The sequence below is a fragment of the Cyclopterus lumpus genome, chromosome 7 (assembly GCF_009769545.1).
Source record: "Cyclopterus lumpus isolate fCycLum1 chromosome 7, fCycLum1.pri, whole genome shotgun sequence".
In the NCBI taxonomy this organism is placed as follows: Eukaryota; Metazoa; Chordata; class Actinopteri; order Perciformes; family Cyclopteridae; genus Cyclopterus; species Cyclopterus lumpus.
Window position 1 is genome coordinate 17240282 of NC_046972.1, and position 288358 is coordinate 17528639.

General features: G+C 40.0%; 17 protein-coding genes across 32 annotated transcripts; 10 read left to right on the plus strand and 7 right to left on the minus strand.

Annotated features, from left to right (window-relative positions):
- Positions 1-375: 375 nt before the first annotated feature.
- Positions 376-4655, plus strand: mul1b (mitochondrial E3 ubiquitin protein ligase 1b). Its single transcript, XM_034536531.1, has 5 exons — positions 376-461; positions 1797-1939; positions 2049-2136; positions 2261-2381; positions 3260-4655. The coding sequence occupies exons 2-5, from the start codon at positions 1820-1822 to the stop codon at positions 3987-3989; spliced, it is 1059 nt and encodes a 352-aa protein (XP_034392422.1). The 5' UTR covers positions 376-461; positions 1797-1819; the 3' UTR covers positions 3990-4655.
- Positions 4656-11616: 6961 nt separating this feature from the next.
- On the minus strand, positions 11617-28757 carry vwa5b1 (von Willebrand factor A domain containing 5B1). The gene is made up of 21 exons (XM_034536454.1): positions 28619-28757; positions 28285-28446; positions 27305-27524; positions 26940-27094; positions 25981-26112; positions 24743-24867; positions 23712-23888; positions 22070-22180; positions 21759-21961; positions 20431-20545; positions 20083-20268; positions 19643-19832; positions 19194-19393; positions 17964-18186; positions 17038-17331; positions 16769-16906; positions 15948-16082; positions 15312-15383; positions 14074-14143; positions 13043-13166; positions 11617-12348 (listed from the first exon to the last, which is right to left on the minus strand). The coding sequence occupies exons 1-21, from the start codon at positions 28755-28757 to the stop codon at positions 11707-11709; spliced, it is 3813 nt and encodes a 1270-aa protein (XP_034392345.1). The 3' UTR covers positions 11617-11706.
- Positions 28758-34491: 5734 nt separating this feature from the next.
- Positions 34492-38559, plus strand: zgc:193690 (ATP-dependent RNA helicase DDX19A). The gene is made up of 11 exons (XM_034537784.1): positions 34492-34635; positions 34796-34859; positions 34951-35134; positions 35211-35303; positions 36046-36148; positions 36247-36361; positions 36475-36652; positions 36760-36997; positions 37975-38137; positions 38219-38413; positions 38498-38559. The coding sequence occupies exons 1-11, from the start codon at positions 34573-34575 to the stop codon at positions 38557-38559; spliced, it is 1458 nt and encodes a 485-aa protein (XP_034393675.1). The 5' UTR covers positions 34492-34572.
- Positions 38560-40632: 2073 nt separating this feature from the next.
- ubxn10 (UBX domain protein 10) lies at positions 40633-41355 on the minus strand. Its single transcript, XM_034536553.1, has one exon. The coding sequence runs from the start codon at positions 41353-41355 to the stop codon at positions 40633-40635; it is 723 nt and encodes a 240-aa protein (XP_034392444.1).
- A 1035-nt stretch (positions 41356-42390) lies between these two features.
- Positions 42391-44651, minus strand: cptp (ceramide-1-phosphate transfer protein). Its single transcript, XM_034536556.1, has 2 exons — positions 44284-44651; positions 42391-44196 (listed from the first exon to the last, which is right to left on the minus strand). The coding sequence occupies exons 1-2, from the start codon at positions 44409-44411 to the stop codon at positions 43674-43676; spliced, it is 651 nt and encodes a 216-aa protein (XP_034392447.1). The 5' UTR covers positions 44412-44651; the 3' UTR covers positions 42391-43673.
- A 406-nt stretch (positions 44652-45057) lies between these two features.
- Positions 45058-52980, plus strand: ints11 (integrator complex subunit 11). The gene is made up of 17 exons (XM_034536500.1): positions 45058-45240; positions 45527-45624; positions 46013-46086; positions 46179-46407; positions 46517-46615; positions 46697-46731; positions 46816-46954; positions 47041-47105; positions 47476-47665; positions 47753-47836; positions 47924-48013; positions 49026-49188; positions 49305-49415; positions 50046-50107; positions 50264-50406; positions 50783-50912; positions 52664-52980. The coding sequence occupies exons 1-17, from the start codon at positions 45213-45215 to the stop codon at positions 52727-52729; spliced, it is 1806 nt and encodes a 601-aa protein (XP_034392391.1). The 5' UTR covers positions 45058-45212; the 3' UTR covers positions 52730-52980.
- Positions 52981-53089: 109 nt separating this feature from the next.
- LOC117733138 (lysophosphatidic acid receptor 6) lies at positions 53090-54640 on the minus strand. Its single transcript, XM_034536542.1, has 2 exons — positions 54532-54640; positions 53090-54136 (listed from the first exon to the last, which is right to left on the minus strand). Exon 2 carries the CDS (start codon positions 54060-54062, stop codon positions 53094-53096), a length of 969 nt encoding a protein of 322 aa, XP_034392433.1. The 5' UTR covers positions 54063-54136; positions 54532-54640; the 3' UTR covers positions 53090-53093.
- Positions 54641-55277: 637 nt separating this feature from the next.
- LOC117733143 (PHD and RING finger domain-containing protein 1-like) lies at positions 55278-59534 on the plus strand. Of its 2 annotated transcripts, none has more exons than XM_034536548.1 (7): positions 55278-55754; positions 56435-56518; positions 56625-56761; positions 56982-57073; positions 57646-57845; positions 59072-59168; positions 59255-59534. In XM_034536548.1, exons 1-7 carry the CDS (start codon positions 55605-55607, stop codon positions 59290-59292), a joined length of 798 nt encoding a protein of 265 aa, XP_034392439.1. In that variant the 5' UTR covers positions 55278-55604; the 3' UTR covers positions 59293-59534. The 2 variants fall into 2 exon arrangements, with proteins under 2 accessions (XP_034392439.1, XP_034392440.1); XM_034536549.1 differs by having other exon boundaries at positions 59072-59164.
- Positions 59535-66707: 7173 nt separating this feature from the next.
- Positions 66708-128719, plus strand: acap3a (ArfGAP with coiled-coil, ankyrin repeat and PH domains 3a). The gene is made up of 25 exons (XM_034536480.1): positions 66708-66870; positions 93492-93549; positions 95842-95961; positions 96605-96658; positions 103500-103558; positions 103931-104114; positions 106154-106198; positions 106343-106438; positions 106993-107067; positions 108792-108803; positions 113726-113838; positions 114659-114710; positions 115113-115213; positions 116343-116454; positions 117161-117369; positions 118910-118979; positions 119155-119249; positions 119335-119552; positions 120413-120502; positions 120719-120808; positions 120900-121126; positions 121926-122035; positions 123035-123145; positions 123238-123299; positions 128154-128719. The coding sequence occupies exons 1-25, from the start codon at positions 66824-66826 to the stop codon at positions 128258-128260; spliced, it is 2517 nt and encodes an 838-aa protein (XP_034392371.1). The 5' UTR covers positions 66708-66823; the 3' UTR covers positions 128261-128719.
- A 1362-nt stretch (positions 128720-130081) lies between these two features.
- On the plus strand, positions 130082-141398 carry hipk1a (homeodomain interacting protein kinase 1a). 5 transcript variants are annotated; one of them, XM_034536455.1, is made up of 17 exons: positions 130135-130488; positions 131357-132084; positions 132279-132652; positions 132750-132873; positions 133632-133751; positions 134066-134152; positions 134373-134554; positions 134675-134825; positions 135361-135565; positions 135737-135855; positions 136254-136391; positions 137320-137471; positions 137604-137756; positions 138456-138617; positions 138733-138950; positions 139307-139437; positions 139881-141398. In XM_034536455.1, the coding sequence occupies exons 1-17, from the start codon at positions 130449-130451 to the stop codon at positions 140280-140282; spliced, it is 3486 nt and encodes a 1161-aa protein (XP_034392346.1). In that variant the 5' UTR covers positions 130135-130448; the 3' UTR covers positions 140283-141398. The 5 variants fall into 5 exon arrangements, with proteins under 5 accessions (XP_034392350.1, XP_034392346.1, XP_034392348.1 ...); XM_034536457.1 differs by having other exon boundaries at positions 138733-138926; XM_034536456.1 differs by having other exon boundaries at positions 137323-137471.
- A 649-nt stretch (positions 141399-142047) lies between these two features.
- Positions 142048-147207, minus strand: sdf4 (stromal cell derived factor 4). Of its 2 annotated transcripts, none has more exons than XM_034536530.1 (7): positions 146918-147207; positions 146061-146365; positions 145183-145319; positions 144926-145039; positions 144677-144835; positions 143746-143921; positions 142048-143410 (listed from the first exon to the last, which is right to left on the minus strand). In XM_034536530.1, the coding sequence occupies exons 2-7, from the start codon at positions 146357-146359 to the stop codon at positions 143234-143236; spliced, it is 1062 nt and encodes a 353-aa protein (XP_034392421.1). In that variant the 5' UTR covers positions 146360-146365; positions 146918-147207; the 3' UTR covers positions 142048-143233. The 2 variants fall into 2 exon arrangements, with proteins under 2 accessions (XP_034392421.1, XP_034392420.1); XM_034536529.1 differs by having other exon boundaries at positions 146815-147203.
- A 498-nt stretch (positions 147208-147705) lies between these two features.
- Positions 147706-165363, plus strand: c1qtnf12 (C1q and TNF related 12). Its single transcript, XM_034536544.1, has 8 exons — positions 147706-149817; positions 158689-158793; positions 158968-159079; positions 159262-159446; positions 160422-160530; positions 161390-161483; positions 163181-163259; positions 163350-165363. The coding sequence occupies exons 1-8, from the start codon at positions 149638-149640 to the stop codon at positions 163446-163448; spliced, it is 963 nt and encodes a 320-aa protein (XP_034392435.1). The 5' UTR covers positions 147706-149637; the 3' UTR covers positions 163449-165363.
- A 15877-nt stretch (positions 165364-181240) lies between these two features.
- olfml3a (olfactomedin-like 3a) lies at positions 181241-187732 on the plus strand. Its single transcript, XM_034536525.1, has 3 exons — positions 181241-181530; positions 182960-183287; positions 186105-187732. Exons 1-3 carry the CDS (start codon positions 181420-181422, stop codon positions 186887-186889), a joined length of 1224 nt encoding a protein of 407 aa, XP_034392416.1. The 5' UTR covers positions 181241-181419; the 3' UTR covers positions 186890-187732.
- Positions 187733-189934: 2202 nt separating this feature from the next.
- syt6a (synaptotagmin VIa) lies at positions 189935-238224 on the minus strand. Its single transcript, XM_034536505.1, has 7 exons — positions 238068-238224; positions 200566-200956; positions 198903-199464; positions 194205-194325; positions 193056-193227; positions 191066-191216; positions 189935-190006 (listed from the first exon to the last, which is right to left on the minus strand). The coding sequence occupies exons 1-7, from the start codon at positions 238222-238224 to the stop codon at positions 189935-189937; spliced, it is 1626 nt and encodes a 541-aa protein (XP_034392396.1).
- A 19474-nt stretch (positions 238225-257698) lies between these two features.
- On the plus strand, positions 257699-269646 carry klhl21 (kelch-like family member 21). Its single transcript, XM_034536499.1, has 5 exons — positions 257699-257825; positions 263631-264716; positions 265574-265979; positions 266974-267046; positions 267605-269646. The coding sequence occupies exons 2-5, from the start codon at positions 263690-263692 to the stop codon at positions 267938-267940; spliced, it is 1842 nt and encodes a 613-aa protein (XP_034392390.1). The 5' UTR covers positions 257699-257825; positions 263631-263689; the 3' UTR covers positions 267941-269646.
- A 168-nt stretch (positions 269647-269814) lies between these two features.
- Positions 269815-275780, minus strand: zbtb48 (zinc finger and BTB domain containing 48). 7 transcript variants are annotated; one of them, XM_034536490.1, is made up of 11 exons: positions 275585-275780; positions 273573-274297; positions 273171-273487; positions 272994-273099; positions 272810-272902; positions 272633-272719; positions 272371-272525; positions 272077-272213; positions 271330-271494; positions 271113-271201; positions 269815-270559 (listed from the first exon to the last, which is right to left on the minus strand). In XM_034536490.1, exons 2-11 carry the CDS (start codon positions 274272-274274, stop codon positions 270158-270160), a joined length of 2253 nt encoding a protein of 750 aa, XP_034392381.1. In that variant the 5' UTR covers positions 274275-274297; positions 275585-275780; the 3' UTR covers positions 269815-270157. The 7 variants fall into 7 exon arrangements, with proteins under 7 accessions (XP_034392381.1, XP_034392380.1, XP_034392375.1 ...); XM_034536489.1 differs by having other exon boundaries at positions 273573-274300; XM_034536484.1 differs by having other exon boundaries at positions 275561-275780.
- nol9 (nucleolar protein 9) lies at positions 275716-282081 on the plus strand. 4 transcript variants are annotated; one of them, XM_034536494.1, is made up of 14 exons: positions 275839-276059; positions 276145-276196; positions 276750-277279; positions 277387-277597; positions 277709-277839; positions 278025-278160; positions 278439-278535; positions 278806-278903; positions 279437-279604; positions 279697-279949; positions 280036-280150; positions 280524-280698; positions 281324-281457; positions 281591-282081. In XM_034536494.1, exons 3-14 carry the CDS (start codon positions 276809-276811, stop codon positions 281708-281710), a joined length of 2109 nt encoding a protein of 702 aa, XP_034392385.1. In that variant the 5' UTR covers positions 275839-276059; positions 276145-276196; positions 276750-276808; the 3' UTR covers positions 281711-282081. The 4 variants fall into 4 exon arrangements, with proteins under 4 accessions (XP_034392387.1, XP_034392385.1, XP_034392384.1 ...); XM_034536496.1 differs by lacking the exons at positions 275839-276059; positions 276145-276196 and adding an exon at positions 275716-275826; XM_034536493.1 differs by having other exon boundaries at positions 275839-276196.
- Positions 282082-288358: the final 6277 nt, after the last annotated feature.

Sequence of the window (288358 nt, forward strand, 5' to 3'; positions counted from 1 at the left end):
GAATGTGTTTGTGTTACATTATTAGGACACAGCTATGGGTTTAGTGTGGGGAAGGAAATGTTGACTTTGTCATAGTAAAAAAGCCAACAAGTAGCCAGTATATTTACTCAAATAGTGCACTAACCATATTCAGATACTTTTACTTGAGTATACCATTGTATGCTACTTTATACTTCCACTAAACTACAATTCAGAGATAATTTGTGTACTTTATAGTCCACTATATTGATTTGACACTTAAAGTTACTACTTACGATGCAGTAGTCTACAATAAGATGAAAGATGGCTCTGTAAGACATACCATCATGAATAGTATTATTAACACCCGTGTATTTATGTGCTATAACTTATTCTCCACTGCCCTCTGCTGGCAGGGAGGAATATTACATTTCAGAAGCTTTTATTTTGAAGCGTCGAGTCCCGCAGCTGTTCTGTTGACAGTGGCACGCGTGTGAATACAGGTTAGAAAACTCATTTTTTGAGCGCAAATAAGTTATCGCTTATTAAAATGTGTTGTAACATGACAGCTACGATAGGCTTTAAACGGACGGTCACATTGTGTTAACGTTAACTCAGCTGAAGCGTCGCGAGCTAACGTTACAGCAAACAAACTGCTAGCGCGAGCTAGTGAGCTCAATTAACGTTAAGGAAGTGTGTGACTAACAGGTAACTAGCTAACTAGTTGGCGTTTAGCTAGTTTGCCAGTTAATGGGTTTAACGCTAAGTTTAAAGGGTGTTCCAGGCTTTAAACAGCATGTGTATTTAACCAAGGACAATATCAGTTTATTTCAGCTAGCGTTAACATGCGTGGTGGATGACGTTAGGTTACCGCATCTGGACGTCCATCATTAAAGTGTCTCAATGCACAAGTGAAGTAACGTTACGTTAAGTTATGGCTGTCAGCAACAGCCAGCAAGCTAATGGATATGTTACCGCTGTGTCAACGTCTTCCAATTGTACTAGTTGTTGACTATTATCAAGCTAGTCTTCTCACTAAATTGAGTTCAATCTAACAGCCAGCTTGTCCCCCTTTGGGCTTATTTACTGTGTGTCTAGTCTGTGTTGTCATACATGTTTTGTTCAGTGGTGGAATACATTTTCAGAACTTTTACTTGAGTAAAAGTAGTAATATCCCTCTGTAAAAACGCTCTGTTACAAGTTGAAAATCCAGGGTTCAAATGTTTACTTAGTTAAAAGCAGCGAGCTATTCATAATATATATGTAGCTAATGCATCAAAAGTACCCATGCAAAAATGCCACTTTGAGAGGACCATATTATCTGTATTTATTATAGCATTAGGATGTTATTAGTTGATCCAGAGTTACTTATCCTCAGCAAAGCATTTATATGATCATATGTAAAATCTGAATGTATAAAGTAACTAGCGGACAAATGAATACAGCAGAGTAAAATGTACGTGAGTGTACTCTGTCTTGATTATTGATGAATTGTTTCAGTAATCTTTCCAGCAAAAACAGTGAAAGAAATCCCCAAACATTTTTTGGGTGAGGATTTGTGGCTTTTCCATTGTATATCTTTGTAAACTGATTGTGTTTTTATGTTTTTGTTGAACAAATAAGACTTCAATAACTTGGGCTGTGGGAAATTGAGAAGAAAAATGGTTATTAGTTGCTTCAGCTCTCGGTTGGTGGAGGAACTAAGAAGAAAATGACAATACTCAAAGTACAAGTGGCTCCAAATTATACGGATTTTCCACCACTGGTTTCTTGTAACAACAACAAACGTAGCTGTGATTGAAAGACAACCTCTTAATCTGTCATCTCTGTCACAACAGCACTGAATGTTGCAAATCACAGGATGGACTCCAGTGGGAAACCCTCAACTGTGCAGATCGTGGTGTTAGCCACCAGCTCAGCCCTGACTGCACTCTTCTATTCTATTTACAAGAGCCGAGCTACAACAGTTGCCAGATTAAAGGTCAGCCACATTACTAAGCACTCTGTCTCGGTCATGTGAATGTCAGCAGTGTGTTAATTTATTGCCTATTATGTTGTATTTGTTAATCTTTCAATGTGTGTTTCTGCAGGCAGCCAAGAAGGTCTCCATTGATCAGGATTTGAAAAGCATCCTGTCTGAAAATCCTGGAAGATGTGTCCCATATGCTGTCATAGAAGGTTTGTTGGGCCAGCTCCAAAAGCCTAGTGCAAATAACATGTTAATTTAAACCTAAGGCTAAAAGTTATCATGCATAATTATTACTGCAATTTTACACTGTGTTCTGTTTTTTGCACTATGCAGGTGTAGTGAGGTCTGTGAAGGAAACTCTAAACAGCCAGTTTGTTGATAACTGCAAAGGCGTGATTGAAAGACTGACCCTGAAGGAGGAAAAGATGGTGTGGAATCGCACCACTCATCTCTGGTAAGTGAATGAAAGGGTTTATTCACGGTAAAGTACAGTCAGAAGACCTGATGAAGCTTCTATGGCAGTTTGTGCTATTTTATTTTAAATCCAACTCAAATAGCATTTTGAACCATTGTCAAAACAGCATACATATCTGCTCTGTTAATCACAAGTCATGTGTTCTTCGGGAAAATAAGTCAGAAACTGAAAGGGAAAAACCTTATTATTATTATTATTGTTAATAATAATAATAATAATATTATGTTTCATGATTGTCTCTTATTGTCTGCATTAATTTGTCAGAATACCGATGGTTCTCATTCTGCGTGCATGATATAAAAATAATTTGGTGTGTCCTTCACTCTTCTCACAGGCACTGATACACCCCTCCAGTCACTAAGGGGAAAAGTAGTGGTATTAGACCTTTTGTTCCCCTTTTTATTATATAACAAAAACTATTAAGTGTATATATTTAAAAATGCGTTTGCCTTATTTTTATGGAATGACAAAATATTCAGTTGGACTGTATTGTGACAGACATAATCTAACAAACCTTATACTTAAACAATAAGTCGATCTGCAGAAATTGTATCCTTTAATACTATTTACCTTATGAGCAATTTTTAAACAAACAAAAATGCCTAAAAAATGTTTGCAGTTTTTCTCAGTTTAAAATCGTAACAAATTAAATGTCTTTGGGTTTGGGACAGTTGTCTAGACAAAAGAAGACTTTTGAAAATGTTCTCTTTGACTCGGGGGAAATTCCTGTGCTATTTCTCTTCCATGTTCTGCCGGACCAGAGCAGCTTCTCGACTAATCGACAGATTAATTGATAATAAAAATAACCGTTGGTTGCCCCAAAACAAAACATTAATTGCTGTGATATTTGTGAACAGGAACAACACAGAAAAAGTGATCCACCAGCGCACCAACACAGTTCCATTTTCTCTCGGGTCTCATGAGGACGGTATCGCTGCCACAGTTCGAGTTATACGTCCACTAGACGCTGCAGAGTTGGACCTGGAGACCACATACGAGAACTTTCACCCCACCGTCCAGTCCCTGTCCAACGTTATTGGCCACTTCATCAGTGGGGAACGGCCCAAGGGCATCCATGAAACTGAGGAGATGCTGCGTCTGGGAGACAGCGTCACAGGTGTTGGAGAGCTCGTCCTGGATAACAACCTGATCAAGCTCCAACCTCCCAAACAGGGCTTTCGTTATTTTCTCACACGACTGGATTACGAGTCTCTTCTCAAGAAGCAGGGCAATAGCGTCCGACTGTGGAAGATTCTGACTGTTGTCTTTGGTGTCGCAGCTTGTTCCACACTCCTCTTCATCCTGTGGAAGCGATACTTCCACCACAGAGAGAGCAAGAAGGAGAGGAGCATGCTTGAGGAGTTCAAGGAGAAGCAGAAGAAACGTATGTGTGAACTCAACATAGAGGAAAGCAGCCTGTCACCCACCAGCTGTACAGTCTGCCTGAGCCGGGAACGGTCCTGTGTGTTCCTTGAGTGTGGTCATGTGTGTGCCTGTACCCAATGCTTCAACGTCCTGCCAGAGCCAAAGAAATGCCCCATCTGCAGGGCGACGATAGACAGGGTGGTGCCTCTTTACAACAGCTAACGTGGTAATGACATCAGAAGTCTACTTTTCATTTTACAGTCATATCACTGGAAATATGTCATTCAAAAGCTGGCTTGACAAATGTCTTAATGGTACATTTTGCTTCCCTTTTTACATACTGACTGGTGCCGAATAATGTTCCCCGTAAAATGTTCAAATGAACGTAAGAGCGAGTGCACAGTTGAGCCCTTCTGTTTAAAGGCATATTTAACTGTTAGTAAGCCGTGGTATATATTAAATGTACAGTCCATAAAGCCTACATTTTGTGAACACTATTCATTTTGGGATTATGCTTTGGTAAGCCATTGGTTTAGTTAAGGTTGTGTTTTGTGTAGCTCAGACGAAGAGATTGTCGTTCACACAATCAAATTATCTGCAAGACTGAAGGTTCTATCTGGTATTTTGGAGAAAGGGAAAAGGCTGACCCTGTTTTTCTTATTTAATTTTACTCCTAGATGGACACATACTGCATGTGCTCAGGTTCTACAGACATTTAGCTCAGTACACAGAGCAGCTGACAGCACATGCACATGTTGTTAAAGGGTGCTTCCTGTACAGGACCAACCTCTGTACCATCACAGCTGCTGATTGTTGGACTTTTCTTGGGCCAAAACCTGTGTATTTGCAACGGAAATCGTATTAAAGAAAAATGCAATGGAGACCAAATACTCATTGTTACTCAATCATTGTACAAGATAAAGATGCAAGGAGAAAGCTGTTTGAAGAAGGTGTAGATGTCTGCCAGTAGAGGGGGATGTCTGCCTGTGAGGAGATTCAGGATTCAGAATCCCAACAGCATGAATAAACACAAAGGTGTGACGCCACATACTCCCCCAATGCAAGCAGTTGTTTTCACCTCCTGGTTTTTCTTTGCTTCATTTAAAACTGGCTGTACATTGAAATATGAGGAACAAAAAATGTCATCTAACCATTCATCCAAAGGCAGTGTTTAAGTGCTTAACCATGTATAGCTCTGTCATAGTGGCATACAAATACATCAATCAATGTTTGAAAGTGTGTTTCACTGTGATCCAACCAGGTCAGGTAGGTATGGGGGCATGTGCCAAGGCAGCGTGTTGCTGTGTCCAATGTGATCCAGCCACATAAAAAAAAAAAGAAGAAATCTTTATTCTGTCTAATTTTTAGCCAGACAATTGAAAAGCAAACAGCTCGATACAATTTTAAGCCAGCAGGGATCCCTCTCTGGCTCTAGAGAAAGACATATTAAGGCAGTTTGCACAGAAGAATTCCCTTTTACTTTCAAATGATTCTGTATTATAAAAAAAAAAAATCAATTTTATCATTCCGCGTTATCCCATGAATGTTTTATTGTGCATTACATTGGGGTGCCTTGGTATTATTAGTATTCAGCAGCTTTCCCACTGATATCTATTTTCTTGGAGTGAGCTGATGCCGGTTGGTCTCTGGGAACCTGAGCTAAATGTCACATATACAGTGTTATCAAGCAGGAAGAGTATTATGCACTCCCTCTTGTACTGTATTGATGGCACAAACAGCCTCATCATGGCCACTTAACTATCAGTCCATATCTGACCCTGAACTATACTTATAAATATTAATGTCACTCCATTTCTTGATTTCCATTCCATTATTTCTTGGATTTCTTTTGTTTATTGTATCATTTTTGGTGTGCTCGCAGTGCGCTTCGGCGAGGCTGGTAATGAGTACATCTCCATCAACCTGTTTTATGCGCATTTTCAATTTGCTTATGAAAAACCTGAGTGGAATAAATAGTCAAATAAACCATAACCTTTTTGAAGCATGTGATTTAAATGTCTGCTGGAGAGACGAAAACATCCAATCTGTTGGACCAATGAGGAGACAGTGACCCTCCCTCAAGCCATGTGAACAGTGAGAAAACCGTCAAAGACATTCCCTCTATTATTCCCCACGTGAGATTTTGAATTTCAGTACCACATGAGTGTTCGAAAACTGCACTATGAGAGCTATGATTACAGCATTTATTTTCTGATTAACACCATTTGCAATTTTGAAAGATATCACATTTTCCTGCACATGCACCACTTGGAGCAGTCTGGTCTGACACAACAGGTTAGATATATCTTTCCCAAACAAAGATGATCCCAGACAGTTAGATTAATCGGGCGAATACCAGCTGAGACATGACGTTGATCTGAAAAGCAAATGGTATTACCGTGTAATCTGCTGCGACAGACCATGGAGACGGGCTTCTAAATCGTCAGATTATTAATTGTGATTTGGTTTCACTTTGGTCAAAATACACGATTGTAGACGTACAATTAACTGCTCTTTAGCACTGTAATTTAATTTACAGGCCGAAATGAGCTTCCTCCGTAGGGTGGCCGGGCTCAGCCTTAGAGATAGGGTAAGGAGCTCGGACATCAGGGGGGAGCTTGGAGTCGAGTCGCTGCTCCTTTGTGTCGAAAGGAGTCAGCTGAGGTGGTTCGGGCATCTAGTCAGGATGCCTCCTGGACGCCTACCATTAGAGGTTTTCCGGGCACGTCCAACTGGTAGGAGGCCCCGGAGAAGACCGAGGACACGCTGGAGGGATTATATCTCCCGGCTGGCCTTGGAACGCCTCGGGATCCCCCAGAATGAGCTGGAAAGTGCTGCGGGTGAGAGGGAAGCCTGGGTCGGCCTGCTGAACCTGCTGCCACCGCGACCCGACCCCGGATAAGCGGGTGATAATGGATGGATGGATGGATGAATAGAATCAGAAGGCAGGTGGTCTTAATCCTGACAAATTTGTTCCTATTGTATACATTATTTTGTATTTTATATGTTTTTCACTGCACTTAAAGGTCATTCAAGTTAATTTCTGCTGCAGTACACAGCTATGCTGCAAGGGATAAAAGGGTACTTTAAATGCCACACTGTTAATTAATTGAACATCCAAATGTAAAGCTTTTTGAGTCCTATCATTATTTTTGCTTTAATACTTCCAATGTCATTGTTTTCAAGATGAAGCTGAAACCACAGGGACCTCGACATCGTCTCTGCATCTCACTGTAGGATTCTGTTTTGGCTGAAGGCACACCTGCGGTGGAAGAAATATTCAAAGCTTACATGAAAATTGCAATATCGCAGTGTAAAAGTCCTTAGTTAGTATTATCAACAAAAAGGTACTCCAAGTATCAAAAGTAACAGCACTTATTATGTACAATGGACATATAATGGATATATTACTAATGTATTTAAAGGTAAATAGCACTTTAATGTTGTAGTTGTCTGAGGTGGATCAAATATAGCTATTAAATATACTTTTGGGTGGCTTAATGTAGAACAATGTAACATTTTATATGATTTGTTTCCAAAATATTGAGTATAGCTGTAAAATAATCTAGTGCAATGTTTTCTTCTGACATGAAAGAAATACCGTCAAATGGAAATACTCAAGAAGTTCTAGTACATACTTGTGTATACGCCTTGAGTAGAACTACTCAGTGGAACTTAGTGCATACTAGTGAGCTTTTCTAATGGCTTCAAATATGAGTGCTTTATTTTTAGGAATAATTTATCAGCATGACTAAAAGGGTTTGGTCTGTCATTGATTCTTTACCTTTTCATAATACTTTTTTTTCTTTCTCTCCTGATTGCAATTACATTGTGAAATACATAAATGCAATCATTAAATTAGCCAATCACAGTTATAACAATGTTATTTTCTCTCAAAAACATGAGGTTCATGTTAAGTATGTGTGAGTTAGAGGATATTGCAGTCTGCTCATTCGCTAAATCACACATTTATAGTTGGCATACGTAATGGCTCATGAAGTGTGGGGGGTATAGACTTATAAATATATAGTATAGTTATATAAATGTATAGAAAATATGCAATATTTTATTCAAAAGTTAATTTAAAAGGTAAAAATATTAATACATTCAATAAATAATTCTATTCAATTCAATTCAGTTTATTTTGTATAGCCCAATATCACAAATTACAAATTTGCCTCAACATCAATGAAAAAAAAAAACTCACAATTCTTTTGCGATGATTGCTTAATTGTTACGTTATTTTTAACAGCATACAGTTATTCATTTGAGATATCTATTTGGATATAGCTAGAGTATGCATTTTCTGGAACTGTGACTTAGTTTAATTAGTGTGTTACGTTTCCTAGGCGACAGAGCTCTGACTAATGGGATTGGTGTATCCATGATTTGGCTTGTATGAGAGGGTCACGTAAATCACCTTTGTTCGGCCAGGTAATCTCATTTGCTCACCCGGACTTTATTTTTTGTTAGTTCGATCATATTGCTCTTTTAGCTCTTCAAAGATGTGAAGATGTCATTACTAAAATAGTGCTCGAGGTATCGTATCCCTCCATCGTGCCAACGCGACCTAAATATCATCATTGAGTTCCTATGCAGCACTCCTGATGCACCATATAGTGGGGAGAAAAAAACAATGGCTTCCATGGGAACTGCTCATCATCCCTGAAGTTGAGACAAGTTCAATTTATTTTAACCCACGACCTGCCTGCGGACTAGCTTTCAACCAGACAGTGTAATTACTTGTGTTTGTTCTATTTATGTGCACGTTAAACTGTTGTGATATCGAGGCCGACATCAAATGAGACAGCGACCTCCGCTCTGCAGCCGAGGAGTTTAAGCAGCGGGGATGCAAAAAAATAATTGCGCCTGTTGATCAGACTTAAGTGATTTAAAAAGGAACATAATGACAAGTGTACTTTACTAAATATTGAACATGTAGAGTATATACGTATCAAAAATATTGAACATGTAGACTCTATATGTTCAATATTTTTGATACGTATATACTCTACATTAAATTATATAATTTAAAGTATAAATATTCTCATGCCTTGTCTTATCGTCAGTAGCTTAGCAACAGTATGTGGTTCTTATCTGGTAATTTTCCTTTAATTGTGCATTTGGAAAATGAATAAGCATGCTTTGTGTGCTGTTTCCATATGTAATATCACAATGCACCTGAATAGATTGCCAGATGTACACAACTCTTTGTGTTACTGCATGCATGTGTGCTCTTCATGGTACTTAACTGTCAGGGCTGAATCTTGTTTGATCTATGAAGGAGGGGGAGGGGTTTTCTGTCATTCACTCATCCTCTTACATGTCTTTCTCTCATGCTTTGCATGTTTTATCTTGTAAAGGTAAATGATGGCTCAAATGATGGCTAGTCATCCTAATTGCTAGTACCCTCTTGGATTTCAAGGAGCCATATTATGGCAGCTTCTGTTGTTAATGAGGCATGTGTCCGTGTCACATGTGCTGGAGAGATACAACCAATACCGCGGATGTCACGGTGACATCACGTCACCTATTCAGCCAGGTGTAAATATACAGCATGTCCTTCACTATGAGACCTACCCGAGAAAACAATGGGCCTTATTCACTAATACATGTACATTTGCCGAGAGGTGTATCCTGGAGAAAGGGGGGACGTTTTTGTAGAAGAGAACCATGGCTCCGAAAGCAAAAGCAAAAGAATGTCACGACTAAACACTCACTACATAAGGCATAAGAAAATTGTGGGAATATTTGTCCATTCATAATAAAAGCATTAAAAACCCAAACTGTTACTTTTCAATATTGACTGGGAGACACAGTTTTTATAGTAGAATAGAATATTTTAATTTTAAAAATAACTGATGTGGAATATTTTAATTTTAAAAATAACTGATGGGGATGAAAGGGTGTCAATTGCATAGTTATTTAAATGTTTGTCCAATGCATTAGTAACATTTTTTTACTGTTTAAAATTGTTTTTTTATTAAAGCCTTTGTAATGAATGTAATTATAATATGCATTTAGTTAACTCTGTGTATGTGTGTTTACATTTTTTTGCAGTTCAACATTTGTTTGCAGAGTAAAAGAGAAATTAAGTACAAACCAAACCCCAGTGGATGGAGAAGCAATTGAGAATAAGTGCCACGGCAATCAGTTTCACACAGTGCCACTGGGGGTTATAAAGAAGAGAAGGGTCTGAGCATTGAACCGTGTCGTTGTTGAATATAATGGCTATAGAACCTGTACTTTTGGTGGTAGTTATTTTATTACATGCACCTGCAGAGCTGTTCATAGCATCAACATTCATAAGACACTAAGCTTTCGACACCCTCAAACAGTCAACGATCATGTATAAAGGCACACACAGCAAGTTGAAAGATACTGCACTATACAACTGACCCAGTACATAAAAAATACAATTTAGAACACGTACAGCTGTACTTAATTACTGCAATTACAGCACACAGCAATAGTACTATATGACATCTATTGTATTTATCATTTCAGAGAGCAAATACTGCATTACTGACTCCAATGTGGCAAGTCAGTCATTAAACATCATTACATAAACACATGTGTTCATGCAGAACAATTAATACAACCAACACATTAAGAAATACCTGAGTAAAGCAACACTGTGATGGAATAAGAGAGTCAATCAATAGAGAAAGATGCCCATCGAGGCCACACACAGATTCAAGAAACAAATCAAAAAAGAGATAAGGGTATATTTTGGGGAAATGGCCAATCATTATCCACGCAGCTTCTCCTGCAATGACCAGATCTACATTTTCTGCCAACTTTAGACCTTGGTCAGGCACTTGCGGTAAATGAGCTGTGATCATGACAGAACTAGCAGGGCTCTTTCGTCTCTGATTTCCAGAGCATGAATAAGTTTGTGAGTATCGGCACGTCCTCATTTGTGATTAACTAGCTAGTTTCAAACTACTTGTTTACTAAATCCGTGGTAAATGCAGTCGGATTCTCTCAGCAGTGGTCAGTCTTTCCTTGACCTCGATGGAAAATGTCATGAAGTCAAGGAAAAATGGAACAGACTAGTTTTTTTTTAAAAATGTTACTATTCGACTGCAGCCCAGGTACGACAAGTGATTTTTCAGTATTATTAGCTGCACAGGGTATTGCAACTTAATCATGTGACACACATTGTTGAAAAAAGTCTGTCTGTAAAACGAATAAATGTTTTCTCAGTGTCAGCATGTATTTGAGACGGGTGTACTCAGATGAATAATCAATGATCAATAAACAATAAACAGTAAATACCATGCTACAGAGAAACACATTCATAGATTCCCCACCAAAGCCACATATTTTTAAAACAAATCTTAATATATATTTTATATTTCTCTCTCTTTTGCATATTTTTCTGTGTTTGCAGAAATGGCAAATATTAAGAACATTGTAATGATAATAGAAAAGACAGGCTGTAATGCTTGCAAGTACCCAGATGTTGTCATGTAACATTTTCTACAACAATACAATCAATTCAGAAAGATATCTAAAGATTTAAAATGGTATGTGTCAATCAGTCTAATATTTTTTCACTTACAATCTTTTTGCAGCATTCACCCCATAACATCAATATGATGACAATAAGAGCTTTTCTCATATGGTGACGGTCAGTGGTCTAGCATGCTAATAATTCAACACTAATGTTCTTTGCCATGAAACTCAAATCTGTGGACTAAATCTGATTGGATCCTTTAGCTAACACGGATCCAGCTACAGTATGTGGCACCAGCGAGGTAAAAGCTTGCACATAGTGCCTCTGAAGAGCCTGTGTTATGTTTGGAGATACAGCACATAACAGAAGAAAATACATATTGTTCACAACTGCAACGGCAAATTCTGACTCCAGAGGACAAACTGCCAAACAGAGTAGTATGGAATTGAGTCTGTTTCATCCTTGGATGAGCAGGCCTCAGACACTGTTAGGGTTGTAACAGAGCATGTTTAGTTGCAGGTTTTCATCCCAGTGTCTGAGGATCATGAAGAGCTGGTTGGCTGCAGCCTTGACGGAGGCTAAGTCTCGGCCTTCTGGAATTTCCTGCGCAGTCAGCCACATGCTGGCCTTGGCGGCTACGAGTTCCCACTCTATGAAATGACTGGCAGAGCTGTGCTCCAGCCAGGCGAGGGCCACAGCTGTGGCCCACACCATGCTCTCTGGATCCAGCATTCTCTTTGGCACACTGCTGGGCGATGCTGCTTCCATGCCCCCTGATACAGAGCCCCGCCCACTGTCCACCTGGGCGTGTGGGGAGAATGGGGCCTCAGACGCCATGGAAGGACCAGCATCCGTCCACAAACTCCTGGACAGTTGAGAAGGGCTGTAGATGCCTACAGCTTGTTCTGCAGGTCGCTGATTTGTTTCTGTTTCACACGATGATCTGTGTCCGTCATCGACACTCTCAGCCCGGCGGCTGCTGGAGTGAGACAGGTGGCCCAGGCTGGTGCGGTGGCTGGTGAAGGGGGACGTCCACTTTAACTTGTTCATGGGCACGCTGATGGCTTCACACAGAGTCGTGTCCAGCGGAAATGCACCACTAGCCAACTGCAACAACACCTGTGCAGAAGAAAATTGTTTATAGCTTGACAGAAAGTAAAGTGTATAGGGTCCAACATTTAAAGGGGACATATGCTTATTTTCAGGTTCATGCTTTCATGATTGAATAAACATTTTTTTTAAACCTTTTACTTACTTTGTCTGTCTGTATGTATGTATGTAATGTATTCACCCATTTGTCTGAAACGGCTAAAGCCAAGTCTGCTCTAATTGCCTTGAAAATGATGGTGCAAGGCAGGAAACGCTGTTCTCAGACTGTTCATGCAGTCAATAATTAACTGCTTTTCTTTTTTATTTGATCGCAATAGAATTGTAAAACATGACAATACGATCGCACCCCATTGTGGATTTACATTAGTTTAGCAATTATAATGTTTTTTGTGTGAATGTGTAAGTTAGTGCCTCTCGCTTTCTCACAAACAAACACAAAGACAAAGTAGGCAGGCTCTCAAAGAAAATCTTGCTTTGGGCCCCCTGTTGTCTAGAGCCAGGCCTGATGGTTGGATTTAAATCAGATATGCATGGTGCTAAACAGCTTAGGACTGCGTATTGTTCCCATGCACTCTAACTGTTACAGACTGTGACACATTTGTCTCTTTAGACAAATCTACAGTCAAGCCTGTCCAAATTAATGTCCATCAGAAATAGATGCAGATTGACAAGAGCCATCGCATGTGAAAGATCTGCAGCTCACCAGAGGAATGTAGTCTTTGTTCTCGTTGTCGCTCTCTCCAATTGAATCCCCGGACTTGCTGTGAGATCGACCCATGAATCCTTTGGCAGCCCGAGTCAGGAGACGAGTCCTGCTGAGGGCCAACCTTACAGCGGAGAGGGAGAGGCGGATGTAAATGTCAGTATGCTGAGCACACACCACATACGTGTTTTCATGAAGATAGGGAAAGCAACTGTTATTGATTATTCTGGTCCACGTGCAGATTTGTAATAGGAATCCAATAAATTGACGCTTTTTAGCCACTCTAGCAGCGTGGCTCTATAAGCATGTGGGTTGAGCAGTCAAGGTCACTTTGTTTCAGGCTAAAATATCTCAACAACTATGGATTGTCATACATTCACTGTACCAGCGCCACCATGAGGCTTTGTATGAAATGTCTCAACAACCGTACATTTAGTACTTAACACAAATCCCTGCTGTGACTATTGGGTCCAGTATAATCTATCAGATTTGATTGTGTGTGTCAAATAGCGCCTGAAACCATTTCCCCTCTCCACCTTTCCAACGTCTTGATTGGGATTTTCTCATACAGTCACTTCACGCAAAACTTTTTATGTGATCAAGCGAGTGCAACGCTATGAATGCCTTCCGTCTCGCCAGCTATCACCTCTTCCTCGAGGAAGAGGTGTGAGGCCAACAGAGGTCGGACAACACATGATACAAACATATTCTCTCACATAACCCAGACGTAGAGCCTCATAGAGCTGCTAGCATGGCTGTAGACTCCTGGTCTTGTTTTGTAAAACAGAAGCTATCGTCAATCATCGATCATCATTACACGGTCACGACTGGTCCTCAAATAGTCCAGTATTGTCCTGATGCATGAACCTCAATACAGCACTCTCCAAAGTCAAAATACAGCTGATACACAAAGATGTTAAAAAAAGAGAGCAATTATAAATAGGTGTCAGGCTGAATTCCCTGTGTTTGCTTGTGCAGTAGTACCACAGCTACAGAACATGAGTGTAGCCAGCAAGTCTCCAATCACCCACCTGGGAGAAAAAAGGCTCTCCACCAATTTCTGTGATTGGTCAGAGGTCACAGACGGACTCCTTTGGAAGACTTGGAGACAGAGACAGAGGCAGTATTAGACAAGAGCAGGAGGGAGAAAGAAGCAGTGGTATGTTTAAAAAAAACAAAAAACACCACCATCGCTGCAATATTCTCACAAAACACCACATCCTGAGTTGGGAGAACATCATTAAATTCACTGATGTGTGTCTGGTTTTTAAAATTTTAAATGGTATGGCTCCGCCCCCGCTTAGTGAATTTGTTAAACAAAGCAGTGAAAGCAGCAGACTCACTAGATCTGCTACAAGAGGTGATTGTGTCATTTCATATAGGTCAAGCTCGTTTAGCAAGTCTACATTCTCAGTGAAGGCAGGTCACTCGTGGAATGCTCTGCCACCACACATACGTGCACACAACACGTACAACACGTTCAAGCATAACCTGAAGGAATGGCTTGTTGCCAATCAGGTGTGCAGTCATTGATGTGCTCTCTGTCCTGATGCTAGTTTCGGGCTATATGTGCATTTGTTTTTTATGTGTATGTGTATTGTAGCTGGGTTTGTTCTGCCTGATTCATGCTGCAGCCCGTTATGTCTCTGGTCTATTGCTGTACCCTTTCTTTTTGCTGTGTAATGGTTTTGTTTATTTGTTGTTGTCAGTTTGTCTATGAATTTTATTTCCATTTTTATTTTGAGATTTTGTTATTTTAGGCTGCTTTAAAAACATCTGGCCAGGGACAGCAGATGGAAATTAGCCTCTCTGGCTAACTCTGGCTCACTTACAGTCCAACTGTTGTTTGGTGTGCATTGTCCCTGCAAAATAAATGAATAAATAAATAAATAAATATGTTTAGTCTCTAGTAAAGAGGTAAAACACCCAATGAGATGTAAGTTAAATCAGAGGAAGGTAAAACACTTATTTTGGTGTGTTTTTGCCTTCAATAGGTGCTCACTCTAATGTTGTTGTTGTTGTTGTTGTTTTTTAGCAGGACTGGACAGCATTTGTCCACACAAGCCACAACATTGCATCAATTTCAGTCATCACTTCTAAGAAGAAGGACTTAAATGTCAATAATCTCATGTATCACATTTGGAACAATGCAACTGTTTTGCACAGAAAAAGACACTCGACCGGCAGTCGGTTTATGTCAAAGGTCTTTCTGGAGGAAAATGGATGAGATGCAAACAAATTCACAGACCGGTTGATGTGTGCCACTTACCCTCTGTGAAGTTACTTCTGTCCCAGCCGCTGGAGGAGGGGGTGCTACATGGAGAGACGCCATCCTCCCCATCTGAGACAATGATAAAATGATTGAAACTCTCATCTGTCCTTTATTTCATTTTACTACTTTATTTACGAAATCCTTCTTTTTCCTCAAGACCTAACTAGACGTTTAAAGAAAAGACAGCATTGCCAACACGAAAGCTCTTCTGCATCTGTTCCCCCGCTGCGTGTGCACATCTTCTTTTTAACTGCCAGTGCCAGATGCTCAAGCAGTGTGCTCGTTTTGATCACCTGCTGTTGCTATGCCACCACTGAAAGCCAATTTAAAATGGTGTGCCCTTTTGCTAAAGTTGAAATATTTTTAATGTAAAGCAGCACGTAGCTTTCTGAGTACTCTATGTCTCATAGCTACCAGCAATAGCAGGCTGCAACCTTTCCATTTCATATAAACATTGATTTGAATTGATATATGAACATAAATCTTGAAAAAATGTAATTCCACCGTCTCCCCAAATATGACATCTCTCTATTTCAATGGTTCTCGAAGTCTGAGACTGGCGCCCCTAAGCATCCGTGTACTTCTATCTCAATGAAGTTGGAAATGAAATGTGAGCTAAATAAAGAAGCCTACTGTTGGGCAGCAGGACATCTTCAGCTTCCTCCGACATGCCACCAGACTGAGAGCGACCCAGTCCGATGGAGTACCCTCTGTTCTTACTGCTCCCTGAACGAGACCTTGAATGTGAGCCCCGCTTCAGACCGTCACCTGAAAACAACATTAAATTGTTTTGGATAATGCATAAACAGTTTTCTTGCTGGACAATTTGGAAGTGCTTTTTAAGCTTTTGGATCTTGGCTTATTTTACTTAGTATGAACCCAAACCACAGTTTAGTCTCAGTATGTGGACTCTGGTGCGTGTCAAGTCCACAAGTTAGGAGAGAAATTTACAAGTTGCCACATTGAAAGTGAAAGGAATAGTTCAATATTTTGGGAAAAAATGTTTCCTTTTCCCAAGAAACGCTGCATATCGTTTACCTTATTAAACATTTAGCTAATTAATTTCCTTAATTGTTTCAGCTCTGAACAACTAGGGAGCTTTAGTGGTTCTAGTGAGTAGTATGATTATTATTTAGCTAGTTGTTTCCCCCTGTTTCCAGTCTCTATGTCTGCTGGCTGTCTAGCTTCGGATTTGAGAGGGGTATCAATATTTTCATCTTACTTTCAGCAAACAAAATAGGCACATTTCCCAAAATGTCCTTCAAAGTGAGAATACTTTTAGTGTCAGTGTAGGACACACAAGTGCACATACAAGGTCACTTTACAGACAATATAACTACAAACAAAGTAAGTTCAACCTAAATAAGTCGCTCCAGGTTTTGGTTGAGGTCAATGTTCTGTTCAGATAGAACTGTGGGTGATATAAAGATTACCCACAGATCTATATGACTTACCACCGTTTATGTATTCAATACATGTCTGCAAATATTCATTAGTGTCCAGGTCGATGGGAACAAACGCTGTGTATTTGCTCAGTATGTTGCAGGCCTTGCTGGTATGAATAGCGTATTGCTGGTACTTCCTGCCAGAGCCTGTGAATTATGAAATAAAAGCATCACAAGTAATTAACATATCAAAGGATTACATAATATTACACTCTATTAATTATAATCTTAAAATCCTCAACATTTCCTATAAACAATGAAATACCAGTCGAGCTCACCATGCTCAATCTCACACTCCTTATCCACCATGTGCTCAAAGTCACATATGATGGAGCGTCCAGCCATGTGGTGGAAGGTCTCGTTCCACAGCTCCTCGTGAACCTTTTCCTCACGTTCCCGGCCGTTCAGGAAGGGCTCGATATCAAAGACGACCTCCCACTTCATTAGTTTCCCACACAGCAGACCGGACACCACAGCCTTGCAGTCCCCCTTAGGCTGGTTGGCTGCACCCAGATCTGAAGTTTGGGTCTCCTGTGGGGTTTCTGCTTGACATAACTGGTGTCCATAGCCATCTGAAATATCACAGGTTTGATTCCTGAATGGGCATTTTTTCTTGTGTGACTATGTATTCAAATCCATCTGAAGCTTGTCATCTGCTATACTGACTGGATGTATGTTGAATTAATTCATGAAATTTTTGATCATCAGTCATCTTTAACATAATCAACTTAATCGTTTAATTGCACAGAGTTAGATAAGAAGATGAACAATACTTGTATTAATACAATGTGTTTACAATACATTTGAAGCTACAGCCAGAAGCCAGTTAACTCAGCTTAGCATAGTGACTGGAAACAGGTGGAAACCACTAGCCAATCCAGCATCTCTAAAGCTCACTAGCATATAACATATGTGATTTGTTTACTCTGTACATGTGTTTACTCCGACTGAAAATCTAAGTTTCAACATAATTGAGAGCGGTATGAATCTGTTCATCAGCATGAAAGAGAACATGTGTGTTTCCCAAAATGCCAAACTAGTCACTAAAAAGATGTGTTGATTGGTTTGGTTTGGTTTTATAAAAACATATTCACCAAAAAAGTAAAAACACATTAATTCAATCCAACATTAGTCATGCACTTGCAGATATATGTAATGAATTGTTGTCATTTCCAGTAAAACCGACTTGTGCTTGTGGTCTCACCTGTATCTCCAACGCTGCCAACAGAAGGGCTGTCAGTGGACGATCTGGATCCATCTTCCCCAGCGGAGGTGCGAGCTGCAGGCGGCGCACCGATGCTGCTGGGCTGAGGATTGTCCTGAGGCTGCAAATGAAGCTCTGAGTCCACTTCCTGTTGAGTGAGCGGCCTGTGACAGCTGGCCTGATGCCCGCTGGAAGATGTGGCACACAGGCTTGCCAACTGTGGCTGAAAACAATATTCAACATACGCAGGTTTAAATACGTTATGGAACCTACCAGCACGAATTGTAATTCTAGTCATTTACTGTGTTTATTCATGTGTATTTCACAGTGCTTTCAAGTACAGTATATACTACATTTCAGATAGGGCTGTGGCAAACAATTATTTTCAATGTAGATTAATGTGAAGTTCATTTTCATGTGTAATTCCTTGTTTGGTTCATAAAATGTCAGAAATTAGCAAAATAGTACATCACACTTTTTCCTAAATCTGATGTGATCAAGTTTTTAATTGTGTCATACTGAAGGACTAAAACCAAAAAGATATATACTGTATCATCACGTAAGGTTTCTGCAGTGTGATAACATCTGTTTTAATGAATAAATATAACAAAAGCCTGTTTTGGGAGAAAGGTAAAAGCCTTCATCTTCTCACTGCTCTTGCACAGATTAAATGAATATCTGAATGTTATGTCTTTATTTTTTCCGGAAATATACAAACAAGTTAATAGAAAGTTACTCAATTAATTCATAATTATTTTATATGAATTAATTATGGAACAAGGGCAGTGGATCCTCAGCTTAATTCACAAATAGAAGATATAATGTCTCCACAGCCCAGTGAACTCTGTTTAGTTATACTGAGATGCTCCCCGAGCAATATTCAAACCTAATTACCATTCATAAATGTTGCCCTTCATCATTGAGGAGAGCACATTAGTCTGTTCTTCATTACACTCCAGTGCAGAGGGTCGGATGGCTGTTTAATTTATACACACAGGCCGGATACAAATTATGTGGTTTTCCTTATAATGACAATATGACAACTGAGTCATGACACAAAATGAGATTCTCCTGCCTTTGCAATTAAAACAGACTTAAACAGTCTTTAGTGTGCATGTGTGCACCTAAACATACAACACGTGTATTATCATTGTTAAAGAAAGCTCAGTTTTGCAGCACTGGTTTGAGATCTGTCACGTGAATGTTGTTCTTGAGGACGAGAGACCAGACCTGGTAGTCGTTTCTCCACTGGGTCTCATGCTCAGGGCTCATCTGGCCGATCAGCTCCTGAACTTTGGCTCTCCTCAGTGGATTCTTTGCCACCACAGAGCTGGGATCACTGGGAGTGAAGACCTTCTTTGCCGGATTGTAGTCTGTTATCTGGTTGGTGCTGTATGCCCGCCTTCTTGGAGACGTCTTACAATCCAACCCTGATGTTTTGCAAAACAGAAATCGTCAACACAAAACGAGTCAATACAGCAATCTTTGAGATACATTTTGCTTTATGCTTTTTGAATCCCCCCCTCATACGAGAAAAGAGCAGATGCTTTGCAGCTTCATCGGGCCTTTTATCTACATTGTATGTGCTTAAGCTAACTTATTGGCTAGACAGACAGTTTCAGACAGTTTCATGGCCAGCCAAAAGATAGTGACAAGATACATACACTGTGGGTTCTTACCCACTGTGTCTTGCTCTGTGGGGACAGGGCTGTCTGGCATGGAGTCTTGGTAGGAATCATACAGTGGTGCTTCTCTGTAGGACCCCGGAAAGTCGCTGCCTGTCTTCACCGCGTCCTCCTCTTGAGATTGGTAAAACACGGAGCTGGCTGACTCGATGGAGCGCATCATGCTGTATCGCCTCCTCTTATCCTGTTCAGATTTGGAGTTGGTGACACATCCAACATTTGATTAAAAAATGTCCTTCACAGTTGGCCTGAGGGCTTTTTTCTCCATAAAAACACCTTTCAGAGGTGTATAACAAGTCATTAAAAATGAAACAACTAAATTATTTATCATGCCGGGCATTAGCTAAATTAATTTCCTTTTCTGAAATATTCACAACCGCAGAAGGTCGTCCTGCAAGCCTTTTGTCTTGTTTAAATCAATGTCTTGCACTTACAGATTTGGGGTTGGCGTGGTAGCGGCTGGCGTCGCACACCACACTGTAGCCAATCAGGCTGTCCCCTGGAAACAGGAAGGTGTTGCCCACAGGGGACAGCAGCACTTCTTTCGTCTCAGGAAAGAGCCATTCAATGGAAATGTCACTGAGTACTGGAGACATGGTTTTCTTCAGCGACTTTATCATCTGAGGAGTAAAAGTAAGACAACTAAAATAGACTTCCAGACATCACACACTTCTCGCTGACCAGTGCATACAGCTAAGGCGTATCTGAGATATGATTTCTAGAGTATATTGGCTCTCTAAGGGGCATTCATGGCAGTGATACACATAGCTGCAAATGAGTACCTTGGGCTGCAGCCTCTCTCCTTCAGCCAGGAATTCTGCCGTTCCTCTGGAAACTCTGGCCAGTCCCTGCACCAGCCTCCTGCACGCCTTCTGTCCTATGCCGAAAGTAAAACATCTGCGCAAACACATTAAACACAGCGGCTTCATGGATCAAACGAATGATAACTTGTGTCTTCTCAGGATGGTGACACATTTTGCAGAGATCTAAAAAGCTGCTTTGAAGATGTTTTGTCATGTTGTAAAACAGATATGATCTTCCATGGTGGATGATTGAGCCTCTCAGAGTGCTCCTGGGAGGTTGGTTGATGCTGAATTTGACCATTTTCATACAAATGTTCACAGAGGGATGAGCTGGTTGATTTTATTACACCAGCCACCCCCTTTGCATTTTTAATGAGTCAAGATTAAAACAGAAATGTCACCTCTTGCATACTGTTGGTAGAAGACAACCTAACATGGATTTTCTGGACAGAGATTCCTTATTGTTTGGTCTTGTCTCAGACTGGCTGCGCTGATTTGTAAGCATAGTGTGATAATGACTCGGGCAGTGTCAATAAATTGGCCAGGCTCTGTGTACCTAATGCAATCCTCTGGGGGCGGTCATCCATTAAAAGGGGGAATACAAAAGTCAATTATTTCCAGAGTGACTCAGGAGAGGGATTCACAGTGTGAGACTTTGATGCAGGCTTCAAAATGAAATGATTTCCCAGTGTATTGCAGATACATTGTGCCAACGGCGCTCAATATCAGTTGACAGTTTGTGTGTGCATCTTTTAAAGAGCATTTCTATTTCCTTCCTCCAGATGCAAAATTAAAACAATGTTTTTCTTTTCTCATCTAAAATCAAAGCTGCACAAATGCCCTCGTCTTCTCCTCTTGGGAGAGATTCTTTGTGGTGATGGACATGATGTTTGACGGATTTCAGTGGATTATATCCGGTTATTTAAGCCCCTGATAATCCCTGCATGTGACTTCATCTCATCCGTCGGCTGTGCCGTTTCTATTTGCATAATTGTCATAAAGAAAAGGTTAATTTATTATCATTTGCTTTCACATACAGTAGCTTCTCAGCCGGTGCTGTCACTACAGGAGTAGCCACTGTCATACTAACAACTCAGCAGCTACCGCAAACACACATCCATGTCAGTGCGTGTCATGTGCAATGTCTGCCACTACGAATCATAGTGTTCAACCAGAACAGCTATGAGAACAAGTTTCTTTTAGACAGTATGACAATATCCCCAACAATATCACTCATTATTGATCTGTTTCCTTTATTCTAACATTCAAAAGAGAGGTCAGTTGTGAGCCTTAACAGGAGTACTTGCCTGATGTAGCGTGCATGGCTGCGAACCAGCTCGATAACTTTGCCTGTGTTGCTGGTGGCTCCATCGGTGAGCAAGAAGAGGAGGCGGGGGTGTCCGCTGAACATCGGCTCCCTCAGGATCCAACTGAGCGGTGCCAGGACGTTGGTCCCTCCCATGTCGGCTCGGATCTTCCGAACATAATCACAAGCCAGGGCCAGGGCTTCCTGAGATCAAGAGGAGAGAAGGTCATTTCTTGAGTTACAGCATCTTACGATTGTTTTGGCTCAATTTTCACAACAGAGCTGCATCACTGTATTCCAAATCTGCTTTACCTCCTCATAGTTCTGGCTGGTTGTGAATAGTGATTTAAATGTGGAGCCGAAGCCTATGATGTTAAAAAGGCAGCCTGGAACGAGGCTTTTGAGAATCACCACCATGGCATCCTGAGAAAAAGAGAGAGACCGAGAGCAGATTAATTTAACGTTCAGAAAGTAGAACAGAACAAAGAACATCTTAAAAGTCAATGCTCTTCTGTTCATTAGGTGCTTAATGTCCTGTTGAACATTTCCACTGCATTACAACTATGTCTGTGGATGTCTGGTTGAATGAAAGCACGGTGCTCGACACAGCTGTCGTCGCTGCACAGCAGATCTTTCTTAAGGAGAGGAGAAAAGAAAAGTGGCATCACGCAGTGTCCTTTCATCCATCACTGCTTCTTCTGCAGCAGAAGGGCAGTGTCTAGAGGAATGACCACTTAGCAGAACCTTCATTCAGGTAAAGAGCACAAAGAGTGAAAGAGCACACCAGACAATCAATAATAAAATACCTCTTCAGATGCATTCACAAAGAAAAAGATTACTATGTCATGTTTTAAGACATATTTTTAAAGCCATTCTGTAGGATTTTTTGAAGGTCAGTGGTAAATAGTCATAGCATCACTTACCTTTACCGGGGCCTTAAGCCCAGACTATGTAGTGTCAGACACATCCAATAAAAAGGTAATAAATCAAGACCGCTGGTCAGCATCACACCAACGGGCAGGGTCATTGCAAAATCAGGCAAATTATCTACCAACATGTCAGGACTCAGCCAGCCGGCCTCCCTCCTCAGCCCGTTCACACAGTGACACCCGGTACCTCAGAGCGCTGCCAGGGAGCTACGGGCTTGGAGGCGGGGACAAGCCAGGTGAGCTCCAACTCACACCTGAAGCCACTCAGCTCGTCCCACGGCTGCAGCTCGTCAGCTCGTTGTATTCGGGGGGATAAAGATCAGGACTGTCTGTGTTGACGTTGCGAGTTCGTGCCATGATGTCCGTGGACTTTCCTCCTTGTGTCGTCACTGAACTTTCCCTCGTGTCTTTGCTGACTTTTTTTGTGTGGAGTATTTTCTTGGATTTTTTGGGGTTTGATGTTCGATCACCCGTGGACTAAGGGGACACTTTGAGTTTTTTGTGTTTCTTTTCTAAGCGACTTGTTGTGCTCAATAAACTACGCCGTGTGTTCGGCTAGAACTAAACCTTGCTGTTGTCGTGCGCTTGGGGTCAGAGACAAACCATAACACAACATATTGAAAGAAATATCAACCTTGAATGAGTTGGCTCTGTAGATATTGAAGAAAGGTCACATGATGTCTGCAAGACATCAAAGTATTTCTGTCTAAAACCTAGCAACTGGAAAACATTTGGGGAATAATGAATGACTTGTATGATCTATAATCAGCAAAGATTGCAGAATCATTTTGGTGGTGAGCCTGGAAATCAATTATATAGCCTCTAATGACATATCATGTTCACCATGTGTTTTGAGGCATTAGCTTTCCATTTAATATCATTATTTCTGTAACACACTATAACAAATTCAGCATGCACAAAAAAAAAAACACCTTTAAAGTGGTGACGTGACAATTTATAGGTAAATGCAGCGTATGCATGTGTGTTTGCGTGTGCATCTATGCCAGAAATGAGATAAAAAATACCTTCACACAGTTGATGTTAACCCCGCTCATGCTGCCGCTACGGTCAATGAGGAAGATAAACTCGCCGTGAACCTTCCTCAGGTCTGAGCTGATGGACTTGAGGTCAGGGCAAAAGTTCAACATGACCACGGGGTTGTGAAGGATGTCCTTGTGGAGTCGCCTGTGAATGATATCTATCTGTAAAGACAGAGGAATATTAATCCAAAGGCATAAATTAAAATGGGGGATTTGGCACAGTGAGATAACTGGAATTTGTTATGAATTGACAGGCTTAATTGTAACGCTTAAAGAAGGCAATAAATGGGACTTGATCGGGCTGATAGACAGAGCACATCAATTATTGTAGACGTGCAGAAAATTCCAATCTGAATGTGAAGCTTCCGTGCAGTGTTTCCATAGAAACCCATTTTATGGCGAAGTGCTCTTTCTTCTTCTGTTTACCTCCGCTGGTCACTTTACTGCTGATGGCACAGATGGACGAATAATGGACGAGGCAGGTACAAAAATATCGGTGGGATGGGAAGTAACTAAGTTTACTAAAGTACAATTTTAAACTTCTTGTACTTTAAACTTTATTTTTCTAGTCCAAAACATTTCTGAGGCAAATAATGTTTCTTATTAACTGGGGGATTCTGTGTTTTTGGCTGAACAGTAATTAGAAAACCCTTAGACACATTAATACACCAATAATAATAATAAAAAACATCATATAGCAGTTAAATGCAGAATGAGTACTTTTACTTTTGATACTTTTAGTATATTTCACTGATACATGTAGTATTTTCACAGTGTGGTATTAGTACTTTTGCTTAAGGGAAGGAACTGAATATACTTCCCCCACCACTGGATTGCATTATGTTGTTAGATATAACAAAACAATAGGACATAATCGTTGCAGCATCCCAAATATAGTATTTGTTGCAGGGCATTGTTCATGATATTGCGCTACTTTGTATTCTTTACCACTCTCCCGGTGGTGTGATAATGTCATCAGTTCAGGTGCATGGTGCGGATGTCGAGGACACACTCACTTTCCTCTCATCGCTGGAGTCCTTCTTGGCAGCCTTGATGAAATCACTCCGACCGTGAATATATTCATCGTACTCCTCCTGCGTCATGTCTCCATTCTCAATGAGCACATGTGGCAGATGAGGCTCTAAAGTGACACAGTAGGTCAAAATATAGATATTACTTTAAATATTACAGAACGATCATATCAATCTGTGGTTTATCCACACTTAGATGTGAGAACGAGGAGGTGGTTGTGTATAAACATGCTGTATCACAGCTGGGTCTCAAGACAACACAATTAGCTCAGAAGGTTGAGTGAATCCTGTGGATTTGTAAAATTCATAGACCTATGAATGAGTAAATACTGGGGATTTACTCAACTGACTAAAAGGTAACTCATTTAACAAATAAGTTACCTTCTAATCAGTTAATCCAATTCTGCAGTTTATCTAGTGCTTCATGTTTCTTGGTTAATTTAATTATATTATTGGTCATTATTGTTATGTACTGTAGGGAAATACTGACGAAATGTGATATAAATGTCAATAAATTAATGGTTTTAATGAATAACTCCAGAGGCGTTATCATCCCTACCGGTTTAATAGATATCATTCTTACTTTGACAAAGAAACATATATTTAGTTGTTGATGTGGCATTAAAAATGTCTTTCAAAATCTCAAATTTGACTTGATGAACTTGTAGTAATATATATGACAAAGAATGTGTGTCAGTCCATAAATCAACCAAGCCGGTGATGGAAATACACCGCTCCTTTCAGTTTTCTGTAATACCACTCTATCTCTGCTCGAGCTGAGCATCCATGTTGTGATTGAAACTGCAGCACCGGTCTGAGCTGAATTAAATTGCCCAGCAGTGCCAGCAGGTCTGTTTGTGAACAACACCTTCATAAAAGGGCTATTGGATCTGGGAGGCCGGGGCTCATCCCTGCCTCTGGGAGACAACTGGCCCACACATGGTGTAGGCCAAGACTGCAGAGAGAAATGAGAGCGCAAGGAAAGAAAACACAGACCTGCATTGCACACCCACACAATACAGTCTGACTGGCTTGTCATACAACAGGAGAAATACAAAGTGAGGTGGTAAATCACATAATAGTGACCTTGGCACCAACAATGTTATTTAATTAGCCTGACAGGGCAGTACAAAATATTTCAAAAATATTGTACTTAAGAGAGGAGGTTTGGATAATCAATTGCAAGGTGTTGCTGTTTGTGAGTTTTGAAGATGTGAACCTACCGCTGGGGTAAATGAGGATTTTGACAGGACAGTCATAAGTGTACTTGTCAGCCAGAGTGATAACAACGCTTGTGGCAGAGCGAGCCAGCGGGTCTGCATCAGCTCGGATGGCGTGAGACGGGCTTTCCACACCTACACAGAGCAACAGACACAGCAGATCAAAAAAACAGTGGCTTCACCTCCAGTAATGAAATAAATAACAATCCAACAGGTCCCACTGACATAACACTCATATTATGGGAACAAAAAACGTCCAAAAGATGTTAAAAGCTACTTATGCTCTAATACCTTCAAGTGCCGTTGCAGTTTGAGCAAACAACCAGCAATCAGGAGTTTCAATGTGAGAATTCCCAAGATGCTAAAATCACCAAATGTAAAGCAATCCCTCATTTGGAAAGAAGAAAAGAAGAAAATAAAGAAAATATTCCCAAATTCACAAAATCCAATTACCAGCACCTGTAAAGCTAGCTAATTAACACGTGGGTTTACAGTATGTGACTGTTTCTTGGCTGGCTCCACTAATTGCCTGAGAACCTCTTTGTGGTAACAAGAGTACAGATCAACCTAATCAGATAGAACGTGATAATTGGTGAATTTTAGAGGTGCTGGTACCTTTGGACAGAGGCAGGCTACACGTTTCCCCCTATTTCCAGTCTTTATGCTAAGCTAAGCTAACCGTCTAGTGGCGATCGATAGATACATAGATATATGGATGGATGGATGGAAAACACACATACACATAACTGTGTTTACACACAAGGAAAGTGCTCTTTGCTGCTGGATACATGACAATTACAGCTTCTTATGAGAACTTTCAAGGAGCGCTGAACTGTAATGCTTGATTGCAGAAGAGCTCAAGTGATCACACCAAATTCTCTCTATTATTTCTCGATAGTTCATGGGTGCAATTCCACAGTTTACAATCAAATATATCACCAGTATTGGGTAATTCCTCTGACCTGCGAGGAGATAGGGGGCCCGTATCTCTAGCTGGAAGTTAAACTCATAGTCCATGGAGTTGATGGCCTCCTCCTCCAGCAGTGAAGCCAACCACAGCTGAGAGAAGTTAGGAGTTTGATCGTGAGGACTTGAGGCACAACTGTGCCTGTCCCGCCTAAAATTAGCAAAGCAAAACTACATTAAAATGGAGCCATCCTGAATGAACATATGAAATGTCTGTTTCAATCCATACACAACAACATTTGGGGCCTGAAAATCTAGTTAACGGTGTCAAAAAACTTCAAAGGATAACAATTTGAACATGGAACATGGTGTAATATGAACAAGGCACCGACTTTTAGATTGTATTAATCTGTTTTCTTACGTTCTGGAGAAGTTTGGGGATAGCCCCTGCTCCTCGTTGATGGTCCTCTGTACCCGAGGTGTACACACCGATGGGGACGAGACCATGATGCCTCCGTCGGGCAGGGTGGCCAGCTCAGAGGAGGTGCTCACCAGAATATGGACCGTCTCCATAGGAGGGATGATCCCAAGGTTAACCACTAACACCGTCCTCTCCAAATCCTCATCAATCACTATATGTCCTGTAAAACCAGAATGGATGAGCAACCAAATATTTTATTTTACAACAATTTATATAGGCGCCCAAGCTAATGCTAAGATGCTATCCTTTTTGCCTGAAATACAACTTCATTTTCAGATTTGGGGTGACAATGAGCTTCTTAGTTTAGGTGAACTACCACACGATGGAATTATTATTAAAATGATATTACACTCTGACCATCTGATGAAAATGTGTTCACCTGCATGTTACTGAGGTACTCCAGCAAATTAGTATTTTTAGAGACTAACTAAAAAAGAACGATGAAAATTAAAGCAGCACAGGCGGACATCTCCGGGCTTTTAGTATTTAGAATGAGTCAAGCTCCAAAAACCTTGGATCCTACATTTCCCAAAAGCAAGATTCCCTTAAACCCTACATGTCTTTCAAAGCATTAATGTTTTGGTTTGTAATGAAATATTTATGTTCAAATTCGTAGTCACAATCCTGACACAAGAAAACCGTGGGTGTGTCATAACATTAAAGTATAGTGCCCCTTTAAACCTATGAGCAGCACAACAAGCTGTAAACAACACATTGAATTATGAACACTGTTTAAGGTGATATGGTTGCTTATTTACACATCCAGCGGACACAGAGGTGCTGAGCAGGTAGCGTACAGTGAGTGGGGTTATCAGAGATTTTGTCACAGCTGACTGCTGCTGCTAGAAAAGGGGTTTCACACATAGTCATTTAATCCATTACTAATATAAACATATTGATTAGAGCAGTTTCAATCTTACCGCTGCCACTCTGGAGGGCTCCATTAGATGTGTTGGAGCAATCCACATAGCACTCGGCAATTTTTGCCTTGTCTTTGATTTGCAGTGTTATAATCTGACTCGATATCATGGACTCAAACCCCACAACAATAGAATTTTCCTCCAGTGGATAAATGAAGATCCCTAAAAGGCAGTTGAAGAGGAAAAAACATACATAAGGGCATAAACCAGAAGATGAACCATTAAATACATCCAGTCAATGATTTCACAACAGTGTGTTTCAGAGCAGGTTGGTTGAAAGTGGCTAGCGTTCACTAAAGTAAACAACGTACTTTCCTTTAGAGTACACACTCACCCTCAATTGCATGATCCTCAATATTTTCATAGGTCATAGAGGCCGTCATGGCCAGAGTATAACCCATGACACAGGAAGTGATATCAGAGACACTGAGGGGCAGAGCGTTCCGGTTCTCCTTGTTAATGAGTCCAGGCATGGTGTTGGTTTTAGGATTCTGGTTTGTTGCCAACAAAGGCCAAAAAAATTATCAGATAATTATATGACACTTCAGACACAAACGCTGTCATAATGAAATGAATAAACATATGAACCAATTGTGTAAAATATACTTTATAGTTTAAACAACAATTGAAGCAATTATTAAAACGTAACTCATGACTATGAAATACGATTACATGAATGTTATTTTTAATAACACCAGAGTTTTATTGGACATTCATTATCAAATCATTTCTCCAGCCAATCACATGCCCCCTACCTCTCAAGCAAGCTCAACAAACTGCTACCAAAAGTAACCAGTTAACTTATGATAGCTTGAGTGAAAGAGTAGCAATACCAGTGTGCAAAATACTCAAGTACAAATAAATGTCATGCATTAAAAAGAATGGTGAAATGTATTTGCATCAAATAATGAAACCACCAAAAGTAAATGTACTCAGGATGCAAAATGGTCTATTTCTGAATAATGCATATTATATCATTTAATGATAAGAAAGCTATTGATGCATTAATGTGTGTGTGTTATTTTAATGTTGCTGATGGTAAAGATTGGACTTATTTTGTCCTATATTTTTACCAAAGGTCAATAAATACATGAGGTTATAATATCTATTTGCACCATCCTGCACTGAATAGTCATCTAGAAAGCTGCTTTCATAAAGTGTTATAGTCTGTAATGAGGCCTTGCTGTATATTTCATGCTTGTACTTAAGTATAGTACTTGACTGCATGCATTTGGTTATGTTCCACCACTGAGCAACAACAATGTCAAAAGTTATTCATAATCATAATAAAGCTGATGATGTATGTAAAGACAGTACTTAGACAGAAAATAACATCTGGCCTGTGAGCTTGAATTATTACTCTGTTACAACCTCAAATAATGACTGGTTTGTCAGAGTTGTGTCTTTCTCTGGATCTCTGGAACAAACCAATAAATAGTTGATTGAGAATACTTTGGGCATTGTTGTTTATCGAGCTAACTATTGAGCTTAGCATAAATGCTGGATAAGTGCTAAATAGCTACATAGCACTTGGCATGTGATCAAAACCACTGTCATGAATAAATATCATTATGAAACAAAAACTTTGTTCAGAATCACCTTTATTGGCCAAGTAACCTTCACGTGCACAGACAAGGAATTGTACTCTTACCAACACAGAAATAGACATAACAGCCAGGAACTGTAACAGTTCAGCTCCACGCCTTCTTTTTTTTTATAGTTGTTTTCATTTGGTCTGTCTGTTTTCTAACTCTCTTGTCATTTCAGACCCGGTCATTCACACCTGATCATCCTTCATTCCCTTCACCTGGTTCTCACGCCCATCTCACCTGCAGCCCATTCCCTTGTTAGTCACTCACTACTTAGGTCCCCTCACTTGCAATTGTCCTCTGTCAGATTGTCTTGTATTCTCCAACCAAGTTCTCCAGCGTTTTGTTGTTTGTTTCTTTGTTCCTGAATATTCTGTTCCTGTTGCAAACTCGGTAAAGAATTATTACTTGCTACCTCCGTTTTGTGCATCGTGCTTGGGTCCCTGGTCTTCGCCCCGAGACAGGAACAAGAACAACAAAGTTGAACAAACATAGACAGGATGTACACAAGAGGGCTGGATGAGTATGGACAGTCTGTACGTGTAGAGATGTGTATATAAACTACAGCGTATGGTATTTACATATTGAAAATATGTGCTTTAAAAACTGTAAAATGATCATATATAATGGGAGCTTTGGATATTGTTGGTGTTTCAGGGTTATTGGGTATGACTGACTATGCAACAGTGACAGCCTGTGAGAAGAATCTGGTTATTTTTGCATACCAGAGGAGATACATTTGGTTGTGCAAAGGGTCTGCAAGGATCTTGTTACCAAGCATGTACATCAAACACACAGCATGGCCTCATTACTATGAAACTAGATGAAAGCAGCTTTCCAGATGACTCTTCAGTGCAGGACCATTATATGGTGCAAATAGATATTATAACCTCATTAATCTGCAAGGGTATGATGTAAAACCAGCCTTTAAGATGTGTGAGCATTTGAGATAAAGGTCACGTCAATCAAACTAATTTAGGGTAATATCATAATTACAACATGCCAACAATGTTAAATACAACTATATTTAGTGCCATGTGAGGTGAAAAAAAGAATCTTCAGATACATGTAAATGAGGAGGAATGAAGAAATTAAGTTACACAGTAAATAGAGCTGTTGCTTCTGGCCCACGCTTCATTGTTAATGTCGTCTCCTCCACCAGCAATCTTGGTTATGTGCTGTCAAGGGTCTGTGCCTGCTGCACGACCAGAGCCCCAGCACACAGGCTTGGTAGGAAGTGTTATGACGAAAGCAATTTCCATAGAGACAGCTCTGCTTGCTTGCTTGGCTGCAGACTGACCAGTTTTAATGCCTTCATTTGTTATGCTGTGACTGGTTGCAATTCAAATACTACACCATATCTTTTCTTCACATAAAATCACACTTACTTGTACAATTCTAACCAGTTTAACTAATCTCCAAAGACCCAACTTTCACACTCCCTTGCCACACAAGCGGCCCTTCATAATCAATACAAATTAAATCAGTCTTTCTCAAACCAAACGATCTTAGTCAAACCAACATGTTAGGCACAACATGGTTTTTCATGGTGAGGAAAAGGTCATACAGATGTAATTACAGTCTATTTAGTTGTCTGTCTCAACAGTGCCATCATGTGTCCAGTCAACCACTGTATGAGAAGCAAACAGGTACACATCCCTTTGTCCATATATAAAAATCATACAGGTTGCTGCACTGCAAACTCTCCCAATGCTAAAAATATGACACCATTAGTGGTGAGATACAGACACTGAACAACAATAAATGTAAGATATTGCTTATACAAAAGGCGATGTGAATTCAATTTCCGAATAAGTTCATATTAAGCTTTAACAAAAAAAAACATTTACATGAGCTGCACAACAGGTGTTTTTTCAGAGGTGTCCCTTTCTTTACGGTCTTTTAGCTTATAATAATTTGTGCTGAAAGTGGCAGTCCCAGGATGCTTCCCTCCTAGTTGGCTTAGTCACATGAATCGCCCTGCTGGGTTTGCTAAAAGACCACCAAACCATCAACTCTCACCATTTCCTGTCAGCGTTGCCACACTTCTCTGCACTCATTAGTGTCAAAACAGATGCTGTGGTAACCACCTGTTGAAACACAGTGTCTTGTATATATATTTACACTGTAAATCAAGATGCATCACTATTAGTTTGAATCATCTGACTGGTCAACCGTTTCTTCTTTTCAAATAAATGACGGGGATGTTTAATATATGCATCATCAGAGAGACACACTGTGACATTAAAATGCATCTGATATAATCACAGGATCAGACTCATTATCTTACCTTTCATTTGTGTCAACTGGGTATGCAGCGAGGATCTCTCTCTGTCAGAAGTCCACTTATCATGAAAGATATCTCCCTCCTCTCCGAGCTCCCCTTTTTTGTTCTCTCTCTGTGGCGAAGCGGGAATAGGAGTGCTGCCACAGGTGGTAGAAACTACAGATGCAGCGGCCACATCGATAGTTGAATGTACACTGCAAAGAAAGGAAGGGTAGGTAACCCAGGAGCTTGCAGCAGTTCAATCAAGCACAGCAACATGTGGTTACAAAAACAGTTTCATTTATTCTCCGCCTCCTCTTCATCCTCCTCCTCCCTATGAATGCTGGATTTGGAGGGCTTAGAGAGAGAGAGAGAGAGAGAGAGAGAGAGAGAGAGCGAAGGGCTGAGACAGAGGGTCCGGTTCTTCCAATAAACATCCCCCTTCCCATTTAAAGCATCAGCACCACCCACTCACACGAGCAGCCTGAACTGGAACCATTTAGGTGTCCTTTATAATAACCGAGGATCAGAATTTGACATGCACTGTAACACCAGTAGAGTAAACCAAAAAAAAAACTAGGAGGGACATATGTGGGTGGGGAGCAAGACATGTCTCCCTCACATTATCTATAATCTCTTTCTCTTCCTCTCTCGGGTGTGATTGGAAAAGCCCTGAATATTTCAAATCCAATGCGGGTTCTTGGCTGTGTCTATGTTTTGTGATTACTTGGTTATATCCATCTGTTTTCTTGAGAGGTTACCATGACAATTAATGTGTGTTTATATAGAGTAATTGTCATAGTCCAGAAAACATAGATGGTGTCTGTGTGTATGTGAGTGTGAGTGCGTTATCTGAAACTCAGCATCCGCCCCCAAATTGAATTAACTTGCAGCCAATAAAACCAGGTCTGTAAAACACCTATCTCCCCTCTCTCCTTCCCTCTCATTGTCTATCTGTTTCTCAACCTCTCCAACACACACAGCCACCAAAATGATACAGTGCATTCTCTTTCTCTCTGTCTCTAACCAAATAGTAGAAAGGTTAAAGGCAAATTCAAGGTTAAAAAGGTTATTGTTTATGTAACAAATGGTAACATCTAAAGATTATTTTAATTTTAGATTTATATGTAGATTATTTTCTTGATTTATTATTTGGCCTATAAATTGTTGGAAATAGTGATTGCCGTAAACCCAAGGCCATGTAATGAAATTGTTCAAATAATTTCAGTTTGCGATCACATAAGACAAAGAAAACAAACAAATCATCATATTAGATAAGCTGGAACCAGAGATCATTACTTAGAGAATTGACTCACCAATTAATCTACCAAGTCTTAGCTCTACATTGCACATGTCCTCTTCAAACACACGGTAATCAGGCATGTCTGTATGTGGTGGAAGTTATTATACTATTCTAAATTGATTAATCAGTTAAAAATCGATTAATTAAAAAAAAGATCTAAACATAAAAAATATTCAAATTGAAGTTACTATATAGAAAACAATATTCAATTAGTTTATGTAGAATAATCTATTGGCACTGTACATGACACTGGGCCTAAACATACGCTTAAACTAGACTTGAATTAAATAAATACTTTCAATTCATAAATATTGATGTACATCAAGATTACAACAATTATTTTTATGAAGAAACTAAATCACCAAATGGCATTACTTGATTACGATTTATGGCATACAAAGGAAGTTTTAAATGGGAAAAAATTAATTGCAATTGTTTTTTTTATTATTGATCATGGACCTGTGTTAACTATATTGAATTAAATTGGTAACATTACTTATTACATCGTAGTTCTTTGTCGATAATGTGATTGTTGTGTCAGCAGGTTCACCATACAAACAGGGTGTGAATACCACGCTGCCTTCAGGTAGTACTTTTAAACTTCGTAAACAAAATATTTCATGCATTCAAGTATTTAGTTTATGTTGTTTCAGCCAGTACAAAGAGCAATTTTCTTTCACAGTTCCATAAAGAAGAACATAACATAAATAGACACATATTGTATAGCCAACATACAAAAACAGAGACTTAGAAACTTAATTGTAATTTTGTAATCGTCATTAAAAGTTAAAAATCTTCTTAAAACGTTTCTTTCCACACAGGATAGGCCAATGAATTATGGTAAACACAATATTTGACGTTATAATAATCAGTATCGTCCTATTTCTTGGCTATGTATCACTTCTGTTAGCTGGTTCTGGTGGTCTATTTTTTGAAAATACGATATTTCCGATGTATTTGAAGGCAGCATCAGTGGTGTGGTCCAACGGTTTGCGGTTGGTCCAGGTCAGGAGCAGCCGCACGTCGTCACTTCACTTTGACGCACATCATTCACGCTGACATCAAACTTTTGATAAAATAAAGAAAAGTGCTGTTTTGGTTCGATAGAAACATACAGTTAATGTTTGAAAATGTCCAAAGACTCGTGGGCAGTTGCTGTCGATGTTCAAGAAGCTACAACTCCATCCATACAGGTGAGTTTTAGAGGAGACACGCGCCTCCAAAAAGTAACATCAAACACGGGCTAACTTGCTCATCGTTCATTAGCAAGGAAGCTAATTAGCTACCCAACGTTAGCTGTTTTTCACTTCATTCCATCTTTTTTTTCGCTCGTCATTTTTTTTCTCCCTCCAGTTGGACTTCTCAAAGAAAGTTACCCGAGTGTGTGGTCCTCGTAACATAAGAGGAGACATAAATGGTAACTTAATAAATAGTTGATTTTTTTACATATCGACGGCGTAATTGTACCGTTGAGGCGGTTGACGTTTTTTTTCTCCCACCTGTGCCAGGCAACATTGTGCCGGAGAAGAATGAAACTCCAGATTTTAGGGCAGGCGGGGACCTGGCCGAACAGTCCCTGGTGAATAAACTGATCCGCCGCGCTCTGGTGCGGAACAGAAACGAGGTGGAGGTCCTGCAGCGGGACCCCAGGTCTCCTCTGTACTCCGTGAAGTCTTTTGAGGAGTTGAGACTGTAAGTGTGACATTCATTTGACTTTTTTTTCCCTCTCTATGACAATTAATTTGTGTGACTTTGACTTGATCGATAGAACACCTGAACTGCTGAGGGGCGTGTACAACATGGGATTCAACAGGCCATCAAGGATTCAGGAGAATGCTCTGCCCATGATGTTGGCACAGCCGTGAGTTAATTCTTACTCTTTTGAAGTATTGCAGAGACAAGTTTTCTTTCTTCATAAGTCAATGGTCAGGAAATTATTAATTGGTCTCTTTAAAAACAAAACTCCCTGAACTCTATTAATAGTCAGAAAATAATCAAATAAAACCCTCGCTGGCGCTTTTCAAATTGCTTTTGTTTAATTAACCAACAATCCAAAACTCAATCTTCACTACTGAGAACCTGAAACCCACTATATATATATATATATATATATATATATATATATATATATAATTTTTGTTGGCTTTAAAAATTGCTTGTAAGATTAATCAATCATCAAAAGTATTGCTGAATGTTCTGGCAATCAGTTAATCAATTAAATTAAATGCAGAGTACTTTATATACAATTATCATATCCATGACTTTTGCTACTCTGGACAACTAATTGTTAGCTAGATTTGAACAATAATGAGAACATGTAAAAGCTAATTTGGCATGACGTCAATGGACGAGGGCTCTAACTGCTGATTTATATATGTTGTCAATTAATGCAAATTATTTCCTTGTTTTAATCGTTTATATAAAAAACATTATGTAAAAAACAATTTTAGCGATTATCAAAATAGTTAAAATTAATTTCCTCTCTAAAATGGACTGTAACTATTGTCCTTGCAGTAGTTATACACATCTATTAGAATGTCCCTTATGTCAGGTTTGTCTGATTTATTCCCTTCTTTATGTATATGTATTTCCTCCTGTTCCAGACCTCAGAATCTGATCGCCCAGTCCCAGTCTGGCACGGGTAAAACTGCTGCTTTTTCTCTGGCCATGCTCAGCCATGTAAACACAGAAAATAAGTGGACTCAGGTAAGCATAACATGAGATCTGCAGAGTCAGTCAGTGTCAACATTCAGTTGCAGACGCTGAAATACACTCAACATTTAAAAACTGCTTGGTTCTTTCAGTGCCTTTGCATCTCGCCAACATACGAGCTCGCTCTGCAGATTGGTCAAGTAATCGAGCAAATGGGGACATTTTGCCCTGATGTCAAACTGGCCTACGGCATTCGAGGAAACAGAAGTAAGAATTTGACCATAATTGTAATTCCATCTGCTCAAATTTCCAGCAAAATGGTCTTTCAAGTCCTTCGAGAGTTGGTTATGTCACGATATAGATTTCTGCATTCTGTTTAGTGAACCGAGGCATCAAGTTGCAGGAACAGATTGTCATTGGAACTCCAGGCACAGTGCTCGACTGGTGCACGAAGTACAAGCTTATTGACCCCAACAAGATTACTATGTTTGTGCTTGACGAGGCTGATGTGATGATCGCCACACAAGGTCATCGGGACCAGAGCATACGGATCCATAGGTGGGTTTCTTTCAGAGAACATACCAAGAATGAGAATAAAAGAGTTTTGTCTGTCAACATGATTCTCTTGTCACAATGTTGTTTTGCTCTTCTTTGTATCAACACAGACAGCTGACAAAGGACTGTCAGATGCTCCTTTTCTCCGCAACCTTTGAGGAGTCTGTGTGGAGGTTTGCTGAGCAGGTGGTTCCTGATCCCAATATCATCAAGCTGAAGCGCGAAGAGGAGACACTGGACACCATCAAACAGTTCTATGTGATCTGTAATGAGAAGGAGGACAAGTTTGCATCGCTCTGTAATCTTTATGGGAGCCTTACCATTGCACAGGCCATGATCTTCTGCCATGTAAGTCAGCTGTTTTAACCCTACTTGATACACACTTGATTATGATTAATGTAAAAAATTTTAACCCAGATAATAATTGCATGATCACCTGTTATTCATAATTGTTGTCATCTCCATTCTGCTTCCATTGTACTGGGATCTCAATATGATCATTTTAGGACTAGAGGAATCTCACTTTAAGAGGAGCAATTGGCACCTCTCTTTTGAAATCACTCTTTGCAAGTTAACATTATTACAGATGTTTGTCATTTTCAATACACCTTCCCTGAGGTAATAAGAAATGTATTATTTATCCTCTGCCCAGTTAAAGTATATTCCAACTTAGGGGGGAAGACTATAGTATTCTTACTGGAATACAGGCTAGGACCACTAGAAAGAGTTCAATGTACTTGCATGTACAATGCTCATGGAGGCAATTTACAATAGGATCTTTGCTTTGGTTTTAGCTCTTTATTTTTAAATAGATCTGGCAACCTGAGCTTGCTCAACATTTTTGGGGGATTAGAGCCTTTTTAAAATTTAATAATGCTTAAACGTACTGTACTACCGCAAGAGAGGTTGTGCAAGTATGGACAGAAGTTATGTAAAAACTTTCTTTGATCATTAAGCCCAGTGTTACTGTAGAATGACCTTGTTCATCAGTGAAGTGTATTAACAACACTGCAGACTGGATTCTCTCCTAACAGTGTCCAACAGAGTGTTCTCATATGGGGTCTACACGCATAACTGGTCCAATGTTTCTGCACATCAGCAGGTCTGCCTTGTATAAGTCTTGTGTATGAAATGTCCGTATCGTCACTGCATTAAGAGGATCTGGTCACATCTCTTGTCCGGGCATCTCACTCCCTCTTCCTCTCCTAGGATATCCAGATACAGCTTTCAATGGGGTCTTTTTTTGATAAACTGACAGTTAAGATAAGATAAGAAAAATGTCCCTTGACAGGACGTAGTATGTTTAGCTGATACTTTTTCTTCAGACTCGCAAAATGGCTTCTTGGCTGGCTTCAAAACTGATCACAGAGGGGCATCAGGTGGCGTTATTGAGTGGGGAAATGGAAGTGGCGCAGAGAGCTGCCGTCATTGAACGCTTTAAGAATGGCAAGGAGAAAGTACTTGTGACTACAAACGTGTGCTCCAGAGGTGAGAGAGTGAGAGATTTTAACATTCAAACATCTTTATGCTCTGAAGTCTCCAACTCATTAGTGATTGTATTGATTACAGGTATTGATGTGGAACAAGTGTCGCTTGTGGTGAACTTTGACCTCCCTGTGAACATGGAAGGGATGGCTGACAATGAGACGTACCTGCACCGGATTGGCCGCACAGGACGCTTCGGCAGAAGAGGATTTGCGGTCAATATGGTTGACAGCGACTGCAGCATGGATATCGTCAAAGCAATTGAGCATCATTCAGTATGTTCCTGTTTCTTTCAGTTTAATCATGTAGAACATCAACTATAAGGATCCTAACATGACTTTTATCTCCATCTTTCTCCCACAGACAGGAAAATCTCCAAACTTGACACGAGTAATCTCGAAGAAATGGAAAAGCTGTCTATCTGAAGGCTTTGCTACGTGCACTATACGCAAGACTAAATCAGTTAGACAGGTTCCCTCAAATGTGACTTGAGTTCTTTATTGTTTGCATTTTATTGTTTACAGAAGAAAGATGCATGCTTATGTTGACTATGCAAACTTATTTGCATAGTCATTTTAGTCACATTTTTCATTTGATGTGTGTTTGATCACTGAATTCACCTTCAGCCTTTAAGCTGTCTTCCCGTGACTATAAACCAACCCACTAGCTGTTAAACAGCATTTAAGAAGGGTGGTATGATACTACAGTCGTATCATGCATCCTGGTTTGCAGTGTTGCGTTCGATTATCTAAAGTAAATTTATTAATGTAGAATTGGTGAGATATAAGAATGTGTCTCTGAAATTCAGGGTTGAGTTAAAATAAAAATATCCTTGAGTGACTTGAAGCATTTTAAGGTTTAAATGCTTTTTCCACCATAGTGTGCTTAGTTTTCCTGATAAGTTAATTTGATGTTGGACTGTGAAGCCAGGGCTGTTGCTCTTTTTGTGTGGACAGAAAGTAAATAACTGCTGTTGCATATTAAACTTGTTCAGTTTCTTGCAATTGAAACGCTTGACAGCCTTAACTTTACAGAGAGAAGGTGTTGGCATTACATAAGCAAGACCATTGTATTGGTATATCTAAGAAAAAGGAAGCAGTTGCTCAGAACCTTTTAATAAACATAATATAATGAAAATATATTTCTCCAGGTAGTATACAATATGTTCAAAAGATAGGAAGTGTGTAACCTGATTGATTTAGTGTTTTCCTTTTCTTGAAAGAGCAGGATTGGGTTGTTGTATTGTGGTACTTTCACTCTCCATCGAGAACACACAGCTTTCATCCATCCAGAAATCATTTTATGGATCCATTCAGCATGAGAAACATAAAAGGAGTTCTTTCTCAGATGACCTTTTTCACAGCGGCCATTTTGACTCAAATAAAAGTACAAGTGTTACTAATAACAAGGATTCATTCTAAATTTTAATATCTACACTTGTGCTTTTTCTTGCATGTAAACATATCTTCTGTGAAAGGCCTCCAGTTTTCCTGGTTCCGGTGCATTACCACTAAACCTTTTGTGCCTGCATGTTACCTTATCTCAACTTGTGAATCAATAACTAGTCACAGGATTATTCCTTTGTTTTTTCTACAGCAGCGCAGTAGTTATAGTATAAAAGTAAAGTCTGATGAATTCATCATATATTGGCTGTAATGTGCATCTGCATCCAAATTAAAGCATATTTGGCACATTAATCAAAAAACAAAAGATATGAATGTTTGCAACAACCCATTTTGTTGCTGCATTTCTTAACTCATATGCTTTGATATTAAATGACATAAATGAATACTTGACAGGAGATACTTTCTTAATTAAGTAATCACCTACTGTTTTGACTGAAACATACTATACTATTTAAAATGTACCCATAGGCCAACTGGTTATATATACGGCCACTCAGAATACATATTAGTGAGTATTCTGAGCAATCGTGCAGCAAAACAAGTTACCAAGTTTACGCATTAGTGGACCCAATTGTTCTGAATTGGCTGTCATCAAAATCTCCAAAAAGGTTCTCTCGAGATGTGTTTTACAACAAAAATAGAGTTGTACAACCAATAGTAATAGTCTACAAGTAATCATTTTAGTCCAAAACGGATTTTCTACAACAAAGTTAAATTACCAAATAAGAAATCACATGTATAGCACATCTATTGAAGCCACAAATGTCCTGAAAGATATATGTATCGTTTTCACAACATACTATATCAATTACATATTTAAAAGATTTTTCTTTTTTTAAATGATTTCTGCTTCTTCTCCCTCAAAAATCCAGAATCTCTGAATATGCAAGTGTTTTTAATCTCAAACGTTGAAGTGTTGGACACAAAATGACTTCTCCTTCATCAAACTGCAGCATACACCATTTTGCAAAGTGAGGCTCAAACATCCAAGAGAATAAGTGGGTGTGGGGGGGGGGCATATTTAAATACCAGCACAAAGCCAGATCTGCAAAACTGAAAAATGATTTAGGCTTACTCTGACTACCCTCCACTTTAATTCTGTGAGATGCACAACACCGATCTGTTCAAGATGCCACACTGGGCCAAGCTCACGCCCATGTCTGTGAAGGTCCTGCGTGGCACATCCATGGTCTCAATGGAAGCCTCTCCGTACTCGGCCTCATACCTGAGCTCTGCACTGGCTCTCACCATCAGCAGAGTGTCTGTGGGATCAAAGTGCTGCTGAAACCTCCTCCCACATGGGGCTCGGATAGCTAGGAGCAAGCTGCCAGATTCTTTGGTCATTATTGGTCCTGGGTCAGGGGGCTTGGGCCCGGCCGTCTTGTCCACATGAGCGCGGCTGGTCTGGGTCGCATCCTTCACTGTGGGGAGATTTAGCTCCTCGTGCCGGTGCCTCTGCTGCAGGACGGCATTATCAGACAGGCTGAGCGTGGACATGTTTTGGTCTAGGCCTCTCCCGGGACGCACACCATGCCTTCCACCAATAGCTGGAAGAACCTTGTACTTGTTTAAGGACTGCAGTGGAGCTGCGGGGGCGGGTTGCAACATCTGCAGAGCCCCTTCCTGGCTCAGCTGGCCGGCCTGCCACATTATAGGTTGGGACTGGGAGCGTAGCTTTTTGTCCGGCCTGCTGTAGACGGGTAAATCTGGAGACACGGGAGGCCTCTGTATCCCGTCAGCGTCACCGGAAGACGGAGAGTCGTTAACAGCCAGTCTGCTTCGCCCTTTGGAGGACGTTGGCCTTGTTAAATGCATCTATGGCAAAAGGAGAGTTCAGAAGAGTCCGTCAGTGAAAATTCACAGTTGTTTCTTGGCTTCAGTCCTTCACAATAAGAGTCAAAGACAACCATACCCTGATGTTTATGAGCTGCTTCTCTAAATGGAAGAATAGATGCGTCCTCCCGTTGCAGCGGAATTAGAAGTTAAAACGCTGAAAATGCCGTTTGTGCGCTTTTCATCCAGTTTCAGCAGGAAGTGCCTCTCTTTAAGCGTCAGCGAGGTTGCTATGACAGTCTGGTTGCCTTGACGACGACTTGGTTGGAGTTGAGGAGACATCTGGTGGTGGAAGTGCGCAACTGCAGCTACAGGTTTAACCCTTCAGCTACAGGTTTAACCCTGCAGCTGAAGGTGTAACCTGCAACTGCAGCTGAAGATGTAAACCTGCAGTTCTGGGGTGTTCTGGCCCTCTGACGGCTCAAAAACATATTCATCGTTGTTTTATCACCTTCATACTTCATGCCCTTTCTTACATTTGTGATAATTACTTGTAAACATCTATTTTCAACTTAAGTCCACCACAGCAAATGACTAATTAGATCTGTTTAAGAACCCTGCTCTATAAGCAGGGGTGGAAGAACATATTGTTGTACCTACAAACCAGCTGAAATATATCAATTATAATAATGTTGATTTTATTTTGTTTCAGTAATCTGAATCTGTGTAGGAATGGGAAACTAAAGTTGTCAAACAAATGTATGAAACAATATGTCCTACTGAAATGTTGTAGTAGAAGAAGAAATAGCAGAGAATGGTACCACAAACATTTACTCATGTACAGTACTTAAGTAAAAGTACTTTGTTGCTTTCCACCACTGTGTTATATACAATACACGTTTGTATGCTTTACATCTGTGGTCGGTGTTGGGAGTACTACATAACCCTACTTCGGCCAGATCACTATCAAGTCCATTTTGGACTGTTTTTGGAATTTTATAACAGTTGGTTCATAAAACAAAAGAAAGTCATAAACATCACTATATAGGGACCACTATTGACAACCATGAGCACCGAAATATAAAAATATGACACAATGAGAGGTAATTTGTGTCCTCATTTACTCAAAATGAAAACATGATTGTCTGATCGAACAAAACACAAATTCACAAACATCAACCAAGTAAACCATTTTCATTGTGCAACACTGTTTATACATTCTATTTTAATTGTCTATAATACAGTACGTTCTTAAGAAACAATATATCAATCACTTAAAAATAAATAAATAACAATAGTGTATTGTTTGATTTATACGTTAAAAAAACTGCATTGAGATCGTATTTAGTTGGGTTCGCAACTCTGTCCACTGCAAAAATCTTTGTTTCCTCTTTAAATCTGTCTTAATATTTGGTTTCTTAATATTTGCCATCAAACTGATGTGTTTTTTAAATATAAAGTAATGTCTCAGATAAATTAAATGCGGTTGGCACTTTTAGACTTTACCGTCACTGAAGAAGTGTTTTAGAAACTGCTTCTCTCCCATTAAGGCTGCAGTTTGTTGTTGGTTTTTTAAATGTAATTTTTACAACAAGACCATAGAGATTTATCTGGTATCATACAATATCACATTCATGATCTATTAGCAAGATATGTCAGTGTGTGAGTGGAATATGGTATCAAATACTTGACCTAATGGCCCTATTGTTACATTATGTCAAACATGTATTTCTCTAATGTATGAAATCATTATTGCTATCGGTTCTAAATAGAGCAGCAACTATTATTATTTTCATTAATTAATTTCTATCTATCTATTTACTATGATTATCAATGTGCAAATAATGAAATCTGTCAACAACAACATATTAAGAAGGGCAGCACATTTCTTATATTATTTCAGAACCTTAAAAAAGAGATTTGGTGTTTTTAATTTGTTGCTTGAAAAAAAAAGAAGATAAATTATTTGTCAAAATAGCTGTAGATTATTTTTGTAGATATGTTTGGAATAAAACAAAAAGCTTTTGGCAGTGAGCTAAGACTTGGGCCCAACTATTCCCTTCATCTACTAAAATAATAATAATAGTATACATCTAGAAGCAAAAGTTGAATTTGAAAGAGATCCATTATTAAAGAGTGCAGATAAACATGCAACATTTTAATTGACAGTAACTTTATGCATCATTAAAAAAAATGGAAATATAGAAGTTACAGATTAGTGTGAGTGAACGTATGCTTAATTAATAACACTATGCAGATGATAAACAACACTTAAGTAAACAAAAACAAATAGCAGCTTGATTGACAGCCCTTGCAATCATGTAATGTATGAAGTGGCTAATAATAGTACTTTTTGATCTCTATGGTAAGTTCATCAAGTTTTGTTGAGTGTAAAGTTCCTCTGTGATCTGGTACACCTCAGAGATGAGAGGTAGAGCTTCCCCGAGCTTGGCCACCACCTGCTCCGTGGGGCCGACGTTCATCACCTCAAAGAAAGCAGGGCGCCCCGGGAGCATGCAGAACGCCATGCCTGCAGCCTTGCGGACCACCCAGGGGTGGAACTGGGAAAGAGACTCATTGTAGGCCTCTGAACACATGACAGAAGTCTTGCCGTCCTCACTGCTGGTGCGCAGGCGCTCCAGGAAGAGCTCCAGCCACCTCAGTGCACGGTGGAGCCTCAGGAGGGTGCGGCAGCCGGACTCTGGATGGCTGCCTCTCTTGGTCAGGTCCACTAGGTCGTTCTCCAGCTCATACTTGACCATTGACTGGACAGTGGCATACTGAGAACCGTTCTCACCATTCAGGAGAGTCACCAGGATGTGGATCTTGTTGACAGCATCCTTGGAGATGAATCCAAACACGCTCCCCAAGCTGTTCAGAAATCTAGTGATGGGATAAACGAAACAGTTTGCACACCTGACACTTTACAGACTGTTTCAGCTGAGTATATAGTATGTACCACACACTTACTTTACAAGACCACGCCACCCTGCGACGTAGTGTTCAAGATAGACTTCCTTGTTCTCCGACAAACACAACTTGAAAGTGTCGAGCACCTCCTGCAAGCAGAATTTCTGGTCTTCTTCGGTGCCAGCCATGGTTTTCTATACGGAAGTGCTATCGACAAAAGCCAAAAGGCAACAAATGAATGTGCAAATGTGACGAACGGCTACCAACAAACTGGAGGTCGTAACTCATGTAAGTATTGAGGTGTAAGTCCAGGGACCGAACACATCAGCTGCAAAACAAATTCGGAGGAAAAAAAGGAAATTTAAGCGAGAGTCTTCATCTCAGTGGATCGACAGGTCATTCCCGATCCGCCTCTAGTGCGCAGACTCGAGCCGGAAAACACCGGAAATCTGAAACCTTTACTTTAAAAATAAAAGCGCTCGCTTCGCTGTTATAAGGAGCATATAGCTAGCTGCCATGATCTATATTAACGAAAGGGGACCTGTCGCGACTGTGCTTTTACAATGACATCGGCAAAAAACAGAGAAGAAGAGAACAAAATGAACAGTGAAATATGGAATGGTTAATGCCCAGAGCATATCAGATGTTTGCATTTTTTTTATTTTTTTTATAGAAAATACTGGAATCAACCTTTAAAATGTATGCGTTGTGTAAATACATTTAAAACAAAAGCACATCAACTCAACAAGTTGTATAGTCAACTCTTGTAACATGATTTGCAGAAGGCTTTCTTATTTTGAAGGTGCTGCCCGGAAGTGAGTAGCTTGGCTCTGGTAAAAAAAAAGAAAAGAAAAGTCTGGACTCGAAATGACCCACATGTAGTTATACAAGTTAGACAATAAACATATCTTTGTATACAAGGTGTTTTCATCGGAACTAGACCGGAATCCCGGGTCATTTTTCTGTCTTCAACGTCAGGCTGAGAAAACATGCCTGAAATAAAAGTAACACCACTTGGTGAGTACCGTTGACGACAACGTAGGGAGCTAGCATCTTCTCTGCTAGTTCCGTCAACAATACATGTGTCTAACCTTTTAACGTTACATGTCATCTAAGTGTTTGGCGCTTTTGGAGCTGCAATAACGTGTGTTTTTTTTTTCTGTCGTGATGTTTGAAACCACTTCGTAAGTTTCACCCATCGCGGCCACCAGCCGTTGTTAGCTGGCGAAGCTAACTTAGTTGCGCGTTGACTGTGTGTTGCTTTTTTAAAGCTTTCTCTCAACTTCACTGTTCCCTCTCCAAGGTGCTGGACAGGATGTCGGCCGCAGCTGCATCCTCGTCTCTATTGGAGGCAAAAACATAATGCTTGATTGTGGGATGCACATGGGATACAATGATGACGTAAGTAAATAGCTTATATTTAAGAATAACCGTGTAAGATGAACGGCAATATGTCAGTATGTCATTCTTTTCTTTTCTTTGGTTTAATTTCACAAACACACTACACTTGTCAAATGTTTTACATAAAAGTGAAGAAAAGACTAAAGTTGAATCCACATATGGAAACATAAATTATACAACGAAATAACTACTTTTTATGCATTAGCAGTTTTTTTTAAAGCAAATAAATCAAAACATTCTCTAGTTGTAGCTTTTTAAATGTGAGGATTTGCTAATATATGTCATTGTATATTGACTATATTAGGTTATGGTCCATAATTTGGACTTTGTGGAGAAGATAAATTACAGTCTAATCCCCATTGAATGCAAATCTGTATTGTCATTGCAGAGACGTTTCCCAGACTTTTCTTATATAACCCAGAATGGGCGTCTGACTGAATTTCTGGACTGTGTGATCATCAGGTTTGTTCTAATGTATTTTCTCTCTCACCAATATGGATAGAATAAATATATCAGTCCAGTGTTTTTTACATGGCTACCTGTTCCTTTCTCAGCCATTTCCACTTGGACCACTGTGGCGCTCTGCCCTTCATGAGTGAGATGGTGGGCTATGACGGACCCATCTACATGACCCATCCCACCAAGGCCATCTGTCCCATTTTGCTGGAGGACTTCCGGAAGATCACCGTCGACAAAAAAGGAGAAACCAACTTCTTCACCTCGCAGATGATCAAGGACTGCATGAAGAAAGTGGTACCTTTGAACCTGCACCAGACCGTCCAGGTGCAGTGCTCATATCATTTTTGAAGACATCTATCTATTAATAATTTCTGCACCAGCTGCTCGTCTCTTTTGATGGCAAATCAAGCTGTTTCTGTTGTGCTGCTTGCAGGTGGATGATGAGCTGGAGATCAAGGCGTACTATGCAGGCCATGTCCTGGGAGCTGCCATGGTGCACATCAAAGTGGGATTAGAGTCTGTGGTCTACACTGTGAGTGTAAACAAGTCTGCACTGTGTCAGAGTCCGTATCAGAGAGTGACTTTTCTCAGAATAATGTCTTTTCATTTTTAGGGAGACTATAACATGACACCCGACAGGCATTTAGGGTAAGTGGCCTTGACTGTATTTAATGATTCTATGCTGGAGTTTACACCTACCGTCTCTTCATCCTTGTGTTTGTATATTTGCAGTGCTGCATGGATCGACAAGTGCCGTCCAGACGTCCTCATCTCAGAGTCGACATATGCCACCACCATCCGGGACTCAAAGAGATGCAGAGAGAGAGACTTTTTGAAGAAAGTGCATGAAAGCATAGAAAGAGGAGGAAAGGTAATTTTCAGAGTTAGTGGAATTCTTTATTTTGGAGTGTTTGTGGAGAGAAAGTTCAGATTTTTACAAATTTCTCATCTTTTCAGGTTCTCATTCCAGTTTTTGCCCTCGGAAGAGCACAAGAACTCTGCATCCTGTTGGAAACATTTTGGTAGGTTTGTTCTTCCAAAGAAGTGAAGTTCACACACGCTGTCTTGTATTACCTTAAACATCAGTACAGGTTTGTGGTTGTAAATACATCTCTGTAAAAGCTATGAATAAGAAAGCAATGATTATAGTGAAATTAATCTGTGGAGATGAACACTGGTCCCTGTATGAATGATGACACATAATTGTGTGGTTCATAATGGTTGAAAAAAAATTTAGTAAAGGTGTCTGGAATACAAATAAAAAAAGCAGATATCTTAAATGGCTGAATTCATTTTATTACCCTTAATGGGATAATGCTGGTATTCTTATCAACTTTTTTGTAATAAGTGTACTAATTGGAAAGACACTAATTACCTCCTCTCCTCAAACAGGGAAAGAATGAACCTAAAGGCCCCGATCTACTTCTCCACTGGGCTGACTGAAAAAGCGAATCATTATTACAAGCTTTTCATAACATGGACCAACCAGAAGATTCGAAAAACCTTTGTACAAAGAAACATGTTTGAATTCAAGCACATCAAGCCTTTTGATCGCTCCTATGCTGATAATCCTGGACCTATGGTAAGTTTATTTTTTATTTTTTCCTCGACAAAGTTTCAGGATGAAAATTCAAATGGCAGTGAACTACAACAATATGTGCACTTTCAGGTGGTGTTTGCCACACCAGGTATGCTGCATGCTGGCCAGTCTTTGCAAATCTTCAAGAAATGGGCTGGCCATGAGAAAAACATGGTGAGTCTCAAGAGAAAATAAAAGATGTTTTTTTTTATTGTTCGGTTAGTTTTTTAACAACTGAACAACATGTTCTGCCTCTTTTAGGTCATCATGCCTGGGTATTGTGTACAAGGAACAATCGGCCACAAGATCCTAAATGGGCAGAGGAAACTGGAAATGGAAGGGAGAGCAACAGTAAGAGTTTTTAATTTCCCCTTCATCTGTGTCAGTTATGGGATCATACTTTATTTTATGGGTTGAACAATTTTTCTTTCAGCTTTGTAGATAAATTAACTTCCTCATGTTATCCCCCCTTTCTCTCATCCTCCTTGTGTCTGCTAATGCAGAGGTGCTTAAAGGAATAGTTACACCTTTTTAAAAACGTAATTTTATTGTCCGACTGAAGTTGTCATCGCACTGGTTCCCTCAATAAAAAGCCAATGGGATTTTTCAATTACATTTTGGAATATTGCAGAAAAGAAACTCTCTGGCAAACACAAGTTTATGATACTAACACATTATTTCATTAAGATAATCTTCACAATTTTTTAAGCATAAATGCAATCGCCTGTAGTAAAAAGCTTAGATTTAGGCTATAAATGAAGTACACCTCGGTCGCATAATTTCACTTCACCACCTTGAAGTTAAAGGCGTACCAGTGTTTGGCGAGATGACTTTTAGTCGTCCCAATTAGCGACTTGTTAGAATACTTTTTTAAGACACGTAAAAGCTGAAAAATTCACAAGCGGGTTATTTACTGACTTATTTTATGTTGTAGAACAGAATGTTAAAATCTCTATAGCTTGTGTTAACCACAGATCTTATTTCAGGCATCTAAAAAAAACATTCAAGAAACCCATTGACTTTGAGACGGGGGTCTGAAAGTGCAAAAATGCCGACTCATGTCTGGGTTTTATGGGTTAATTCCTGCAGCAGTCTATTAGTGAGATTTAGATTGTCAGGCCAGTTGTTTTCACCTGCTTTCAGTCTGTGCTAAGATAAGCCAATTGTCTCCTAGTTTTAGCCCCATATTGAATGAAATGGATATAAGAGTGAGAGTTCCAATCTAACTCTCTTGCCAATAAGTGTATTTCCCAAGAAATGAAACAACTACTTTAACAATAACCACCAAAAAATAAATGAAATTGTAATCCATGTGAAAAACAACTGGCTCAGTGATTGACTTAATTTTCTTTGATTCTTACAGTTGGATGTGAAGCTACAGGTGGAGTACATGTCCTTCAGTGCCCATGCAGATGCCAAGGGCATCATGCAGCTCATTCGCATGGCTGAGCCCCGAAACATGCTGCTGGTTCACGGGGAGGCAGTAAAAATGGAGTTCCTCAAGGGCAAGATTGAACAGGAGTTCAGTAAGTCCATCTCCATCCACATCAATAATGTTCAAAAGTCATTGGCAGACGTTTGCATGCTCACAGTAGGAGGAGAATGTGTTGTCAGACCTGTTAATGTTGTTTTTAAATGGCAGGCGTAGATTGCCACATGCCAGCCAACGGAGAGACGGTGACTGTGACAACAAATCCCAGCGTGCCTGTGGATATCTCACTCAACCTGCTCAAGCGAGAAATGGCTCTCGGAGGTATGTTTTGGTTGCTTTTTAAGGAATTAGTTTGTTTAATTCACAACCTAGGTAGAAATGAAATGGCACAAAGTTTGTCTTTTGGTTCCGATGGCTTACAGGGTGCCGACACAGTTTCAGAATTCAGTGTGGTGGACACGGACAGTTCTCTTGTCCAGTGCCACCTAAATACCATAACCCAAATCTGTTTTCATAATGACAAATGCCATGTATGTGAGATGATGGACTCTAAAACAAAGAGAAAATGAGAAGTCTTGCCTTTCAGGACAGTACAATGTTTTTCCATACTCCTTCTTGACTTTTTGTCCAGTTTCAAATTAACCCTACGCCTGACATTTGAATATAATATCAGACATTAGAATTTTTTTCAGTGCTACAATGTTTGAATCATTTAAAATATATTACTAACCACTTCAAACTGCCGACCGAGACTTCTCCTCCCTGAGATGCAGCTCACTGACGATGCTACAGCGTGTTGCCAGATCGTCAGGTCAAGCATCTGCTCTTTCTTCATGATAAACCACTGAGATCGGTGAAAATATTGTCAGGGATAATCCGCAGCTCCCAAATCTACGCAGAAGATTTTTATCTGTTTATTTATTTATGCTCTAAACCATTCTTGTGTTGAAGGGACGCTTCCTGATCCCAAAAAGCCTCGTACCATGCATGGAACCCTGATCATGAAAGAAAACGTAAGTTCAAATACTTCCGACTGTAGGTCAGTGCAGTGAGTCTGTCGCTATTGGACTTTCTAAATACTTGTTTGACCTGCAGTCTAGTGGCAACTGCTCAGTAATGGCACTCAACAGATGATGATGCGACTCCTCGTTGTCTTTCCCCGAGCACAGAGTCTGAAGTTGGTGTCGTCAGAGCAGGCCCTAAAGGAGCTGGGCCTCAACGAACATCAGTTACGCTTCACCTGCCGCGTGCCGCTCCAGGACCCGCACAGCGACCCCGACACACTTCACGGAATCTACTTACACCTCAAGAGGTGAGTAGCACTGCAGGGAGAGGAGGTTCACTGGGTTTCCTGCAGCAACTTTCTAATCGGCAAACGCCTACTTTCTCCACCGTCCTCCATCACTGCTTGTTTGCCTTTTTTCTACAAAATAATTAGTATTTTATCCCAGGGTCTAGTTTAAAAAAATATATATATTTTAGTATATTTGGGATATACAGTATAAAATGTGTCAGCATTTCTGTTTTCTGAGAATTAAGATATTTGATTTGATCTCCTTTTAATCCTGGATGCTTGAGAGAAATATGTTTATTTTATGTGTCATGTAACACATTTAATTTCTGCTGCATTTTGTGACATGTAAGATAGAATGTATTATAAACCCTGGCGTTTGCATTTGTCTCTTCAGCGTGTTAAAAGGTTACACCATCCAGCACCTCCCCGATGGAACAGTCATGGTGGAGTCCATCGTCATCAAAGTCTCCTCCTCTGCTGAAGACCCCAACACCAAAGTTCTGCTACTTTCCTGGAGTTATCAGGTAAAATATTTTCATTGTCTTTGCGTCATTGATTTAATTTGACAATGTTTTTAGAACCTTTTAAATTACCATAAAAACATAATAAACACAATTAAAAAAAAAAAAGATAATAAGAAAATTAAACAGTTGCACAGCAACTGGCAGGTCAGATATAAGGAAATTACCAGTATGATAAAATATTAATTATAATTAAAGGCTCTGTTTGTTTGTTTGTTTGTTTTTACACCCTCTTTTTTTGATGTTGAGAATGACATCACGGTTCCGTAATTCATCTTTTGTTTTAATAGAAAAAGAATCCAGATGAGACTTAATTTATTTTCTCTTCCACTCTGCACCAAAACTTTTGGAGTCATTCATTGACATAGAAATATATATATATGTGTATTATCCATATTCATCATCATAATTATATTAATGGGCATTGTATTTTTCTATTATGTGTCTGAGTGGTAGCTAAATAATAAGCTAATAAGCTTAAATCCCTGTGGAACTCTGTTGATGTGTTGATAGACTATGCCGATATCCCACCCATGATTCCAGTCTTTCTAATAAGTGTGATCTACAGTTTTTAAATTGGCACTGAGGTCTAGAGGGACAAGATTGAGCACATTTGAGTCCATACTGATGCTGAGATCATTGACAACTCTGCAAATGTACTAAACAGAAGTGTGAATAAGGCACAACCCTGTGGGGATAAATAAAATTATTGCATCTTTTCCTGTCCCAGATAATGTTTGCCACAGCATGCAAGTGCATTTGTTTTGGGTAAAATCCGGTCTGACCGCACCTCCTAGCGGAATATCAGTTAAACAATCTTCACATGCCCTCACAGTGCTGAAGAAAGGTTGATCAAGAAGTGGAAACGTGTGTGTGTGTGTGGGCAGACAGTTTGAGAGTTGGGGCTTTATAATGAAAGTAGAAGGTGGGGGAACAAGTCACTGTGCAACGGAAAGGGTTTCTGTGGCTTCTTGTGCTTTGTGCAAATTAAAACATGGTACATTTCTGCCTCTGTGTCATCTGTTTCCATCTATACTTATCTCAAAAAAGTCTTACTATTAAATGTGCCACTAAATATAATACCAGCGGTTGATATAATCAGTGTTTAATATAATCAGTGTTTGATATAATCATCTAGCTATCTATCTATCTATCTATGTATTTCTCAATCATATCATTAAATATAGCATTTAGATGGCAGGATATGCATTTAACTGTCTACCTAAATGTATTACTGTTATGTCATCAATAACAACTGTTATCCCAATGGTGTTTACTATAATTAATTAATTTGATCTATGGAAAATGAAATGGCAACTATTCTGATAATTGATCAAGGATTCAATGTTTATTTGTAAGAAGTACACAAGTGATATATATATAGGTAAAAGTAATTAGCAAAGATTAGAATCCAGAAATATAAAAAAACATACAAGATACACAAATTCAAGTAAATGTAGAAAACTAAAATGTACATACCTTTTTAGAGTGTATGACATTATGTTTGCAAAAACGACGGGCTGCGAGTAGCAACTGCTTAATTTGAAGGTGTCATCTGGTAAAAGAAAATGTGGGAACCACAGTGATGTTTATCTATGAGTTACTATTGGAAATGTGGTCAGTTCTCTGATATGTTATGATACCACTTTCAAGTTATGTGTTTATGTTAATGCATATTAAGCTAAACAATATGGTGCTTTGTCTTTCCTTCCAATGCTTCTGCTTTGACATTGTGTTCTGGTTTTCTTTGTCAGGACGAGGACCTGGGCAGCTTCCTTTCAACTCTGCTGAAAAAGGGGCTTCCATCTGGACTCTGCTGAAATATCTTTTGTTCCCAAACTACGAACATTTGAAGGAAGAAAACTGGATTTGTGGAGGCTCAAAACTCCTTCCCAGGGCAGAGGATTACATATTTGCACCTATAAACTTTGAATTTGCTCCCTTTTTAATGTTAGGATAGTCATCCTTATTGGCCCATTCTTTTTTTAAGTGATGTAGGAGACTTTATTATGGACTCGTTTATAGACTGAACTGCACACGATTCTGAAAATAAAATACTCAGTCTGATTTATCCCATTTATTTTGATGTACAAAGTTAGTTTCAATAAACACTTTTTTTTCAAGTTACATTAACAGTGACTCTTATCAGGAGATATATTTACAGTATGCATACACCGTTACCCTTCAGCTCACTGCAATGGTGTATACACGCTGCCTTCTCCGAACTCTTCTCCACAGCCATGCCATCTTTAACTGCTTCCATTTGCAGTGGTTGGTGGTGACGTAGTAAAGCACGGGGTCCAGGCATGTGTTGAGGATGACGAGCGCCATAGTGACCCGCCTGGCGTTGTAGATGGCGTTGGCAAAGGAGCAGCTCTGGATGACCTCCAACCGTCGAAGGAGGTGCAGCAGGTACACCACATGGTTGGGCAGGAAGCAGAGCAGCGTTATAGCCAGGATGGTGTGAATCACCCTCACTGCTTTTTGGGCTGTTTTAGTCCTTATCATGGAAATGCGCCTCGCAGCCAGCGGGTAACACACCAGGATGATCATGGAGGGCAACAAGGAGCCAAAGATCAGGCACAGCAGGCTGTACACCGCCAAGCGTTTGTTCCACTCTTTCTTGGCGAAATTCTCGAAGCAGCTGTGGCTTCCAGATCCGTCTGCATTGGTTTCCAGGGGTCCCATGAGGACAAAGACCAGCATAGCCACTACAATTACACACCAGAGCACCACACTCACAACCAGGGAGCACCAGGGGCTCCGTAGACTAAGATAGTTGTGCGGGTGCACTGTGGCCATGTAGCGATCCACACAAATACAAGTCATGAAGCAGATGTTCATGTAGATATTAGCGAAGAACAGAATCCCAGTGACACGGCAGGTGACATCCCCAAACACCCAGTTGTTTCTGTTTAGGTGGTAGTGGATCTTAAAGGGCAATGTGCAGAGGATGATGATGTCTGCCAGAGCGAGATTGCTGATGTAAACACTGAAGGGTGTACGGGGAGTGATCCTGAAGGTGAAGACAAAGAGGGCATACAGATTTCCTGGTAGACCTACAACTAAAGTGAGGATGTAGACTGTTGGAAAAAAGTAGTACTGGTACTCTGCTGAGGGGGCATTGCAGTCGCCACCGGTCACATTCATCATTGCAGACGGAGTGTTTTGTCAGATGAAAGTCAGTGAGCGTAGGTTGATTCTCATAAACGCTGCTGCATCTGTTCCTATATGAACACAAACATGTTTCCATTCAGTTTTTCCATTTCTACTATTTCACTACCTTTTGAAACAAATCTATTTTCAGAAGCTGACCACATTGTTCCGTATTAATCAGGTTTCTGGGGGAAAAAAGGGGAATGGAGTGGACATGATACACAAAAGAGGGTGATGGAATACAGAAAAAGCAGTGACACACTGATCACTTATAAAAAGCCATAAAAGTTTCGCTTAGAGTAGCATTATTGTGAAGATTTGAATCCTGAGCACTCAATCAGTTGTATGATTTTAAAGGGGTTTCATTTACAACTTTTCTGGAACATTAGATGGATATTACACAAACTACAACTAGACTGAATACAGTTAAAATAAAACCAACTAGTTTTAGAAAAACAACACTTACCAAGTTACTTCGCTTGACTCCTTTGTTTGATCTCCAAATGCAGAAATATGAAACCACATGAGACACAAGCTTAGTTTTGTAGCTGCACATTGGTTGAGCAGCTCCCCAGAATACGTGAGCATATACAATGCTGCTCTATGCAAAGGCATCTTAGTTTCCTGTTTCAGTGAACTAGGAGTGGAATTAAGAGGGGGGCAGGAAATCATAGCCTGATGACACTAGAGTATGCACACAGTCAGCTTTTATGAGTGTATTTATTATTTAGCGAAGCTTGATGTAATAACACAAAATGCACATCGAGGTCAAGCATGCTTCACATTTTCTTTTCTATAAGGCTATAAAGGTTAGTTTTGAAGTCGAGGGCATTACATGTGGTTCTTCAAGATGTCCATACACTATATGATTGCTAATTGTTAATGAAGTTATTGCAAGATATGATTATGGATCTTTTGCAAACAAAAGCACATAAGATCCATATCTATGTCCTCCAGAATCTCGTGCTTTTTGTCATGCTCTGACATAATGTTGATATTTGTCACAAGTCCGGTTGCACAGTTAATATAGCGTTCGGTTGGTCATCCAGTTTTGGTCATTTGTCGTAACGGTTCAGATACTTTTCTCTCTAATGAGTTAATACAATAGTATACTCGCTACATGTTGTCATGGTCTGGTTCCTAAAAACGACAATGTTAGAATTGTAGATTTTACGTTTTTATTTTGAAAAGATAAGACCGGAAGTTGTTTTGAGTTGCGCGGAACAGGGAATTAATTGAAAAGTGGTTAACGCTAGACATTTCAATGTTTTACTTTACAGGCGAATTATAAACATTGTATACAGTTAACATGTGCTGTAGCCACCGGCTGTAACATATAGCTAAAAGGCACAACTAGTTTAAAGTGTATTACTCATGGACTGTATACAAGTATTAACGCTACCATATTGAACGATAATGTCATGCTAGCCACCTAGCTAGCTGTTGTTAATAACAAAAACAATATGATATAACTAGCTTTATGATCAGATTGAACGTGGCGAGGACCGTATCGACACCTTGTCCAGTAATATTTAAAATATGGATAAGTCAACCGTGTCGAAGGCAGCAGTGGGAGAGGGTGCAGATAAATGTTACATCTGTCTGAGCCCCTTTGAAAAGCAGATAATAGCCTCTCTTGAAAACTGCCAGCACGTCTTTTGCATTGATTGTATACTCCAGTGGTCCCAGGTAATCGTACGCGTCACCTGGCACTCCTGTCCAGCAACATATGTCATGTCTTTACTACACTTACTTTGATCAGAATATTATATATTTTACATTCTTCCAAGAAGGTGTAGCAATCCCACTAGCAATGCCATATATTGACTTGCGTTTCAAAATGAGGGTAATTATCCCACATTCGTGGCTCCCTCTTCTTTTAGCAAAGGATAGCTGCAGTGACATGATATCAAAGTTCAACACCATGTCAAAAGACATTTTAGGTTAGACCTGAATGATGAAATGATTGACTCAGTCATTATGTTAAGATTCAATTATCTTTTAATCAATTAAATGCCAACATGTTATCTGCCTCAAATGTAAAGATGTGATGCTTTCCTCTATTTTATATCATTGTAAATGGAATATATTTGGGTTTCAGGCTGTAATCTAAAGATGTCACATTTGTCTCTCAGATTTTGTTGACGCAACAATAGATGTATTCATTTAGAAAAGATAATGAAAATATTCGTTAATTGCAGGACTATTACATACAATATATGTATGAGCCTTCACTGGTGAAATACCTTTTCTTTTCTCTGTACATGAAATTGTAAAAGACTATTATGTCTAAGCTGCATGAATATCAAGTTTTCTTTTGTTATTGTGGTTGAAATTGAGAAATGTTGTTGCTCTGTCTTGATTCTCAGACGGCCAACACTTGTCCTGTGGATCGGATCAGATTTGCTTTCATCCTCCAGAGACGGCGTCCTGGAGGGGCGATCCAAAAGAAGGTGATTATTTCCAGTGTCCTGAAGGAAGCTCCCTGCCAAGTATTTGGAAACGTGGGAATATGTTCTGCAATGTTTGGGGCCTGAACTGTTTGTGGTGTTGCTGCAGATCAAAGTGAGGACAAAGAAAAGGGAAGATGAAGAAGACGATGAAGAAGAAGAGGGGAGCAACACTGTTATCTGCGAGGCATGTGGACGCAGCGACCACAGGCACCTGGTGCTCGTGTGCATACACTGTGATTCAGGGTAAGGCGTTGCAGTTTTATCTCTGGGAATTTTGGTCTTTCATTTAAGTACATACCGGGGTTTATTTGAGTCATAGCAGCAGCATTAAACTGACTACAATAGCTTGTTGTACATAACTGACTTTGACCACTCAAATGCCTACAACCTCTGGGGGAGCTGCTGAATTTATTTATGTTTACGGTACTTAATCGCAGAACTGCGGTTGTACTTTTTGTTCCAGCTATCATATGGACTGCTTAACTCCATCATTAAACACTTGCCCTGAAGGTGACTGGGTTTGTGCGGAGTGTGCGGTCACTACCCAGCATACAGGTAAAGCTTTGTTGGTAACTAAGTCGGTATCTGGCACCATAAATATACACATCATCTTGTTTTTTAAAACTTATTTGTGTTATTATTTTGCTAAATATTTGATCGTGGAAATGTAGCTGCCTCCTTCTGTAAAGCACCGCACTGGAGTTGTTGTATCCTTAGCCCATTAAATTACTGCCCACCATTTTCCATAGCAATAATAGTCCCTGATAAATGGGTCTTCCATGTAGGCATCTGTTTATGATCATTAAGTATGGCAGGTAATGATAATACAAAATATAACATACAAACAATCAAAAATATAAATATTTAGTGCGATAGCGTATGAGGAAGTTGATTTTCATACCACACTGGCATGTTCTGAATCTCATAGCTGCCTAAATAGATTCATCCACACCAGGGATACAATATAGGAACATGTCTAAATTGCTCTCTATTTGGAAGTTTTCAAAGGATGAATGTTTCTCGTCTCTTGCCCACTGTAAAATATACTATAATATGCAGAAATACTCATTCTTTAAAGGTCCATTTGAAGGCACATATTTTCATTATGTGAATGTGACCCTGCTCAGACGCCTCCGTGGTGGAGGGGGAGATCAGTGATGGAGAACTAACGGACCTCCTAGCTGAAGTCGATGAAACTGCATCTACCAGCAGTCGCCTTCGGCCCTCCACTATGAATCGTCCCAGAAGCTCCGCGGATCGACGACACAGTCAGAGGATCCAGAGCAGAGCCAGCAGCGATCCCCATCCTCTACCCCAAACCTCCTGGGTCAGTTCAACATTACACAGAGAGTAACATCTGTTTATCTACCAGACAGCATGAAGTGACAAGATGTGTTCATACATAATATTTGAGTATTAGAGTTTACACAGTACAATTTGTTCTGAAGGTATCTCCAGAGTCATCAGAGACTCTTTGAACCTCCTGGATGAAACATAGATGCTAGTTTTTTTGTTTTTGTAAATAAAATATAACACGTTTATTGTTCTATGTAAATATAAAATAATAGAGAGTAACATTGTTTGCATTTAACAGAAAAGTCACAACTGGTGGAACAGATTAAAATAATATTTTTTTTATCCAGATAGTATAAAAATGTGTGAAATACAGAAAATGCAGACCGTAAAAATGTAATGTAGCCATTAACTCTTATCATGTGCATTATTCATTTTGATAACATCGAGTGTGCCACTGACTTGCTCAAGTAACTAGGGCAAAGGAAACAGATCCCCCTTACTGTGCGGGCACCGCTGTGGCATTTAACCACATTTCTTGCTCATGTGCTGTTCGCAGTAATGCAGAACTACCTTTCCACCATACAACCCACTGACACGTCTCTTGCTGCTGGTGTTTGCGGTCACTATCAAGCTTCTCTGTTCTTTTGGGTTCATCTGTGTGGGTTACTGCTTCTGCTCGTGTACAGTAGACTTAGATTTATTGTAACTGTTGATCAGGAACAGAGGGCAGCATAACCTTTGCGTCCCTTCACCAATGCTTTTGAGAGTCTTGTATCATTTTACGAGTTCTAAGTATTTCTTTAAGGTTGTACATTGCTCTTCTAGTAGAGACCACACTTTGTTTACTCACTCAAGGACATCTGGACAAGGACTTAAAATCTAAAAATAAGAACAGTTTGATCTGATTCGATTATTTTTCACTGTCACAATGAGATTCACTGTTTCTGAATTTACATTCCTTTTGCAGAATATAAAACAAACACAATAAAAACTCAATAAGAAAGTTTTAAGACATTAAAAGTGCTGGGACGATACACCCAATACATAAAAAAGTAGATAAAAGGAATAAAAAAGTGTAAGTTCATAGTGCATTACTATCATTTTATTTGCACCTCATTTTCAGTAACCTAAAATGTGTAGTATGTACAAAATAAAAACGTAGTTGATGTTGCTTTGTACTTTTTGCTTTTGCACTGTAAAAGACAAGCTACCATAACATTGGTTTTAATCTCATAAATGATCTGTTTTTGTTCCCAGCATGTACCTCGATACCTGTTACGGGCAACACAGCCTGCAGTAGCAACAGTTGAAGTAGCTGCACTTCATCACAGGGATACCAACAGTGCTGCGGTCAGTAAGTTACAAAGTTCACTTCCTCTGAGCTTCAAGATTTTGTACATTATTTCACATTTACCATCATCTGTTTTGTGTGTTTCACAGAGTTAAAGACAAGGAAAAGAAGGAAGCGTGCTACTTGATCTCCTGATGTGGACGGTGTGTATCCTCACTTCCTGATAAAGGCTCCTCCTGTCATAATTGACCACATGGTGGCAGCATTGTATTATAAACATGAACCTGACCAGAGGATGAAGTTGCTGTTTATTTCAGTAATATTGTTACATCTTAAGTTTAATGTGTTTGTTTTACTTTTGTTAGAAGATAAGGCTGACATTATTCTATAGTTTTCTTACTCTTAATAAATCACATGGAAATACCAAAACCAGTAATCCGTTAGTCATTTAAGGTACTGTTATTTAAACAGTTATTTAAACAGTTTAAATAACCTCAGTGCTGTTTAAATAACTAGCCGACCCAGTCTGTTGTTTCTCCTGAAGAGGTCAATCTTTTAACAGGTCAAAAATGTAAAGGTTTATTTTCTTTAAACAGCTGTGCACTGTAATTCTTAGTAAACGTTACTAAACCAGTAGTAAATATTGCCTTTTATTTTCAGTGTAGGATTAATACTCATTGGGTGCCATTGTGAGTATTTATGGCTGCAGGATAGCGATTGCTGGATTGAGCCAAACTAAACTATAGTGTGTGTGTGTTCAGGTACATGAAGAGACCCACTGAAACATCATTTTTATGTTGTATGATCAATATAAACTTAATTAACTTATTTGTAAAAATGAGAGGCCACCTCCAAGCTACAAAATACACAATCATGTGTGTTCATACGCAAGCATTTACAATAGCACATCTTTTTAAATACCGCATTTCAGAAACCTGACTACGAGTTGACAGTCAATTCTGACCTGCTGGTGACACTGAAATAAAAGCAAGGGAGTCACCTAAGTCAGTAGTATTTATCCTCTGGGGAACATGAATGTAATAGCAATCCATTAAATAGTAGTGTAGATATTTAAGTCTTGACAAACAGACCAACATTGTCATTTCTTTAAATGCTTACATACAGTAAAATGACTTGGTCTGAATCTTAAGCACCTGGAAAGATCGATGTTCATAGTCACTTTGGTTCAGGCAGCATGTTTTGGGTGCACGGAGATGGTAGGCGGACCTTGACCAAATAACGTATGTGAAGGAACTGGCGTTTCTGAGAGGACTCGACTGTTCTTTCCTCATCCCTCCTCCCTTAGCAGTCCCGAGCCATCGCCTAGCAACACCAGCCGTAGTCTGATTTCTCAGGATCTTGTTCAGTCTTACCCGAGGCTGCCTCAGTCAGACACTCTCAGGTCTGTTGTTTCTGGTCATCTGATGTTAAATCCCTCCTTTGATGTCCAAAATCAATTGTCTGTTGGATCAGACGCCTTCAAATCAGAACCAGTTTATCAGAGATGCAAGAACACAAATAAATGTGAGGTCAATAAATCATTCCATTAAAATAGCTCCCTGATATTACAGTGACGTTATTATAGCTCCTATCTATCAATGTTGATCTTTGTGTGTGTGTGTGTGTGTGTGTGTGTGTGTGTGTGTGTGTGTTATCATCAACGTGTGTTGTAATTCAGTGGGCGGGTACTTTACAAGCCTGCAGCTCATCTTGCCCTACTTTTCTCCTCATAACAATGGGCACAGTAAAAACTAATATTCACCTTCGTCGGCCAGACATGTTTGCTGAGCAGAATTGTTGAAATGAACAAAAATGTCCAAGATGAGACATCATAAGGTGTTTAGAAACAAGTGTACACAAGAAAGCACTCCGTTCCTTGTTTGTTGGTTTATCTCATACTAAGGCGATCACCTTAGGGTCACTGGAGAGCAGTTACTCTCGCTATTGTCTTCACTTATTTGAAAGGAAATGTGCTCATTCTCCACACTCTTAATATGATCCCAAAGCCAGGAGATGGTTAATTTAGCTTGGTATAAAGACTGCAAACAGGGGACACAGCGAGCCTGTCCACTTCTAAAATAAAATCGGCCTTGCTGAAAAGTATTTTCCTTTGTTGCTGCTCCAGCTTTGACCCAGGACTCACCCACATCCACACGCTATGGGGATCCTGTCACAGATTCAGGAACAGCCGAGTGGATGAGGAGCTGGGCCAGCGACCACAAGCTTTTGCATATAAAGCCTGAGACTCCTTGGAGCAATTAGGCTCACTCTAACAAACAAGAGCCAAGGTGATAACTTCTAATGACTCGCTGCTCCAGAGAGAGACTGTTCATTAGTAAAGTATGTTCTCAACGATTGACATGCTATGTGACCCGGTATCGTGCTAATGAGCTGTTCAGATACATAATTTATTGTGCATTAATCCCATTAATGTGAATTCCCTAAATGTGTTTTACTCACCTACTGTAATACTCTCTGTGCCTGGATACGGAATATGAAGCTAAAGTCAGCACTCTTTACTTTACGCTTAGCTTAGCTCTCAGCATGGGGGAAACAAACAGCCGGACTCTGTCCAAAAATAAAAAACTTTCAATTTGTAAGATTCCTCAATTTAACTATTTAACAGTTTCTGTTAGCATTACAGTGTAACAGCCACAGACATGGCTGTAGTCTTTCCAGGCTAGCTGTTTCCCCTACTTCCATTCTTGATGCTAAGCTAAGCTAACCGCATGCTGGCCGTTGTTCATATTATTTATGAAATGTAGCATTCTGGTCATTGCTCAGAAAGAAAGGGATTTTAAGTATTTCCCAAATATTTTAAACTATTCCTTTAATTGACTCTTTGGTTTTCTTGCGTACATTTCAAAGGGGAATAATAGTTTCTGCATTTTTGTAACATCATCTACCTTTTAGAGAACCATTAAAACATATTGCTGAATTAAAAGCATGTACCTCCTCCACCCACCAAGTTATTCTGCTGATGCATTGGAACCGATGCTGGGACTTGTAACTCTCCCAGGAGCGATGCTTCGCCCTGCAGCGGCCGAGAGGCACTTTGGCTGGAGACATTTGCTACGCTGCTAAATAAGTCAGCAGTGATGTTAACATGACTGCAAACAGTTTCTGGTGAAAGGGGGGTTTCAAACTCAGAAAGGTCATGTGTCATGGGCTTTTGTATGTGACCCAGTATGCAGAACCAGAATATCATTTATCAAAACGAGTATTATTATCATCCCAACATGCCCATCCTTTAGTTCAATGGTTCCCAACGTTCTTGCTTTGACACAAGCTTTGTCTCTAGTGACCCCTTGTCACTGATTGCATAAGTCTACGAGAAGTCTTCTGGTTATGACCAATTCAACCCAAGACCTTGTTCTTTATGAATATTTTAGAGGTGTAATTAAACGGCAGTGGAAAACATAAAAAATGCAAAGATTAAAGGAAATATTATTCGGTGCAGCAGAAATTGTGTTTTTATCCTTTCCGATCCAGTTCATTAGCTTGTGACACTCTGTTGGGTTCCCAACCCCCACACTGGTAACCACAATTAACTACTACTCTAAAGATCACTGGTTAACATCTTGTTTGTCTAAACTATATAAAAACTGAAGCCTAAAGACGAAAACGTTCAGTTTTTTTAAAATTATGTATCTGATTGCTTGACAGTTTGTCCTCCCAAGAGATAGTTCAGCAGATAACCCCACGTGAAGTGGATTTCTTTTGTTTTTACACATCCATTTCTTTTACAGATTAAACAAACAAGATATGACTTGTCAATTAATGAGCTTTTAGAGGACCTGCTTGGTGGATTTTGATACCTTTGGAAAAAGCCAGGCTAGCTCAGCTTCCCGTCTTTGTACTAAGCTAAGCGAACCAGCTTCATATTTACTTTACAGAAGAGTGGTATCCATTTTCTCGTTCAACTGGTGAGAAGTCTGCAGAGCTCTGTCAAAGGCAAATACTACAATACTACGATGATCATGCTTGTATGTTCTTTATCCTTTCATCCACCTCCTGAGTGCACTTGGTCCATGCACACATATCGCTACGAGAGTGAGGACAACAGTACAATGGCCAGATTAAAATTGATTAAAAAAAGACTTGGGAATATATATTTTAGTAAGTCGGTGCTTGGAAGACATGCATAATACAGAACATTCCTGCAGCATCTGTACATGCCTCGTTGGCATAGTGTCTTGTGGAGCATTGCACCTGCAGTCAGAAAGGATGACATTACGAGCTGTGTGCTCAGCAGTGCAACTCGTAGCTCTCTCTAGCAGCCCAAAGAGGGGAGCAAAAGTAGGTCATCCTCCCAGAGACACCACACATCTCTCGCTGTGATTCCACACTGCAGCAGTGCTTGTGTCTTCCTTGAGAGGGAGCGAAAATGGGAGCCGACAGCTCCCTTCCGTTCATTTTTCCTGCACAAAGGCAGACCAGCCTCATCTCTGCTCCAGTTTGATGCCACACAGAAAACAAAAGCAGCAGGAGGTGAACAGTCTGATATGATAGCTCGGCAGTCTCCGCTGTAAATCATCTTGCTGTCAAGCACCTGATTCTGTTCATCATCATCATCATCATCATCATCATCACTCAGAATCTCCCTGATCGTAAAGGAATTGTTCGACACTTTGGGAAATACAGTTGTGTGCTTTCTCGTTGAAATCTAGATAAGTAATTTGATACCATTCTATCATACCTGGATGTTGAATATGAGTGAGCATCGGGCTATCTTAGCTTAGCATAAAGACAAGGGGAAACAGCCAGCATGGCTCTTGCTGAGAGAAACAAAATCAGTTTTCTATCTGCCCGTTTAGGCACTGTGTGGTGTTTTGAGCTAAATGCAAATGTTATCCTTTAAAATGACCGCTAACATGCTGATGTTCAGCAGGTGTAGGTGCACCATGTTCACCATCTTAGTTTAGCGTGTTAGCATGCTTACTTACACTTGCTGGCACTAAACATCAAGGCACAGTTGAGGCAGATGGGAATGTTATTAGTTGTTCAAGTATTTGGGCATAAACCAAAGTATTGGGCATTTAAAAAAAAAAACGAATTCACGGGATCACCAAAGTTATTACAATTCATGCAACAAGGGAAACATAAATGTCTGTATACCTTTGATCATGTGCTGCTGCAATGAAACCTATAACGGTATGGAGATCATATGCATGTTACAAAGTCTGCTCTGAAGTTTCTCCAGCAGTGTGCACTTTCAGATCAGCCAACCGCTGACTCAACACCTTCACAAAGAAGCAGTAAGTGCTTTCATCTCAGATTAGGGAAAGGAACTGGCGATGAAACAGAGAGGGAGAGGGAGGGGAGGTGGTGGTGGTTTGGAGGAAAAGACTGAGGTGCTGTTTTAGTCCCTACAGCAGTAAAGACAAAACAGCCTCCATATTAGTGGAGCACTTTTTCTTCTGGATAATCCTGATAGTCATTGTTTGGTTTATAATCTTATGGTTATAGTGGTATTGACGGTCACCATATCAGTTTAGTGTGTCGCCATGGTAACGTTTGCAAATCAGCACTAAACGCAAAGTAGGCCAAACTGAAGCAAACTATTGGACAACATTTTCATGTGATGAAATGTCAGCGGATCACTGAAGTCATTGCAGTCCATCCTGAGGGGACCATGAACGCGTGCACCCATTTCCATGGCAATCCATCAAGCAGTTGTTGAGACATATTTCTCTCAGAACTAAATCAACCTCCTGGTGGCACTAGAGGAAAAATAAGTAGAGCACCAGTATCAGTAGGTTACATCGGGGAACTGTGGATGTCTCATCTTCATGGCAATCCATCCAATAGATAATTAGATGTTTTGGTCTGGACCAAAGTGGTTGACCAACGCCGTCCCTTGAGGTAAGGCACGAGCATTTTAACACAACTGACCACCTCAACAACTGATGAAGTCTGTATTTTTCAGTTGTGTCAGACACCTCTGCAGACTGCTGAGAGTGGATGAGATCATCCCCATTCTTGGCCTGAGCCGCGTTTTTTTTAAAGCCGGGATCGGAAGGAACAATGGCGCTCTATGAAAACCTGCAGTGAAATCCAAAGCAGGCGCTCTTTCTCCAAGCGTTCCCATTTCCGGTGTATTAATAATAGCCTTGCTGTAGGAAATTGATGCACTTAAGATAGCCTCATGTAATAGCGGCATGGGAAAGTAGATAGATAAAGCAACCCTCCGACGTGTTGAAGGTTTCTTTAAAGTGTTTAAGAAGCAAGCAAAGTTTCACAGAGTCAGGCGTTTAAACTGATTTTCCTGGCTTTACCAGCAGTAAAACAGGATGATCTCATATGGAAAACATACCATACTGTATCAGAGGTGTGAAAAAGATGAGAGGGGTGAATTTGACAGTTCGGAGCTATGAAGAAACCAAAGTAAAGCCATCGTGGGTGTCGGTTAGTCACTGCTTTTCGTTAACACACCAGAGAGTATGAAGTATCTTCATCACACTTCTCTAATGAGTATGTAGCTGAAAAATGAAGAATAATTGTGTCTCTTCCTTGAAAGTCAGCACAGCAAACTAACATATGTGTCTGTAGTTACTGACACTTTTCATTTTGCTGTTTCAATAGAAAACAATAAAAATCGACTGAATCTGAAGAGGAAACATAATTTTAGGCTACCTACATGAGATTATTGCGCATGTCATATTCATCTAAAGTAGAATGAACTACTCATTCTCATGCAGAGGGATAACATGTGTTGCATTCAAATGCTTTCGGAAATCTTAAAGTTTCACGAGTGGTGTGCGAAATAACACGGTGCAGCTGTTAAATGATGGAATTTGCTTTAATAAGTACACATTTACTCAAGTAATGTGCTTAGGTGTAATCTTCAGATACATCTACTTTACTTGAAAATGTTAATTGTATGCTACTTTTGACTTTATTTGACGTTTGTTGTTTTTTACATGCACAACTTTATGAATTTATACAATGCAATTCTGTCGAAGTAGTTAAATTAGCTTAACCTCACCCAGCTACAACATTAAAATGCAATTTGCATGATAATGCATCTAACATAATACTGCAGACCTATACAATTCTACAAGACTTTGACTGGCTCTATACTGCATACTGAGTAGGCCTGTTTACCATTGATACTTTAGGTACATTTAAAGTACTGTTAATACTTCTGTACTCTTACATGTGTAGGCTACTGTACAATTTGACTATGAGTTTTCATTGTGGCATTAAAACATATATTTGCAAAGAGCTATCTCTATTATTATATGATATATATAATTCTGAAAAGGGCCAGTCTGCATAATGAGTCATTTTATTTTAAGGCTACATATGTATAAACTTGTTAATTTGTCATTTTGATTTGAGTTCACTCTGAAATTTCGTGAAATAAACGCATTTAGTGTAAAGTACAAGCACCTTGAAATCGCACTCATACAACAATTCCGGGGTAAATGTTACCTACACCTTCGAAAAGAAATTGAAGAGGTCGGCTGCAACTTCTACGTAGTACGTCGTATGTTAAAAATCCGAGTTTAGAAAGAGCACGTAAAGGCAGCACAGGGTGCAGGACTGACTGAGGCAACTCCGGATCGTTAGACTGAGCCGCTGCTACAGCAAGAGACGGCGGGAGGATCGGATCGCTGTCTCGGATACTAACATCTCTTTCAACCTTCACTTGTACACCCGGGACATGAAATCCCTATTTTAACTGCGTTTAAAAGTTTACCCTCCAGCCCAAAATGACGGTGGATTTTGAAGAATGTATCAAAGATTCACCCCGATTTAGGTAAGAGCGTGACACTGAATGCCAACGTGCTCGTTTTTAAATTGTTGAATGCCTCAATGTATTCGCATACACGACTTTGTTCCGATGTTCTGGTGTTTCCGTGCGGGTTAATGAACATTATTTAATCCCAGACATTGCATGCGATGCGAGCTCTATCTTTTCCACGCGTCTTCTCTGACATATGTTGTATTTCAATCTCAGAGGGATTTCCATACCCATGATCCGATAAATGGTGTCTATGGTTTATAATTAGTCACCAGCTCTGGAACATCAGTCCGAGTAATTTTAGCCTGCATGCCAGTCATCTCTTGCACGATGATGTGCAATGCAGCCATATGAGTTGTCACATGGGCAGAGTAGAGAGATCAGTCTTTTCTGTTGGCTCTTTGCTTCTTCTCTTGTGCTGCCATCGTTTCTTTCTTTTTGTATTTATTCATCAGCATCCAATTGACAGATACAATGGTGTCCAGGAGAACTGTAATCAAGAAACATAGTCTTTATCCATAATAATGAAAGATAATGGATTACTGTCTTGGTTTCCTTTTTATAGAGGAGCTCCTGCTCAAAGGATGCAGTTCAACTGGAGCTGCAACACATCATTTCTCTTTCATTATTCAAAAATGATTCATCTGTTACTTGTCTGATCTATAAAATGTCACAAAAAGAGAGAAATTCACCTCACAATGTGTCTGACTAACAGTCTAAACCCCAAAGCTATTCAATTCACTTTCACAAAGACCAAAGAAAGACAGGAAATCCTTGATAGGCGAAGCTTTAACTGAGGAATGTTTGGGATCTTTGCTAGTTGTTCCCTAATTGATTGATGTATCCTTAACTGAAGCAAAAGTATTCATGATACACAAAAGTAAAAACTACACCAATGCATATTTCCTGCATTCAACACTAAAGTAAAAGTACTGTACACACGTATTATCAGTACTGAACACAGTAAGTACGTTTAATTTATAATACATTTGTTTTTTAATAGAACAAACAGTATCTCATGCACGTCTGTTTACCATTTTTATATTTTTAAGTAATTTACAATGTAAAATACTGCAGACTTTTAATGTAAAAGTCACATTGTATTATAGTCTTATTTCTTACATATGCTCTGCAACATTTTGTGTTTATGAATATTAAATATTAAACCTGTGACTTGAACTGATAATATTTGTGATTGATTATCACTGAAGATTCCAGGCATCTTAAATACTTTGTCAAATTGACATGCGTTTGATATATAATAACAGTTTAAAAGGAGCTAAACAAAGACAAAATGCTCTGATAGTTGGCAAACATTCAGCAAAATGAACCTGAAGTCTAGAGTGAGTATGCAAACGATGATGTATTATCTTTGTTCGATTGTTAACACAGAGGCAACCGTTTTTTAGCAGCATGTGTAGCTGGTTGAGCTGGAGCCAGTTTGAACTATTTCCAGTTTGGTAGTTCGGTCCAGTGGTTCCCAATCTCAGGCTCAGGGCCATCCAAAGGGTCTCAAGATACATCTGAAGGACTGTGAAAGGATTTGGGAAAGAATCTAGAAAAAGTTGTGTTACACAAATTTGTATTTATATTTTGGTCTTTTCGCTATTCTTTGCTGTTTTTGTGGAATACTGGCTGATTTGACCTCTTTGGGCACTGAACAGTTATTTAAGTGAAGTTAATAAAGGAAATCACTCTTGGGCCCAATGGGCTGGGTGATATGGACAAAATATGTGAACTCAATAAATATATAGTCTATTTAAAATAACCACATATTTGTTGTACTCTTGTGTGAATTAAAGACTCGACAAATGAAAGTACAGAGTATTTCTAATTTAATTAAGAACGACATACAAAGTGCAAAATAATTATATTTTCTGAGAAAGTTGAGTTAGTATTTGTGTATCTGGATATCTGTATACTGTAAATGATTTCATCACGATACGATTCCCTTGTAAAGAGGATACATTATCATATTGAATTATGGCCTACCCAATTAGACACAGCTTTATTGTGACAAGCCTGGTTTAATCTTGAACAAATGCATTTGCTTGGATAATATCATCAAATATCTTTTATATAAAATCTTTATCTGAATAGTATCAAATAAACTTAGTGGACTAAAAGTGCAATATTTATCTTCTGAAATGTAGTGGAGTAGAAGTATAAAGTAGCATAGCATCGTGTAAATATCCTAACACGTGTACTTAAGAAGAGTGCACTTGTGTGAGGGCTCCTGGAGATGAAATCTCTGCTCCCAAATAAATCAAAGACTTCCAGACTTGGCAGCAGCACCTTAATGATGGCCATCTGGGTTGGAGAAAGACACATGTCGGGAAACGCTGAGTGAGGGGTATTTGCACTAACCTTCTCCTTCCCCGTTTTATGTGCTGAGAAAGGAGGCTTCAAGTTGCATGCCAGATTATTTCACTGCTTGTTTTTTTGTCTCACATGAATAGTTCGATAAAGTTATCTCTGATCTGACTGGAGTTGTGCGTGTGGAATGAAAGTATTGCCGCCCGTCTCACTGGCTTGAGAGATGCTCCTTTACGCTCCATGTTCAGTCATTGTGCGCTTTCCTCCACTTTATGTTAAGAGGGTTTCATCGGCTTCCCAGGATATTTAACTGCGTTTACTTTGTCAAAAGAGACAAAGAGTAAACGCACTTTGTTGAAGCCACTGAAGCCTGTAAGTGCGTTTTACAAAGAGCATTCAATTGGTTTCCTTTTGTGGAGCTAAAAGCAACGTTATGTTGCGTTATGTAACAACCCTGGAGGTGGATGACTGGAAGGAAGCAGCATGCCCAAAGCAGAAGAAAAAAATGCTTTTCACTGTGAGGATTAGCATGACATGGCACTTCCCACAAGTGTAAAATAAATGCAGGAAATCAGTTCCCAGTTCCAGTTCCATGCCAATGTGATGAATCACCCGCCCTGCTCTGGGCGGAAGACCTCCTGCATGAATTGTATCGTTGTTTAGTCTCTATGGATACCGTGACTTGGACAGATGTAAGGTTGCAACCAATGATGCTCTCCACATCTGTTTTTGGAGAAAGTGGTCTGTGATGATTCCACGGCTGCAGGAACTTGTGTGTTTGTTCCGGCACAACAGTGGCAACACGCAACATTTGAGCGGGTTTCTCCCCACTGATGTGTTAATTTGAGGTTGCACTCGCACACCGCTGGAGGATAATATTGGGGTGTAGCAACTAGCAAACCGTATCTTCTGTTGAAGTATATGTTTTTAAATAATAAGCAAAGCGACCATAGCTTCTTCTGTTTTGCACAGATTACTATGAATCAATTTCGTTTCAAGTCCTGGAGTAACCGCGCCTTTCATTCAGTATTCTCCATCTGCACGGCCTGTTGGATGGTCGAATAGCTTTGTGAATGTCATTTGCTGATTGGGTTGTTATTTACTTGCCTGCCATCAACATATTGCTTATAGAAAATGTTATTGTTGTGTATTTCTACAAAAGAGATACCGGCTGCATTATACGGCCTGTGGGCAGGTTTTGGTGATCGGTCTTTCTCTCAGACTTTAAAGCTACTTTTAGTGCTTTAGTCTTAAAGAGGCACACTCTTATTTGTAGCTAACGCAGGAATTTAGTTACCACTTTTAACTTCAGTGAATGCCTTATAGTTTTTATGCTGATCTTGAGAGGATTTTTCATGAACACCCTTTTCAGAGGTTTGGTGTGGTTTTCAGCGTCCTTGTTGGTGTGTTCATGTGTCCGAGCCGTCCTCCGGCAGAATATAACTATTGTTCAGAGAGCTTCTGACTTCCGCTGAAAGACGGACTCCTTTCTCTGCGTCTGAATGGCCCCCGGGGCAAACAGCCCGGATGATCCTCCCTCCATTCCCATGTGAACAGCTGGGGGGGTGGAGAACTGAGGCGAGGCCTTCATGGTGATGGGGTTTGTCATTGAGTCCCAGTGCCGAGTGCTCCGACAGGCGGAGAATCCAAGTGACCTATGGCGCTCACTGCTTGTGTCTGTGAGAGAATGACTGGATGGATTTGTGACACAAAGTCAGATGACAGGGTGAGGAGGGGTGAGGGGGAAGGGGGGAGCACGTCAAATTCCAGGAGTTTCCCGGAATGAAGGAATGCTGAGCACGGAGCGAGACATGAATTTACTACGCTTGCTGAGTGGAAATATAAGTAAATAATAAGATATTGAGTCCGTAAGTTTTCACAGTCAGAAGTACATCAGAAATGCATGCAGAGTCAAAGAGTTAGTTGGGTGGTTATAGCTGAAAAAAGGACAACATTTCTAGTATTTTAACTGATTTAACTTTGTTATTGAAGGTAACGCTTTTATGTATTGCATTGTATTTGTTTTTACCCTCAAATGAGACAAATAAATGCAGCAAATCTTCACAAATGAAAAGCTGGAATCGGATTATTGTTGACACTTTTGCTTGAAAACCTTTATTTGTTAACTGATTGTCAGAATATTTGCAGCTTAATGTTCTGTTTATGGCCAACGCTCTACAAGCTGTAAACATGACCATATTTACCATCACTTTAACAGCAGAAAACAATTAACGTTCATACAGTCAGAAATAAAAATTAGAATGGTCCTTATTTACATTTTATTTATTACTTCAAAATCAACAGAGCACCACTTTCTTTATGATCGGCTACATTCCTGCTGTCTAACAAATCTTTGCATTAAAATGAGACTTCTACTGAATTCGGTGATTTTTCGATTAGCCCGTCTGCTCTCTGTTGTTCAAAAGAGTAATTTTCAGTGTATCACTCTTCTGCTCTGGACTGCAGCCGACACGTCCAGGATCGTTTCTCACAGGCTTCCACTGTTGGCTGCATGCTAGATTCATAATGGTACCAAGAACACATCTGAAGTGAGCCCTTAAATGCTCCGAGTCACGTTTCATTCCAAGCATCCTGGTTCATTTCGGTTCATCATTGTGACCTTTTCCGCATCACACTCATTTAACTCTACGACCATCTCCCCCACGCTTGTGAGTTTATTCCGCTATTTTAATTTCCATCCGTGTACTTGATTTAATGAGAAACGCGCAGTGGCGAAGGCCCGTAGGCATTCCCACCATCTTGTTAAACGTGCCCCGCAGCCAACAACTCCAGGTAATGAAAGTGACGGATTAAAGCAGCGGTGTGTAGTTTGATAGCCGCGCGTCACTAATCTGGGATTGGCCCACATTCGCCTGTGCAACCTCTGTGGACAGTGAGGTGTCAACACCTGGAGGATTAACGTCCAATTTGGTGTCATCGTGATGTGAAGGACTGCAAATGGATCTAATGATACATGGGGCAATATGATTTCTTAATCACAGCGCCGTTGGTCTCCCACTGGGAAGGCGCTGCGCCATTAGCTGGAAAGGCTTTCATCTTTTTAAAATGAGATCGGATGAAGGGCTTTTGCCAGTTGGAGCCTCGGAGCTCACCAGGCTCCAAAGCATGTGGGGCGGCTGCACACAGATTATCAGAGTGTTTGAAGGATATACACTCAGTTGCCAGTTTATTAGGTACACCTAGTTCAAACTAATGCAGTCTCTATCAAATCCTCATTCAGGACCGTTATAATGTTCTGTTTTAACTGTTTACGAGGGGTGTTGATGCAACTTAATGACCATTTTGGAGGGTAGTAGTTTGTAGATAATTTATCTATCCTCGTTGATATAAATGGGGTGGACTAAATAATAGAAACACCTGTCAGCAAAGTGGTTGAAAGGTGTAGGCCTACCCAGGGTTGCAAAATTCCGTGAATATTCAAAGTTGGAAACTTTCCACGGGAATTAACCGGAATAAACTGAAAATGTTGGGGTAATTTAACTGTATTTACCTTGTCATAAGCAGACATGCATGCAAACATTTTTAATACAACTTTTAAAAATGACATTTTTGACATTTTGTGAGTAGAACTTTATTCTTTCATCGAACAACAAAAACATGAACGTTGAATAAAAAAAGTGTATTCCTTATGATCACCACCCCCCAACCCACATTTTTTTTGTGTGTTTTTCCCTGAATCTAAATGCTTTCTTCCTGGACCTCATTAATGTCATCCTCACTGCTGTAAAAAGTTAGTGTACTGTATACAAATCAGAATCAGAATCAGAATCAGGTTTAATTGGCCAAGTAAGTTTGCACAAACAAGGAATTTGACTTGGTAAGGTGACTCTCAGTGTGCTTACACAAAATATACAACACAATACAATACACAATACAATACAATACAGTATACAAATATACAACTTAATACAAATATACAACACAATACAATACAATACAGTATACAAATATACAACTTAATACAAATATACAACACAATATACAATACAATACAATACAAACAAACAGTGCAATGGACTTGGTATTAAAATGAACATGGCTTCAGTTTACCAAGTAATCAATATGCTAGGTAATGACAAACAGTGTTGTCATGTTCTACATGAACTAGTTCAGTTCATAGTTCACACATTTTAAAATGAACTAGTTCAGTTCATAGTTCATAATTCAAAATGTTCACAGCTCCAAAAAATGAACTAGTTCAGTTATTTTTTTAAATATGTTGAGAGCTATAATTGAAATCTCTATCTGTCTGCAATACCGCTCTTGGCCTCTACACAACTCGGCGCTCTCACACTTGCCAGGCATAGGGCTGAAACGTTCAGACGCAACACTGATGACAAAGATGTTCAAAAACAACAGAACGTTTTATGTTTACGTTTATGTTTCTGTCAGACAATGTTCCCAACCAGCTGCATTCAGGGTCCAGCTTAGCTAGGCGTGCATAGTCTTGTTCTCAACTACACTTAAGTTCCCTGTTATTTATTTATTTTTTTTAATTCCCGAGCCAAAATTCCCGTGGAAACTTTCCGGAAATTTACCGGAAACTTTCCGCCCCTTTGCAACCCTAGGCCTACCTGATAAACTGGTAACTAAGTGTATGTCTTCGCAGTAAACATAAACTCAATGTGCAACAAACAGATGCACACGTCTTCATGGTTAGACCCAAACAGTCTGTGGTTAGAACTCAGGAGGCAAAGACAGCTTTTGTATTTGCAGGACAGAAAGATGGTTTGAGACCACTCTTTTGTTTTTCCTTAACGATTAATAAAGTAGCAGTTCTGGCAGAAGTGGATTCTATATTTATCCTAATGACAACGCATTGTGTGCTACTGGGTTTAGGTGTTGTCTGTAGGGATGAACGTGTTCAGTACATTTGGCTGTACCGGCACCCTACTGGCCCTCCAGAACACCGGGCAAGTCCAATAATATCACATTGATTTTTAAATGCTTGCTGTCAACGCCTTCAGAGATGGCTCCCGGTGTTGTGTAATCCTTGATCCAAACCAGTTTGTAAGACGTGTTGCATGACCACAAAACGGCCACATATGAAGGCAGAGTGAAAACTAGCCGTCATAGAGAGAGAGATCTAATTTAATTTAAAGTTGAGATTAAATGAAAAATGCCTTTTATAACCGGTCATATTGTGCACTTATTTAACAACATATGCAAATCTTTTCTTCTTGTAAAGCCCAATATGCTATAATAAATCTGCAACTTTTATAGACAAAGGGGTTGTGTGTAGAGCCACATTCCTCTTTAACTCGGTATCAGCCTGCCCCCTTTTTATTGGTCCAGTCAAATGCAAAAGATTTGATCTAATTCCCTCTATTAACAGTTTATACTCTGCTCAAATATTCAATTTTACTGGGAATAACTCACAGTACACAGTAAGACACTCAAACTTCGGTTTCACTGAAAATGAGCGCCTTTATGACACTTTTTAAAGTCCCAGACAGTTTCTCCTGGATGACGTTAATAGTTTTGCACTCGTTTATTCACATAAAAGTGAAAGAAATAATTGTAAGATGAAAAGAGAGAAGTTGAAACCCTGGCCAATCACGGCTCAAAGAGACTGAATGTCGGATTGCCAGATCTGGAGCGCCCCCTGTCATCTATCACTTCTGATGGAGTAAAATAATGCTTGTAAAATAATTTCCCAACAAAACTGTGGTTGTGTCCAAATTCTTTCCCATGTTCACTCATTCAATACTCGAGACACTTCGTAGTTTACGATACAGTTGTCAGTAAACAGACATTGTTATTTTTTTGTCATCACTATCATGTGTAGAGTTACACAAATGTGGCGCATTGCATCATGGGATTACTCACGCCATTCACATTTTCCATCCATCCATCCATTTTCAATACCGCTTATCCTCATTAGGGTCGCGGGGCGCTGGAGCCTATCCCAGCTGACATAGGGCGAAGGCAGGGGACACCTTGGACAGGCCGCCAGTCCATCGAGGGCGCCATTTTTGTTTGTTTAATTGCTGAAAATTGCGAGCACTTCATATTAAATAATGGGATGCAGTCTATATGACGGGAAATGATCAATTAAGACACATCCTAGTTTGTCAAATATATATATATATATATATATATATATATATATATATATATATATATATATATATATATATATATACAGGTATATATTGCATATTCCGTTGTTTGTTAATTGATGATTTGTGTAAATGCAGATTAATTCCTGGTGAGATGCTTTGGGATGCAGAGATGATGTCATCCCTGAGCCTTTTGTATTGAAGGAGGGGGTTCGCTGCTTGAGCCCCGGCTGTCCCTCATTTCATCCTCATGAATAGCAAGACGTTCACACACTGCTCACACAAAGAGCCATGGAAAGCAGGGTGCTGCATGCTGAAGGCTGCTAATCGGCTTCTGTCGCACAGAGGTGACAAAGACCTCCATCAGTCAGCGCACAAACGGCAAGAGTGTGAACAGTTTATTAAGTGCGATGAAATCTAATAGCCAGAGCTCAATATCTCTCTTTCAAATCGGCCATCCGGTGTTGCCACAGGTTGCACATGCAGACATTGAATCGGCACTATGGCAACATCCTGAGCCCGAAATGATGGACGAGTTGTAGTAACTCGGCATTAGTATTCCTATCACACGAACCACGGATGAGACCACAAGAAAACAAGAGCTGGGCCAGTGAGGGAAGTATCACACACACACTGCAACGCACAGATTCTTAACGCTGATAGTCCAAGTCTTTTGGGCTTACTTTCAGTGAACAAAATCGCTCACAAATCAGCATTTGTTTTTCCGTAGCACATTTAATTATGGTTATGGAGACCAAACATCTGATCTCACAATTCTGTATGGCTGTAGATATATCAGTTGCCTCTTACTGTTTACAAGAGTAAATCCACTTTCCCCTTGATGTGTAAGAGTCAGGGTCCAATTTGGCCAAACCCGATCATGTGTTATATCAACACAGGAACATCTAGAGACACAAGACGCATGTTTTGGATGTGTGTATTAGAGCATATCAACAGGTTGCAGGAATACCTCCTATTTGGATTAGTATCATCTGTGCACCTTCAACCCTTTCTGACCCTGAGCGGAGGAAGTTAAGCCTCAGCTGCAGCGTGACTCCACGGTGGGCTGACGGTTATGTGAAATGGACTGTGATTCTAAGTTAATATAAATAGTCTTGACTAATGTTCCCGGTAGATTATCCATACGATAAAGTAGAGCTGTCAGGTGTACAGGAAAGGCTTGCGTAATACAAGTAGAGTTGTTCTTTCTCTAATGAGTATCATTTTTTTTGTTGCTTTCACATCAACAAATGCTTTGGGGAAATATACTTATTCGCTCTCTGATGGAGGATTAGATAAGATGATCGATCCACTCTCACACCTGTCAGTTAAATATGAAGCTACAGATATTCCTATGTAGGCTACAGCTTAACAGAGCCGCCAGCAGGACTCTCTTGTTCTATTTTACGTCATTGAATTATAGACTTTTGGCAAAGGTTAAATGAGAATAATGATACCACCACTATATATACACAGTAAATATGACGTCATATCTAGCAGCTGGTTAACTTAGCTTAGCATAAAAACTGGAAACTGAGAAAACAGCCACACTGGCTCTGTCAAAAGGTAATAAAGATCACCTGCCAGCACCTCAAAACTCAATAATTAACATGTGGTATACGGTTTGTTTATCTGTGTAAAAAACAAACAAATTGCTATTCTCCGTGGATTGTTTGTTGGACAGTAACATCCTTGAGCCTTAGAGTTCTCAGAGTCAAGAAATAGTCCGGTACATAACAGATAATGGTTCTTTTTACACTTTCAATATATTGGGAGGTAGATTTCGGCGCCTTTGAACAAGCCGGGCTAGCTATTCCCCTCTGTTTCCCATCTTTATGCTAAGCTAAACTAATAGAATGCTGGCTTGCTGGAATTTTAGAAGCAGCGCAGTTGCATTCAAAGACCTGATTGATGCAGAGACACTTCCATGCAAGTTAAGTGTTTCAGCTTGAGACAACATTTTTGTCTTTATCGTGCAAAGAGGATAGAATAACAGAAACAACGTGCGTTTCTGGTGAGGTTTGATTTTCAGAGGCTGAGCTGAAAATATACAAAGGCACAGACGGCACAAACACATTTAACGGACAAAAACCCTCGCGAAATTTCCAATTTCTTTTGCTTCAACTGCTTTGAGAGCCTGGTTTGTTTGAAATGCGCTCGTAATGAGTGCGTGACCTAGAAACATTACTCAGCCGTTCATGCTTTAGAAATCAGATGAATCTGTATCAGGTTTCCTCATTAGGGTAGCAGCGTGTTTAGCCTGGACTGCATTACACCGGTCGCGTTTGACATTCAAGATGGAACACTAATTGGAAAATACCCAATTTCCTCAGCACATAACGGCTGCGACTCGTGGCCCGTCTCTCAGCTGGGTTTCTAAGACTGTGCTGGAGGAGATTTGCCCTTCAGTCAGAAGCATGTGAGGGGCAGTGTCAGTGAGACAGCGGCTGGGTTTGGCTCTTTGGTCATCGCTGTGCGTCATTTGTCAGCAGACTCACAGACGGCAGACAGTATGATCTGTACTGGGTCTTACCACTACATTCTTGATAAATAAAATAACACAAGGAAAAAATTGAAAAAAGAGAGTTATGACAAACAGACCTCGCTGTGAAACGCCTCCCCTGTTTATCAGGCGACTTGGAAAGCCATGATCTCAGGAGGGGGAAGTGGCTGGGTCGTATCCAGGCCATGCTACATGTTGATCACCACATTGGGTCAGAAAAGTGGATACAAGTGAATATTCTGACCATGCAACTGTGTGTTTGTCGTCACCTGAGGTCATATAAAAAGGACTCTACGTCCAACCCAAATACTGTAAGTGAAGTGGATGTAAAAGGTAAAATCATTGGGCTCCACAAGCACCCTTAGCTCCGGCTCTACTCAGCTTTTAAATATTGAATCACACGTGTACAAGCATCTGTTTTTGATTTGTTCCATCTCTCTCACTCCCTGCCTCATACTCTCCCCTTCTCAGTCCTCCTTTGCCTTCCTCTGTGTGCGGGGGCAGACTTCTGGTCGTGGCTGGGCCAGAATCGGGTCTAGGGACAGGCCAGGAAATGCGTCAGTCTGCTGAAATTTTAAAAGCAGGTTCAGAGTAAAGGGCAAAACCCTGGAGAGACGATGTGTGCGAGGAGGATGCTGACTCTCCCTGTTATGACACCCAGACCTGAGTCACAACGTAAATCCCATGAACAACTTCCAGCGTTAATAAAAACCTAAATGATGGACCACCGATGCACACAAGATTATTTACTTTGACTTTTCTGTCATTTCTTTTTTATCCTTTTGTATTGTATCCAGTACTTTTGGGTAGAGCTAGTTCTTGGGTAGAACAATTAATCGTTTGGCTAACCGGCAGATCGATAATCAAATCATCATTTGAGGTCACATTTTTAAGCACAAATTCAAAGCATTTGATGGTTATGAGTTGTCAAAGTTGTTCTCATTGTTTTCTCACTGTTTGTTTGTTTGTTTTGTTGTGGTTCTCCCTGGAGAGTGTGGTTTTGGGCGAAGAGATCAATGAGCCCTGACTGTTTAATTGTTTCTCTCACAAAACTGTATAATCCTGCTCTTTTCTTTTCTCAGTCCAACATAACTGCTGTAGTTGTAATTCTCCAGAGTCATGTTCAGTGCCATGTTTCTGCATTGGTAACTGAGAGAAACCAGCTGTTCCATGCTTCACTTCTCTGAGTTCTGCTCCAAGTGTCATAACAAAGTTTTTGGATTGACAGGGAAAATTGGAAAAGAATGTCACTTTTATCCACATTTAAATGTCCCATCTCAAGCAACAAAAAGTTCAGGCTTTGGGGTCCCTGTTTTCCGAGTGTCCCTGGCTGGTTGTGCTTCCTCGCTGACAGTGTTGGGGTCCAGTTAGCTCTCTGCTGGTTGACACAGGAGTCACATCAACATTCAGGTCCATGGACTGATGAGAAAGGGGTCGCAGGTCAATGGAAAAGAGCCTGAGAGTGACGTTGGGGGCGGGTTGCTGACTTCAGCTCAGAGGAAACACCTGGGGGAAACCCCGAAGGAAATGACACCTGCCCTCTTCCCTTTGACTGTCTTTCAGTAAACTGAAGTGACACTATGACATCCACATGATGTCTGAGCAAGCACCAGCTCCACATGCTAATATAAACCACGAATCGTCTATCCAGGCTGCGTCTCCAAGGCGGTTGTTTTAAATTTAGGATTAAGTGTAAAACAGAACTTGGAAGATTTCATGTTTTTGGGCCTGTTCAGAGTGAAAGGGATGTTGGCATAATTCATGTGGAAGCCGCCTGAGCTTTTGTTTCGGCGAGCAACCATCTCTCAAGCTTTCAGACAGGAAAGAGCTGAATGCTTCGCATGTCTGGTATGCCTTTATAGTGCAAGCCAAGCTGCATGTTTAGCCCACAAAAATGCTGGGAAGACTTCCAGCTCAGCCCCACCACATCACGCCTGTGTAGGGATTTTCACAGAGGGATTTCTGCTATTTCACCAAAATGTCAGGGGGTTACACTGTAGGCTTGGCTTACTGTGAGTGGCGGTGCATTCCACTCGCCGCTTTTTACTCCGGCAGTCTGGTGTGCTGCCCGGAAAAAGGCTGCAAGGAGCTTCAGGTCTGTAGGCTTTATTGTCTTCTTCTTCAATGGAACATTGTCCAGGCTGCTTCTCACAGCCGAGGCCTCTTCTGGATCCTCTGTGTGTCTGCGTGTGTGTGTGTGTGTGTGTGTGTGTGTGTGTGTGTGTGTGTTCCCTCATACAATCCCAAATATCTTCATTGAAATATTTGTGTGTTGCCGTCATCTCGGACCACCCTGAGTTAACATAAACCTGCGCCGCCAGCCGAGACCTCTCATATCCTGACCTTTCTCTGGCCTTTTCTCCCGTTTACCCCCACCGATCAGTCCCTCTCCCCACCCAACTCCGGCAATACTGTTGCGTCCAACACATCCTCTTGCGTCCTATGTGATAATAAACACATGATTTCAAGGCCGACCATTCAAGTCCGTTTCCCTTGTGATGGTGCACAGGAAGCACCCGCAGACCGCATCAATTCAATTCTTAAAGGGTTAATCTATGTCACATTTTCTATACATGACCGTCTTTGTTGGGTCCCTGACTGAAGTGTCATTTCCCCTTGGGCTGTGCTGGCCTAATTGCATGACACCCCCACTGTCATCATAGCTGATGGGGGATGGATGGAGTTGGCATTGCATTATGCATGCTGAATACACCCAGCTGGTTTGTCCAAAAGCCCAAATCCAGGCCATTTGAAAGACCTTCTCTGTGCCAAATTTAACAATCATGCCGCGATAAGATCTTTTAACCGGAGGCCCTCTCAGTCCGGATTGTTTCGACATTCAAAATGAAAACAAAACGGGAAGCTAAGTTGTTTCATCTCAATAACTTTGATGCAAACATTTTTACACAGACATTCATGTTCTCCAGAGGATGATTCCTACAGACTTCCTCCTGATACTTGACATTTCATCTTGCAACACAAGGAGGTTGACGTTCTATTTTCTTTTGTGAAATGCCTCGACAAAATCTGGATGAATTATTGTGAAACATTGTCCAGATGATAAATACAGAGCTTGGTGATATGGAGAGAATCACACATGTAGTTTCGACCGAGCACCTTGATATCGAGACTGAGATGATAATGTAGAGTTGTTATCCAATGTGATGTTTCTTATTTTTGTACACAACCATCGCCAAAGTTGTTACCCATCGAGCAAGAATTTGCAATTCTTTTCTCGCTAAATTACTTTATTGATTAAGCTATTGTTAAAATCCTTTGTTTGAATAATTAAATAGCCAGCTAGTTCTTTCAGTACTTTTTAAATGTAAATCCTTTCTATACTGCCATCAAGAAGAGCCAAAAGATCCTGTGGTATGTTAGGAAAAAAAACATCTTGATATCAAAGTGGGAGTCGTAGTTTCCAGAATGGCTTCAGCGCTGACCCCACAACAACTCAAGGTTGGCCAGGACTCGGCTGGCCGCATTCCCATTCATTGTCTCTTTTCATGCATTCCAGTGTCCAAGAACTGTGTTGACAGCAGGAAGTTCAGGAGGGGAGCAACACATGGCGGCTGCCAAATTCACTGTAAATACTGTACGGGGAAAATTGACGGTTGCATTCATAGAAACGTCTGTCCTCTCAGACTATATTGTTCTTATTATACACAGTAGATTTATCTCATTGTCTGGACTGAGCGTCATCACTTGTTGCTCACTGATCTGTATAATCTCCTGTATCTGGTGTAGTTTTTAGTACAGATTGTGGATGTATTAGCAGCTAATAGAGCTCGAACCACAAAGCTCCCCAGAGGCTTTCGGGAACACGAATGGTTGAGTAGAAAACTTCTAAAGAAACAAACCACTTAAAATGTGTGTCCTTTAATGGAGAATTAAATTCCCAGTTTAACTGGAGTTCAAGGTGTTAACCATCCTACAGCTGACAGCGTACATGGTGAAAGTCAAAGCAAGAAGAAATACTGTACACTTCAAAAAAGTCTCATAAAAGGTGCTTAAAAGTCTGATTGTAACTCCCAATGATGTTATTGAGGTTTGTTTTAAAAAAAAATATGGCTGGAATGTACCAATTATTCTTATTTAATAATGTGATTTCCAACATCTTGTTTTGTCCAACCAGAGAATATTCAGTTGAGATTGGCAAACAAATTGGTATTTATTAAACTAACCTCTAAATTGCTTCAGCATTATTAAAGTTGTGTTTAAATAAATAAATAAATGAAATAGAAGATGCATCAGGCTTTGGATACACCGAGTGTATAGTATATTATCATCCTTATCCTTTAAAATGTGGCATTAAATGTTTTATAACTAATTGTTGCACTGGTTACAGCTTGATTGTCAATTTAAACAACAGTAAAGTGTTTTGGCTCCTCGGGCCACACAGTTACTAATCACCCACTGATTCCTAGATGAGCCTTCGTGACTCCCACTCTCGCTGTTCGACTGATACCCATGATGTAACGACAATCAAATCCCTCGGCAACGAACAAAATAACGATAATCTAAACAGCAGGAAATGCTCTGAGAAGATGCTTGTTATAAAGGCAACCAGGGAAGATCAACATTTTTCAGTTGTGTGTGTGGGGGAGGCGTTGCTTTTCGACACTTTGGCTCTTTCTTGACTGTCTTCAGTATTGAAATCTGTCCAGCTGCCTGACCTCGGAAAGAAAGGCGATATTGTGACCCGTACTCAAAGGCTTTGAAATATTGGTGGAAAGGCTGAGACACGAAAGACAACCCTCACAGATCCAACTTTGACGTAGCAGGAGAGAAACCTTCTGCCACATTAGTGGTTTATAATTGTGGAGTTGAAGCATGTGCAATTCTGCTTCAACATTCAGCTAATAACTCTTTACTTTACTTGGGTCACGTACCCTTAAATCAATCTGTCTGAGCAGATGCTAAAATTAGATAATCCAGATGTTTTGCCATTGCTCTGCTGCACAAAATCCCAGAGCCAGACGAGTTATATATGGAAACAATTTTCTTTCTTTCAGACATTTGAAAAAATGGACTTCACTGGCAAAAAGCCTTTTATCATCTTGCAAGTCACGTTGAGATGTGTATTTGCTCGTGGTTCACAAGCCCACAGTTTGGTTTGTATTGCAGTTTGGCTTTGTCACATTAAATATCCATTCATAACATGTTTGAACTGATCAAAAGTAATGAATGATATTATAGTATATGAAACCATACTATTATATCATTAGTTTATTATTAGTCTTACATTAATGTACAAGCAGGATTTTACCGTTGTATAGTTGGTTGAAATCGAGCTCAGTTTTAAAAACTAATTTGTATAAAACAAATTATTATTTTCATTACGAATGAATATTAATAACTGACACCATCACAAATGTCTAAATCTCGAGATAATTAAAAGAACTCTTAGAAAAAGCAGAACATCTTCACATCTGGAACCATGTAATGTTTTTTTTTTAATGAAAAATTACTCAAAAAGGTTGCTAATTGATTGACAAAAACTGTCTTTATGTTGCTTCGGTGGATCTGTCGGCACAGACTGCTTCCAATGGGAACTGGCTGGATTGGAAAAACGAGCGGGAAAGATAACTTCAGTAGTTGCTGTTGGTCAGCAGCAGTCTCTCTCTCTCTCTCTCTCTCTCTCTCTCTCTCTCTCTCTCTCTCTCTCTCTCTCTCTCTCTCTCTCTGTGTGTGTCCCCCACTTCTCTTAGCTGGAGTTAGATAGGACGGGGGAGCTGAAGGCAGCTGCTCGCTCCCCCGGGGTCAGGTCACTCTGGGGTCAGGTGTCAGGGTTTGGCATTCAGGTTTGCATGAGTGAGTGAAGTGTGTACGAGCTGCTCGTACATTTACTTTTGGCGAGGAGGAATGTCCAGAGGTTTGTGAACAATTATGACATCTGAATGTTGTTTTGCCATGCTCGCATTCAGTCCAGACTGAAATATCTCGATAACCTTTTGCTGGATTGTCATGGCATTTCTTACAGACATTTGTGGTCCCCAGAGGATGAATAGCCCTGACTTTGGTGATTTTGGTTGTACGAATAAACAACACGAAAATCATCTGCGAACATTATGTGACCATGTGAAAAGTAAGACTGGAAGAAGTGGAATAGGTCTGCGCTTCCTTTGTCAAGGTTGAAAGAAGTAATAAAGTTTGCTGTCTTGGTTCGGACTGTGGAGCTGGCGTGTTGTTGTTTCATGCAACTCAACCCTTTCCACGTGACTTCATGGGTTGATTGATTGCCTTTTTATTCGCTGTGGAAAAGCTCAAGAAAAATCAACCTTGCTCCGGAAATGTTACGTATATTATTCCAGTTCTGTGTGAAAGTTCTCATTACAAAAACAGCAGTTTGAAAAAAAAAGATATTGACATGCCAATAAAATCCCCTGGGTGCGAAAAGGCCTTAACTCTCAGCAAGAAAGCAAGATTATTTCACAGAATGCAAAACTACTTTATTACTTTAATATAAAAGTGAATTGAAGTTTTCACTCTACATTTTAGAAAGGAAAAGTTGTGTCCAAAGGAAAACCTGAATCTGAATCCTTGGACTTTTCGTGGACGTATCATCCAACAGCCCAGGCAGGTTTTTTTTTTTTTTTTTTTTTTTGCAGGAGCAAACTTGGCTCTCGAAGTCTTGTTTGATTTGTATGTTTCAGCAGAAGAATGTCTCTCTGTTCTCGTTCTCTACATGTGTGAAGATGTGATTCATCTGCTTGGAATAAAAAGGGAATGTTATCCCCAACTCAGAGGGCTGCCTGGCTGCTTGGCTGCTTTTACAGACTGTGAGAGCGTTGGCCGTTGGCCGTTAGACAGCGCCAGAACTAATGTGTCTTGCCAAGGGAGGTTCTGAAAATATGCATGTTGTTCGAGGTCCAACGGGAGACTTAAACACTGGATCAGGGACACGTCTGATCCAGGGGGAGCATTTGTCACAGCAGCGACTGTGAAAGTTTTCTTTTTGTACTTAGATAAGCAACAAAAAGTGTGACAGTTTGAAAACTGTTTTTTTTTTGTTGTCCTCCCTTATTTTCATGCAAGCAGTCCTTTCTTAAAAGGGGGGTTTCTACAGATTTTCATGTGAAAATCGGTTTACTCATCACGAGGAGAACTGCTCCTGTGAAAACAGTTGAATGATGAGGACTTTGGAAAGTCTGAGAAATTGGGGTCTGGGGGAGATGTGCACCGATGGTGGTCCAATACACAAAAGTTTGAGCTGCATTATGGGAAATGCAGGGTTATGTGTTTTTTGTGTTGTATTAGTGACTAAAACTGCATTAGTTTTTTGTCTTTATGAAAGTCAAACGCTAAATTACTCGAGCGGCCATTTTTTTTTTAACAAGAGTCTTTATAATTTTAAATCAATCACTTAGTTTATAGATGTTGTCTCGGATTTACAAGGATCAACCACTGACTTAGCTTCCATCCTCTGTTACACAATCAGTTCAGTCCCTTTGAATACACAAATATAAAACATTTTTATTATTTTCAACTGTGTCAGACCAATTTTGGCCCTGTCATGCATTTCTCTTTTGCTGTAATTAAGTTTTTGTTTGACCACCGCTACATAAAATCAGTCAGTAAAACCAGCATGAAATTATGTTTTTTCTATTTATTTTTTACAGTTGACTTTTGAATTATTCTTAGATTTCCTCACCAGTTAAAGTGTCATTGTCATATATAAAGACACTAACAATAATCAATCTTTTGGTATTGGTGTTGGCCTTCAGAAATTAATTAGTGAAGCCTTTATTTTAAAGGCTTGAAATATGTTTGGCTCCCGTCTGTGGCCTCGTTGGGTAACACAAACACCAAATGTGTTTCTGGGCTTCCTGAGGAGACGCGTCAAGCTCTCGGGCTGCTCTTTCCGTCAAGACTAATGTGCTCATGGTCTGCGGCATGCAAAGAGAAGCACCGCACAGCCAACCCATGAGCATGTAGGAGGGAGGGTTGGCAGGGGTGTGGCCGAGGAGGGAAGAGGAGGGAAGATTAGAAGGCAGACAGGCAAAAGTTCACCCACAGCAGGCAGACTAGTCATCTAATGTGGATCGCTCAACCCGCCGCCAGACTAGATATCTTCTTCAGTTAGAAAAAACATCAGGGTTGTTGGTTTTGGAGAGGTCGTGTGCAGACAGAAAGAGAGGAATACATATTGTCGGCCAGAATCAAGTTCCCCTTTTTCCTCCTCGTTCATTCTTCATAGTTTTCCCTCCTGTTCTTTTCATTCCAGACATCTCTCTGGATGAGAGATTTTCTCCTGTTAGGTTCAGCTGAGCGCCACATGCAGATACTGTACGTTTCTGACATCCTATTTAAAGTTCAGGCCCTGAGGGAAATCCTAACGGAGAGGACGCGACAGCCTGAGGTGTATAGTTTCAGAAACAAAGATTCATGCTTTCAGGTTTGGTGGACTGACACCTGGTTGACTTTAGTCTGTCATTGTGGAGAATGAGAGCTCCAGGCGGCCTATCGTCATGATGGGTACACTTTACTCACTTGATGTAACAGCTGCGCCCGTCTTCTCCCTCTAAGATGACGAGGAAAGGATAGTAGATGATATTGATAAGATAATTGATCACAAAGCATGTTTTAACTAGGGCTCTCTTTGGGTTAACTATGACATTAAATCAAACTGATGTTATTTATTTCATGTTATTTTCCGATGCAGAGATGGAATAAAAACATGTTCAAATGCATGTATAAAATCCCAAATATATAGTTAACTGTCTTATCTAGCTTTGTGAAACAAGTCCCAGTTGGCTTCAGTAACTTTCTGTGAAAACATCAACTCTGAGTTTTATGCTTTATTGTTCAATTTCCTGATAATTATTAACAAAGACAATATAAATCACAATATACAGTAAAAGTTTGCTATTCTAAACTGAACTTAGTGGAGACTGAACAAGAGTGACTTACATGCTGGAAAATTGCTCCTGAAAATATGCAAATATATATCTATGAATCTAATCTGATTTGCATTTCAGATGCTTTTCGTCACAAGCAAAAACAAAAGTGTGCATCTTTTTGTATTGCCTTAAAGTAGATCCACTAGGTCTGAGTCTCATATAAATGGCGTTCTGATAGGTGTTTTCTTGCCAGAGACATTATGTTTTTGGGTTGTCTGTCCGTCCATGCGTCTTTCAGTACGTATATGCGTGCTGTCATCTCAGGAACTCCTGGAGAAACATTTAGCACAAATTCATCCTGGACTCAAGGAGGAATTCAAATGTGGTAGTCAAAGGTCACTGTGACCTCACAGACACATTTTTTGTTGTTGCTATAACTAAGAAGGAGGACAAGCTCAGTCAAATGGCAGTTTGGCGCCTTACTGTTGATTCAGTTGCTGAGAGCCTTCGGAGCAGTGAGGGCTTCGGCTTTCATCTCGACAAATTTTGATGGCAGGGCATTGGACACACACTGAAGTCGTAAGAGAATGAGGGAAGTAAATCACGTTTTATTTTTGTCTGTCTGACAAAACAAGATGTTTTAAGGCATCTCGATGGGCTCTGGTTACTTGTGGTGGGTATTTTTCTTCCTATTTTATCATTCTATAGACTAAATGATTGATTGATTCATTGTTTAATCTAGAAAATGTCTGAACGTAGTGAAAAATATCCTTTTTTGCGACACTCAGAAATCTCTTTGTTTTGTCTGGCCCAGCCATGGAAGATCTTGAATGATATCTAAATAAACTGTTATTTGATTCAAGTCCACTGACAGAAAATTCCAGAGCCTCTGTTTTAATAATCGATAAATCATTTAAGTTGAGAGTTATTTGTCTTCTGTGATTGTACAGTGAATATAGTTTTAAACTGTTGGTCAACACAAGCAGTTCAACATTTTATAGAACAATTTATTGATGTAACAATATTCAAATGAAAACAATCAATATATTCCCAAGGTCACATGTTCATGTTTTTCTTTTTTTTTATCCAACCAAAGTCATAATTGAGAAGCAGAAACCAATTATTGTTCATAGAATTACCTAAAATGATCACTTCATCAATACTTTTTCTGGAGATTAATTGATTTCAAAAACATGGTGTCACAACTAATGTGACACCATGTGACCCCAAAAGTTGGAAGGTCCCATCCTCTCCTGAACTTAACACCAGACGGTTTCTTTTCCCACTTGGCAAAGATCAGACACTCGAGGCCCCCGTGAGGGAATCGTCTGCTGGGGAGTGTTGGTGGTCTCAGTATTAGGTCCACTGCATGAATGAGTGGGTGGGCTGGAAGGCATCGTCTGCAGATGAATGTTGCTGTAGAAACAGGGCTTGGTCAATGGCTGCCACTCAGCTGTTTTGGCTGCACACATATTTGGCACGGTCTGCAAATATAGGGGGGAAGGGGAGCCGAGCACTGTCCTCCAGTTGTAGAAGAGCAACAAAGCTTTAATATAGTGACAAACATGTTAGCCCCGTGATGGATCCACTACATGCAGCTACATCGATATGGCCTAATGCTACGGCCTCCAGCGTGTTGTTACAGAAAGCATAAATGAGTAATCATAGCTGCAGGAGACGTGTCACTTCTGTGAGGCCATTAGTGCAGATGTGTGTTGTTGAAGAGGGTTTGACGTTAATGCAGCGACAGCGGCGCACTACAGACTGGTGCTGAACTGTGAGTGCTGTTTACAGTGCGGCCCGAGCTCTCAGAAAGCGGGCTTGTTTTAAGTATGAGGAACACATATAAGCTTTCAAGCGGAGATAAAAGCCTGGGCTTATGCAACAATAGTCAGGGCTTTGAGCATATGTTGGGGAGAGTATTACTGGAGACATTTGAACTCCCTCTGCACCTTAAATGCATTAGGATTGGGTTACGACAGATTATGGGGCGGTAAATTAAATTAATTTTTTCAGATGACGATGTGAATATGGCGCCAACTGGATGGGTGTAAAAGTTTCTTTGAAGGTCATAATGAAACTATTGTACCAGCAACTGACTGTCTACTAAGCCCCTCCCCCATTAGTTAATGTTGCTCTGCCTGTCATGCTTTCTGTTCTTGTACCACACACACAGTGATAACAGTAGAAATTGACAGAAACTCTTCAAACAAGGGGTCCTTGATTTCAAAGGTAGACAAAAGCAGACTTCTAATTTTCTTGCTAGCAAACATTAATTTCACATTTTTATCAACGATAGCTAGCTTGCTAATTAAGTGTCATGAGTTCCTGTCTGTTGTTTCTGTACTGTACTGTACTGTACTGAACTCGTATCAATAAGAGAATCCTGTAAAAGGTGTTTTATTGTGTATGTCTTCATGCCCACATACATGATATCAAGGCTGAAGCTACATTACTCAGGCGAAAAGTAAACATCCTCACCAGCTAATGATCCATAGAAGACATGGAAAAAAATAGCCTAAAGAAATCTACCACTGTTCTTGCACTGCAGTGAAGGGCTAGTGAGTCTGATACGTAAGATAAGGAAACAATGTGAGACACTAATATACCTGCTTATTGTTACAAGAGGAAAGGCTTTGAGGATGGATACACCAACTAGTGTATTTTGGTAAATGTGACCTTGATGTCTTGGATAACGTTGGTTGCAGTTGCTGGAGTGTAAACTTGCCCAATGTTTCCTCTTTTAGTTTTGGTAGTATTGCTCTAAATATTCTTAAATCCAGAGCTTGACAGGCTTGCTATGCCTAGTTACACGGTTAAGTGGTTGGGGAGGTAAGATATTTATGAGTGACTCTGAAAGTGTACTGGGTAGGATTGCTTGGCATTGCATAGCCAGGGGTGCCTCCTTGACCCTGGAGGAGGAGGGCTGGGCTGGGCTGGGCATCATCAGGAGCCAGGCAGCTAAGAATAACTCAAGCTGCTGTTCAATGTAGCAGCCCCCCCGTCCCCCCCCCCCATCCCCAGTCAGCCACCATTTCTGAGATCCGGCCTCAATTAGGACACAAAAGCAATCAATATTATAACAAAATGCTGCCATTTCTCCAGACAGGAAGTGGCTTTCTCACAATGAGGTCCTCAGACAGACGGGGACTTCCCCCCCCCCCCCCCCCCCCCGTCTCCAACCTCTTGGCTCCCCCTCCTCCACTCCACCTCCTGTCCACTCTGTCGCCTCTCAAACTCTCCACGCTGATGAAATCTTCTGTGGCAGGTTTTGAATTAAGATTAAAGATGCTGAGGAGCAAACAGCAGTTTGATATCAAACAGTCTGCTGATTGCTGAGGATCACTTGAAGCTAGCATGCAGTCTGCTCAGCTGTTCTCATTTGTATGCTGGCAGAGAGAGACGAGAGCTGCATCACTCATTGGCTAATTCGCACTCCCCAGCGGGTCGCTGGTTGTCGGTTTAGTCGGTGTGTCCCAGCTGGAGGTTGGGTTAGGGGGCGGCCACGGCTGTATTTTAGGGGTCACTACCTGGACCCAGTGTTGGCTCTCTCCTCAGCATCCCACCTGCTCGTTCTCCCTCCAGACCACCAGGCTGCTCTGCCGAGATTCACCCTCTAAAATGCAACCTCCTGGGACATCCGTGCCCACCTGCATCCCTCTGTACTTTGATGTTTTTTTCTCCACTTCAAGTTATTTGACAGCTTTAGTTACCGTTTACTGTTTATTTTAAACATTTCAAAAGATTTTAACATTAAGCTTCATGTGAAACTAGTTAGGCCGTGTGGTGGTTCATGAATTGAGGAGAAATGGAGGTGTTCTGCGACTTGGGGCCAGTAAACGGCACCTCAGATGTTCCTCTGGACGCACCGTCAGCATGTAGAAACCACCAAAGCTGCAGCTTGCTCAGCACAATCTCAGTGTTAATGATTTAATGTTTTCACGCCGCTGCTGAACTGCCACATAAGTGATTCCAGCTTAAATCTGCACACAAACCGGGGCATGTAATCTCAATAGTCTTCTGATTAGGTTTTAATGGGGCGAGGATGGTCATCTCTTGCCACAGTAGCTGTGTTGTGAGTCAGGTTATTGTCTACTTAGCTTCACTGCTCCCCCGTGGTGTGAATAAGGGTCAACTCACAAGCACATCGGGGACCTCTCCGGCCCACTTAGGAGATGGTTGCCGTGGCTACGGGCCTGGGGGAAACCATGTGCATCCATTATGGGAGGCATGCGAAACAGGGCAGTGGGGGGGGGAAAGGGGGGTTACAGCCTGGAGGGGGGGAGGGGGGGGGGTCCGCACATCTGGAACAGTTAGCTGGGCTGTCACTATGTTGAGCCACTTGTTCAGTTGCATTCATGAGCAATGCAGAGTGGATCCCGTTGCCTGCAGAAGGCATCCTGCATCTTAAAGGACCCATCTCAGTTCGCACATCACTTGTTTGCCCTTTTGACTAAATCGGAATCTTGAAAATGGCAACAAATAAAACATAGCCTCACCTTTTTCTGACCCTGTTAAACTTTTCTATAGTCCCATGAAAGGATATGTTCAATCCAATCATCCGCAAAAACACCTTGAATCTCCATTTAAAGCATGTCTGAAGTCTGCACATTGATATTTATAACACAGTTCAATAAATATTTCAAGAGCAAGTTTTACAAAAGATGGAACAACCTTCATCATGTCAAAAGTGCTGCGGATATCGCGGTGTCTACTTCTTAAAGATTTAAATGGGTCATTCACAAACTGTTGAGTATTTTTTAGACATTTGAAAATATAATATTAAAATAACATTTCAAGATCAGTGTGGCTGCTGCTGAAAGGCGTGAGGAGAACGAGCCTCCTGAAAAGCGAGAGCTTGCTAAGCTCCGCATTATGACATAAAAAGGGCAGTTTCAAAAATGACATAAAGCAATGAAAACAGCTTTGCTCACGGAAACATTATCCCTGGGTGTGGTTGGCTGAAGGCTGTTCAGCAGGAGATCAGTTGAGGTTACAATAACACACGTCCACATGTGGAATAATATGGTATTGATTATTTTAGTAATGTATGTTTCCATTTTGCATGAGTTGGAGCTTTTGACAGATATTTCCTCTCAGGAGAATTCCCCCCTCACTTCCTCCGATCCTTATAAAAGGAGATGGTGAGAGTAAAAGCTGTGGGGGTGGAGGGGAGTATGAGAGCACGTGCCATCCTCCGTCCCCTGAGCTCTGCAGCCTCGGCCAAGCCGGTTAATCCACCCAAGGTCAGCGAGAAAGAGATGAGGCAGAGATACAAGTTCCATATCCTGCCAGCTGTGGCCGATATATGCCACAGATACTCTCATCACAGAGCTGCCGTGTGTGTGATTTTGTTTTTTCCTTGATATCAAATGGAAAACTAGTCTTAATGGGATAGTATAGGTGTTTTGAGGGCAGCAGCAAGACATATTTTAGCAGCTTTAAAGTAATAGTCAAAATATCAATATGGGTTTATGTGTACAGTATTTAGAATACTTTCTGATGGGGAACTAAACTGAAAGGGAAACTAATCTAAATTGTTTTTGTCACTGGAGTCTGGTGACTTTAAGGAGAGGATAGATAACCCATCAAAAAAAGGCAGTTTGACGGCAAGATAAAGCATTGAAAATATTCTAAATACAGTGTACACTTGAACGGATATTGTTTTTATGAGGTGAGCCTATTTATAGGTGACTAAAATAAGTTTTGCTGCGCCAGGACATGCCGACCCCCATCTATTTGCATCTGTCGGTTACTATAGATAAGTACCTCATACAACCCCACTTCAAAACACCCAAACTATCTCTGCTGCCAGTATATTTCTTCAAAAGCGATTGTCAGATGTTAATACAAGAGACTAAATCCAAATAAAAAGTAACCAAGGAATGTGATGTCTTTGTCAACTGATAAAAAACAAACAATAATGGAATGGATGGACGAATGGAAAAAGTGACTAATTACAAAAAAAGACAAACATTTATCCAATGAAAACTAGACCAAACTAGCTAACATTTTATAATTAGCACTAACTAAGTACATCTAAAGGCAGATTGGATGTCATAAATCAAAGTGATTACAGTTCATCCTCTGGGCACCATAAATGTGTGTACTAAATTCCATTCAACAAATATTTCACAAAAAAACAAAAATGTCAACGTTTATGGTGGCATTAGATGCAAAGTCAGAGGATCACTAAATGCATTAAGATGCACCCTCTGGGGCAAATGAATGTCTCTAGTTCCAACAGTTGTTGGGATGTTGAGGTCTGGACTGTCCGAATATTTGGTTTTGCAGAGCGGTGGCTTCATGACAAAGCATTATCATATTCATACCGCCATGATGCCACACTGTGCAGCAGGAAGCAGATGCCAACCGCATGAGCAGCAGGTGATCAAGGGATCAATTAATTATACTCTTATTGACATTAGTATGTGGAGAAGCTGGGGAGTGGTGCATTTAGGGGCTACGTCATGCAGTGTAAATCACACCTCTGTGGTTGGGTGTGGTATTAGTGGCGGTCGTGTTGACAGTGAAAGTAGGTGGATTGGGGTTCGGGATGTGCCAGACAGCCGTGTTCTCTCTCACGTGTCGAGACCTCGTCTGTCACTTTGTTTTGACAGCGCTGAATTGCTCCCAGGACGGCGTCCCGCTCACTTAAAGCTCCCCAAACTCTCGCCTGTTGCTGCTCGAACATGTCTGGGTTTGGCTCCGTGCAGTAACTCCATCTGTCACCCACACATGGATGGAGTGTCTTCATGCTTTTTGAGAACGTGGGAAAATGAACGGCTGTTTTCCAAATGAGATAGATTACCGTGACGGGATTTATTTGAGCCATCCAGTAAACACATTATCACATGTGCTTTAAAAGCTTTTCTTGCTTTTGTTTTTCAGGGCAAACCTCGATGAAGTGGAGACGGAGGTTGTGGAGATTGAGGCAAAACTAGACAAGGTAAGACATTTGACTGCTAATGCCCTTTTAAAAGCTGCATTCTCTCTCCTGGCCAGCAGGGGGCGACTTCTCTGGTTGTATAGAAGTCTATAGAAAATGACTCTACTTCTCTCTTGATTTATTCCCTCAGTAAACATTGTAAACATAAGTGCGTGGTCTCAATCTGTAGTTTCAAGTCTTCTTCAATACAAGATTATTTTAGTAAATATGGTCCATGCCCCTAATTACGCCTTTTATCTCATCTGTTCTTGTAAAACAATTTGAACATTTGTTCATACTTTCTATGACGTAATTAACGAGCCTTGAGTTTGTTTGGAAATAATCGTGGGTTATTTTTCAGTTCTGGGAAACAGACTGTGAATGGTTTCGGTTTTCAGACGGTATTTCACACACTGACCTGTATAATCCTATTCAGTATTACTATATTGGATGAGAATGACAAAAAAAGGAGGCATGTTGGTTTGTTCTCCATATTCTATCGCAGCACATCTTGTCGCAACAGACTTTGGATACAGCTTGCCCATTACACTGCTCGTCACCAGCACACTCTGCTTAATCCCACACTGACATTGCTGGACTCCACTGATGGCATGGTGGACGGCGTAATGTCGCTCAGTCCAGTTGAAAAGTTCAGCGGAGGTACGCTGAAGCGTGACGTGGCACTCAAGGCACCCGGTTGATGAGGCAGCCAGATGTTTAGCCTGTAGCGCTTGTGTCACCGGTCCATCTGCTGCCTTTGACATTGAATTAGAGTGTGTGTCTGTGAGAGCCAGGATTAGTCTGTTCTCCTTTTTACTGGCATCAGTGTTGCAAACCTCCAACATAGTTCTGTGCATTTCAGCTCTACATTAAAGATCCACATCTCCCATTTACTGCAGGATTTAACATCAGTTCAGTTGAACACAATGGAAGGGCTGCAAACAGCTATGGACTGTTCTCAAGTCAGTGGGACTGTGGAAGAACATAATGAGTGCTTCTGATCTAATCCATTTGCAGGGTTTAACATAAGACCATGAAGAGGGGAAACTATTCAGGAATCCATATTTCAATTGATTAATACTCAGCCTTAGATTCAGGAGCTTTTAACTACATTACACACTAAATGCCAAATTCTATTAAATTGTATTTAATTGTTTATCGGTGCAATTAAAAGTAGACAAAAAGACAGCGATACAGAACAAAGTAAGACGTTATATAATTGATTTAAAAAAACTGGATTAGCATTTAACTCAAGACGTCGCTATCACTAAATGGGGATTAAGGGACACGGGTACAAATTCCTGGCAAAAACACACTTGTACGGTGTGATAGGCAGGGGCCGCCACACTTTCTCGAGGAAAGTTAGATAAGAACAACTTATGTTTTTTACAATTTAGTTTGTGCACCAATTGAACAAAACAATGATATCTTGTGTTACCTTTAGAGGTGCTGGACGTGGATCTTTAAAAAAAATTTTAAACGGTGGGTTCATGCCAGGTTTTTCTTTGCCCTTACGGGAAGTGTTAGCCCCTTGAGATTGACAGTCTTGTGTTAAGAACATAGATCGTCAGGAGACAGTTCTGTGATCGTAGAATGAAGGAGGGGTGGAGCGAAGGGAGATTGTCTTCCAGTTAATAGATCACGGAAGGCATCTTTCTCTCAGATGGATACAAAATACAATTGTTTTGCCAAATACACTTTGGCAGCCAATAATATGTCTGGGAGGCTTGCCCAAGTAAAAAGTCTGTGTGGAAAACAAAGGGTATCAACCTTCTCATCTAATTCAAAGAAGCAAATGAGCATCCTTTTAAACTAATTGAAAGAATGGCTCAGTCTTATGTCTGGTTAGCAGCTGGGAGGGAGTGGGACTGGAGAATAAAAGGGGCTGGAAAAACCAAAGCCTGCCGTTAAAACGAACACTTTTTCCTCTCATGAAAAGCTATACAAATATAACAAATATCTGACAATTTTGCTGACAGACACAGAAAAGACTCACAAAGAGGGTTCACAATGTGTCGTGGGACATGCTGTCAGGGGGCGAACATACACCCGCTATGCCGGTTTTTATTGCTTATTGTTCTAAATCTAATGCTTTTCTTTGCATACATCAAACACTGGGAATTATTTACTATTTGAAATTGTCAAGTGTGAAGTCGTCAAGATAGTAGGAAAACACCCAAATTCCCAGAAACTATACAGCAAAGAAGTTCTCGGTGTCTTCACTGATAACGGCTCATCTAATGCTCATATGATGAGTGGTGAAAGTGCTAACTTTATTTATACCTCCTCCAAATGTGTGTCTCTCCTCCACAGCTGGTGAAGCTATGCAGTGGGATGATTGAAGCAGGGAAGGCGTACGTCAGCGCCAACAAGCTCTTCGTCAACGGCATCCGGGATTTGTCTCAGCAGTGCAAGAAGGATGAGACGATCTCGGTGAGGTTCCGATGAGTCCAAGTCGTTTCATCTAGCAGCGCCATTTGAAACATTATCGCCTTTTTTATTGTGGTTTTATTCGTCATTATTCTTTCTGACGTTTAGTGGATAGGATTGTGAGAGTAATTGTCCCCTGGGGATGGGGACTTTCCCCCTATCTGGGTGTTAGCCTGAATGTGTGCGAGTAAACCTGATGACTAACAGATTAGTAAGAGAGCATCAGATGCGGTCGGGAAACGTACTTCTGGCTCGGCTCGCAGCACCAGCGTCTCGGGCCGCTTCATTGTTGCCGACGTTAAGTACTATTGAATGCCTTCTTGGCTTCAACCGTAAGACTTATTGAGAGTTTCTTATTAAAGTCTTGTTCATATTTGTAGTTTCCATTGCAAGAAGAAAAAAGAAAAAGAAAGAAACTAAAGCCGGCCGGCATTTAGTTTTTTCTGTGTAAAGTCCAAGAGAAGAAATCCTCCAGCTTAAATTTGGCATTACAGTTCTTTTCATATCCTGCCATTTCGATTTTGGTTTTGGTTTTTGACAGTTTCGATTTGCTTCTTTTGCTCTCAAATGCAAACACAGCAGCTGTTCCGAGAATATTTATTTAGTGTATATTATGACGTTGCTATGTGCTTTTCGTCCTTTGCAGGAGTGCCTGGAAAAGTGTAGTGAAAGCCTCCAGGAAATCATCAACTACCACATGGTAAGTCGGTCCTGCTCTCCAGACTGTCCCCATATGCTCCACATACAGCAGACTGAGACGGAGCAGCACAACGATATCGTCCAACATTAGCTGGCATTTAAGGCCTCAGGACGGTCCCGTATCACTACTAGAACACAGAGGCTCAATCTGAGCTGTTTGAACCGATCCCAAGAATGTCTTCTTTCACACATCATTAAATATGTCTGTCAGTCTGTCGCTGTGTAACTGTCAGTACTGTACCTGTCAGTCAGAGCGTCATCACATCTCAGACAGTACTACTTACTAATAAGGCACCCTTTAAAAAGGGTACATACATTGTAACTAATGGTTAATAAATGGTATTGTATAAATTAAAAAAACATTAAATTGGAAGGTTTCTCCTTTCTTTTAGTTTTAGTTAATAATACAGTTATGAATGTTAATAATCTAAAGTAATTGATTGTAAAAGTGTGTAACTCATAAAATGCACTTATAAGCATATATAAGGACATTTTAAAGTGTTTGTTAATGTATAATATTTTCATTAATTATCCTTTTAAAGACTTTACCGAAGTCCAATTGCTGTCTTATGCCTCATGTTATCTGTTTATTTATAAGCATAACACTGTGGCTGCTTAACAGGGGGAGATAAAGTTAATCAATAAACACTTAAATCCATTTATTGAATGAACCATTATCAACTCTTCAAGGATTTACACCTTACTACAGGTTAGAATAACTACAACCCAAAGAAGTCTTTGTTTCGCTGAGAAGAAATAAATACTAGTTATTATTTGTAGTGGCCGAGTAGCCACGACCTGGAAATGAGATAAGTAGCATAAGATATAAAATATATGTGGGAGTCCACTCTGATGCTTCCAGTTGAACTACAAAAACACACATCTGTGTGTGTGTGTGTGTGTGTGTGTGTGTGTGTGTGTGTGTGTGTGTGTGTGTGTGTGTGTGTGTGTGTGTGTGTGTGTGTGTGTGTGTGTGTGTGTGTGTGTGTGTGTGTGTGTGTGTGTGTGTGTGTGTGTGTGTGTGTGTGTGTGTGTGTGTGTGTGTGTGTGTGTGTGTGTGTGTGTGTGTGTGTGTGTGTGTGTGTGTGTGTGTGTGTGTGTGTGTGTGTGTGTGTGTGTGTGTGTGTGTGTGTGTGTGTGTGTGTGTGTGTGTGTGTCACATTCCTCTCTGTAGCCCCAATGAAGATGTGTCATTGCCACTCCCTCCCCCTCATTCCCCTCCAGTGTATTGGGAGAGAGAGAGAGTGGGGTCGGCTGGGCGAGCCAGTGAAGTGAAGGTTGTAATCACAGCAATGAAAAAGAAAACTCTGGCATGCTCTACTGAGCCAGAAGACAGATCACAGACGAGCAAGATTAACCCTCGCTCTCTTATTGTCTGTAAAATGTAACGCAGTCATCAAGAGGACACGTTAGACAGAAACACTGACAGACGGATGGAGGCTCTGAAATCTGAATCTTATAATATTTGATCTTATCCCTAAACTAACTGTATGTAGATAATGCGACAAGCTACTTGTTAAGCTCGTACAGTTAATCATTATTATTTTTTTGGAAAGGCGGTTCTTTTTCTGATGCTGGTCTTTTTGTATATTTCTTCATATTAGAGCGTTGGCTGTTTCAGGACCACATGCTTCTTGTCAATCAGATTCAGACTTCAGAGCCTCCATCCGTCTGTCAGTGTTTCTGTCTAACGTATCCTCTTGTTGACTGTTTCAGTGTGTTACACTTTACAGACCATAAGAGAGCGAGGGTTTGGCCTGAGACCAGCTGGCCACTTCCACTGTAAGCTCAGCTGGGTTTTCAGCCTCCTAAACCACCCCCTCCTCCTCCCCATCCCTCTCTCCAGTCCATTAGAGCCAAGAGTCTGACTGGACATTAATATGATTGTCTCTCAATGGTTGTCTTTGTTAGTTTGATGTAAAAGCAGAGCTGGAGGGGTATGTGTTGTAAGAGTAGTGTGAGACTGAAGCGATGAAAGGGATTCCCCTGAGATGAAAGATTTCACGGAAATCTATATTTACAACGATGTGATCTTAACGTAGCCTCGTGACCCACTGATATTAAAGACCGGTATTAACATTTTATGTTGACATCTTTTACATGTTCCTATTTTAATTAGGAAAGACACCATTCGCTTTTAACTGTGTGGCACTCCTGTAGCCGAGGGACTCCAGCAGGGCTCCAATGAATAAGATATGATGATGGTTGTATCTTGCTACTTGTGACGGATGTCCCTCTGCGTGCATGCTTCTGTCATGCAGCTGCCACTGCGTTTGCAATATGAAATGGCACCGTACAAATGGGACCGCTGAGTACCAACTGCCCTTGTTGCGGCCATGCTCGGATGCCTTTTTAAAACGCATCAAATAAACTCCTAATTAACCAATTAACGTGTACAAGGAGATCCGAGAAAGGTATTCTTGGCCCTCGCTTCCCCCCATTTCCTATTCGCTCAGCTCTCTCTTGCCAAATTAGCACCACACAACAGAATAAACAGGCTCAGTTTGTATGAAGGTCAAGTCAAGTATAGCTCTTTTTTTTACTTTAGCTCCGAGCCTGTGCGTCTTTTCCCTTCAGCAGCATCACCAGAATCAGGCCAAGATTTTCAGAGTCCTCATTTAATTCAAGCATGAAACTCTATATGAATACTCAATCAATTATTGACTAATGTTTGACTCTAAACATCCATTAGAAATGAGAGGAGCCTGACACAGAGATGTAAAGAGAGACTTAACATCTGAGCTACATCGGACTATGTGTGCAGTGGGTAGAGAGACGGCATTGATGGAGGAATTTAGGTTATAATTGCATATTGTTTTATTAAGTCCATTTTTACTTCCATGCAGGAAGCTGTACATACTGGATGAGTGTATTCCCATGAGAGAAGCCAACGCGAGTGTCTCTCAGTTATATTTGGAAACTGGAAAACAAAGAAAGACTCGGCAGGAATCTGTTTCTGTCTGCAGCTGCAATCCTTCTCATTCCTTACAGACTGCAACTGCGTCCTTTGTTCAGAGAGTAAAAATATATGAAAATAATAAGTCTTTACAGTGGCCTGATGGAGAAACGTATACTTAAACACTGTGATGTCTGCCCCAAAACTTCATTGTTATTGTGTTTCTTAAACACTTAATATTACCAGCAGTGGTCTAATTGGGTGATACGATTAGACTTGAAGCCCTTAGCAGTATGAATACCAGAACTGTTGCATTGTGTGGACAGATTCACCACACAATAGATAAATACATAATGGCATTATATGATCCAAGTTATTCTAGTGTCACATGGCCTTTTCTCCTTATGTATACACTTGTTACCAGGAATTCTATCTTTATACACCTCAAGTTTGTCATTTTGGCCGTCGCCATCTTGATTTTTGGACGTCGCCATTGTGTTTTGTGTATTTTTTTCGTCTCCAGAAGTAATGGAACAAAATACAACCATTAGCATTGGCTTCACCTTTCAGAACTGTTGCCGCCAGGATTGTAAATTCAACTAGTAAATCCTAAATGTTGTTATGCTCTGTAACCAAATGTGCAAATGAAGCCGGGTGGTTCAGGCATGATCAGTCAAGCTGCCTGGCTATAAGGTTTTCCCACACTTTTGAAAGTTTTGTGCACTCTTGTGCACGGATCATCCAATTTGGTTCAAGATTATTGCTTGACTGCTTTCATTAGAACAGTCTGTGTCCCGACATGCCTGTGGAATGAGACAGTGGTCCATTGTGAGGGTGTTTGTAGCCGTCTCATTCCTAAGCTCTGATAACAGGTCGTGGAAGATGTGCCAGATATTACAAACGTACTTACTTAGGTACATGTTTGACTGTTTTCTTTGTTCGACCACATTACAACTACATTGCGTGTGTTGACCTGTCTGTTAAATATGAGAATAAGATTTTATGATTGTCAGATTTAAAATCCCCAAAAAAAGGTATTTCATTCATGATTTTAACATGACTGAAAGTCTATAGTCAGAGTAGGAGCTTGACAACGTCTGCATGACAACATACATACAGTTAGCAAGCTGTTGTAAAACATCATATTTATCTAATCAAATGTAACTTGGGGCCACTAGCTAACCCGCCCATCATATAAACCGCCAGTGAGTCATTGTAGCTAATGGAAGGGATGTGTTTGGATCTCAATTGGCAAAAAAAGATTTAATTTATGTATTTCTCCTTCTCGTTCTGCTCATCCTTATGTATTTCACTCAAGAAAGACATCTCATTAAAGTAGCTAAAAACACGTTTGCTTCGGTTTTACTAGGATATCATTTTTAATGTGATAATTGGCATGTAAACGCAATATGTGGATCCTTAAAGCCTAACAAATGCGTTGAATGCTTTTCCTAACTTTAAATATATTTTAAAAACTGTATTGTTTACGTCCATTTTTAAATAGATTTTTATAGACTTCTTCTTCCCTGCCTTTGCTGACGCATCTCTTGCTTTTTGCCACCACTGGCACCATAGACAGGAGCGTGTGTTATTATTGTGTGCTTGTGCGGATGCGCTTTTGTCCTTTCGCCATGAATGACATACAAACAAAACAGGATCACCACTCAAAAAACAAAATGTGCTTAATAGTGATACTGGTGGGTACAAACACAACTGCAAGTGGATATTTTGACTTGTAGATGACACTGCTGTTGATGGTCGGTGGAGGGATCACCAAAGTCATTGAGAAAAACCTCTGTGGACCACGGATGTCCTAATTTCATGGCAATTTTAATATATAAATAACATGGTTCACAAATTATTGGGCAAATCAATCACGATTCCTTCAGGCATATTGTATACATTACCTTTAGGTGGTGTATTGTTAAGTTGGGCTAGTGAACATCAGAGACAACCTCTGGCATCCAACTAGGGTGTCAACTTGCCACAAAAGCAGCTCAGGAATGCTACAGGCTGCACTACCCCCAGAGCCAGGAAGTCACACACACACACACGCACGCACATGCACACGCGCACACACACACACACACACGCGCACACATTCACATTCACACATTGCTTGTTGACTACTTTTATGTATGGATTGTGGTTTACATTGAGCCTCCATACCCCTCACTGACCCCACCCTGACCTTCCACCCGAGTGTTCATGGCCTCTGCCCACCGCTGCTGATTCTGTTGGAGTCATTGCATGTTTGTGGGACTTGCGTGCGCTTTTTAAACTGCATTTAGGAGAACAGATTGACCCCACATGCATGATCAAACACTTTGCAGTCAAACAGCCTTTGAACGTGACGCTTTTGCAGGAAGCCATTAAAAGCACTTAATTTACTCGACTACAAAGGTTGGCTCACCTGTTGGTGTGTTATTGGTGCGTCTGGTCAAGCATTGGAGCAGTTCATTTGCTGGTTAATCACATACAGTAAAAGTGGATGAATTCTGATGGGATGAAGCAACACACAGGATGGGAGGGACGCTTTGTTGTTCTGCTCTTACACTTATTTAGGCTCAGAGTTTATAGATCAGTAAAATGAAGCCTTAACCCACCATCAAAACAAACACGTCTCTTTTGGAGTTACTAGCAGGAATACAATGACCACTTCCATCTCAGCCACATGTCTATTTTGAAGCCTGGTCAGCTCTAAGTCATTTATACTTATTTTGTATGTGGGTTGGTGGCACCCTCTGTACGCCGCCTACAGTGGCAACTATAGAAAAGTGTCTCACTCATCATCACTGCTCGTAATCCCCGAGTTAAAACACCCATAAGCTTAGTTTTATGGGATCCTTGCAAATCTTCTAATCCACACCCACAGTTGTATATCCAATTATTCAGGCAGGATGAGGATGTGAAACCCTTTAACCAGTCTAGCTGCTCAGTTGTGGCGATAGCACATGGGCTCTGACAATTTGTCTGAGTGGGTTTGCTTTGCGTCTGCTTTGGATGCAGACTCTGCAGTGTCACATTGTACCAAAAGCCTCCTCTCCTCTCCTCTCCTCACTTCCTCCCTCCCTCCCTCTCTGTCCAAGTGACCTATTTAGCAGCAGCAGCAGAAGCATGGCGGGAGCGATCACAGAGGATATGCTCAGAGGGCGAAAAAATAGGAGGAGTGATCTTGAATGTAAAACACAGAAAAGAAGGCGAGAGTGTTATTGTGTCGCAGCGGGTGTAGTTTGAGTCAGAGTGGGATTCCTCCACCATTCCAGCGGGCATTAAAAGGCTGATTTGCATCCTTTGCATGCATCATATGAAGAAAAAAAAACATTGTTCTTTGTCGCCCTCTGTTGGTTAGAAATACATTGACGGTTTGACTGCAGCACAATGTCGTTTTCCCTCCAAAAGTTGTATCACTTTGAATGAGAAAGGGCAAAATGCTTTAGGTTGTGCAGGAAACATGCATTATTTTTTATTTTTGTTGTGCTGTATTTGTGTAACGGTAATATGTAAATATTCAATCAGTAGTTAAGGAACTGCATCTTTATTCGTCACACTGCAATCAGCATCCTATAAGTGCAAGTATGGAAGTATTATCAGCAAAATGTACTTTAGAATCTGCTATTATTATTATTATTAAGACTTTTTTTTCTATAAAAGGTCACTAAATTGTGGAAAAGATAGTTTTTTAGTCAGAAGCTAAAGATATAAAATGTTCTATCACAAAATCCAGCAAATCCTTTTATTTGGGAATATGGCATAATATTTGACATTTTGGTTGAAAAAATGATTAAAACTGCATATATATTATCAAAACATAACTCAAAACTGAGTAATTGACCAATTGTCTCAGTTCTAGTTTAGATATGAATGACAACCATTTCTCTTTCGGCTTATACAAAGTCAAAAACATCCTCACGGCATGTTAATCCCTTCTTTTCATCTCTTTCAGATCCTGTTTGATCAAGCTCAGCGGTCTGTAAAGCAGCAGTTGCACAACTTTGTGAAAGAGTGAGTAAACCTACAAGTTACGGTGCTTCAGTCAGGTATCTCCGCAGAACTTTAAGATGTTTAAAATATTCAACACAGTTAGAAAATAGCCAGAAGGTCCTGAACCTTCAAAGAGCAGCTGCACCCTTGTTACGAAAGCCTTTCATGTGCTTTTTAAATATTAAACAGAGTACAATCTTTTTCAGCCAGGATCTGTTGTCACAGACGTATCATGTACAATGCAGTGTAACCTCACGGCTACCTGTGATCTCATATTGACTTTGTTTTAGTGCTAAATACCAAAACCTGTAATTCTTCTCAACTGAAATGTAGTTTTTTTTTGTGATCCAGTGTGCAGTTACTGACGTCTCACTTCCTAACTATGTCTCTTAGGGATGTGCGGAAGTTCAAAGAGACCAAGAAACACTTCGACAGGGTGCGCGAGGACATGGAAATAGCTCAGGTGAAGAATGCTCAGGCGCCGAGGAACAAGCCCCACGAGGTGGAAGAGGCCGGCGGCACGCTCAGCATCACTCGCAAGTGTTTCCGTCACCTCGCTCTGGACTACGTCCTACAGGTTAGACAAAGTCTCTGGGAATACTCGTTTGAGAATAAACAGAATGTTCCTAATGGTACAGTTTAAAAAAAGGGAAAGGTCTAGAGTGCTCAGAAGAAACACGTTTTCCTGAAACAGTTGAAGTTGTGTATACAATAAGAGGAGGCCCAGATGAATGTGAAGTGATGAAGCAAAAGGCTTTTGACAGAAGCGATCTTGGCTATTAGTGAGTTTTACATCTGCTGTCTAGTCACCTAAGTAGCAGCCTTCAATATTGGATCATGAAATAGTGAATGTAAAACTATCGACACAACATGTTTTAAGCCTGGAGCAAAATCTGCATCATGAAAAATCATCCTGCTTCCTGTTTGCGATGTAAAGACAGAGTCCTGGATCTCTTTGATACTGAAGGAAAAGTCTGAATCTGATGAGTATGTGCACAAACAGAACTAGTTCATACGATGTGTCGTTCGACCTTTTCTGGAAGTGTTGGTACCCGTTTCAAAAGAGACCGCACATGACGGTGGATGGAAAAGCTGTCATCCGCCATAAAGACGCGGGTGATATTGGTTAAACGCGGGGATAACGACGGGCCTCTAGACGAACGTATTCGTAGTGTTGCACTCATTAATTCCCGTGAAAAGTGACATAAAGAGTTGTTTAAAGGATGAAACAAGTGAACAAACCCACCCAGCTGGCCATTCACAGCGTGAAGTGAGTGTACACCTCAGATTGTAGGTGTCTGATGGAGCGCACTGGCAGCGTGACAAGCCTGTTTTTTGCTTGGTATGTGGACGTCTGCTCTGCAGTACATGGATATTGAATACTGACACGGCTGTGAAGAGTGATTGCACACATTGTAAACACAGATTGTATCTGTATGTGTTTAATTTGAACTGAAATGGTGGTTTGTGGCAAATGTCTGCGATGGGAGGAGGGGCGAGCATTACTGTAAAACATTTGGATGATGTTCAAATCTGTTCATCTGTTCATATCCTTATAATGAATTAATTTACAGTCCCACTATACAGACTTATCCTGCCTGTACAATCGGGGAATGGCCGTGACGTGGCCCCTTTTTAGCCCGCAGTGATGTCCCCGTGCGTCCCCCTCTTCCTGTGTGACACATTCTCCTCTCTGTTCATCCGTTCATATGCAGCATGCAGTTTATTTAGTCCACAAGTTGTAACCTCCTACCCATGACCGCCCGGGGGGAACAAAGAGACTGATTCAGTGCGATCGCCGTGATGGCCGTGCCCTCTTTTCTATTCTTCATTCTGTCTGCCGGCAGCTTTCTCTCACTACTCTCAGACATGTTACCCTTTTGAGTCTTGATTGAAAGTGTCTCGAGGCAGAAAAGGTCAAAGCTGCGGGGAGATGTGCTATATGTATAAGTGACCTCCTAAATGTAGCACAACATGTTATTTAGGCTTGCGTTGTTTAAGTTACACAATGCAAAGGCTTTAACTCAGAAAATGCCAGACGGACTGTTTGTTTACGGCAGTGTGTGTTTTTTACTGGGACATGTGGAAGAATTCAGATCAGAGTAAAAGTACTAATATCACACTGACTGTTATAGATGCTGTCCCTACTTTAGACGACGGCTCCGTCGTGTTAACGATAGCTCAGCAGGCTAACAGCATAACGTTTTCATGTTATTTTCTCCATTAATTGGTTTGTTTGATTCTGAAATAAAGGTGTTAAATGCTGTCACATTTACCCAGAACACCATCACAATGTTCATGTCCAACCAACAGTCCACGCCTCAACATTAATAAAAGACATTATATTTTCTCTGTGAAAGTTTTCTGTGCAGAGATCTTGATGAGCAAAGTAACTAAAGCGGTCTCAAGTTACATCACATTTGTACAGTACTTTAACTACAGTACAGTATTTGAAAGAGTTAAACCAAATTACGGTTGGTGGTAAGAAAGGGCAAATATTGTCCACTAGATGGAGATATCTCATTAGCATGTGATGTTGTAGATAGCATCAAACAATAATCAATACTCCAGACAGTTGCATCTATTATTTACACATCGGTCTTTTTTTATCTGCAGATCAATGTCCTGCAGGCGAAGAAGAAATTTGAGATCCTAGATGCTGTGAGTCAATGCAGATACACACCAACACCCGCATCTTTGTGATATATTCCACATTTAAAAAAAAAGAAGAAAGGGTCATCTGCAGCGTCGTAGCACTTCATAATGTAAAAAATAACAAACGACAACTGCGTCTGTCCCACCCAGATGCTGTCGTTCATGAACGCCCAGTACTCGCTGTTCCAGCAGGGCTACAACCTGCTGGATGAGATCGACCCGTACATGAAGAAACTGGCTACTGAGGTGAGCAAAGCATCTTCATCTTCATCACCACCCATGTGCTCGGGCTCCATTTGAACTGGTTTGATCCCCTTGTGAGCTATCGACAAGACGCAGTTGCGTAATGCATCAGTTGCGCTTGTCGATTGATACGTTGGAGTTTTGATCAGATTTTAGGTGTGTTCCACCGAGTAAAAAGCTTCCTCTTCGCATTCAATGTAACGGATCCATTAGAGTTCAAACCAATATGTTCTGGGTTCGCAAACATGTTATTGTGGATTAACTTGTTTGTCACAGCAGGTTGTCTGCTGCAGGAGAATCGATGCTTCATTACCAAACACTGACCTAACTGGTAATTGGAAGCTAAGCCTGTGTTTGCAAGTGGAAACTGTTGCAGTCAGCTTCTCTGAATCCCCCTTTACCTCTCTGAGTGCCTTTCCTATCAGTAGTAGTCACTCTTCTGTACTATGTCTCAGTATCACCTCAAAATGGAGAGTTTCACAGGATGTACACTCGGCTGGATGTCCCTTCAGAAACACTGAACTTGTTGTTCTTTTTTCTGTATCTGTGACTTTCAGCTGGATCAGCTGGTGATTGATTCAGCCATGGAGAAGAGAGAAATGGAGCATAAACATGCAACCATTCAGCAGAGGGTGAGTTCCTACTTTTTTCTTTTTAGATCAACCATTAAAATGTTTTAAAGAATTATACCAAAAGAGCATTGGTTTAGAAGTCGCTGCGGGCTGTAATGTTAGTTGTAACATGTATTTGTATCCTTTTGCGTGCTGTCAAAATATGTTATACACCTTTTAACTAAAAGTGAGATTGTTGCGAGAGTGGATTGTGCACCAGATCAGATCTGTAGGAAACTCACTGCTAGCTGCAGTCACTAGGAACTCATTGTCTCATCACGGACAAGTGTTTGTTGAGGCTAACATGTAAATGAACTGAACTAATATGTTTTTATTTCTAAATCCAGCCATTTTCAGTGCATGTTGTGTTGATTTTATTAATAACATCATTAGGAATTACTGTCACATACTTCTGGGAAATACTGAATAAAATGTGATATAATAATTATAGATTATAGGCCGGTTTGGTTTTCCATTGTACTCATAATTATATTCTATGTGGTGTTTAAAAAGGTCTTTTAAAAGGTTTACATTTTTAATTCTGCAGAAACCCTGATATGAACTTCAGCATTTTCTTGCTCATAGGATCAAAAGTAGATTTGGGTCTTCAGATGCAAAAAAAAAAAAGGGGGGGGGGGGGGAAGTGAGACAAAGGTTTAATGCATAGGAGCATCGTCAGCACAATTTCAACTTGAGAGGAAGCTCTTCTACTTTTTTTTGTTTAGTGTGCAGGATTTCATTTTTTATACCTGACACTACTTCTTGGCAGGTTGATGCTGAGCTGTTAACTGAGAATCTAACAGGGTGTTAATGTGCTTACATCTCACCTCCAAGGATCCAGCCTGCCACATGGCCCAGTGCATCTGTTGTGACTGGGCAGGGATTAGACCTGGGCAGCTGGGAAGTGTTTGATTAATCCCTCCAAACAAAGTCCAGGCATTGATTTAAGCATTAGAATGAGGTGGAATTAAGTGCTTTTAAGAGATATTAATCTCACCGTTGTCTGCTGTAGATGGTCAGCACATTATCTTGTGTTGGTGCTGATAAGCAGGAGCCTCCGTGTGCTGTTAGTCCAGTAAAGTGCTGACCGCATGGTTTCAATGAATCCCTCTAACTTTGGGGATCCTCCTTTTTTCCACATGCACTATCAAGACTTAATTTTTTGCGTTTTTAGTGACAAATCTAAAATATTGGATGAATTCAAATAGGCTCCTTGGGTATATTATTAAATAACAAGATATAAATCTTGTTATTTAATAATTCAGAAAGCCTCATTTCCAGCGGGCCAGTGTCTGGCTCCTGTGTACCCCGGGTTCAGTGACCATCTGTCAGACAGCTCCGGTCAGCACTCTCCCTCCAGGCTCCGTGGTCTGTGCTGTGGATAGAGCCACGGGGAAGGGCCCGGTCACATGTGGGGCTCGTTATTGATCTGTTTTTGCCAGAGCTGTTGGACACTGAGCATCATGCACCTTCCATCACCAAGGGAACTGTACTGTAGTAGTAAATAAACAAGATCAGGGAGTTGAAGCCACAATCAAATCTAAATGGTAATGAAATATTGTGATGGTGGTTGATGTTTTTTGTGGGCATCTTCATCGCTGGTTGACCAGTAAGGAGGATAATCAGAGGTGCATTGAAGCTGCAAGATGATTGTATTATCCCCTCCTAAACTAGCATGGTGGTTCTAACGCTGTATGTTTCTCTTCTTCTGCTCGCATGTTTCCAATGCCTCCATCTCCTCTCAGACCCTCATGCAGGTGAGTGCTGCTACATTTGTTTTCTCATTTGACTTTCATCCTTGGTTTCGTGTGTTGGGGGACGGGGCGGTGCAGCAGAGCTCACTGTATTAGCACAAGGCATTTACAAACCCCTTTGAAGGTTTCTTCAAGCTGTAGTCGGACTTCATAAGCCTTGGGGGCAAGCTGAAGTAACTCCTGAATCATTTATTTAACAAACCAATTAGAAACACAGGTCTTAAGTTTGAATAGCCTGTCTGTTACATCGTCTATTTACAGTCAAGCGTTGTACTTCTACACTATTCAATTACCTGTACTTATTTTCATTTTATGCTATTTTTCTATTCCACTTCATTTATTTTACAACATTCAACCAATGAATTCTAATGTATTATGCCACCACGCATTATATGAAGTACTTAAAACTAGCCATAAAAAAAAGTGAGAAACACATGCATCAATAATTATAATCATATATATATATATATATATATATATATATATATATATATATATATATATATATATATATATATATATATATATATACCTCTTCACCCTCTGCCTCTTGAATAGGGATAAATGCATTGGCCTGAAATGGATAACAATGTAATTGTTGTTTTGACTCTATATATTTACTTTCTGAATCTGAAATATTACATGGATTTTAGATTCATTCATGCACAAAATTGTGGCATGTCATTGCATCTTTTTGTTCTTTATTCACCACTGCTTTTACAACAGCGTGGCCTACTTTGTTATTCTTCTCTACTTCCTTTCTTGTTTCTTTTCCTCTCCATCACATCGAGCATGTGCAATAAGCCTTGTGTAAACTTACACAAGGCAAAGGGGCAGCCTTTTCTCCGTACAGGCAGGAGAGCAGGAAGGGAGTTAAAGTGCTGCAGCTGTCACTGCTGCAGGCTCTGCGCACGGTGCAGCAGAACACATCTAAATGCCAGAGCCATTCATTTTTAACTTCAGATTTAATGGAGAAGTCCTGTTCAAGGCGGTCGGCTCCTCCCGCTATTCTATATTCCTGCCTTTACATCAGCAGCACAGAGCTGCATGCTGCCCTCCACTTGATTTGTTTCTACTGTTTGAAACTCCAGATGGGTGTTGTCGTAGAAACATGATTTGCATGGTGTTTTCTATGATATACGCTCTACATCTTAACACGGATATAAACATCCAGGAGATACATAGTGAAGGCACACACAGTGCACAAATAAATGTATATACACAATTTAAGTACATATACGAATAGTTTTGAAAGATTTAGGGCTGCAACTAACACATATTTTCACTATCAATTAATCGGCTTATTATTTTCTTGATTAATGGGTTTGTCTGTAAAATAGTTATGGTAATTTCCAGTAGCCCAAGAGATGTATTCGAGTTCCTAGATTTATTCAGCAAGCAGTCAGAATATTTTTTCCCCTGTGAAAGGTTATTTTTGGGGAGTTTTTCCTGATCCGATGTGAGGTCCTGGGACAGGGATGTCGTATGTGTGCAGATAGTAAAGCAGATTGTAATTTGTGATATTGGGCTATACAAAATAAACTGAATTGAAATATTTAGTTTAATATCATATAAGACAATTCAATTAAATGTGTTAAATAATTTTGGGTTGGAAAGTTTCACAAGGCTTTGATTGTTAGATGGAAGTCATTTTATACAGTTATATAAGTGATGTGAAGTAAAAAAATAAATAAAATGCTCTCCCTATTTGAAATGGCTACATTGGGGAATAACATCATCAGATGAATATTGGATCCACGAGAGTCTTAGCTTTACAGCCATACCCAATGTATGCAATTCCACGACTGTTTTGGGATACCAGTTTGCAGATACCATTTTTAGAATTGGACGGGAATAACACATCCAAGCCCAAACTTTATTATCATTATAAAGCGGGCATGTCTGTAATGGGGATACTTGTGGGAACCCATAGAACCTATTTGATTTACCTATCTTGAGGTTAGAGGTCAAGGGGCACCTGTGAAAATGGTCATGCCAGTTTTTCCCTCGACAAACTTTCTCCTAGCATATCGAGCCAGCATGACACGGTTGGTACCAACCGTCATATGAGATTACCTTCACAGCCTGGACGCTGGTGTGCTCAAGGAGTTGAGGAGTTAAAGCATTAACTTGAGGCTCTCTGATCCCCCACATTTTGAGCTTTTTGTTGTTGAATAAATCACAGAAGACGGTGGACTGTTCATTGCCTCTTATGACCAACGTCTAGCAAACTTGATACTTTTTGGGGCTTTTGTAATTATGTCAACTAGGCCTTTTGAGGATTAGTTGAATGGCAGGCCGGTATTTTCGTCAAGAAGGCGCAAAGCCAGTCTTTAATAGATGAAAGCTTGGAGAGAGAGCTGGTTGCGATGCACGGAAGGATCCTGCAGACGATAAACAAACGCATCGTAGCAATCTGAGTGATCGGCTCCCCATTTGGCGTCGGCGCTCTGCAGCAATGGCCTGTGGGTCGACCAGAGCAGTGCACAGCAGGTGGCTTGAGCATCGGGACATGTTGTCTGCGTCATCCAGCGTTTCTGCTGCTCCACACACAACAATTTGCTTACTTGCTTCCAAACATTTGGAAGTCGCTGTTTCCCAGCTCGCTCAATAATTCACAGATGTTCATTTTCTGTCTCTGTGACGTTGCATCATTAAAAATAGATGCTCTTTGTCGTGGGCTTGAGAGATTGCAGAGTACCACCCAGTGCACATCTTGTTTCAGTGTTGCCTCGCTTGTTTTAGATGTTGTATTTAAAGAAGAGAGGAATCTCAGCTGAAGGTAAGCGGCATTGACTACAGATTTTAAACTTGAATTGCAGCTGTGAGTAGAGCGGAGACCGTAAATCGAGCCCTGAGTAGTGTTTGCTTGGTGATGTGAGCAGCCTGCCAGATAGATTCCCCTCCGGGTCAACAGGGCACTGAGACTCCCTCCTTCTTCAGCGGGGGAGGTGTGTTTAGGGAGTTGTAGAACTGAAGCGGAGCCAGACACAGTGTGAAAGCAGCCTGCTTGTGTTTGGGTCGAGAGCAGCTACAGTAACATGTAGTGTAGTCCGCTATTCTTCCTCAGTGCCCTGCCACGAAGACATTGGCAGCTGTATGGTAATTTGTCCTAATCCTCGAGGCTCACAGGGCAACAGGCAGGTGGCTCGAGTGGAGGGCTCACATGTCAGTGTTGGAATTACGCGCCGCACTGCAGCGACATCACGACGCGTTAACCTCCGCAGTGAGAGAGTAAAGGAGCCTATTTTTAAATATATATATTTTTTGGTGCTTTTCAATGTTGTTGGAGTGCACTGAACGTTTCAAAATGAAGATCTTTTGCCGGTGGGAGGACCACAGTTTGGTGGGTTGATTTGCATTAAATTGCCTGTTTATTACTCTCATCCTTTAATCTTGGTGTTATTATCTTTGTGATTTAATTGTTGTCATGCCAAGTTTTGTAATCTGTGTGGCTGTACTGCTGTAACAGTGAGTAGTTGTACTACTGTAATTGTTTTCTACCACAACCTACTCCCAAGCAACTTTCCTCGGCTCATTAAAATCTGAAACTGTTTCGGGGGTCCCAGGTGTAATGCTCAATGACGCATGTGTACATTTTTAATAAGTGTTATCTAATTCACTACAGTGGATGGTGCAGAGGAAAATGCAGTCATGCGGACAAAAAGGTTGCATTTTTGTGCAGTATTAGACTATTTACTTGATTTAATTGATTTAATTGTTTTTTTCATTATTAATAGATGGATGATTAATTTTGTGTAAAGGTTATGAAGATATTTACAGCTTGATTTTGATCAAGGTGTAAATATAATATATTTCTAAATGCAACATTTCCCATCCAATCTTATAGTTAAAAAAAATCTATATCGTTGTATCTCCTTCCATTTGTATTTAGTGGTTTCTAACGTTGTCATTTTAAGAATGTTTTAATGCATTATTAAAGTGGTGTTTTAAGATTTTGGGCCCCCTTTTGAATTGTTCGTTACAAACTTGTAATTGATGAAGGAACACAACAAAAACACCACACTTATGTGTGCTGAAATTTAAGCAAGTAAAAAGCAGCGAGTCGTTCTGTCATTCAAACATTAAACTGCTGTACGTACACACACCCTGTTATATAACAGGAGAGTAAATTAAATTCAGTTTTATTTGGGTCACTCCAGTAGACACTTTCATATATCCTCGGATACGTTGATATTTCTCTGCATTTTAAGTGTGCAGCCTAAATTGACTCTGCAGAGAACACATGGTCTTTTCTCAGGGCTGTATGCATGTGATGTTTCAATAAAACTACAGATAACTTAATGTTCTGTCCCGACTTCATATTATATTACCTCTAAAATGTAGCTAATTAGTCGTCTCGGGACATACTGTGTCGTTCTTCCCTTCCTATACATTAAACACTGCTGCTTTTTGTGCTTCCCAAACACCTTTAATTTAGGAACGACTCTTCTCTAATACATGTGTACCACTTTCCGTTAGCTTGCATTAAAGTGCTACATGTCATGTTGTAAGTCAAGAAAAGGTTGGAGGCTAATTTCCCACGAATCATACTCTGTTTATGTAATAATTTACGTCACACTAGTATCTGTTGAGTTACGAAATGCCACAGTGTGCCACACGGGAAAAATGACATGCAACTCCTCTGCATACATGGACCAACACGTGACGTTTCTACATGATCGCACAGTGCATGATTTGGTTGGTGATGGACTGTATGTACAGTACACTCACATTTACTGCTACTGGTATTATAGAAACAGCACACATGCAACCGCATCAGCAGAGAAAAGGCGTTTGTTTCCTGTCTGACAATGAATAGGTTTGAATAGAGTCCTGCCAACAATAAGCTGGCGTGTCATCCTTTTCTATGATAGCCAGGGTTAATTTAGGGGTCTTATGTCTCTCTTTCTCTTCTCTTTCAGGACTTTTCCTATGACGACTCCAAGGTGGAGTTTAATGTGGATTCTCCTAACGGTGTGGTGATGGAGGGCTACTTGTTCAAGAGGGCCAGCAATGCCTTCAAGACCTGGAACAGGTAAAAATAAACCTCAAAATACTGCAATGTAAACACTGTAGTATGCACAAGGAATTGATGGAGAACCCTTACAGTACATAGTATAAACGACTCAAAAAAAATAATAATAATACTTTATTAAATTAAAGAAATTAAAAATAGAAATTAAAGAAATTTGGTAGATGATTTGTGTATCTGCGTAAAAAAAGGCACTTGTCTTTGAGTCATAACTTCATAAGCATATTTTTAGACTGCGCTTAGAAATCATAACAAAGGTGCTTTTTCCAGTACTAGTGTAAATCCATGAGCACGATGCAAACAATAACTGCTACTTTGGCAGAATATATTTGGCTCAAGTTGTAGCCCACAGCTGACTCACTGACTCCATGGCAACGTTCTACTTCCTGTTGACAAGCAGGCGGTTGGGGTTGACGTCAGACTATGAATACCTCTCCTATACAGAAATAATTATATGAAATATAATATAAATAGAAGAGAATACCATTAAATAGAAATATACATTTTACAGTATTTCTGCAATATTTGTAATAATATTGTTCTGTTATTGCTACGAATAATATCATGCAATGTAATATAATATGTATAAGAGTGTATAGTATAAGCATTTTCCTCTGTTTCTCATTTACTGGCAGCCTATTTCTGTCCCGCCCGTCGGTGATGCTGTGATGTGAAGCGATGTAATAAATTCTGACATGGTCACGATGTTGTGATGCCAAAAGCTAAACCCATTGCACTCGATGCTTGTGATTCACCGTTGCTCCATTAAAGATTGGAAGGATATCCATCTTTTGATAACTTCTTTATCTCCCCCCCTCTCCAGACGGTGGTTTTCCATACAGAACAGTCAGCTGGTCTATCAGAAGAAGCTGAAGGCAAGTCCATATATCTTGGAGCTGTTAGCTTCCCCTGGGGTAAAGTGGGCTCTAAGAGGTTAAGTGCAACTTTAATGGAAGGATGGCTTGAATGTTTTTTAACGTTACGGCGATCTTCTCTGAATTCCTTCAGCACTCACCCGATGCCGTGTTTGTGAGTGAAGAGATTTCTGCTGAAGAGTGAAGACATTTCTGCTGAAATCCGAGTACTTAATGTGGAGCACACAGTGTTGCTTGTTGACACTGTGTGTAAATAACGAATGGTCACGTACTCACGAGGCTTTCAATTGCCAGGAAAGAAAATCTTATCGAGTAGGAGCTAACGTTTTATTTTTTGTGTCGTGTTTAGGTTCTTTTTTTTTTTATAAGCAAAGAAAAGATAAGTTGTTTGTGTTCTCGCAGGACTCCCTGACGGTGGTGGTGGAAGACCTCCGTCTGTGCTCTGTTAAACCGTGTGAGGACATCGAGAGGAGGTTCTGCTTCGAGGTCCTGTCCCCCTCCAAGTAAGACTTCACTATTCAATGGATTGACATGACATTTGGTTCAGAAATGCATGTTCCTCACTTTCTAATATCTGCATTGATCCCTTCACTTTTCATCTTGGATCTTCATCACGTCCAAGTTTTAAATTGTCTAATATTAAAATTATTATTATTATTATTATTATTTTGGTTTCTTCAAATACCTTCAAAACTAAGGACATTTCCGTCAGACTCTGTACTTTGTATTTACTGCTGATTAGCAAATTGAAGCATGCTAACTCGGGCTGTAACGACGAGCACGACACGTTGTTCATAACGTTGACATTCAAATTCTAAATCAACATTTGAGCATCTTTCCTTTTCATTTTGGCATGCCTGTTTATTCTGTTTGAACACCGTATTTCTGCACAGCTGCAGATACAAATTAAGCAACACAAATATTATTAGTACTATACTAATTGTAGGATAAGATTCCAGTAGTGGCTGCGTGGGACTGTTTCCGAATTTCCAATAATTCCAGACCACGGCGGTCACGCAGCAATCAGACGCCACCATAAAATACATTTATACAGGCACAATAACAATATAACAATAATTGCAATTTTTTAGGGTGATGAAGTCATTGAATATGACGACAGACATTCAAAGCTTCACTCGAAAACCTCAAAAGAAGCTTTGAATGTAAAAAACATTACAATTGGGCTTCCAAACTAAGATGGGGTGAACATGGCATATATTAAACCAGTGTTAACATTGTAACTCTGTAGTGGGATAGCATGCTAATGTTAGCATTCAGTTCAAAGGTACGCTGCATACAAGTAAAGCCTCACAGAGCTGTGAGCATCTTTGGAGACTTGTATCTTCTTTTAATTCTTTATTTGTACTTGGGTAAATCCTTGCAGCCCTTTTTTGGGTTATGCTGTGTAAGCACAGTTCTATTTAGTTCATTCATTATTGTTGTGGTTGTTTTTTTTTAATCGTTCTAAAAAGATGAACAATATATCTGAATATATGTAAATATATGGACATGCAGAAGGATACTTTCCTCTTGACCTACATTGCTTGTTTAGCATTTCACACTAGATTATGCAGATCTCTACAGATGGTACAGTATGATTTATAACACTACTTTGATGTGTCTGTTTTACAGGAGCTGTATGCTTCAGGCTGAGTCTGAGAAGCTAAGACAGGCGTGGATTCATGCAGTTCAAGCTAGCATTGCGTCGGCCTACAGAGAAAGCCCAGACACATACTATATAGAGGTACGGCACAGGTCTGGGTCATAAAGCATGTACAAATGCATGTACTAAAGCTTGTTTATGTCATCTTATTGCATTGTTGCAGTGGTGGATAGTTAAGTACAATTACTCAAGTACTGTACTCAAGTATGACTATGAGGTACTTTATTAGAGTATTTCCATTTTATGCTTGATTTACTTGACAGTTATTTTGCAACCTTTACACCGAACATGTATGGATATAAAAAATGTATTGTTAGAACTCAAAATAACTGGTATAAAAAAGATTTTAAAATTAGCTCCACCAAGACTTACTATGACACCAAAGCAATAGTTGGACATTGAGGGAAAGAAACTTATCGGCTTTCTTGCAGAGAGTTCGATGAGAGGATTCATACCAATTTTATGTCTGGATGTTAAATATGAAGTTACAACAAGCAGATGGTTAGTTTAGCTTAGCTTAGAATAAAGACTGGAGACAGTGGGAAACAGCTAGCCTGGCTCTGTCCAACTGTAAAAACATTATCTGGCTATCAACATGTTGAAAGCTGAATAATTGACACGTAATAACTTGTTTGTTTAATCCATGCAAGAAACGTGTAAAAACGGCTTTATGGATTATGCAAGACGTTTATTTGTAATAGATTATTGAATAGTGTGAAATTCCGTACTGTTATCTAAACACATTTTTGTGATCCTCATGCATGTTTTATGATGTGTTCATTATTAGCACCTGGACAGAACGGCCTCTCCATCCACTAGCAGTATCGATTCGGCCAGCGAGCCGCGGGAGCGCAGCGTGCGAGGGGAGACCATCCTGCAGCGGATCCAGAGTCAGCCGGGGAACGAGCAGTGCTGCGACTGTGGCCAGGCCGACCCTCGCTGGGCCTCAATCAATCTGGGCATCCTGCTGTGTATCGAGTGCTCTGGCATCCACAGGTAGAGGCTCAAAAAAACCTTTCTATCTTTCAAATTTCTGTAAAAAAAGAAAATCTAAGAGCAATCTCGATTTTGCCAAATAAGCCTAAGATTAACTCAACGGCACGTGTAATTTGAGTCCTTTAAGTCTGCGACTGTAACAATGAAATATCGGCCTGTTTTCATCGAAGTGAGCTGGTTCCGTGAATTTTTTGCAATTCGTTAACATTTGTCTTGATTCAAGAGCAGATACCATATATTCTGTCTTCTTTTAAGAATTCTTGAAATAAGTTGATTTCTATCAGAAGCAGGGTGAAATAAACTATAGTTGCAATTTAAAGAAAGTATTCCTTTACAGCTAGTATGGGTTAAATGCAGAGGTCAAATTTCATGTATGTCCTTTTAAAAAAGAAAAGAAAAGAAATGCAAGTTGTATATTGGATCTCTGTTGTTTTAAAAATGTTTTCTAGTGTCAAACATGCATACAGTGAATGTGTACAGTGAAGTTCAAACATTAAAGTTAAGTACAAAAACAAGCAAAGAACCGCGTGTACGGAAACTTGAATTCATCTTCCACCACTGCCAATGTTTCTGTACACCTACTGGCACTGAAGACAGGAAGTGGTGCCAACTGTCTGTTACTTTGGCCTTTCATTGTGCTGTTAAAGTCTCCAAACACACACACACACAGACACACATACATACACACACTGCTGAAGGGATTAAAGTGTGGAACACTGCTTATTGGATCAGGCTTTGATTGAGAGTTTTCACTAGGGGAGGAGGGGAGTGAGAAGATAAAGACGAGCTGCAGAGCTGAGGTACACGCACAGTGAACAAGCCACTGAATAGTTTAATTCAGAGTCAGATCCTGGTGAACTTCCTCAACCAGATCTCATGTTCGATTACGTCAAATTCATTTGTCTTCAAGCTTCCGGATGAAAAAAAAAAAATCCCTTCCGGAGTTGTGTGTCTTATTTTGAAGTCGCAATTATCACTGCTGATGTAATCGCAAACCTCATCCCTGTGTGTGTGTGTGTGTGTGTGTGTGCGTGCGTGCGTGTGTGCGTGCGTGTGTCCTCGCTTGTTGAATATTCATGTTCCCTTTCGGGGCTCATCCTCTCACAGTGAGTTCAGACGTCGTGTTACAATGCAGGGCAACAAAGAGGAGAAACACAGCATCAGTGTTTTGCTATTTTCTAATGTGCCCCTGTTGCCTAGATTCCAGACAGCTCCATCAGTGGAACTTGGTGATTTGCATGATATTAGGAGCTGCTCCTCATTTCCCTCTTATGACGTTAGATCCTTGCAGCTCTTCAAAGCAGCTGGTCACCAAACAACGCCATAATGGATGATCGTTTATAAATCTTCTTCTCTCCTGTTCAAAGAATATAAACTCTTGTTTTCTTTGTGGGGTGGGCGGCCATCTGTTGCCTTATAATTACAACAAAGTACCTTGCGGATTAATAAAGTAACTATCTATCGCTTTCAATTGTTTGACTGCACAATCCAAACACAGCCAATGTTTTATTTTTATTATTTATCTTTGTTGTCGTTGCAGGAGTCTCGGAGTTCACTGTTCGAAGGTTCGCTCACTCACACTGGACTCATGGGAACCAGAATTATTAAAGGTAAAGTTTGTTTCAGCAGGGCCCGTATTTGATTAAAACGCTACAGCCAGGAGACATTTAGCTTAGCTTAGCATACAGACTGGAAGCAGAAAATATAACTGAGCTAAAAGAGAATTTTCCCAAACTGTCCAGTCTCAGTGGAGACCATTAATCTCATGTCTCTTTGTCTTTGTAGTTGATGTGTGAGCTTGGAAACAATGTCATTAACCACATCTATGAAGGCTCGTACCAAGAACAAGGTCTAAAGAAACCATTACCGTCCAATTCAAGGTAGGAATTTAATAAATATGGCTCAATCAAATAAAATACCTTTTGAGTATTGCAAGTCTCTCATATGTTATATGGTCTATTGCAGGCAGGAGAAGGAGGCTTGGATCAAGGCAAAGTACGTGGAGAAGAAATTCCTGAAGAAGCTGGGCTCAACGGAGATACTCATCAATGGAGAGAGGAAGTCGGGGCGGCGGTGGAGCGTAAAGAAGTGTCGGCGACACAACAGCGCCACCATGGTACCTAAAACACGTCGAAGGTACCGACAAGAGCCTGGAACCACCTCCCCGTCCACCCTCTCCTCAGGTACGTTACTGGATCTCTGTCCGGACTTGTGTGTCTGTCAGGGATGGAGCTTCCTCGTGGTGTGGTTAATTTACGAAGGATGCCGTATCTCCTTGCTCAATTTGTATGAAATTTATAGAATTGAATGTGAGCTTTGTTGGTATTCATCAGAAGTTTTCCAACTGTAAGTTGAATGTGATTCAGGGATGGAAAGACTTTAAATGCAAAGATAAGCTGAAAACGTCAGGTGCATGCCGGTGTTCTGACAACAAAAGTTAGTTATTGTAGTTTACTATGCTTATTTAACCAGTTTTCTGACAGCCAGCAGTTGGAGCTGCAGCAGAGGCGGTGTCACGCAGCTCAGGGAGGCTATTAAATGTTATACTGCTTTTAGTCATATCTTGGTCAAATACGAACACATAGATGTGATACATATACATAATTGTCCCTGAAGTCCATCATGAATAAACGTCCATGAATTTGCACAGAAATCAAAGGGCAAAGAGGATACTTCAGTATCAAAGTGATCCAATCTGAGATGTCTCTCCATGCATGAGTTCATCACAAACAGGGACTTCTAATAGCTAATTTGGCATTCTTTTAAGCCAATTTCCCCAAATTGAACAACTAGTAGTAACTTACTGAATGTAAAGCTATACGATGACTATTTGTGGACATAACTTCAGAACTGGGTAGGTTATAGGTTGATAGGTTTTTCAGGTTATTAGTGATTGTTTTAGGATAAATTGGAAGTCTAATGCTGTGACTTAAATGTAATGTTGAGAAGTAAGTGGCACAAACTAGGGCTATGTATAAATAATAGTCCAACAACTGTGCTCCAACATATTAGACCAAATACCTTTTCTTTGTTTGTCTCACAGCAGCTGCTAAGTTCAGACGAGACTCCCTGTTTTGTCCTGATGAGCTGGACTCTCTCTTCTCCTACTTTGACACAGGATCTGGGCCTCGAAGTAAGCGACTCATTATTTTGACCGTTCCCAAAGAAAACTGTCAATGTATTCACTGTTCACAGCAGGCAACTCCCAGGCCTTTCATTATAGACTGTAAGATGCTTGAAACAAGTCTCTGTTTTGCATGATTCTGTGCCTTTTTGAACAATACTGATCAGCCGGAAAGAGACAGCGGTAACTAATGTGTCCATGCTCTGGCCTCTCCCGGTCCGGCAGGCCTAAGCAGTGACAGCGGGTTAGGAGGCAGCACAGATGGAAGCACGGACATCCTGGTGTTTGGTTCAGTGGTGGATAGCGTCACAGAGGGTAAGTCAGACGGTCCCTTGGGTATTATGTACAGCACAGTGGGAAATTAATTGCACGGCTCAAGTTCTCTGTCTCTTTACGCTGTTCTCAGAGTGCGAGGTGTCGGAGGACTCGAGCGGTGAAGCTGAGCTGGAAGTCGAGCCGGAGACATCGGACCCGGAGGACATAAGGGACCTTCATCCCGGAGCACTGCTCTGCAAGGCCTCGAAAGCCCGCAACCTGCCTGTCATGGCTGGAGCACTAGCCCACGGGGCAGATGTCAATTTGGTCAACGATGAGGACGAAGGAAAGACGCCCCTCATACAGGCCGTGAGCGGGGTGAGTCAGTCGAGTGAGCGGAGCCAGAAATGAGTCGCGTCGGAGGCATCCAATTTGTGCATCGCATTTATTGTTTTAGTAACACAATAAAAAAGACTTGAAGACATGAAGGGCTGTTATGAGCAACTTCTTAACCTGTGGAAACAGTTGTTTGAAGTCTGGAGGATCTTTATCAAGTCTGTGACGATTCCTTAATGATGTCATAGTGATGTCATCAGGTTTATCTCCGCTTGGGATGAAAGTCTTTTTGGAACTTGACCCATACTAGAGACTAAAAGATTTTTAGGTTTTTGTACTGAAGTGACATCTGTAGTGTAACACTACATCATTATGTAAAGTTATTCTAGATAAAAAATGTCTGTCATTTTTATTTGACCATTCTATCTATTTTTATAATTAATCTTCGACGCGTAATAACACTTTTAAAACCGACAGAGAGCAGCAAGTAGAAAATCATTGTTTCTGCGTCTGTTACAGCGACTTGAAACACACATGTAAAGTGCTCTTGTTATTTAGTTCACGCTGAGGTTGCAGAGAGTCGGTCTAAATCCGCCACAGATCCTCACTCACGTAGACAAAATAATATAGGCAAAAATAATCCAAGCAAAGCTCCGTGGCAAATTCAATTTTAATTAAAGCCTACTAAGTAGAATAAATCAAATAGATTAATTGTTTCACTTAATCAACTGTAGGTGAACTGCAGCTGGGAAGGTGACAATGTCCACTTTTGAATACCCCTTTCTGCCAAAAATTAATAGCAGTATTTCATTGACAGTGTCATGGTATTGTTTTATTTCAGGGTTCGTTGATTGCTTGCGAGTTCCTGCTGCAGAACGCTGCTGACGTCAACCAAAGGGATGCGAGAGGGAGGGGCCCCTTGCATCATGCCACATATCTGGGACACACTGGGTGAGTCACGAGGCAGAAAGATGCTGTATACCGCGGGCTGTAATATTTGTAACCGCATCTCACATACAGTATTTTTTCCATTTCCATAAAACGTGCTTTGTTGAAGACCTAATGGACTTCATGCAAGAACCACTTGCACAACGTTGTGGCATTCACCAATGTTGTTGTACTTAAAAAAATCTTCTCTTCTGCCTCACTTGACAAGGGAAAAATACCTGCTTTGTATAACAATTATAGTGCCTTTAATCAAAAATAGTATGATAATCAAAGCAACTAAAATAAGATATATACATTTTCTGTTTGCTGATCAGTTTTTTTGGCATTAATGATTTTATAGGCCTTTTTCAGTACAGCAACCTATACAGTTCATTATTTGCCTATCCTATTTATATCCTACATCATAGGATATAATATTATATTGTCTAATATCTCTAATGTGACTTGACCACCTGCCATGTTTTTATAGCATCTAACTTCATGTCAAATCATTCCCTTATTATGTCTGTAATATTACATTATTGCTGCTGTAGCTTATTTTTCATATTATCTCATATTCTGACACGGCGATCAATTTTCTTTTTTTCAGCTCATTCTTTTTTTTTTTGCTATTTGGGAACATTTTTGTGACTGAAACCTGCTCACCAACAGAGCGGCGCAGACAGCCTTACATGGCAGGTTTAGGGAGAATTGATTGTGCTCATGAACAAATCTTATAAACGTGCACATCCTCATGAACAGCTGACATTCATTCAGTTGAATGTAGCGATTTACGACCAGTTTTTTTGACGTTAAAAGAGTTTTGTGCCATCCGGCTTGGAGCAAAAAAAGTAAGAGAGATTTAGGACGAGGATATAAAAATGTTCTGGCATGAGGCCCCTTGTCTGCGACTGCCTCTTCTTTGTCAGTGAGCTAGACGTATGAAGCACCGACCTCTGAAAATGACAATCTGATTAGATGTGCGTTTGCTGTAATTGACCCTTGTTTCTCTGGTATTTTCAGGCAGGTGTGTTTATTCCTAAAACGGGGAGCTACACAGAATGACGGGGATGAGGATGGCCAGGACCCTTTGAGTATAGCTGTGCAGCAAGCCAATGCAGATATAGTCACACTGTATGTTCATTTGTGTACATACTTTCCATACAGTTTTTAATTCATTCTCCAGCTTTGATGAATTTTTAATACCATTTCCTTCTTTCCTAAAGGCTGCGTCTGGCTAGGATGAATGAGGAGATGCGGGAGTCGGAGGGACCTTTTGGACAGCCAGGTCATTACCCAATCAGCAGCCCCACTGAGCAGCAGTATAAGAGATGCATTCAGGAGTTTATCTGTCTCAATATAGCAGAGTGCTAGAAGTTTAAAATACAGTAAGATCAGTGCAGGGGGTGCCACTACACACATGACTGACTGGTAGAGACGAGTCGGGGAGGGCTTCAAACGTGTTTCCTCCACTTGTTTTCTCACCACCAAAATAACTTATTCTCTAAATCAGAAAGATCAGAATAATGAATCTCCCCAGCACAGTCTGCTGACTTGATACCAAAGCAGTCAGCTCCTCACTCAGGATCACACAATAACTCCGTATTAACCTCCTAATGATGTCAGATTTCACCTGCTGATGATGAGCTTCGTCAGGCGCTGGTCAGTCAGCAGAAATCACTGCCAGTGAAGGTTAGCCACTCACACCTTTCATAGATTATCCAGTAGTGCTATTGTGAAGCAATCAATTGAGTATTCAGGAACAACTTTGCCCTTTTTTATTTTGAGGTTTTTGAGGGTACAGGGTGCTCTGAACCAAAGACCAGCCACAGCTCATTTGTCCCAACAATTCTACATTTAAGTTCATCGTGAGACAATATAATTGATAATTTAGAAAGAGTTATTTGGGGCACTGTTCCGGAAGTAAAAGTCCCCTTAATTTTTTCCTATAGACAATGTTACTTTACTTTTTCTACGGCTTGGATCGGCATGAAACTCTCCTGATTTAAATCATTAGTACGGAAGAATAAAAACTGCATGAAAGGTTGAAGATACAAGAGCCTGTGTAAATAAAAACGTTGTCAGTCCCACAGTTTCAGAAAGGAACATCCAATCACTGAGCTTTAATTCAGATTTTATAATTTGCAAACTCACTTATTTTCCGGGTCACTCTTAGAGAAATCCAGCAGCTATGGTGAACTCTTTTGTTCCCAACATTCACAACCAAGTTCAACAAGGTCATGCCATCCATACTAACCCTAAAGGAGAAACATTTAAAATGGGAATTATTACTTCCGGAACCAGCAGATCCCACTTGGGAACTCTCCACAGTATTTGTAGAACAGATGAGTCGGGTGATTAATGCCAAATTGTTGTGTACAGGGTGGTGCAGCCAATTGCCTGTTTATGGTCAATTAAATTTGAGCTTTTTTAATGACCGGTGGATCTGTTGTCCGTACACTTCTGGTAAAATGGCCGTGGAGCTCTTGTATTTAAACAGAGTCGTAAGAGGAAACTGTGAGGCTGCGATAACTGTGACTGAGAGTAAATGATCACAGAATAAGTATAATTTCTCTGTATTGATCGTGAGATTGATCAAGTAAAGCTTTTATGTTTGATTAAAAGCTAAATTATGCACTTTTTCTTACCAACATTGATTTAGTTTTTGCTCTTATATCGTCGTACTTCCCCTCTTTTTGATATTTTTTTTTTGTGGAAAAATAATACGTTTGAATGCTTTTGTTTTTATTTATGATGAAACTTCCAGAGCAATAGTGCAATGATTATTTCAGTACAGATAATCTGTATTTTTTGTATTATGTTTAACAGCAATGCAGATGATATTTTTTTAAGCTGGATATATTTTGTTAGATTTCATTTGCCGAGCACTCGCACACATATAGCGCCAGTATTATATTCTCATTATGAGAAAGAGAGCCAATTCTCCAAAGTTTCATGATATATAATCTCTTGGAGTAATTCTGCAGTACAAACTGCAGTAGAAGATGGACTTTTCTTTTATAAATCACAATAACCCAACATGTATTACTGCGTATAGAGTATTTGTATGTTAAAATGTTTATTTATGGTATTCTAATGTATCACAACTAGGCCAATATTATATTTGTTCTTTGTTTATAGTGCATGGGTGGCTGTCTTCTTCAGCCCTGTTTCTTTTGGTTACTTCTGTGCCCAGTGTATGTGAATATTTGACATTTAGTATTGTTAAATAATGTTGATATCCATGTTATATACTGACAAAAAAATTCATGGTATGACATCCATGACAGAAATGACAAACTGAACACCCACTGTCTTTCATTGGCTGGTTAGTGCAAAAAGCTTGATGACAAACCCTTGATGACAATGAAAATGGCGACCTGGCTGCTGCCCAAAACTGTATCTAATGATCCTGTTTATGCCCTAAAATAATATCAGGTCTGAGGAGTACTTTATGTTTGACTTTCTTGGTAGCTAACCGTAAATGGCAGTGATCGAGAAACTGTTGGTTATCGCACTGAACCGCCCCGTATGAGACTAACTAGTGCGTTGTTTTTTTTTAACGTTATCTGAGGCAAAGTTTGCCGAAAGAACAATATTGTTCCCAAAGATGTTGCTTGTCTTTGATAGGTGCTATGGACTGTTGGGGTTTAGTTCAAACCAAAGGCCACAGAGAATTTGTAAGAGTGCCAGCAAGCGTTTTTTTGTTTTACCATTTTACCATGATGTCCCCTGAAAATCTAGTTCTTGCTGACTTCCGTTGGTATAACGTCTAACCTTGTTGCCGTGGTGTTCAAGTGTCCTCTAGGACCCTGTGACATCACTGTCGGGTTTGGTTACAGGTGCAACAAAGCACATTTCTGACCGACAGCTGGGTGTGATCAGAGTCACCGTAATATGTTTTGCTTCAGCCATCAGTAGAACCGATTGGGTTGTGCTATAAATGCATTATATTACTTTTACCTTTAATGCTGGACTCTTATAATGTCAAAGTGAAGGCTACTGCTCGTTAGTGAAAATGGCGTGTGCTTTAGATAGATAATGTGCAATCATTACTAATTATCCAGCCCCACCTGAACAGTTTCTCAAAACTGACATAGCATACATTTGATTTGAAATTATTCAATATTTGTTTTACATTAATCTTGAGAGGAAATTGTGACGTAAAGGTACGGTGACACGAGAAAGTGGAGACAAAAATTATGAGTGTATTTTCATGAAATACTTCGTTACAGGAACTTGTTGATGAACTACTTACTGCAGCTAGAGAGATAACCACTAGAGAGCTCGCAGCATGTTTGTCACAATAGCTCTATGAGATTTCAGTTTTCTGAAGCAAAAAGAGTTTTAATTAAAGACTAAAACTCTCTTCACTTCCACTTGGAAAGCGTGTTAGATTGGTTTCTAATAATATGATCACACAGTTTATTCTAAAGGTGTATTCAAGGTTAAATATTAGTTGCATAGATACAGTATGTCATTCATTTGAAATTTATTGAACGTGCCACTATTAATTTGATTTATGAAGTGGTGTAAGACCACCCAGCAAAAAGAAGAAAAAAAACACCTTCCCTGCCAGTAGTTTTCATACAGGTTCTAACTTGAGTCACACACAGGTCGGAGCCCTTAGCAGTAAAACTTAGCAGTAACATATATTTTTCAAATTACGCAAGAGCAGCTCACTCCCCCTTCTTGATTGTCAGTGATAGATTCAAAGCACTTTGAAAATCCAGCCTTTTCTTATGGTGTGCAGTACTTATTGTGGTAGCTGACAATAACAGGAAGCAGATGATGTCATCACTGACCAAACAATGATTTGCATCAAGCCATTGAAGGATTATGTGTTGTACAGTACGATGTGTCTGTTGACTGTTGTGTGTATAAACTAAAAACTATTAACACTTTAACTGCTTGCTTCTAACATGCCATTTTTAACTTTCTTGTATTTTTTCTGTCTCTGACTGTTAACTGTACAATTTCTTTGAATACTGTGCCTCTGAATATACCTGTGCATATTAACACTAACTGCTATCTATGTTTGTTTTTGACTCCCTTTTTGTGTTCAATAACTCCTCCCAGTGTCTTCTAAAATGAAATAAATAAATTAATAAAATGGTGACTAAAAGCTAACCTCTCCCTTTGCTTATTTCTTCTTTGCTTTGTCAGCCTTTCACCACATCTAACAGCATTAACAGATTCTGACCTTGATTTTAAAAGCATGACGTTATAACATTTATTTAACTAGGATATTAATAAGTTTGTATCTGCATGGAGAGGGATTAACACATGAGTTTCAAATACATATTTTTTAAGCATTTACAAACAGTATATAGATATGGATACATGGTTTATAACACTATAATGTTGTAGTTAGTAGTTATAATAACATTTTAAGTCTTTATCATCGTTTTTCATCAATCATAATCATAATATACATTATTCTGAAATAGGCCATTGGCCATAATGAATACTTGGTGCTTTAAGTACATTTTGATGCCAATACTTTTGTACTTTTACTGGAGTAAAAATTTGGATGCATGACTTTTACTGTCAGAGCATTTGATATTTCTACACCACTGGTACTTGGTCACTTTCGCCTGCTACACATGATTCATATAGGAGACATTATAGTTATTGACAAATACATTAATACGTAAAAAATACTTTCAACTACATTATAAGGTGTTATACACCTCCAAATGGAAAGTTGAAATAAAGTGTTACCGAGATACATCTCTTATAAGGCTTTTACTCTGAGATTTCTCCTTCTCTTTCTCATACTCACACATCACACAAACGGGGAAAAGACAGGAATGTTCATTCTCCCTTTTTTAATTAGCCAAGCCTGGACGCTCTCATGGGACACAAAAGACTTCAACTGCTTTTGTTATGCCTGTGGATTCAGCGGTTACCATGGCCACGAGAAAAGTAAAGGCTCAGAATTTGGAAAGTTAAAAGAGGGAAGCTTCATGGTGCCTGGGACCTTTTTTCTCCCTTCCTTTCATGCACAGGCCTTTTTCTTAACTCCTCTGCTTACTGTTTTCTCCCATTGCTTCTATTCATAACTTTTATGTAAAGGATGTTTTGACTGTTCAAAAGGCTGAAGAGGCATTTATACTTTTCCTTTTTTGTTCTTCATCAGGAGACGCCACATACCTCGACATCTTCCGAGAGTTTTCCCACATGGCGTCCCACAACCCGGAGAAGCTGAAACGAAGGAGTGTACATTTCCGGCACTCTTTCAGGTAGTCCGCCAATAAGCGTCTGAAGAAGATGTGTACTTGAAAAGTGCAAAAGCCACTTTCCATATATAGTCACATTTGGGGTCGCATCAGTACAACGTCACAATTAAACCTATACCTGATTGAAAAAGGATCATACTTCAAAAAAATAAGTTGCTTGTTTTATTCAACAGAGAAATCCACCTCTGAAGTGCATTAATGTAAAGAAACCATTGCAATGTTGATGCTGTTATTCATTATCATTACATTTTTTACAATAGCTGCATTATATTTGCAAGAGTCTTGTGCTGTTTTTAGTTAAACGTTTTATTTTGAAATAAGGATTAGCTGGTCTAGTCCTCTTAAATGTTTTTTTTCATAAATATAGCATTGCTTTTATACAGTGTTAAATGAAACCTTTTGGATAAAATGCCAAGCACTTGTGTTGTTTATTGTCTTTCTTTGTTTGCTGCATCGGTTTTCATTATCTGATCAACATATCTGATTCATTGAAGGACATATATATATATATATATATATATATATATATATATATATATATATATATATATATATTCTGTCTGTGTGTGTGTGTGTGTAATGCATGCATGCATGTATTCCCATTATATTTCATACCTAAACTTGAATTCAGTTACATTGTATGGAGTGTCATATCATCATTAGTCATCATCATCAACAATCTTGAAATCGCACTGTTATTTCTCTTGATGAAACAATGTATTTTGTTAATTTCAGTTATTAATTTCAGTTATTTTCTTCTTTTTTTTGCATCGACTATGCTGGTGTAGTCTTCATAATGTTTTCTTTAAATGTACTTTGCAGTACCACTATAAAATGCAGTGCTTATGTTACTGTATACCTGCTGTAAAAGCAAAAACAATGCTAATATATCGAAATGAACAGGAATACAGATGAAAGATGGATGAAAAATAAACAATGTCTGCCGTACGAGTTCTGTGTCAAGTTGCATATCACATCTCGGTGTAGGTAGATAACACAACAGCGCCCTTCAGTGTTAATAGATGAGATCAGTGAGTAAAAAAACCCTGACATCTTGAATGAGAAGTAAAACACTAGTTGAAGTTTTAATGTCAGGAGATAGTTATGAAAATCCAGGGTTATTACACACACCTTGTTATATTCTACTTTCTAAACTCACAGTGTTTATTGTATTATTAACATCAATGCCAAAAAATAATCCTGAGGGATATTGTTGTGCAGCATTTGCAGAACATGAAAGAGTGCAAATAGAGTGCAATATAACAATGAAATCAATAGGTTGTGTAAAATATACACAATGCCACAAATATTAAGACTTGTTCTTGGTGAGTTGCATATGGATATGTTTAAGAAGTGACATATAGTTTTTTATGTTGACCACAATATCAAGTATAGTAAGTGCAATTCGAAATGTTCAATGATTATGTCCCACGAGAGTTGTAATGATTGAAACACTTTCTCACGTCCGCTGGATGAAAGTTACCTTGAAATCTGTTTTTTTAAAGATTATTATATGAAACCTTCCGTTAGGAATGACAACAAAAGAAGAAAAAAAACATGTAATCAAATGAATAGCTGAACAATACAGGCATGTGTTGACTGTGGTGTTATCAGGGAATTTAGTGGAAATTATGAATGATTACCATCCAATCCTAGAATGATATTGCAGTAATTATCATCCAATAATGTAATATAAATTATTCTAAACTGAAATGTTCTGCACAATGATTACTTGTTGGTACAAAGTGTATTTGGACGCTAATACACTTAATCCAGCTGCACGTAAACTGATTTCTATTTTAAAACGGCGGTGCATTGTTTCAATACTGAGTGAAACATGGAGCGACTCATAGACGATCTTTGGCTCGATCACTTCGTCCGTTGACGTCCGTGTCGTCTCGCCGTTACGTCTTCTCGGTAGAATGTACGGCGAGACGACGATGGAGCCCCGGTGCAGTCGAAAGTGACCATTGTGATGGCGTCTGACATGTCAAGTGACATTATGCACATTTTTCTTGTTCACGCGATGTGACTGCGACTTCGAGTCAGATGTGACTCGGATGTCCGCAGCTCGCTAGCTAGCTAGCTGTTAGCTCAGCCGTCATCCCTCCCGCTACGGCGGGCGGCCAACGGCTCCAGCGGATCCGCTGCAGCGCCACACGGAGCCCGGGGAGGAGGTGACGATGAGGCCTTAAATGTCAGATCGGCGTCGGTGTGTTCAGTCACCAAATACAGGTATTGTCACTCGGGAAGAGACAACGCGTTGCTACTACCAGTCCAGATTGCAATCACCTTTTTAAAAAATATATTTTTTTTAATCGGAGTGGCACTTGACGTGGTGTGTTGTTGGGCTCAATATATAAGGGTCATTAGTCTAGTGACAGTTAATACTAGTTAATTGATTAATCAATTACTTAACTTCGTTAATCTGGTTCCAACATTTTATAGGCTTCTAAAGGTTGGAAATGTTGTATGGATGTTTTAAACATAATCAGTGTAATTAAGACACCACATGTATTATTTCCATTTCAAAGTGTTTCGCTCAAAATAATTTAGGGATTTCTAATTGTTATTGTAGAATACAGGATTGCGCAATGTAATGTAGTTGCAGCCCCCTCTATGCTACATACTCAGACACTGTATATATATTCAAAACAAGTGAATTACGTTAGAATATAATTTTAAAATAGGCAATAAAATAGAACTAATTAATTAAAAGTATCACTAAAGGAAGCATTGAAAGTGGAAACTAAGTAGTTTTTACAAGGAATATATACAATTACATAAGAAAGATAATAATGTAAGATTATAAGTAATACTAGTTTTATTGTTTTAAATTATACTATGCATAGGAATGTATTCTATTCTTACTGAACTACTCAGACTCAGAGGTCTCTTTGTCTCTGTCATTTTTGCTTCAAAGATTACTTATAATAATTAATTATCAAAATAGTTATGGATTGATTTTCAACTTAATTGTTGTAGGTCTAATTCCCTTTCATATATTGTTTGTATCATCTTAAGTAAACTCGTAAGTCCACCCATGTCAATGTCTTATTTTTAGATGTCATAGTGATGGTTGCTGCTGATCTTTAATCTGCAGACATGGCGTCGCAGCTCCAGGTGTTCTCCTCTCCCTCCGTGTCCTCCAGTGCCTACTCTCGTTCAAAGAGGCTCAAAGTTGAGAACACGGCCTGGGATGTGTCCAACCAGCTGGCAGACAATGCGTACTACCAGCAGAGCTCCACCCAGGGAGCTGCACCCTCCACTTCTGGCTCCAACTTCAACTCGGTGTACAACACCAACCAGGTGCATCCACCGACAGCCGGCTCCAGGGAGCAGACGGTGGTGCGCGCGGCAGACAGCACAGGCAGTGTTCGTGGACCTCCCTCTTCCTCATCTTCCTCCTCCAGCCGTCGTGTCAAGGATGCAGAGTCCTCCTCACAGCCGTGCAACCTCTACCACAAGCAGTACAGCTTGAAGCGGAAGAGCGAGGAGGTGGACAGCAGCGACAGCGTTCAGATACTGGAGGAGCTCTCGGCCCCCGTGGTCTCCAACCGCACTGGTGGTGGAGGGGGAACCACCACAGCTCAGTCCATAGCACATTCCACTTCTACCACAAAGAGCAGCAACTCCCACAGCGAGGGAGACTACCAGCTGGTCCAGCATGAGATTCTGTGCTCAATGTCCAACAGCTACGAGGTGCTTGAGTTCCTGGGACGCGGCACTTTCGGCCAGGTGGCAAAATGCTGGAAGCGGGGAACAAACGAGATAGTGGCAATTAAGATCTTGAAGAACCATCCCTCTTATGCTCGGCAAGGTCAAATTGAAGTGAGTATGTTTTGAGAGGACTAAAATGTCTAAAACTTGTTGTGACTCTGCTAAAAGCCTGTAAATGAAGGGAGTGTAACCCAAGTAATAAACGCCTAGGGTCCAAAGGGTTAAAATCCAACACATGGTTAGCTGGTGTTTTTTTCATTATTTGTCTATTAATCAACACAATATCTTCATCTTCCTCCCTGTAGGTGAGTATCCTAAGCAGGCTGAGCACAGAGAATGCAGATGAGTTCAACTTTGTCCGCTCATACGAGTGTTTCCAGCACAAGAACCACACGTGCCTTGTGTTTGAGATGTTGGAGCAGAATCTCTACGACTTCCTGAAGCACAGCAAGTTCAGTCCGCTGCTGCTCAAGTGCATACGGCCGATTCTGCAACAGGTCGCCACGGCACTGATGAAGCTGAAGAGCCTTGGTTTGATCCACGCCGACCTGAAGCCTGAAAACATCATGTTAGTAGACCCTTTGAGGCAGCCGTACAGAGTGAAAGTCATTGATTTTGGCTCCGCCAGCCACGTGTCCAAAGCGGTTTGCTCCACGTACCTGCAGTCACGATACTACAGGTGAGTACATCAGCCTGAACTGTGAAGTAAGAGCTTTGCATAACATGTAAATTACCTTCTGTGGTCCTGTCATTTGCACTTTATTATGTGCTTGCAGAGCTCCAGAGATCATTCTGGGCCTTCCTTTCTGTGAAGCGATCGACATGTGGTCATTGGGATGTGTCATTGCTGAGCTGTTTCTGGGATGGCCCCTTTATCCTGGTGCCTCCGAGTATGATCAGGTCAGCTACAGCCCCCTCACAACTATATCTCCTCTAAACTGACATGTATATTCTTTTGTCAATCAACAGCCGGTTCATGTATCTTAGCATAAAGACTGGTTACAGGATAAAACAGCTAGCCTGGCTTTCTCCAAAGAGAAAGGAAACAAGAAAAAAAGCTCACAAATTAATATCTCGTTTGCTTAACAGGTATCAAAACTGAATTGGGTAAAAATGACAACGTCTGGTTTTACAAGAGCTGTACTATTTCCTTTTTGTGTGTCTTTTGATATTGACATATCACATATCACATTGACATATCTGACGAAGGTAGGAAGTAGGTAAAACACAAAAAAAAACTACACAACTAGATGCATTCACTAATAATAATCATATCTAAAAGGTCCTCCTTTTTAACCACAAGGTTGACAGTTCGTATTTAAAACTAAATTACATTTGTTTTTGCTAACGCACCACTTGTCACTTGTTCAGTCTGTGCATCATACGTAAGAGGAATGTGTTTGAAGACTAATACATATTTTGTCGGCAATGAAAAGTTCTACAATCAAAACATGTTTGGGGACACGTGAGAGTTTACTAAAATAGTAACCACAGTGTTTACATGTCATCCAACTCGATGTCGTTCAGAGACTGACACAATCGGCTATTATGATGATAACTATAAACTGCTGAGCACAAGTAGAGGTCACAGGCTGTCTCAGACTATCAAATTTCTTTCTTTTTTTTCCTCCTTTTTCTTCTTCAATTTTCTCCCTCAGATTCGTTACATTTCTCAGACCCAGGGTCTTCCTGCAGAGTACCTGCTGAGTGCCGGAACCAAGACCAGCCGCTTTTTCAACCGAGGCCCTGACTCAAGCTACCCCCTCTGGAGACTCAAAGTAAGGGACTCTGCAGAGACGGACATTTCTGAGACAGTCTCTATCATCACGCATATATACACTACATACTGTATACTACATTAGCATATTAAGGCCAATACAAGTCTTTAGGACGGTGGTGAAAAAAGTCTCGAGCTTTTCTGTCAAATATAGTCCTTACAGAAAATATTTTATCAGTAGGTCAGACTTTAAAAACATCTCAAATCTAGATCATCCAAGAACATCTCAATCTCTGTTATTTAATTTGTATCTACAGTGGCCCGAGTATCATAGTATACTGAGGCTTTGCTGTATTTATGCTTATTTCTCTGCAGACACCTGCAGAGTATGAGGCAGAGATGGGCATCAAGTCAAAAGAGGCACGGAAATACATCTTCAACTGTCTGGATGATATGATGCAGGTGAGGACGGAGACGTTTATTTCCAGATAAGTTCCTGTAGTTTACAGTAATATTGTTGCTAGAGCTGGTTTTAAAACTGGTCATTTAAAGGGGTACAAGGCAAATAAGTCATGGGTGTGTCAGTTAGCACTTTTACTATGACATGAACTTTGATGTGATGTCGTTGGGTGCACCAGGATGCAGTTCGTTTGACAAAGCCAGACTTCCTGTCGTTCTGCAGGTGAACATGACGAACCTGGAGGGGACTGACATCTTGGCAGAGAAGGCTGACCGGCGGGAGTTCATAGACCTGCTGAAAAAGATGCTGACGGTAGACGCCGACAAACGGATCACACCCCTGAAGACGCTAAACCACCCCTTTGTTACCATGACACACCTGCTGCACTTCCCCCACAGCTCACAGTACGTTCAGTGACAAAAAGGATTATGCTGGCTGGTTCAGCATCCCAGTTAGTTTTCAAGATTCCATCTTTGTTCTTTTCTGACAATTTAAACCAATATATATATATATATATTTTACAGTGTGAAGTCCTGCTTCCAAAATATGGATATATGCAAACGCAGATGCACCGCGTTTGATAATGGCAAAAATATATTTGCCAGCAACAACACACCAAGTGCAGCCACCAACCTCACGGTCACCTTCAGTAGCCAACTAAACCAGCACAATCAGGTGAGAATATCTCTGATCTTCCTCAGGCTCATCGTGGTCTTCATTAAGTTACTTTTTATTACTTGTTGCAGTTTATATCAGTAGCTTTGTAAAGTAATGGCCTCATTTATCTGCTGTGTCAATGTGCTCATTTCTACGCATACAATCTGATTTGTTATTCTCTTTATTTGAATTTTTCTGAAATTATACTATCATTTCTTCCCCACTGATTACTTCTGGCTCATATAGAAGCCACAGAGGATTCAATCGAATCAATCTGCATTAATGTCTAACTGTTTATTCATTTCAATGGATTTAACTGAGCCGCACATATTTTCTTTTGTTCTAAAACTGTTTTAGTGCATCTATTTAAAACAATATGGTAAGGGAATTGACGTTGTCCTTTGAAATCATCTCTGGAACCATAGATTCTGAGATGGTCGTAAAACAGGTGAACTTTATCATTGTTCATTGCATTGAGGCCCCTGGATTTCCTTGCTGAACTTCTCTTTTTAGGCATTGATTACCATGTTTTCTTCATGTTGTTGTGTTGCAGATGGCCTCAACGGGGGGCCAGTCCCTGTCCCTGAGCAGTAACGTCCCTTTGCTGAACTACCAGCCTGGCCTCTACCAACAGGCCACCATAAACATCCCTGGCCTAACCCAGCAGGGACTACCGCTGCAGACCAGACCCACGCAGCTCTGCGCCCAGACTGAGCCCTTCCAGCAAACACTCATAGTTTGCCCTCCCACCATCCAGGGTAAGAAAGCAAGATCTCCGTGTTATTGAGCTTCAATGAAAATAAATTATATTGACTAATGATTTGACCAACAAGCCACTAAAGGAAAGAAACCTTTTATAAATATATTTGACCTTGTTTTTTTTGTTAACAATCCCTACATTTCTTTTATCCTCCATCTTTTCCTTACAGGTCTTCAGACATCCAATAAGCCGTCTAGTTATCCAGTGAGGATGGACAACTCCGTACCTTTAGTTCCTCAGAACCAGTCGTCCCAGTCTCTTCACATCCAGCCCGGCATGCTGGCACAGGTAGGAACCACTTCATGACCACTTGGGTTGGGCTTCGCTGGAGTTGACCATGTCAGTGGTGGAATGTAGCAACGAAGCAACATTTATTACACTGGGCAAGACAAGCATGACATTTAACTGCATAGTATCTTAATTGCTCTAACTATAAGGTGAATTAATAAAGGCACCCATATTTTCAGCCAAAAGCTGGTTGTATTTGTATTGAGCCCTGCAGAGAGATTCGTCATCTATGGAACTTAGCAAATCTTGTATTCTTGTTTTGGTGTGTAACTGAAAACTCTTGATCCAAAACAAGGACTCCCTCTTTTTTAGGACACAATACAATATGGAGCAGCTCCAAGTGTGTTCTCTCAGTCTGTTTGAAATGCCATAACACCACGCCTCACACCTCCTCCTAGGCCTCCCTCGCCCCCTTGCTGATAGGCAGCCTGTACGCCTCAGTGGCGGAAATGTCTCCTCTAGGCTCGGTCCGGTTGCCAGTTGGCTGCGGGGGTGCGAGCCTTGGCGACTTCCTGGACCAGAAGGCCTCAATGCTGGTAAAACGCTATCATCGCAACTGGTTGAAATCTCTTCTTTCTCCTTCCTACCTCTTCCAAGCACATGTATGTCAGCGATATGCAGCAGAACCTGTGATGCATATGCAACTCACCAGTCGGGTTTGTGCTTGCAGCTTGAGGCGCCAGATGAACTTCACAACTAAAACTTTGAACAGAAAGTTTAATACGCAGCACATACGCATGGTTCTGTTTTGTAAATCTCAATCATTGTGGAACATTTCCAGTCCCACAGTTAAATGGATATATAAACGCCCTTAAACATCTGTTTTCATATAATACTTGTGCCTCTGCCACTCATTAGATCTGTCAATTAGAGGAACGGCAAAGAAGAAGTGCTGTTTAACCGATTGTGGGCATCGATAGAGTTCTTCATCAGGCGAACGATGTCACCACGTCTTGGAAAGGGAGGAGTGAGTGGAGGGGTATTGGTTGCAATCTACAACCCCACCGCTAGACGCCACCAAATCCTACGCACTGTGCCTTTTTAACGGATTATTGCCAAATTAATTTAGGCCTATACCAATAACAATATAAGTGAAATATGTGTTTTCATTCTCTTTCTTGAAGCTTTGTCTGGTATTTTCTGCTTCTTAAGACTCTTTTTAACACATTTCTTTCTGATTCTTAACAAATGAAGATCTCTCTGCACAGGAATAAGTCTGGAAACAAGATTGAGATGGTGGTGTTAGAGTCTGCTGGATGGGAATGTTGGTGTTTGTCTACAATGTACTCAGACATGTACTCAGGATAAATTTATTTCAGTGTGACTCTCCAAGAGAATAACTCAGACTTCTATTTTATTACAGTCAAGACACTGAACTTTGTTCTCTTCTTAATGAGACACTGCTGAAGTTTTTTAAATACAATATAGTTTATGAATTAATTTGATGCATGTGTGTGCATACAGCAGGGCTGGCCAACAGGCACACAGCAGATCCTCATCCCTTCCACATGGCAGCAGATGCAAGGCATGGCCATCCACAACCCTGGACAGGCAGTGGTGCCTGAGTCACCCATGGGAGCCCCACTACCCGACAGTCAACAAGCTTCTGGCTGGAGGTGAGTTTAGTCTGACGGGACCCTGTGTCTTTATGCTGTGATTAAAAGCATAGCTTCAGGTCAGTCTAATATTCCGATGAAATGGTAAGTTTAAAATGTAAGTGCAAGTTAAGTGTGTTCTCGTTTCCGTAGGGGTCGGCATGGAAGCCAATTCGATGGCCTCAGCCAGCAGGAGTCTGGTGTTGGCCGTCACGCTGCCTCCCAAGGCCACAACTCAGGAGCTGCTCACTCAAGATCCCAACAGGGAAAGAGGTCAAAGGCTCGACATGCCGAGAGCAAAGCCAGGTATACTCTCAGAATCTCACACATTCACATTCTTTCGGGGGGTGAAGGCGGGTCTTCTATAAATTGTGGTGTTGGCGGTTTGATCCCTGGCTTCCCCTGACCACTTGTTCAAAGACAGAAGGGCTCCAGCGATTCTCATTGAAGCTTTAACCTACCGTTCGGAAATTGTGAAAAATGTGTTTCCCATCACTACACCAAAACTAACATTGAGACACAGTTGTGTCTGTGTTGCCTGAAATAGCTTCTTCCTCTGTGCCATAGAGCTCTGTCGTTGTTAAAAAAACTATTACAAACACACTGTTGTCACACATAAAATGTTCTGTAAATAGTAGAGCACTAAATGTCCCAAACAAATAGACTATTTACTTGTCTTTGCTTGCTGGCTGAGAGCCACAGACGGTTGGAATATATTACAGGACAGACTATCACATTGGTGGTTTTGGTCTTTGCATGGTATTTTCTGACAATAAAAATATAGATTAACAGAACTGTAGCCTCTGCCAAATGAAACGTAGTGTGATCCTATCCTTTTAGATGCTCCAGCAGTGTATACTTTATTTAATACGGATATAATAATGTATTACTATTTCATATTAAAATGAAAGTTCAAGCTGTAAAGAACATTAAAAGCCACAAAAATAGGTGCCTGCTGCCTTTTGCGATAACAAGAGTGTGATGGAGCATCTTCTTCCCCTGCAGGCCTGTGTCGTCGGCCACCACTGTGGTCCACAACGCTTCTGCTTTTGCTGGCGACCAGTCTCAGCCCATCGTCATCTCGGACACACCGAGCCCTGCTGTCAGCATCATCACCATCCACAGCGACTCAGAAGATGACGATGACAGGAAGCTCCCTGCTGCCTGGTGAGCTCATTTCCGTTTTTGTTTGGATTGATTGGAATTAGAATTTTCACAGAGATACGTTTATATATATTTGCTGAAATGTTTATTTTAATACCTCTCTTGTTCTCTCCTGTAGCTCTGGAACAAGCCAGAGGGCCAACGTGATCAGCTGTGTGACTGTGCACGACTCCCATGACTCCGACTCCTCCAACAGCAGCCCCCTGAGCTCCAAGACAACCTCACAGCCCACCAAGTCTTTGGCCGTCATCATGCCCTCTGTGAAGAGCCAGCCGGGGGAGAGCACAACCCACAAAGCCCCAGCAGCTCCAGGTCCTCCAGAGCAGAGATCCTCGAGTATACTTTCATTATGTTTTAAATAACTAGATGTGGATCCATTTTAGGTGCACTCAGCTCAGCTCTTAAGGCCTTTGCACAAAACATGTGTGACAAAAAAACAACACGAAATATGCTCATTTTATGTCTATTCCTTATTGTGAAAGGAACAGAAGGCGTGGATCTGGTCTACAGGAGTTATAAAGTGTAATGTTTGGAAATAGACATGGGCACAACTTTTTGCTCAACTTAGCTCAGAAAAATCAACCTCGTTCAGGAAAAAAGCTGACGGGTTAAACTGATCCATTTAATTCAAGCAGCTGTAATCTATTTTCTTCCAAGTGCTCACAATATTTTGTCTGGTTTTGCACTCGTAGATCAAGCTACAAGTGGCTCTGGAAAAGCCAAAAAAGGTTCGACTCAGCAGTCCAGTCGGGCTGGAGATTCCCACACCGAACGCCACCAACGGGCCGCGTCCAGCAGATCTCAGCCTCTCAATCTGAGTCAGGTAACCGCTTTCAAATGTTCCTTGTGTCTGCTCAACAAGTTGAAACCAGAAAGAGTCTGGTTCTGTCCCAATAACCAACATTTGTGTTAGGAATTTCGGTTACTCCCCCAGTGCTTGTTCAGACTGCGAGCATGTTGTGGTTAATTCGAGCTCACTGGGACTCAATGTGAGGCAATCTTGCTGCTTTTGAAGCGGAATTCAGAGCGAAGCGTATCCCAAAATTCACTACTGCAACACAGCAGTCCAGTTGTTATTGGCTTATCTTATGTAATGTTTCTACTTATCTTCCTTCTTCATACTACCGTCATGCAATACTTGTATACATACATATTCGACTGCATTGCCTGCACCTGCTTTCTTACCTTATCACTCACATTGCAGTATTTATATTTATTGTACTCGTGTCCTACTGAGGGTATTCATGACCCTTTTCTCTGTTTCAGATCCAGCAGTCTGTGATGTCATCATCCCACGATCAAACAGGAAGCAGTAGTTCCCTAAGGCGACAGCCCACATACCCCCCTCCCGTCTCGTCCCACTCATCCTACCGGCTTCACGAGAACTCCCTCTTCAGCTCCACCCCGAACCTGTACGCCTACCCGGCCTCTGCCGCCCTGGCCTCCGTGTCCCAAGCTGTGGACCAGATGCAAGGTGGCTCATCCCGCCATGGCAGGACGGGCGCAGTTTACTCTTCCCTGGCGCTTCTCCAAAAGAGTGGCAGCCTGACCCTGGGAGGGTCTACTCCGGGACAGTATGGCAACCACCACCAACAGCAGCTGGGAGGGAAGCCTTTCCACCACGCTGCTACTTACCAGCAAAAACTCAACCAGTATCCCTTCCTGTAAAGACTAGAACACTGCATGTCGACCAAATGAAGACCGAGACTAGAGACGAGCACAAGCTCATCACGGGCGGCTGTGATTAGACTTTTTACTTTCCTTTATTGTCCAGTCCTTATTTTTACAACTTTCAGTGATTATTTTGCCATAAAATAATCATGGAATGTATTTATATTTTAATGATGTTGTTTTTTTGTTTTTTTTTAGATATCCATTCCACCTTTTTGGGAGTTTTTTCTTTTCGTGTACAGCAGGTTAACAGCGACAAACGGAGCAGTCTGTACGTATGTGAACAGTGACACATTTATTGTAGTGTTGGTTCTGTGCTCCAGTACAGTACATGAGTATGAGGTTAAAGCGCTGACTTTCAGCTTTAATAGCATTTACATATACACAATCGTCTTACGATTAAGTCAATTGTTATAAGTAAGTAATGTTGTACGTTTAATTTCTGTGCGTGTTTTTAAAAAGAGTAAGTAAGCTATACTGTGTTTTTTTAATTATTATAATAATAATAATAATAATAATGTGTCACTGTGTTCTTCAACTGCTTTCCATGTTAGCTGTTTTACTGCTGGTCATAAACCTATTATTATATGTCCATGTTTAGTATTGCGATTGATGCAGTAAATTATTTAGAGGGGACTGTCGTGTTTTTTACAGTGAAATTCTTACGGTTGCATGTGTCTGACTTGGAGTAGCATTCAGGAGGGGTTCGTAAAAACTGCAGCTGCACTGATTTTAAGTGTCACTCGCAGATGATGGATTATTAATGTTTAGTTACATTTGTACGACAAAACACACAAAAGCTCTTGTCTTGTGAAGTGATGTCTGAAGTAAAAGCGTGAACATAAACATCTGATTGGATATCACACTGTCATGTCAAAGCCATTCAGAATGCAATTGTAAAATTCCCAGTTATGCATTTGATTGTGAATTAAATCTGAAAAAAAGATGATTTATAAAAATATGAATTGATGTTCAGTACGTAACCGCTTCTAAACAAATCATTGGTTTAGTGAAATGTTTTTTCTTACAATCCTGCTGTGATGTGCTGCATTACATAGAACACACAATGAACCTTAAACCGTATTATATACGCAATAAAGATCCTCAAGTTGCCAATTATGTTTTTCTTGATCGACTTGAGATTGCAGCTTCCAAATCAACTGTGGCACAATTTACAAAAAAAAAAGACTTTAGTACATAAAAGTAAACGGACATCAATGTGCTGCTGGAAGAGGCTGAATGCCCGCAGCAGGTTTGGATGAAACTTCTTGGCGTTAACCGGAGACTTCCTTATCTTTAAGAGAAGTCTCCAGGCTTCTCCTATTCTCCATTACCATTCATATTCTACCTTCAGCCATAAATCCCATCTAGTTGTTATCTAGAGTCGTTATTTCATTTAATTAAGGGTGATTTGATTGGACATTTTGTGAGACTGTTTAATTTACCATCTTACGATAAGTTATTTGTACTGAGTTTCTCCGTTACATTTCATGAAGAAACTTTAGTTTTTTATTTGACAATTTAATTACTTAGCATAATTAGATTTATACAAAAATACAAAACTAATAAATAATATACCCACATATAAAGCAGTTACACTTAGATTTAAATAAATCTAAGTGATGTACAGACTAAATTAAATGTGATTATCTTTCCCACATCCCATATATTTTGTTGATTTCGTGACTAATCTGTATTGGAAGTAATTATTTGCGTCCCCGAAAATAACTAGAAGACTTGAGACTAAGAACCCAGGTGCTAATTAATTGATAAGAAATATTTATTCCCAGTACATTTGCAATACATTTTATAAAGCTGTGTCACATTGTTATCTTGAATCTTATTTTACAATCCAAGTCTGGAGCAGGATTCAAACAGTCCACAGATTTAGGGAATGTTATGCCATTGTTTGTCCATGCATTTGCAAACAAGTGAAAATGTAAGGATGAACCCAAAGTGTTCCAAATTCATCTTACAGGTAAATATGATGAAGAATGAGCTGCCACATAAAGACCACCCTCTTACAGCAATTAAGCAAAAACACGATGTTCAAAGATGCAGCCGATCCAAATGATACTGGTCAAATAAATAAGAGATCAAAACAATAGGCCTTCGCATACGAGACATTTTGACTTGACAGGTGAAGTATGTTCACACCTGTGCTTTTCCTTCAATAAGTCAAAATGTCTGCAGGGGAAAAAGGCGCATTGTTCTCATATATTACATGTTAATGAAAGTTTGCGCCATTTTAGAGGCAGTTTTTAAAAGTTATGCTTCTACTGTTGGTTACCCAGTTGTAGGTAGGATGGATAGTAACTATAAACAGAAACAAGTGGGATTGTACACCACTAAAAGACAAAATCACCTTTGAATTTGGACAAAATCAGGTGTGTGTCACCATATAATTATCTCTCTATAAAAGGATTTCTTCTTCTTCTTGTAGCAGCATTAAATATAATTTATCAGGTTGTATCTCTTGCTCATTATTATGGGACAATATATATTTACACTGTATACATAAACGCCAGCTAAAAAGACCATCCTGCAGAACAAATGGTGACGTCGATCAGCTGCACAGTCTCCGTCACCACTGCACCAGGAACGACAATATCTAGTCGGGGTTGAAATTCCTCATATACACACACACATTTCACAATATCACACAAATACATTTGGAGTAACAGCCCAACATTTAAAAAGTCCAATGGCACACAGAAGGCAGACCATGTTAACTTTGATGGCTGGCCATCATTCCAGGGCTGAAGGAAGGATGTATTAAATCGGAGTCAGCAGTGAAAGAGGCCGTTGAGGCTTTTAAACACAGAATTGCACACTAGAACATCCCATCATTAGTTGTCCCCCCCCCACCCCTCCATCTAGCTTCTCCCTGAAGCAGATGTAGGATGTCGCCCTGCTTTCCCGAGAGGACTGAGAGGGAAAGTATGTCCTCAGAACTCCTCGTGAACATTTCTGGCATAATCCATGAGCTTGCTGCCCGTGAAGTATTCGCTGTACTTGAGAATCTCGTCCAGCTCCAAATTATGATTCTGGTTTTCATCGGCGACGGCAATCATCTGCTTGGCCTCGTTCAAAGCGTTGTGCTCGTTCATTGGATCCATGTACTCCTGTACGACACACAAGAAAAGAAAGGTGGAAGAAAGTCAGTAGTGATTACGTTTAAATTTAATATCTCATTTTAAAAAATAAAAATAAATTAGCATTTACGAAATGGTTGACGGCACAATTTAAAAAGGGTGTTTTATGAGTCCTTGCTGACCAACTTACTTATACTTTAGTAGATGCTGAACCGAAACACCCGACAACGAATGTAAATAATAATAAAATAATATATAAAAAATAAAATAAATAAATAATTATATATCATTTTTTAAAATATACTTTACATTCTATATATAGAAAGGGATCAATCAAACAAGACTTTAGCTTTTTCATTGCTCACCTCTAATTCATCCATGGTTACAATGCCATCATGATCTAAATCAATGACGTCTTCAAACTCCGTCTTCCTCTCTCGAACCCAGTCGTCATCGATGTCCTGAGCCTGCTGGTTCTCCACGGTGCCCACAGGTAGAGAGATGAACTCCGACAGAGTCAATCTCTTATCACCATCCTGGTCTACGGGCAAAGCAACAATGAACATTTAACTTGTTTTTAACCCTGTATCTGTTAAATACATTTTCGTTATGGGCCCAATCACACAGCATAATGCTTATTCAAAATAACAGATCCACTGTTATATTTATTACATAAACAGATAAGATATTTGCAGAATAATAACATGTCTAATAATGCTTGTCAAAATGCTTCAATGAAAATGCATCTGTAATGGGCTTTTGGTGCATTGGTACCAAACCAGGAGATTGAGGTTTTCCCAGAAGACATATATTTCAAAATGCAACATGTAAAGTGCCGTCTTAAATATATCTTTAAAATATAGCTGCTATAAACAATATTTTTATACTATCAATTGACAAAAAACTGTTTGGGTTCTAAAAAGCTCCTAAAGCCCACTGAGCATTACCTGCTCAGCAACATACTTCAGACAGACTGAAGTTTGAGACTAGCAGGTGTACAGAGTGGAGAATTTAGCATTTTAAAGTGACAGATTATTCCCTGAGAAATGAGTGGAAATATAACCTGCGCTGACATGCCTTTAACTATTGGACTCTTAATAATATTGTTGCGTTGTGTCTACTGGATGTGTAAATAAGCTGCAGTTTGCTAACAAGTTCCCCATATTAACTTAAAAAGTGAAACATGTCAGGGTTGTCTTAAGTTTGTTTCCACTGCCTACAAGTGGTTTAAAGAAATAGTTCACAAATGTTTGACAATAATGCTCATGATTCAGGTATTGGGAAAGCAAAATGTACCTAAGTCGCGCACAATCTCCTTGACCATGTATTTGAGCATGCCTCTGCTGTGCTCAGGATGAAGGAAAGACAGGAACTCCTGCTCATTCAGCAGCTGGTCAGCTGGAGGGTTGTCGGCCTGAAACCAGCGGTCCTTCAGGCTTTCCAGAACCTCCTGAGCTGCAACGATGAGAACATAGCATTACATTGACATTTTTGCAGCACACATTCGGGGATATTCCAACATATTCCACATCGTTCTATACTTACTTTCCTCATCCAGTTTCAGATCTTCATTATTCTTTATTTTCTCAGCCATTTCCTTTTCATTGAAACCTTTGCTGGCCAGAAATTTAACTCTGTATTCATCCCATGTCACATGACCTATGGACGAAGCAAACAGAAAATATGAATTAGTTTACGACACACTTTTGCAACATGGCCCCACAGGCCACAAGCCTGAAAGGGTATGAAACCAGCATGCTTTGAATTATAAGTGGATGCAATGCAGGCTCTCTGTCTCTCACCGTCACGGTCTGGGTCAACGGCATGGAAACTGTTTTTGTTCTCGACCATGGCCTCCTGAAAGTGCTCCTCGGTCTTCTCCATAATCCAGCGCTGCATCTCCTTGGCGCTAACACTCTTGTCCTTGTTGAAATCAACTCTGTGAGGATAGAATTTAAAAACAAAAAGCTGCTAATTTAGCTTATTTAACATTTACAGTCATTAAACTAGAAAGTATATACTATCATCTGTAATGACCCATATCACATGTGTGGCTTATGTACAGTCAGGGGCTTTTGTTTAAACTGGCCAAGTACTAATATCTTATTAATGCTGACATGTCTACACCATTTAAGGTAAAATAAGGGAAGCAGGAGGGGGCTGTGTGAAGTTATGTTGAAGGATAAAGAAAAATATGGAGCGGCCTTTTTCCTTTGCCAACATTCTCTGCTCTAACAATAGCAGCTTGCCTTGGAAAGTTATACTATGCAGAGAAATATTTGCAGAGCTTGTTCTTCAGCTTCAGTGCAGTATAACTCCCAATGCTGGCATTCTGATGTATTGCCTCATGCGTGTTCTGAAGTGAAAATTGTTTTCCTCATCTAGATTTTAAGCAATAGGATGTGCAGTAAATATTGGGGTTTTCACAATACTCAATTCTCGGTCTCATTCTGTATGTTTTACAATACTGTGTTGTGCCACAGTGGTAAGTATAGTTATCACAGAGTATAGGGTATTTTTCTGAAGGGTTACACCTCTCTTTGCCAGTCTCTAGACACTTGACTTATAGCTAACTTCTGAAGAACCTGATTACTGATCAGCAGCAAGGCTCACGCAACCAATTCAAGAATGCTGGAGCTCCTGACTGAGATATAAAAGATTAGATCTGAGTATGTCTTACTTAGTGAAAATGTCAATCAGCTTCTTCCTGTTCCTCCTTGGCTCAGAGTCCTCCTCAAACTCCTCTATCTCTTTACCCAGGAAAACCTCCTGGTGGAAATCCTTATTGAGGTGGCCGTCCATCTCCATCTTCATTCCATTCAGATGGTCTGCAGGGAGAATCTCGTTGTCGTCCTTGCTGGCTGGAGACTTTGACATGTTGGCTGGCCGTGCATGCACATCCATGGTGTGGAGCAGGAAATAGAAAAGCAGAGACACCGCCAGGAGGTTTCTGCACCACAGTTTCCTCCAAACAGTCATGATTGCCTATAGAAGATGGGTTTTTTAGTATGTGAACTAACTCTGAAAATGAAAGACATCAAGCCAAGTTAGCGAAGACAACATTATTTGGATGTACGTCATCAAGCCCACGGTCTCAACCTGAATGCCGCGATCAAGAACGCGTTTATGTCAAACGGAGATGATGTCTAACGCTCTGAATGTACCACAAGTTACGATTATTTAATTGTTAACCCGTAATCCTTTACATTGTCCACTGTATTATGTTTATTATATTGTAATTCCGTGCTGGTAAATAATAATAAAGTTAAAAACCGGGCCCTGAACGTGAATATCTGTGCATTTAGACTCGTCATAGAACGCAGTTGCCTATTAGCTAAGTAGCTAACACGAGCAAGCTAACACCAATAACACATTGTTAAACTTAACGCCGGCTGAAATAACTAAATAGTGCCAATGGCGACAATGCGACCAACCTGTCGAGCACGAGGACTAAAAACGACACTGTTTTGTAATACTGTTCAACAGACTTCGGATTCTGAGAGACGGCTAGCAGGCAGCGTAAGGAGGCGACCTTACCAGCTGGCTAGCGTTAGCTTGACTTCCGAGTCAAACAGAGCCGCAGTGGTTTCCAGTCAGGCTGTCAGACTCCAGTTCCTGTACACGTGGCCTCCCCAAACACCAGACTCCAAAATGTGCGACGACCCAGTCTAAAAGCTCCACTGACGGTATCCAGTTTAATGGTCGTCTCTCTCTAGCTAATGTTCCAGTTAATTCACTCGGGTTGTCAGGTGAACTGGTCACTGACGAGTTACTAACGTTGCTAGGATTTCTTTGTTTTTTAAATATTTGTTAAGCTAACACAATTCACAAGTATAACTTCCGGGCAGCGCTTTCACGGTACACTCTGAGTAGCTTCTACAGTTTCCAGGTGGTGACATTTGGTGGTGAGTAAGTTGGCTCAACTAATTTGACAACATAGATTTAAATAAATAAATCTGTACATTTAGTCCCTAGAAAGTGCAATGAAGCCAACATTACCAGTGCTGGAAGTTGAAACACTTGTCTAACGAGCTTAAAGGATCAGATAAATAGTTGAAACTGTGCGCTTCAATGAATGGATACGTTGTTAAAATAGATAGCAACAGATAAATGTTAATGAAGATGATGAATAAATGATTAGATGGATAATGGTTCAAATAACAGGTAACGTTAATGGATGTAAAAAAAATGTATACATAATGGTAGCCAATATGAATTGTCTGAAAATAAATACGTACATTTAATTATCTAAAATAGCAAAGTATCAAATATGAAAACATGAAACATACAATAGTCCTATGGTTTTGAAAATGTACTAACTTTTTTTGAATTCTATTAAATATATTAATTTTAATTTGAAGGCAGACATATCATATTTCCGGGTTTGTTCCAGCTTGATGCTGTCGGCTGCTACCTGCTACGTTTTCAGACAGACCTGCCAGCGGATACAGGAACAAGGATAGCACCAGTATGAAGCCATACTGGAAAGGTACTGGTTAGTTGTTTGTACTGCAGGCTGCTGCCTCTGGATGGCGCTGTGTTAAAATGTATTAATATCAAGTCGAGGCAAAATCGGTCTAAACGCATGCAAGTAAAAAAAAAAAAAAAAGATCTTGTACCTAACATGTTATTTATTCTAATACTACTATGAGAGGGCTGGATTCCTTTTTTGACAATGAGCTGATTGTAGGAATATCCAGACCAATAATTTGTCACGTCAGTCTTGTTATTTACTGAAACCTGCAAATGACAGTACTTGAACTATAAGTACTTACTTCTTTTTCTAATGGAGCATTCAGAAAAGTGAGACTTCTATCTGAACATTAAAACTGAATAAAACAAACATGTATGCACTGTTGTACGTGGCACAGCCAGGGTACTTTGGCAGGTTTTTAAACAGCAGATTACACAAGATAATGACTTGAGGTCACACAAAAAGCACATTTCTATTTCTTGCTTGGATGTAAACAAAGGGCTGTGGTGGAGTAGTCTAATATTGAGCCAAAATGACAAACACACTTTGGCAGATACACAACTAGATACACATCACACACACATAACTTGTCTGCCAAAGAACCTCTTCAGCTTGAACATTTCATCTATGAGATAAAACAGAGCTGAATAAGCCAGTAAGGTTGCCAATAGTAGCAGTGGAGAGAAACAGAGAAAAACAGTGTGAGAGAGACAGGGACAGGGAGAGGGGGAGAAGGAGAAGGAGAAGCGGGAGGGAGAAAGGGTGATGATAAAACTTAACTGTGAGCCGTCCTGTGAGCTCAGTCAGAGCAAAGAAGCAACTGAGAACAGAGGTACAGGGAGTGCAGAGGCAAAAAAGGACCTACCACACAAAATGTCACTGCTCTCTGACGTGAACGTTGCACGTGGCCTTGGACTTGATGACTTGCTGGGAGAGTAAGCAGGGGGCACATGAGTTGTGTCGGACAGAAGCAGAAGAGCAACCTGTAAAGTTTAATGTTTTATGATATCAGCAAGGAGAAAAGGAAAAACTGGACCTCCTTCATCTACTCTTGGGCTTAGTTCACTCTGCATCCCTTGCGGGGGTGCACGGTTTGCGGACAGACAGATTGAACACCGAAGCGCATCATCTGATGAAAGACAATTTTTTGTGGATCTTGCGGCTTTTCCAGCAACCACACGACTCTGCCAGAGACTGGATCCACTGCACAGTGTGAGAAACAGCAGGAGAGAGCGGGGGGTGGGAAAGAGAATATTGCTATCCATCCCTAGCCCCCACAGCCCACCCTCAGCTTTGGACGCCCCTCCTCACTGCCTCTTCTTTTCCCCCCCTGAACCCCCCACCCCCACCCCTCTACACCTCACCCACCAACAGAGCAGAAAGCGTGAAAAATCTCACTAATGGGTTTATTTGCTGTCAGATCTGCGCCGATCTGTCATTCCCTTGGACCATTCTGCTTGACACATTTCATAGTTGAGTAAGCCTCCTAGCTCTCTGGTTAGAGTTAACAGTGCCCCTGCAACGTTGCGCTGGCTGAGAGCTCATCAAGAGAGGAGCAACGGCGGCAGCAGTCAGACTGACAGTCTCTTGGACAGGGAGTCCCTGAAGCTGCATTCCTCCAGTCTCCTTCCCCCCGTTGGGACTTTGTGTTGAGCGTTGTGTGTTTGTGTGAGCCTTGTGGGCATCCTCAGTTTCTGTCTAATCCTTCACGACTGAGTCCTCCACAGAAGATCCAGGCTGTTTCTACAGGGATTCTGGTGCTGATTTGAAAACGAGTGTGAAGATGCGGTGTGGGGCTGGGCCTCTGGCCGTGGTGGCTGCAGTGTTTTGGACTCAGTGTGTCCTCCTGGATGGTGTGGATGCCAAGAAGGAGAGAAAGAAGCCAAAGGAGGCCACCCCACAACACACAGAGACCTACAATGCTACTTTTTCCAATAGTGAAGAGGTCGGTGGAAGCGTCAAGGTAAAGATTCAATTTAAATGTAAAAAATGTAATGTAAACATTAAAAAATATATATTTTAATTTTTAACTTTAACTTGATAATGCATCAAGAAAAACAGTAGTGCAGATTAAAGTTTGAAGTCAATCTGCAGATATGTGCAGATTTCTTGTCAGTGCAGGCAATATGCAAGGCAAATAAATTGTGGCAAAGGTAAAAGCTATGGCAAGACAGGTGTGCCCTATAGGTCAAGCTTCAGACAGTCAGACGGACCAAAATGTGTGAAACACTAAATGGATGACTTCCGGAGGTATGCCAGGAATGTGGACATCCAAAGGCTGATCAATGCATCAATTAGTGCACGCTGCGGGTGTCTGCCACCAATATTCCAGCCTTAGTGAACAAATCGGGAAGGAGGAAAGTTTCATGTATCAGGCAGAAGGAGAAAAGATAAGATGCAATCAGGTGAGATAAGATAGTTATAAATGCTGCTTCTGCAGCAGGAAATTAACTTATAAACAAAGAAACTGAAGATGATTTGGAATTGCTGTGAGCCAAAGAAAATCTTACACAAGAAAAAAATAGTCTGTAACTGAAGACCAATGTTGTTTACATCAGAAACAGTGGTACAATTCAATTTTCAGGAGCAACCGTTGGCCTGTGACTGTTATTTATTGGTTTATTGCTGGTGTTGCATATTTGTGAGAGTTTCCAACAGGCTATTTGTTTTGCTTTCAGCCCACCCATTATGTTGGCATGTTCGTATAACTCTCACTGCCCTCACATATACCAGCCTTCAACTCCTACCAGCCGCCAGTCTCTGGAATCCTAACCATAACCTTCGCCGCCCCCCCACCCCAGTGAGGTCTCCTTTGTATCTTTAAGAACACATTGTAGGTGGTTGTGGCCTGGTAGTGTTTATTTGACTTGGTTTTCCCTGTAAAAGCAGAGGCTATGAAGGATGACCTTGTGTCAACCCTCAAGCCTGCTGAAGATTGCACCCCACTGCGGTTTCCCTCCTCTGTCTCGTCCCACGGGGAGAAGGGTGTCTTCACAAACACTATTTCCCCTGAGGTCCCTAATAGGCCCACTGCCATGATGTAACTCCTGGGAAAGTTAGGTGGGCAGATATTTAAAGACCTTTGGCGATGTTGTTCCCAGCCCATTGATTCTGTCATTCACAGGCCTAGTCTGACTCCGCTGTGTCTGGGACATCCGATAGGGGCGGTGCGGCCCCAAAATCTGGGGCAGCATGCCGTGTAAGCCCTTCACAAAGCCCCATCGAAAGGGTCCTGAAAGAGAACACCTCGGTGAGGATTAGCCCCTTGTGCCTCCCTCTCTAACATTCTTTTCATCTCATCTCCCACAATCAGAGGGTAATGACATAATCACTCTTAAGACGCAGTGTTATGCCAGATAGTGTCTTTGCCAAACATTGTCACCTCTGATGAGAACCTGAGCTTCAAGCTTGACATCTGTGGAAGTGGTTATATTCAAGGTCACATTTGTTGTCACCACCCTAACCAGGTTTCTGTTCAAGAAAAAGGGTGCCACACACCATGAAAAGCGGTAGACTTTCTTTCCCTGGGTAGTTTGTAAGTTTATCCTATTACACATCTGTTAGGTCCCAGAGAAAACAACTCATCCATTGGGGCTGTCTTGGAAAGGAATTTGTGTTCTCTAAAAAGCCAAACATTTACACTCCACATTTACATGTTTTCCCTTGTGCCCTGTGGAAACAGTGCAAACAGTTGTTATGATGGCATTTGCTTTCTATCTGACCATTCCCGTGTGTGGGCTGCTGGCAGCGTGCAGTCATACACTGCATTCCTCAGGAGATTTTCCATTTGAAAGTGATCACAATAGTGAGGTGTGGAGTTGTGCTGTGACTGGAATTTTTTTAATGAGATGATAAGTGAAGTACATTTCAAACAACTGTGATCTCTGTGAACCATCACGCTGTACAGTTTTAGAGCAATATGTCAAAGGTGCATGTATGTAAGCCCCGTTGCTCTTCTCTCCAAAGATGAGAGGAATCTGTCATTGTTGAGAACAGTGAGGGATCTGTGATGGCTGTAATTGAGGGAGTCAAGTCAAACATAACGCCTGGCGTGTTGAGTAATGGCTGGGTTTAGCCCGAGGCGAGGGTTTTTGTTTCCTCTCTCTCATCCCCAGTGATGATTAATGCAGCAGTGTGTGGGTCCTTTTGGATCAACCTACACATACGAGACAAGACCAAATCCCACAGTACGGCACTACTGTGAGCGCTCACACCTCTCATGCACTTCCTATTCAGCCTATGTTGTATGACAGTGAACTCTCTTTTAACATGTTGGACTAAAAAGTTAATTCAACATTAAAATGATCTCATGAAGTCATCTAAGAGAGTGGTTCTAGTTTTTACCACACAGACAGAGAGACTTTTATTTGGATTTTGTTTCATTTATCTTCAGATTGATGCCAGATTTATAGAAATCCTTCTAATCTTGCCTGATTATTATCATGTGCTGGTCGTGTTACTGAAACCATGATTTCAGAAATATTAATCTACATAAGATATACATTTAACTTTGTTAACAAAGGAGGATGTTATTTCAGATTACCATGCAAATGCATAGAATGTGATATAATAGGCAGTTGGATAAAGAAAATAATATAACAGAGATTAAATGTTAAATATTTAGCTTTAACCTTTTCCCTGTACTATCACACAAGTAGTTTGACATTTGGGGAAATATACTTACTCAGTTTCTTGCAGAGAACAATTTATACAACGTTCTTATCTGTGCAGTAAATGGGAAGCTACAGTCAGGAGATGCTTAGCTTAGCATAAACAGCAGAACTGGGAAACTGCTAACCTAGATCTTTCCAAAAGGTAACAACATCTGGGGGGTTGTGTTGTTTTTACACTTAGTTTCTTTTGCAAGGATTAAACAAACGAGATTGAACAATTTAATTATTGAATTTAAGAGGTTCTGGTACACATTTTGTGACCTTCTGACACCGAGCTAACTGTTTGTTTTCAGTTGTTATGCTATGCTAAGATACATGTCTATCAAATTGTCAAGAGAGCAAATAAGTGTATTTCCCAAAATGTTGAATCTATCATATGTTCTCGTTAAAATGCACATCAGTGTTTCAGTTAATACCCCGTAACCCTGCTTGTGTCTCCACCTATTATATTTCTCCAACTACTTGTAAGATGTAGCCCTACAGAGGGCAAATTAGTTGCATAATAAAAGTAGTAAAAGAAAAATGCACCATTTACCATGTGCACTTATGTAACATAAAGCACAGCCACAAAGGAATCATATAAAAGGAGGAGGATCCTAATGACTTTTTACCTGAAATGTTCTGCCCACACAGTCAAGCCACGGGGCAAACCTGTGTAACTGAGATGGATCTGAATCACTAGCGCTTTCCATCAGCTCATCTTACCTACCACAGGGAAAATGAGCACTCCCATTTCAAAGCTATAATTCGTACACAAAACAGATGTCACACAGTGTTCAAAGTCTTTCAGCTTATATTGTTTTTGTTTTTTTTATATCAAGAGGAAGCAAAGATTGTCTTGGGTGATCTCGTCAGTATAAACACAAATTTATTCACTTTTGCTCACACATCATAAATGTATACACACCTTTGTTGGGACAACAGTGATGTAAAAATCAGACCGTAATATGAGAAGCATGTTCAACTATATTATTATTTAGTAACTATATTTGATTTACACTTGCAAATAGTGTTCCTTCAGCATTTGTTGAACTAATAACAGCATGCTCATAGTGTGATGGAGTAATTGTGTTTTGCACACGGTGCTTGCCAATTGAGTAATAACACAGTGAGAAGAGAAGGGAGTCAACATTGCATGCCTAACTGTATTTAGCTCTTAGGCGCGATAAATCCTCAAGGCAATCTGTTTCTGTGAAGTGCAGCGGTGGAGAACACGGGGGTGGATGCATGGCGACTGGGATGCACACAGGTAACCAGGATCCCCTCGTCCCACACAGCCTGGGGATCCCTGCCTCCCGAGGTGGGATCGGCCCAGCGTTGGGCCCGTCCACCCATGCATGGATGACTGCACAGGGCGCAGTACAGGGATGTAAAAACAAGGGATTAGAGAAGGCTCTCCATCATCCTGTCCAACTTGAAAGCCGCCTGTGCAACAGTTTTTATCAGCAGCAAAAAGTTTCATGTCGTCTGGAGTGTGCTAGCAGGTAGAAAAACAGATACAGCGTAAAAGAAAATAAGATAAGTTTAAATGGAAAAATTCAGGAGCTGCCTGCAATGGAGTAGAGTTTCCGTATCTAGTTTCAGCACCAGAGACATGTTTTAACAGTTGTGTTTGTGTTTTTGGTGGCATGCTGCCCCAGGGAAATATTTTCCATTTTATTGCTTCAAATAAATTCAACCTAATTTCCACCAAACTACATGACAAACACACTTAGAGCTGTGCACATAATAAGAAAACCTAAATTTCTCTTGTCAAGGGGATCAAATCTCACAGGGCCTCTGTGAATGATCAACAATGAGTCAAACTGATTCACTAATTGATCCAAGAAACTCCAAACTCACTGTGCTGTGTGATAATGAAACAAACTACTCACTTTTAGTGTGGGCCATTGGTAGACAATAAAGCAGGGGAGAATAAGTACACATTTGAGGTATTTGTTTTTCTCTATTTTCTGCTACTTTATACTTCAAGTACTTTTTACTTAACTGGTTAAGTACACATTTGAGGTATTTGTTTTTCTCTATTTTCTGCTACTTTATACTTCAAGTACTTTTTACTTAACTATGTTAATTTGACAGTTAGCCACTTTTTATTTTAAATTAAAAAAACATGTAATAAGCTTGTAAAATACACTTAACAACCCTCTTGTCTCATGTTCCTTTGTAAAAAAAAAAAAAAAAAAATTGTAGTTGAGGTTCTAGAGTCTTTGAGGTAAAAGTATAGTAAAAAAAAAAATGCATGCACATTTGTATTCCAGTTTTTTTTCTCTTTTCCTCTACCCCGTTAATCATCTCATGACCTCTCAGATTTATCGTACCGTGACGGGACCCCCAGGTTGGGAGCCACTGGACTAAGCTACCTAATGGTATACACAGAAGTTAAAGTAATAGCGGGGACATAGATCCCACTCTTACATGTGTCTGCCATTTCAACATTGATAGTCTTTGGTAACTGGGGATAGCTACCGATAGCTACCGGGTAAATGGTCAACCCATTAGCCGTAATTAAAGCTTTCATTTTGTACTGAGTGGCAGATAGAATTACATAGGTGTCATTATTTTAAAGCGGAATCAACATTGACTTTGTAATAAGGTAAAGCAAAAATCTCGTCTTTTGCCACTTTAAGTACATTTTGCTGATACTACGTCTCTGTAATTCATGTAAAATGATGAATTCCTGGCTTGTACTTATTAGGATGTGAAAACGTCTTCCAAACCCTGGACACAATGCGTCCCATTCTTAAGATTTGAAGCCTTAGTAATGTGTCATGATTTAGAGCCCCATCAACGAAGATAAACACTGTCTAGAAGATTTAAAGTTTCTCACCTTTAGACAGAATACCTGACACATTCCCTTGGTCTGTGCTGGAAAGGCGTGCGCTCACAACCGCTGACAGACGAGGCCACTTTGAGGCACTCGCACATCAGCGGTGATCAAAGCCAGAGCCCTGGTGTGCTTCATCAGCTCTCAGACTGATACCTGGATCTGCTCGCTCCCCACTTTGTTCACCAGTTGTACGTGCTGATACAGAGCTATGCGAGGGAATCCGTAGTTTACTTTACCCCACAGTCAATAGCAGCGAGTGATTGAATGCTTTTGACAGATTGTTCTGTGTCATCAAGCAATATGGTTTTCAAGTCTGCATGTGTGCAATCTTTGATGTTCTCAGTTGAGACAGAGACTCACCTGCATACAATAAATCTGATTTTCTTTTGGCAAGTTTTGTGAGACATCCCAGCTGTCACTATGTAGGGTGTATGTTATGCTCTGACAGTGCACATGCTTAAAATAAAAACACAATCTGTTTCATGGAAAGAGTTGCGCATTCCTTATACTGATGTTAAGATTATTTATACAGTGATTTTGTTGTTTTATTGCTCAGAATTGAAGGTAATAATTACCTTGGTCATAGCCTTTCTTCCCTGAGCACAGAAAATCCTTGAGGGCATGGTTTTAATGGTTTAATTACAATGGCGTGTGTTAAAGAGCATAACAAGCTCAGAGGATGGCTGATTTCCTGGCAATGACATCCCGTCTTTTATTATTATGTAGGGAATAGCTAAGATGTGTAATTATAAGTCACATGTGTGAGCAACTTGCACCATTTCATATCCCTTGAAAAGCAAGACAATGATCTATGACATTGATATAAACACAATAATAATGTTGAGCTTTGACTTAATTAGTGCCCATTGGCTCTCATATTTGGGTGGGTGTCTTTTATATCATACTGAGCTGTCTGAGGTGATGATTCACAGTTTTACAATCAATTCCAGTGGAAATATACTAGTACAACCACATCACCACTGCAGCAGCCCCGCGTTGTCAACATGTTAATATTTGTTCAAGCTTACAGGACTGGTATGTTAAAGGAACAATTCAACATTTTGGAAATGTTTGTTCAGTAGATACAAACAGCCAGGAAGGAGCTGGTTAGCTTAGCTCAGTACAACGACTGGAAACAGGGAGAAGCAGCTAACTAGACACATGTAAAGCTCACTAATTAACATGTTCTATCTTGTTTGTTTAATCCAGAAAAAAACAAAGTGTAAAAACAAGGTTTTACTGGAGGTTATTGCTCACTTTCATGCCATCTGACATCTGAACACGGTTGTTAATGCACTTTATTTTTATTGCTCACACAACCAGCTCTGTAATCAATTTCATATTAGAGCTCACAGGGAACAACGGACTTTGAGGCACCTCCATGTTATTTAGTGGTAAACCGGATATATCGAAGCTTTCCAGTCATATTTATGGCTTTGACATTGTCGTGAACTCCAGGAAGTCACTGCGCCTAGCTAACAAAGAGTCCCAAACATTACACCTAAACCACAACTTGACCTTTTTACACATCGTTTTCGTATCTTTTGATAGAGCCAGGATAGCTGTGTCTCCCTGTTTCTTGTAAGCTAACTAGCTGCTAGCTATTGCTTCATATTGAACAGACAAATATGAGGGTGGTATTGATCTTCTAAAGCAGTAGCGAATGAGCGAGATATTTCCATCAGTAGTTGGTGGAGACCAAAAACTGCTTCAAGAGAGTGAATGTTGGACTTATATTTATCGGGTGGAAACAAACACGACTCTAATGAATTATAATAGTGCTCTGTAACTGCTAGATGTGTAAATAAGCAACTGTTTGATAACAGGTTTCCCATACGTCCAAGTTGCCAAAAAAAACATTATTGCATATTTATGTCTTTCTCAAAATATCAAACTATTCCTATAAAGCTTTCAGAAGTGGTATGTTAATGAATATGAAAAATTAACATGTCAGAGGGAAGCAGTTTATCCGACAGGCGCCCAGTTTTATGGAAACAGTTTTGAGTAGTGTAAAAGTGTTCTTGTCTTGATTAAATCAGTCTTGCTTTTATCTGTTTCCAAACCTCAAAATCACAACAAAAACAGAGAACGACCCAACATGAAGCCAGTGCACTGCCTATTAAGTTGTTTATTTTGACTGCTGTCAGAGAGAAAGGGAGAGGCTGCCGAAAATCCAAAATATAGACAAATACATATATTACAGTATAATAAAAAGACAAACAAGGAGTAACTTTGTTTCGGTGGAACTAGAGGCAAGTCTTTAACAGTGAAGAAAGGGTCATGTTGGTTTTGTAGATAAGTGATCCGTGTCCCGCTGCCAACCCTAAACAAATTCCATTTCAGGCAACTCACCTCCATGGCGCTTCTTTATCTCCTCTTCTATCTCAACTCAAGACACTTGACATTTGGGAAAGGGTTAGGGTAAAATTCAAGCTGGAATTCTTTCAGCTTCACATTTTACTGAAAAGAAAACACACCATAGTTGTAGCTCTGTGCATAGAAATGCTGCTTCCAGAGGTCTTCTTGGACTGTGTTTCTTATCTATGTAACAGATCCCAGTCTCCTATACAGTAATTTGTTATAAATGAGTTGTTATAGATAAGATCGCGCGTAAAGTAACAGACTAACAATCTTAAATCATTACTTGCCGCGGTTCATATACTGTATATACATTCGTTATCTCGTCTATTCAATTTTCCATCATTACATGAGTCAAACAAGTATTAATAAAAGAAAATACTAGTATGTCTTTTGGTGATGGATAAAGTGTTGGCCATTTTGACATGTTGATATAAACTACAGTAATTGAGGTCTGCAATCCACAAAATCTACATCACACGTATACAGGGCAGCCTCATTTTTCACCAGAGGGCTCATGGAAATTTTCATGTGCTGAAAAAAAATCAAGGTTTGTTTACATTTGTCCAACCTCATTGGGCAAATAAGAACTGACGTGGCACCTGAGTGAATTAACTAGAAAAAAATAATAAGCATAAGGTGAAGCTTTCAGAGAAGAATAGTGGCTAAACTTAGATGGCAATAAGAAGCCTCTTCTGAGGAATAGCAGTCGTCTGGGCAGGAGAGACAGAAAGAGAGGTTTCCCTGTGTGACCTTCTTAGGTGTCTGCCAGCTTTTAATTGTATCTTCGGGCAAGATTTTCCAATGATGGTTTTAAAGAAAGAAATACTGACTCATTGGATTTAGTTTTGACGGTACCAACCTTTGCATCATGGCTCATTTGGGCAAAGCCATTTAGAAATAAAATATATAAGTCACATTTGTAATAGCTGTAATTATTTAACAATAAACATTTTTTGTCTTGTTTCTGCTGCAGGTTTCTGACAACCAGCGAGTGGATCCATTGGGATCATGGATGGACTTTGTCAAAAGACCAGTTGGCAACTTCCCTGGAAAGTGTCGCAAACGCAAACGACCCCTGGTAAACCCAATAGTTGGACTGTGTTTTGCAGTTTTTGCAAATAAATACTTGATTGCGAATAATGCTGGTATCTTTTTTTTTACTTCAGTAATGGGTAAATAAGACAACATTGCATTATGATTTTCAGATCAAGTTTGAGGCATGACAATGTTGTGTTCATCTGTCCTCCACTAGCCGGGCCCACCTGGTCCCCCAGGTCCTCCTGGCCCACAGGGACCACCTGGCTCTCCTGGAGCTGAAGTGACCCAGGAAGTTCTTCTCCAGGACTTTAAAGACATGATTAAAGGTAGAAACATGTTGCTTGTCCAGCCCAGAAACATTTCACCTCCTCGCTCCTTCATTTTGCAGAGAGGACCTATAGTTACAGTAAACATTTGGATTTGCACAATTTGATGTCCATAATAATGTTTTGTCGTCACATTATCATGAAAGAATTGTTTGACAATCAATGTTGACTCATTCTGTCAGAGGCTACAGATAGGAGAGCAGCAGCATTGGAGAGACAAACCAGCCCCAGCCAGCTACCTACAGCTCTCCTCACCCTGGAGGGGATGACCTCCTACCGGCGAATAGAGGAGGCTTTCCACTGCAAGCTCAAGGGACCTGTGGTGGTCGACAAGAAGACTCTGGTGGAGCTCCAGAACTTTCAGACAGTATGTTTGTTTGAAACCAAGTGAATGTTTATGAACTGGTTCAGCCTCGCTACATGTGCATGGCTGAAAAAGAAAGGTTTTGGCTAATCCTCCTCTGCATGGTTAAAGGCTTTGTTTCTGACCCGTTTGATTCTCTGTCTTAACTATGTTTGAAAGAGCTAGTGTTTGGTAATCATTGCCTAGTTTGCATGCGGGGGAATTATGAGCGGCTCATCCCCTCACTGGTAACTGGCACTGGCAAGGCATGCACTGCCACTCTGAAACTCAGACTGGCTCTTTGGTCAAATATCTACTTTTTCAATTCTACACATCACTCTTTGGGCGGCATACAAAAGGCACTCTGTCTCCTACTTGGAATAAAGTGGGGAGAGGACAAAAATAGACACTATTTGAAACAGCATGCTGTAGTGGAAGAACTATGCCCTGTTGGGATGGGCTGACAAGGCTGAAGGAGGGAGGATTAAGCTTTGCCAAACTATTTAACATGCTAACACAGCACTATGTTTGAATAGGTGTGGTAACTATAGCTTTGGAAACGATATTTCACATGTTTTTGAGGAGTCAGAAGTAAAGAGAAAGATATTGAAGGAGGACACGAGGGGGCACAGGATTACAATTAAAATGTCTTTTGGGGCTTGGTCACATCAGATAGTTGAACAGTGAATTTGTTCTGCCCGTCTTGACAACATGTTGTGGTTCTATAAGCTTGGTGACACCGAGACAACTTGCAGAGCTAGTTGTTAAAATGTCTCTCTGTTCCCTCTCGGTAATAATCAAAGAAACAAATTCCCCAAAGTCAAAGTCAAACACAACAATAAACAAAGATCTCTTATTGAAATGATTCAGTTGACATGCATTTACTTCTTTGTTTAACATGCTGGTGGAACCAGTCCTTTAGGATTGTCCGGGCTGAAGTACCCTTGGGGTGTAAAGAGGGGATCAATGCATATTAATCAACTGTTTCTGTGCTTTCAGCCACCAGCTAAAGGAGCTTTCCTCAGAGGGTCAGGAATGGACCAGTCCACTGGGAGATTCACAGCTCCCATCACTGGGATCTACCAGTTCTCTGCTAATGTCCACATTGGTAAATCAGTCACTATCTTATATCTAATATTACAATATATGGAAATTAAGACTCTAAAACAGTCTCGGATAATTTGGCTGTATAAATCGAGTATGTAGCTATTAGGAAATTAGGCTAACGTTGGTTGAATATGCGGTCTACGGATGATTTTTTTTATGTTTCCAGCTGACTCGTTTTAAAAGAAAAATCATAAAAAAGGGTCTTCAACGTCCACTTGTGCTAAAAGACTGAGGCTAAAATTGCATGTCAATACATTTACCAATTAATCATTAATTTACAAGATATGGAGATAAAAAAACAGCTTTGTTTGTTTTATTACAGTATAGAGCCAATAAGTCATAGTATTAGAAGTGTAATATGGAAACGGCTTACATGTTTATGTTTTCACTGTAAAAAGAAAAGGCTTTTAATATGAGGACTAACCAATGTGTCTGGCAAATGTAACACTAACTCTGGTAATGTTGGCTGGCATGTAAACTTCCCCAAATCCAATAAAGAGCAGAACAGGACCACTAATATTAGCCTGAGCCCCAAATTAATGCAGAAGTGGCCAGTAAGGTTAACGCACAGTTTAATCCATTCCTTACACTTTTGCGTTTGAGTTTTTGCTTTTCAAGAGGCTAATAAAACACACCACCATCTAAACTCTTTATAAACTCTATTACAGCCTCATAATAGCTTCAGGATGTGGAGAAATCCAAAGCTAGACACACTTGTTGTTTCTATTTACAGGGATTGGACAATCCATGTTCAGGGGTAGGATTTTAGTGAATGGTCATTTTAAGGAGAACACATTTTTTGTGAGCAAAGCCTGAGTCAATATCTTCATATGATTGTAAACATTTTTGGCTCCTTACAGACCACAATGAGGTGAAGAGGAGCAAGAGTCAGCTAAAGGCCAGGGACAATATTCGGGTGCTGATCTGCATCGAATCACTCTGCCACAGATACACGTAGGTATTCTTTATTTGTCGATACTTTTTGTTTTTGTTTTTACCAGTTCAACATGAGTTCCCACATGCACACTAGGTTTTGGTCTTATTCCAGATTTTATGTTTACTTTGAACATGATACATCTGGTATCTGGTAAGGCCTTAACCATGTTTCTGAAAACTGGGAAACTCCAAAAACCTGATCATAACCAGCCTACTAGTGCACATGTACACACCCTCATTGCTAAATATGCTGAATCAAATATACTCTACCTAACACCCTTAGTTAACTCAATAGATTGTACCCCACTGATTTTCATAGTGTTATGGCTATAACACATGCTGGTCCGTCATACCACCTATAACCGATACAAGTTAATAAAATTGATCTTGTGAAATAATTAATCGGACTACAACAACCACACTTTGCATTCTTGATGTTGTTGTTTTGACAAATCGTTTAGTCTCCCTGTGTAACATCAATATTGTACTGGTGTTTAATGCTTAACTATGACCAGAATTTACGAGCCGTTAAAGGTGTTGTCTGTTACAATTTGTGTGGAACCGGTTTGGCATTTCCTGTATGAAAGCAGAGCAGGTCTTTTAAAGGAAATGTCCTCTCACTTGGAGCCCTCATTCCTGTCGCCTAACAAATCTTTATAGACTCACCTTTGACTCTTCAGACAGACTGCTATATTCAGCAGCGCAGCAGTAAAATACCTTTGTTTGGGATATGGGAGAATGAAAATGAAGTATCTGATAGTGTTTTTACATGGCAAAACATTACAAATCCAGTTGGGGAAAGTTCTTTCCAATATTTCAAAATTTCTATTTACATAAAATCAGTGCAAACTGCAGAAATGAATTGCTCCCTAAAGTCTCCTCCGTCCTGTGCATAGCTCCACCGCCTCCCTCCTAGCTTGGTACAATGAGGGGAACATATAAATAATATTATTATGATGGGTTACCAAACCCAAATGAGTCCCAGCCAGTCTCGCCCTCCCACACATGAAAATGCAGAGAATGTGAAATGAGGTTAATTGTGATGGCAGTTAGAGTGAAGACAAACATGATTGATTTGCCATAAAAAATGTAGCATTTTCCACTTAACAGAAGCCAGTGCTCTCAGTGTGGTTAAAGCCTGTGGCGATGTTACAACCATCTGTACAGACTCCGATGGCACTGAATTGTGAAAGAAAACTCTTGACATTAAGGGAAATAAGCTTATACACTTTCTAGCTAAGAGTAAGATTTTTTTTTAAAGTATACCACTGTCATGTTTGTAAGCTTTATATGAAGCTACCAACTGCACTTGGTTAGCTTAGCTTTGCATAAAGACTTGAAACAGGAAGAAACAGTTAGCATGGTAACAGGGTTATATGATGAAGTGTTGTTTTTACAATTATTTGTTTGTATGAATTAAACCCATGATATATAACATGTTAATTAGTGAGGTTAGCTGCTGGTACGCATATTTAGACTGAACCAGGATCGCTGTTTTCCCTTGTTTCCTGTCTTTCTGCTAATCTAATTTATCTGGCTCCTGATGATAGCTTTATATTTGTGTAGACAGTGGTATCAATATTCTTCTAGATCTCGAAATTCCTTTGAAATAAGACATGTTGTACTTAAACAAGGATTTGAGGTTGTCAGATTCTACACAAATTGTTGAAAACACAGTATTTATTCAGAAATGTCCTTTTCAAATATGATTGCAGCTCACTGGAGATGATTGTTGGATTAGAAAGTAACAGCAAGATATTCTCTGTCAGCGTGCAGGGGCTGCTGGAGCTACAGGTGAGCAGCACACCAAGAAACGCACAAACATTAAATATCTGTTTTCTTGCAAATCTTTCCTGCATCAATATTGTATATTTTCCTTTGCAGGCCGGGCAGTACACCTCCATATTTGTGGATAACGCAGCAGGCGCTTCCATCACAATACAGAACGGTTCCGATTATATGGGTATGCTGCTTGGTGTATAGCCTCACTCATGAGCAGGGTATCGTCCAAGCCATCCACTGCTGCAGTTTTCTTTTTTTATCCAATGGACTGCTTTTGAGCACAATCCCACAACACCAAACCACAGGGGAGGTTTAAAGGAAGGAAATGAGGCTGACATGGACTTGACCGCTTGTCAGATGGTGAAGGGACAGTGTGAAGAACTCAAGGACTGAGTTTGTTTTTCACAGTGCATCACTGACACTTCCCGTAAGAACTTGGATGCCTGTTGCTTCACCAAAAAAAGAATACCATGGAAAAAAAGCAGTGAATATGTCTGTTACAGTGTGTTTGTTGGAGTTTGTTGAAGACCTTTTGCGGTAAACCAAATATCAATGTTTTTAATGTTCTCTGGATAGACATTGGAAGATGCTAGGTGACACATTTGTGTGTTTGATGTATACTGACTTGTTGATGTTTTCAGTCTACATGATCTATTATGTATACACTCATTAACTATAGTTGTATTTTTTATCATGGATTGAATCTCACATTTATATATGGTATATGGTACATAGACTGTGAGTACACTGGACAATGGAAACATGCTCAATAGACAGAATACAGGCCACAATATATTGTCCCACTTATATAATGACATGTTTTGTAACACAACTATTACTGCATTTTTTTAGCCATGCTAGCGGCGTAGCAGTGTCCGACGTTGGGTCCACCATTTTGGTTCAGAGCAAAGTCTCTCAACAACTTCTTGATGAATTGCCAAGCAATTTTGCACGGACCTTTATGGTCCCATGAGAATAAATTCTGATGACTTTGGTAATCCACTTTCATGTAGCCTCACCATGAGGTTGACATTTGTGATTTTGACTGAAATATTACAACTATTGGATGGATTGGCTTCAGAATCGCTACACGCATTCATGTCCCCCTCAGGAAGATATGCAGCTGATGTTAGCTATACATTAAACTAAGATGGTAAACATTTCAAACAAGTTCTTAAACATGTTACCTGCTTAACATCAGAATCAGCTTTATTGGCACATACATGGAATTTGACTCCGGTTACACGTACGCTCTTGTCGTACATAACATGATAAATATAAAAAGACATTAAAGACAGAGTAGCAACATTAACATTTAACAAGTATGTACAACAATTTAAAACAATGACAATGAATTAATGTAAGCATTTAAGAACCATTGTCCCAAAGTACCGTCTTATAGAGCCGCTAGCATGGCTGTAGACTATTAAGGCGAATTCACATTACAACAGAAGAACAAGGGTCTCGCGTTCGCGTTGGTCGGTACAAAAATGACCACTCCGTGACTCCCAGTGGTGCTGTACCAGGTTCTTAGCCTTCAATGCTGGGGGGGAGGGGTGGGGGGGCGGGGGGGCTAAAAGTCTGTACATTATTTTGGGGAAAACCCAATAGCTGCCAAGGGAATTTGGTCTTTCAGTTCGAGTAGCGGTCCACAGTGATTGGCTTTTTGCAAACCGCAGACATCCTCACAGAGCTTTCACAACACACCACAATAATGGAGGAGGCGCGTGCCAAAGCTGTTTTTCCACGATAATGTGAATCCACCTTTAGTCTTATTAAAATGTGTCAGACAAATTGAGATCCACCTTTTAACCAAGGATACGTTTTTTTTAACCGTAAGATTATTTTTACAGTCGAATTTTATTATTTACTGTATTTTATTATTTTCTTGATAGATGTTTGTAATTTATAATAACTACTACACCAGTAACATTGGAAAGCATTGAAATTGTATATGGTATTTATGTTTGAGGAAATGTATGAATCACTTGTTGATGACACTCTTGTGGACTCTTGTGAAACCACAGATTATTGCAAGGATACAATTATATCTTTTGCTATTTTTCTATTACCCATACTATGCTGTAATTTGTAATTAAACTTTTTTTAAAGTTGCCATTTTTGTCTGCACATATTAATGATGGTCAAATTATTACAATTTGCTCAGTGGAGGGAAGTAATATCTAAATTCTATTGAATTGCTATCAGAATTTGTTCTTCTTTTTTCAGTATATCAGATTCATTTTATGAAAGTATCCTTAGGAGTTACACAAAACATTGCTTTGGCATCATTTGAATACCTCAAATACCTTTGCAAAAACTGGCAGACTGCCAAATGAATTCAGGACTACCTGTGAAATATTACTACAGTATCTTGAAATGGGACCCTCTGTGTGTCTTTTAGGATCATGTATCCAGGGAACTAAATCCAATTGCTATTACCTTTCATACAGCTGCTGGAAATTTCTAGTTTAATTAAAACTGAATCGCTGTTGTACATCACAACATACTGCAGTCCAGTGAATTAGACTGTATTGCTTTGGAGATTATTAGAAAATCTGTAGTATCACTATATTGTTTCTTGGGTGGTCTCACAAAGCACTAATAAGAAGGCCTTTATTGCACAAATGCTTGTCCAGCCAGTAATATGAGCCTGTTAGCATCATTGCATGAACGCCTTATAATAGAGGCTTCTCATGGAAGCATTGCTGAGATGCCAAGTGTCACATACTGTACCCAAGAACCAACCACAAGAACGTTGCACCCACGTACTATTTCAGCCACCTACTGCAGCACACATTTCAGAAAGAAATGGGCTGCTTGCTGAAAAGCCAGAATTTGAAAAACAAACAATCCTTTTTTTACTTTTAAGTGAACTGCCAAACATCTTTAGGTACCAGTTAATTTTTTATTTTTTTTCCAACAGCAAAGACAAATGTTTTGAAAATGACAAATGAAAATAAAGATGTTGAAAATAGCTCAGCCAGAAGTTATAGTGTATAGCCTATTAGGTAAATATGATTGCTAAAAACATATTCGCTTTCCCTTTTTTATTTAACTGGACTCTTTCAACATGTTTAACAGTGCAGGGATGACAGACAATATACGTTTACATAATCTTTGCCTTTCCAGTGCTCAAGAAGCCGGAGAATGGCACACACTTGCAAGTTTTGATTGTCTTATGTTTTTTTTTCTTTCCAAAATGTGTTTAATGACAGCTATGTGAGCATGCCGTAACGCATTCGCTGCCCTGCAGTGGAACACAGAGCCTGCCAAAGTGGTTGCGAAACCACCCTGCGCCACGACTCTGACAGGAATTTCCCATTGCCCCATTATCAGCATCAGACAAGCTGAGTGATTGCAATTACATCTGCCGAAATGCTAAGAGCAACTGCCTTTTCTCTTTTCCTTCAGAAAAGTGATGTATTATGAATAGCCCCATTGTGAATCTGTGAGGTTTCTGTCTGCCCAGTAAACCAACATAGTTGTGTAGCTTTAATGAGGCCTTAATTATGAGATTCCTCTACCTTAGTGACTGACTCATTGAGTGACTGCTTTAAGCAAATCCCTAAGGCGAAGGGACACTAGAGATACATGTGACACAATACATTATGCTTTGTTTACAAACTCAAAATTCAAGCCAAATCCCTTCTCTTTATTATTAAAAGTGCAGCAGTTTGCTCGCAACACTCAAGTCAAGCGTGTTTATAAGAGGTGACCATAGTTGGAGCCTGATTATGAGGAGGATGTGACATTTTGGCAAGAAGCCAGCCACCGGCCTGCACCCTGTGCATTCTGTCTTTCTTCTCTATTTGTCAGCACTTCCAAACATGGCTACCTGCAGAGAGGAACAGACAGTGATACTCTCACGTAGGGATGCCAGGCTCCTGTGTATTATGTTTTAGCATGCCTTGGATTTTTTCACAGTAGCCTAAGTTACTCCAAACAAAGCCAAGCAGTCCGAGTCCTGCTGATACAGAGGCGGCCCTAAACAAACCTGTTGCTGTGATACCATCCCAAGTGGAGAAAAAGATGAAAGATAAATGCAATGCAGTGGAGCTTATTAGTTGCAGTTTTTTCACACTAAGATTAAATGTATTTGTGTATATGGATACAACTTTCTAATCCAGCATATTCTATAAAGCCTTTATCAGCTGCAATTAATGACCTTACTTATGTTAGATAAATAATGTACTCGTAAAAACATGAAAACTCTCGAAAACCTTCGCCAGACTAGCCGCCAGATGGCCAATCAGAACCGTAACCATTTGAGGTCAATGCCTATAACCTCAACCATCTCGCCAGAGTTTCGCAAATGGAGGATTACCATCTAGACATGACTAGGTATTGAGAGGTACGGATTTATTGAAGAAATTGTACTTGCTTGATTCTTGTTGTTCTGAGTTTGGATTCATGGTTTAATGCACTTATTGTAAGTCGCTTTGGATAAAAGCGTCAGCTAAATGACATGTAATGTAATGTAATGTAATTTGGGTTTTCCAGGTAATGGATAATCCTATTCCAGCATAAAGCTTCTTTTATAGCTAACTCATTAGAGCAGCCATAATCAATACTTTCATATTAGACAATGGACAATGGACAATGGAGCAGAAGTACATGAAAGATTTTAGCGCTACTGAGCTTAACAACATTTTTCATGTCAACAAACTGCACACTACCTGCAATTAGCAACTACTCTGTAAGTGCTAGATGTGTAATCAATAACCGTCTAAATTCTCGTTAACAATTTTAAAAAGTAAGATTATGTCAGTGGGGTGTTCAGAGCATGTGTCTGCTGCCTCTAATGCTGCGTTCACACCAAAAGCTTTTTTCTCCACTATAATATACCAAATTATTTGTGGGTGCATTATTAAGAAGTTGGTGCAACAGTATTTATTTTTTTTTTTTACTTTTGTTTGTTATTTCAACACAAGGGCAGAACAAAGTGATTACATTTGAAAGATTTGGACATTTTGAGTGAGTAGATTTAGCACAGGTACGCTGTGGTTACCTCATCCAGCTTGACTTAGCTCACTTGAAGTGCAGTCACCGTGGTTCGATTACATTGTTTTTATTTTTTTCCAAACATATTGTATTTCTATACTTTTTGGATGGAAAAACCAATGTCAGAATGCCAGATTAAATCAATTTGAGCTTTTAAAGGGCACAACAGAGTAACTAACAGCTAAGAATAATAGCTAAAGCTAACTTACTGTTGGTGTGTGATTCACAGTGTATTTTAATGTTAATAGTATTTTGAATGCAGGGCTTTTACTTGTAACAGGGTATTTATATCTTGTGGTATCACTTTTTCTTAAGTAAAAATTCTGAGTGCCTCACCACTGGTTAACACTGTATTTCATCGATTAGCTGTCATCTGTGTCATCTTGTCACTGTGCTTTAAATGGAAAGAGACAGATATTTATCCACATCTATTTTCGGGGTGTAGTGTAGTTTCTGCCTCTTTGTTGTTTGGCTCAGCAACTTTCCCAGAAGAAGAAGCACACAGATTGTATCTTTATACTGTTCCTGCAGGACATTATTCTAATATACCTGTGCAAATTGAGTGCCATGGCCACTTTTCTGTATCCCATATACAAACTGAATGTGTCATTTCTTCCTCTGAGTAATCTTGCATTAATGGTGTCTGGGCGGTTTCAAAATCAGACGCAGCTATGTAAGTACTTTTAGCAATTTAGTTCTCAAATTGCGGCTGTCATGTGCAATTGAGGCTTCCCTCAATCACACATGGCCCCTAAAAAGGTTGTGTCTCATGTCTCTGTCATGTCTACATCTCTGCACCTTTAAAGGTTCACTCAGCAACCTCTGGTGCAATTACACAAAAAGTGATATGAGGACAAGGGATACATTAGAAACACTGGTCCAGCTTGACAACACGCACACACACACACCTCATAGCATGGACAGGCAGCAGGAAAGAGTCTGTTGTAGTTGCAGTGGAGACGGTGGGTTTTAATGACACGGTATCTCTCAGAACGCTGTTCACATAATTACACTCTGTCTGACGTGGATCTGTCATTGGCATTGATTGTTTGTCCTGATGCCCACCTCCTTGGGGGAAAAGTGTGTGAGTGTAGAGGAATGGGAGGGTTAGGGTGGATGTTTGGATCTCCTCGAACTGGACAGGTTGCATTCAGGAGCCCATGGGAGGCCCAAACTGGAGCCATTGGTAAGATTGGTATCGTGTTAATGGCTCCACAGGCTCCAAGACACATAGCAGCTAAACCATAAGAGGCACTGGAATGTGGAGCTCCCTTGAATCATTGTCATAATTAGGGACAATTGCACATGCAGACCCAAGACCTATTGTGCTTATTTGGAAGCTGCTTTGTCTGACTTTTCTCCTGCTTCTCTATACAACAGTGTGTGTGTTTCAAGGAATAGTTTGACATGTTGGTAAATGCGTCATTAGATTTTTTTTGCCGACAGTCAGATGAGAAGATTTGATACCACTCTCATTCCTGTGTTTTTCATATAAGGCGACAGCGAGGCGACAGTTAGCTTAGCTCAGCATGATGACTAGAAACAGGTGGAAACAAAGAGACAGCTCTGTGCAACTTGTCTTTTTTGTCATTTTGTTACGGATAAAACCAGGGGTTGCTCTGGTATTGAAGAAAACGTAAAAAATATTGATGGACTCAAAGGCTAAGGTGCACATTTACTTCTATGATTTCTAAGCGGATATCATTTATTTGCATGGGCGATAATGATATTCTCAGAAAGAGTAAGTCAAACTACATTTAAGGATGTGCATCATGTACAGGTATGTGTGTTCAGATCTTACTTAGTTATGAGCCTTAGAAGGGGTCCGATCCGTGAGCCAAATATCTTCATTGAATCATGAGCTATTTGTCAGCCTGCTAATATCCATCTGTTTAAACTTACAATTCCCCAAACGTCCCATTTATAGCAGTTTGTTCTCAGGCTTCCTTATGCAACAGCAGCACTAAGCTCAGTTGTTATGAAAATACATGTCAGACATCAAGTGTAATACATGCCTGCCCATATGAGATAATAAGGCCTTAAATAGAACTATTGACACTAATAAGGGTAAATATCCCTCATTATCTTTTCCCAGAGTGATAACAGAGGATAGAGCGTGGCGGAGCAGGTGAGGTGACTCAGACATGGGGGCTCCTGGGAATAAAAACAGCAGACCTGGTCATGTTCTGTGCCAGTAGTTCAGTTCTGAGGGACGACTCTGAGGTTGATGAAGTGGATAAGATAAGGTCTTGCAGTGATAAGGCTGAGGGGCCCCAGAGTGATGAAGCAGGAGGTACATGATTGGCGTCACTGCTACTTGAGAAAAAACTTGTGTTTAGACCAATAACTGCACAACTATACAGCTTATTTTGTTTAATTCATTTAACATTTTCATAACAGAAATCAGTGTCTTCCCTTGAAATGTAATTTCAGACAATCAGTCATTAATACTGATTCACCAGATTTTGTAATGTGCTTGTGGATTCATTTCAAATCCACAGATTAATTTACTATATTCATCAACAATCTTCCATCAGTCAGATTGTAGTGTTCATCTGTGAGCGGATGACATATTTATTCATACATAAAATCTAATGTTAATTACATTTAGTATTCACTTCACAAGTTATTCAAATGTTTTGTGTTTTTTAAAGCCGTCAAATACAACATTTCCCTTTGAAATGGAGTGAAGTAGAAGTGGAAAGTGGCACGGAAAAAGAAATACAAGTACAAGTGCCTCAAATTTATACTTCAGTACAGTAAATGCACTTTGTTACATTCCACCACTGTGGTGTAAAAGCAATGCAACAAGCCTCACACTGTCAAATAGAGGCACAACTTAAAAACATATGAAAGCAGCAAAGTTATTCGCTGAACAAATTTGTGTGATTGACGGGAAGCAGCAAGTTAACGAGAAACAAGATGTTTTTGATCTCGTCCCTTTTCTTTCTCTCTCTCTCTTCTCCATCCCAGTCTTGTTAGCGTGTTAACTGTGAATCTCAAACACGGCCACACCATGATGCCTCGCCACATACATTCGCCTTCGGTTTGGGTGAAACCACCCTTGGGGTGATGATGGCTTTTGTGCCCTTGCAGGCTCTTGAGGCACGGGCCATTTGAACCTCTACCCACTCCTCCCTCTGCAGCTCGACTCTCGGAAACACCTCCGCCAGTGTCAGACCAGCCCTTTCTCACTCTGCAGGGAGAGCCGGTGTGGTTTTTCATTACACAAATCAAGACTGTCAAACGATTGTGTATATCCTGGCGGGGACTGATCCAGTAGGCTCATAAATGCCCAGGCGTCTGCCATCCATTTGTTCACATGTGTGATCTCATATATCACACTTGTCACTCTTGGGCAGCTATAATCTCCCAGAAGCTTTTAGTAGAAATCCTGCCGACAGTGTTTTTTAAAATGCCCTGTTATTATTCATAATAGAGCGCACACATTTGTGAGAAAGATGAAGACACGCAGAATAACTGTAAGGACAAAAATAACTTATAATAAGTCCTTCCAACAAAATAATCAGATATCAACTGAGTATTTCACTTTTTATTGCCTGTTGCTAAGACCGTCGCCTAAAAAGCTGGTGTATTACCACCTTAAGATGCAGGGATATAATGAGATGACATGTGGGAAGAGGTATTCAGTATGAAAGGATAAACACAAAACAGCAGTGTACTTTCACACAGTTCACAGACTGCAAACTATAATCTTCCAAATCCTGTCAAAATCCTGGGGATGTATGTTTCCCTATTAAATATAGGCACTAGCTCACTGTATGTACCTTCTTTCTCCCACTGCTGTGTGATTAGCTGCATTTGAATGAGAAAGAGCATCTTTGAATGTTTTGGCAGGGCAATAAAACCGTTAAAAAAGTAATATTTGTGGACGTAACTCTTCTGCCTTGAGACAGGTTTACAGTCTCGTGCTGGCAGGATGGATTCTTGAAATAAACTTTCCAGACCCAGGGAGTGAAAACAACTCCCTTTCTTTTGGGAGGGAGACGAGGCTCGGCCCGATATTCATCAGTGGGGATAACCTCTGACCCCAGAATCATATGATGCTGAGTGCTGAAGATCCCGGTGCAGCCAGACAGTCTGTCTGAGACGCAATCTTTCTCTCTCTCTCTTTCTCTCTCTCTCTCTCTCTCTCTCTTCCCAACACTTTTTTTCTCTCTGTCTCCCCCTTATTCCTCTTTCCTCACCTTTCCTGCTGCCTTGGGGACTGTATGAAAATGGTTACGCTGTGAAAGGGTGCTGAAACTCCACAGAGTTGTTACTAATAATTTCTTTGGACCCTCCCGTTGTCTTCCTCGCCCAAAACTGCAACACCATCCCTCAACATTTAAAAATGCCACAATAATGAATAGATTCATCTCTTTTTAACATTAATACTGATCTCAATAGCTGTACATTCTGCACATATATAGACCACACAAGCACAACAAATGTTGTTTACTTTCCACATTCATTTTGTATGGTTTTTTTTAAGAAAAGTTCCGGTTGTTTGTTATTAGTATTAGAATTGAGTAGAAACATAATACTTTACAAAAGTTGAAAAATAATTATTAAATGTACTTAGGTAGGCTACAACTGTGCAGTACTTAGTTTGATCATTTATACTTCATTCTACTTTATATTATATAATATTTCATACTTTTTACACCACTACATTTACTTTGCAGATTTAGATTATTAATATAACATAGAAACCAACTAATAAATTACGGTATATTATTATAGGTTAAGCTACTCAACAGTATATAAGCAAGATTATTAAATAAATTATCCCCACCTTTACCAACTACAGTATTAACACATTAATGCATCACTAATCGTAATCCAGTGATATAATTAATATTTTTCAGAAATGGGCCATTCTGCACAGTGGGTACTTTAACTGTTAGTACTTTAAGTATATTTTTATCATAACTTTCAAATTCAGGAATTTTCCTTAAAACAGATCATTTTGACACTGTATTATTGATATTTTTATTTCTACCTCTGGCATACATAACCCTTCCCCTTTTCTGACCCCCTGTTAATGCCCATACAGTCCCTTACTTGCCTATGTCTCCAATTTGCATCCCTATGTCTTGGAACACAGAATAAAGTTAAGCGCAGGAAATGTGAAAGAAATGTGAAATCTCAGATACCAGCATGCAGACAAGACGGTGGGCTCTCACCGCTCCAAACAATTACCATTAGGTAGGCCATGACAGAGCTTTTCCACACCGTGCAACAGACTGAAACAGCTGCTGACAAGCCCATTTCTCCTGAGCCCCGCTCCAGCCTGTCGTGATGCTCTGATTATGACACTGGTTTTCGGGTAAGGTATGACCTCGAGATGATGGCCTGATGAACAAATACCTGATGGGCTTCCTACAACATTTGATTTAATTTAATTGAGGTCTCGGAAGTGCTAAATTTTTCAGTGCGATCACAGGCTTGAACCTAACATGAAGCAATGTAGGTTGTGGTTGATTTATTGGAGTTTCTCCTTTTATAAGAGTCACACAATAATTACAGAGACACTATTGATGAATCTCATAGGTGCATTCATACTAATCCAGACATGGAGTCACTAAACATGTAATTACCATATAAAAGAAGTATGCCCCATTTACAACAGCAGATAATGTGATGATTTTCACAAAGATAGGTGTTTATGCAATACTCATGTTGTTTAGAGCATACATGATGCACTTGAGCAATTATAACTGTAATTTAATGTTCTCATCCGCAGACTATTACCTCAATTTTGTTGCTCTGGTGTTGACATAAAATACATGTATGGTGGCAAAACATGATGGTTAGTTTTGATGAAAAAGGGGCTTGCAGGTGGGTTGCAAGTGGCTGTGTCACCCCTCCCTATGTTTACGGGCAGAGGAGGCCAAACCCCATGCATGCATTTCTGTTCCCTTCATAATTTGGCAACCGTAAAGTTTGAGACATTTCACTCAAGTGAGTCATGGGTTGAGTGCAGCCCTGTGCCAAAGAAGTGTTGGATTTGAGTGCTGCGGTGTTCAGAATGAGGCGTAGAGCGTGAGGTGACATGTTTTGCTGGTATAGGGGATATGGGAGATACTCCTGTAATGAGTGCTTTGTGAGATAATGGTATGCACAAGCCTGCCTCCTGCTATGTTTCCTCACTCAGCTCCAGAGGCACAGAACAATGCCGAAACATGTCATGTAGACAAGCTTGGGAGGCATGCAGCGCTTGAGGAGGGGTTGGCGGAGCGTGTTGGCAATATAATCAGATTTTTACATGGCACATGATTGTGTTGTATTGAATACAACTCCAAGTACTCCTGACAGCTGTGGAACTCTATTCCACATGATCAAAATACTTAGCACAAGTTCCCCACTTGTATCTTCCATATACACAGTACAGTATGTTGAAGGCCAGGTTCCCAATTTTTTCCGGTTCTGTCTTAAAAAAAAGAGCACAGCACATGCAGGGGTTAATAGGGATTTGATAAACACGCTCTATATATGTTATTGTCTTGGGTTTTGTTTAGTCAGTTTCCTGTTTTATTTTTTTAACTTTTGTCATTGTTCTCATGAGTTTTACCTGTGCCTCGTGAGCTCTGCTGTCGCCTGTCTCTCGTTATCTTCCTGTTTTCTTGTATATTTAGTCCATGTGCTTCCATTGTCTTATGTTGGATCATCTCTCACCTGTGTTGCTCTTTGGTGCCTTTAGTTATCTGTTTTTGATTTAAAGTTTTTGCTTTGAATCCTCCTGCCTGATGTGCATTTGGGTCCTTTCCCTGCTGCCTGCACTGTGAGAGAATCAACCAAAGACATGGACCCAGCAGATGTTGTTTTTGTTAAAGAACTTTCTGACTTATATTTTACTGGTGTGCCTGTATGTGGACTGGTCGGTTAAGCATGGCTGTAGCACAGAGGTAGAGCAGGTTGTGCCATCGGTGTGTGAATGTGAACTAGTTGAGGGAGCTGATGGGCAGATGGCACCTTGTATGGTAGCCTCTCCCATCAGTGTATGGATGTGTGTGTGTGTGTGTGTGTGTGTGTGTGTGTGTGTGTGTGTGTGTGTGTGTGTGTGTGTGTGTGTGTGTGTGTGTAGTGTAGTGTACAGCGCTTTGAGTGGTCGGAAGACTACAAAGGCGCTATACAAATTGAAGCTTGGTAGGGTCAACGACTTCAACTCAGATGATGATGAACAGTGTTCTCATATAATATATATATATATATATATATATATATATATATTGATGTAGTGTCATAATTAAACTCTGATTAACAAGAAAATTCTGATTATGCACTTCATATGAAAGAAGGTTGCCGACCCCTCGTCTAGACCAAGAAGCAGTATGGCTGACAGCTGTGGCTGGCTGTGACGGCATTTCCTTGGATATTCTCTCACATACTGTGTCTTTATTTCCAGCGGTCAAGGTCCCATTGCAGTGCCCACCATGGATAAATGCTGCTTTTGTCAAGAGTTTGCACCCTGTGAGCAGCTGTCCTCAGACCCTCAGGCACTCTTCTGCTCAGCAACCCAAGCAAGTGCATGTCGGCTGTCAGGGCAGCAAGAAATTCATTCAAGTTGAGAGACAGTTTTCATTATAGCGCACGGCCAACTTTGGATATGTTGGAAAAGATATTTCTCTCAAGATGCCTGCTGTGTGCAATAAATTAAAACAAGACACACCTGCGTACTGTGTGTACATGATGAGTGCCTCATTGGAATCTGGCTAGGACACATCTCAAACCATTTCACAATACCTGATACTAACATGACTCACTGATGCTCCGTGGATGTTTCCAACAGTTGGTTTGTCGTCCCACCAAGCTGGTCACTTTTCAAGAACACTGCATATTCTTCCAATCCCCCAAAAAAGGAGAAGATGTGTTTATCTACAACATAGATCTCAGCGGCTGATTAAATACGGGAGATGCCACGAAGCCTGGCAGAGCAAGCGTGTCACTAATAAGGCCTTGACTATTACCTGGACTGACAACCAGAGAATGGGAGGAGAGGGGCCGGCTCCACACTGCTCAGCCAGCCAGAAAGCCTCCAAGTGGCAGGGCTAACGCAGGTCAAGTGATTTGGCGCCTCGGGTGTATTAAAGCTATTTACAAGGGACTAAAGGATTTACGTTGCTTCACCCATTCAGTCTGTGCTTTTATACGACCTGGCACCAGGCTGCTAAGTTTTCTCTCAATCAATACAAAAGGGTAATAAAGAACGTTGCCTTTAACGGGTGTTTGGCTTTTTGTTCAGTTGCAGAGGGAAGGAGGTTTTTATGGGTGGCTGCTGACGCCTGGTGTGATGGCAAACGTGTGAGATTACACAAGATCCTCGACGCACACACACGATAACACACAGAAACGCATGCATGTAGACGCACACAAATACGTAACCATAGTCAAAGTCTGGAGCATTTTCAAATTAGGGGTGGCACTTTGACCCCACCTACAACCTTCCTGTGGGCATCCATGAAGCTGCTGCCTAAACAGATAATGAAAGACAATTAAGTGAAACAGTTGTAATAATATGTAATATTTGTAATATAAGAGAAGTTATAATTGTTGTCAAACACTGTTTAAAACGTATTAATGTCCTTATAACTATACTCAACTTCAGTATAGTGTATACATAATTTATTAATTGTTTATGTGTTTATAAATGCTAAATAAGGGCTTTAAAATATTTATAATTGTATTTAACTTTAAGTTTGCACTTCGTAATAATCCATCTCTGAGCATATATAGTATTTAACCAAAAACGCTCTCTTTTCAGACATTCAGTTATTTTTTATTGAGGTAGATATTTTACCCCTAATGTTCTTTAAGCCCCTTTTAAGAACTTGAAAAACATACTTTAAATTGTTTTTATCATTTCGATACTTAATGACATAAAAGGTCTACCAAGGAATTTGACCTCTCTGTTTACATTTGTGATTTTCCACTTCCTTAAAACACTTAAAGAAGTGGAACTTCAAACAATGAAGACATTTCTGATCCAAGCCTCAATGAAGCCGAACAAATTCAATGGTGGAAAGTCAGAACATCAACTCGAATCCTGTACTTAAGTACAATTTGGGGGTTTACTTGAGTAGGCATATTTCCATTTCCTGGTACTTACTACTTCTACTCCACTGCAATATATACGGAATATATATATAGTTACTATAGCTTTTTTCAGGTTCATTTTGCATTGGAAAAGCATAACAAATGCAATACATGCCGGACGATTAAAGCATTAGTTCCCAACATTCCTGTCTAGTTGAGGCCTCTTGACACCTTTTAGATGTATATTTATTGTTAGCAGTACCATCAAAGAGACATTGCCCCTCCATACAACGGTTCATTTAAATAACAATTTGAGGCCTAAAGAGGTACAATTGTTAAATATTAGAAGATTAAAGAAAAGTCCCAAAAGTTTGAGTTTTTTCCCCTCCGTTAATCATCTCACCCCCTCAGATGTATCTTGTGACCCTTTGGAGCCGACCCCCGCGGTTACCTGACTGCATCTAAAGCTATTTATCTATTAAAACTAGCACCACCTCGAATATTAATCACTCTGTATTATCAATATATTATGTGAAATTTAGTAATAACTGCTATTTTTCTGTAGGACAAGTTTTTACTTTTAAAACTTTGAATATATTTGGTTGATGATACTTTTGTACCATCATGTAAAATTATGTAAAAAAGTATTTTTTTTCTTTTTTCTGAACACTTCTTCCATTCACCGTTGATGTTTTCCCATAAAGAGAGATGCTGCCATCTTGTGGTTATTTTGCAAAAGAACCATGCACGGTAGCACGTTATTACAGCTTACAGTGCCAAAGGACATTTCTCTCTCCTGTCCCCTGAATAAATTGAATCAAAGAGTCCCACCCTGAAACTGTCTGAGCTACAGTTCCAGCTCTTCACTGTGCACCAGCCTCGAGCTCAAAGGTTATGAGACTGCAATATGTCGATGTTTAGAAGAACATAATGAATCCTGAATGATGCTCTGCCCTTTGATCACATTACACTAGTCAATGGAGCAATTAAGCCAGTAATTAATAATAGATTCAAAATCCCCACTGAGTGGCTGGCAGTACAGGACACATGCTTCTTCATTGATTGAACAAAATGGAGAAAAAAAGGCCTAAATTACTGTAATTACTTACATCAATCAAGAACTATGATTGAACTATGGAAACAACCCCTCGGGCATACCACACACACACACACACACACGCACACACACACACACGCACGCACACACACACACACATACACACACACACACACACACACACACACACACACACAACAGACACGCACATGCACACACCATTTCACAGCCAGGACTGTCAATGCTCTCGCCTGCCAGCTCCAGACAGGCAATGTGTTCCAGATTAGATCAAAATCCAGGTTGCCCATTTTGATTTCTAAATGCAACTGTATGGTACTTTGTTACCATGACGACACTCACAGGCCGGTCTGCTGTCTGTTGGCATAAAAATAGACATTGGGTTGTGGCTCAGTTCAGGACTATTAGATGATAGCAGCCAGGAGACAATCAAAGAAAAGAATGATTAGACTTCAGTCAGCGGGCTGCATGAGTACCTGGCACCGGCCCTTAATCAAACTATGATGATACATCAACAAGCTGCGAGCCTTAAACCCGAACATCTCTGACTGTAGAAACAGGGATGGGGCTAGCGGAGCGGCGACCGAATCAACCTACATAGTCAGAAGGTAGTGAACAGGTCTACCACGTAAAGGGCCCGGGGCTCCTGGACCAGAGCCGCTGCACGAAGTGACTGTTTACGACCACAAACAACGAGACACGAAATAACTACAAAGACACACACTTAGGCCACAAAGAGACGCAAAACGTCTAAAGGAGACCCACAATCTCTAAGAAGAGATGCTAAATGCTGCTGCATCAATTGTAGTCGTGTTGTGTGTCTTTAAGTCTGAGTGACTTGCTCCTATATGACAGGTGGGCTTTTTCATGCATCAGGGGCCTGTAGACTCATAATCTGTCCATGTATGGGAGATACATGGAGTCAATACAAAATGTTTCTTACTGCTCCTGGGTTGAAAGGTCAGACATTGTCAGTCAGTGTGATCACTATGTAATCAAACCCTCATGCACTACTGGCCCGGCACTGAGCATCATCTACAGTAGATGCTGCGGACCAGAGAAAAGCAATCTCCTTCCAAGAAGCAAAGTGTTATTGACTTCAAGCTGTCAATGTGCGAGCGGGGCTGTATGTTTGAAACCAATAAGGCGAATCCACCCCGGGAACTAGTGAAGCCATAGATGTCTGACTCGTGTTTAATGGAACAAACTCGGCCATGCAAATTCCTTCAAATTCTAAATGCAGTTTGGAACAATTTCTACAGTTTTTCGTTCCCCTGAAAACACATTTTCTTAATAAAATAGCATTTTTGAACTCTCTCTTTATTTAATTACCTTATATTACCTCATTGTGTGGTTTTGTTTCATTGTGATGATGACGCAGATGATGGTCTTTTCATTGTTTGAGTATATTGTGTGTACTTTATTGACCTTATGAGCAGCAAAGGAAGTGCTGTGATTCTGTTACTTTGTATTTTAACATCCTAACGTACACTGTGAAGCACAGAAAGCTCTGACAGAAAATGAGATACCTTCGATCGGAGAGGCTCACCTGCAGCCAGTTACTCAGGGCTACCAGAGAGAGGGGGTGAGGTTGAAGCATGTAATACACAAACACAATATCCTTATATAACCTGGGGTTGCAACAATTTGTACTGTACATTGTCCAAAATAACACAATGGCTTTTCCCATTAACCCAAACCCTTTCATTGCCATGCTCTACCTGTCCACTAGATGCCTACACGTTTCCTGACTGCCCCAACCCACCTGTTCACCTGTTTCCAATTTCTCTTGTTAGCCTTGCAGGATATAACCGTGCCATTTTTCACCCATTCCCATCCAGATTGTCAACATTGCAAGGTTGTGCTTCCCTTGCCTCCACTTTGAACCTTGCACCCTGAAATCTGCAACCTGGACCTGGATCTGGATCTAGATGGCCCTGCATACCTGCCCGAACTTTCCCCTGCCCATTTCCTGTGGACTCTTTACAACTCTGTTTGGGCTTGCCAGGAAGCTCATTCTATCATGCCTTCAATAAATCCTTGAACTGTTGCTGTCTGCTCTGTTGTCTGTGTCCTCCTCACTCTGTTGCCTGTACTTACCGGCCTTGACAGGCACCATAACTAATTTAATTGCAGTATCCAGACTGTATCCCTGCAGTTATTAAGTTAGTTTAAACTTTGCGATAAGTAACAGTCGGCAGAGCTGTTTAGTTATGTTCTGTCTACAGTGCATCCAGAAAGTATTCACAGAGCTTCACTTTTTCCACATTTTGTTATGTTACAGCCTTATTCCAAAATGGATTAAATTCATTATTTTCCTCAACATTCTACACACAACAGCCCATAATGACAAAGTGAAAACTGTTTTTTGCAAATTTTTGCAAATGTATTAAAAATAAAGAACGAAAACATAACATGTACATATGTATTTATGGCCTTTGCCATGACACTCAAAATGTAGCTCCGGTGCATCCTGTTTCCACTGATCATCCTTGAGATGTTTCTACAACTTGATTGGAGTCCACTTGTGCTAAATTCAGTTCATTGGACATGATTTAGAAAGGAACACACCTGTCTATATAAAAGGTACCACAGTTGACACTGCATATCAGAGCATAAACCAAGCCATGAAGTCCAAGGAATTAGCTGTAGACCTCCGAGACAGAATTGTATTGAGGCACACTTTCCGGATGCACTGTATATAATCCCTGGTTATATGCCTGAGACGGTGTGTACAAAATGTGCACAGGGTTGAGTGGAGCAAGCACATTCACTTTTTGAAGACAGAGTGGTAAGAGGCACAAGGCTCCTCCCTAAGAGTTTGTGAAAACATTCCAGCAAAGTGAGAGCGGTCAAAGAATTGGGAACTCTCAGAGCGGCCTTTTACTTGCACTCTATCCTGCTCCCGTCTTTGCACATGTAGTTATACTGTATACAACGTGTTTTTATAGGTTGTGTGAAGCTCTGAGTACAGACCTGGGAGGGAAAACCTGAAGAAGCATCTAAACTCTGGACAAACAAAGAAACTCGTCTGTCCCCATTTATCGTCTCACAATGAAGCCGGTGTTTGTCCTCCTTGTTTCCACCGCCTGGACTTTCACTGGAGCCCAGGATTACTACCAGGGGCTGATGGATTATCTGGAGAACAGGTTGTTGGCTATTGAGGTAAGAGGCAATTACTGACACTTGATCAATATACTGTAGTTTTCCAGTTGTACTTTGGTAGGACTTTGCATACAATGTTAATCTGTATCTTTGGTACATAATAGTGACAGAAGTAAGAGAATAAACCATTTATTTTTAAAAAGTACCACAAAAGTATACAATCATACAAATAAAATCGACACAAATTACAATAAAAACTAGATCAAAAATATGTTGAATATATCTGTTAAAAAAAGAATATTGACCAAGGACTCTGCAAACGTTCCCAGTGTTAAGTCTAAATAATTTGTGCAACATGCAGAGATAGTAATCCAAAGAAAATGTTGGTTAATTTGACGCACTGCGACGTCTGAACAAACAATCATTAGAAATTAGAAATACAAGTTGATATAAGTTCCTGATTACTTTCTTATATGTGAATTGAATGTATCAACGAAAGCAGTCCAATTAATGCAATCTGTGCCCAGCTCATCAACTTCACAGGGGCCTCTGAAGGAATCAATGTGTGTAACGTGCAGCTTCTGTCCAACAACATTAGTTCCTTCCGTGTTTTAAAACAATGACACATCGGTAATGAGAAAAAGCTCAACCATTGCTGCTATGGTGTGAAACATCCCAACATCCTCACGGAAAAATGTGTTCTGCAAAGGTAGAATGGCGCTGTGTTACAACAAAATGCCTCAGGGAAGGAATCAAATTGCTGAGTTCAGTATTGTGATTTTAAAGTGAGGTTATGAGACAGAAAAGTGTGTGAAAGACTTTTGTGGGCTTAAGATATGAAATACATGTCTGCTTGCCTTTCAGTGAACTCATTTAAATAATTATTTTAATGTATTCTTTTGGCGTATATTTTCACCGTCTACATTTTTTTTCTTTCATCCTCCATGCGGCTGCAATGCAAAAATGACAATCTTAAAGCTGTTATCCGCATTCTATTTACAGCTAAATCCCACTATCTTCAACCCCCTGTGGTTTCCCTCCAGTCTCAACTCCAATATGCTGGTTCAACTTCTGCATTGATATGAACACGGCAATTTATCAAATATATTTTCATTGAACTTTCATTTCCATTTGACCACAGGCCCACAGCAAGCAAAGGGAGAAAATGAATCTTTGGCGGAGGAGACTGTCTGTTATTAAATCTTGCTCTAAATAATTTATCTCTCACCATGACTGTGTCAATCACACACTGAGAAACTGTATTAGATTTTTGTGAAAATATTAGAATACTAGAACACTAAAGTAAGTACAGTACACATTGTACCAGCCAAATATCAGCCTGTTAGTATACTGTGACTGTTGGTATACTGATATTAGTAATTAGCTCAAAGCACCACTAGCTTGAGAGAAAACTAATAAAAAAACGTATCCTACAGTTTATTCTAACCCTTTATTTCAACACTTGTTTTGCTCTGCTCTCATTTGGAAGGACCGCATGCAGTTGTGGCATGAGCAATCCCATCGCTACCACACAGAGCTGCTGGATTTCAAAAAGCTAACCGTTGAGACCATGGACGGCCTGAGAAATCAACACAGCGTGATGTTCAAAGACCTGGAAGGAGCTGCAGTCCGAGTGGACCGGGTGGAGCGAGAAGTGGACTACGTGGAGATCCAGACTTCCCCTCGGGCCTGTGCCAATAAGGCAGACAAGGTGGTAGAGCAGGGAGCCTGGAGGCTGAAGGAGAGCAGAGGACAGGAAGAGGAAGAGGAAGATGAGGAAGATGAAGACTGGGAGGAGCTGCACTCCAGAGTCTCTGGTGAGCTGCAGGGAAGTACATACACACTTATGCCAAACGGGCTCCATGGGATGGCTGCGTTTGATCTTTAATTTCCATTCATGACGCAGCCCTGGCACGATCAGAACCTATGGGATGTATGTATGTCTGTCTGTCTGTCTGTCTGTCACTAGGCTCTAAACCAGCTGCCTCTGGAAAATGGGAAACAAACACATTGCTGTTACAAGTCATTTAAGCAAAGTGCTTTGAGTCAGTGGGCAGAATGTTTTCCAGGAGAAATGTGGCCTGATGCAACTCATTGAATTCAGTAGCGCTACTCCCCTGCATGCGCCGTTTGAGCACATCATTTGTCTTTATAATCTTCAGATCCCAAGGTGTGCTGCTACAAACAATGCTGTGACGCTCATTGGCTCTGCATAATACAGGGACTTATAACGCTTTTTTAAAGCGTGATGTGGAAAGTTGTAAAACACACTTTCATTTATTCCATGATATATCGTCATATTTCACTGAATGTGCTCATCAGAGGTTCTGCATATGATATACAGAGCATTAATATAGCAGCAAACAACTATTTGCTATTTAAAGATATACAAATGAGTAATGGTAGAATTAAGTAATTCTCCCATGTGTGTGTTGTAATCAGAGCTTGTCTGTGTTTTGATTAAATGGCCGGGCCGGCCGAGTGAGCGTGCATGTGAGCGCGCCTAATAGGCTAGCTCATGGCTGCCGCTCTGCTGCACTATACTGGGGTTACAGCTGATGCCCACGCTCCATGTCTATTGACATTGGGAGGCAATTGACATGCTATGAATTTCCCATTTGGCTCCTTGAATCAAAAGATCAATATTTTGATTTAGTTCCAAAAGCAAATAGAAGGATCATTACATTCATTTGGTACCATTTATACAGACTGTTTGTTCTTGCAAAACCAAGTGAAAACAAATGTAGATTTCTTCATTATTCACGCTGGCTTAAGACAATCAATAACACATACATTTAATAATGATCTAGTTTTATCATGAATTGTGTGTTCAGAATCATAATGCCGGTCATAGTCTACAAAATCAAGGGAGAGTTCTCTCATTCAAAGTGAATGATGGTGCAATGCGGAGCAAAGGCTTCTCTATTAGTTTCTGTTTGTAAGATCTCCTGTGCAATCTGGAGCTGTGTCTCTGCGGAGAGGAGGGACAGGAAGCTGCCCTGAGGTCAGCGGTGTTACTCTCCAAGCTCATGTTCGCTCTGAACACAGTGAACCATTGTAAATGTTCAAGTGACCCAAATCGCTTTACAGCGTTGTAGGCGACCCATTTCAGATGTGAGTGCAATGTTAATTTTGCTCCAGGGCGCATTGAGGGGGGGGGGCATCCTTTGTTTGTGTGTTTTAGTGAAAGCATTGTATAACTCTTTCTTTTTACAGAGAGCATCTTAATGCTGTCTGTGTGCTGCACTCATTCCTCCTCATTATATATAACTTTGTGTCCAATTTTCCCCACTGTTTGTTTTTTCCTTTGATTTGGAGAGACACATATTCACTGCTTGATGTTTTTCTAATGTTACAGGAGGTTGCAAATACACATTTCATCTCAGGAAAGTCACTTTACAGAAATATCCCAATGGAGCTAATTGTGCCTGCTGGGGAATTCTAAATTATTATAATTATATTAACTTCACACTGAAAAAAAAAAAAATATATATATATATATATATAATTATATTATTTGTATAATTTTTCACAATAGATAGATATGTAATTGATCTGAGGTGCAACATCTGAATGCAACATGCAGTTCTCCCCTGTTTTCTCTTGATAGGTTTTAAAGCCTTAAATATTTATTTAATGACTGAATAAAAAACAACCAGGTTTTATTTATTACGAGATCTTGATTGTCTGTGCCCTGGCAACATTAACATTACAACCCAACTGTCATCACATGCTAATTATGACAAGTCTCCCACTAGAATACGTTGTTCAAAGAACTATTTTTTGTACAAAGATATTGTGGCGTAATGTCTACCTGAGAAGATAAAGCAGTTGTACTCCAAGCTTCTCCTCGCTTTGTTGACGTAGTAAAGCCAGCCGCGTGTGATCGAGCTCCACTGGTCAGTTCATGGCCGCCCCTCTGCACTGTGTTCATATGGCTGTTACATCTGATAGAGTCGTGGAAGCGTAACACCAACCCGGTCTCACTCCCAGCTTGTCAAATACCATGGGTTGGTCAGTGCCCCTCGCCGTCTGATGCCAACACATCCACATCATAATTATATGGTCGGAGCAACTTACTAGTATGAACAGTGAGATATGCCACATGTATGATCAGATGGGTCAAACAAACATAGGAGCCTTTGTCCGGGAGACTTCTGTTTGTGACCTGTGCAAAACTAAAAGGCAGGGTTAATATTTTGTCACGTTAGTAGTTAGTGTCATAGTCACATGACTCACGAGAGTCACTAGTCACGTGGCGCTTCAACCTGCATGCCGTTGAGACGTATTAGAAATGCTCCCCATCTCATACGTAGGACCTCTTTAAGGCCTGTAACCTCGACCACTTCTTAGTATTAGCAATGTGGTGCTACATGAGCAAAGGTTTCCGCCAAAGTAAAAACTGTTTTGGTTATTTGACGCATTTAGTTTTTTATCCCGCCTGCCTTTCTGTATTTATATATATATATATATATATATATATATATATATATATATATATATATTTTTTTTTTAAGGTGAATAAGAAATCAAGTTAAAAGTGAATAATGTGTCTCCTTATGTGAAACAAAATCACTGGATATTGATCTGAATTGACTGTTTGACAAACATATTCTCTTTGTATTTTATTGCAGACTGTGTGGAAATCATCTCTGGCATCAGATCAGTGAAGATCCTGAAGAGAGTGGGCAGTCCCAAGGGCATGTGGACCAGAGACCCCAGGTCGTCCAAGGTGTATGTCTTTAACGGGACATCGGGGGACAACCTCTTCCAGTTCAACTCCGTACGAGACTTTTCCCGCTCTCCTGGCGTCACCAGCAGCCGACATATCCGGCTTCCCTCTGACTGGAGAGGTCCTGGCAGCACCGTCTACGACGGCTATTTGTACTACATACAGCAGGAGGAGAATGCTGACGTGCAGGTGGTCAAATTTGACCTGCTGACTGGCTCGGTGACAGACGCCGCCATGTTCCCCGTGGAGAGCCACGCCACTGTCTACAACCTCAACCCAGAAACTGTTGCAGACCTAGCAGCAGATGACGAAGGCCTCTGGCTGTTGTACGCGACCAGTGACAGTGAACCGAACATCCACCTCGCGAAGATGGATCGCGCCTCGCTCGATATAGAACACATCTGGGACACCCGGTGCCCAAGGGAGAATGCAGAGGCGGCTTTCGTAGTCTGTGGGACTGTCTATGTGGTTTACAACACACGCCTGGCCAGCCGCTCCCGAATCCAGTGCCTTTTCGACGTCAACGACATGGTCAGCAGCGAGGAGGCCCCCCTGATCTACTTTCCCAGGAGGTACGGAGCCCACGCCAGTCTGAAATACAACCCGGAGGAACAACAGCTCTACGCCTGGGACGACGGCTACCAAATCATTTACAGACTGACTATGAAAACAAAACTCCTGGTGTGACAGCAGGGGAGTAGTGTCATGTTTTCAAAGGTAATGAGAAGAAATAGGAGCCGTACATTTACACATGCTGTGGCATCAGTCCTTCAGTGGCGTGGTAGAGTGAAGACGGCTCACCCATAACATCTCTCATTTTTAAGCAAAAGAAATAGCCTTTGAACTATTATTTATTCATTTGATTCTCTTTCTTTTTGTGTGTAATATACTAAAAGAAACATGAACATGCCACTAAGGGGCTGTGATGTCTGCTTTGCTATTACTGCTATGTGAGGTTTTGCGTCCTTCCCGCATTTAATTTGACCATTTGATTCGGACAAAATCTCATTTCCTTTGTGCCTGCTCCTGCTTGTTCAGCCCCTGGCGTTGTTGTTGTTGTTGTTGTTGTTGTTATTATTATATGCTGTGTTTTATTGCTCCAATACTCACCGCGGAGACCATTTTTGCATAAGTCTTTTAATCAAAGAAAAGAGAATCATATCACACAGAACTGATAACACATCACACCCTGTGGGAGATACAACAACAACAAACCTGCTGTTGATTTTCAGACTTGTTCAAACAAAAGAACGAAACAATTTGTGACTGAAATAATGTCTGATAGTTCAGTTTACTCTTATTGAAAGTCTTGATAATGATCTAGGAACTCATAATAGAGTTGTCTCAACTAACAACTGTTAATTTCAGTCACCAGAACATTTTCTCAAACATTTCTGTTATTACAAATACAAAATGTTCGATACAAAATTGGAAATTCAGTGCTATCATAACAGCTGGAAGGGATACAAGATTATATCAAGAAACATTACAATAGTAGGCAAAGCTAGCAGGTCTTGAAAGACTCCATAAACTGAGGCAATTGATTTAACAGGTTTCTTCTACTATGAAAACACACCACATTTTCAAATAAATATGACCTTTTGTAAAGCACATGTTTAAAAAACTTGGTTTCAACACTAAAATAAGATATTAGAAATCTATGAATGATGCCATTAGGGATGAATTTCACCATCAAAATAATTGTGTGAATGAGTGCAAATGTCAAACTGTCATGGAGGGTTGTCTGTGCCATAGTGGATTACGTCAAGCATGAACAATAATGCACTGACTCGTACTCGCTACAAGTGCCAATTAGAGAAATGCCACCGCTCTGTAGACGCTGACCCGTCCACCCACCAGCTGCCCCCCCCCCCCCCCACACACACACACTGAGGTACTAAACAACTCTCTCTGGGTACACGTACCCATAAAGGAAATGGCTAAAACAGATCCGGCTGCATCTGCTGAATGAATCTGCTCATGTCTTGACGTCTGACACCCCAAATTTCCCAAACTCTGTGATATATAGCATGGTCATTGTACAGCGGTTAGAGCTGTAATATCACTTATCCTCTGTCTGAATGAGGCACCAGAAGTCTAGACCGGTCCGAGCCACGAACAAAAAAAAAGTAACATATCTGATTTAAGTTGCTGTTTGAGATCATACGGCCGCTATTCAGAAAATGGTCCTCATTCCGTTAATGTTTAGCTTAACATTTCCTGGCCCGAATGTACTGATGTTATCTGCTTGCCAATTACAGCAAAACAAAACTACTCCTACTACTGGAGGGTAAACTGGAGGAAAATCCTGTAAATAGAAACCAAATGATTGTTTTATACTCACTGCAAAGACATGGAACCTCCATTATGTAATATTTTAATTAAAATCTTTTGATGCTTTACTGTTTTTTATCTGAGCAGATACAGCATCAGTTATATGACAGTTATCGTACCCTTAACTGAAATGTTGTGCATATTTTTTTTTACTAAAACATCTAATTATTGTAAAGAGAGCATATAATATTCAGGGTCCCAATAGAGGAATTATACTGGTGCAAAGATATCTGATACAAGTCTTTTTCTTAATCACATCAAATATCTACAAAAGTAAATTATTATCCATTATCCACATGTTGCAGATCGACAATTCTGAATGGTAAATTAAAACAGACGAACTTCCTGTACAACAGTATGAGAAGGAGGTAAGGGTGTGTTAAGTGTGCTCACAAGTTCCCTGTTTACAGAGCTCCATTGAGAAAAAGCTTGTTTCTGTTAATGCTTTCATGCATTTTCTTTTTAGTTGTGTTCAATGACCATTTGTGCCTTTGTCAGGTAATTTAAACATGTACAGCTTAACACTGCAGTCAATTAGCTCTGATGTCAATACCAATAATCCGGTTATTTCTTCTTTTCATATAACTTCTTGTCTTGGCTGCTCGAGAAATCACACTAAAGTTGCAAATTGTCAAGTTAAGAATGTTTCATGAAATATTTCTGCGGATCCAACCTCTCCTCCGATAATTGCTTATGTTCATGATGTACATAAGTACAGTGAACTTCGCTGAACCTTGGAAATTAATTTCAGTTTTGCTATTCATAAACAATAACGAGAATGGAGTGATTTTACATCTAATAGTGCCAAAATTCTACCGTTCAGTAATGTTTTTTTCTGCGAATACAGCACAAGCTGGACATATTTTAAATAGCTTCAGATCCCGTTTAAGTCTCTTTTTCTACCTCAGATGTCCCTGTGAAACCTCCGCTGTGAAACTTCCGCTGCTCTCATGGAGCAATATCTGATGTTCAAGTTTTACTATCAAATAGTCTCTGCGGCACAAAGCTAAATCTTCAGCGTCTAACAAATCTCCATGTGAGGACACCAAGATTCATTCAACTCAGCTCGGACATCTCAATAGGAAGGATGTCTGCAGACTGGATGTACAGCCAATCTCTTCTGAGGACAACAATGGCAGCTCTGATTCATCCCAACACCCACATTTCAAACCCTAAAACCCCAAAAGACTGCACTTCGCACAACTAACTGACTTGACAATGGTCCTAGATCAGTTCTTGGGAGTGCTCTGGGACAAGACTTGAAGGGAAGGGAGGGACAGTGAGAGAGAGAGAGGGAGTGACAGTGGGACTGTGTTCTGCTCAATCAGACAGACAGGAAGTGGATCAGCAAGCGGGAGGAAACCCCCTTCTGGGCTGCTGGGTCACAGGTGGCTCTGCTCAGGGACTAGCCGGGGCCCTGGGTGAAGGGCAGGAGCCTTGACTGTCAAAGCTGGCTGTTCTCGCCTTCCACTGCAGAATACAAAGGCACATGAAATATAATAATATATATTCTTCTTTTTTTTTACAGGACTTTTTGCATTCAATATTCTGATTTACGAGGGTGCAGTAAAATAATTGCTTGAGTCCAAACTTTTGAATCCACACACTCCACAAAGTATAACACAAGAGACTGAAAGCAGTGATGCAAGGTACACATATTGAATAATTAATATATTGACAAGATACCCACATTACATCTCATTAATAACACAGGCATGATTTTATCAACAGCTCTGTCTTGGATTTTTATAATAACAAAACAACAAAAACATACAATAAGTGCATCTAAAAAATAAATGCAGAATAGAGAACAAATTAGTAAACAAATAAATGAACAAATAGATTAATGATATTTTAGATATATAGATGCAGATATATAAATTGACTTCTCAGCTATTCCCATAATGCTTTGGAAGATGTACACAGGAAGTATAAAGTATCCGTGGAGTGTGCGGATTACGGCTACAATTTGAGCCACGTTTTGTTTATATTGTAGACACTTGGCACCACTAATAGTATTCCGAATTAGCTTTAAGCTGTTTTTGTTTGCAACTTACTCATTGATGTACATGTACAGACGACTATCGCCGGATAATATTCTATATTGAAGATCATTTAAAAACGTAATGAACAGTTCAAGGAGTGTCTTTTTTTCCCATGTATTCTACGCAGATTTATGGACGTTTACTCGCGATGGACATCGGAAAGAGTAAGTCACGCAAACATAACTATAACATATATTTGTTCATCATGTCTGTGTGTTTAGATTTCCCCGAGTTCTAAGTGAGAAAGAGTCAGATTTTTGACGCAACTCTCTTAATTGGCACCACGAGCTGTTTGGCCGCCATTGTTGCTGCTGCAAGTGTTAATTAAGTAATTAAGCGGTCACGCTCCGATAATTACCACCAGAATGCACTTGTTCCTTGTTTGTGTCACCCTGAAACTACCCTCAGTCGAGAATGACCATCTCAGTTCCTGATTCCTACACGTTGACCAATCGTTTAAAAGGGACTCCAGTCCGGAACCTACCTCCTTCTCAGACTTCTTGGACTCCAGCAGGGGGTGCCAGTGAGCAATGGGCTTGCGTGGATAAGCCAGCATTTCGTTCCAGTGGTCTCTGCCAAGACCCTCGGCATGGCAGCCAACCCTCATCACACCAATGATCTCATTATGACCTACCCTGTGGGGACACACACATACTGGATGAATATATCTGACTTAACCTGACAAGACATCTCACACATCACATGTTTCCCCCCCTAATTGCAAGAAGGGCATTTTTGTAATAAAAGGAGACCCGGATTTTATACAGTGAAACCGCAGGTGATTGTCTCTGTGACACTACAATTGACTCATCTTAGGAAGGAGATCTTTGCTCCATTAACAATGCCTGAAGTGTAATTGAAATCCCCTGTCATTGGCACAACCTTATTTAATTCTGGCATGAAAGCAGGCAGAAAGAAAATACAAGGTTTCTAAAAGGTGTCTTGTCCTTTTATACTACACAATAAACAACATACTGACCTTTAACATGCATGCTCTCATTCTGTCAGCCGTCTGCACTGCGTGCACTTCTTCCCTGTTTTCATTTCCTGTTATAGCTTCACATACTAAAACGGTATCGTAGTGCACTACTCTTTTTCCGAAGACCCACAATTTAACTGACTCTAATTTGAAAATGAGGAATAATTCATTGGTTTTTGTTAATGATCCCCTACAGGCCTAATATAATAATCACTTTTAATGATAATTCATGTCTGAGATAGTTTTTTTCCACACACAAAAATCTATGAAAATGCAAATATTGTTTGTGTTTTAAGTTTAAAGACGCAATGAGATTTGCCGGTTGTGGTTTGTAAATGCAACATTCAAAGTTGGCTCCTCCTCCCCAGCACTGAAAGCCAAACCCAGATCTGATCTCGATATGGAACGAGCTTTGTCCACTTGTTGGTTGCTTTTTTTCTGCATTGTGTCCATAATTTTGTTGCAGTTTCCCGTTTCATGCGTGCTTACAATCTGGTACCTGGTTGCTATGTTGTTTTTTTTAATCATATATTGTATATAATAAGTGGCCATAGTTGTTGTTACATCACCCATTGGACTGTGATTTGGAAGCCTCAAGTTTTTAAGCTTTGAAGATTTGAAGCCTTCCCCATCTGGGATTTTGGGTGTCCCAATCTTTTTTTTTTGCAACCAGTAAACGGAAGTGAGCATATTTGGATTGTGGAGAAGTGATGCCATGGTAGAGATGCTGTATACGGCTCTGGTAGCAACCTGTCAATCACAAGGTAGCCACATCCTAAAGCAGACCTACTTTATTGTCTATTTTACTCTAAATGGTACCATCATTTACTAAGTGAACTATATGCTGTCGTGAAGAAGATTTGAAACTAGCGATTGAGTTCATAAACTGTTTACAATGTTTACTGAGGTAATACATCTAGTGAGAAGTTGGGTCATTTTCTCCTTGACTTTTATACAATAGGACTTCTTTTTGCAACCAGATGAGTCATCCCCTGCTGGCCAGTAGAGAGAATGCAGGTTTAAGATACTTCAGCATTGACTGCACTTTTCAGCACTTTTCAGAACCGGTTGTTGGCACCTGGTTGTTATAGAGGTCGATGCCCGGAAACAGAATGAAAGTACAGGCAGAGGGCTGGGTGGTTTTTTTTATGATGATTTAGAGGGATTATTCCTGTACGAATCAACATTGTTGTTTTTAAGGGAAATCCTGCTCATTGTGCCTTCAACTATTAGACATAAGCTGTCTCTTATATCACTGAAAGGACAATTTCTAGTGTTTCTGCACTGGGTAGTTCAAGTTTCACACATACAATTTAAATCTTTTGAAATATGAATTTGAAAACGGACCTCTCAGACTTCTCAGACCTCATTCTGCACGGTGTCAACAATAAGCAAATCGATTTTTCGAGTAGCGGGGACTTTTATTTTCTAACATTTCATTTATTGTCCTGATCTATTAGTTTCAAATTAGATTTAGGGTTTGGTTTGTACGTACAAGTCGTAGTCCATGACAGAGATGTGAAGGCTGACGTGGTCCATACTGTCTGGCGGGATGTCAAAGATGATGGCCTCATTGTAGGTGGGATTCAGAGTGTTCTTCTTTATGCTTGTCTTCTTCTTTTTCAAACGTCTCTCGTCACATATGAGCGACACCTTGACGTAGGGATCTAATGGCGGTGACGGAAAAAGAGGAAGGACATCAAATAAGTTATTATATCAAAACATAAACTGCTGATAGTGGAAATATCATCATGTTTCAACTAAGTTGACAGTTGAAAAGAAACAGATGTTTTACAAATGTTTGCCTAGGCTGCCAAAACATGCCAACTATGTCCGTAAAGATGGAGCCGTCAGTGGCGTATTTCATCCCCCATGTCTGTGTGTGTGTGTGGATGTGTGTTTTCTACTTAAGCATGAAAGCAACCCTGGGGGACCTGGCATCGGTAATGTGCATAAATGTAGATGAGTCAACGGCTTGTGTAAACACAGAGGGTGAGAGGACATAGATAGCTTAAACAGCATGACTGAGAAAGCTTCCTGATGAATGCTGATTTAAATCTTTATACATCAGTAACAAATCGCCTCGTTTGATCCATTATGCCATGTTTTAGTGATTAAAGTGGCCCAAAATCTATAAACGAAAAACAAGAGTGCTTGCCGGAAGGCACAATTTGATAGCGTCAGGTTTAGGATGCACAGATTCAAATAATGGCAGACAACTCTGGGTGTCTCATTTAAATCGTCATTAAACACCAGAGTAAGAAAATGCCACATTCACTCCAAACCACACCTGAACCCTGGTGCTTAATGCACAATATATGTAACATTTTACAAGTGATATCAGTACTGTCGGAAAAAGTGGAATGGAAAACAGACTGCCTGCAACTATTTGCTGACAATGTCTTAATATTGCAAGTGTTGAATTTTAATAACTGCTGAAATAAACAGCACACCGCTGTAGAGGCGACTCTGTTTCTTCACATTATCTGACACGCTTACAATTGGATAGTCAATTGATTCATGTTGAGCCACTGCAGCTGTAAGTAATTTACACAAATGCATGTACCAGCATATACAGTTAAACACACACACGCGCACACACACACACACACACACACACACACACACACACACTTAAACACACCTGAATATCCAGTAATGTCCATGGCCTTGAGGTTCCTGCACTTGATGACAGTAAGAGTGAGTCTGCCTGCGGTGGGCAGGTAGCATAGTGAGAACATGATCTCCCCAAGGTCAACACTTTCCTGTGAAAAGCACACACACAAGCAAAAAGTCTCTTTCAGTTTCACATACAAATGTATATTCAACACAGATTTTGATCCAGAGTAGTTCACATTAAGAGTCTCATCCTTAAGGTTCTGGGATTGATTCTAAATGTTCCTTTAAGTCTGCTTGTTGTAAGGCTAGCGCACTTGCTGTCATCTTCTAACCCAGGACAATAAAAATGGTGAGGTAATTTGGGCTAAAATACACTTAGAGATTTAAATGAGAAGACTCAGGTCAAAGACATGTTGCCGCAATCGGTGAGGTGGGAAGGGATTTTAAATCATGGTGCAACCCAGCTAATAATCAAAAGTAACCATGTTTTCTTTTTTTCGGATTTCTTTTACTTTTCAAAATAAGAAAAAAGATCTTTGAGAAAACATCAGCCGACTGGAAGGTTGATTGACAGCAGCGAGCAGGCATCAATGCCACAGTGACATTTGAAGGTGCATTTACATGCTATTTGATATCATTATTGAATTGGCTTTCTAGCCTACAAACTGACTAGCAGTGAACTGTCCTCTGGTGGATGTTTGTTTGGTCACTCGTTCAGTAAGCTAAGGTGTCCTGTGTAGCGAGCTGCTGTGTGGCTCTGCATGACCGTCTGCTCTGCTCATTATAGAACACTGGTGTTACTGCCCTATCCAAGATTGTATTGGCTATTGTATTTAAAGCTAAACTACATGGTGCCATCATGAAACTTAAAAATATGAAGTGAATTTTCTTCCTTTTTGATTTCTGCTTTTTTTTCTTCTCTCTAGTAGACAAACGAATGCAATTACATTTCAGTTGCACTTTAGCCTTGAAGATAGCCAGGCTAGCTGCGTACCCCTAATTCCAGTCGTTATGCTCAACTAAGCTAATCACCTGCACAGGAAATAGATTCTACTAACTTGCATTTCTTGATGACCCAATTGTAAAATTGTCAGAAAAAATATGACTCAGAAATAATCCTAATTAAAACATAAAATCCTCATACTTTCCTTCATACTCTTCTTAACCTGTGACTAAGAAAAATAAATGAAAGTGAAAGGTGCCACAGGTCTTACCATCAGCATTACAGAGCAATTAAAGTGAGAATAGGAAGCTGAACAACTGAGCTTTACTTAAAGTGATTGAGGTTATTTAGCTGTAAGTGTCTCCTTGAAATAAATTGGTATAATTCTGAACTACTGGCCGACTTGCAACTCTTTTGCCAGACAAGCGGATTTCATCAATAGAAAATTAAAACAAAAACGGAGAGGAAATCAAATTTACAGCTCAGTAACCCACATAATCAATGAGTAAATGCCCAGCATTTTCTTTTTCAGAGAATTAAATCGACAAGATCCCTCATATTAGAATATTTGTGTATATTCTAAATTACTTTTGAGGCAAGAACAACCTGGCCACAAAAAAATATTAGCTCAGACACCACTGTATAAGTCCCTACTAAGCTGATGAGAGTCCTGTTTTCTGGCTCATGTGAGTTATTAGCCCCATCCTATACATAGAATTAGGGTCACACAGACCCCTAATTAGTATGAACGAGCTTGGCGAGAACCCGACTGATTAGCAATTCCAACACGTCCGTCTGAGCACTGCAGTCTTAACGTCTCCTCACACATACAAGCTGCAATTTGGCTTTCACTGTCGTGGAAGTGAGGGATTTCATTTGAAGGGTGTGAAGGGTTCAGCTGTAATGTGAGAGCGCAGCAGAAATATCAAGTGCTGTAAAAGTATAATGCGACACTTTGATTGTCCTTTTAGAAAACATGGGCAGTTTGTATCATCTGTACTTGCGTTAATCATATTTTAGCCACGCTGGCGCCAAAGTTCCAATGATGTTAGTCTCTCGATCGGTCGTCAGGCCAGTCCATCACTTTGATCCAGACTGAAATATCTGATATATCTCCAATTGATGGTCCCCAGAAAATTAAGTATGCCGATTCACTTTTCCTCATAGCGCGACAATTATCCAGTTAAATATCTCACTATCTTACAGGTTGATTGGCACTAAATTCCATGCAGACATTTGTGGCTCCAAGATGATGTATCTCAATGAATCTGGGGATGCCCTGAGTTTCAATCTAGCGCCACCATGAGGTTGATATTTTTGGGTAATAGTTGGATATCTCAACTATTGGATAGCTTGCCTTGAAATTTAGTACATAGATGATGATGTCTGAATGAATTGTAATACATTTGGTGATATCTTAAGTCAACATCCAGCGTCATCATCAGGTCGAAATATAAATTGTATATAATGCTTTGGTTTATGATGCTACCAATAAACCTCAGCTGTATTTTGTGTTTGGTGCTAATTACCATAATTTGTAGTGAAAAAATAAATCGAGTGAACCAAGATGGATTGCTATGAATCTTGGTACAGACATTAATGTCACTCTCAAGTGTAATACCTTTCATTTAGCACCACCATCAGGTCAAAGTTTCAGTTTGTACAAAGCTGCATGTGGAGTTTAGTGCTATTTATTAAACGTTAGCATTTTTACACACCAAGACAGTAAACAATTAATTGCTCACCATCAGCATGTTCGCACAGCGACATTAGCATTTAGCTTCGAGCAGTCTATTACATATTATTCCCTGAGTGTATTTGCGTTTTTATTGCTTTATCTGTTATACACTATGGACACCTTATTGCAAAGAATGACTTGTTTTTTGGGAACTTCTACGTGGTAAAAGATCCCCGCCAACACTGATTAGCATGTTAACATCTTCCCCGAAATAATTTATTCAGATCGAAGTCAATGTGTAAACTGCTCCCCTCTGGACTCTTTTTCTTAGTAATTCCAAGTCGATGATATTGATGATTATCTCTCTTTGATCTATGAACTGAGGAAAGCTGCTGGCTCTTTTCATTCTGCTAAATACGGGAGTCTCTTCCGCTCGCTGAGAGTTAACAGTGTTTGTAAAGCAGCATCTTAATCTTCAACAAGATTTCCTTTACACTGTACTTCGTGTTTGTTTTCTTGTTTCTACTGAACCCTGCCATCTGTGCATCCTTTATGTTGCCAATCTTTAATTTAATGTAAGGAAGGGATTTTGTCATAAAATCATTTGGTGGTTCAATAAAGTGTGTGTGCCAAGGAGAGAGCCGCCTGCTTTTCTGCCTCCGATGCAATAATGTTAATATTATTGAACAACCCTTGAAGAAGCTCAAGTTCAACAACTGGAGGAGGGAAAACTCTCAGATTAGAGGGCTCTGTGGGGGTGATAAAGTAATGAGGGCTGTAAGGTGCCTAACATGGTGCCAGAGTGAACACTTTGTTTCTGGAAATGGCCACTGGACATCATTAACAAAGCCAAAGTAATTGCATAAGTGAGCTGTAAGTCAAAAAATTAATTTAGTGTTTGAAATGTTAATGCCTTGTGTGTACAGTCGGTCCCTTTCTGTATTTTAATAAGTGACTGTTTTGTAGAATATAAAATGGAAGTATGTATCTGATTTTTGATAATGCATTTGCTATTAAATACACATTAGCCAGGATTTAAATTGCCTCTATTACCTTTACGGCTCTCAGAAAATGACGGACAAAGAAGGTCTCTAAATCGTTTTTTTTTTTGTTTGAATTTGATATAATGAATTCATTGTTAAATTATATTTTCTTGAAAATGTTATTCCCTAATGGAGATGCTGAAATGCTGCTTGGTGACAGAAAATAAATTCAGGTGAGGGAATGCAGTTTATTCAGTTATTGGCCTAAAAGTAGTGAACATTAGACATGTTGGGCCTTATTTTAATAGCACAAGTGCCACATCCAGCATGTGAGCATCTCCAAATGCACATGCTATTATGATTCATGTGCAACAACGCGAGATGCAAAAGGTCTAGTTGAAGTTGAATGTAGATGGGGGGAGTGGTGATCAATAGCTACACTCTCAGCGACTACGGTCTCATTGCTCTGAAACAGATAGGCTATTCACAGTAAAGCATGACAACAAACAGCTCAACTAAATGACATTAAACTAACATCACTTTTGTTTGTTTTTGTTGACTAGCTGGTAGTTTTGTGGAGCTACTGCTGGACCGAGAGCCTGCCACTGTTTGCCTACTCGTCTTTTACTGAGAACTTTCAAGCCGAGTAACTTCAGATGTTCTGTTCGGACAAACAAGGGAACAAGAAGTCTTTGACGAACACCCCTTAAATTAGCCAATCCAGACCTGAGCTTGAGCCAGCTGCGGATGCCAATTTAAGGTAAGCCTAAAAAAAACCACAACCAGCGAGCCGATCAATTTCTTATGTTATGTTTTGTTATACAGTGGCAGAAGAGTGACTTTGAGCCAGAAACAGACCTGCTTCTGAGACGTCTTTTCTCAACACGATGTCTAAGTAAGAAAAATACCAAACTGTCCAAATGCTGCATGCAGTGGCCTTTGTGCCGCCACAAATGTATAACACACCCAAAAGAACTGAAATCAATCCATAAAATACCACTAATTATAATTGTAGAATTTACATTCTACATGCACAGTACTTACTGTCACTTTTAAATTAAAATTTTCTTTATACAATAAGTCATTTAATACTGAACGGTACATTCAATAGATTCTTACACTGGTTGCATATTGGATGTCCCTCCATATGTTCGTCTCCCTGGAGAGGTCCGATGTCTCAAACAAGTTTTCCAGCACCACCTCACCGATCATATCATGCCTGGAAAACCGGTCAAAGTCAAAGACGCTCATGTGGAGCTTCCTGACCGCTAGCTCATCGTAAGGCACAGGAAACTGGAAGCTCTCATCGAATGAGGGATTCAGCATCTTCCGGTGGACGCGAGTCTGGAACTTCTTGCGGTCGGGCAGCAGGTAGACCTTCACGTAAGGGTCAGAAGTGCCACATAAGTCCTTGGCAGGTAGGTCTGATGCCCTGAGGATGTTGACTATGAGGGCCTCGTTTTCGTAGTCGTACTTGAGAGAGAAGTTAATCCTGCCACAGTTTTTGCTGCTGCTGTTCTTGGATGAATCCTCTGATTCCAGGGCCTTCTGCTGGTAGAGCTCTGGCTGAATGCGGCCGATGCCGGTTGGCTTTTCATCATTGTCGGCTACGTAGTCATTTCCCAGGTCTAGACTGCTTGCCTGCATCTGCCTGGGCAGGTGTCTTTTGAATGAATTGTGCCTGCAGGGACAGAAAGGACAAGAAGAAAGGAAGGATGGGTGACTGACAAGGAATGATTTGTGTGATGTTTTGGAGAGCTGTAGTGAATCCTAAACTTGGAGGTTTTGAATTCAAGGGAGGGAGGTTTTGAATGCAAATGCCCAGACACACAAAACTGACCTCTAGCTGGCATTGTGTCATCTCCATCACCTGACTTCTTCTATTAAAGTTGTAATTGATCAAAGACAGCTAACGGCTACGTGAGTTATTTCCTGTTTGAACGAGAATAACTAGTGGCGTGTGGCCTGTATTTAAAATGTATGAACAATTTTTTCCTAGGAAGCTATCTTATTATTCTCATGCCTCTGTCAGTGTTGTTATATGCTTGGAATACAAAATGAGAATAAGTCTGATTTGCATCAGACATTGTTAAATGGTGCTTTTATTTGCTTTATACTTGTCTGGTCTTTTGTATGAGGAATGGAAAAATGCAATAAAAGGTGAAATATAGAAATGCAAGTCAAGATGAAACTGCTCTAAATGTGTGAAATAACAACAAGAGCAACATTAGGACCAGGGTGTGATCGGTGTTTTGCTGCGCCAGGACCCAAAATGGAAAGGCTTTATTCTAAGGACAAATAAGCATGCTTTATTTTATTTAAATTTAGCTGCAGAATAAGGAGAATGGGTTCCAGATGTTGTCTTATTAACATAATGAAAATGTATAGTTCTGCTAGTATTTCTACAGCAACGTGTTTTTTTTCTCCCCTCTATTCTATTAATTCTAATGAAAGAACAATCACATATAATTAGCCTTACCATTATGACTTACAAAGAGATCCCTCTGAGGCAACACAATCTACAGTATTTATTGAAATTAGATACCAAATTGCTTAGATAAACAATTTCTACCCTCATTACTGGTGCATTAAATGTATGTTGTCCCTACTTACTTCAAATCTACTAGCATTGAGGCGCCTTTTATATTATTCCATGTACCACATGACTTTGTGCCTTACATTCTGCCCATGTAAGCATGCATGAATGCTTGTATGTGTCTCGAAGCATAGTTACAGACGAATAACCACAGCACACAGTCTTAAATGCGTGTATATGACTAACCGAGTTGAGGAAGCCGGCTCAGTGGCTTGCCTCTGCATGCGCTGCGTGCGGCGCAGGAAGTGCTCCCTCATGGAGATCTGCACATCAGTGGGGATGTCGGGAGATGTACGGCTTATCTTTACTGCTGCCTCCAGGAAACCCATTGAACCCATGGGGTCCTTCACCTTCTCTGTCGCCATGGTGACTGCTGGCTGCTGGGGGCTGGGTAGACAGAGAGGTGGCTGGAACGGGCAGTCCTCTAGGTCACAGGCCGGGGCGAGGGATGGACTGGGGAAATGGGCCTTAGTTCGCCAAGGCACAAGGCACAGCTTCCAAGAGATGAATGTGAGAAGGCCCAGCACAGCCAGGCCGCAGATCACAAACACACAGAGGAGGAGGCCAAAAGAAGCACCTGGTGGCGAGCCACGGGAACCCCAAACAGAGGATCATACAATATGGACAAACAGATGGTGATTACAAGGAGAAGAGAGGAGGGAAAGAGAGAGATGGTCTATTATTAGTCTTACATAAAAAACACAGATATTGCACCAGCAGAATCGTGTCCTAAGGACAGCGAGACAAGTACTGAGTGATGTGTTTCATAAATATTTAAGTATCCTCCATTAGTCTTCAGTTCATCCCAGGGATTAGGAAACCATATTTTATGTAAACATAATTGAAATGTGACTATGCACTCATGCACACAGACAAAGATAATGTTATATGACATTCGAGGAAAAAGTAGTTATAGTCTGACAAATACTAAGAACAAGAAACACATAATCAATTTGATTCAGCCAATAAAATGGTTTCAGGCACCTTCCCTCATGGATTTATAACCATGAAACAGATGAAAGGAAGCGGGCAAAGTCAACCTTATTTATTTTCCAGCATTTTGAATATGCTTCCTGGGGAAAAAGCAGCATACAAAGACTTGGAGACGAACCAAGAATGCTGACAAGCACTCTTCACAGGGAACGAAGGGGAAAAGAGCAGAAAACATACAGTCCTGTATCTCTGGGTTTTGCATTTTGGGACACCTGCCAGTTGCTCCTTTCTTGATTTAAGGCCAGGATTTAATTATATTCTTTTACATTTTCTTGTGAGTATTTCTTTTCCAAGGACCCTGATTGCTCGAATTTATCTACAATAACTCACACTGAGCAGCGTCTCTGTGGCCTCTCAGTGGATCCCATAACTCCCGTCTGCAGACAACACTCCAGAGATAGCAGGAAGCTGCTTGAAGGCACATCGAATTAGCTCTTGAACTAATATTCACTCGGCTCAAGCTTTCCTCACTTCCGCAAAATGTGAGCATCGACGAGCGCTGTAACCTGCAGGTGAGGGTTGGTTTGTCGAGAAAAAATGTGATTTATTACTGGAAAACCATGTAACGAGTATTAAAATCCTCCACTTAAGTGAAAGTAGAAATAGCATTGTATAGTCCTCTATTAGTGAAGTAAAACGTATTTTCAGCTAAAGGTACTTAAAGTATCAGCAGTGGTGGAATGTAATATTTTTTACAATATTTCCACCACATTTCTGAGGCAATTATTGTACTTCTTACTCAGCTATATTTAACTGCTATTTATAGAAACTAGTTGCTTTAAGATGATTATTAAATAATACCAAAAAGGATCACCTTATGATACGTTTATGAAATACAACACATTGCTAAAGATTGAATCAGTAGTTTTGCCTTATGACACCTTACCAAAAAGCAGGGTCTAGTTGAAGTCCCTCCTCTATGAGTTGTTACCCGAAGAGAAATATCCTCTCTAAACCTCTAAATACTGCTTGAGGCCCACATTTGCTATATAATATTTCACAAAAAAGCAAAATTAGAGAATATCCCAATTTAGTTTATTTTCTTTCCTGCCACATAGTAATCTCACAACCCCTCAGATTTACATTGTGGCCCTTTGGAGCCATATATTGGAACTAATGTTCTTAACTAGATAACTGTATATAAAATTAAGATCCACCAAAATACTACTTATGAATTGGTGTATGTGTATCAGTAGGGTTGGGAATCACCAGAGGCTCCACAATACAACATTATCAGAATACAACATTATCACAATACTAAAGTCACGATACAATCTTATTATTTTAAATAACTTATTATTATTATTGGCTTATTATTATAGTATTGCAATCATATATATTGGGATTGATTTTGATTGATTGATTGTTTGTCCACATCTGTTTTATCTAATAAGATACAATTTTCACGTTTGTGTCACTTCAATAATTTGCATTGCAGCAAAAGTATGAGAATAATTCTACCTCTACTTAGTCAAATTGTGTCAACAATTCTAAATAATGAACACTTAAGTAACCATAATAGTTGTCTGACAAATTGTTTACTGCTTTTGTCTCTAAATTATAGTTCATCAAAATACTACTAGACTCGTTGAAAAACCTTTTTCATCCACAAATGCTTAATCCACCAAGTATAATGTATAGCTTAGCCAAGTGGTGGACAGGATTTCATATCTAGAGGATTTATGCCTGAGGAGGATTTCTCAGCTGTCCACAGCCCTGGCCTCTCCCTGTCATCTGAAATTTCACACAGCTCCCCACAAAGCCTCGTCTTGACTGGACTGTCGCTCGCAGAGTCTTCATCCGTCGTCACGGCAAATTGAAGCAGATCTGGCTCTGTGGTACTGAAATACAAATACCCATGCTGACAATCTTTCGCTACAAAATGCATTGACAGGCCAAAAATGTGTATTTGAGTATGTGACTTTGGCTTGTTTGGCTTTTTACAATCTTTTTTTTACACTCTAAGTGAAGAATCCACTGAAGCAGCGATTATTTATTGTTTAAAGTTTGATACTGTGGGTCCCCCTCAGACCAAATCAAGACAATTCATTGTCTTACTTCTATTTGGTAGATTAGAATATACTATAACTTTTGGAACACTAATACTTTGGGGGATGGAAACAGGAAGTATAACGTTGCTATTAATTCAGTAGGTTATGCTGTGTGTAAACTAGTTTTAGCCTATGTACTATATTTGTTTTCATTTTGGCTAATTGGCACCATTTAAAGTATGCAAAATGAGCTATTAGCAGTTTCTGTTTGAATATCCATCCATGAATATCCGGAAAACTGTCTCTTGATTATGTTAATACTGAAGGACATTTTAAAACATGTAGAGTTTTAACTCAGGGTAGTAGTTCTTAAATTACAAGTAGCGTCTTTTCTGTTATTCCTAAGCAGATTCATGAATGTTTATTCGCAATTACATGATTCAGAGAAGCAGTGCAAATGTTTACGTGAATTGCAGCAAGCGAGCACAAAGGTTTTTTTAAGTGCCATCATTTTGTGTCGTAGCATCTGCTGCATCTCCAACTGCTGATTGTGTTGATAAACGGGCCAAATCAGTGGTCCAAACTACCATAACCAACTTCCTGTTGTTTTTAGAATATCGACATGCACCTGCCTCTTACACCTCGAGCAGTATTTGTGCGTGAAGTGAACCCCAAAGTAGCACTAGAATGAGTGTGATCTGACTTGCAGATATGAGTCACTTTTTCTTTTGCACTCTGTATGACAGATGCCAGAATTGTAAAGTGTAAAAAAATGTGATTTGCATTTCTACCATATGATGGTTTCTAAGATGCTGCTGTGATCAGTCTAGTTTGGTGTGAGAAGGTTAATGAGGGAACTCTAGCACCACGATGCCGACAGCCCAGTAAGTCATTTCTACCATCATGACCGCAAAAATAGAAGTGTTAATTCCTCATACCTTTCCTTTCCTTCTCGTGCTACGAAGGCGAGACGTACTGTATGCAGAGAGCTAATGATGCAGCGACAGTGAGAGAGAAAGCGAGTTGATGTGAGAGAACGGAGAGTGGTTGAGAAGCCATTGTTCTTCCTCTCCAGACAGATGGGTAATGGAGCAGAGCTGTGTGAACATATTACTCCCTGTGGATCTGACAGCGTGAGACTCGACTGACCTCAGGGTTTAGCACACTATTAATGATCACACCCACGCAATGAAGGAGTGTGGACTACCACTATCCTGCAGTCAATCAAAAAGGGTATTTTTGGTTCCTTTCATGTCGAAGATCCCTTTCGCAATCAATTCTTCAGAGGCTGACTCGAGCTCACCGTAAAGCTCCTTCAGGTGGGGTTTAGAGCCAGGTGCAAAGGGCAAGGAAGTGAGGCACCGCTGTGTGAAAGATGGGGTTACATTTTTTTTTATTTAAACTAAATATGTCCAGGTATTGACCTCTGAGCTGGGTGACTTGCGTGGATGCAGTGACAGCTCCAGTGCTTTATAAAACGTTGTGACATGCTCACCCTTTCCCACCACCACAACCATGAGTTCTGCAGCAACCGCTGGCTCGACTCTCCCCGCTGCCACTTTGTACGTTTCAGTCGGCTCCCTGTTTGATTCGGTTAGGAAGTTACTTATTCATGCTGCTCGTCTCACCACAACAGGACTCGGCTAGACATCATCAGGTGTTTCTCAGTGTGCACAAATTGAATCAAGGTTTGTTTTGAAGTCGAGTCGAAGAGCAAAGTGAAGCCTCGGGACTTTTCTTTCTTTTTTTTCCCATCATGTGCTTTTAATCTAACCTGGTTTCCATAGTAACCCAGTCATTAGAGAGAATATGCACTCTCTTTGTTTGCCGTTATGAAATGATTTATCTTCGGTAGAAAAAGTCCATTTGACTGAAGATGGTACATAGAGACGTCACAATACTAACTGTGTTGAGTTTTACACAAGCACACACTGTATAGACTGTAATACTCTAAGTTGAAGGCAGTGGTTTTATTGTCATATCATGTAAGGGACTGTACAGTAATTATTAGAGTGCAGCATTATGTAGTTTGTCTTTTTGGTTTCTAGATTTCTTGAAACAATCAAGGCTGGCTCATGTGTGTCGGACGAGAGCTCAGATCTAAGTCCATAAATTCAGAGTGTGGAGGAGGAGAGAGTTCAATCCCTGACTCCAGCAATGTCGGCCGTTTATCTGCTCCAGTAGTATTTTGTTTGCATTAGTTTCACAGTCATTTCTTGTCTTTTTCAATCATCAAACAGAGCAGAATTACAGGGTGCTACTGAGTTCACTAATGTGCACCCAGTTTAGAACATTATGGATGTCTCTGTTCAGACAAACTCACAGGGATATGTTTTGAAAGATTGGCTGAGTTTGTCTTTAAATGCTGTTATTTGTTGCATTAAACTACCAAAATGGAAGTTATTAAACTAAATGGAAGTTATTTCAGTTACTCAACAGTAAGACCAAGGCTTTCACTCGCTATTGAACAGTTTACTCTGCACTAAATTACAGTAAATACTCAGATCTATTTTTCTTTTATTCTCAGGAGAACAGACACAGAACAACTCTCAACTTTTCACTCACTGTCTGTTACAAAAGAAAAAAAGAAAAGCCATTGCCATTTTTGTAGGTAACAGTATGGGAACAATGTTGTCTCACTTATTGTCACTTTTTGGTGGGAAGTTGGAGTTAGACTTTTTTTGCAAACAGTTAGCTACTTCCTGTATCCACTATGTGGCGCTAGACAACATGCGTCAACAACATCATGTAAATGTCATGTAAATCAGAGAAAGTTAAGATCACTTTCTGTGATTTTTTTTATTCCTTATGACAATAAAATGTTTAACATATTAATATCTTGCCAAAGCATATACACATATCTTTTTTTCTTACAGTGCATTGTGCAACGTGGTAATGAATTAATTGCAAATGTAAAAGTGTTTTCAGTCATACACCTTTAAGTGTAAGAGGATCATGTGCAGTGGACTTATTAATGGTTACAATCTCCAGAGAAAATTCTTTTGAAAAGACATTTAGACAATGAGCAATGACATTTCATGAAATTGGAAAAAAGCATCAAGTAGGCTTTGTAGTGTAGTACAATCTCAATAAATGTTAAATGTTTCCCGAACACACTTGTTCCAAAGCTGTCAGTGGTGTACTGTCTTCTTTCCCTAAAGGGGGATATAATACGCTCTAATCTTGATGTGAGTTCTTAAGCCATTTTTAGATTTCTGTATTCCATGGTGTCTTTTTCAAAGCAATCAGAAAATCCCATAATTCCCCAGATCCCCAAATCCTAAAGCCCACATGCGAAGAGGAGTTTAGACAGCAGCAGATCAGCCGGAGGTGTGAAGACTTTGAGTCCATGGAGAACAACATTATACTTGTTGAGGATTTGTCTATATTACACTCAAAAGCATGCTTGAAGTAATTATTCTGACTAGAATATTTAGCAACTAATTACTCATCATTGATTGCTTTAATTTAAAATGAATCTGTGTGTAGAAAAGGGATCTGTAAACAAGTTTGAATGAGATGAAATGGTGAGTAAACACTGAAAGTTGCAGGGATGAAAAACAATGTTTCTTCCAGTTTACTAAAAGTTGTATTTCATTGCAGAGTGAACTTCCACTCAGAGTACCAAACTGCGTTGGCAATAAAGATAAAGACAGACAGAAGGTTTTAAAGACACATTAGAAAACTTCTTATGTGAACTCAGCAGCCTTAAGCAAAACATTTGTGGGTAATATATCAAATGCAACAATGCAGACAAAAGATTTGGGGGATGCACCTTTTCTTGCCCTTGTTTATCAGCTCAATCATTCAGTCTGGTTGAAAGCTCCTACCTGCAAGGCCAAGATAGATTGTCAAGTTGGTGTTTTCACCAAACCTTTTTGCCAAAATGTGCGACAGAGAAACAATTAATTAAATTATTGACGAAATAGAGTGCTGCAGGAATGAGCCCTAAAACCCATAAATGAGTTAGCATTTGTGCACTTCCTGATCCTGTCCTCTGTCTTTTAGTTTGATCTATATACATATATATTGTCACCCGAAACTTATATATATACTATATTCACTACATAATGACCTGAGTTTGCTAATTGACCTCAGAGGGTGCATACAATGTGTCATCGTTCACACTCAATAATCCACCTAGGAGACACTTTCAGAAAGCTGTCATCTCCTCCACAAGTGTGAAGTTAAATTTAAGTGCATTCTTTCCTCCCCTGCACATCATCTAATCATCTAAATGGTTCAATCCGTTTCTAATCTATCCATACAAGTTGGAACATTAAACTCGCTACAACATTGTATTGATTTGGGCCAAAGCACATTTTCTGCATTGTCCAGTTTGATTTGATTGTTGTGTTTTGCGGGCCAATCGGGGGCCACGGGGGAGCCTGATTGTTGAGTTCAGTCCAGCGTTAGCATCTGGTACTATCACACAATTAACCTGCTTGTTGACCAGGAGCCCCTATCTCTGGCGCACAGCTCTCAGCCAACCAGGTTCCCTTTACTCATGGGGGCTGTTTGCAGAGAGCAAATATTAAAATAGATTGCCTGTTCAAGAGAAAATTAAAATGAAAAAATAGAAAGATTTGGACCTGTAGATGTTCTGCAGTAAAACCTTACTTATGAGAGATATACTGCAAAATCAATCCATTACTCATCAGGACTGAGGCAAACCTCAAATTGAACATTGATTTACTACATTATTGTGCCAAATTAAACCATCTGTCTCAAAGTTGTGTCTTTTATGTTTAGAAATGTACTAACTGTTGGCATTCAACAGCATTTTAAACATTTATAATTTGCAGCACAGTCTGATAGGTTAAAACTGTGATTCATCAAGAAACAAATACACAGAATTGAAGACATTTGAATTAGTAAATATGTGTTTAAATAAGTTTTTACGTTTTTTTTCTATTCTGTTAAATAGTCTTTTGCATCAGTAATGTATAGAAATAACAGAACAAAGTAGGTAACAAGATTTAGAATTCTGATTAATTTAGAAAAAATAAATTAGGTTGAGTGCGGCTGCATGTACGACTGTGAGTCAGTGGTTAGCAGGTCCCTTTCATTCAGAGGATCGGTGGTTCCCCGCCCTAGTCGATGTGTCCTTGAGCAAGACACTTAACCCTGAACTGCTCCCTGTAGCTGTGTCTACGGTGTATGATTGTAAATTGCTTTGGATAAAAGCGGCAGCTAAATGAAATGTAATGTAATGTGCTTGATATGAAGTATACATTATTATTTCAAGCTATGCTGAGCCCGATTTGCTAAGCCCAGTTTTTGTGCAAAAACACCCAATATATAATATATATATATATATATATATATATATATATATATATATATATATATATATATATATATATATATATATAATACTATTCCTCTGTACCCTAAAGCTCAATTGTTGACTAAAATGATAATTTCCACATCAATGAGCCACACTGTAAATTCTCTTACACACATAGTTCCCGTTAAATTATTAGGATAAACTCCGCCTAAGGATTTTCACATTTCCATCTTGCGTCTTTTCTCACACAGCATGTCAATGTCGGAAATAAATGAGTCAAGAGACAGTCCAGCTGATAGCGGTAATGCGACATTCATGGATGCCAACCACCATACAACTCAACAGAAGAAAAGGAGATGGGGCATCACTTATCATTTTCGAGGAACAATGGCGTTAAGGAGCTGTATTTGTCATGTGCAAATGTCGTTGTAATGTATTCAATTTCAAAGTGTCAGACAAGTCAAATCAAGTCAATCACCCACAGCATTTTCCCTGAAATGCTGCTAGGTATTGTATTGAGGTGGGAATTTAGCGGCACAGATTTCCCTGAATTTAGATCCCTGTTACCATTCACACATGACCCCATGAAGGAAATGTTCCTGAACATTTCAGGGAGGGACTGCATGTGCAAAAGGGACATGGTGACATGTTCCTGCATCACAATGACACTTTGCACATGCCAGAAATACAGAGTATGTGTCATAATCCGCTGCTGAGATTTACTCCCATTTCACTCAGATTAGCTCAAAACTACCCAGCTGTTACAGAAGATTACTGAGCATTTATCTACACAGTAACTACAGATATGTATTTATATCAACCATTCAGTACGACTATAACATATTTGTATTTGTATTATTATTTGTATTTTTTAAGTTTTCTACATATTTATTATGCCTTTACTGTTTGATTACATATTTATTATACTTGTTTTGATCTTGTTGTTCTACTTATGTCTCTTGTTTGTTTGTTTGTACTATCCACTATGCTGCTGTAATCCTGCAAATGTCCTTGCTGTGGAACTATAAAGTATGTACATCTACAATATGGCTAAAGTCAAGAAAGTATTGTTGGTAAGATAAAGCAACAAAAACATTTGGTTAGGTTTATGTAAGAATCGTGGTTAAGGTTAACTCCAGTTTCCTGCATGGAAGTCAAACATGTCTTGGTCGTAGTGATGTGTTCAGGGGCACCACTTTATCGAGAAAATGGACCACGAACATGAATCATCTTAATGGAAGTAAATCATAAGATGCAGAATCGTCCAATATGCATTGACTTCCTATCGGGATGCTGGCATCGGTCCAGCTTCATCCTTCCCTCGAGCATGACGTTGGGTTCAGACAGAGGGTCCATCCCCAACATGCCACCTGACAAGTGGTGTTACTGCATCCGGCCTGATGCATCATCCGCCACAGCCTAGTCTCCTTGTCCCATCATTCTGTAGCTGATGAATCTTTACCGTACCAGGAGCTATAAATATTATATCCAATATGAAGTCGTATGATTTGTTTTATATTAGATGTGCAGGAAAAGAATATCATAAACCAGCCCGCGTTAGAATCTGTATATAATACAAGTTCTCATGAGACCAGTGGAGCAGGTGGACTGCATGATGCTATCAAATAATAAAGGCTGAAAATGTCCAACTTTACAAGGGTGGAAAAGTTATCGATTCAGCCCGTGCTTCCTGCATGCCACTATATGGATGTTTTAATTTCCAGAGGCATCACAATAAAACTAACAGGCAGCAATCTGGCCCCTTGTAAAAAATAACGTAAACTCATTTTCAATCTCAGTAATTTTCATCACCAGGGATTTTAAATGGATGTGCTACATCCATTACAGGCCGAGGTTATGAGCGCCCGATATTGCTCGATGAAAGCTTTTGCTCTACTCAAAATGCTCCATTGCCCTGAAATATTGCATTGTTAATCATGATAAATAAACAGGACTAGCAGCCACCTTGTCATGTGTATAGAGAAGGTGTGAGTGATGTGGAGCGAGTGGGAAGATGCTTTAGCTTTTTAATGTCTCTGATTAAGTTTAAGGAAAATATGTGGGAGAAACATAATTGAAATGGTAATATGTTTTGGCATATTCTTAAGAGCCTATTAAAATGTTTGATTGTTTACCAGAGGTAAAGAGCAATTGATATTTATTACAGTTTGTTTAGAAAACAGAATGAGGCCATACGTATGTATGGATTATATATAACACTAATATGTGTTGGCCACACACACACACACACAGGCCTGCAAATCAATATATAGACATGAGAGTTTGACACAACTAAATGTTTTGCTTTGTTTCTTGTACAGATTAAATATACAAGATAGAAGATGTCATTTAGTGAGCTTTAGAGGTGCTGCCCCCCTGACCCCTCTCACTTTATGCTAAACTAAGCTAAACACCTCCTGGCACACACGTTTACCGTACAGACCAGTGACTTCAAATTTAATTCTTGGCTAAAAAAACTAATATGCTTATTTCCCAAAATGAACCTCTGTCTTCATATTTATTTTTAGTTTAATTGTCAACGACACATCAAATTATGTTCCGTAAACCCCTCATGCAGTTAAAGAAAATGCAGCCACATCAGATTTTAGATTGTGGGGGCAGGCAGGCCCTTGATTTGACCTGACCTTCGGCCTCTGGGCCCCGATGATGGTGGCAAACAACCAGTCAGCATGAGGAAATGACGCATCCATCACCCTGACTCAGGCCTGACGTTTGGGACCACGTGCTCAGAAGCTTGTCGCCTCATGATGCATTATAGTTCAACAGATAATATGAGAAATGGCAGATGGCATTTTACCAAGAGGGGAGCATTGTCAGGATTAAAGGAACCCCGGCACTGCTCAACAACTTGCAGTCTCAGACACTCTCTATATTGTATATGTGGTGACGTCAAGCTTTTTATGGTTTGAATCGGAACCAAGAGTACTACTCTACATTTACAGAGAAGCAATACATTATTTATTGATTCATCCTGTTTCGCATATTTCCAGTTTTAAGTTTAATTCAGCTCCCAAACAAAAAATCATTCAAGCACTTTTTCTCTGTTGTAAATAAAAATCTGGGATGCAACCTCCAACGCTGAAACTGTTTATATTGACTTTTTGTGTGGATGAAACCTAAATTTATACTCTTTTGTATACCGGAGAAAAACAGAGTGAAAGAGTGCCTTTAGGGTGTTTTGGTTATATTTCAGCTGGTGGTGTTTTGGGGAAGAGATCAACATCAGGCTGTGATAAAAGCTTTGCTTTATAGCTGCAACGTGACTAAAAGTAAGAGGCGAGGCCTAAAGCATAATGGAATGAAGGCTTTTAAGCTTGCTGCCACTCATAATTGCCTTGGATGTCATGATATATATATATATTTTTCTTGCAAGATAGAAAGGGAAATTATGCATTTCCTCAGTGCTTTGTTGAGAAGCTATGAAGCAGGGTTGCATAATGGGACAACTATTCAGTTTTTTTTTCAAAAACCCAGATGAAATGAATTAAAATGAGACAATATTACAAGTTTAGACATCCCAATTTATAACTTGTTGACTCCTGACTCCTGACACTGATTACTATTAAGAGGTTACAAGTCCAGAGGTTTCTGAAACACTTATCTTATATGATAGTAAAATCTTATGGTTATGGAGTATCAGCCACCACTCTAAATGAGCAATTTGATTGCTTAAATTACAGAAAACTGTGGCATTTTCTTTCTGGTGTTTTGTCACTGCTCACTGACATTCATTAACTTTGACATTATTCATTTTAGTTTTTTTCTGCGAAAGAAAATGTCTGGAATGTGCTGCAGCTGCAGAAGTAAATTAAACAGAGTGGAAATAATATCAGTTCCACTTTATTATTTAGCAAATATCAACTCAATAAATCACAGATTGCAGTTAACATTGTTTGAAGGCAAAATCGTTAAAGCACTGCCATAGAATCGAATGGGCACAGCATACATTGTAACACCGCCGGTTGGCTCAGGAGAAGTTATCTGCCACAATGTTGTACTTAAACATTATGTACAGTTGATCAATATAAGCAGGGGACTTGATGTTTGTTTCCTTTGGTGAGGTGTATCCACACTCGGTCTAAGTTAAGGTGGTGGGCCATGTTCATTGAGTTGACAGCGTCACTGAGTTAGCGTGTGTCACCCGTTTCAGACCGAGGCAGAAGATAGATGGTGAATTAAAGATTTGTTAAAATGATCAATCTGGGTATTTTGCCAAAAAGCAACCGGAAATGAGCCCTCATCGCTAAACAGCCATTTTCAATTCAGTAGCAGCTTATCTCCGCAGAGCTTTTCCCCTCTCTAACAATTCAGAGATGCAACATTTGGCCCCCTCATGAACCGGATTCTTCCTCTAATGTGCTTTATTGCACATTAGCTTCCGTCTGCTTCCTCTAAACAAGTGCAATCCTTATCAGGATAGCATATCCTCTTGTTGTACAAGAGCAATAGTGTTTTCCCTCATAGATGACTGGGGTATTGATCCAGGCCACAAGGCTGTCAAAATTTAGCCTGATTTTATATTGTATTGAAACAAATTGTGCCCGGAGGGGGCCGTCAGAGAGCTCGGCACTATCTCAACCCACCCTGCACACATGCATTCCCACATGTGTGCTTCATGGGTTTATCACACCGGTGTGCACTATTGTTCGCAGACCAAGCTCCTTCTCAGGGACATTTTACTGTCCAGCCTTAGTGAGTGACATTTTAACAAGAAGTCATAAATCATGTCACCAGAGAGAAGGAAGAAAACAATTGACAAAATCCCTGAATCCTCTCACAAAGAAAAACAAAACGACCCCTGCAGCTATCCTGATCACACACAATCATGTCAGTGCCATACACACACACACACACACACACTCACACTCACACAAACACACACACACACACACATGCACACATACACACAAAGTATTGCAGGGAGGCAATTGGTCACATGCGCTTTGTAGCTCATCCAGGGCAGAGCCATCAAACACATCCACAAGCACACACACATACAGCTTGCCAGGAAGGGACACCAGGGTCCAGTCATGGCAGCAACCAGCAGGAAACTGATAAGGCTGGTTGGATTTGTTTAACTCAGTCTTCTCCCAAAGCTGCTGCTGCTGGAGGGGGAGGAAAACAATATACAACTGCACTGGAGGAACAGGTGAAGGGAGGCAGGGGATCAGAGTGAACCGCAGAGATGAACATAAACACTGGCGGGATTAACTCCTCATAACAGGTTGTACATTTGTGTAGAATACGTTTCCAACGGTATTCCCTGATCTATTCATGGCAAGAATCTTTGCTTATTTCCACATCTGAAGTACTTTGAATCCTAAGTGAAAATATGGAAGACGATGATCAGAATATTACAATTTCCCCCGCACTCAGGCTGACATGAAGCGCAGGGTATCCTGCTGTCTCTCTCCGTTTGTATTAGCCCCACAGCTCTGGCGCTTCATCAAAGTGTCATGATGCACGTTGATCAAACCCAGCAAGAGCGAAGAGGAGGAAGGGGTGGGGGGAAAGTGACACAAGCATGTGCAAACAGAAGAAGACAGAGACACAAATAGAAAACGTGCACAAGGCAGTGACCTGGCTTCACATTGTGCAGCTGAGCAAGTCTCTTCACCTCTGCCATGGAGGTGTGTTTGCCTGCAATGACTTGAACTAACATTTCTTTGTACAATCTACACTTGAAATCATGAAAACACCTGCAACTTGTAGCACAAAAATAAATAATTAGATCAGGCAAACTAAGGTCACTATCTCGCCAATTTTCACCACAGTTCAGACAGTATGATGGGCAGAGTTGTGTAAGATAGAGGTGGAAAGTGCGGCTGCAGACATCCACTCTTATCAAATATTAAACCGGTGCTTCATAAATGATAGAAGACTATGATATAGTCAGGAAAGGCTGCCTGAAAAAGAGAAGTAGTTTTATCCTTGCATGTATTATTCAAAAGTAAATATTAGCCAAAGATTACCAGTTGAGAGGGTACAACAGTATTAATGACTGATATGCAAATAAAAAGCTACGGCTGCTCTGCATCTGTCCTCTGCATCTTAGAGCGAAGCGACGTGCGTCTCACCCACTCACATCCCCCAACAAACTGGCAACCTGCAACCTGCCCAACAGCACCTCAGCACAGCAGTGAAATCAATCGTCAAAAGCAAACAAAGAAGGAAAAAAGACGCTCAAAGCATCAGATTTGAACCCCTGATTCAATCTGGTGTGACAGCTGTGTACTCACCAGTGACAGTGTGTCTCACTTTTCCTCTCTCTCTCTCTCTCTCTTACACACTTCTCCCGCCCTCTGTTTCTCTTTTTCTCTCCGTCTCTTTTTTTTCTTCTTCTCCCCCCTTACTCTCTCCTCCCGATCCTCTTCCTTGCTTGCTCCTGAACAGAATGAGCCTCCACTGCACTCAGGAACCCAGTTTCTATGGCAGTGAGAGCAAGCAAGCAAGTCAGCAGGATACTGTAGTGCAAATGTCTAGGGGCAGATCCGTCACCCAGCCCAGCGAACAGTCAAACAAGCTCAATAGCTTCTCACTTCAGTCCTGTTGTGCTAAAACGACCACAAGCCCCTTGAACTTCTGTTGCAGAAAACATGTGGTGAAAGAAAAATAAGAAAAAGAGAGAAACCCAGCAAAGAAATGTTGTTTCCTAAAAAAAAAAAAAAAACACAGGCAATGCAGCAAAAGAAAGGAAACATGCATAAGTTTAAGAGCATGAATATACATGAGGGCATCCTCATGAATATCAAAGCGTTTCTTTGAATAGATGTCCAGATAACACATTCAAAGAGTTGTTTTATTTCTACATAGAATGGCATTATAGGAAAATGCGTCATGAGGGATCAAAAAGAAAGCGTTTTTTGAAGAGCAACACATGCAAGCCGTTGCTTTGTTCTGTGTCAAGAGAGCTTGCGGTAAGCTTGTGTGATGAACACATGTACATCCACGCACGGCTTTAAGAGGCATACACCACTGATTAAGCAGGGGCGACATTGCGCCTCAGTCTGCAGTCTTGGCCGTAGTCATGCGACATATTGCAGCACAATCAGTACAATCTTCAACAGAGCGAGAGAAGGAGGGGTGGGGGAAGACAGTGCAACCCCCAAGTCTTCATCTAGATTAGCATCAGTTCCTCAACAGGCTGTGGTCCGCAGCGGATGCTTCTCCTGACCAGAGGCTCCCGAGTGCAGGAGCACCTTGAAATCAATCGGATGCGCAACACTGACAAAATAGATAGAAATTAATTGCATTCGGAGTGTTGAACGCGTGCGTCTATGATGTGGTTCAGTTGGCAAGCGTCCAAAATTGAGATCCTAGAAAGTATTTTCTGGATAACATGAACAGGGCAGTTCTGTCAGCTGAAAGGGTTTATTTACTGTTACAGTAGCTAATGCATTATGTATTACCACGTTTTAAAACATTCTGCAGGAGTATTTGAGAGGAAATACTCCTGCAGAATGTTTTAAAACTAGACAGCGCAATATGTTGGCTTGTCCTTAATTCATATTTTATGCTGCAAGTAATAAGAACACTGGTGCAGTTTCCAGACTGTTTTCCCCAGAAGGACGACAGCTTCTTTCTTTTTAGCAAGTGTATAAAATACAATCCATGTTGATGTTTATGTAACAAAGCCGTCTCGCAGCCTGGTAATTAATGCATCATCAGCAAAGAAGGACATTAGTTGATTTGTATGGTGATAGAGTGACAAAGTCCACACAGAGAGGAGGTTGAGGTGCATGGATGGGTCAAAAAAATATTGGACTTCATTTTTTTAAATTTTATTTCCAACAAAGTAGTCATTTTAACCAAAACCACTAGGTTTCCTTACCATGACTAAGAACGTATTTTATTCCAAACCATGATCTTTCCCGAAACTGAACCAAGTCAAAGTAGATGATAAAACATCTAGATTTGTGGTTTTGGAAGAGCACCGATACATTTGGTAGGATCAGAAAACACCTCTAAAAAACATTGTATTTTGTCGTGTAATTTTATGGATTTTTATTGATCGTCATTCCAACGGCAACCTACAGTTCTGAAAAGTGATTTCTAATGGCCAGCAGGGGGCGACTCCTCTGGTTGCAAAAAGGAGTGAGAAAATGAACCTACTTCTCACTGATTTACAAGTAAACATGAGTTAATGATCTCAATCGCTATTTTCAAGTCTTCTTCAATACAGAATGATGTTCATTTAGTAAATTATGGACGATAAAGCAGGTTATGCTTTAGGGCGGGCAACTAGGATCGAGAGGTTGCTACCACAACGTTGTCCGGTCTGGGAGTTTAATCCTGGGAGGACTTTAATCCTTTCACAGTGAGTTCCGTTTATGACAGTTATTTTAGTTGCCTAAAAATGTTCTTCTCGTGTCATTTCTTGTTGCAAAAAAACAGGACTGCGACGGCCAAAAACCGAGATGGTGATGCCAAACTCAAGGCTTCAACACCGTAGTCCATAGCCCAGTAAGGGGCTGTATCCACTAGGGTTTCCTGTATCATTGTCGGTGCATTTGCAATGTTCAAATGTATATTTTGGATCTGTGTGCTGGGAAACGATTAAAAAACGGTTGATGTCTGAGATCAGTGTCAGTAAAACTTGCATCAGTAAACAGTTTTGTCTGTCGAGTTATGAATTTCATCACCAACCACTTCAACATGCTGCACATCCTGCTAAGAAGCTTAATGTGATTTGGACTTACAGCGCCATCCTTTCATTTCTTTAACAATTACAATCTAATCAAGCGTGTGTCGTAGTCGTGTGAGATAACCCCCCCCACCCCCACCCCCTCCGCCCCAAAAAATTAATCTAATATCAAAGAAACAGATGCACCCATAATCCTGTAGTCAAATCACATCACTCAGTTTCCTGTGATGCAGCTGCTCCAAATAGCATACACAACAATATCCTTGAAACATTCACAATGCATGACAGATTGGGTTATAAGAAGCGAGTAGCATGACAATCGGCTGACAGCGCCTGGACAGGCCCTTCCTTGATGGGGCATTGATGGGGGTAAGCGGAGGGATGGTGATGCCTCAGCTAAAGGTAGACTGCTGATGAGTCTTAGCCAAACAAATGTCAGTATGTAGCTGAGCACAATGCGTATGAGCAGAAGAAACCCCTGCTGTACTAAATATTTTTTCTCTCTGTATAGAGGGATGTAAAGGATTAGGTTGATGTATTTAACAGTCAGAATGGTCTACTTAGACATGAAATCTTCGACATAAACAACCTCATTTTGACTAAACATGGACATTCTGACTGAGTTTGGAGCGAAAGTAATTAATGGCCAAATTAGATTTTGGTAAGTCCAATTGGTAAACTCAAACGTGCTACACATTCTCATCTACTGTATCGTTGCAATCTGACTAATTACAGCAAGATAATTAAAGGTCAACATTTCAATCTTAGGCTTCTTAAAGCATGATTAATTAATTTTCATGGCCACTTTGTGAGCAGCACGAAACCTGTATGTTAACAATCACTTTCTATTTACACACCAGATACAGAACGACATTAGCATTAATTTAGAGTCACGTTTCTGGCCACCTGAAAAATGTAAGTCCAATATTTGCTCTTCTTTGCTTCACCAACCCCTGTTGGGAAATATCTTTCTCTTTAGCTTACCAATGCTCCAATACACGTGGAGCAGCTCACGTACAGGGTCTTCATCAAAGATTTTTCACTGAAAACCGCTGCATACGGCAGTTACTAGAAATGAGATTGATGGTGAACCTAAACAGTAAAGTTGCAAACCATAAAACTAGAACACTGAGCTGGAAGATGCTAAGATGCACCATAAAACTGAGGGGAACAGCAGTGAGGACATATGCACTCGAGAGTAACTTAGCACCCCCTGCACCACTCCACACGTGATTGTTTGATGCTTTTGATGGGGTTCGAAAAGCTTTATAAAATCAATCTTGTCTAATATCCTTACTTTTTCGACCCATGACAAACAACTTATGACAAAAACAATATAACAAATATTTAATCACACAACAAAATGCCCTGGTGTGTAAAGGCTTAATGCTGGGCAAACTTGTTTTGTATGTTTGTTTTCCTTGCTGTGAATGATATATAACTAAGTCACACTTTCAAGGTTCTGAGACAGGAACATTTTATTTAGCACACATGTTGGGAACATATGTAAAACCCTACAGGCTTTATTCCGCCCTTATAGACGGTCTAGGTAGAGCAGAAGGTCTGAGTTTGGGTTGCCTCCCACCGTTATGCCACCATTATGGGTATACAGCATAAAAGATGGGGCATGACAATGTCAGAATCAACATTGGCCCCCGAGATTCTTTGTTTATGAATGCAAAGGACTACAGCAGGGGTCTGCCCCGGCCGACTGCAAGAAATCATCTAAGGCAAACATGAGATCACTTCTCTGCTGTTCAAATATGATCACTTCTGTTCACTGATTGCGAAAAATGGCGACGGCCGTAAATTCAAGATGGCGACAGACGAAACTGGGGTGTAGCTATTGCCTTCCTCGAATCATCTTGTTGTCTTCCCCCAGTACTTCTGCAATTGTCCAATACGGTGATTTAGTCGAGGTACTGACTCTGCAGCCTTTTCTTTACGACCACATCTGGAGAAAGCATGTGAGGTGAACTAATAAGAGCATGAGAGGAGGTATGCATTGTTCTGCAAGCACCTCTGCATTTGTTAAGAAGGTACAGCATCTATAAGAAACTACACCTCCTGAGAATGCTCAGGCAAAACTGCAGTTGGTGGCCTTCCCCTACTCCATCGAGCAGCAGACAGAAAAGCTCTTCAGAGGGTCATCAAAACCACACAGAAAATCATTGGTTGCCCTGGCTGGAAGACATCTCCAGCTCACATCCATTCATAAGGACTCTTTTTATCCTGGATCCACCGGCTTGACCTGTTGCCCTCTAACAGGCGCTAAAGGACCCTCAAAGCAGGGAACACCAGACTTAAGAGCCGTAGCATTTGTTTTGTGGTGTTTTTCCGGTCTTTTAATTGCACTAATAAGGAGTAGTTCTACCAATTTAATTGTATTTTTTACAACGACAATAAAGGCTTCTATTCCATTTCAGTGTGAATAGCAGTTAGTCCTCTTAGTGAACGATGATGATGATGTTGAAGATGGCGTCAAGGGTTGTCTCAGGAGCAGCTGAAGCACCACCATAGTGAGCAGGAAAAATGTATTCTTTATATAGGCTTGATATGCAGAGAAAAAGGTCACCATGGTGCTATTTTACCATGGACTGTATACAAGAAGTGGACGTAGTTACCGAGACGTTAAGCACTGGACAAACACTTTGTGGACCGTGGTTTTGAAGCTTCAAGTTCGGCATTTTGACCGTCGCTGTCTTGATAGGCGACCAGAATTACAATTTTCATGAACTGAAAACGCACACTGTAGAAGGGTTACATTTCTAAGATGGAAACACGCAAACCCTCAGGCCGCACAATGTTGTTGTAGCAACCTTTCAATCACAAAGTAGTCAGGCCCTAAAGCGTACCCTGGTTTATCATCTATTTCACTTTAAATGGGACCATAATTTACTGAATAAACATCCTGCAGGAAGAAGACTTGAAACTAGCGATTTAGACCATACACTAATTTACAATATTTGTTGATAAAGCAAGTGAGAAGTAGCGTTATTTTCTCACAAACTTCTATTTGCAATCAGGGAAGTCCCCCTCTGCTGGCCATTTGAAAGAATGCAGATATAAGACTCTTAATTGTTGGCTTCCCTTTTCAGAACTGCAGATTGCTGCCTGCATTTTACTTGCTTGTTGCCACAGACCACAGACAGCATGGTGTGGTAAATAACTAAAAGGGCCGTCTGAATGGGAACAGGTTCATTTAACACCTGTAGCCATCCCTAGATTACAGACTCCGTGGAAGATGATTTGCTCCCTATGTAGATATAAATGGCTAAATAACACGTAACTGTTCTTAGTTTCAGGTTATTATACACTAATTATTATTATACATAATTTTATATTATCTTCCATTTCTGCTAATTCATCCTCCTAAATTTGACACACTGCTCCTTTTAATCCTCTCACAACCTTTCAGATTTATCTTGTGACCCTTTGGGAACCACCAGGCTAGATTATTTAACAGAAAGTAAGTGCTACTTACACACTGATGCATCTGTGTTCAACTTGTACTTTTACATTTTCCCAACATCTCTAGGTTAAGGATGCAGAAAATCGCCACAGCACGGTTTTCTACATCTAATCCGTTCTGAAATATTGTTTTTGTTGCTGACATGGAGAACCCTGAAAAAGGAAGTAAAGTAAGGTCTTTCCTCATTCAACAAATATTTCTCATGTAATTATTTTTGCATTATAAATGCTAATCTCCAACTCACCCAAGCTCTAGATTTTCTTGCTTCTGAGGGTAGCTCAGGTCTCTTTTTGGGATGCTAAACCCCTGGTGGCTCTCCCGTATTAGAACGCTGCGTTTGCCCATCTTTGATCGCTCCTCCCATGCTGTTTCTTAGAATGTTTTTCTACGCTTTCTAGGTCAGTACTCAACTCAGAAACCTAAACCTGCATGCTCTGACGTATCCCAGCAAAGAACATTTAGTTCACTTCTAGGACACAAACATGTTATAATGTTCAGTCTTACTTAGTTTGTTTCAGTTGGACTTATGGGAGTAAGGGACATGAAGCACTTGTTGGAAAAATTAAGAAAACATGAGAACACCAGGACACACATGGATAACTCCGTCAAGCAGCCATATTGGGCAAAGTGAATGTCACAACCAGCTGGACGACGGACACAGGATTGAGGTGAAGAAACACAATGAGGAGTTGAATAAAAACAGGCACACTTTAACCCTAACAAGGTTCATAGGGGCATCTTAATATATTATATTTTATATATATATATATGTGATTTATATTATACAATATTTATATTTTATTATAATATATTTATGATAGATGATTAGATGGTATTTATATATCATATTATACAGAATTTTATTATATATATATATATATATATTAATATACTGAATTGTATGAATAAGATGTCCTTATTATGTTAGCGTTAAATATTTAACTACAAAGTGGAACGTGTTTTTGATACTTTTTTTGCATTGAATCATGCTGGGATGTTTGCTGAAATTGATTGGATGGCCCTACCAAAAAAGAATTCCACCAGCTGCCACTGTCAAAATGTTTTATTACTAAATGGTCTGTGATCTCCTGTTGAGCTTTGATTTAATGACAAAGAACACATTTTGTGTTACTTCCCGCACAGGAGCTTTTATTTGATTGCTTAGTTTTTGGCCTTCAAGTAAATTGACATTTCTTGTGCAGGCAATACTCAATGGTTTTCCAAGTAACAGAAGCACCATTTCTGCTCTCATGCTGGTTTAATTTCAGACTACAAGTCCTTACCTCTTGCACAATGACACACAATAGCCTAAATATACTCTTGGGGGAAGCTTTTGTGGCTCATCCAGTCCTTATCGCTGTCTTCATCATGAAAATGTCAGCGTGCCATATCACAGGATGCTTTTGAAGGGCTGGAGAAAGAAGAGATCTGATTGGTACCTATCCATTTACACATAGCTTATCCCTAATCCAATTTAGTTTAAGTTTTTTTACCACAAAATTATTGAAAAATCAGTCAGCGCTTCGCGTGTGCTTGTACAGCCTTGTCTGTGCTTTTTGCCTTGTGGAATTGAAACTAGAGCCCTTAATCCTTATTCACAAACAGACACTTCTGTTACATCAATCCCTCTTTCAGTACTATTAAGTGGAGTACAAATACAACTAAATTTGCCTGATTTGGGCATGATTATAACACTGCATGTTAAATTTTGACAAAACTTGATGGTTCTTTACTTTGTATTGAAGGGCCGACTATATTTACTTGTCTTTGAATCTCAAAAACATTCTCATGTGGGTGAACAACCCATCTTTTAGGATGCTTGTTCACAGGTCTCTTGCTGCCTGTGGGTGTGGAGAAAGCAATGGCCTGAATACATACATAACAGGGTGAATCTTCACCAAGGATGCACTCAGCACAGTTCATCTTCCTTTTTTTGATAATTAAGTGTTATTGTTTTTTCGAATGAATAATAACATCATTATTTTGTTACAGGCTTGCTAAAATAGTAATCAGATGGGCATAACTATAAGTCAATAAAAAAATTAAAAAATAAGGGAAGGGAAGGGAAATAATGAACAAAAGTATTAATTAATGGAATAAGGGGGGTGGGAGTTGTAATTATCCCATAAGAGTCATTCACACACACATTAATCATAGAAAGGCACATTTTAACCACATATCATGTGTTTTACTGATGAGAGGGAACAAATAAGTACTACCTAAATATGTTAATTTGGTCTCATTCATAAACAGTTTAACATGTGTATATGTTTTAAATAACATAAATACGTATATCGTATACAGTTTTACCTATTCAAAATAAACTAAGGTGATGCGAAAATGGCTGTAAAAATGGTGGGTGTTATGTGCAGCTCGACAGGAACACTGGACCCAAACGCCGTCAACGATGGAAAAGCAACTTTATTGCTAAACAGGATTCCAAAAACAGGCTTCAAAAACCAGGATACAAAACACGCACACAAGATCTTCCACGATCTAGACAAGACGAACCGACAAAGGGGAATGACACAAACAGGACTTAAATACAGAGGGCTGGTGCAGATGATTGGACACAGGAGGAAACAATCAGGAACAGGGCAGACAATCACAGGGACAGGAAGTGAAGAGAAACAGAGGACACGAGAGACAAGGACTTCAAAATAAGACAGGAAACACGAAACAACACTACAGATCCTGACAGTGGGGCTCTGAGAAGCTAAGGGAGTGGTCTCCTGCTAGTGCCCAGAGTCAGGACTAAACACAGTGAGGCTGCGTTTCAGTTTTATGCTAAAATCTGGTACAGAACAGTCTTCCAGAAGATGTGAGACAGGCCTCAACTCTGACAATGTTTAAATCCATGCTGAAAACAGTTCTATTTGACAACTGAAAGTATTTTATCTGCATTCTTCGCTTTTAATATAATTAATTAATGATTATTTTTATGTTTTTATGGAATGATTTTATTTGTCTTTTTGTAATTTTATGTAGCTGTAAAGCACTTTGAATTGCCTTGTGTACGAATTGTGCTCTATAAATAAACTTGCCTTGCCTTGTCAGGAATGTTCAAACACTCAAATGGTCTCTTCTCACCATTTATAGATAAAGACAGTTGTAAATTAGATCACAATGGTTTTGTCATTTTAAAAAGTGGGTCTTCAGATAAAAGGTTTTGGAAATATGAAGCTGCTCTCTTTTTCCTATATATTGGTAAGTATACATGTTAAGTACTCTGAAGACACTATGGGATCTTTTCTTTGATTTAATTCATTAGTATACATTTTCTTGCTACAAGACTCCTGCTTTGGATGGCAGTGGCAATAATAACTTTTCATAATTGTAGCTATAATACGAATAATTGTCGCTATTCATGACCTATGTACAATACTTAGTACGTAAAGAGGATTTAATTTAGTTTCATGTTCAAGGTGTATTCTCTTCATCTTTCTAATGAACCATACAGCAGGAGCTCTCTGTCCTCTTCGGCCTCAACAACACATTGGATCTGCTTCTGGCTGGTGGCCCAGCGAGAACATCTAAGTAGAGTTCAAAGGGAGCTGAGCTAAGCTGGACGATTGTCTTCCCTGGGACTAATGCTTCGAGAATCAAAATTTAAATTCAAATTCACTCGGGTATCCATCAGAGGAGATTTAATACAGCCCCCTGAAATCCTCCCATGAATCAGCAAGGCTGACCAGGAACTGTGCATTGAGTTGGAAATGATGGGAAGAAGGTTAAAGGAGAGACTCGAGAGGTGCAGACATGAGAGCATCAGGGAATGGAGGTTCTCTCCTGCTGCTTTAATAAAGGAACACATATGGCCATGGGCTCAATTCCCTTTCTCTATGGTACCACATCATTTTATGTATTACTTTTCGAGATATCATATGTGTTAGCCCAGCATATATTGCTCTTCTCGTGATGGTTTGCTGTGAGCATAGAGAAGTTGTAAACAAAGTACTCAGTTATTTGACTTTCAACATGTTACTTAAAAAAAAAGTACAACAGAATCAAAGTATACTTAAAAGTACAAGTATACTCATTTTGCAGAATGTCATATTCAAGAATAATGTATGTTATATTTCTGGAGTATAATTATTGATAGATTGATGTGTGCATTACTTAAGGTAAATTGTAGTAGCTGGACAGGTGGAATACATTTTAATTACTGTATATGCTTATGAAATTCACCGGGATCAATATAGTTTTATCTCAGCCTTTTATTGCATCATAATTTGATTGATTCTGAATATTCAAAGTAACTCAAGTTTAGTTCATATGAATGGAGTAGAAAGTTCAATATAGTATTTGGCTCAGAAATGTAATAAAGTAGAAATAGAAAGCAGCAGAAAAAGGAAAGACTGCTAGAGCAATGAAGAGACTGTAACCTTCCTCTAGTGAATATATCAAAAAATCTCTTTTTCAATTTTCAAAATGACATTTATTCAACATTTGGGGTTGGACTGGTGCCTTTTCCCTAACAATAATCAGAGAGAGAGAGAGAGAGAAAGAAAGACTACAAGATTGAAATACAGTTAAGAAAGATAGAATGCTACGCTAAGCTACATATACTGTTTTAGAATAACAAGCATGCTGAATAAAGCTACTTTGCTCGTGTTGCACAGTACATCGCGTGTGTGTGCGTGTGTGTGTTGAAATGATGGGGAGCTGGGCGTTAGGCAGTGATGCATGTTGGGCAGTCGGGAGGAAGGAGGATGGGATGTTGAGGAGAGTGATAGCTTTAGGTGTCTGCTGGTTCTGGCGCTGCTGGAGACAAACCTTCTGACCCGGGTGTTACGGGTCAACTACTATCTTACTGACCTGCTTTCTTTTGCAGATTTTCAGAAATGTTGTTTAAAATGTGTGCTATATTTGGATAGATACCTGCCTAGAGATAGGTATCGTTACAGTACTGATCCTATATAAAAGACAGAAACTCTTTGCTTGAGCCACATCAGTGCTCGATCAAGTCGGATATTAGAGGACTTCTCTTTCGAGAGGTTTAAACTCCTGGGAGAGTGTTTCCATTTCCTCTCTCAGACTGACCTACTCCACTCTGAATGCAGGGCAGCTCTCCAACACTGACACATTTTCACTTTAGTTGTGGCCAAATACCACCGGTACTGCGCATTCCTGTCAAATGCAAAGATTACACCTTTGCATTCTATAAGGTGTTGGAGAGCCATTACTATGTGGAGCCTGGCCTCTCACCATGAGGGGTGTGGGTCCACAGTGAATGTACGTGAAGTGTGTCCTCGAAAGAGGATTCAATCATGGTCAGCTGTATAATTATGGGAAAACAATCATGTATGACCTGCTTTTATCTACACTGAGGATAGTTCACGTGGCACATGTAGGTAGGGGTTAGTGGAGAGCCATACAGTAAAAGAAGAAGTAAAAGAAGAATATTGGACTTACATTGTCAGGAAGCTCCAAATACAAACTCGTATTTCTCTGTGTAAGCTGGATATATAGATATGCAACTGCATTTATCCAAAAAAGGTAATCCATTAAAGGAATCTTGGTAAACTGCTCACATTGCAGCTATTTGTCACCATTAAGGACAGGATATCAAGGATAGTATAATATGTAGTCATATTAGATGGCATAGTGTGGATGTCTTGTGACAAATAGTAGATATTATCATATTGGATTGCACTGTTATGGCCAGACGCGAGAAAGTAAAAATGAAATGAATGCAAACTTATTATTCAATCAGAAATAACTCCACATTGACATTGCATCCCTTTTTAAATTGGTATTCCTAACGTGTTGTTTTCAGATTGTCATTTGATACATTATTCTAATAATATAAATTAAATGTAAGAAATTAACCAACACCTTATCACATGCCGTGTCAAAATAGATTGTTTACCTTATTTCCTTCAGTATGACTGTGGTTGCATCTATGAAAAACCATAGACAGGTAGACTAGAAGCTGATAATGTTGCACAGATTGCTGACTCAAGTAGTTTCTCAGAGACAAAGCCTTTAGGAACGTGTGCTATTTCTGCTGCAATGGAGTGATGATAATGTTATGATAATACAGTGATGTGATATGGATCCACCGCTGTAAAGGGTCTTTTATGTGAGGCTACGAACCTCCACTACTCCCCCCGGCTTTAGTGAAACATTTTGAAATGCAAATCCACGGTTTGTCGCAGTCTCCGACTTCCTGCGCATTGGAAGAATATTTATTGTCATTTCATGAAGATGCTTCGTTCACAACTAGGTGATGTTTTTCCCTTTCTGGTGTCCCCCATGGGACCTTTCTTCAGAATAAACAACAGTAGTCAATGGGGAGAGATACAGTTTAAAAAAAATATATAATAATATTGGTGTGCCATGAATTACACATATAACGTTTGTCAACTTCATCATCAATCACGATCACTATGGTGACCGTTGAAAACAACAAAGACGAGACTTTCTTGTGTTATTCATGGCACATTTCAAACACGATTTAAACATTATTTGTCCCTCGCCATTGTACCTACATATTTATACCAAAATAAAGTCTCATAGTGGTCCTCCAGAAAGGGGCGGGCCTTTGCCTCTCTATGGTCCTCTTCTCTATCTTCATCCATTCCTGGCTCAGGGGACGTATTAGTGACTGTTTGGTCAGTCACAGCCGGCGACAGGTGATTCATTTGCAGACTGTTGACACAGTCTGCTGCTTCACTGTCATGTCACACGCATGTATTGCATTCCCAGACTCTGTTCTTAATTACACACTTGGCTGGGGATTAGCTTTTCAAAGAGTGGGGCTAAGATCTCCCTGGGCATGAATTATCATTTGTAAAACTTATTTACATAGAGGAATTTCCATAAGTGACCCCCAGGTCGCTATACTGATAGCTTGTAAATTGAGGTGACTCGCTCCTGTCACTCTCCCAACACGTTTCACCTGTTATAGAATTAATGCTACACAGGAAATAATTAACCACAGACAATTACAAAACTGATAAACCAACAGCTACGACTACTCATGGAAATGAAAAGGATTAGTGGAAACAATTAAAATGCTAGAGTAGCTATTTTCCAAGTTGTTATTATGTAATTAAAACCTTATTTCTGGAAAGATTCCTGGAAATAACTATTTGGTGTACGTATATATGTATGTTTATGTGTGTGTGTGTGTGTGTGTGTGTGTGTGTGTGTGTGTGTGTGTGTGTGTGTGTGTTTGTGTGTGTGTGTGTGTGTGTGTACATGTGTATATATAGATATATATGTGTATCTATATATCTATATATATTATTATTGGAAACCTTCTTATTTATGTGTTGAATTGCATGGCTTTTTTTTATTCACCTGAAAAATACTAAAATACATGCATGCTTTTCAGTGAAATATTCTAAGAAATTATTAGTAATTTATGGACCTGCAAAAACAGTGAATGATCATAGTGACATAGTGGTGTAAGAATAGATGAGTCATCAAATCAGTCATTTCAGTTACACAGCAATGTCGACCTGAATTAGCTCCTATCAGCTTTTGTTGGTGTACACGGGTACACTAAGTCTATGATTCTCTGCCAAAATGCAACTTGTTTGTGTGTGTTTATCTACTTAAACAGGCGCTGTTAGTTTTTTTTAAGGGGAAAAAAAGGACTTCATCTTCCAGTACGAGGTGGCCAAAATAGCTCCTAGTTTGGCCTTCCTTTTGATCTTGACTGCTCCAAAATCGACTGGCAAACAAATGTTATCCACAAGTTGGAACTCACCTGTTTTCTAATCTGATAGAATTATTCATATGTTTCAGAAAAAGTTCCACTTTCTTTTCTTGTCACATCATTTTCTTCTAAAACTTGCCTCTGAATACATTTTAAGTAATTTAGTCTCAGAACAGAATCTATATATGGATATTTATTACTGCATCTAACAGATAAATGAAATATGCAAATGTAGGGACGCGTTTGTTGATGAATAATGGAACATGGCCCCCAGAGTGTGTATGAGGTGATTATAACTACTGATAGACCAAAATGAAATCTATCGTATGTTTAACTGTTTATAACGTATAGGGAGCTGTTTTCTATGCGTTTTCTTCCAAGAACTCTTCTTGTCTAATCCCCTGTTCCACGGTGTTGTTCCACTGATGTAATATTAGTGATTACAATAGTTGATTGTTTCCACTTCTCCAATGCTTCCAAGTGAAACCGTGGAGCAATTTTCCGGTGGTGACAATCTGTAAGGTCATTGCATCAATTCTTGTCAGCTTAGGTAACATCATTTCAGACCAGACAGCAGCTACTTTGTAGAGGGCGCTAATATAATCAGAGGATAAAATGTAAACCTCAAATTGCAAACCTCTTTTTAAAAATAAAAAAATAAAATTCTACCATAGTTTTAATAAAACATGATCGCCACGTTGTTCAAAAGCCTCTTGATCGGCCAACTGCACACACAACCGAGACACATATTGACATGCAAGACCACACTTTTCTATGCCTCCTGGTCTTTTTGTCATGAGGCTGTTATTCAGTTTGTCCTTCCCCCATCTCCCATCACCCCTGATTGTACTTCTCGTGGGTCATGCTTCCTCGGGGGATTGTTAATGGTTAATGGCAGTATAAGTGAAAACACAAAATATAGGAAGCAGCAAGAGATTCCAGGAAATGGGAGCGATATACTCTGAAACGAAGGAAGGCCTAAGGCACTATATGTTCTAGGTGCACTGTGACTAACATATTTTTCCGGCTGCTCACGAACACAGGCGAAAGCATACTGTCTACAACCTAAAGAAAGGTATTCTACACATTCTATAATGGGCTATTTATATATAAAGTGGTACTCGTCCCCTTTGGCCCCAAAAAAAAAAAAGTCGAGAAAAACATCTTCAATCATTGTCATAACAAATGGCGGCAGAATGTTGTACTATCTTGGCATCATAGTGTACAACGATGCAGCGCTGCATACATATTACACCCTCGGTTTGCCCCTTAAGCATTGGTATTTGTATTTAATTTAGCCATTCATGCGCGCATCAACGTCTCTATCTAATTAGTGGATACAATTTTAAGTAGAACTCCTCTTCATTATCTTGTCAAAGCCTGTGGCTAGTTACACTTGCATCCTTCCCCCAGAGGCAACCGATGAAACACCTCACACCCTTCTTTTGGACGGACCTCATGTGTGTTATTCTGACACATGTCAAGTCTTTTCACAATGTTACTCCACTTAAAGGAGATGCATATGGTTTAATCATGAAATTATGTAGATGTGATTTATATAATGTGATTTCTGTAATCTTCCCTGGAGGAATTTATTCGGCAGAGGAGAAAAAGATCTGTTAACGCTTTATAACACAGCCTGCGACTTCCAGTGTAATTTAATTTTATGAATAGGATGCCAATAAAATACTTCCTTCTACAGCAGAAGGGGTACAAGGAGGGAACAATTTGAGAGGAAATGAAAATGAAACTATTCATGTATCTATGGGGTACAGTACTTGTGAACATTCTGCTGAACCTTTAAAGCATTTATTTTGCATGCTGCAGATAATCCAAAGAGCATTATAGTTGACTAAATTGCCTCTGCAGTAAGCTAGTTTTTATCCTAATTCCCCATATGTACATTGTCAAGATTTGAGCTTCCAGCATTGGTGTACCCCTCAACATATATAGAACAATGTGGTTTTCAGTAGCGTAAACTTCATCAGAGACTTTCTCAAAGCCCCAGTTTTGGTGGTATACAGTAATTGTAAATACATAATACTACAATAACTTCTAGGTTCCCCCCCCAAAAAAACTTCTGTTTTGTGCCTATTATTAGGCTATTAACCTGTATTAGCCTATTATGCAGGGCTGTCACCATACCGCTTTTGACAAGCCAACCGCATGGTTTATGGTTGGTTTATGGCAAGCAAGCGCCACAACCACTCTAATCATGTTTTTTATTCTTGTAATTCTTTGCATATATTCACTGTGCCACACACGGCTGAGCGCTGCATGTTTGATGTTTTTTCCTGATACGCCCCAATTTTCATTGTCACCGTTTAACCGGAGAAATACCGACATACAGCGGCGGGTCCATCCTCTCTCCTCACCTGCTTCAACCTTCCCTTCATCCAGAGCGAGTACAGCTTTGTGCCAGCTTAATTACTTCTGTGGATATTCCGTATCATAGCAACCAGATACAACCAAAGCGTCTCAGCTGAAGAAAACCCGCTGCCTATCAGCAACAATGGCAAAGTATTTGATTTGTTTTTAAATGGTCATCTTTGTCAAAAAGCAATAATGTACCCAATAATATCCTAACAATAAAGCTAAATGATGATGATGGTGTTGATGAAATAAATATCATTATCACCGCATGGGGATATCTATTCGCCATGGAAACCAATGATGGACTATTTCAGTTATATTATAAGAAATAGAGAGTTCATTCATTTATTCATTCATACATTTTACAGTTTCAACTATTTTGACAAACATTAACTTTTTTGATTGATTTCTTTGTGCAAGTCACATAATTCACCGTGGATTAAAACACTAGAAATATTTTTCAGCATCGTACAACATCACAAACTACAGCTCGCGAAATAATGTATTGTTTTTCACAAAGTTGATTAAACACCTCTGACACAGGACACTTCATTTATTGAAGGGCTCTTACGCAGGATTGAAAAAGGTTCCTGTATTCTTGTTTACATTTTAATGGAAAAAAAGATCTTAGTAAAATTATGTAACAGATGAGGTTGGGAAAGCAGATTCAGCTTTTGTGTTATTCATAGCAGCATTAATTGATTTGTTGCCACTTGGCAGCACAACTATCTGTGAACACAACATTGACACAGTGTTGGATACGGAGCCACTCTTTTGATGCTGTGCTCTGGGAGTAAAAATACACTATATAGCTTCTTAGAAAAAAGTAATTAGGCCACATTTAACTTTAATTAAAACAGGCTCCCCATTCCCTCCTATTATTATTAATCCGACATATTTAAACTCAGACTTAGAGCCTCGTTGATAGATTTTTGTTGGGCCACTTGGGTGTAGTGTAGCAACCTGTAAGCACAATACTGTTGTATCCTCATTGTGTAAAGCTGTTGTGTCGCACATGTACGTTTTGCATTTTCGTGGTGTTTGTTCGTTTGTGTAAAAGCCTTAAGGTAAACAAAAAAAGGTTTTGCAACAACGTCAGTCCAATATGCAGTTCCAAGCGAGTGTTTGTTATGTATTTATAGATCTCAGTTCTGATTCCATTTAGTGATATCACCCTCGAAGACTGCACAATAATATGTGTAATGAAGTGTGCGGGCCTCACATCTGATTCTACACCATCAACCCTGTGAGCGTGACAGAAGCGTCGGCCCCCGGAGGCCCGAAACCTTTCACTGTGACAGACAGCTCAGCAGCCATTATGACAAAACGACAACTTGAACCGAAACCAACCAGTGAAACTCTGAGACACGAGAATGTACAAGAGGCTTCGTTAGGAAAGAGGGAAATGAGAAGAGCTTGACATCAGTGTTGTGAGGAGGTCAAATGAGGCAAAACAAAAGACTAAGATACGCTTTCTTTTCTCCACTTCACATCCCAAAATACAGTAGGGCTACAGCACTGTGTGGCGTGTGCTGGGGATATTTCTACAATCCATTCTTACACGTTCGCTCAAGAGAAAACTCTAAACTTTATATCCCTTGTGTTTCACGTGCAGCACATTAGCATGTCCAGCTAACTAGCTTACAATACTAACCTAACCCAGATTCACCCCCAAAGCCAACAAGTATGTTATACTTTGGGGGTTTGCTGTTCATGTTAACAGGCTCTGTGCACCACTTGCACATCCACTGTGTAGTATTTTTAAAGCGTGTGAAGCCGTCTGGGATGCAACTATAAGATAATTTAGGATAACAATAGCGGCTCGGCACTGCTTCTTATTGGACTTTTATTGGACTTTTTTTCCCTGGACGTTGTTGTCTCTGTCTTTTAGCTACGATATTATGCATGTCACAAACAGTGCATATTTAAGATCCCTATAGTATATAGAAATAATATAGAAATATTAGAAATTGATGTATTTCATGTATTGTAACTTAGTATTGTTTAATTCCAAACGAATAACTTACGAGTCACGTGACTGGCGTGACAAAATAAGTCAACTTTGACCCCTTAATACGGGACACGAACGGCCCTCCCACCCTGTTCAACGTGGACGGACTTTCACACACGTTATACTTTGTCATTTACTCCTAAGATATGAGAAGCCTGCTATCATCAAACTCTGAAACTGTCTGAAATCAAGGACACCAGGTTTTATAAAAATGACCATATTTTTTTAATATTAAATCTGGCCTTGTTTTTATTGTCAACTGCAAATATGCAACTGAGGCGGATGGCGCGAAGATGTAGCATAATGTTGTGCTCCAAGCAAAACAATTATAATTCTCATGCTCTGTTGTGAGGCTCTCACCACTCTGCTTGCTAGGGGCCTGACTCTTAAATCAATAAAGCAATGTTACTGCTCAATAGCTCAGCAGAGGCATTGACCAGTGCGCTGGCCTGGGTAACACGCAGCAGGTTTCCACATTACTCATCCTTCTAAAACTTTTGTCATTAATGACACTGATGCATTTTGTTGGGAAAAGCCACGCAGAGAGAACGCCGTACTGTGGAACACTGACACAGAGCTACAACTCGGCGTGGCGTTGTCTGCACTTTCACGGTCTTGAGGACGAAGGATTTGTATTACTTATTCATGGAGATGGATTCACATTCCACGATAGTTCCACAGCTGTTCAACTGGGGAGCAGATTACATCACACTGGAAAGTAGCACCTTCAGGGGCATGCCAGTTGCTGTTGAGCTTCAAAACAAAACTGCGGGGGGAGGACACACCAGAGAAGCCCTCGGAGAAAGAGAGATGAAGGTGTTCCTGTTTATAATGCTGTTCACAGACTGCTTACTGAAGAGCCGATTGGTATTCAAGCCACTGTTTGACCTTTGTCTTTAGCGCATTAACTTTAATAAAAATGTGTTCTACTTTGCTGGTCATACTGAATCGGCTCACTGACCCTACTCGACTGTATGTGTTTGATTTGAACCACCTGGATCATTTCATACCCTCACACTTGTGTTAAGGTGCAAAGAAAGCATGACGGCTGGATAAATACATACATACCTAATTCTGCATATTGGATATATGTCCATGCGCACCTTGCTTAAGTGAATACCATAAGATGCAAAAATACCAACATGTGTTTCATTATTGTAATGATTACAGTATTAATCACACAAGCCTTTGAAGCTTGGCATTTGGTCTTTTCATTTGGACAGTTATCTTCCACAACAGGAACAGTGTCTTCACTGTTCTTTTGTGGTCCACAGTGAAATGTTGTATCAATAAAATACAGAGACAGGACACTGGGTATTAATTATTGAAAGGCACAGTGGTTCGAATGGGGTTCTAATCTCCACAGTGCAGTTAATTTGATGTTCTTGTTTTTCTGTTTTGGATTGAACCTGCAATGCAGCATCCGTCCCTGCAAATACCAAGGCCATAGAAAGAGTGGATACTAGTGGGAACTAAATGAATGATCTGCTGATGCTAATGTACTCTGCCAGCCAGGGTCTTGTTTAATAAACCTCAAGATGAGATGGGCGTGCGTGAAACAACGCAATCAAAAATAGGCCTCATCAATTCAAAGCCCACACACCTGAAGCTGCAGCTGATAATGAAAGGGGGATTTATAATGAGGGTGAGTGTTGTGTTTGTTGGGAGGAGGGGGTGGAAGGTGGGTTATAAGTGCATCCAGCAATTCAGGAGCTACACAGGCTTAAGGGATATGTTTTGTTACTTGTATCAGCACTCGGGAGTGAATATCGATATCTTAGATAGGCGGCTGATCAGTGGGAAATGTTAGCTCAGAAGAGTGTGAGACGCTGAGCCGAGCTCCTATTTATCTCCCTGAAAAAGTCTTGTGTTGCCTTTCACACGCACAGCAGGTGTGTCCTGCGTGGCCTTGATTGAAATACAATCAGCCAACTCAAGTTTCAACAAATTGGTCAATAAAGACAATAGCTTATTTTCTCACAGCCGCACCAGGACAAGGGAGTTGAAGTCCCAGGCTTTCTAATTAGTCATTCTTATTTTATCATAATCGATTTGAAACTAGTGTAGGATGCTCAGCCAACAGTGGGGAGTTCACATGGGAATATCTACTCACGAAAAATGGTTCTACTGCTGTGAGCAGGATAGTTGCAGATGTATTCAAACAGCTGCATGATCGCAAAATTAATGGCATCTTATTGATTTTACATTGTTCAAAATGTTCTTAAAAGCTGAGGAGAAGAAGAAGGTGATTGCAAATGGATTTGAAAATGCACATACTGTATACTCACAGTATGCATATAGGGGATAAGGCTTGCAGAATCAGTAACTTTTTTTAAACCACTTCTTAAAACCCATTTTTATAGAACTGCTTTTAAGTGATGTCGTCCTTTTATGCAGTTCTTTGTTTCCTCTATTTTAATTTGTCTGTTCTGCTTTATTTTGTATTTGTATTTTTCTATTCCATTATTGTGTTCATTGCCTATATGGCATGGTCTCCTTTGCCTCCTGTATTTTCTGAAATGTTTACATGTCATTTTTTTTTTTACTTGTATTGACGTTATGTTTTGCCTTGCTTCTATGTAGAGCACTTTGTAAACCCTGTTTTTAAAGGCGCTATATAAATAAAGTTATTATTATTATTATTACTCGGGAGCAACAGTGGTTCATTGATAGTTTTGACAAAAAACTGTGTGTTTGTCATGAACATATGTAAAATGTGAGAACGGCATCTTGAGGTGAGTTATTAGAGTCATGAGCAACTGAAACATGCATCACACTTTGGAAATTAAACATAATATATCAATAAGTCATCAGGTGGGTGTGATTTGATCTAGGGTGCCAAAAGAGGGTAAGGGGCCATTGGCCCTCCCCCTTTACGCCCCAAGCCCGATTTGACGTCACAGTTGGTGTGATCCCATTGCAAAATGGTCTCTAGTTTATTTATGGTTTCTGTTTTTGCCTTTAACAAACACCGTTTCCAATAAGCCCGAGCCCATCATGGGTTAAGCACCAAGATAAGATAAGATACGTACTTTATTCATCCCCAGGGGGAAATTTCTTTGAAGCAGCAGCAAACATGTTTACAATATATACAATACAATAAAATAAAATTTGCAGAGGAGGACATATTACATTTAAGAATTTAAATAATAAAGGAAATGAAAATGTAAAAATAAAATAAAAATTAAATTGTATACAGCGTATTGAAAGTGTATACAGTGTATAGAAAGTGTATACAGTGCATAAGGCCAAGGTCCCTGAATTAGTTGAGACATTTGGTTAGCTAGGACATGTCTGTAATAATAGCAAGACTTAAATAAAGTTTTACAGCAAAGAAGTTAAACAGATGACATTAAGAGGAGAGTGTTGGTCATTGATGGAAAACGTATTTAGATCTTTTACTGGTCCTTGGGCTCGGACCCAAAATTTAATGTACCGGTACCATCTGGATGGGGAAAACTCTTGTTGTGTTTTTTAAATTCCTCTGCACTGTTCAGCTGTTTCCACTGATAACGCCAACCTGACAGACCGCATTGTCATGGAAACGTATCACCAACCCATCAGCTCCCCCTTTAGGTACGCTGTTGGCTCTGCAGGCACTTTTACTGTTATTTGCACAGGTAGCGCTGTTAGCACTGTTAGCTGTCTGCCGCAAGCTGACCGCCGCCATGTTGAGAGCCTTAGAAATAGAAATGCTCCCAATCTCGTATCATGCACCTTTTATATATATATATATATATATATATATATATATATATATATATATATATATATATATATCTGTTAAACACTGCTTGGAAAAATATAGACAATGACATTTAATACAACCCCCCTCCCCCAACCTACACATTCTCCAACATTATGGGAAGCAGCTTGTTTAGTTTCCATGTGGCAGAAATCATTTCCATCAATGGCTGCATAACATGCAGTGGCATTTAATGTCCCTACAGCTCAGTGGTAGATGCCAGTGGCACTGTGATGTACGTTCAATTCCTCCACTGAGAATGATGTGAGTTGACAGTGGATTTGGTCAGGATTGGTGTGACATGCACGCTGTGAACAGGAAGCCATCCTTGAAAAAGAAACCGCAAATGATATTTCCTCTTTCTTGAAATTAGTTCAAGAAACTCATTTGTTTGAAGAAGAAATACTAAATTAGCTGGATTAGCAAATAATTAAAAATTGCAGTAACAGATATCCAATATGCAACAGATCATGTTATTGGCATGACATCAAATGTCCTGATATTCTGCATTGGTATTCTAAATCCAGTTTTCCTGACAAAAATAAAGTGCTTTTTTACAAATTGTAGACACAATTTCTTTTATGTTTAAGCTCAGCTATCCATAAACCCTTTACACTGTCAGAGCTCAGGGACACCTGCTTTTCTAAATCTATAATGCTACAATTATTCACATGCCCGTTGGTCATGTCTTGAACAGTGTTATGTGCAATATAACACTACATTTATGAGTGTCCTCTGCTTCAAGACAATTCAGACAATATTTCCCTGATTTAACAGCACCTTTTTCACAACTAGAACACACACAACAAAGAATTACAGCATGCAGAGCTTGAAAGAACCCTTAGTGGAGCTGCTTCATTAAAAAGAGAGAGATTATTCCTTTAAAGAGGGTGAAGCCCCTTACAAGTGCCAAAGCAACAGATGCACAAGGGTGCAACAGATGTGTAAATCATCCATCATGAATAAATTAAAAATCCAATTGAGGATGTTGAAACTTTGCAGGGCAGATTAGGCACACACCATTACAGCAACATACATTTCGAAAAAAGGTTTGTTTGTTTCTCTTCTCTTTTTCTTTGCAAGCATTAGTGGTCAAGACAGCATCAGCTGGCATTAGTCAGCCCGAAGGCTTATCTTCTGTAATAACAATATCGGAGCTCTGCTCTCTGGAGTTAACTGGGGATCCAATGTGAGTTTGCTTTATATACCTATTGTTCCCCTTTTGCCTTGGGTCACAAAAGGAATTAATGACTCATTCGAAGCTCTATCTGAGTAACCATCTATAATCGGTAAACAAAAGGGAAAAGAGGTACAACTACATGAGCAGATTGCAGCTTTTACACTCGCATACAGGTAAAACGACACAAAATCCTTTAAAAGTAGCTTTCTTCTGAGATATAGCATGGATTCTTACAAAGCACAACAGAAAGGCAGCTTCCTTTCACCTAATATAGATCAGGAGTTCATGATATTTCTTACCTAGTTCTCTGCGGTCAGAGCTGTGGCTGGACAACAGGAAGAGGTAATCCTTACAGGTGTCTTGATCCAACAGTGAGCTGTTGTGCAGGCAAAGGTCAACAATTAGGGTCACAGCTTTCTGACAGACCATGTCATACTCCTCTCGGTCAGAACTCATGCTCCCAGCTGCATCCTCAGCCGTGTGTGTGCTCATCCAAGGGGACTAACACACCCACACACACGCAGCAGCAGCAGCAGCCCAGCATACAGAAGATGAATACAACTTGTCTCCGTCCTCAGCTGATTCTTCTCCTCCACGGTGTCTCAAGTGTGTTCACTCACAAACACGCTTGAATGTATGCACATATATATATATAAATGTGTAAATATATAATGTGTGTTAGTGTATGTGTTTCAATGTGTGTGTGTGTGAGCAGGGCCAAGATTGTTAAGTGCATGAATGTGCGGTATGTGTGTTAATGTGTGTGTGCAATAATGTGTGAGGACTTAATGAATCACATGTATCCCCAGGTGATAGGACAGAATTGTTGCATCACATAAATGCTACAAAAAGCAAGTCACCAAACACAACAGCTAACCAGAGTCTAAGACTCCCCGATCCCCTCCTCCTCTTCTCGTGTCTTAATCCCTCTGTTTCCACATCGCTCTTCCCAACACCCCACCCTCCATCTGACTTCAATGCTGCTGCCACCGCTCCGTTCCTCTCTCTCAAAGGAGGGAGATGTACGCCAAACTTGCCAATAAAAAAAGTGACATTGATTCAAGCACCCTATGAGGTGGGAGAGTCATGAATGCAGTGGTCAATGTGAGGCGCATGTCATCAGTGTGTTCACTTGGTGAAGGGTGAGGTGATCGACACAGTAGCGTCTGGGCAGGCAGGCTTAAATAACTGAGGAACACAGTACCGAGGCAACAGGACTCAGGGGGCGTCACAGTGTTTACAAACTAAAAACAAAAACATAACGACCACTGGGCTTGTTTTTCTCACAGTCTGAGTGGCTCTGCTGGTCCCTGCAGGTCAAAATGTCTCCTGTGATAAATTCCACCGCGAGCTGAACCACCTGTGACTTGCCAGCTCCCCACCGCCAGTCGCCCAGCGCCAGTCCCCCACCGCCATCCCCCCATCGCCCCAATTGAGATCCCTGAGTGTTTACAACCTGTAATAATAAGGATTTAGCTTTGTGTGTGAAAGAGAGAAACAGAGAGAGAGACCAAGTCGTGAAGCTGCATATAAACTGAACAAATGGTCGCTTGGAAATGCTGCTACAAGTAAAAGTCCTACATTCCCACAACTGTTTGTTGGTTAGATTGGTTATAGTCAGTTTACAATAGTATGTACATCATATCAGTGGAATATTATGTACACATCATTTCAATTTTACAGTTGTTAAAGGTGGAGCCCATTTTAACAACTGATTGTTGTTTAGTTCAATCTATAGCACAGAATCCTATTTTATGAATTGTTTTGTTTGTCAAATCTAAATCTATAATACATCTATAATGAAACTCCAGATGTCAGATAAATGTAGTGGAATAAAAAGCTAAATATGTCCCTCTACAATGTAGTGGAGTAGAGGTTTAAAGTAGCATACAGTTATTAATTATAATACATTACTCAAAGTAAAGACCCACAAATTGTACTTAAGTACAGTACTTGGGTAAATGTACTTAAATATACTTTCCACCACTGGCTATGCGTTTATTTTGAATAAAACTTCAAACTTTGCAGCAGCTGTTTAACTGGATGTGAAAATTGCCTTAATCTGTTGGGACACTGTAGCTAATGAAGCTCAATAAAAGCAAATACATCTCTAGCAGCTGATTCCCCTTCACTGTTTTTTCATAAACCTCTGAGGATTCAATTCAAATTAATTTGTCATATCTGATCATTAGACTAAGTGAACATTTAAAAATGTTTATTTTCAAATCAAGACTGCAAAGACAGGCAGAAAGCCCCAGGCGAGGAAAAAAGAAAGCTAATTGACTTTTCTAGTACATTATATTGAACTATATGTGAACTTGCTTAACCTTATCCCTTAATTATGTTCTTAAACATTAATTAAAGTAATTTAATAAGCCCTGTGATGAATTAGGCATCAGAAAAATGATGTCAGGCCTTTCTAATTACAAAGAGATATTGAGTTCAAGCAGATCTCGGTTGACTCCCTTCCTTAATGTAGTTAAACCAGGGCGCAAATACTACGCTGTCTACGCTGGTGGGCTATTGTTCCCAGATAGCTTTGATAATTGAGAGCTTATCGCCCCCACCCTGCGTTTCCCCTCAAAGGTTGGGTCTGGGGGTCGACTGCACTTCCTGTTACTGGAGATTGGATCTGCTCTTCTTGGGCGATTCTGATTAACAGACAAATAAATAGTTTCTGGCTGCGGGTTTTCAAAAGAGTCAATTACCTCTCTGCTCCGGCTGCAGTTGATATGGACTCGCCCCCTTTAGTTGCCCCGCGGTGTTGTTAATGCAAACAGGTCCACTGCCTACCTGCATTCACTTTGGTGGTGCTTAGATGCCCTTCCAGTGCAGCAAACACTACCAACCTAACTGCTTTATCAGTGGAAGGAAATAGACCTGCGGTGTAGCAGTTTGTCCTCCTTCCACGTTATTTAGAGGGTTTTGTCCAAGAATGTCCAGTGTGTCGGACAAATGATACTGGTTCCTTGTTAACCTATCGTCCATCATTTGGAGATGGCTGGTAAACAAACTGTCATAAAAAGAAGATAATGCACCATGACCAAGAAAAGCCTCCAGTGTTCTCCTTCTTCTCCACATCATTAATAATCTACAGTTTGAGATAAAGTATTATAATACAAATGGTAAGGTGAATAATTTATAATGTTGCAGTTCGATAAAACACCCAGTGGAAGTCAGCAGAATGACTTCAATAGAGGTTATAAAATATATTAAGTAAATACAATTGAGGCAATTGAAAACCATGTATCTCCAAATTTGGTGATCAAGACTGTGAATATTTGTGATAAACTGATGGATTAAGAACATTCTTCTATTTCTTAAGATAAATTACCTAACTAAAAAACCTGCTGGAAAATGCATTGTGACAAAGCTGAAAAAAGGCAGCAAGCAAGGTAGCAACAAATACAAGCAGAAACATTATCCACTGTTTCTGTGTCCAAGTTAAACAGAATGAAACATTGATTAAACAGCTCAGATTTAATTGCGTATACATCTTGTCCTCTTTGTTAATTATTCACAAAGCAGTTAAAAAGAACATAAAATAGTGTCTCTCAAATAAATGTGTTTCCATCTCTCAATAATTTAGATCTCCGCAGTTACAAAAGGGATTTAAAAAAAAACAAATAGAGGCCGTCTGTATTCTGATGGTGAATTAAAGCAATAATCAAGACGACTGCTGAGAGAGCTCATTTTAAATAGTACTAATATTCCAACAGAATCATAACATTTTAGTCTACTGTCATTAGGGATTCTGCCTATAAGCTATAAATAAATGAGGGTTGTGATGGTCCTATCGATCATTTTAAAACAGGTGTGGGCATATTTTTCACAGCAAATGAGTGGGTTGTGGCACATGAGGTCCTCGGTTTGATGTGCAAATCAACTTCATCTGTGGCAAATCTTTCTGTGGTGACAGCCCGGTGGCTGCAGATGTTGAACTTGATTCATCGTGGCAAATGCATGACAAAGGGCTGGCTCACTCAAAGCTATGCTAATCAACATCAGCACTTCAACAAACTTCTCCTGAGGGCCACGATGGCGGGATTTCTACAGTATATAGTCACTGTGTGTAGGTGTATCCCAGTGTGTGTGTGTGTGTGTGTGCGTGTGTGTTTCGTTGTCACGATGTGTTAATCAAAAGACTCCCCATTCAGCTGTGGGGCAACGAGAGAAATATTTCTATTTTGACTCATATAAGCTCATTAGTCTTAACAGGATTTGATGGATGGTGCTCTGAAGCTACAATACAACAGATGAAGCAATGATCTGTGAACAAATGGGTTTGCCAATGAATATTTCACATGCCTGTGGGTTTTACAATGAAATTGACACATGCTATTTCTGTTAAGCCCTCAAAGTCGGCTCAAAATACGTATAGAGCCACATCACATTTTTTTTCAATAAGGCTGAGCACACAGCACAGTGATGAACGAGAGTGACATTACGGATAGTATGGATAGGGATCGGTGTAATTATTCTGCATCCAGGTGAAATGTGCGCAGAGCAGTATCTCATTCAACGATGTCCCGAATGTCATTGAGATGAGCTGTTTAATTGAGCTGCTGTCAGCACAGAGCAGAAGAGTGATTGAGTCCAAAAAGGTCTATTTTCAGCAACCACTGTCATGCATATCAATCCCAAGGCATGTCAATGCTATCAGCGTTTTTCTACTCAGAATTTTCATAATTCCATTACAGTTCAGGATGTAATAGACTATCACAATTATTATAGTACATTTACCCCTGTTTGTAATAAAATCAATAGACATTTTTTGACAAAGCAGCAAACATCTCCATGTTACTGCTGCGTGGGCACCAGGCAGTAGCCTGCAAGCAGATGAACGGCACCCGGCCTCCCTCTGTGCCGCATAGCAAGGATCTCCACTGGCTCAGAACAAGATGACCTTTGCCAACACCGGTTTAGCTTGGACTTAGTATGGCATTGTTTGATTTGCAGCTTGAAGGACAACATTTAAAATGTTTAATCGGATGCGTTGCTTTAAAATGGTAAAGCTGATGCTTTGACAAACGTAACTATCCTTAAAACCGCAGCTTGTCTTTTTCCTGTTTGTGTACCAAGGCAGGCTACCCGTTTCCTCCTACTGCTTCCCACGTTTATGCTAAGCTAAACTAATGGCCTTCTGCTTATAGATTAGTGCTGATGGTGCAGACCCAGGAAAAATAGTCAAACTATTGTGTTGTTAATTTGTATGCAGTACACTCTGTGTACACTATACAGCTTGAGCTTGCTCATCAACTTCAGCTTTAGTTTATTTAAAGTGCCCATTACCCAGAAAGTCTCCGTACACTTAACAAGTCAGCAGGAAATAAGTTAAAGTACACACACATACACACAAATACACATACACGGGTTATAATGTTAATATCAGAACAACGTTCAGGTTAATCCTTTTAAAAACGGAGAAAACTGAGTGAACAGAAACAAGATGTGTTTTCAGCCTGGATTTGAAAGTATCAACAGAGCTCACCTACCAAATGTGCAGTGGGAGATTATTCCCCCAAAAAAGTGGAGCTTGGTTGGGAAAGGCTCAACCACCAAAAGCGTTTTTTATTATATCGAGGAATGGTTAAGTATCCGGCATCAAAGGAACAGAAAGGGTGCGATGGAGTATATTATGAAATAACGCTGGAGATATACGAGGGAGCCAGTCCATTTGCAGCCCTATTGGTCAGAAGTAAGAGCCTGAAATCAGCTCTTGCGTGAACCAATGCATTAATAACTGTGTTATATGTTCAGGACCTGCATTCTGGACCAGAACTGCTGCACTACTGTTGTTTATTTTAAATGTAATGAAGGCATGTATGAAGATTTCAGTGTTTGATGTTGATAAAATTAGGTGTATTTGGACTAATTTACGAAGGTGGAGTAAGGCTGTTTGCAAATGTAAGAGAGGGATTCAATATTATTCCCAGATTCTTAACTGTGTGGGTCAGCTATGAACATTTAATTTATACCTGTTGGTAAGGTGACCTCTGTCAGTGCAGTCCTTTAACATTAATATCCAAGCAAACATACACTGACAGATTGCAGGTCCTGCTGCAGCACTTTTTCCAGTGTGGACAGTAGATTATTGTAGCAGAGTGCGACTCCTCAGATCTGATTGCAAATGAAGGCGGAGAGGATCAATGATGTCTTTGATCCATTCTCTTGGTTTTAGAAAGCAAGAGAGATGTAGAAGAAAGGATCTGCTTTGAGAGTTAGAACCTTAAAGACAGGCAAGTGTATCAGAAGCAGATTGTTTCATGTATTTCATTTTTTTATTATTATGCAAAAATCACCTCACCAGAGCTGCTTTTACGCATCCACATATAAGCTTGATTTTCATTTTAATTTACATTGATGGAGGAGATTTATCCCTTGACGACGCTATGGTTAAGGTATGATTAGCTGTTGGCACACAAACAGAGGGGTTAGATGTATGAACACATCATGGTCTGGGTTAATTACTTCAGTAGGGTTAGGGCTTTGTGACCTGATCTCATGCAGACTTTGTCACTCAATAATATCAAGTAATCCTCATGACATTGGGGATGCCCCTGAATTTTATATCTCGAGAGCAGCAGTTTATTCAAGTTTTTTTTTCTGACCCAATTATCTGAAATATCTCCACATCTACTTGTTAGAAAAATTGTTACTCGACACCTAGTGTAAAATCATCAGGACATTTATTCTTGCAAGAAGGAGCTGGGTTGAAATCACATAGAAGTTGCGCCAAGTCTGCTCAAAGAACTGTCGGCTAATACACCTACAGAAAACACGCACATACAGGAGTCTTCCAAGCAGAGTAATTCACATGACGTATGTGACCTTTTCTTGAACTCGTCCGCATCTGACGTTCATGTCTACCAATGTCACCTTGACGTAACCGCTCATCCTATTCAGGGTCAGCTGTCTAGACATGAGCGTCTGAGATGGTAATGGGGAAGAATCATGCATGAATCGCAGACTTTTGGTTGCAATTTGGTACAGACGTTTATGCTCCCCTCAAGATTAATTGTAATAACTTTGGTGATCACTTTACTTTCTACCTGTTTATGACCTGCACAACTAATGACATTCCCAAAAGCATGAGCTGTACTTTTTTTGTTCAATCCCAATGAGCAAATGTTAGCATACGAACATGCTAAACTAAGACTGTAAACATGATAGAATGTTAGACCTGCTCAACGTCGACATGTTGACATTGTCCGCTACCATGGGTTTGGACTCTTGTGATCCTGTTTATTTATATACTTTTGCTATATATTTTAGCTATGCATCATCTTGTCACTCAAGCTTGTTCGGATTCAACCTTCTAGCCGGAGGTGCGGGAGACGTGGTGTTCTGCGTGTTTACAAGCCACGGCCAAAAACTACTCAGTATGGGAGAAATGACTAAATCCTCTGTGTGAGTCAGTCATGCTTGCAGGTGAATGTCTGTTAAAGTGTTTACCATCGAGTGGTGAGTTGGACCAAGTGGGAAAATGTTGCCTGGTGGAGGTATGTGGAATAATTATAGTCTGTCAGTCAGGAAGTTGGTTGACCACATTGTTCCAGACTGAAATACCTCAAAAACTGTTGGGTTGACTGCCTGAAATGAGGTAAAGTAAACATGGTCCCCAGAGGATTAAGATGACTGACTTTGGTTATCTCCTGTTTCCTCTTGTGCCACCATGAGGTTAAGATTTTAGATATTTTGTGAAATGTCTAGACAACAATTGGATGTATTCCCATTAAATTGGGTAAAGATTATGATGGTGCCTGGAGGATGACTCTTAATTACTTTGGTGATGCCCATGAGTTTTCAAACAAATGTGGATTTAATTGAAATGTTTCGACGACTGTTGGGTGGATCGCCATGAAATTTAGCAAAGATAAAGGTTGAAATGTAATAACTTATGTGATCCCTTAACTTTTCTTCTAGAGCAATCATAAAGTCAAACTTGTATTTTGTCCAGGACTTACGTACACCATACTTTGTGTTTTATTCTCATTAGGATATTCTAACATGTTGGACTAAGATAGAGGACGTGGTCCTGCTAGACATCATCGGCATGTTAGCATTGTGAGCAGTTAGCTTGATTCAGCTTAAAGCCACTTCAAAATTACAACAGATCCATAATTTTTTATTTACCTTATCTTAGCCATGTATACTGTGACTGTTGATACATTTGGGCTTCTTTTTCTTCATAAGCCCCAAAAGCCAGACTCAAGGATCTACTGCCCTTTGCTACACATCCCACTGGTGTGTGGGGTTGCCATATGGCAGCATAACTTATCCAAGTTTTACTAAAGGGCAGTAATAATAAATCATGTTATTACGGTTTAGTCTTGAAAAGGGGTCTTGTACATTGATATGACAAATTATTGATCACATTACATGAGCAGGAACTCCTGTGAAGGTCATGAAAAAATAAATACTTTCTTGGGTGTGTGAACTTTTCATAATTGAAAATGAGTTCGGATGCTAAGTTTTTTATAAAATGGTAAAATTACCCCCTGCCATGGCCCTGCTGATGCGCCTCCTCTCTTCCTCCTTCTGTTTACATGGATTGTGGAAATCTGCATTGTGGTCCATGCCTACTACTCATTATATTCATTGAATTGAATGTGTTGTAACTCTGTAACGCTGTTCATTCTGTACACTGTATTGCTTCTGTCCATCATTTTTTCCCTGTGAAAGTTTCCTTTTTTGGGGGGGAGTTTTTCCTGATTTGATGTGAGGTCAGGGATGTAGACATTGTAAAGCCCTCTGAGGCAAATTTATAATTTGTGATTTTGGGCTATACAAAATAAACTGAATTGAATTGAATTTTTAGACATGTTTTTTCTTCTTCAAATATTTCTATTATTTAAGACATTTTAAGCAAGAAAAATACGTTAAAATATTTTCAGTATAATTTGCGCAATAGAGGTGGTCCGATTGGTGTGTTAGTAATTTAAGACATTGACTGCCTTGAACTGAGCAGGTGCAGAAACACAGAGCCAGGAGATGATCGCGTAAATGAGCTTGTTTTCACTATACAGGAGGAAATGTGATCTAGTCACCACGGCAACTGAACCCTGGGATGCACAAAGGTTTCATAAATTAAAGTGACAGGGTTATATGAAAGGAATACTTCAATATTTGATTAGAAATGTGTCAGAAAAGTGAAATGTAGCTCCCATACTTATTAAGGCATCTCACAAAATGTATTGTTTAGTTGAATAATATAAACAGCAAATGCCACACAGTACGTTTGAGAATATAAATATGTTTTAGTGAAATTGTGTCTTATTCCAAATGTGTCATTAAGTATTCCTCCATCTACAATGTTGACCATTTAAATTGTAAGTGAGTGAATCAAATGTTATAAGGACAATTTTGAGATTTAGCAGCCATCTGAGTAATCAATAAGACAATATACCTGTGCTAAACGTGGAAAAAAGAAGAAGAATAAGATGGTGCTTCCACACCAGTGGCCTTATTGTCCCTTCCTACCTGATATATTCTCCCATACTTCCGCTTCTCCGAGCGTGAAATCATTCAGTTAGAATCACAGAATGGCTGTGGAGCGGTGGCACGATTTGCTTCTCTGCAGATAAACACAGCCTTGACTGTTGTCACAGTAATTGAGAAAACACTTTTATATTTCAATTGAAAAATGTGAGAGGCCGAAAATAATCACACAAGGTGTAAAACGGGGCAATTTGCCTGATTGAGTGTGATATCTTCAATTCAATTCAGTTTATTTTATATAGCCCAATATCACAAATTACAAATTTGCCTCAGAGGGCTTTACAATCTGTACACATACATATCTTAGTTGTCAGTCCCAAAGATATGGGAAACGATTTTTGTTTTGATACAGCTGTGCTGTCACAAACAAATTGTACACAGCAGGAAATAAACAAAGATAGAAATACAAAGAAAAGTCATCATGGCTAAACGAAAGGTTGAACAACAACTGTTTTGTCAACGTCTTGCTTTGCAGCTTATTCTTTTTTTACGCAAAATGTTGGCTATAATTTCACAAGTTCTATATTTTTTTTACCAACATTGCCAAAAACAACTCTTTAAAAACTTGGAGTAACACATCTAACATTAGTAGAATAAGGGATAACCCACAAAGCACTAAGATAGTTCACCGGTGTGGCTAATCTTGCATTGAAATGTTTTTTAGCGATAAAGTGCAAAGGAAATGTCAATATATAAGAAATAATAAATAAAATATAGAGCCAAAGTTCTGACCTAGAAATTCAGGGGTGAGTTATCCTGGGGTAAATCACTGATTTTCTTTTTATGTGGAAAAAAGAAGATGACTCATGTTGCAACAAACAATAATTATATTGGACCAAGATCAAAAGTGCCTTTACGTGTAGGTTGTTTTACTAAGTCAGAAACGTTTATTTGATTGTAAGTATTTTCTATGAAGCCGCAGCCCTTCGACTTGAATGTTTAATAAAAAATTGTATCTTAACACATGGAGTTAATCATATACCATGTTGTGTAGCTTTATTGTGGATGGAGACACCGTGACATCACCCACTGGTTTGTAAGGTACGATTTTGAAGCCTCAAGCTCGATATTTAAGCTGTCGCCTTCTTATTTTTTTGCAACCAGAAGTGACACAAGAGGTTGAAGCTAAGTGCAACCGAACGCCAAGACATTTCTAGGCAACCAAAAATGTGACAATTAGCTTTCTGAATCAGACATTCTTTTGCAACCAGAGGAGTCACCCCCTGCTGACCATTAGAAAGAATGCAGGTTCAAGACACTTCCGCATTGGCTTGATTTTTTAGCTCCGGAGGTTGCAGCCTGATCTTGAATTAGGTTTGGGTTTTATGGAATAAAATGAAGGAAGGGTCACTTTCGGTGCTGCAGCTTTCCTCTTCGGTAGCAGCCTTGTTAAAGAACTCCTTAAACATAAAACATGACATTTTCCACACAAATCGATACCTTTTTGAGGCAAGAGGTTTATCTATTGCGATGTCATGAGAGGGAGTGTCATCAATGGGAGATACATCCCCTCCCAGTGGTTAAAGCAGAGGCTACAGCCAATCATGGCATCTGGTTAACTGACTACAATTCCCATTGCTGCTGCCCAGCTGAAAGAGAGCTGGCTGATTACCCTGGAGGAGCTGGTGTGAGAGAGAACAGAGGACAGGAGCGGATGAGAAGAAAGAGAGTTTTTATGTTACGTGCAATGAACCAGAACTAAACTGAAGATACTTATGTTAGTTTTGTGTAGCGGCTTTCTGCTAAAATTAAGTTGACCTTTTACTAAAAAGAATCTGAATAAAGTATTTTGAGTTAGAAACCACCGCCGGTCATCTTGAGCATCCACGCCTCACAAGCCGATCCCGACTTCTCAAGACATCACACTATTTAAAGAGTTAATGTGTTGAAGCAGCAATCCAGCAGGCCACCCTTAACAGGCAGTGCTCTTTGTTTCCCTAATGATCAGTTGAGGTTGTCTTCTTCTGCCCACCAACACTCAGTAATCTCCATCCATAATAACACAGCTGCCTCTGAAATGTGGCAGGAGGCAGGAGCCCCCAAATCTAAGCGCCTTTGGTGAGAAGGAAGCAAAGCTGCTCTTCGAAGACAAGACTGCGAGCAACATAAGGCTCTCCGGCCCTCCCAGGGTTTAATGTCTTATTATTTTCAGCAAACGGTACGAAAATGAACAGTTTTGTCAGCCGGGACGCTGCTGTGTTGGTGTCACTTCCTGTGTACACACTGTGAAGGGGCGGCAGACTGAGAAATGAGGTGAAACTGGCAGATTGACTGAAGACTATTTAGGAGGATGCTGGTAAAAGATCAATCATGTACTCGGGAAGAATAAGATGTACACAAAATATAGATACAAATGTTGAGCCAAATATAGCATTGTCCAATTGTATATTTCAGTTGCTTTGACAATCATAAAGTGTCACCTCAGATTTGTGATTATTTTCCTGTGATACACTGAATTTCTGTTTAACACATTGTTGGATTAGCACAGTTTGTTCTTGATGAATTGTACGAGTCCCGGAGGATAACTAACTGACTGGCTAAAGTGGACTTTGAGTACTCCAACACTCTCACACTGGATCACAGTGATAATTCTTATACTTTTTTTGTACATAAGAGAGTAGTTAACATCCTCTGCTATTTTGTTTGACTGTGTCACTGTGTGCCTTGTAGCCCTGAGCCATCTAGCACTCATGCATAGATTGTGTGACAGCATGATTAATTGTTGTTTGGAGGCAAACTAAACTAGCAGATGGATTTGTGAGGAGTTCTCAGCAGTGGGAAGGAAGTAACTTATTATTTATTGTGCGAAAGAGGAGACTGGTATAAAGATAGATGAAACCACAGGAACAGTTTGCTGATGTCTTAGAAAAAAAACGCTGTCTAGGAATCTCCAAACAATATATTTTTCAGCAGGATAAATGGCGTCCAAACTTCCATCGAGGCACTTTGATGGCCTCTGTCATGGCAGCATAAACTCTCACAGTTATATTCAATTTAAAAGACTGAGAAGGGATGTTGGGGGATTGTATTGCAAATGCACAGAGAAAAGAGAAGAATTGGCAAATTCCAACTATATGTTTTACATTATTTTGAGCAGATGTGCTAACAGAGGGGAAATCCTGAAGTAGTGTCCCACTCATCAGGAGCATATGATTGGATTAGACTGCAGATGATCATGTAGGCTGTGAGCACCAGGCAAGCAGATAACCATGCCTTCAGAAATTATTAATCACAATAAACCAACGCTAAAGTGTTCTTTCTTCCAGTGGATGCATCAGCAACAGAAAATAAACCTGCTTTACATATAAGATACACTATAATATGCAACTGCAAACACAGCACAGCAAAGACTGATGACTGGGTGCTGAACATTTCCCCTAACTATACGAGGCAATTTAGTGTGCGTAAACACACACAAAGAAACGCATTTCAATCAGCTGCATTTCTCATCACTAAAAAGCAGGCATTATGTTTGTGGGTTGTCCATCTGTTTGTCCCACTCTCGAGATTGTGATAGCTCAGAAACGCCTGTGAGGGAATTTCTTTACATCCGACACAAACATCCACATGGACATGAGGATGAACTGATTAGAATTTGGTGGTTTAAGGTCACTGTCACCTCACAAAATACATATGACAATTATGACAATTTCACATGAATGTCTAACAGGATATAATGATGAAGGATGACATTTTGAACAGACATGAATGTTAACTGCAACTAGACTGGTTGGTGGGGGCATATGGCCGCAATAACTCTTGTTATGAATATGCTTTGCAATTTAGTTTTATTCTGAAGTACATTGGACAGAATTGCTCAGCAACCAGAACGTTGGCATCCTTTAACAGCGACTGGATGAAAAAAAGAGAACGCTGCCCCAATTTGGCAATAATCATGTTTTACATATGGGTTATAGTAATAGTGAATACCAAATGTTTGACAGGGAATTTGTGCTAAAATTATATGGGCGCGCACACAGTGAAGCCTGATTGAAAGATGTCATATATGACATGGTCAGCTCATGAATAGTTGGGCTCTTGCAACATGAAAAAACGAACGAAATGTGCCTTGTGTGGATAACCTTTGAGCAATGGGGGAGCCCATTACACTGATTTCCCTCACTACATGATAAACAATAAGACATTAAATTGTATAAACAAACTCTATGGTGTTGAGAAATATGTAAAGGACACAGTGAATTGAGTTGCATATATAGCAAGATGCAATGGGGAGCCGTGAAGCAGCATTTAAAAAAAAAAAAAAAGACATTTTAATTTTGCCTTCGGAACGCAATTCAGTTGTTATTCTAAGATACACCACATACTCATCCTAATTATGAATACATAAATCAATGGTGGGGTCCCAGTATAGCAACCTCCTAAACTATTACTACATTCAAACTGCAATTATTCAGTGTCACAGCTGAAATAAATATGCCCATTTGTACATTTTGCAAGCACTGTGAACAATCATAAAACACTCTGCAAATAAAGATAATAAATAATAATGCAGTTTTGAATGGATGAACAATAAAGCATGCATATAAAGAGAAATTTGTAAAACCTTTAATTATCCAAGGCGTTGCTGACCAAGCCCGAGCAGCATCCTGCCTCTGTGTGTACAGAGCACAATAAATATGAGTTTGTTCAATGTTTCATGCCACCGCTATGTTTTGCTTCTCCCCGACATCCAAATCTACAAATAATACACCTACTTATTCATAAAGCCCAGGATGTGCTATTATCGGGACCCATCAAAGCCATCACCACATGGAGAGGCACCGCCGTGCAACAACACATTTGGAATTAAATTAACCAAAGCGCATCTTGACCTTTTGATATTGTAGCACGCACAACATAAGAAGACTGTTATTGTCACGTACTGTTGTATAAGTGTCCTACATGCAAAACCAACTGTATGTGCAAGTCAGCTTTGTTTTCAAACTTCTGCAACTTCTCCGTTTTCTCCCTCCATCAGCAACCCTGTGTTCACCACTCGTTTGCCTCCTCGCACTTTCTCTGTTACTATTCTGCTTCTCTCAGACTTCAGGTTGACATAACTTTTGTTTTATCAATAATTTACACAGCGACAGTGCTGTTCCCTTAAATATGCAACTGAGCATCACAACAACAAATGTTTATTAACCATCAGTGTTATGGATGTAACTGCTGTCCAGTCGATTTACTGCTGCACCATGAAAGGGCTTTATTAGCCGAGTGTTTGTCTGTTTCTATGCCTGTAACGAGAAATAATGCGGACATGAGTTGATTGACTGAGTAATTGATGCCTTGATGAATTATGCACTTTAAAATCAACTTCAAACGATGCCTGGATGTGTATAGTTATTCCATATTTCATTATTTACCGAAGAGCTTTTCAAAGTCTGAGACCACTTAATTCCTTGTTACCTATGTGATCACGATTATGTTATCTGATCCCATACACACTCAACAATTGAGCCAAGATAACCTTATATTGGTGTTTGACATAACTTCAAATTAAAAGCACTTTAAAATGAGTAAAATGTATGGTTTTGTATTTAGCGATAGAACATTAGTCTGTTGACCAACTGTTTGCAAGATCAAAGTTAATCTTGTTACTAAATACTGACATCACTGCCAACTGGTTATGACCCGGAATGAAGAGGTAATATAAAATACGGTTGACAGACACGTATGATCTGTGTATTTATGATTTAAATTTGGAGATTGAGAATAATTTTTCACTAAACACAACATTTTATACCTCAAATCTCAAAACATGTCAGTGATGTTTTAAACTTAACATCATCAGTCATATTATTATTATTATTATCATATGTTGGCCTCTCTAAACTGCATTAACATTTATCCTTAAAACCAAGAACTTGTTTGGAATAATTGGAAATAATATTAGAGCTAATATTAATAAAGTTGTTGTTAAATGGTGCAACCTTGTTTGAAACAAGCACTTTTTTAAAGCTTAGGAAGGACTTTGCAGACAAATGTATTCAATAATGGATTTACAAAAGCATGTACACTTTAAATGAACCGTCTGTAGAGATTACAGTCTTAGCTGGTCTCATGTAAACAGGAGTCTTGTCACTAATAAAATATAACCCCTCTAAGTGAATCATTTTATCGAAGCAAAGTTTTGTTTGCATCCAGTGCAATTTAGTCAAGAATACCCTGAAGCATTATAGTGTCAAGATCCTATTTTTTTTTCATTATTATTTCGTAATTAATGAGGGAGATATTATTTTTGTCCTGGGAGTCATTGGATCAACATATGTTAAGTGTTGCTTAAACATAAATATTATAGAATGTCTCCATCTAGTGACTGAACGGGTGCAAACAATAATCTTTAAATAATGCTTTGTGTTTATCCATCACTTGTTCTTGGAGAAACATGGAAGCAGTAAATCTTGGGTTGATGGTAGAATATTTTTCCATAGTTTTGCCAATATTTGCCAATAAGGTGGGGCAAGAAATTAGGAAAATGTCTCTGTTCTGTCTGCAGGATCAGACTTAAGGATGCTTATATTTGACAGTATCACTGCTCTGGTCAATGATAATGATTACAATTTAAAGCTGCTATTATCAATAGGTTTTATCACAATAAATGCTCAAATGACTGTATATATGAAAAGTGTCACTGCTGCAGACCCACAGATAATTATATGTAGTTCACTTCAGCTGTGCAAAACTTCACAACAACTTGACTATCTCACTGCAGCTGTTTGTGTGTACTGTCCGTTCAGCACCAAAGGATTAAAGAGACAGATATTTATCCCAGGAGGAGTTGTGCACAGACCAAAAACAGAGCTAAAAGAAGAGTTAATATTGGGGCTAATATCAAAATTATACGTTCTGCATCCGCGAGTATATGCGATGAATTTCTTCATCAGTGTGTGTATGAGGAGGCTTTGTGCAGACATCCATGAACATCCAATTTGCTGTGACCACACTGACTTGTCTACGGAATACAGAAAAGTATTTATTTAAATGTTAAATAAGCAACTGTTTGCTGACTAGTTTTCTCCATCAACTTTAGAAGATGAAGATGATATGTCAGTGTTGTGTTCACAGCTGCCATCAAGAGGCATTTAATGCTTAGTTATTTAATGTGGGTGTACATTTAAGGCATAAAGTATAGGTCAACATATAACCGCTTGTAAAACCACGTTGTTTTTACACTTAGCTTTTTGTACTGATTAAACAAACAAGCAAAAAACACGTTAAACTTTAGAGGTGCTGGTCGGCAGATTTTGTTACTTTTTGGACAGAGCCAGGCTAGTCGTAACCCCCAGTTTTCAGTATTTATGCTAAACTATGATAACCAGCCGCTGGCTGTAGCAACATAATTATCCTAAAGTGAGGAATCAATCATCATGTTCTTATCTGCAAGAAAGCAAATACAAGTATTCAAATACAAGTATTCCACCCCCCAAAAAGTCTGATTATGTCTTTAAACTACATCTGTATGTTTTGGCTAAAGGCTCAATACATTCCTGCTCCCTTTAAGGAAGAAAACTAAGTGTCATAGTGAGAATTGAATGACTAAATCTCACCATAGTGATATAAAATGTCAGTATCGGTTGTTAGAAGAAACTCTCTGGGTAGCTAATTTAGCAGCATTTGTGCAATGTCACTACGACCCCTGTGTAAGATGTCCATCAGCAATTCCCACATCTACAATACATGAAGGACAAAATGAGGCCTGGAAACTTCCAACAGCAGGTCACTCTTAATTGCAACGGAAAGGGTATTTCACTCTTTATTACCTTCGCAAAATACTTTTGCGGAGGTTATGTTTTGATCGCTGTGTATTTATTTGTAAATATGTCTGTTTGTTATTCGCATAACTCAAAAAGTATTAAACCGAATCGCATGAAATTTGGTGGGATGATTGGCTGTTATCCGGGGACCATTTGATTAGATTTTGGGAGCGATCGGGTCAAAGGTCAAAATCATAAAAATGTCAAAATCATCTTTTTACCATAGCGTTTTTAATTTGTGTCTAATTTGCATGATACTAATGCCAAAATGTTCAGAACTTAATGCCCAATCGTGTGATATCCACCACGACACAATGCCGTCATTACCCTTGTTAGCGAAATGGGGGTCAAAGGTCAGGGACTCACGATACATCAATGGTTTTCTTTCGAAATTAATAAATCAAGGCTGATGTTCATACATAATTCTTTTGTGATGTTTACCACAATATCTGGTATCAAGTTACATCAATTTACTGTTCCCCACACTCTCATGCCAAGTACCAAAAAGTGGCTGCGGCGAAGGTATGCGCTCTACCGAGTGCCCGTTCTAGTTTTACATTTTACATTCCAGGCCATCATCTCTTTGTTTGCCTTCTTGTAATCCCCCTGCAGCAGAATTTGCTTTAAAGATATGTGTCCTCCATGGACTGAATATTAGGCAGTTTATCGAAATACAAAGTGTGTTAGGAATATTCACTGTCGGTGTTCTGCCGGATAAAAACAAACGACTGGGAAGAGCTGATGGATACATTTTTGTATTCATATGAAAATCAACAGAATTTCATCTTTGTATTTTGTGATAGTTCTATTAGTTTAGGCTGAGACTTAACTTTGTCTCATAAATTGTTTATATTTATATATTCAATGTTTATTTAAGCCCAATACATCTCATGTACAATGTTTATTTGCTCACATAATGGTTTGTGAATAAATACTCCTTCAAGCAAATCTTTATTTCCAGTGAGAGAAGGAACATGTTGAGATGCTTTTAATTAAAAGATGAGAGAAAATGGCAAACACTCAGAGGAATCGTGGAGGACTGGTGGGATTTCATTATTTAATGCTCAGACTTTTGAATTATGATTTTGTCTCACTAGTCACGCAGGACTTTTTTTCAAACACAGTTTTGTTCAAAAGATGACTTGAATTAACTTTTAAAGCCAGAAATCATTCAACGGTTGTGGGTCTAAGAACATTTAAATAGGGTATGCTTGGTGATGATAATTACCTGATAATTAAACTGCCATTATAGAAACTATAGCTTTTGCAGAGTAGCCTTAGAAGTGAATCAATGCTATTTCTTGCAGCTATTTCTCAAACTGAAAGATCTACAATTTCCTGATCTGAGATGAACACCTAATAGAGCGAGATGTAGATGGACTGATCACTCCTTTCATGTGGCAGTGAGCCATTACCAAGATTCTGAAAACGAAGCAGCGATATAGAACTCAGCCATTCATTTTTTACACCTTTGTTTTTCCTACCTTGCCATGTCAGAACCTCTTCTCGCTCCTTTTGACCATTTGTTGACCCTTTGGTTTATTGTCAAGCACAAATGGTTCGATTTTTTCAGACAATTGCAACCTCTCTGAAACAAGTCACATAACATTAACATCACATTATGTTTCTCTCTAAATACTGCCAACATTAGGGTCCCATCTAAATATGGAAGAACATATGACAATGTAATGATTAAAAAAAGATCCTGTGGGTCAGTATACAGAGCTTTCTTAAAATAATGACTTTGTACCTCCAAAATCCGGTCATTTATTTAAAGTGTCATTTTGAGATACTCAGTCATCATTGTGAGAATGTTTTTCATTATTTGGAGATACTAAGTCATTATCGTGTGATAATATTACATTATAAAGCCTAACATAATTGTTTTTCATGATGAAAAACAATTATGTTGACGAGCAGGGAGCAGGAAAAGAGGCTACCATAAATGCATACGGGAACCTTGTCATGAACACATTTGTTAGTCCTTTTTCTTGTAATACCAGTTTTTAAAAAATATTTTACAGATACCTTCACACATAATCCTTCAGTCAAATGGCAAACTTTTAAATTAATTAAACTTATTCATATTTCTCTCTCTCTAAAGAAATAAGATACTGTATATCAATACAAATTTAAACATTTGATGAATAATAATTTTGAAATCCTAGTAGCAATGTTTTAACCAGTAGCAATGTTTTAACTTTATTCATCCCGAGGATGAATAAAGTACATATCTAGTCTAATCTAATCATGTATTACTGTTTTAGCTGAACTTGTTGCGTTCATGGACTCGTTCTGAGCGTCTGCCTGTAAGTAAAGACACGCAGTTTATTTAGTGTATTTTTGGTCTGACACTAAATAATTAACTATTTGCAACGTAATTCTCTGACTTTTATTGTATATTTTGGCAATTCGTATTATTCGCATCTTCATTGTTATCGTTTCATTTGAATTCCTAGTTGTATTATTGTAGTTTTAGTAGTAATAGTTGGGTGTTTTATTTAACATCGTTGAGAAATGTAAAATAATGAATATGTGTCGGCAGACTCTATTTCAAACTTGAACAAATAGTAAAAATACGATCACACGTCGTCCCTGAGCAAAGACTGTCGGGCGTGTTGTTGTCTGCGTGTTAAGTGCAATAATTCCGACACCACGTGAAGGCAACATTTATTTCCAGTTTAGGGTATCATGGCGCAGGGAGGCCGACACGATTCACCGCATCAAACAGCTCGATTTATACGGTGTTAACTCGTTATTCTCTTTACAATTATTAACATCAGGAGAAGACAGATAGCGGTAAGTCGACTGAAACCGAGTTGGCATGTTTTTTACGTTTGTTTTCTTCCAAGCGGAGGACAGATTGACAATAGCGCTAACGTTACGTAAACTTATATTCGTCAGGAAAATTACGGTTACGGGCAATTTGTCAACAAGCCTTTCATGTTCCCGTGTGGTGAACTGGAGGACATGCTAGTGCTTCCAGATCACGGTTGGTATCGAGACTGCGCTCTCATTAAAGCAGTGAAATGCCCGCATATGGCATTTACACGCGTGTCTTTAAATTAAGTCGACAAGTTATGCGAAAAGTTAATTAACGCTAGCTATACCGAGAAGTTGCCAAGCATTGTTGTCATAATAAGTAGCTTTTACTGACACTTCGTGTGTGTTTTGGGGACTTTGGGTCTTTTGTATCTGAGTTATGATCGAGCATGAGCTAGCTGCATTTGAATATTATCTCTGGCCAAACATGGCTTTGAGAGGAGAACTTGTTTTCTCTGTCTGAGGCCTCGCTGTGCTCAATAATGTGGACTTGTATGGCTGCTGCAGTGATGCAAATGTTTATTATAACAAGTGGTGGGATGTAACTAAGTACATTACTACATGTAATCAAGTACTGTGCTTAAGTACACGTTTGAGGTCCGTGTAACTACTTTACTTGAGTACTTCTATTTTATTTGGGGGAAATATTGTACTTTTTACTCCACTGCATATGTTCATTAGCTATAGTGACTTTGCAGATTTATATTATGAATACAAAATATAACGCTAAATCAATAGAATACATTATTATGTATTCAAGTTAAGATACCCAGCATTTGTTAATTAAAAATAGCTTCAGCTGCAACACACATAACTGAATCAATATTTATTATCCAATAATATGATTCTGATAATACTTTTGCACTGTTATTTAAGTAAGAGTTTGAATGCTGGACCTCTACTTGTAACTTGAGTATTGTTCACTGTAGTATTGCCAGCTATGTTTATATTAAATGCCCGAACACCTCTTCCTCCACTGATTGTAACCTCTAAGTGTAACTCTTGTTACAGGAATGACAGGAATGTAGGGACAGACGAAAGAGCACATTGCTTGGTATTTGAATAATCCTGTGTGGTTTTATAATATGAAACAAGCCTTCTGGGTGACACTAACATTTTCTTTGCCCTGCTTTCCCAGTACAAGATTAATGTTATGTAATTATTCACTTAACAGAGCTCAGTCATAAAAATAACTACTTGACCTGGTAGGGGTTCACTGAATTCAAGGACATTCAGCCAGACACTAGTGGAAGATAGATTAAAACAGCTTTTACTTAAAAGGAGCAATTCAGCCGTATTACAATTATATCGCAAGTAAAAGTCCTGTAGAAGCCGAGAGGTTTCTGGTACAACTTCACCTTCTTCCAACTTGCATGTGGAATGGAAAATGTCTGACGGGGTTAAAACTTCTGCAACACTTGTCGTAAAAGATAGAACAACTTTACTGTAAGACCAGCGTGTTTCCTCTTGTGGTTTTCATCAGGGCCATCCAAGTAAAAAGTCCTGCATACAAATTTCACTCAAGTGAAAAAACATAACTAGTAGCAGTGAAAACTGTACTCATGCATAATGCACCTCTCTTGTTATATTCACAATATACAGCATGTTATTGGAATACTATGCACCTATATTTATATCCCAGTATTTTATATCACAAAATTACAAAATTCAACGGAATACTCCACTCTTAACAGGAATCTACCAATTCTCACTTTATAGGCAATGGAACACATCTTAAGAAAGAAACATATTTTAATAAACTGGCCTATAACCCTGTCAATCTGTTGTTTTGAGCCGTTACTGAACTGTAATGCTGAGCAACCTGGATCTCAGCAATCAAGAATATTTAGAAAAAGTGTTTATTTTTATGTGAAGGGTAAGAGCTGTCCATTTGTGATTGGATTGGATGGGGGGGGGGGGGGGGGGGGGGGGTTATGAGGTGAGTGTGGTGTGGTGTGGTGTGGTGTGGTGTGGTTGCCTTTTTATGGCCAGAAAAGGCTCAGCTGTGGAGAACTGCACTCTGATGGCTGCCTGGATCGACCACAGTGAGAGCAGCTGTCTCAGTGTGGTGAGCCCACTAGGTGCTGTGCTACATCACACAAAACTGAGCACTGTTGCAGACAAGAGCCCTCCAGCTTATGTGCCTCTTTTCATATTCTGTCACATACTAGACAAGTATAGCCTGATCTTAACACTTGCAAACTAAGATATTAAATATGAATAGCCAAGGTGATTCTGTAACCAGTCTCCTGTTATGATGACTGATACTGAAATGACAAAAAATGCAAAACAATGTTAACTCCTCTATGTAAATTGTCTTTGGTGGTAAGTGCACGCTCGTACCAGGAAGGGGCAACGCTAGCATTCCAAACAAGAGACACCGCAAACGTTTTCATGAAGTCAGTTTTTGATTTACTCTATTCACATGCGCAGAACAGCTCCTGATTAAACATGATGTACTTGTTGAAGCCACATTTTATAGGGCTGTGGGACAGTGACTAAATCGAGCACTTTTCTTCGAGATTGCAGTGTTCAAAGTTGGCTTATACAAGATGATGTTGTGATTTTTGCATTGTTTTGTTTTTTGTTTCCCTCAAAACTTTTGCCTTTTGTATTTTTACTCTAAATCTTGTTCTGTGGTTTAGTTCAGATATTCATATTTTATCCTACTGACTTTACTTCACCATGACGTTGGCCTCTGTAGTCTTTGTGAAATATCTTGCCATGAAATTTGGTTCATACATTGATATCCTCCGAAGCATTATTTGTAGTATGTTTGTCAATCAATCTCTGGTGCCTTCACCAGGTTGAAATTTAGTTTGTCAAATAATTTAGTTTCTGATGGCTAAAATAAAATGTATGACATGCCCATCAGTCTATTAGGCTATGATTTGTGTTTGGTGCTAATTAGCAAACATTAGCATGCTGACGATGTAATTGTGAGCATCTTAGCGTCACGCTTACGCTAACATGTAGCTTGAAGCCGCTATCTCGGTCATAGACTCTTAATCTTATTCCTGGTTTAAACTCTGACTCTGTAGGTTCACTTAGTCAGTTTCTATTTTCAGTAGTTCTGATTATTTGCCTGTCTCCAAATACACTAACATGGTTCCCAAGTACAGGAATAGATGAAGACCCTCTCATCAACCATTTAAAGCAATATAAAATAACACACCACCGTCCAAAGTTTTGTCCAGGGTGCTACTAAAGTCCTCTGACCAACAGCATTGTAACTGTTATAGTACGCGATGAAAGGGATGCTGACTGTCTCTCTGTGGTGGTCACGGATAGCAGTGAGATTGTTTCCACACATCTATTAATTCCCTCCCACTCACCATCCCTCTCTCCCTTCATTTGAAAACATAAATGTCTGTCGGCTATTCTTGGATCTGGTTGGTAAACATGCTGATCGTAAGTTGCTCAATACTTCGTGAAGTACAAAGCTGAGTCATAGCTTTGTAATGTGTTGTAGAATATATTTTTTTAAACGGCTAACATAATTAGATAAAGACCAGATGTGATAGTTGAATGACTTTACTTTTTCAGTATTTGTAACAGAGGGCAGTGGGATGAAGAAATATACACAACTGAGTAAAGGAAAGCTCAAGACGTCTATGTAAGGAAATGCCATTATCCCCTCCAACGTAAAGACAATCCCTTCCACAGAAGTTGGGCGTTTTTTCAGTGCCGGTTTGGGTGGAGATGTCCTGTCTGGCCTTCAGGAGAGCAGTTTGATCCCTCACAGAGCTGCAGTATGTGCACCGCTGCATGGTTGAACCCTCGTGTGGAATGTGTGTTTAGTCCTTTTGGCCAGAGCACCGGGGGCTTTATTACAACCTTTAAACAAGTCTCTGTAAGGAGATACCTGTGTATTTTGAGAAGGAAGGATTATCTCAAAATATTGACGAGAATCCTAGATAGGCCTTTAATGTAGACTCCTACTAACTCAGTAGCAACTTGTTTGTTTGTCTTTTTACCATCTGTTATTTATTTTTCTCCTGGTGATTTAACTGGAGTGAATAACTAAAATGGTAATACAATATGTTGTCAAAGTACACTCACTTCAGTCATGAATGATTGAAGAAATCTTTTTAACACCTTCTCTAGGGTCAAGATTAGATGCATATTTTTGTGTTATTGTTTATATCATCTATATTTGCATGGAAATGAAAGCAATCCACATTGTGTCTGACATTTCCAGTCTCAGGACAACAATATAAATGCAACAAAGCGGGTAACTCCATATTGAGTATTATATTACATTCAATATTGTAGTCAACTGGAAATATGTTACTGATTTCAACATTTATGACCAGTTTATTTTTGGTCTGTAAAAATGTAAGAAAATAGAGAACATTGCCCACAGTCCATTAAGGTGACTTTTTATTTTTCTCTGACCAACAGTCCAAAACTCAAATATATTCAGTTGCAATTATCTGTATTATTGTTGGTTATTTTCTCAATGAATCGCTTAGTTTTTTTAGACCATAAAATATAAATCACAATATCCCACAGTCCAGGGTGACGTCGGATGTCTTCAGTATACAACCTGAGGTTATACAGTTTGCAAAGAATAGAATAAAATGGAGAAAACCAGCAAATCAGAAACTGTAACAAACTACTTGCCAACGAATTTGTGGATCTAGAAAGAACCAGATCATATAGTGAGCGAATTTCTAGCATTTACTAACTGGCATTGAAAACTAAAATACAGCCAACTGTAATTGTATAACTTTACCATTTTACTATTCATGAAAGTATAGTTTTTGACACTCGGTCGGTCCCTGTTCCTGTTTGTCAGCTGTGATCAGAGCAGGTCTGTGCTACTGTGGGTACTTTGGTAACCTGGCTGCAGAATCCGATGACAGCGAGCTCTGGGTTTTGGGGTGCTGCTTTTCGGAAGGTGGTGATGAGGCCTGGGCTCAGCTGGCTCCTCTCTCAAAGACCATTTACTTAGACCACAGAGAAATACCAGTGGGGGTGCTCATACTCTCCCCAGAGCATCAGCCCACGGCCTCTTAGGTGTTCTCCCTACACCCCCCTTCAACTCATGCCTGTAAATGGACACTGCCGGTGTATTTATAGCCCTTGAGCACAAGAGAGCTCTGTATCTTCTCAAGAGAGACCAGAGTCGTGCTGAGCTTTGCCGAGAGGGGCTCATCAGGTAGGAGTAAAAACTAGTTTTAGGGTTTATTTAGAAAATAATTCCGAGGGCTGTTACAATACTTGCAAGTTTAGTTGTATAGTTTCTGAACTAACCGCGACTTATCAGTGTAGTTAACTGATTGTGTAATGAATTGCAACGTTTCATCTGGCACTGAGGTTTTGGAAATGTAAAATCATGCATTCCCTTTGCTTTTGTTCTTTTTTTTCTTTCTGAAACTTTTTGAAATGTTTAAAAGTCATCCTTCCCCTTCACAGGCCACTGTGTATGGATTTTATTTTATTTTAAAAAGCCCAAATCCCCTTGTTCCAGGTCCTCAATTGTCAGGATTTGCTACTTTTCTTGGTATCAAGTGGCTGTCAACTGAATATCTTGGATTGTTGCTCAGTCAAAATAGAAGACTTTAGGAAGGGCTTTTGGCAACTGCAATGGATATTTTATTTTTATTATATATATATATATATATATATAAAAATGAATGAATGAATGAGACACCTAATCAGCACAATAATTGTACTTTTTAGTGGCAGCCCTACATGGTGTGTAACATATAATGTAACATGTGATGGGTTGGAATTTTTGTTTCTGATGTATTTCTGTCTGTTTCTGTGTCTTAGACAAAAACAATTCTGACCACAACCACCGGATACTGAGACACCCAGAGAGAGGAGAAAAGATGGAGAAGCCAGTCTTGCAGACACAACCGTCCACCCTGTCCTTTTTCGACACGGCCCATGCCTTCAACCTGCTTCGGGGAATCCATGAACTCCGTGCTGAACGAAAGTTTTTCGATGTGACTTTGTGTGCTGAGGGCCGTGAGTTCCACTGCCACCGCACAGTGCTGGCCGCTGCCAGCACCTACTTTCGAGCTATGTTCGCGGGAACTTTAAAAGAGAGCGTAATGGACCGTGTAGTTCTGCATGAGGTGTCAGCTGAGCTTTTAGGCCTGCTGGTGGAGTTCTGCTACACGGGACGGGTCACCATCACGCAGGATAATGTGGACGTCCTGCTCAAGACGGCAGATCTGTTTCAGTTCCCCTCCGTCAAGGAGGCCTGCTGTGCTTTTCTTGGGCAGCGGCTGGACGTCAACAACTGCTTGGAGATCCAGGACTTTGCAGAGGCCTACGCTTGCCGAGAGCTGGCGACAAGCGCTCGCCGCTTTGTCCTCAAAAACATAATGGAGCTGGCCAAAGCGACAGACTTTAACCGCTTGCCGTGGAAGCGCCTCCTTGAGTTTCTGTCAGACGATAAACTTTGCATTGACAAGGAGGAGGCAGTTTATCAAATTGCATTGTGCTGGGTGAAGTCTGACCTCCAGAGGAGACTGCACTACTGGCCCGAGCTCCTCCAGCAGGTCCGACTCCCCTTTGTCAGAAGGTTCTTTCTGTTGGCCCATGTGGAGAGCGACCCGCTCGTCTACCTGTCGCCCACCTGCCTTCGCATGGTAAACGAGGCTCGTAGCTTCCAGTCCTGCGAGTACGACCGCCACGACAGACCCTGCCACCGAATGCGGCCGCGGCCGTCTACAGGGCTGGCAGAAATCCTGGTGGTGGTTGGGGGCTGCGACCAGGACTGTGATGAGCTGGTCACAGTGGACTGTTACAACCCCCAGACCGGCCAGTGGCGCTACCTGGCCGAGTTTCCTGACCACCTCGGAGGAGGATACAGCATCGCTGCCCTCGGAAACGATATGTATGTCACAGGTAAGTTAGTCAAAGATGTTTAAAACATTTTTTTACACACTATAATATTGAGGTCTTGCATGAAATCTAGTATTTATGGGAATTTGCATTGAGAAAATGTATATAGTATTCTAGACTATAGAACATGTTTATGTATAAATGTAGCACAGAGGAGGATGTACTCCATCTTGAAGTAAGAGCTTTATCTGGTGTTCCTCTAGCTGAAGGACAAACCACAGTGTGTAGTGGTTACAGTCGCTATGTATATTAGACTGGAGCGGTGTGAATGCTCCAGTCTAATATATGAAAGGGCTGTCAGGCTGTGCCTGTATAAATAAACTGCAGGCTCTTTGGTTAGTGTCTCCCTGTGTGACCAAGGCAGTGTGAGGCAGGACATGTAATATAACTGTAAATGTAATATTACTGGTGTCAAATTTGAATCAATAATTGAGAAGGTACATTAAGCTTTCTTTTTTTAAACCCCACTTAGTGTTTCCAAGTGGTATTATTGTTTGTGCCACTGTCGAAAAGACATCCAGATCGCTTTCAGAATTCGCAGAGTGAAAGCGAGGTTCAAATCAAAGCACAGATGGTGTCATTAATTTGCAGCCATTACATTGTGCAATCAACATTTACATTGTGATGAGAAGTTAAAGCAATCAAACTTTAAGGACAACACAGTAGCTTGAAATATGAAATCTTTGATTTCGGGGCAGCGTTGTTGTTTATCCCATTTCCTGGAGGATTGAAATCTATCTGCTGTTTTGCTTTGCAGTACATTATTATTTGCTTGGTTATAGTGCACCATGACGCAAAGCAACAAGAGGAAATCCTTGATGCATATTAACCATCGAGACAACATGTCTGTGTCCTCCCAGGTGGCTCCGATGGCTCTCGTCTCTACGACGGCGTGTGGCGCTACAAGTCTAGCGTTAACGAGTGGACGGAGGCGTCGCCCATGCTGAAGCCCCGCGAGTACCACAGCTCTTGTGTGATGAAAGGTCAGCTCTACGTGGTGGCGTCGGACAGCACCGAGCGCTACGATCATGCTCTGGATTGCTGGGAGGCCTTACCACCCATGCTGCACGCCATGGACAACTGCTCCACCACCACATGCAGCGGACGCCTGTATGCCATTGGCTCGCTGACTGGGGAGGAGACCATGACCATCCAGAGCTATGATGCAGACGCCAACCGCTGGGCAGTGGTCAGCTGTGGACAGCTGCCACCGTGGTCCTTCACCCCGAAAACTGTAACCCTCAAAAGCCTCCTCTACTTTATCAGGTGACGAGAAAAGTGACTACATCTTTATAGTTTAATTGGCTATTTAGTGTGTACGTTGGAGAATAATTGGCTTGGTTTCTTTTTAAAACAGTGATCCAGATACTAAATGTAAACACTAGTGGTGGAAAGTGACTGAGATCATTTACTTAAATACAATTTTGAGGTACTTGTACTTTACTTGGGTATTTCCATTTTATGCTACTTTATACTTCTAGTCCACTACGTTTCAAAGAGAGACATTTGATTTTTTTTGTATTACACATTTATAACTTAAATTACCAAGTTATTTCTAAGATTAAGATTTAAAACGATACACTTATATAGTATAACACACTAACAAGATGTTTCCAACCTTTTTACAAAAACATCAGTGTGTAGTTGGGACAGATCCACCCAAAAGAGACATTTCCCCTCTTAACTTCTAAAATACTTTTTATTTATAGGTAAAACTCTTCGATATTTCGCAAAAAAAGCAAGGATTAGAGAAAAGAGAATCCAAATGTATGTATTTTTCTTGTTACTCTTTGGAGGGGGCCAACGACTAGGTTTGGAACCACTGGACACAACTACCTAAAACTAGCATGAGATGCATTAGTGTTGATGATGTCATTTATAATAATATATCACAGGGGCAGATTTCCTGCAGAACAAACACGTTTACGTTTAATACACAAGTGGATTGGATCTAAGAACACTGATAAAGGCATTTCTATTTCTTCATTCTGTTGTTCTACCACTTGAGTGCACATGTTTGTCAGTTTCCTGCTGTGAGAAATGAGAAAACAAAATTCCACTAATCGTTAGGTTAGTTAAGAGTCAAATACAATTATATGTCCCGGTCTCACTGACAGAAAGACTACTTCAATATTTAGGATATGAGTTGTTTTTGTTCATGATGAATTGTTGTTGCAATAGTCGGTGAAGTTTGCGTGAGTACATTTGAAGTAATGATTGCTTTATTAGCGGCTTGACTTTGCTGTGCTTCTATTCATAGGGATGACTCAGCCGAGGTCGATGTTTATAATCCTCAAAAGAATGAGTGGGACAAAATTAGTCCGATGACCCAGGTTTGTATTTCACACCTGGCTCTTGTCTGTGAGCATGTTTTTATGAGCACTCTGTTATGTTCTCTAATAGTTCTTGTGAACTATTTTGTGTGTAAAAATAAATGTAAAGCTTTATAATTATCCTTCAACCTCCAATCAGTAGAGTGGAAAGAGTACCTGTATCTTCTGATTTTTTAACTCGTTACTTGTCCTTTTTTGTTTTTGGGTTTGGCATACTTATTCATAAATATATTAATTTTTTTCCATCCAAAACATTAGCTGTGTGTATATTTATACTTTGTCCAAGACAATCATTGATCCAGAGCAGTGTGCATTTAAATGAAGAGTATAGAGCTTAATATTTTTGTAACACATTTGAATCAACTACCTGTATTGCCTTATAACATTGGATTGGGTATAAGGAATAGTGGCATTGTATTGCTATTGACTACTTTCCCTAATTATTTATTCCCTTATATTTTATAATTACTTAATGCAGTATATTCTTTTTTTACTCCCTTGTAATTTTTGGGGCTCCCAAATGTATTTAAAGTGAAAATGAATTGTTCTTTTATCCAGGTGCACGTTGGAGGCAGCGTGGCAGCCCTGGGCGGTAAATTATACGTGTCCGGTGGTTATGACAATACGTTTGAGCTGTCGGACGTGGTGGAGGCGTTCGATCCGACCACCCGCTCATGGACTCTTGCTGGACGGCTACCTCAGCCCACCTTCTGGCACGGCAGCGTCAGCATATTCCGCCAGTTCATGCCCCAAGTGTCCAGTGCATTTGAACTCACTGAGATACCCGAGTCAAACGCCATCCACCTGCATCGGCACCATCGGCACCAAGCGCTGCACAATCTCAACAACAACATCAACCAAAACCAGAACCAGGATGTGAACCCAGCACACTGAGTTGGGACCTAGAAACCCCCGTTACATTTTCAATTTTCAATCAATCATTGCAGCAGTCTTTTGACTGTGAGAGAAAGGCCCGGTGTTTCTCAGAGACGGCCCCCGAATGTATACTAAAGTTAAGGGAAGCAACCACCTTCAATTCCAAGTTAGTCAGTTCTTGGGGTCGGGTTATGCTCAATCAGAATTAGTGTGTATGATGTGCTGTCTGACCACGTTGGAAATTCAGTGTTTTTTGTTCTGAACAGCTAGACTGGAAGGCCGACTGAAAAGCCATCAAAAGGGGGATGGATATTCTTTAGGTGTGGGGATAACGGTGACAATCTTTTTTTGGAAGGCATGCCTTGTGCTGCACTTGTTTGTTGACATGAAAAGTGACAACAATGGTTTATAAAAAATTAAAAAAAGAGAGAGTGCCTCGACACAGCTAAACAATCATGGCGTGGGAATGTTGGATAGTCGATTTTGGGAAGTTACACAAGTGGGAGGTTGCATACTGGGAGCTTCATCCTGGATGTCTTTTTGTCACTTTCAATACTGCATTCATGCATCTTTTGTGTAAAAAGTATATTTTCTTCTAGTGCAGTCTTCTTCGCTTCATTTTGGTGCATTGATGGGTTTATAACTTTTCCCTGACGACAGAGCAGAAAAAGAAAACGTGACTCCGATTGGTAGCTGCAGTGGTTGTTTTCCATTGGCCACAAGGGGCAGCAGCAAGTCCATTCCACAATTAGGAACTTGGAGAAGCTGTACACAGGTGAGATTGTTTACTGTATGTTTTGGTGTTACAAGAGAAAAGACTCCAAGGGTGAAGTCTAACTGGTGCAGATAAAGATTAGGCTACACTACTATTATAACTCCAGAGTCCAATTTATTGAAATTCAATCCATATTTGTTGGCGTTTAACCTTTCACAACCATTTTCACTGGGGTCAAAAAGAGGTATGCTAAAACATGACGACAGAACGTCGAAGCGCCATTCAGAAACTAAAATAGAAGCTTGAAATTAAAAAAAAAAGAAGGCATTTGGTGCCGGACTACTAAACAGACTTATGGTTTGATGGGATGGATTGAAATATATTGTGCGGAGTAATCTTGTGTCATAAGATTTCAGAAGGGTTGCATGTGATGTTAACTTCTACCGGGGTTAATATTCTGCTGCTAGCATTAATTAGGCATCTCCTTGTGTCACTCCCGGACTACATCAGCATTTTTAACCACCAGTCAAAGGTGCATGAAGAATTTTCTTTAAGAATTGTATTTACGGACATTTTAATGTTTTGTATGTTTATTTAAGGATATATTTGTGCTGTGCTTGCTTAAGATGTCCTCGCCTTTCAGTTGCATTAAGAAAGTTTCGTAAATGTGGGTGATGGGTCACCAGTAACTGGAAGTGCAAAAGAATCTCAGTTTGTTATCATGTAATTTAGCTTTAGTGGTTTTATGGTATTGTTTATGCATCATTTTTTATCATTGTCTTAGTTTTCATACAAGTTTGTGATGTTAAAACAATTTTGTAACCTCACGTACTATGTTTTAAAATGTTTACAGTTTGGTTACCGTAAATTAAACTGCAGACTGGAGTCACATTTGATGATCTTAGCAGGTTCCTAATGAACTTCTTATAAACAATGGACAGTAGTTGCAGCTGAGTGTGAAATATTTTTATAAATAGCAAGAGGAAGCTAATGTGTACACAATAAATAAAAAAAAAAATAAAAACAAAATATATATATATATTTTTTTTTGATAAATAAAATAAGTTGTGCAGTGTCTTCATTCCAATTAATGCTGTTTTGCTGCTCTTGTAGTGTGAACACTTTTGTATTTAATAGACATGTGAGTGGCAGCGATCTCATCGTGAAAGACAATAAGTGCATTTCCCACAATAAGAGTTTATTACAGATTTTCCAGAGTCTGACTGCAGTGGGCTCATTGATAAAATGGGGCGCAATCAAAAAAAAGGCATGGTTTCACATTCATGCATCCTTCACACGCATGCTACTCATTTACAGTCGACTACTAAAAGCGTGAGAATTATTTGCTGCTCTTCTCTTACATGGTTGGAAAGACGTCTGTAGCCGCCTGCGTCGCAGTGTCATCTTTGGAACCGTAAGACCAAATGTCTTTGCATCACATGTAGCTGCTTCTTATTAAGGAAGTGGTCTTCACAGTAACATCAACTCTGAGTAGGTTGCACACTCTGGTCGTTCAGTCCTCACGTCTTCATCTCTGGTATATTCTCAACCATTTCCTCCATATCCATCGTGGACTCGTACGCCTCGGTGACCAGCGGTGTTTCTGGCACAGAGAAGCTCTCCGCCGCCTCAACGTGCCCCAGGTTCTGGTTGGACACCCTCTCCTCCTCTGTGACCACGCTGCTGGACTCAATCATCACACTCACTACGCAACTCGAAATGAGGCCCGTTCCCGAGTCGTGGTCCGCGCTTGTGACTTCCTGTCCGTCGGTGGTCTCCTCTACGATCAGCGCGTCTTGCGCTTCGTTGTCACCCGGACTTACGCCGTCCACTTCCTGCACGATGACGTTCCTCAGTTTTCTCTGCCGGGGGTTGTAGTTCTCAGTGCGTTTGTGGATTTGAATGTGTCGTCGCAGGTGTGCCTGGAAGAGGATAGAGATGTGAGGGTCAAAATTAGTCAATTAATGTATTAGTCAATGAACACAATTAATAATTCAATATTAATATGTCATTTTCAAGACAAAAGCCAAAGACCCCTTTGTTTCAACTTCTCAAACTGATAAGATTTTTTTTGTGAACTGAATGTAGTTTTTTTGTTGTTCATTTTTAACATATTTCTTTTTGGTTAGAAAGTAAAACACACAAACTTAAAAAGAAACCGTCCCGTAATAAGAACATTAAATAAACAAATAACCAAAATAAATAAGAATTACAAATGTCTTAGATACCATTCATTAAGAAAAAGTGCTAAATGAATTAATTCAAACTGACCTTATAACTAGAAATGCATTCTACAATTTTTGCAACTGTAATGCCTTTTGACCATAATGCCCAAAAAGTTCAGATGTTATAGCCTCTCTAATGTGAATATTTGCTGTTTTTCTCCATCTTCTGCAATAGTATGAACTAGTGTGTCGCAGAATAAGAGTAACCAAAAGTGTGAATAATCGTTTGCAGCCCTTCTAACAAGCCTACCTGTCGAGTAAACTTGTAGCCACAGTCGATGCACTCGAACTTCCTCATGCCCTTATGGCGGCGCAGGTGAACACGAAGTTGCTCCCTCGCTGATGAAGGCAAACGCCACGAGAAGAATCGCATTAGTGAGTGCTCATCAGGCCACGTTGTAGAATCAACATGATATATATATATATATATATATATATATATATATATATATATATATATCGCTTACCTTTGAAGGTTTTGCCACATATGTGACAACAGTGGGGACGGCCCTCCTCGTGTTTGCTGGCCTTGTGGCGGACGAGGGCGCCTTTCTCTGTGAAGCGCTGCTCACAAACATCACAGCAGAAAGGACGCTCACCAGTGTGTGTCCGGTGGTGTTTATCTAGACTGGCTGGCATTAAAAAGACAATAATTAATACAATACACAAACATATATAATTTATTTATATACATCTATATTTGTTAATCTAACCCAGGGAGTTTCAAGGTCTGGCAAAAACTAAATTGACTGCAACACAAAGAAAGTTGATATTGATATGATAATATGCTCTAAATATTGGAACGACAATTCCCATAGTGCCATTGGGGATGTAAGCAGAAAGCATACTGTGGCAGTGGATTCAGTGAGTTACACGGTGGGCGACAACTCTTGTTTAATTTTAGACAATATTTGTATGGATTTTGGAAAATTGGCACCAATAAAAGCATGATACATTATCTATTAGCTATTCTGGTTTGTAACAGGAATAGCTAATAGATTCTTGAGTAGTATGGAGCATTGTTTTTTTACATTCTCGGTGGATTTATGGGATGTTTATTCACGATGGACATTGGAGGTACTGACAATGGAGTGCCATGTTTGACTCCATTTGCCTCCATGAGAGTGTTTGTTTGTTTGTTTGTTTGTTTGTTTGTCCTAATCTAGTCGGCATAGTTGTGTTCACAGTGATGAAGGTGGCAGGAAGGCTGGTACCTTGCGTCCTGAAGGTTTTGCCACACAGATGACATTGGTAGGGCCTCTCACCACTGTGTATACGCAGATGCATGTTTAGGTTGTTCTTCTGTGAGAATGCATGGCCACATACGTTACAGACAAAAGGGCGCTCATTTCTGAAAAGCAAAACAAAAAAAGAGACTCAGACAATCTGCACAAATGCGATCAGTTGAAAACTGATTTGATCTCATTTTATTTAAAAGGCATGCGGTATAGAGCTGTTGGGTGCATCTACTGTGATAAAACCAGACAAAAAAAGACACGTTCCAGTACCTGTGAATGGCTTTAATATGCATCTGCAGGCCGTTTCGACTAGAGGCTCGATGGCCACACTCCTCGCACACAAACGGCTTTTCTCCTCGATGTTTGGCTGCTTCGTGCACACGCAGCTCTGTCCGGGTTAAGAAGGTTTTGGGGCACTGGGGACACTGAAAAGTAAAAAAAATATATATATAAGAAACATAAAATCACTATTCCCTGTCGGTACATCACCAGTAAGTAATAGTCTCATTGAAATACATTTAAGAAAACGTACTGCATGTGGTTTGGGATGACCATGGACCTTCATCATGTGAATTGTCAAGTTCTTCTTGTGCATAAATTGTTCAGGACACGTTGAACACTGAAAAAAAACGACACCATGTCAATAATATTTGTAAGGATTCATTTTAGATTTGATGTAATGATGCTGTGTTGGTTCTGTGTGTATTACCTTGTGGGGCATATCTCCTGTGTGGGACACGACGTGCAAACGTAGCTCTTCTTTTCCATTAAATGTCGAAGAGCATGTCACGCAGGTGTACGTCTAATTTTAACACACAGCACAAAGAAAATAAGGTTTGAAACACTTTCTAGGAGCTTACTTGATATTGAAGACATAATTCAGAGATACTCGCCTGTACTTTGGCACAGTCTCTGATCTCATGGAGCAGAAGATTCTCCTTCCTGAAGTACCTCTTTCCACACTTGAGGCAACCAAAGGGCCTCTCCCCTGTGTGCCGCCTGCGGAAGGAGAGACATTGGTGGCTATTCTTTCAACAGTTGTTTGAAGTGAACATACCCAAGTTGTATACCTGTTGTGGACTTTGAGATAGTATTTGCTCTTGAAGGATTTTTCACAGACGGGACACTGCACGGAATCCTTCTTGGAGTCTTCTTCCACAGCCTCACCATTCTCGTTTTGGTCCGTTTTACTCTGGACTTTGCACTTCCGTGCCGTTGATGTTGACGGGGCTGAGGAAATGGGCTCTTCAACCGGAACGTACTCCTCATCTGTGTCCTCAGCTATCCCCTCAAAATCCCCCACATCGTCCTCTTCTTCTTCTTCTACTACTGCCTCCAATCCCTGGCTAACACTGTTGTCATTTATGTCAATCTGCAAGTCAGTTATCTGCAAATAACACAATTCAAGTGTCATAATTCGCACTTGCAGTTATGTGTAGCAAATGTTCAATCACTGTAAAACGGTATTTTACCTCAGTTGACTGATCTGGGTTTGGGTTCCCCTCGACATCATCACCACTTTCCATCTCCATGGGAATAAGCAAAGCCTTCTTGCTGACTTTTTCAGGGGCTGTAAAATCTGTGGTGGGACCCTGCACAGTCACCAGTCGCCTGGGGCCCTTCACTACACGACCGGAGCGGGTGGTGGTGGTCGTAGTGGCGGCCATGCTACAATTGGCTGTGGCAGTATCACAGCTGGACTCATCTTTTGTGATTGTAAGCAAGTTCTCTTCTTTGACGGAACAATAAGGGGTTGTATCTGATGGAGACTTTCTAGGTCTGCCTCTTTTGCGCTTGAAAGGCACAGGATCCACAGAAGTTTCCTTAAACTGCTGACAGAGGGTGAGTGCTTCTGGCACACACAGGCTGGCCGCTGCATGCTGCACCTTCTCGAGGTTCTCAGGTTCCAACTTCAGCTCTCCGGTGTAGACAAAGTTGAGGAGCAGCTCCAGGCCGTCGTTGGGACACTCCTGCAGGCAGAACTCCATGCACGATGCAGCGGGCATGTTGGACTGTTGGAACAGTTCACTGAAACAGGCGAGGATGTTGCGATGGGCCAAGTAGACCACCCCACCTCCTACATTTAACACAGCATCACAAAACCTCCCTACTGCCCTCTGCTGGTTCAGGGAGGACAGGACACGCAGTGCATGGTTGCTCTCTGCTGCAGGCATGCCTGCGGTTTCACTGAAGTCTGCTGCTGAATGAGACACAAGGACATTATTCTGTATTTATATAAAGTCACTTTACTTACTATGTGTAACCTTCAATACACAATGTACAGTAACAGTTTAGATTAGGGCTGCAAACAGTGACTATTGTCTAAAAAAATTATCTATTTAGCTTCATCCATACAATGTCAGAAAATAGTGAACATTTCCCAAAGCCCAACTTGACATCTTCAAATTCCTTGTTTTATTTGGCTATTAGTTCAAAATCCAAAGATGATTAGTTTACTACCACTTATGCCAAAGGAAAGTAGCAAATACACACATCTGAGAATCAGAAATGGGAAAAATACTTGGAATAGCGAGTAATAATTGTCAATAAAGTTATATATGTTTTCTATCAGTAGACTAATCATTCAAACTTTAATACAGATATTGAATGTTGTTTATACATGTATCTATTTCACCTATTTGCCTGTGCATTACATAGCTGTTTATCGTATTTTTTTTCCATCTGTGTTAGCTTAATGTCCTGGTTGTTGCTGTATATCTATTCTCAGAGCTCAATTAATCAATTAGTCAATTAACAGAACTAATAGAACAACTATTTCTGTTATTTCATATTATTTGCCTTATAAAGAACAGAATATCTCTGAATTTTGGACTGGTGGTTCAATAAAACAGGATTAATAAATATTGAAAACAATCGCTGGTTGCACTGTATTGCCAGACGTAAGTTAAGACAAATTAATATAATATATAACTTTATTTTTCCCAAGGGAAATGGTCGTTTAGCTGTTGCAATACAAAGTAGGAGAGAGTACAATATATCGTGAACATATAGAATATAACATATTAAATATCAACGAGGTGCAAATCTCAAATACACGCAATGCCAACAATATCAACAAGGTAACTTTAGGCACCATATATATATGAGAAGTAACAATCATTCTAATACTGATAATTTCACATCTATGACGCCAGAAATACGTGTATCTGTACAGAGTTCAATTAAAATCACAAAATAACAGGGCATACCTGTAACATTTTTAAATAAGGGTTGGATTATTATTTATTAAGAGCTTGATATCACTTGCATCAAGCTACGTTTCCACGTCTTACAAGTTAAGATAACTAAATTGTGTGTCAGTGATAACTACATTCTATATATTGATTATTTCAATTACGTTTTTTCGTATAGCTATATTTTCCTAGACTGCTCATTTGTGTGATGTTGACACTGATTGAAATTAAATATTTGCAAACCACTACCTACCCAAGTTACGCACCTCAACGTTTATTTCCTTGCACACCTTTTAAGACGATCCCTTAGCGAGGTACGCACCCGACAGCGGCACTCTGAGACTCACATTTGCCAGATCGATGAAAACTGATTATTTATCTCTTGTATTTTTAAGCTGCACCTGCTTCGGATGCACTGCAAATATGTTGAAAACGTAGCAAAGCCGCTACATGCTTCGTTTTCGTTTCTTGTAGGGCAACTGTCGAAGGAAGAGGATGTGACGCTGTTTACGCGACCGAAATCCAGGGAAAGGTACTTGTTGTCCATTATTAAACATCCACATGCACACCGGTAACACAATATAGCTCGCTGTATGATTATTATTTGAAGCTACATTCATTTGTATCAATTAGTATCTGTCTGTGAATAGGCTAAATACAATGTAATAGTTTTGCCTAATAACACAAACGTAAATAATAAAACTCCGGGTTAAACCATAGTCGACCATCAGGACGCGACGTCTGTTAGGGGCTCACACATGTAAGGTAGGCTATTAGCACCGCCTCAGTAACAGATAACCAGCTCGTTGGCTTCACTTTAACCAATTATAAATGTTGTTTATTTAAAAAGGAAACTAAGAATCATCTCTACTGTTCAGCGTGTTTTTTTCTCCCACGCGGGGGTAAGTTTTCTCCATCTGAATGCAACAATATTACCGAACAGTTAGCATAGCTGTCAGGTAACGTCGTTTACAATTCATTGTTGTCTGACAGCTAGTTCCTCTTTGTAATGTATGCATGTAGGTTATGTATGTATTCGTTGATCAGCCTCACATGTTGACAAACTAACATACATTGTGAGAAGTATAACGTGGGAGTGAACATTAGCTCGTGTGACGTTGCAGCGTGGTTAGCTTAGCTTCAAACTGCTTTCGATTTGCTGCAAAATGGAGCTAATTAGCTAATTCGTTTTTTTAAAAGAATGACGTTATTGTCACTGTCGTTACTTGGGTACATTTACTCAAACACTGTACTTTATTGTATAGCTCTTTGAGCTGCATGTCTTGTGGTAAATATTATGTTTATTATTAGCATTGTTATTAAGTTAAATGTCTTATACAGTAACTCTTTAACCAAATCAGTTATTTAGTAAATGGTCATTTTCCTTGTTCATGGAGACAACGTCATCGTGACACCTGTCCTTTCAGATGCTAATTTTTGCCTCTCTCTTTGCAGGCCCCCGTCCCTTCTGTTTGTCATCAGCACCCACATGAAAAATTGTTGAATACAGGATCATGAAGGTGAATAAATCCAAATGGGTCAAGGGTCAAGCTAAATCGCTGAAGTGGAAGGATGTGAGGGGGAAACGGTGCCGGCCTCCAGTCAGTTCCTCAGAGCTCATCTCCAGTCCTGTAATTATCAGAATGGTGAAGGAGCACCAGGCATGTGTGAAGAAAAAGCCCACTGTCAAGAGATTGAAGAGTAAGGCTAAGCCTGTCTCTGACATAAAGAAAAACACCCCTCAGTCTGGATTAAAGAAATCTCACGCACAGGCTAATGGAAGTTCAGTGTTTACAATGAACGACGAGTCAAATAACTCAGAGGATTGGAAGGAGTATTCCAAATCCATTCATGGGAATGGTGTGGAGACCTCGGCTGAGATGGAAGATGTAAGCCTAGGGAGACTGGAGGGAGAGTCTCTCCATAACTGTGCAGAGAGAGATGATCGACAAAACCATGCAGTACTTGTCATGCAGAAGGATCAGGTATTATACCAGGATATTTACCAGGATATTTTCATAAAGATCTGACAACAGTTATGATGATATTTTATCCATTTATTTAACTGAGCATTACATTTACTCATCCGCAGACCCTGTGTTTCCGTGGGAAGTGCCTTTTGACTTGTCTGTACGGACGAGTAGAAGTGATGGGGTTCACCATTGAAGAAGGCCAACAGTCCTATCCACTCTTCTCCCCAGCCTCTCATTGTCCACTGACCATAAGAGCTCTGGAAAGCTCTGACCAGACCAGAGATGAAACAACGGAGGCTTTACCCATTCTCCGAAAGTATCTGCAACTAGGTAAACACATAAAAAGGCTATATATATATATATACATTTTAAGAATTATTTGGTCTGAATACTAATATATTTTTCTTTCCTTAAACCCCTTTTTGAATGTGTGTCTTGCAGTATCATGGAAGAAGTTGCTCAAAAAGGTTACATCACACTCATCCATTGTCCTACTGGAGCCCATGGAGACACCTCTAACACGCTTTCTGTCAAGCTTCACAGATCTTAGTGAATTGTTCAGCCCCCCGATGGTGAGTTGATGAATATTTGTGCATTAAGATACTGTCAATATTCACCTAATCACAAAAAGTTAACTGTATTGAATTTGGAATAGAGCTGAAATTAGGAGACGATGAGAACATAGGCAGAATTCTTGTATAGGTCATTTTGAAACGTCAGTTTTGCACATGTCTAACAGAAGCTTTTCCACTTGTAGAGTGAACTCATGTCAGCTGTTCTTGACACTCCACTGAATGGTTTGGGTATGATTCCCCTGGGCAAAGCCGTCGAGGGCCTGGAAATGTCAAAGAGTTACAGAGATGGCCTTAACATGGTTGTCAGCGCATGCCGAGGTAAGCACATTTTAGAAATGCAACTTGTTGCATAAAGGTTTTGGCAATTTTACTTATATTGAATTCATGTCTGCAAAAGTTTAAATGCACACAGATAAATTAAAAGTGGGTTGTTGAACTTCATAAAGATCACTCTGATACATTTCTCAAAAAGCATGTGAGCAATAAGAAGTTAAAGTCCGTTTTTTAACTTCTTGTTTACTGCCAGACATTATAAACTAGAAATATATTGTTAAATTATAAAATTGATAGGATGATGTCATGGTTGTCATTCATAGGGGAAATGGATGGTTGTGCGGTCATCCTTGTTTGTGGTACCAAGAATGTGGGCAAGTCAACGTTCATTCGCACCCTCATCAATAACCTACTAAATCAGTAAGTTTTCATTCTTATTTATATAACATTTTGTCATATTTTTATATTGATATGCTAGATTTAGTGTGATCTAGTGTTGCATATACTTATGATTGTTGGGAGGTCATTGCTGTTTTTTTGTTTGTTTTTTTACATCAAAGTAGTGTTATAGTACTCTAGCTAGTTCTCAGCCTTGAGACTGGTCAAGACCATTTATTGATGGTCATGTCTGTTTTGTGATGGTATGTTTGAATGTTTTTCATAGAAAACTAATTGTGTGTCTGTCTGTAGCACTGCGAGTGTAGATTATTTGGAAGGTGACCTCGGACAAACAGAGTTCACTCCCGCTGGTTGCCTGTCTTTGTCGACTGTCAGGGGACCACTTCTGGGTACGTTTTTATCCTCTTGACGCTGTGAACTCTGTAAAATGCTATAAATCACTTCAACATAATTGCATTGTTTGGCAACAGCTTGAGTGCTTGTTTACTTCCTGTCAGCTTTTCTCATTCAAATAAACTGCAAGAGTGAAAATACATCTAGGAAACATTTGGGATGTTATGTTGTGAAACATCTATATTACACACACACGGTTCAAAGTATCCTTTTATTATGTATTGAAGTCCAAGTGTTTGAAAGAAACATTTTGGGAAATAAGCGTGTTCGCTTTCTCACTCTATCGAACCAGAACAAATAACGCCTTCCAGCACATGTGAAGCTTACTAATTAAAAAGTGATATGTTTATGGGGTTTTGTGCCAGACTGTTTGGCTATAGCTCCATATTCCATATCTCCATATTCCATATCTTCCTGACAAAAAGGCTAATAATAATAATGGTTCCCAAAATGTGAAACTTTTTAAATTATTTATCTGAACTGTTCTCTCCGTGTGGGATTAGTGGACTAACTTTGAGTTATTTTCCAGGTCCTCCTTTCACACATCAGTGCACACCAGAGCACATGATCTACTATGGCCATCCGTCATGCGAGACCGACTTAGAACGCTACCTGGAATCCCTTAAATCCTTGTGGTGTAGACGGTCCCGGAGCAGAGCGACTCCTATCATTATCAACACCATGGGCTGGGTCAAAGGTCAGCTCAAACTACCCTCTATGACAGAATATGAAGAACTATACTCGCTGTAATCGGTTTCTGAACGCGTGCTTGTTTGTGGCTGTCAACAGGATTTGGATTTCAGTTGCTAGTGGACATGATCCGCTTCCTCCCAGTCTCTCATGTCATCCAGCTCAGTCATAGCGGTATCAACCAGTGCCCCGCCGTCACTCCAGAGTTTATGAAGACGGCGCACGGCTGCCAAACGCGCCCACCGGCTCAGACCGCTCTGTCCGAGTTCACGGAGAGCCACAGTCCCCCCAGAAGTTACACTCACCTCATTGTACAATCGGAGTTTCAAGGGGTGGGGCGCCAAGGAACAGCGTAAGTCCACCACCATCAACCCGTGTTGGCATTTACATGTAAAACATCGTTATTACATCATTTTCTGTCTGCATTGTATTTGACAGAAAACACCAGCGTACTAATGAGCACAGAGAACTGTCATTGCTGGCCTACCTGAGTCAGCTGCAGTCTCCTGACCCCGGACCAATTAAACCTCTACACAGCCTCACCCCATACCAGGTACATGAGTCAAGATGCCTTTATCATCATAGTCTCCGCGAATGCAAATGATAACTTATAGCATCAGAAGGGGGTTTGACCTTGAAAGATGTTAACAACAAGTGATGTTGAATCACATAGTCGGTGTCTACTTGTGCCAGTATGAAGAAAATAGTTTTGGGAAAACTGTTTCTTTTTTCACTTCCTGAGGGTTAGATGAGAAGATGGAGGATGGTGCTCAGGTCTGAAATATGAAGCCAGAGCTAGCAACTGATTAGCTGAGCTTGAATACTAAAAGCAGGGAAAGTTTGCTGGCCTGTGCAAGATTATGTGCTGTTTGTGCCTTTTTAGTTGTGTTTTATAAGAAACTAACCACTCCCTTTCTGGCTCATAGGTGCCCAACACAGCAGTGGCTTTAGGTGTGCTCCATTGTGAGGTTGTGCCGGCTCACATGTTTTATGCTGCCAATGCTAGTCTGGTGGGTCTCTGCTGCCTGGGGGAGAAAGTCTCAAGCAGGGGAGGTCCAGTCCTGCTGTCCCAGGCTCCCATCTGCCCATGTGTGGGCTTCGGTACGTATCCTGCCTGGCCTGTTGTATGAATGCTCAAATCCTTTAACTGTTGTTTTTTTGTTCCTTATTGTTTTGGTTTCCACAGACATTACTGTTTTATGTGTAAAAAAAAAATATATATAATATAATGTACCCATTTCTTTTCTAGTAACTTTAAAAATGTCCCTCTGACTTGTCAGCACGTATAAACGTAGGGAAGTGGTACGCTTTTTCCAATCACAAAAATTGAGCGCATTTTAATAAATACTCGAATACAGAAATTACCATCAAGCTTACACCAAATAAGCACATATTTCACATTTTATGTTTTATATAGGCTATATGTGGGAAAAAAGATAAATCACAAAGATGTATTTCCTGTCAGTTAGTTAGGGTCAGTTACAACTCCGAGAGCTCTGAGACCCCAATGATGAACAAACTCTAATAACACAAATCTGAACATTTTCTGTGGTGGACATCAGTTTCTAAGCAGTTCTCTTAAGATTGGCAAAAGTAAAAAAGTATCGAGGTGATAAAAGAAGACCTGGGGTCTCCGGGAACGCCAAACAGAACATTAGGGTGAAGGCTCTTGGCTGTTGACTTGAAATGCTCAAATTGAATTAATTGACATGCTAATGTGTTCCAGGTGTGCTTCGAGGTATCGACATCGGGCGAGGTCTGTACTTTTTGCTGACGCCTGTAGATCCCTCCATCCTTCGTAAGGTCAATTGTCTCCTCTTGGGCGCGATATCGCTGCCTTCCTGCATCCTCACAACACAGGTCAGAAGCCTGTTCTGTTCTTTCATAACACTATACACTTAAAAGACCATCCTTTGCCCAGCTTTGACATAGAAAGTAACATTTAAAGCTTAATATTGCCATTACTCACGGTATCTTTTTGTCTCCATTTCAGCCTGGCTTTGAAGGAGAGATGCCCTATGTCACTACAGACTACAGTTTCGATCTCACTGGTGCAGGAAAGCTGAGAGTCTTCAAGGGACTAACAAGACCCAGTCACATAGCGCCAAAATGACATTTCCTACACTGCATTGCCCGCTACCCTTCTTGACTGGTGTCTCACGCCAAACCAGTCCGAATTGGCCTTTGAATGTACAGAACTGAGGTTGTGATGGACAGTTTTTTTCCCCTCAAGATTCAGCCTGACAGAACAGCCAGTGTTACAGACTCTACAGGAAGAGATGGCTGCTTTCCGGTTGCTGGACTTACAACCTCCTACTGTACGTATACATTTGATGAGACTGTGAAGGAGTGTCTGTGTTTTCTGTCATACTTTGTACTTGCAGTTTGTCTTTGATGTCTCTTTATTGTGTAGTTGGCATTCCAAAAGCTGCAAATAATACAAAAACCTGCCAGACATTAAAAGAGAAACACCGTTTATTAAGACTTTGTGGTTTTCTTGTTTTCAAATGTTGTTTAAGACCGACGTTGATATTTGTTTGTCATGGATCCATGTGGATTTCAAAGCAATGGTATTAAAACCATTTTTTTAACGTGTGCAGTATAGTCCCTGATTCAGACAGTAGTTCTTTAATTCATGACAATTGCATTATTGGATAAAATGAACAGGGTTGGGCAGAGTGAAGCAGCGATCTTTAGCCTGACATTTTGTTTATTAATAATAATAATAATAATAATAATAATGCATTTAATTTATATAGCGCTTTTCATAATACTCAAAGACACTTCACATAATTAAAACATCCTAAAAGCTAAAAATAAATAAATAAGAATAGCTAAAATACAGGTCAAACAAATAAAACAAATAAATAGGGACTTTGAGTCGCTCGGACCCTGATAAGAAAACAAAAAAACAATCACACATTAAAAGCAGTTCTGAACAGGTGGGTTTTGATTTGCAATTTGAATGAGGAAAGATCAGTGCAGTCTCGGATGAGTTTGGGGAGAGAGTTCCAGAGGGAGGTGTTTGATTATGAACCCCATTTTGTCAGTGGTTTAATGCCAGTGGGAAGATTAACAGAAATTACTCTATTTGTTTTGGTTAACTTCACATCAACTGCTGTACACAGAAGTGGTCCTGTTATCTTAGGTCACTCAATACGTTTTGTAAATGCAACATGTTTTCCTCTGGAGGCCCATGTGGGATATAAGGGATCACATTTAGGGACCATTTTCTTTCTTGGTGCTACATTTTGGACCTCAAGGGGGCAGCACATGTATGTTGCGCTGAACAACAGCAGATGTTCACTTAGGAAATGTCTCAAGGGCAGTAATAAAAAAAAAAAAAATATATATATATATATATATATATATATATATATATATATTACCAAATAACTTTAATGTTTCATAACGGTTTTAAAATCAAGTAAAATGGCAAAACTCATAAGACCGACTTGTAACTGTATGTAGACGGACCTTTTCAATGATCTGACCGGGGATGGAAGGACCACTCATAAACATCCACTCGCACAGTGAAGAATTGCTCATTTGTTAAGTGGGCTGTTTTAACATCCCCTCTCTGCCCCCTCGTTTTTCTTTGTTCGCAGTTCCCCGCCTCTTTATGGAGGGTGGGAGCGCACAAACACAACATAGCTGCATTTTAGCGGTGTCATTGTTTTGGCTTTGTCATTGTTGTTTGTTTTTTTCTCCCATAGACCTCATTCAAACCAAAGAGAAATCCCACTGTAGAGGTGACACTAGACGGTCAACATTAACCTGAATGATCAGAAATAACAACACACATTAAATTGTTTATTTTATAAAGAGCATGCAAATGCAATGGACTCAATGGATTTACTTAATGCTGCTGCCAGAGGGAAAGTTAGTACCTCAATTAAATGGAGCAAGTCGTTGTATAAATCTCAAATAATAGGTTACATCCTCCCTACCAGACAAAACAATTGAACACAAATCTCAAATAATATGTTACATCCTCCCTACCAGACAAAACAATTGAACACAATTCAACAGTGTACTTCAACGTCAATTGTGCTGGGTAAAGTAACAATGCAGAGACACTCTGTCATTACAATCTTTCAAATCAACCGAATCAGTTAAAAAAAATGCATGGAAGTAGAGAAACAACACAAAATACACAAACATGATGTAATTCCATGACCATTCTCTGGACACAAATGAGCTGCTGGTGCTCTTTTCACCCACAATCTTTTCCCACTGTGTGTGCATTGTGTAGAACCCCAGTTTTTGCTTTGTGGTAACCTAATTTTCTGACATTAATACAAAATGTAAAAAGACATTTTGATGTGCAAGGGTCCCTCTTCACGTTGAATGTTAGTTGATAATGAATATTTGTAATGCATGTTCCCGACTCCCTAACCTACTACCAGGAGTAAAGCAGTATTTCCAAAGGCAAGGGGAATGTCATTATCTATTGTATTATTCACGGTTACATAGGTTAGAAAAACAGCTGTCTTTGACTGGAACATGGGAGCCAATAGTATCGACCATTTCACAGTTGCAAACGTAAACATTCCGTGTGTGTCCCAGTTTATTCCTTGTTGCAAGTACTTTTTATTTATTTATTTATTTATATATATATATATATATATATATATATATATATATATATATATATATATATATATATATATATATATATATATATAAATAAAGTTCTCTAGTTGCAGTGTATATCATTAGAATAATGATAGCCACTCATCATTCTCTTTATTTGGGGAAGTTTACACTCAAGAACTCCAGCTTAGCTCATGACCATGTTTTCTGATTTGTCAAAGACACCGATTACTTGAAATAATGTTCTCTTATTAAATTATTATTAAATTAAGCATACTGTTTGAAAATTTCCCTCTAAGCATCAATCTAATCTTATGCTTGCTCAAGTATTATTTGTTTAAATTCTAAGCCTCCAAACTATTAACATAAATTGCATTTTTATAAATAATACTATACTGCATTCTACGAGCCAAGTTTTTTGTTCTTTACTTTTACGCATTTTTATTTAATTTGTAATCAATTTAGCTAGCTAACAGATAGAAAACACTATCTGGAGACAGTTTTCAACCAGTTGTCGAACGTTAGCCTCATCTAACACTAGCTAGATATAGTTAAAATGTTAGTAACTCATGTCAACCATAGATAAAAGGTCTCAACCCACAAAGACAACAGCTGTCATTTATAAATGAGAAGCTCCCTTCGAGTGTAGAAATACTCTGTTCCAAGTCAAAGTACAGAATTAGCATTAATACAATGTTACTCAAAGTACAAAATATACATTCTGCACTATGCAGAATTATACATAATAGTGTAACATAATTATTTGTGCATATGTTACACTATATCAGTTAAATGTTGCAGCTGATAAATGTGGGGCTCATTTCACTTCATCTGCTGTGTAATTCTTAGAATTTCTCCTGGGAAATAAAAACAGTATTAATTTCTAATCCATAATGACACATTATGTATTTGTGCATTATATTTTGTATTATTTATCAAACTATTTTAGTGGAGTGAAAGAATGAGTATGGGTAATATTATAGCCTTCAAGTACCTCAAAATTGTTCTTGAGTGAATGTATTTACATTTGTTATTTGGGCTAATATGTAAATATCCTCTTGGCTATTTTCAGCTATAAGTTGGTTTTCTTTGTATAAAATCGCCCAGAGACTGAATGGACTCTGGTTTGTGTGCCCGTGTTGTTGGCGTCTCTCTGGCGCCTCTAGCGGCCACATTGCGCCACTGCGTCGAGACTTTTGTGGATTCGGGTTGTCTGAATGAATGGAGAGAGCCCGAGGTTGATCCGGGAGGGCGGCGAGACGAAGCAGCCCACGAAATGTGTTCAACTTCAACGGCCCGTTGTGTAAAGTTGATGGAAGGCTCTCCATCCACAGATTGGCTTCTTTAAAAGAGTCACGCAGGTTTTTCTTCTTCTTCTCGTAATCCCATTCCTGCACCGACCGAGCTTCACCAACAGACGTCGGACGTCGAGGAGATTTCTTCTTTTTTTTTTTTCACCTTCTCTCGCATGCGTGCGCGCCAACAACCGGTTATTTACAGCTCCGCGCGGACTCCAGACTTGTAGCTGCGCCTCACCGGTTGTGAGACCTGTGTTGACTCTTCGTCGAGGCTTTTGTGCCACTCTTTTTTTCCGCGCATTCCCCCCCCCCTCCAAAAAAAAAAATAAACCAGCGGTGTGAGTAGCAGCTTTGTTTCTCGCCACCGAACACAGACCTAAACCCGACCGAGGCGTTTTTGGAGCAGCGCGAGCGCAGACATGGAGGAGCTTGAGAATGCCGCTAGACTAGAGGAGACTAATTAAACATCGCGGAGGGATCAGCAGCGAGATCGACACACGCCGGCGGACGGACCTGCCAGGAGCTTTTGTTGGTGCGGGGGGGGGGGGGGCAAGAGATACATCTTTTTTTTCTTCTTAATTTTTCCTTTCTCCCAAGGACTGCATGCATAGATGGTGCCAAACAAGTGGACCATGAATTCAGTTCTGCACAAATCTCCACCAAGGAGCTGGCTCGGTCTCAAATTACGACTCAGTGAGTACAACGCACGGATATTGATCACCCTTTCTAACGTCGACGGTTTAAAAGTCCATTAGTTACCTGCATGCTTTGTAAGAAACGCATTGTGTAATGCACTACGTTGCTTTTTAAAGAAGTCAGATAGGAAGAAGGGGGGGATGACTTTGATCCTCAGGCACCAGACTTTGTTTAATGCTCCCCCCACCAGTCATCAAAGTTACTGCAGGATTTGGCAAGTGACCTGAGCAATTATCCCAGCTGGAGGCAGGGCCATTTTAATCAGAGGAGGACAAGTACACTGTGATCTGAAGTTCCCCTCATGATGAAGGGTCTCGGTGCAGCTCAGCATACACTCGGATGATAGATATTAGCTCTTGTAAATCTCCAACCAACACTATTTATTGTGCCCCCCCCCCCCCCCCCCCCCCCCTCCTCCCCAGGCATGCCATCTGTGCTTTCCTCTCTCTCTCTTTCCCCATGCAGCTCATAATTCACATCAAAGTAAAAATGTTCAATATTAAGGCGTTCCTAGGCTTGCGACTAACAATTATTTCCCCCAAGTCGTCATGTTTTAAATGGTTTGTTTTGTCCCAAAAAGAACTAAAGAGAATGAGTTTACAATAATAGAGACTAATAAAAAAAATACTTTTACCACATTTGAGAAGTTGTTGTAAAAGTCTCCGAGATCACAATTGTTGCAGGTTGATATTCTGTGAGTCCACAAATCTCTTTCAGCTCTACACACAGCAAGCTCCACGTTTTTTTTGTTACAGCTCTGGTGAGCTTTACATGTGTAGTGTAGGCATTGCAGGCAGGTCATGGGTTCATACAGTAAGAAGTCAGCATGGAGTTAGCGGCCGTAACTGGTTGAGTCTGGAACCCTTCAATGTTCCAGGCCACCGGAGTCATAAGCCTGTCTTAAACACACTAGTCTAATCTGGGACCAGATGTCTTGTCTGGTCTCTGTCCACCACCGAAAAACAAAAACACACACTAGAAATCTCAGCTCTTACTCTTTAGATGAATAATTAGGATGTAAAAATGTCGGTCATTGTAAAAAAAAAAAAAAAGAGGACATCTGTAGAAAGGTTACATGAAGCTCTGGCTTAAATCGATGATTTCATGAATGTGGTTTTGTTAGTTTATTTACGAGCTGAACACTTAATTTTTGACATTTGAATCCCGGCTATGTTTATTTCCTTTGTCATTTATTGCTGCAGGTTAATGCCACAGTCAAGTTATCAACCCCACCACTGGGTCCATTCACTGGCTGTTCTGGAGCTTTTAATCAGATCACATGATCTTCATCAGCAGGCAGATTTGCATTGAATAGTCAATGTTCACATTTTTATTTATTTCTCCTTAAAGGACTTCTGGTCCATGTGAGCATTAACGAAACGAAAACAGTCTCACCACGAGGTCCACATAGTAGCTGCTCTAGCATTTTAGATGGCGTCACATGACCTTCATCAGCTGATGCAGTTTGCCCAGGAAGTTTTTGGAAAAAACGGACATGTGAACATTTACAATTGCATTACCACTGGACAAACCCCATTCTGCTGATGAAGGTCATGCGATATGATCGAAAGCTCCAAAGGAGCCACTAAATGGAACTTTTGGTGAGAGAGTTTTCTTTAGCAGAACTGCGGAAGTTTTAATCAGACAAAAAAAACTGCAGAGCTCTGAGGGAGCCGTTGGATTGTTTAGTCTTCCTGCTCCAACATTTGAACCTGACTAGACTGGTGTAATTCTGGTGCATGTGCCATGTTGTTGTTTGTGTGTGTGTGTGTGTGTGTGTGTGTGTGTGTGTGTGTGTTTTATGATTTTCGCCTGGCTCGTGGCGTATGCCGTTCAAACTTCATTTTTCAGACTGTCTCTCTACTCTACTCTTTTTTCTTTTCTTTTTTTCGGCAGTGATTTCCTTTCTCTTTTCCACGCTTTGCATTTCTGCCTTTTCCTGACGGGCGCTCCGGGGTCACAGCTTTTGTTCAGCTTTTTGTTTTTTTTCTTGCTCTTTTCTCTTCAACTGGACCGAGATAATTACCCCAGCTTCATGTGAAATGTTGCAACTCATTATAATATTTATGCACAACGATCTTAACTTTTTTTTTAATGAAGGCCCTGCATTGAAAATGATGTCATGACTTGTTCATGTCTCTAGTGGTCATTCTATTGCACCACAATAAACA

Coding starts and splice junctions, on each gene's coding strand:
- mul1b (XM_034536531.1), top strand. CDS start 1,820: ATGGACTCCAGTGGGAAACCCTCAACTGTGCAGATCGTGGTGTTAGCC. Junction 1,940..2,048: donor CAACAGTTGCCAGATTAAAG/GTCAGCCACATT, acceptor GTGTTTCTGCAG/GCAGCCAAGAAGGTCTCCAT. Junction 2,382..3,259: donor AATCGCACCACTCATCTCTG/GTAAGTGAATGA, acceptor ATTTGTGAACAG/GAACAACACAGAAAAAGTGA.
- vwa5b1 (XM_034536454.1), bottom strand. CDS start 28,757: ATGCCTGGACTCATTAACAAGGAGAACCGGAACGCTCTGCCCCTCAGT. Junction 20,269..20,430: donor GAGAGAGGCTGCAGCCCAAG/GTACTCATTTGC, acceptor TTTACTCCTCAG/ATGATAAAGTCGCTGAAGAA. Junction 15,384..15,947: donor AGATGTCCTGCTGCCCAACA/GTAGGCTTCTTT, acceptor TCATTGTCTCAG/ATGGGGAGGATGGCGTCTCT.
- zgc:193690 (XM_034537784.1), top strand. CDS start 34,573: ATGTCCAAAGACTCGTGGGCAGTTGCTGTCGATGTTCAAGAAGCTACA. Junction 35,304..36,045: donor CCCATGATGTTGGCACAGCC/GTGAGTTAATTC, acceptor CTCCTGTTCCAG/ACCTCAGAATCTGATCGCCC. Junction 36,653..36,759: donor CAGAGCATACGGATCCATAG/GTGGGTTTCTTT, acceptor GTATCAACACAG/ACAGCTGACAAAGGACTGTC.
- ubxn10 (XM_034536553.1), bottom strand. CDS start 41,355: ATGCATTTAACAAGGCCAACGTCCTCCAAAGGGCGAAGCAGACTGGCT.
- cptp (XM_034536556.1), bottom strand. CDS start 44,411: ATGGCTGGCACCGAAGAAGACCAGAAATTCTGCTTGCAGGAGGTGCTC. Junction 44,197..44,283: donor GGGTGGCGTGGTCTTGTAAA/GTAAGTGTGTGG, acceptor TCCCATCACTAG/ATTTCTGAACAGCTTGGGGA.
- ints11 (XM_034536500.1), top strand. CDS start 45,213: ATGCCTGAAATAAAAGTAACACCACTTG. Junction 49,416..50,045: donor GCGAGAAATGGCTCTCGGAG/GTATGTTTTGGT, acceptor CTTGTGTTGAAG/GGACGCTTCCTGATCCCAAA. Junction 50,407..50,782: donor ATCTACTTACACCTCAAGAG/GTGAGTAGCACT, acceptor TTGTCTCTTCAG/CGTGTTAAAAGGTTACACCA.
- LOC117733138 (XM_034536542.1), bottom strand. CDS start 54,062: ATGATGAATGTGACCGGTGGCGACTGCAATGCCCCCTCAGCAGAGTAC.
- LOC117733143 (XM_034536548.1), top strand. CDS start 55,605: ATGGATAAGTCAACCGTGTCGAAGGCAGCAGTGGGAGAGGGTGCAGAT. Junction 55,755..56,434: donor GTATACTCCAGTGGTCCCAG/GTAATCGTACGC, acceptor CTTGATTCTCAG/ACGGCCAACACTTGTCCTGT. Junction 56,762..56,981: donor TGCATACACTGTGATTCAGG/GTAAGGCGTTGC, acceptor TTTTTGTTCCAG/CTATCATATGGACTGCTTAA.
- acap3a (XM_034536480.1), top strand. CDS start 66,824: ATGACGGTGGATTTTGAAGAATGTATCAAAGATTCACCCCGATTTAG. Junction 118,980..119,154: donor GGGAACCAGAATTATTAAAG/GTAAAGTTTGTT, acceptor TTGTCTTTGTAG/TTGATGTGTGAGCTTGGAAA. Junction 120,503..120,718: donor CACAGGATCTGGGCCTCGAA/GTAAGCGACTCA, acceptor CCGGTCCGGCAG/GCCTAAGCAGTGACAGCGGG.
- hipk1a (XM_034536455.1), top strand. CDS start 130,449: ATGTCAGATCGGCGTCGGTGTGTTCAGTCACCAAATACAG. Junction 134,153..134,372: donor GTCTGGATGATATGATGCAG/GTGAGGACGGAG, acceptor GTCGTTCTGCAG/GTGAACATGACGAACCTGGA. Junction 139,438..139,880: donor AGCCTCTCAATCTGAGTCAG/GTAACCGCTTTC, acceptor TCTCTGTTTCAG/ATCCAGCAGTCTGTGATGTC.
- sdf4 (XM_034536530.1), bottom strand. CDS start 146,359: ATGACTGTTTGGAGGAAACTGTGGTGCAGAAACCTCCTGGCGGTGTCT. Junction 145,040..145,182: donor CGTTGACCCAGACCGTGACG/GTGAGAGACAGA, acceptor CTTCGTCCATAG/GTCATGTGACATGGGATGAA. Junction 143,411..143,745: donor TAACCATGGATGAATTAGAG/GTGAGCAATGAA, acceptor TGTGTCGTACAG/GAGTACATGGATCCAATGAA.
- c1qtnf12 (XM_034536544.1), top strand. CDS start 149,638: ATGCGGTGTGGGGCTGGGCCTCTGGCCGTGGTGGCTGCAGTGTTTTGG. Junction 149,818..158,688: donor AGGTCGGTGGAAGCGTCAAG/GTAAAGATTCAA, acceptor TTTCTGCTGCAG/GTTTCTGACAACCAGCGAGT. Junction 158,794..158,967: donor GCAAACGCAAACGACCCCTG/GTAAACCCAATA, acceptor GTCCTCCACTAG/CCGGGCCCACCTGGTCCCCC.
- olfml3a (XM_034536525.1), top strand. CDS start 181,420: ATGAAGCCGGTGTTTGTCCTCCTTGTTTCCACCGCCTGGACTTTCACT. Junction 181,531..182,959: donor ACAGGTTGTTGGCTATTGAG/GTAAGAGGCAAT, acceptor CTCATTTGGAAG/GACCGCATGCAGTTGTGGCA. Junction 183,288..186,104: donor GCTGCACTCCAGAGTCTCTG/GTGAGCTGCAGG, acceptor ATTTTATTGCAG/ACTGTGTGGAAATCATCTCT.
- syt6a (XM_034536505.1), bottom strand. CDS start 238,224: ATGAGTTCTGACCGAGAGGAGTATGACATGGTCTGTCAGAAAGCTGTG. Junction 199,465..200,565: donor GAGCCGGCTTCCTCAACTCG/GTTAGTCATATA, acceptor CTGTCCCTGCAG/GCACAATTCATTCAAAAGAC. Junction 190,007..191,065: donor CCAAGAAGTCTGAGAAGGAG/GTAGGTTCCGGA, acceptor TGTATTCTGCAG/TGGAAGGCGAGAACAGCCAG.
- klhl21 (XM_034536499.1), top strand. CDS start 263,690: ATGGAGAAGCCAGTCTTGCAGACACAACCGTCCACCCTGTCCTTTTTC. Junction 264,717..265,573: donor AAACGATATGTATGTCACAG/GTAAGTTAGTCA, acceptor GTGTCCTCCCAG/GTGGCTCCGATGGCTCTCGT. Junction 265,980..266,973: donor AGCCTCCTCTACTTTATCAG/GTGACGAGAAAA, acceptor TTCTATTCATAG/GGATGACTCAGCCGAGGTCG.
- zbtb48 (XM_034536490.1), bottom strand. CDS start 274,274: ATGCCTGCAGCAGAGAGCAACCATGCACTGCGTGTCCTGTCCTCCCTG. Junction 273,100..273,170: donor TATCTCAAAGTCCACAACAG/GTATACAACTTG, acceptor CTCCTTCCGCAG/GCGGCACACAGGGGAGAGGC. Junction 272,526..272,632: donor GTCATCCCAAACCACATGCA/GTACGTTTTCTT, acceptor TTTACTTTTCAG/TGTCCCCAGTGCCCCAAAAC.
- nol9 (XM_034536496.1), top strand. CDS start 276,809: ATGAAGGTGAATAAATCCAAATGGGTCAAGGGTCAAGCTAAATCGCTG. Junction 278,536..278,805: donor ATCAATAACCTACTAAATCA/GTAAGTTTTCAT, acceptor GTCTGTCTGTAG/CACTGCGAGTGTAGATTATT. Junction 279,605..279,696: donor CACCATGGGCTGGGTCAAAG/GTCAGCTCAAAC, acceptor GGCTGTCAACAG/GATTTGGATTTCAGTTGCTA.